The sequence below is a fragment of the Grampus griseus genome (assembly GCF_964374135.1).
Source record: "Grampus griseus genome assembly, chromosome: 20".
Lineage (NCBI taxonomy): Eukaryota > Metazoa > Chordata > Mammalia > Artiodactyla > Delphinidae > Grampus > Grampus griseus.
In genome coordinates, this window is record NC_139014.1 from 12,039,124 (window position 1) to 12,277,239 (window position 238,116).

At 55.1% G+C, this 238,116-nt stretch overlaps 11 protein-coding genes across 25 annotated transcripts; 4 read left to right on the forward strand and 7 right to left on the reverse strand.

Annotated features, from left to right (window-relative positions):
• Positions 1 to 204: 204 nt before the first annotated feature.
• Positions 205 to 31,225, forward strand: ASPSCR1 (ASPSCR1 tether for SLC2A4, UBX domain containing). 4 transcript variants are annotated; one of them, XM_082678099.1, is made up of 17 exons: positions 205 to 368; positions 1,281 to 1,336; positions 4,295 to 4,409; positions 5,694 to 5,794; positions 13,924 to 13,981; positions 14,927 to 15,000; positions 15,354 to 15,789; positions 25,053 to 25,192; positions 25,429 to 25,510; positions 25,876 to 25,942; positions 26,390 to 26,452; positions 27,012 to 27,064; positions 28,125 to 28,249; positions 30,434 to 30,485; positions 30,722 to 30,791; positions 30,867 to 31,042; positions 31,127 to 31,225. In XM_082678099.1, the coding sequence occupies exons 1-16, from the start codon at positions 267 to 269 to the stop codon at positions 30,998 to 31,000; spliced, it is 1,728 nt and encodes a 575-aa protein (XP_082534225.1). In that variant the 5' UTR covers positions 205 to 266; the 3' UTR covers positions 31,001 to 31,042; positions 31,127 to 31,225. The 4 variants fall into 4 exon arrangements, with proteins under 4 accessions (XP_082534225.1, XP_082534226.1, XP_082534228.1 ...); XM_082678101.1 differs by lacking the exon at positions 205 to 368 and adding an exon at positions 573 to 859; XM_082678100.1 differs by lacking the exon at positions 28,125 to 28,249 and having other exon boundaries at positions 208 to 368.
• Positions 31,226 to 32,392: 1,167 nt separating this feature from the next.
• On the reverse strand, positions 32,393 to 36,382 carry CENPX (centromere protein X). The gene is made up of 5 exons (XM_082678169.1): positions 36,316 to 36,382; positions 33,657 to 33,708; positions 33,388 to 33,441; positions 33,000 to 33,088; positions 32,393 to 32,905 (listed from the first exon to the last, which is right to left on the reverse strand). The coding sequence occupies exons 1-5, from the start codon at positions 36,343 to 36,345 to the stop codon at positions 32,891 to 32,893; spliced, it is 240 nt and encodes a 79-aa protein (XP_082534295.1). The 5' UTR covers positions 36,346 to 36,382; the 3' UTR covers positions 32,393 to 32,890.
• A 235-nt stretch (positions 36,383 to 36,617) lies between these two features.
• LRRC45 (leucine rich repeat containing 45) lies at positions 36,618 to 44,390 on the forward strand. Of its 2 annotated transcripts, XM_082678087.1 has the most exons (17): positions 36,618 to 37,260; positions 37,740 to 37,801; positions 38,190 to 38,260; positions 38,539 to 38,717; positions 38,994 to 39,122; positions 39,962 to 40,074; positions 40,445 to 40,503; positions 40,795 to 40,872; positions 41,173 to 41,308; positions 41,411 to 41,488; positions 41,586 to 41,697; positions 41,783 to 41,853; positions 42,271 to 42,363; positions 42,473 to 42,565; positions 43,109 to 43,282; positions 43,366 to 43,513; positions 43,784 to 44,390. In XM_082678087.1, exons 1-17 carry the CDS (start codon positions 37,041 to 37,043, stop codon positions 43,978 to 43,980), a joined length of 2,013 nt encoding a protein of 670 aa, XP_082534213.1. In that variant the 5' UTR covers positions 36,618 to 37,040; the 3' UTR covers positions 43,981 to 44,390. The 2 variants fall into 2 exon arrangements, with proteins under 2 accessions (XP_082534213.1, XP_082534212.1); XM_082678086.1 differs by having other exon boundaries at positions 41,213 to 41,308; positions 41,411 to 41,697.
• A 654-nt stretch (positions 44,391 to 45,044) lies between these two features.
• Positions 45,045 to 47,540, forward strand: RAC3 (Rac family small GTPase 3). Of its 2 annotated transcripts, none has more exons than XM_082678155.1 (6): positions 45,045 to 45,145; positions 45,721 to 45,792; positions 45,993 to 46,110; positions 46,295 to 46,357; positions 46,791 to 46,954; positions 47,102 to 47,540. In XM_082678155.1, exons 1-6 carry the CDS (start codon positions 45,111 to 45,113, stop codon positions 47,160 to 47,162), a joined length of 513 nt encoding a protein of 170 aa, XP_082534281.1. In that variant the 5' UTR covers positions 45,045 to 45,110; the 3' UTR covers positions 47,163 to 47,540. The 2 variants fall into 2 exon arrangements, with proteins under 2 accessions (XP_082534281.1, XP_082534280.1); XM_082678154.1 differs by having other exon boundaries at positions 46,791 to 46,950.
• Positions 47,541 to 49,007: 1,467 nt separating this feature from the next.
• DCXR (dicarbonyl and L-xylulose reductase) lies at positions 49,008 to 50,986 on the reverse strand. Of its 2 annotated transcripts, XM_082678147.1 has the most exons (8): positions 50,859 to 50,986; positions 50,678 to 50,775; positions 50,004 to 50,158; positions 49,864 to 49,906; positions 49,688 to 49,787; positions 49,530 to 49,594; positions 49,320 to 49,437; positions 49,008 to 49,200 (listed from the first exon to the last, which is right to left on the reverse strand). In XM_082678147.1, exons 1-8 carry the CDS (start codon positions 50,908 to 50,910, stop codon positions 49,097 to 49,099), a joined length of 735 nt encoding a protein of 244 aa, XP_082534273.1. In that variant the 5' UTR covers positions 50,911 to 50,986; the 3' UTR covers positions 49,008 to 49,096. The 2 variants fall into 2 exon arrangements, with proteins under 2 accessions (XP_082534273.1, XP_082534272.1); XM_082678146.1 differs by having other exon boundaries at positions 49,530 to 49,787.
• Positions 50,987 to 53,600: 2,614 nt separating this feature from the next.
• On the reverse strand, positions 53,601 to 55,786 carry LOC309837912 (carbonyl reductase [NADPH] 2-like; the record flags this gene model as incomplete). Its single annotated transcript, XM_082678792.1, is given in 10 exon segments — positions 53,601 to 53,704; positions 53,801 to 53,918; positions 54,143 to 54,207; positions 54,330 to 54,429; positions 54,518 to 54,539; positions 54,541 to 54,558; positions 54,655 to 54,809; positions 54,914 to 55,011; positions 55,475 to 55,547; positions 55,754 to 55,786. Coding segments are annotated over 10 exon segments (786 nt in total).
• Positions 55,787 to 79,008: 23,222 nt separating this feature from the next.
• On the reverse strand, positions 79,009 to 83,318 carry RFNG (RFNG O-fucosylpeptide 3-beta-N-acetylglucosaminyltransferase). Of its 2 annotated transcripts, none has more exons than XM_082678139.1 (8): positions 83,008 to 83,318; positions 82,305 to 82,353; positions 81,634 to 81,736; positions 81,348 to 81,501; positions 80,958 to 81,046; positions 80,703 to 80,868; positions 80,043 to 80,128; positions 79,009 to 79,846 (listed from the first exon to the last, which is right to left on the reverse strand). In XM_082678139.1, the coding sequence occupies exons 1-8, from the start codon at positions 83,287 to 83,289 to the stop codon at positions 79,822 to 79,824; spliced, it is 954 nt and encodes a 317-aa protein (XP_082534265.1). In that variant the 5' UTR covers positions 83,290 to 83,318; the 3' UTR covers positions 79,009 to 79,821. The 2 variants fall into 2 exon arrangements, with proteins under 2 accessions (XP_082534265.1, XP_082534264.1); XM_082678138.1 differs by having other exon boundaries at positions 79,009 to 79,969.
• On the forward strand, positions 82,442 to 88,577 carry GPS1 (G protein pathway suppressor 1). Of its 6 annotated transcripts, XM_082678094.1 has the most exons (15): positions 82,442 to 82,456; positions 83,641 to 83,841; positions 84,339 to 84,431; positions 84,936 to 85,117; positions 85,556 to 85,720; positions 85,844 to 85,979; positions 86,082 to 86,159; positions 86,342 to 86,399; positions 86,836 to 86,921; positions 87,139 to 87,233; positions 87,342 to 87,447; positions 87,528 to 87,608; positions 87,692 to 87,829; positions 87,900 to 88,034; positions 88,117 to 88,577. In XM_082678094.1, the coding sequence occupies exons 2-15, from the start codon at positions 83,689 to 83,691 to the stop codon at positions 88,189 to 88,191; spliced, it is 1,581 nt and encodes a 526-aa protein (XP_082534220.1). In that variant the 5' UTR covers positions 82,442 to 82,456; positions 83,641 to 83,688; the 3' UTR covers positions 88,192 to 88,577. The 6 variants fall into 6 exon arrangements, with proteins under 6 accessions (XP_082534220.1, XP_082534222.1, XP_082534219.1 ...); XM_082678096.1 differs by lacking the exons at positions 82,442 to 82,456; positions 83,641 to 83,841 and adding an exon at positions 82,553 to 82,645 and having other exon boundaries at positions 86,339 to 86,399; positions 88,117 to 88,573; XM_082678093.1 differs by lacking the exons at positions 82,442 to 82,456; positions 83,641 to 83,841 and adding an exon at positions 83,383 to 83,461 and having other exon boundaries at positions 86,339 to 86,399; positions 88,117 to 88,573.
• A 276-nt stretch (positions 88,578 to 88,853) lies between these two features.
• On the reverse strand, positions 88,854 to 95,959 carry DUS1L (dihydrouridine synthase 1 like). The gene is made up of 14 exons (XM_082678115.1): positions 95,727 to 95,959; positions 94,619 to 94,865; positions 94,041 to 94,149; positions 93,476 to 93,526; positions 92,949 to 93,061; positions 92,312 to 92,394; positions 92,003 to 92,106; positions 91,652 to 91,796; positions 90,936 to 91,032; positions 90,768 to 90,856; positions 90,173 to 90,318; positions 89,648 to 89,685; positions 89,316 to 89,391; positions 88,854 to 89,215 (listed from the first exon to the last, which is right to left on the reverse strand). The coding sequence occupies exons 2-14, from the start codon at positions 94,853 to 94,855 to the stop codon at positions 89,076 to 89,078; spliced, it is 1,428 nt and encodes a 475-aa protein (XP_082534241.1). The 5' UTR covers positions 94,856 to 94,865; positions 95,727 to 95,959; the 3' UTR covers positions 88,854 to 89,075.
• Positions 95,960 to 102,276: 6,317 nt separating this feature from the next.
• FASN (fatty acid synthase) lies at positions 102,277 to 120,899 on the reverse strand. Of its 2 annotated transcripts, XM_082678082.1 has the most exons (42): positions 120,781 to 120,899; positions 118,949 to 119,086; positions 118,005 to 118,157; positions 116,590 to 116,763; positions 116,174 to 116,374; positions 115,937 to 116,059; positions 115,737 to 115,852; positions 115,512 to 115,646; positions 114,397 to 114,859; positions 114,124 to 114,311; positions 113,846 to 114,035; positions 113,090 to 113,184; positions 112,823 to 112,957; positions 112,515 to 112,718; positions 112,281 to 112,396; positions 111,873 to 112,045; positions 111,608 to 111,799; positions 111,446 to 111,526; positions 111,145 to 111,330; positions 110,781 to 110,960; positions 110,501 to 110,704; positions 109,559 to 109,863; positions 108,887 to 109,279; positions 108,640 to 108,804; positions 108,425 to 108,543; positions 108,183 to 108,337; positions 107,825 to 108,028; positions 107,501 to 107,651; positions 107,236 to 107,414; positions 107,031 to 107,150; positions 106,712 to 106,834; positions 106,379 to 106,602; positions 106,099 to 106,300; positions 105,812 to 105,963; positions 105,608 to 105,699; positions 105,248 to 105,399; positions 104,909 to 105,154; positions 104,478 to 104,666; positions 103,968 to 104,198; positions 103,635 to 103,855; positions 103,449 to 103,547; positions 102,277 to 103,353 (listed from the first exon to the last, which is right to left on the reverse strand). In XM_082678082.1, the coding sequence occupies exons 2-42, from the start codon at positions 119,073 to 119,075 to the stop codon at positions 102,964 to 102,966; spliced, it is 7,548 nt and encodes a 2,515-aa protein (XP_082534208.1). In that variant the 5' UTR covers positions 119,076 to 119,086; positions 120,781 to 120,899; the 3' UTR covers positions 102,277 to 102,963. The 2 variants fall into 2 exon arrangements, with proteins under 2 accessions (XP_082534208.1, XP_082534209.1); XM_082678083.1 differs by lacking the exon at positions 120,781 to 120,899 and having other exon boundaries at positions 118,949 to 119,090.
• Positions 120,900 to 122,611: 1,712 nt separating this feature from the next.
• On the reverse strand, positions 122,612 to 229,642 carry CCDC57 (coiled-coil domain containing 57). Of its 2 annotated transcripts, XM_082678084.1 has the most exons (21): positions 229,611 to 229,642; positions 228,785 to 228,845; positions 227,644 to 227,768; positions 216,121 to 216,535; positions 214,830 to 214,938; positions 206,652 to 206,753; positions 205,065 to 205,222; positions 204,826 to 204,900; positions 203,304 to 203,504; positions 197,308 to 197,466; positions 195,150 to 195,312; positions 194,616 to 194,750; positions 188,511 to 188,733; positions 187,700 to 187,852; positions 182,754 to 182,857; positions 179,582 to 179,848; positions 174,153 to 174,339; positions 157,466 to 157,566; positions 153,041 to 153,160; positions 152,392 to 152,608; positions 122,612 to 124,248 (listed from the first exon to the last, which is right to left on the reverse strand). In XM_082678084.1, exons 4-21 carry the CDS (start codon positions 216,525 to 216,527, stop codon positions 124,046 to 124,048), a joined length of 3,084 nt encoding a protein of 1,027 aa, XP_082534210.1. In that variant the 5' UTR covers positions 216,528 to 216,535; positions 227,644 to 227,768; positions 228,785 to 228,845; positions 229,611 to 229,642; the 3' UTR covers positions 122,612 to 124,045. The 2 variants fall into 2 exon arrangements, with proteins under 2 accessions (XP_082534210.1, XP_082534211.1); XM_082678085.1 differs by lacking the exons at positions 227,644 to 227,768; positions 228,785 to 228,845; positions 229,611 to 229,642 and having other exon boundaries at positions 179,582 to 179,782; positions 182,754 to 182,854; positions 216,121 to 216,530.
• Between the last annotated feature and the right edge of the window lie 8,474 nt (positions 229,643 to 238,116).

Sequence of the window (238,116 nt, forward strand, 5' to 3'; positions counted from 1 at the left end):
GAGGCCTAGACGCACTCGCTGCCCGCACCGCCGGCCCAGAACCGGGCCACGTGGCCGCGCTGGAGTGACCGCGCCTATCTAACGTCGGGCGCGCGCTCGCGGGCCCCGCGAAAGCACCGGGGGCGTGGCCAGGCAGGGGCGGGCCCGGAGGCGCGCTGGCCCCGCCCCGCCCCAGGGCCCGCCCCCGATGCCGCGAGGCTGTGCGTCCGGCTGTTGCGGATGAAGTTTGACGCTGGGCGGGCGGCGGCAGGTCACGTGAGGAGAAGATGGCGGCCCCGGCGGGCAGCGGGGGCTCTGCGGTGTCGGTGCTGGCCCCGAACGGGCGGCGCCACACGGTGAAGGTGACGCCGAGCACAGTGCTACTGCAGGTGCGGCCGCGGGCGGGCGGCGGGCGGCAAGCAGGGACGCGACGGCCGCGACTCGGCGCCGGCCACTCCTGCGGTTCCTGCGAGGGCCGCGGGGCGGGGCCGGGCGGGGCCGGGCGGGACCCTCGGGGCGGGGCCTGCGACGTCCAATGAGCGGCCTCCTGGCGCGGTGGGCCCGCCCACTTCCGCGCCGGGCTCCGGGTCCGTGGGGGCGGGGGCGCCGCACTCAGGGGCTGTCAGGGGTCGCGGCCTCTGCCACCCCCACCCGAGCTCGCGGTCCTCCGAGCCCGCCTCCGAGGGCCCCCGAACCTTGTCCCCACCCCGGGGTCGCCCTTCGTCTCGGTGTGCTGTGGCCGGGTGTGCTGAGTCACTCGCAGCACTTCACCGGGCACCTGGCGGACGTCGATTGCATTACGTTGGAAATGCTTGTTGGACCCTGAAGTGTAGGGGACGGTGCACATACACGGTGGTGCAGGGGGCTGAGACGATGAATGGTAACTCAGTGTGTGCAGGGTAGGGACTGGGGCTCCCGCCCAGGGGGGCACCTAGGACCCACTCGAGCTGGGTCTCTGTGGAGTTTGAACTTTATTCTCTGTGTGTGGGGTGTCCCCGAGTGTAGGAAGATGTCTGTGGTGCCGGGTTTGTTGGGGACCCGGTTTGTTGGGTCCCACAGAGCTGGGTTGACAAAGCAGGCCCAGTGAGGAGGAGGAGAGTGAGCAGGATTTGCAGGTGAGATGTGTGGAGCTGTTGAGTGGACGGTCCATCACCTGGCTTGTATTAGGCTTAGTCCTACAGAGCCGACCGGCTCTCCAAGAGGTGGACTCTGTGCCCTTGGCTGCCTCAGTGTCACTTGCCTACCCCCGCCGGGGCCCACCAGGCCAGATACAGTGGCTCATGCCCTCATCTCACCCCTAGGTCCTGGAGGACACGTGCCATCGGCAGGACTTCAACCCCAACGAGTACGACCTGAAGTGAGTTTGCTTTGGCCGGGCCTCGGGCTCCAAATCCATCCACCCTTCCCGCAGGGCCCTGCTGAGGCTTAAACCCACAAGGTTTATTCTCTCACCCTCTGGAGGCTAGAAGCCCCTAATGATGGTGTTGGTGGGGCCGCACTCCCTCCAGAGGTCTAGGGGAGGCACCTGTCTTGCCTCTTTCAGCTTTTGGGGGCTCCAGGCGTCCCTGGGCTTGTGGCCGCCTCCCTCCAGTCTCTGCCTCCCTGCTTCCTGTGTGTGTGTGTCTCTCCTCTTTTGTCTCTTATAAGGCTACTTGTCTTTGAATTTAGGGGCTACCGTGTAATCCAGGATGACCTCATCTCAAGATCCTTAATTACATCTGCAAAGGCCTTGTTTCCAAATAAGGCACATTCATGAGTTCTGGGTGTTAGGATGTGGATATGTCTCTTTAGGGGCCACCATTCTACTCACTGCAGAGGGCTTTTGTGCATTTGGTTGTGTAAGTTCCTGGTGGAGCTCTGAGGGCAAGAGGAGGTGGTCATGGAGAAATGGGAAGAAACCTGCAAACTGTAGGTGGGTTCTGGTGGGCTCACAGACTCTGGAGTTGTGTGCATGGGTCTTTGTGTGCAGGCATTTTTCCAAAGAGAGGGCTTTTACCAGATTCTTGTGGGGTCTAAGGCAATGAAAGGCTCAAAACGCCTCACTGGTTGGTATGGATTTCTGTCCCGTATGGGGAGCTTCCAATCTTAGCAGCGGCGTGTCCTTCACTGTTTGGCTGTCCTCACATTCAGGGGTAGAGAGGAGCCCAAGGGGTGGGAGCCTGCTCTGCTAGACCTGGCCCGTGCTGCCTCTCACGTAGGGCTCTGCAGAGGAGGTGTGAGTGGAGATGCCCTCACGTCATCCCAGATCTCTGCCTCTTGCCACCGAGAATCCTAGGGCCAGTGCTGGGCTGTCCCCTGGCATCCTGTCACAGAGCTGTGTGCCCTTTCTTTGCTCTCCCTGAACCTGCCTGAGATCTCCACGTGGTGCCTGGTTGGACTGTTACAACAGGTATTGATTTTTCTCTTGTCTCCTTTGTATCCACCGACTGTGTAATTTGTTTAAAAACTGCTGCCACTGCCACCGAAGGCAGCGTTTTGCACACGCATGTGTGTGCACGTGTGTGAGACCCCTTCCTCTCATCTCCAGAGCTCTGAGCCCCGCTTCTCGGGTTTTTCTTAGGTCATCTGTCCTGTCTTGCACTTGACGTTGAGGTTGTTATAAGGCAATTTCCAGCCAGTGTTGAAGATGGGTATCAAAGGTGTTTCTTTCCCAAGTCTTCTAAACGCCCTATTCATGTTCAGAAAACCATTGTTTCCAAAGGCATCTTGGCATTCATGCCATCGGGTGACCACTTTGTGTGTATTCAAAGCTCACATTCTCTCACTAGTGCTGTAGTTTTTCCCCTAAACGTTCATTGAAAATAGAGCTCACAGTCTGATTTCTGAGAGACATAAATAAGTTCTCTTTTTCCCTCTTCTGGTGACTTATTCTGGCTGCTGTCTGTCTCTTGTAAAGTCAAGGCCACACGGCAGAACTATTTTCTACTGTGGGCAGGAGCTTTTCTGAGACCCAAGTGATCTATAGGGTTAACAGTGGTGATTCTCCTTCCTGTAGGGTTCCTGGGAGCAAAGGGGGTCAGGAGGAGAGGGCCCAGGGTCACTCAGGCTCCAGGGCCACCTGACCGCCACCCTCCCTGCCCACGGGTGAGGCAGTGTCCAGGCCTTCAAAGCCCATGCCCCTTCCTCTCTCTCCTCTTCTCAGGAGTGGGTATCTGCCTCCCTGTCAGTCCACCAAAGAGGTATGATCTGAGATGGATATCAGGAGCTGCAGATTGTGGTCCCAGCACTGCCTTTGGGTGGCCTGGGCTACCTACTGGCACTTCTCATCTGAGTTTCCTGTTTGTGAAGTAGGGTGACCACGACCCTGACTGTGCGTCTCGGGAGGGCAGGCTGTCAATAGAGAGCAGCAGGCGCCTCGGAGGTCCCTGGATTCTCCACCTGCCCTTCTCTCCTGGCTGTGGATATTTCCGCCCTGACTCACCAGTTCACTTTGCTCCCCTCAGTTCCTTCCAAGAACCATCCCTCCTTGGATCCAGGAGCTCTATGCATGAGGGTCAGAGGAGGCTGCAAGCCCATGTGGGCCTCTTCCTCATCTGTTGGAAGCTCTAAGCTGCCAGGTCCCTGTGCAGCAGCTAAAACATGCAGGACACAGGCAGAGAGACTGAAGGGCTGCTCCAGGGTTGGAGGACCTGGCTTTGTGAGCTAGGAATGGCGGTCTCAGCCCTTCATCTGTGAATCTCAGCCACCGTGAGGGCCTGGCTCTCCATGGAGACTTCAGGCCTGGTCATTCCATTTGTGGTTCTCTAGAACTTTTGCCTCTGTCACTGGTCTTTGGGGTTGTGGCCCTGCTTCCAAGGGTAGCAGGAAGCAGGAGTGACAGGAGCGGGTCATTTTGGCTGATGGCCAGCAGCACAGGGAGAGTGGCCACAGTGGCCAGACTGCTGCAGCTCCGAGCAGTGGCGACAAGGCATCGTTCTGTTAGAACTTTTCTGCGCAGAGCATGGTGCACACCCCTTAGTCATGCCCACGTGCGCTTTTATCTTCTGAGTTTGTACTTGGGCTGGTTGCTGCTTCACAGTCTGAAAGAGCAGGCCCTCGGTTTGCCCCAGGGGTGACCTGTCTGTGTTCTCTCTGTTCTTGCCTGAACTGTATCAATGCTCACTCTCTCTTTCCTTTGGAAGACCCACTGCTGGAGTCAGGGACCCACCCTGTCTCTGCAGGCTTGCCGGCCGTCACTCTGTTCCTGCAGCCTTGGCGCCATGGGCTGTGGAATTGCTAGCCAGACGTGGGCGTCACTCTGCTTGTGCCGTGGTCCTGGCAGGGCTGGGCTGTGTTCGGGTCGGCGGGCAGCCTGTGGCTTTGGTCTGTTTTGCAGGTTTCAGAGGAATGTGCTTGACCTCTCTCTCCAGTGGAGATTTGCCAATCTGCCCAATAACGCCAAGCTGGAGATGGTGCCCATCTCCCGGAGCCGCGAGGGGCCCGAGAACATGGTAGGTGGCTCTCAAGGAGGGACTGGCTTCACTGCTCCTCCCGGCTCTTCCATTCAGACCATTTGGGCCGCAGGATGTATCAGCAGGCCGAGCAGACGGGGTGTGGAGCGTGGGCTGTTTCAGAGGGCTGTGCAGGCGAGGCACTTATCCTTGTCCTTGGGTGAGGCTGCCTTCTCTAGGTTAGGCCAGAGCCACTTTTCTACTCCAAAAGCTGATGATTGGAAATGAGACTTTTCATTCTTTGTGCTGAATGTTTTTTGGGGGTGGGGGGTGGAGAGGCGGTTAATTGTGCTGTGTCTGTATCAGCGTGCTGGTAGCATCCACCATACGACCTGATGTTTCTGGTCAGAAAATCACCAAGAGTCTTAGAGCCCACAGGACTCTGTGCGGTGTCCAGTGGAACCTCACTTCTGGGACGAGGACACCCAGCTCAGGGGCGCAGGCTTCCTCTGACCAGTCTTGGGTAGACCACAGCCCGAGTCTCCTGACTGCAGTCCACTGCTTTCTACCAAATCAGTAACTTTTATGTCCTAGGGATTTAGTGAATGACACTAGGGTTACTGTGGATGGAGACAAGAATCATGGTGATAGCTGCTCTCTTGTGCACAAGTGGGTCCTTTACATACAAAACTGCAAATTCTCCCAACACTGCAGGGAAGTGGTTTTCATCCATGTCGAGAGGCAAGGAGGCTCAGGCCCTGGGGTGTTAGTTCTCTGTCCAGAGCCCACCAGGAGTCAGGCGCCTGGGGCTGAGCTTATTAATACACCTCTTTTTCCATTACAGTTGTGGTTCTCAGCCTTTCACATGGAAGCACCCTGACTTCCCTTGTGGGTTCCTTGGGTGTGCTGGAGACCCCCTCGCAGTTTCTTCCCACAAAACAGTTCCTCGTTTGTTTGTTATTGGGATTTAATGTAAATAAACGTGCCCTTGAGGAGTCCCTTGGCTAGAAGGGCAGGAGTAGCAATGACCTAGAGAGTCATGCGCTGGGCTGTGACAGGTGGGGCTGTGCAAGGTCCTTACCTTGGGTCTCTGCACTCGTGCTTTAGTGTGTCTGTTGTTCAACAGAGGGACCAGAGGAGAATTTACCCCCTTGTGGGTTATAGACTTGTGTCACTATTTAGGGAGATAATTGTTAAAATTATCCTGTAAGGCAGTGTGCTCCCTTACTAAAATTCAGCAAACACAATGCCCTCCGCCTGTGCCCTAAGGATCAGACTTGGTCTGGGGTCCAGCTGGGATAGCTGCTCCTCTTCCTGACTTGGTTCCTGTATCTCGCCCCTCAGGTGCGCATTGCTCTGCAGTTGGATGATGGCTCCAGGTTGCAAGACACTTTCTGCTCAGGCCAGACACTCTGGGAGCTTCTCTGCCGTTTTGCCCAGATCAGGTAAGTGTCAGTGAGCAGGTTTGGGGCTCTGCCTCCCTCTGCCCTGGGGATGCTGCCACGGTCACTGGGGCTAGTCCAGGGCCACAAGCCTGAGCTTTGCTTCGACTTCATACCAGCAGGTGCTGGTCACCAGTAGCTCATCTTTTTTACTTGGTGTCCTGGTATGATAGCCAGGCCGTGCCCTTCTGGAAGAGCTTGTGGGGAACCCAAGAGGTCCCCACCTGTGTGGTGAGCAGTCAGGGGAGAAGTGGGGTGCTGGGCTTCTCAGCTGACAAATGTTGCAGGTGTAAAACTTCCTTGTCGTGAGAATGGGCCGTATTTAAAGAAAACATCTTGATGACAGTTAATATGTGTCAGTTTCTATCTGGTGATTAATGGTTTAAACTTTATTTCTGAGTGTGTCAAAATGGTAGTCTTCTAAGTTTTGGTTTTTCATTGTGGGATGGAAGACTTTGTCCACTTTTAAAGGTCTCAACCAACAGAATGGAAGGGACCGTGAGAGGGTGTAGTGGTTGCTGTGTGGCCGTGGGCAAGTTGTTTGCCCTCTGTGGGCCTCGCAGGGGTGATGTGAGGATGAGATGAGTTAATGTGTCTCAAGTGCCGAGAACAGGACCTTGCCCACGGTTTGTCTGTGCAGAAGAAGGGGCTCTGGGTAGGGCCATCACGGTGACAGGGCCTCTAGGAAAGCCTGCTCTGATCTGATGTGGCACCCACTGCCCCTGCTGTCCCAGCATCCAGATTCCTGCTCCCCCACCTCAGCCGCTCCCATGGAACTCCTCTCCCCGTATCTGATGTGCTGGTGTCCCCCTGTTGCCAGTTCTTTCTATGACGAGGCCACGGTGGGCTGCTGTGCAAAGACCAGCTGGCCCCTTCCCCTCCTATGAGCCTGGTCCTGGGTAGCCGGGGATGCCGCCCCTGCAGCCAGCTTCTGCTTCCTACCCAGATGCTCTCCTGAGAGAACTCTGCCCCCACTCAGGTGGCTTCTGACAGTATTAGGGCTTCTAAAATGAGTACATAGGCTGCCACCTCACTCTACTGCTCTTGGCACCTGTTGTCTGACTGGTTCCTCTGTCAGCTGGGGGGGTCAGGCTGCTGTTACCCTTGTTTTCAGAAGAAGAAACAGAGACCCAGGGGAGGAGGGGGCTCCTCAAAGCCCAGGGCCTGGGTTGCCAGCACCTGCCTTCTCAGCTGCTGAAAAGATGGGGCCTCTGCCTCTGTTTCTACTTCCTTCTTTCATTTATTCAGCACAGGCTTGGCTGGGGCTCTAGTAGGAAGTTAGTCCTGGTCTCCCATAGCTAATAGGCAGGTATACAGAACTACCAGAAGAAACTATCAGAAGCTATCACAAAGAAGAAGGGAAGATGCCTTGGGAGGTGGTGGGGAAGGTCGTGGAGGAGCCAGCTGCACTAGGATCTGAGAAGGAGACATCTGGGCCAAAGGAGCAGCAAGTGCAAAGGCCCTGGGGCAGAAATAAGGAGAAGAGAAACACATGGAACACAGCTTGTGATTCTTCTCCCTCCCAAAAGGCAACTGAAACGTCATTAAAGGACTTTACAGAGATACAGCCTGGAGGATGGAGAGAGCAGGAGCTGAGGCAGTGACAGCACCTGGACGTGGGTGGGGAGGGTGACAAGGGGCCAGGGGTGGCAGGGGGGTGGCCAGGGCAGGCGCTGGATGACGTGGGGTCCTAGATCCCCTCGCACTCCATGCTGCTGGTGCCAGAGCTGGTTCCCTGGGTAGGGTGGGGCTCTCTGGACTGGGGATGCCCTTGCTGTCCCGAGAACCGGGGTAGGTGAGCGTGAGCCCCCCATGTGGCTTCCAAAATGGTGGAAGCTCCCAATGTTGGGGGCATGGGTGGCTCCCCAGATCACCACCTGGATACTGATAGCTGCACTGCAGCCAGAGCCCTGGGCGTAAACAGGAGCCCACAGCCAAAGGTGCCCAGACATTTGAGCAAGGCTGACGTGAGAGGCCAATGCAGACAGACAGGAAGAGATGGCAGCTGTCAGGACGGGTGACAGCATTTGTTCCTGTTCTCCGAGGATGGAGGGGCTGTTGGAACTGGAGCTGGATGCTATTAAAAAGAAACATTCAAAGATAAGGAAGGGCTTCCCTGGTGGCGCAGTGGTTGAGGTTCCGCCTGCCAATGCAGGGGACACGGGTTCGTGCCCCGGTCTCGGAGGATCCCACATGCCGTGGAGCGGCTGGGCCCGTGAGCCATGGCCTCTGAGCCTGCGCATCCGGAGCCTGTGCTCCGCAACGGGAGAGGCCACAACAGTGAGAGCCCCGCGTGCTGCAAAAAAAAAAAAAAAAAAAAAAAAGGAAGAGCCCTTGGAAGTGGATCGGAAAGCTGCAGTAGAAGGTGCAGGGGTCAGCCACAGCTATGGATCAAACGGCACAATCCCTGTCACACATGACAGGGTGCCGCGTGTCTGGGAGTGGCCGGTGGTCCGAGGATATGCCGTTCTACTCACGCACCTGAGGGTTAGCCGGTGTGACTGGCTGGTCTGCAGCCTGACTGAGCGCATTCTTTCCGAGGTGGCAAATGCCTGAGGGCACGTGGGGTCCGCCACTCGAGGCTTGGGAGCCGATGCTTGGACCTGGGGTGCAGGGTCCCTGCCATCCCTCCTCCTGGGAGGAGCCACAGAGCCAGGCGGCCAAGCACAGGATGGAGGCCAGAGGAAGGGGACTCGGGACAGGACAGGCCGCTGGCTCCTGATACTGCATCTCTAGAAATAAAACAGAAGCACAGGAGGAAGCTGGTGAAGATGGTGGGAAACCGTCCTGGAACCGAACGGCATGAGTTTCCAGAGTGACAGGCCGGCTATGCCTGTACCAGTGGGGCCTCATCTGGTGGCATCACTGTAACTCATCAGGAGCTGGAGATGATGGGATGGTTCCCCACGCTCAGAGAGGGACAGCAGTCCTGCACAAAGGCCTCAGGCTCCCTGTGGCACCACCAGGAAGGTGGCCAAGCAGTGCCTTCAGAATACTGTAGGAAATTCATTTGTTCTAGAATTCTCTATTTTGCTAGATTGTTGAAGGGTGAGGATGAAACAAAGCCATTTTTAGAAACAAAGGTCACCCATTTACCGCACACACCCTCTGAACAAGCTGCTACCTGCTCCACCAAAGGGCAGGCGGGCAGGTCCACCCAGAAGCAGGCAGACGAGGGGCGTGGGGGGCTGACGCCTGGGCCCCAGACACAGGCGTGGTGGGAGCCCATGTTGCCAGGCCCCCCGCTTAGGCTGTGACCACCAAAAGGAGGAGTAACCCAGAGGGAGGAGACGGGGCTCCATGGTACGGGGTCCATCCCCCCGGGAAGACTGGGTGGTTCCTCAGCTGTTGGCCTGGGGAGCCAGGGTCGCCCTGTCATGATGAAGCCTGATGCTCCCATCTGGCCCTCGAGTTGTTGGCTGGGCGGTCTGGGGGCTGCCTCTGTGGAGGGGCCGAGGTGCTGGGAACACTGGTTCACACGAGCCTCTCAGGACTGACTGACTCAGTAACCTGGGTTTAAGATACAAGAAACAGAATGTGGGGGCAGTGGGGACAGCGGCATAAGAAGCGAGGTGACATCAGGAGGATGTGGGCCCTGGGAGGGGTCGTCACGCAGGGACGGATTCTTGACTCTCGTGCGGCGTTGAGCACGGCACGGCACGCACCCTCTCTTTCTTGCTGTGCGCAGGGACGGATTCTTGACTCATGCAGCGTTGAGCACGGCACGGCACGCACCCTCTCTTTCTTGCTGTGCGCAGGGACGGATTCTTGACTCATGCAGCGTTGAGCACGGCACAGCACGCACCCTCTCTTTCTTGCTGTGCGCAGGGACGGATTCTTGACTCTCGTGCGGCGTTGAGCACGGCACGGCACGCACCCTCTCTTTCTTGCTGTGACTGTTCTGCGTTTTTTTGGAAATGCCCTCAGCATCGTTTCCATGGCTGTGCAGTCCTGTCCTGTGTGTGTGTGCGCGCGCGCCCAGCCCATCCTGTGGGCAGCTGGAGGTCTGTGCCCCACTCCGCCCTGAGAATTTACTCTGGAGGCAGAATTGCTGGCCCAGCAAATGGGGACTTGTCTCGGCTTCATCTCCGGAAGTGCAGGTCCGGGCCTTTCCTTGGAAGCTGGCACTCCCTAACCGTGAAGCAAGGTTCAGATGAGGGAGGGAGGGCAGCGTCTTCAGCCCCAACGTCATGGCCAGATGCCCAGTGAGCTGGCGAAACCATGCTGGGGCTGTGCAGGGGCTGCATCAGCTGCCCACCACTGCAAGGGCCTGCCAACATGGGGGGCAGCTGCCTGACAGGTCCGGTGAGGCAAGGGAGCTCTGGCTGGCTCACAGCAGCTCCCTTGCTGGCCGGGGGCAGGAAGCTCTGGGAATTCCAAGTGTCCAAGTCCCCACAGAGTGGGACAAGTAGGAAGCTGGTTTTTCTCACTTGATGCTTTTGGGAGCAGTAAGAGTCCCAGAGCAGCTGGTGCCGTGCATGGCCAGGAGCTGTGGGAGATGAGCACAGCACCCTGGATCCACTGTTGGTCAGGAGGCAGGTCCTATGCATGGGGATCAGGGTGGATGGTGGCCCGGCCCTGACCCTAGCATCTGGAGCAATGAACTGTCCACTGGACATGCCATGTGGGCCACATGTGCGGGACATGGAGGTAATTCAGAATTTTCTGGTAGCCACATCAAAGGAAAGTAAAAACAGGTGTAATTAATTTTAGGAATATAATTAACTTGACTCAATATATCCAAAATATTCTCTGAACGTGTAATCAACAGGAAAAAGGAGATATTTTACATTCTTTGTTGGTAGGAGGTCTTTGAAATCCGGTGTGTCTCACACTTGGAGCTGGCCTCCTTCTGGGCCAGCTGCCCTGCGCGTGCTCGGCACCCGTGTGGACGGGTAGCCGCCACGGATGGCACTGGCTCCATGTGGGCTGGCCCGTCCTCCTCTCTGCTTCTCGGGCATCTGCTTCAGGGAGGGCTCCAGGCATGCCATGCCAGGCTGGATTCTTCCCGGAAGCCCGTTGCCCCTCTACACCTGGCCTCATTTCACAGCCAAGCCCACTGGTCCATCTCAGCCGTGTTCATCCCATGCATAGTAAAAGCAGGGAGTCGAGTGTCCCTGGGAAAGGTAGGTGTCTGCCTGTTCTCTCAGGGTCGTAGGGCCCCCAGGGCACAGCGGGCTGCAGGGAGGGGCTGCCCCTGAGGTTGGGGGCCGGCCTGTGGTCACGCTGTGCCCAGACCCAGAGCCTTGTGGGCGGGCAGCCAGAGGCCTAGATTCAGGGCTCTCGAGCAGCACCTCCCCACCCCCCGTCTTGTTTGGGAAGGCCAGAGGCTGCCTTCCCCCTGCAACTCCCCACTCCGTCTGCTCTGGAGGAGGAGTCTCTGTGATTCGGCTGAGCCTCGGCCTCCTTGCTCCCTTGGGCCACAACCTCATCTCTTTGTGGGTTGGGCTGCTGGGTGGTGGTGGATGTGAGTCACCTGGCCCCTTGGGATGTGGCCTCACCCACCCTGGGCTTCCTTGTGGCAGCAGGGACCCCTCTGAGCCTGAAGTCACAGCTCTGTTAGTTTCAGTTGGTTTTTGTCAGTTTTGGTTGTTCTTTTTTTTTTTTTGCGGTACGCAGGCCTCTCACTGCTGTGGCCTCTCCCGTTGCAGAGCACAGGCTCCAGACGCGCAGGCTCAGCGGCCACGGCTCATGGGCCCAGCCGCTCCGCGGCATGTGGGATCTTCCTGGACCAGGGCACGAACCCGTGTCCCCTGCATCGGCAGGCGGACTCTCAACCACTGCGCCACCAGGGAAGCCCTTGGTTGTTCTTGTGTGGGAGTGCTGTGGTGTCAGGCTTGTGTCGGTGGCACCTGAGTTTGTACCAGCCCAACTTGGTCAGGCCCAAACAGGTGACAAAAACAGAAGGGGCTCCAGATGCCTGCCTTGCCCCCAGTTCACAGCATCACCTCCCCGCGAGCCCTGCCAGGAGCCATCTGGGTGGGCGGATGGCCCATGTCTATGGGGTGACACCCTTCATGGTGGTTGAAGAGCACAGCAGCAGCAGCGCCTTTGCCCTGCCTGGCTGACCCTGCTGGCCCCAGGCCTGGCCCCGAGAGCAGGTGTGCCGGCCTTAGATAGAGTGAGATCCTGCCACTCCTCCCCAGCATCATCCCTTGGGCCAAGTGGCGTCCAGTGGCTCTGCCTGGGCTGGGGGGTGGGAGCAGGTCCAGGGGCACAAGGGTCCCCGGGAGGCCCCCTCTAGGCTCCCTCTGAGACACGTGGAACTTTAGCAATGTCTGTTGCAGGGAGTAGTGGCTTCGGCTCTCCGTTGAGCTGGAACCTCCTGGTCCACTGTCCTCGGCCGGATGGGAGAGCGCTGTTAATTGGCCAGGAAAGTCTGGAAGTGATCTCGGCTGCCCCTCCCCTCGGCGTGTTTACAGGCCTCTCCTCAGATCCCACACGCAGGAATCCGATCCCTCTGGAGGAGCCGACATCAAAGCTGAGCTGCTGTTTGATGTCCAGGGGCCTCCGAGGGCAGCAGGCAGGCAGGCCTTCCCGGGTGCTGCTGTGCTCTCGTCCCTGTTTGTGATTTGTGGTCCCCACGCTGGCATTGGGTGCCCTGGACAAGGATTTCGAGGGAGGACGCCTGGCCAGAACCCCTGAGAGCAGAGGGGACTTTGCCTGTCTCGTGGTGGGCAGTCAGCTTGCTTTCTGAGCCCAGCCCTGAAAGCTGCTGTCTCTGTTGCCGTTGAAAGGAGCAGGACCCCTGTGTCTCCCCACCGCCTTCCTCCTCTCTAGCCCTGGGATCTTGTTTGCTGGAGTATCTTCCTTCACTCTTTCTCTGTTTTGGCTTCAGGATGAAGAGTGTGTAGGCCTGGTCAGGGTTGTCTCTCTGGCAATTTGGGGTCTTGTGTTTTCCTGAGGCCTGGCCACGCTGTGTGTGCGGGGTCACACCCGCCATGGCCGGCCCCCATGAGGCTCTGGTCGAGGGCTGGAAGCCTTCCCTGGGGAGCAGCTTCTTTGTGAGCACAGCCTTGGGGAGAGCCCGGGGTGCTCCATGGGGACCGGCAGCCTGTGGGAGGTGGCTGGGGACCTCTTCCAGGGGCCCCCACGGCAACCTCTGGATTAGCTTGAGTGTCTCAGCCCTGAGGAATACGCAAAGCATAAACTGAAAGCAAACAAGAGAGAAGGGAGAAAACATGCTGAACCTGAGCAGAGGACAGTGTCACGGGTCTCGGGGACGGGCCCAGGCAGTCGAGTGTCCGAGTGTCTGTGTACAGTCACCAGCTGAGCCTCTGTGTCTCCCATCCCAGCCACCTCCTTGTCTGAGCCCTGGGCTTGGCCGGGAGCACTGCACGGCCTGAGGGTGCTCCAGGTCTCCTACTCTGGCAGGCGCAACGCCTTGTGTCACCCTTCCCGGAGGAGAGGGTCAGGCCTGGGGCACTGCTGCTAGGTCTGGGACATGCGTTTATTTGGGGGCTAGTTCTACGGGTATGTGTCAGGAAATGCAGAAATAAACTTCCCTTGGTCGTCGCAGGCCTGTGTGGTACAGCTGTCGAGGTACAGGCCTGTGTGAGTGGTGTTGGCCATCCTGAGGGTGTGTGCGCGATGGTGCGCCTGCATGCCTGCCATCCTCCAGCCTGCCCAGCTGTGCTTCCTGGGGGCCCTTCCCTCCCATCTCAGGGTCTGGTTTATAGGGGAGGGGCGTTGGTGGCTGGGCCCGCTGCCCACCTCCCTGTTTGTCCTGGCATTGCCCCACTCTCTCCTCGGAGTTTGTGTGATAGATCCGTGCCAAGTGCTCCTGGTGCTTCTGGGGCAGCAACCTTCTCAGGGGACAGCTTCAGATAAAAGCCCAGATCATGCCCTCCCAGGACTTTCTCATCGCCGACCCTGGGCACAGTTGACAGCAACCCAAGGCACGTCCAGGAGGTGGCTGGTGCCGCCCGTCCCCGTGTTCTGTGTCCTCCCTTTGCTCTGAGCCGGGAGGCCGTGGGCAGGTGGGAGACACCCCCAGGCCATGGGCTGATGGCCAGCCGTGGGGTGGCCAGGGTGGGCGGGTCCCCCACAGTGGCTGGCCAGGGTGCTGTCCCCAGGGCAGCAGTGTCCCCAGGCAGTGGCTACCTGTGATGCTTTCTTCTCTCCCCTCTCAGGGAGTGTCTGGACCGGCCGTATGAGGCCAGCCCCGTTTGCGTGTACATGAGAGATGAGGTAGGTGAGCTGTGGGCCCACCCGCCGGGCCCGCGCCCTGTCGCCCCCTCCCAGCCGCCACATGGGCCCACCCCACTTTCCAATCTGGAAAATTCACTCCTTTAGACCTTTCAAAGCAGCGATGGGCAGACTGGGGCCCTGAAAGCATGATGTGTTTCATGGAAAAAAGGCAGGACGCCGGCTCCGCTGGAACCAACTGCGGGCCGCCCGGGCTGCTCCCAAACCTCCCTCAGAGCCCTGTTTGTTTTCTCAGCTTCTCTCAAAGCCCAAGAGTCACAAAAGTGGTTTCATTTTAATAAATATTTGCTTTGCTCAAAGTTTTGATCTTTTTCAAAACCGAGTGTGGCGTGGTGCAGGCTTGGCCTGGCACTGAGGCCCTGCCTGTCCCCGCCCGCCCGCCCGTGACGGGGGACCCTCTTGGCGCTTGTCCCCTGGCTCACAGGGGCTTTTTGTTTCAACCCTGGCCAAGCGCCCTTTCCTGGCCTGGGGTGCCCACTGTCCCCGAGGGGCCCCTGGTGTAGACAGGGCACACCCACCTATTTATCCCAGTTTGAGGTTCCTGACCCAGGGCTCAGTGGGGCAGGGGTTCCAGGGCTGTGAGCGGGAGGGACCTTGGGGGATGGGTCCTCCCCTGGAGGAGACAGACCACTGGGCCTCAGGCACCTGGGCCTGGATCAGCTCCAGCCCTCAGAGGGCTGGTTAGCTGGCCAGATGTGCCTAACCCCGGCCTGAGCCCTGCCCACCCAGACCTCGGATGGGGTGGGGTTGGGGAGACAGACATGGACCAGCGAACAAATGCTCGGATGTAGATTGGGGTGCAGGGGGCTGGACCCAGGCCTTTTGGGAGCTGTGGCTGGCTGCGGGACCCCATGGTGCTGGTGACACAGTGCCCAGGCTGGGGGAGTCAGCGAGGGGTCAGCAGGATGTCCTGTTCCTTCCTCACAGGTGACCGGTAGAGCCGCCTTGCAGAGCACGACGCTGCAGTCACTGGGCCTCACCGGGGGCAGCGCCATCATCAGGTGGGGGGTCTCTGAGTCTGGTTTAGTGAAGAAAACTGCGGTCTCAAGGGAAAGGAAACAGGAAACGTGGGGAAGCCCAGACCCTTGCCAGTCGCTTCTCCCACCTGCAGTCTGTGGGGGCTGGGCACCATGGGGTGCAGCATCAGGTGGGGGGGATCTGCCCTCAGCCGGGCTGGCGTGGCGGCCCCACGGACGCTTCTTCCCCCGTGAGCTGAGGCGGGTCGGGAAGGGCTGTGGGGTGCTTTCAGGGGTTGGATTTGGTTTGGTAGTCACCAGAAGATACGATGCTGGCACTGTGAGACGCGGGGCTCCGTGTATGGAGTTTCATTTGCTTTCCGGGCCTACCCACTCAGGTTTTCCATGAAGAGACATGATTCCACTGGCAGGCAGGAGCCTGGGGTCTCCTGGAGCAGAAGCCCAGGAAGCCCGACCCCTTCCTTGTCGGCCGACCAGGCAGCCAGCAGCCCTCCGTTTCCACTGAATTCAGCGGAGCTCAGCCAGGGCGATGTGAGCCATCAGGATGAGGCAGCGAGCCCGGGGGCTGGCCGCGTGAATGGCCTGGGCCCGAAGCCGGTGGACGCTCAGGCAAAGCAGATCTCGAAGGAGCCCACGCCAGCCCCCTTTGTTCCTTTCTCGGGTGGGGGACAGCGACTGGGGGGCCCCTCCGGGTCCGTGAGGCCTCTGATGTCATCTTCAGCCAAACTGCCAAAGTCCTTCTCCAGCCCTGCAGGCCCCTCCCAGCCAAAGAAGTCGAGGCCTGGCCAGGAGCCCCAGCCGGAGCCGGAGCTGGTAAGGGGCGAGCTGGGCGCTGGGGTCCTTTCTCTTAACTGCACCTGACCTCGTGGCTGCTCAGCCCAGGGTGCAGCAGGGTCGCTGGGTGCGGTTTCATCTTCCCAGGGAAGCGATTTTTTGGTTTTGCTTTGCCTGAAATCAGCTTTCTTGAGGCACCATTTTAGATGTACAGTTGATGGGTTTTGACAAACCTGTGTGTCCTGGCTGGCCATGTCACAGCCAAGAGAGCCATCCTTCCTAGAGCCTTGGACGCGGCGCCTCCACCTTCTCCTGGGCTGGTGGGTTTGACTGGCTTTTGACAGGAAGATGGTTTGGCCTTGATCGTCCCACGCCACATTGACTCCTGAGCCAGGCGTGCTGCAGCTCACATGCTACGTCCCACCACTGGCCAGTGGGCGTGTGGGGCACGCGCCAAACAGGCAGAAGAGGGTGAGTTTGCTCACTCTTCACAAGCTTGTGGGTGGGGCCTCGGACGTCTCTGGTGGGGACTTCTTGGAAGTTCCTGGCGGCCGTCTGAGCCACAGCTGGGAGGAGGGCGTGCAGCCCTCACGGAGCTGTGATGAAACGGCCCAGGTCCTGGGTTGCCTCTGTGACACTGTCTTCTAGTCTGATCAGCTCTATTGAGGTACGACTTAATAGACACCTACCATCAGGGCAGTGTTAGGCTTTTTGTCGTCTCGATGTTGAATCTGTCTTTGGGCACCTTTGAGCTGTGCCCTAGTCTCACATCCTCCCCCACAGTGATTCCCGCCCCCGTCCCCTGCTCTGACCACACACAGACATGAGGGGTGGAAGGGGCCTTGCATCTTGGATCACGCTGAGCAGGAGGACCCCCAGGTGGGCGGCACCTCTGCAGAAGTCAGGCGTGTGGCCAGTGTCTGCCTCCCCGCTGTCTGATGGAGGCCATCTCTGGTCGTCTGTGGGTCAGGCCAACCTGTCCCTGGGCAGTTGCAGCTGTGTTGGAGCTCCTAAGAGGGAGGACAGGCGTGGCCCCTGTCGGGTTGGTGCTCAAGCTTGGCACCAGGGCAGGACTTTCTCCCTGGAGCGCCTCTGGGACTTTCTCCAGTAGGGCTTTCATGAGTCGTACGGCAGAGCTTCCATAGGCTTCTTTTTTTTTTTTTTTGCGGTATGCAGGCCTCCTACTGTTGTGGCCTCTCCCGTTGCGGAGCACAGGCTCCGGACGTGCAGGCTCAGTGGCCGTGGCTCACGGGCCCAGCCGCTCCGCGGCATGTGGGATCTTCCCGGACCGGGGCGCGAACCCGTGTCCCCTGCATCCGCAGGCCGACTCTCAACCACTGCGCCACCAGGGAAGCCCCCATAGGCTTCTTTGTGTCCCTCTGTGTGACTGCTCCCTCAGCAGCGCTCACAGACTGTTTTCAGGAAAGGCGTGTTGTAGATTTCCCAACGTTTTGGGCTCCTGCGCTGTGCTGGGCCCCCTGCCTCTTGGGGTTGGCCCCCGGAGAGGCTCAGGCATTCATCCAGAGTCCAGCTTAGGTCTCTGGCTTGTGGCTGGAGAGGGTCTTTCCAAATAAAGAGACCTTACGGTGGGGCCAGCCTGGGTTTCCAGCCTGGGCTGCACGTTGTCACCTGTGGAGCCCATGAGGCTGCACAGGTGCATGTGGGCGTTATTCGAGACGCAGCTGCACCTTCTGAGTGAGGGCTCCAGGCTCTCCGCTCTCTTCTGCCCTTCCTTCCAGCCAGAGTGGCTCCATGTGCCAACGCTTAGGGTCCACTTGAGGTTTTAAGTGACGAGAAGGATGCCACTGCTGAAACGAATTCCTTTGTACAAATCACCTTTCCAGACGATGGAGAGCCATTGCAGGATTCCCTGCCTGGAGCAGGAGCTTGTGGAGTGAGAATGGAGAGGCTCCACCCGGGCATGGATGCTGCTGGCTTTTATACCCAGCAGCCTTGCTCACTTGCTTTACTGGTTCCAGCAGTTTCTCATTTTCAATTGGAGTCTGCAGATAATGTTAGCTTATCTTTTTCCTTGATGTCCTTACTTCTCTCATTTTTTTTTCTTGTCGTATTGCAGTGATTGAGTCTCTGTTGAATAGCAGCAAATTTAGTGGGCATCCTTGTCTTGACCTTGATCTCACACGGAGTAATCTTAGTTTATCTGTGAAAGATGCTGTGGGCTGTGAAAAATCTTTATCAAATCAAGAGTTTCTATTCCTAATTCTCTGAGAATTTTTCTTTATCAAAAGTAAGAGTGGTGCTTTTTTTTTTTTTTGCCGTACACTGGCCTCTCACTGTTGTGGCAGCGCAGGCTCAGCGGCCATGGCTCACGGGCGCAGCCGCCCCGCGGCATGTGGGATCTTCCCGGACCGGGGCACGAACCCGTGTCCCCTGCATCGGCAGGCGGACTCTCAACCACTGCGCCACCAGGGAAGCCCAAGAGTGGTGCTTTATGAGCTGCGTTTCCCGCATTGAGGTGATTCCACGCCTTCGCTCTCATTTAGTTCGTTTGCATGCTGAGGTTTGGGATGGATTTCCCCCACGAAGCTATCCTTGCATTCCAGGGGTCAGTCCAGTTTCAGTGATGTGTTTAGCTGCACTCTGAGCTGCTGTTAACTAATATTTTAGTGCTGGAGCCTGCATCCTGTCTCTTCTAGAGCACCCTCCTCACTCTTGCTTTCAGGTCACATACCTGAAGGGGAGGGTAGAGGGACAGGGGCACCTGTGCCTGTGCGGGGTGGGCCGTGCGGAGGCTCAGCGGTGGGACAGAGCCCAAGTTCCTGCAGAGGGGCAGGTGGTGGGGGCTTCCTCCTGCTTCCTGAACCATGCTTTGTGTGTCCTTGCTGAATGGATGGGGGAAGGGAGGGGAACTGAGCCAGTCTCAAGCCCCGTGAATGTCCGTCCTGGGGAGGTGGTGGTGGTGCCCTGGCTCTTCAGGGACCCCACTGGCTTCTACGCTGATGTCTGGGCTGCATTAGACACTAGTACGAAGCCCCCAGTCTCACAGGCTCGTCACCTGGGCCCAGAATCAGCTTTCGAAAGCAGAGCCTTGTGGTTGGGGTGAGCCAGGGCTGGGGGCCCAACTCCCTTCGGGCCTGCTCTTTCTGGGGACCCCTAGGTTTGGGGGCCAGAAAACTAGTACCGGGGCTGGCTGTCTCCTTCTCCCACCCTAAAGGCTGTGGCTCTCTGCATCTCTTGGGAGCCTGCTGACTCCCCAGGGCTGTGTGGGGAGTGGCCTGGTCTGGTGCCAGCCTGATAGGTGGTTGCTGTCAGGCGCAGGATCCCAGTGCATCCCCGAGCGCTGACCCCAGGGGCCCCAGGAAGGAGGAGTCCTGGGGAGGGTCCGCCTGGCCGCCAGCAGTGCGTGTCTTTGATCTGGGAGCCCCAGCAGCTGGTTGATTGTGGAGCATCCCCCGCCCGCCTGCCTTGCGCCTCCTGTCACACTGACAGCCGTGCACCCGGAGGCCCGGCTGGCCACATGCTGTCTGCTTTGTGTCCCCTCGAGTCCTGGGGGAGGGGAGAAGGGAACAAATCAGAACTTTTGGGGGAACTTCAAAGGTACACTTTAGTAATCAAAAAGAGTTTCCAAGTTTCCCATTAATGCTTTGCCTGTGTGTGGTTTTGGATTTGAATGAAGAGTCAGAAGAGACAGGATGAAATACAGGCAGGTCCTCGGCTGAGGCCCGGGATGGTTTACAGACCCGGGCGGCTCCTGCCTTTGATGTCAGAACATTAATTATTAGAAGGTAGTTTTACTGGCCGTCAGAACCAAGTGCGGAGAGAGACTGGGGCTGCCCGGCGGCCCCTGGCCTGTCCTTTGAAGTCCTTCCGCTGGCCCAGGAGGCTGCCCCGCAGCTCTTTGTGCTGCTGGGCTGTGCTCCCAGCCGGCGTCCCCCCACGCAGCTGGCACAGGGGTTCGTGATCAAAGGCCCCAACCCCCTGGGAAGGGCGGGCTGACGGCAGTCTCCCCTGCCTGCCCCTCACCCTCCAGGGGATGGTCTCATCTCCTGAAGACGTGGCCCCGGGGGCTTACTCCGCACCTTGCACCCATGTCTCAGGGCAGGCGTCAGCTTCGCCTCTGGCTGTCCCCGGTTTACGGGAAGGTTTAGAACACGCAGGGCTGGGGGGAGCCTGGCCAGGACCTGGGGCCTGGGGTGGACCGAGAGCAGTGCCCCTTGCTGCCCTGCCACCCTCCTCCTCTTGGCCCGGGGTGCCTGTCCATGACATGCCCCCAAGAGCACAGCCCGCTGTCCCCCCGTGTGTGGGCCCAGGGCGTGCTGTGAGCCTGTCCCTGCCCTGCCGCTGTTTGTGGACAGTCCCGGGGCTCTGGCCTTGGCCTTAACTTGGGATGCCCTTTGAGGTTTGCTGGCAGATGGGTCAGCAACTTTGAAGGCCCCAACTGAGTCTTGAGGCGGTTTTTAAAGCCTGGTGACAGGCAGGTGCCCTCCAGCTGTCCTTGTCATGCTGTGTCTCAACCATGACTGGACTCGGGGGAGAGACAGATGCCCAACCTGCGAAGCCATGGAGAACCGGTGGGCAGGGCGCCCCGGCTGCCAGAGTACCCCCTGGAACCCCAGAGCTGCCCGCAGGGCCAGGCAGCCTCGTTTGCAGGCCCCCATCCTGATCGGGCTCAAGGGGCTCCCTCTGCGGAGTTTCTCCTGGCCCTTTGGTCTGCTGTGTGCGTCCACCCCTGGGTTTGCTGGCCTGGAGCAGGCGTCTTCCCCTGTGCATGAGGAGAGCCACCCCATGCCTTACATTTGCTTATTTCAGTCCTTTGGGGGTTCATGCACTGCGTGCACAGACAGGTGGGGCCACGCCAGGGTGTGGAGCCACCGGGTTTCAAAGTGTGCCTGCGTCACTGTCGCAGCCCAGCGTTTCTCCTCTTCTTAAAGATGCTCTCATTTTTCCTGCTTGGAAGGCGTGCAGGCCCAGGTGTGGACGTTGGCCCAGGGCTGGGGCAGACGTGGCCTCCGCCTGTGCCGCTGGCAGGCCCAGCGGATGAGGGGCTGGAGTTCAGTGCAGCCTTGCCGGTCAGGCCTGGCCTCGTGCTGGCGCGTTGCTCCCTCCAGAGGGCGGCCGGCTCTGAGAGTGACGGAGGCTTGGCCCGCCTTCCTCCCGCGTAGTGTTTCATTTCAGCTCCAAGCCTCAAGGGGAAACGCTTCACATTCTCTGTTACCAAAAACCATTGTCAGAGGACAGTCTGGGTAAGAGGGAGGTGGGAGGGCGGGAGGAAAACAAGAGCCCTCACAGGGCAGCTGGAAAATCTGGGGTTGAGGTCACCTCCAAATAGTTTTTACATTTTTTCTCCCTGTGTCATCATGTCCTGGAAAATTACTGTCAAGAAAATGAAACCTCAGCAGGCAGTGAGGCTGCTTTTGACATGAGGAGACCCCTGTGTGCCCAAGTGGGTTCTCAGCCACTCGTGTGGTGGCCACTGGAGCATGTCCACTGGCTGTTGGGGGAAGCCGTGGGCCCACGTCTCAGCCCAGAGCCCCGTCCCCTGGTCCCCTCCAGGCCTGGCATCTCACTGCCTGTGGCATGGGGCTGAGGGTAGGCAGTGCCCTCACACCTTCCTCCCCTCGGGTCTCCCTTGAAGGGTCCATCCTGGTGTGACAGAGGCTCTTCCTGAAGGCACTGGTGGCCGTCCACAGCTGGTGGCGGGTCCCCAAGTCCCCATGGCTGAGTGGCCCAGGTGTCAGTCCAGTGTCTGCAGCCTCAGGCCGTCACCCAGGGCCTCCTCTGAACATCACCCGCAGAGGGTGCTCCTGTTCCCCCACCTCCGGAGGGTCCTTTCCCTCCCAAATGCCCTCTGTGCCCCTCGCCAGTATCCTCCAGTTTGCAGACAGCCTGACTCGTCTGCTCTCTCCGTCCACCTCCCTCCTTTCTGGTCTTCTGGGTGTTCTCTTGTCTTAATACCCTCGGTGGAGGCTGGGACAGGGGAGTCTTTGCTAGGGTCTTGTGCTTGCTTGCAGGAAATGAGAGACCCCTGCTGGGCGTTCCACCAGAAGAATCGGGTCTCCTGTGGCCCTGCCCTTGGAGGCTGCAGACACCTGCCGATCCTCCCCTCAGGATCATGCCCGTGCCTGTTTTCTCATCTGTCATGCGCTGTCATGTAGGCCCCCCCACCCCATGGGCTCAGACCCCAGGCTCTGGCTGCCTCCTCCTCATTCTGCCCATCTTCTAGCCGACAGTGAGATGCCCGCAGCGTCGGGGCCACCGGGGGAGGAACCGGCTCCTCTGGCTTTCCTGGGGTTAGGGGGTGGGGGCGGCGGGAGACGGGGCCGGGGCTGTGCTCTGGACACTGACAGCGTTCAGGAGCTGGACCTTGAGCTGATGATGGAAAACCTGTGACTTTGGCAGGATGACCCAAGCCTGGTGACATTGGGTTCTTAGTGGAGGCGCGTCCTCTGAGTGGCTCCCTGGTAGGATCTGGAGGAGCAGACCTGGAGATTCGGGCTGTCAGGTGGGCCAGCTGTCAGGTGCGCTGGGAAGGTTCTAGGCCTGCCACCCCACCAGCATCCTCGGGCACCAACTGGGAGGTTCATCTTGGAGGCCCATCCTGGACCCTGGGGCTGTGTCCCTCCCTCGGCCAGCACACAGGAACCCAGTCCCCATGGTGAGGGCGCTGAGGCCCTCTGACAGTGGCCACTGTATGCGTTTTTTTTTTTTTTTTTTTTCTTAATGGTGTCTCATCCTAGATCTCTATTCTCCATCCAAAAACATCTCCATAAATCCACCTAGGATGGGAGCTGTGCATGATAACTGCCCATGACTAAGGAGCGGCGGGTAAAGGAACAGCAAATGAGGGCTAGATTGCCGGCAGAGCATTGGAAGTGAGCAGGGCCAGGGCTTGGCCTCCGCTGGCGCCGTGTCTGCCCTGCTTCCTCCCACGTGGAGCGGTCAGACCCACTCCTCCTTTCCTGGTCTCTCTCCTCTTTGCGGTGGAAATATCTTCTGGGCAGGCCTCATGGAGGTGTTTGAAGCCCCCTGGCTTCTCCCTCGGTCATTTGGTAGGACAGGGTGGTCCGTCCTACCAGCCCAGCCATGGATATCCACTGTTCTCATGGGACAGGGACCGCCTGGGGTCTGGTCGTGGCGGCAGCTCTGGGACTTGGGTGATCTGGCCCCTGGGCTCTGATGGGCAGCAGAGGCTGCTCAGAACCCTGGCTTCTCTGCCCAGGAGCAGGGAGGTCCCCAAGACGCAGGGCGGTGCAGGAGAACGAGAGAGTGGGATCTCGAGGTGGCTCTCTCCCAGTGCTCTGGTTCCCGTGTGGGACCCCGGCTCCTGACTGCTCTTGGACAGACAAACGGGCTTCTGGAGCAGAGCTGAGGCATGGGAGGAGGGGTGTGAATTGAAGGTAGATCCAGCGGGGAGAGAGATTTTTGTCTGCTCACTTTCTGACTGAAAGTCAGTGGCCCCTGAGCAGCATGAAGCCAGCAGCTGGTGTCACCTGCGTCCCTGTTCTGGAAGTTGTGGGAGGGTTGTGGGAAGTGCTAGCAGTCTGCAGTCCTCCAGGTTACCCCTGGGCTGTGCACTGGAAGTACCCAGGAGGATAAGGAGGCCAGAGTGGCCCCGTGCACTCAGGGTCGGGCTTCCCCAGCTGTGCCCCCCCCGGGGATCAGGGGGCCTGTCTGATGGTCAGGCTCAGCTCCAGGCCGTGGATCACAAGTCACCCAATTGCTGGATTCTCGGGGTGACTCATGTGTCCAGAACTGGGTCCTCGGAGGGCGGGACTGGGACAGGGAGGTCCCAGAGCTTGCTCGTTGGCTTGCGGGCTTTGTGCTCGAGCGCCGGGGGCCTGGCACTCGTGGACACGGCGGTGCCCAGCTCAGGCACATCCACATCTGCCCTCGCCCTCCCCCGGGAGCCCAGGCGAGTGCTCGGCCCTTCTGGAATGCAGGCGCCGTGGCTATGGGGGGCAGCCTGGCATCTTGTTATAAAAAGCTCTGGTGTGGACTGCCTGTGGGCGGCAGGAGGGTTGTGGCTTTGAGGGGGCAGCCCCCAGGGGCCTCGATCAGCCACCTACAGACCCCACTGCCCGGGCCTCAGCCAGCCCTTCCTGGCCACCCTGCCACAGTGCCTTGAGATCAGTGGGGCTTCCTGGCGAGAACCCACCTCCGTTCATTACGAGGAGTGACACAGCTGTGCACTCAGGAATGGCAGAGACCTGCTGGCCTGGGCAGTCAAGGCCTCGGGTGTGGCTGGGGGAGCAGCCCTGGGACACCTGGCAGGTGCACTGGGCAGCCTCAGCCCTCGACCAGCCCCAGGTTGGTGAGTCTGACCTCTAGAGTGGGTGGGGCTGTGGTCGGGCCGGAGCGCAGGAAGGGATGATCAGAGAAGCCTGCTGAGCCCGGCTCTGAGTGTTGAAGGCAGGAGGTGGGATTTCGGTGCCAGGCTGGGGCGGGGAGGAGGGGGCAGGCGGGAGCAGAAGGCAGAGAAGTGACCTCACCCCAGACGGCTTGTGGATGTTCTGTGCGAGGGAGGGTAGGACCTGGCATAGGCCCTGCCGGCGCAGCTGGACACCTCTGTCGGGCCCGGCTCCATGGGCGGCCTCAGCGCCGCGAAGGTGTCTCCCCACATAGTCACTTGGGCTACACTCGCTACAATTACCCACCCGGAGGCACTGCGAGCAGAGCAGGCCCTGCCTTATAATTTCCCTCTCTGTTGCTGCCAATTAGGAGAGACGCTGTCCCTTCCTGTGTCCCCACGGTGGGCAGAGGGTGGGGCCAGCTGCTCCCCCAGAGAAGGGAGGAGGGGTCAGCCTGGCCATAGGGCCAGCACCTGGCAGGTTTTTGCCAAATCTCTAATTTGGGGGCTGTCGCTTCTCCTGCCCTTCCCGTGGAACCGCTGACATGGCCATGACCAGGGCATTGCTCCCCAAGTTTGTTCCCCACTGGGAGACCCTGATAACAGGTAGCTCCCTGGGGCTCGTGGGGAGCCCCCACGGAGACAGGAAGTGAACAGAGATGCTGCTGTTCACCCACTGCCCAAGTACCCCCCAGCAGTCAGGGTGCCAGCTGACCCGGCTAAGCCAAGACCCCAGGGCCATGTGCCCTGGTGGTGAGTGAGGGTCTCAGTGTCAGTGTTGCTAAGCAGGCAGGCATGGTGGGAAGGGCTCCAGTCCTGGACAGGCTCGGCTGTCCCATGCCCCATCACGGAGACCCGGCCCTGGCCATGGGCTAACAGGCGGGGCCGGCAGCACATGGCTCAGCCAGGGTCTGCACGGCCACCCCAGCCCCCTGGGGTCGGGAGCCTGGGCCCTTCCCGGGACCTGCATCAGCCGAGCCCTCTGCCTGCCTAGCCAGTGGACCGAGACCCCGTGGTGTGCCACCCGGACCTGGAGGTGCTGCTCCAGGCCTGGCCTGCAGAGCTGCCTGACGAGTTCTTCGAAGTGACCGTGGATGATGTCAGAAGACGTTTAGCCCAGCTCAAGAGTGAACGGTGGGTGTGCACCCGGCCCCTTCAGAGACACCCGTTCCCTTGGCAACACCTCAGAGGGTGAGGGGTCCCAGGCAGGGGGCTCCTAGTCCTGTCTGGCCCTGTGTTGCGGAGCAGCTCACGAAGTCCAGGGGGACGAGGGAGAAACCCAGAGTCCAGCTGGTGTGGGGCCTCTGCTCTGGTTGGGGAGACCTGGGACCTTCACCACTGCCACCCCCTACCCCACCCCCCCACCCCAGGAAGCGCCTGGAAGAAGCCCCCTTGGTGACCAAGGCCTTCAGAGAGGCTCAGATGAAGGAGAAGCTGCAGCGCTACCCTAAGGTACCTTTGGGTGGGAGGTGGTCTGCACATGGCTCTGCACTGGGGCCTCCTGCGGCTTCTGCAGCCCACAAGCCACTGGCCATGGTCTCCTGTACTTCAGCCCAGGCCTACACGGCCGTGGTTCGTTAATGAGCCAGGCAGCCCCATTCTAAGATGAAAAACATCAGTGTGTTTTCACAAGTGCACGTGGGTACTTGACTGGTCCTTGTGTCCAGCCCATGGGGCCGGGAGCGTTAGGGGGCAGCCAAGGTGAGGGGGTGCTGGCCCGACGTGGCCGGGGGACCTAGCCATCGTGGGCCCAGGGGTGTGGACGCCTGGATTGGACTCGAGCTGTCCTGTTGACAAGCTGGCTTGTCCTGGCCTAGGTGGTCTTGAGGGTCCTGTTTCCTGACCGCTACATCCTGCAGGGCTTCTTCCGCCCCAGCGAGACCGGTGAGCAGCCCCGTCTGGGCGTCCGGGAGGGTGGGGGCGCCCTGTGAGCTCTTCCAGGCTCCTTCCCTCTGGGCCATGGGGCAGGCAGCGGGTGCAGGGCTGGGGACCGGCTCACGTTGGAGGCTCGGCAGACCAGCTAGGCAGTACCCGTGGGACTGGGTGGCCCCGTGCACCCATCTGTTCTGAGCATGGGTGGGACAGAGGGGCACCCAGAGAAGGGTGGACCCAGGTCTCCCCCACACCCAGTAGCGGGGTCTTTGGCCTGGGGCTGCAGCTCACCTGGAAGGAAGGCAGCAGTGCCACCAGTTCTGAGTGGGGTTCTTGGTGACCTTGGGGAGCGGGTCTGCACACAGGTTGGACCTGGCTCCCGTCCCATTGCAGAGGGGGCCCGGCCCTGGAGTGGGTCTGAGTGTGGGATCCCTGCTCACCCCACCCTTCCTCCTGCAGTGGGGGATTTGCGGGACTTCGTGAGGAGCCACCTGGGCAACCCCAAGCTGCCGTTCTACCTGTGTAAGTGCTTTTCTGGGACCTCCTGCTCAGCAGCCCTGGCACCTCCCAGTTGGGGCTTGAAGCAGCTTTTCCCACAGAAACAGCATCATGGGGCAGGCAGGTCCTGTGCCGGTGTCTGAGCATGAGTCCGGGACTGGGGAAGTTGGAGAGGGAGGTTGACCCTGCTCAGCGCCCCTGTGCCCTTTGCTTCCCACCTGGCCAGGAGCTGTAGGGGCTGGGGGCACAGGGGCGAGCTGCTGGCTTCCTTTGGAGGGCGTCTGGGTAGTGAAGGGTCAGGCCGCAGGGCTGCACAGGGAACTGTGAAGGGCAGGTGTCCCCTTGCAGGTGAGTCTGCCCGAGGCCCTCTTCCCAGCTTCTTGCTGGGTTTTTGCAGCGGTAGAGTGATGGACAGGGGGATGTGAGCTGAGGAGTACTTCAGAAATTCCTTAGCTGAGGCCTATGGCCCAGGCCTCATGCTCACTCTCAGGCCTGTCCTGGGGCAGGGGGTGCATGGGCAAGGGATGGGGGGGTGATGGGGGGCGTGAGGCGTTTCCTGGCGCAGACAACCATCTTTCCGCAGTCATTGCTCCTCCAAAAACCATCCTGGACGACCACACGCTGACCCTCTTTCAGGTACTGCCTGCCTGGCTGGCTGGCTGGTGGGTGCTGCTAGGCTGGCCCGGGAGGGGCACCTACCCAGGAGGGAGCGTGAGGCCGCAGTCGGGAGTATGATAAGGCCTTTTAGAGGGTGGACTAGGAGGGAGCAGGGTGCTGCTGAAGTCAGTTTGGGGGCTTTCCAGCCTCCTCTGCCTCCTGCCCCGGTGGGGATGGGCCTGCCCGGCTGGCTGCCACCGTCCTGAGCCAGGACTGCCCCTGGGTCTGGATGAGAAGGGGCTGGCAGGTGGGGCTGCTTAGGGGAACCCCTTAAGGGCCAAGGGTCAGAGGCCTCGGCTGCAGGTGGCCAGCTGCCCAGACGGGAGGGGCTGCTGCCAGGCCTGCTGCCCTGCCCCTGCCTTTCCCCTGGGCCCTGTGGCCTCCTCTGGGAATGCCGTGGTGGGCTCTCCCTGCTAGCTGGAGGCCCCTAGAGCTCCCAGGGTGAGGAGCGTTGATCCGGTGCCCTGCTGGGCCGCAGTCCAGAGCAAGAAGGAATGTCCTGTCCCTTCACCCCAGGAGAGCAGCCTGAGGCCTCCCCAGCCCTCTAGCCTAATGGTTTCCTCTTAAAGTGTCTTCAGATATTTTAATTAGTAACAGAGGCTGGCCTTTGTTGAGTGGCCAGCAGGCCCTGCAGAGGTCTAGTTGGGGCAAGGGGGTCTGCTTGCTGCTCAGGACTGCCACCGTCATGGGGGGATGGGGCCAGAGCAGCAGAGAGGCTGGAAGCCCACCAAGGAAAGGAGTCAAGGTTGGGGGGAGCAGGGTGCTTCCCCCGCCCCCACTCCCCCTTCTCAGCCCCCTTCTGCAGCCCCCCGGGAGCCCCAGAGGCACTGGGCCTCCTTCCTCTATCCCCACCCGCCCTCCCTCCCTCCCCACTCTCCCTCGCTGGCCAGCCTGTTGATAAACATTGAATTTGGAAGATGCTTTGGGATGGAGAGGGGCCAGCGTCCAGGCACCCCCCTCCAATTAGGAACCCTGGGGTGCTGCCTGTCCCGCCCACGTGGCCTGATTCCTGGTGACACTCTGCCCCCGCTACCAGCAGCCGTCTCCTTTCATCCGTCAGCTCGCCCTGGAGCCGTGGGGCCTCTGCTCGGAGTGGCGTCCCTGCCCGCCCGCGATCAGAGAGCTGGCAGGGCTCAGGGAAGGAAGGCTTCCTCCCTCCTGCGGGTGAGCAGGCGCGGGCGCGGAAGCTGCTGGCTTTCATGTCCCTGGCAGGGCCGCGTTCTGGCTGCCGGCTGCCCTGGAGGCTGCCCGGAGGCTGGTCCTGCGCCCCAGAAAGTGACAGCTCACGGTGGGTGTGGGGGATGGCAGCCCAGTGCCCTTTTTGGCCACTGGATCAGGTCAGAGTGACTATTCGTTGGGAGAGGCCAAAAAAGGGTGAGGCCAAGGATGGGAGGATGCAGAGGACCCAGTCCGTGGACACAAAGGTCCCCAACCCCCCACGTCGTACCTGCTTCCTGGGACTGAGCCCCCTTAGTGCTGGTTCTGCCCCAAGCCTCAGGGAGCTCACTCGGCTCCTGTCTCAGCCACCCCCACCACTGCCTCGCCCAGAGCCCCTCCATCACCCTTAGTGGGCCTTGAAGACCACCACGATCCATGTAGACCTCGTCAGCCTGAGCAGAGGGGTACACCCTCCCTCCTGGCGGTCATGGTGGTCTTCTGTGCCGTCCACTCACCCCTTTTCCAATGGGATTCCCTGAGACACAGGCTGGCAGGTAGGGGGCTTCCAGCAGGTGCTGAGGAAAGGCAGGGAGGCCAGGTTCAAGAGGAGCTGCCTCGAGGGGCCCAAATGGGTCCTTCAAGACTTCAAGCTCTGCAGCTCCCAGACGGCCCAGCCGGGTGGGTGGCCCCAGTGCCTGGCGGGTTGGCCGGGTCAGGGTCTGGCTTCACTGTGCTACCCTAGAAAGGTTGAGGCACTGTCCTACCTGTGTTTCTCTCCCCACGCCCCCAGCTTCCAGTGCCTCCAGGGCCCTGGGGCTGCCCTCCACCCTGCAGCCCATCTCCCCGCACCAGGCTATCATTCCAGGCATCACAGTGGGGTTTCAGAGTGTTCACAGCCCTTCTCTGTCCCTCAGCTTCAACTGCAATCTCAGCGTTCCTAGGCCTGGCCTTTGAAGCTTCCTCTTATTAATACTCCCCGCCCAGACGCCAGGAGCTCAGAGCTGGGCAGAGAGGATGCGCTCAGCTGGCAGCAGTGGCCCTTCCTCCAGGGCTAAGGACACAGAGCCTTGGGCGGTGGCCTTCCTGCTGGCTCAGGCCAGCTTTGGGGCTTACAGCCATGGTCCTCGTCGGGTGCAGAGGCGGGAATAGAGGCAGGTTACGACACTGGAGGGCTTCGGGATCCTCTGCAACAGCCCTGACTCTGCACCACAGTCCAGCCCCCTACCTGGGAGGCCTCCGGGGGCGTTTCGGGGGCCACGTGATGTATCCTTGTCCCACACCTGCGCAGGTGGAGCCAGTCCTGAGCAGAAATCTTGCACCACCACCCCCATGGACAGGCCTCCGGGAGGGGTGTGGGGACCCCAGTGCAACACCCACCCTGCAGGACAGGCTTGATGCTGGCTGGCACTGGCTTTTCCTTATCAAGCGAGACCAGTGCCGAGTCAGGGAACCCACCTATGGGCTTTTGGGTCAAGGCAGTAGGCCTGGAGGCACCGATCAGCCTGGGACTCCCAAAGCAGCTTGGCTCCCAGAGGCCCCCCCCCCCGCCTTCCCCTTGTGCCGGGGCCACTGAGGGTCCCTCCCCTGGTGCTCCTGTCTCCAGTCTAGCTGCTTCCAGTGCACCTGGGCTCATATGTCAGTCCCTATGGAGTGCCCCCGACTCCTGCACTCTGTTCTTTGGGCAGCACAGGTGAGGGAGGGGAGTGGGGGGCATGGTGGGCTGTGCCCCATGCCCCCACCCATGCAGTTCTGTGTGAGTCTGCATCTCCTCTGACCTCTTGACCTCCTGCAGTCTCTGCTGAGGGCGGGGGCTTCCAAGCTTAGTTCCCACCTTCAGACTGTCAACTGTTTACCCCGGTTACTGGGCAGGAAGGGGAGGTAGGTAAAAATGCCAGAGCACACACACCACGAGAACTTCCTGTTCAGCTGGTGTTTGGGGCTGGCCCTAGGATTCGATGGTCTGATGCCTTGGCCTGGCTTGCACTGGGGTTGGTGCCAGAGGAGGAATAGGTGAAGCTGGGCAGTGGACTGCACGGTGGGAGGGGCCTGGTAGGGCCGTAGCCCTCAGCGGAGCCCTGGGCCTTATGGGTGCAGCACCCATGAGGCCAGCATGGAAGTGCAGTGCGGCCCTCTCTGCCGTCCTCCACGGTGCCCACTTGGTCCCTGAGCTCTCCTCTGTCCTCCCTGCAGGCAAACCTCTTCCCTGCTGCCCTTGTGCACTTTGGACCTGAGGAGCCAACAGGTGGGTGGGGCCCCCCTCTGCCCACCGCTGCTGACCAGCCCCGGGCCGCACATCCCAGCTCATCAGACGCCCCAGAGCAGGGGACTTCGGGTCTGGGAGGGAGACCTGTGGCCCCGATACCCCATACCCTTCTCCTGGGGGCTTCAGGCTGGGTCACGCCCCCTCCCAGAGCAGAGCAGCAGTAGGCAGGGGCACCCCATTCTCTGTGGCCTGAGGGTAGGCTGGGCCTCCTGCAGGCATCTACCTGGAGCCCACGCTGCTGGAACACACCATTTCCCCGTCTGCAGCTGACGTGCTGGTGGCCAGGTGAGTGTCCACAGAGGGTGGGGAGAGCCCGCTGCCACAGTGCCCACCATCTGGCACCTCGGCCTTTGTTCTCAGGTCCATGTCCAGGGCTGCTGGAACCCCACCCCCGCCACCAGCCCCTGACCCTGCGCCCGTTGAGTTGGAGCCAACTGCTGAAGAAGGGGCAGTGGGCCCCCCTGAGCCCAGCCCTGGGACGGCCCAGCCAGTGAGGAGGGGTCTGGGCAAGGTGCCCAAGTGGCTGAAGCTGCCAGGTACTATGGGGGGTGGCCGGGCAGGGAGGGGCTGCTGGGCGGGAGCCCAGGGCCCAGAGGTCATCCCATGTGTTTGCGCTGCAGCCAGCAAGAGGTGAGAGCCGCCAGCCCAGAGGTGCCACTCTGCCAGCCACAGGACCCCTGCCCACCCTGAGCGGGAATAAACATGCAAGCCTCTCTTGAGACCCTCCTGTCGTCCTTTCCAGGGCAGAGGCCCTCGGTCCTCTGACCCACGGCCCTCCTCCTGCTGCTGCCCCTGCGCCGCGTCCCCAGCCGCGGGCCTCCAGCCTGGCTGGACGGTGACGTGGGCCTGGGAGGCTGCTTGCTGGGGCTTGTTCTCCTTAACGAGGGCACAGGTGTCTGCCCTGAACCGCCTGCCCCTTGGTTTTTACTTCACTGATGTTGTTCATGACGACTCCTCTAGGCAGGACACGAGTTCAGGGAGAAGGACCTCCAGGCATCGCCTGCCTGGCTGCATCTCAGGCTGGGCCCCCAGCCCTTGGCAGGAGAGGGGCGGACGCAGCCCCCACCCTGCGGTGGGACCGGGCAGGGCTGGCCTGGGGTTTCCCGGTGCCCCGCCCGCCCCACCATCTGAGCGCACTTCAAAGTGGCTGTGGGGCACGGGCTCTGGCACTTGTCGCCAGCCTCTCCCCTCAGGTCTAATGACTTCCACATGCGCCCAGAGCTTTGAAGCCCTGAGACTCCCTGCAGGAGGGGGGAGAGGGGAGTGGGGGGCAGAGGCGGGGAACGGGTGCGAGAAGGGGCCAGCGGGGCTAAACTAGGGAGGGAGGGCTGGCCCCCCACCCATGCCATCCTTGGGCATGGGGGTGGGGCTCCTGGGTGCCCGTGGCAGCAGGGGCAGACGTCCCTCCCCAGTGGAATAGGTCCTCCAGCTCTGTGAGAGTCCTGACCCCATGGTCACTGGGCCCAGGGCCCTCTGGGTGTTTCTGTCCTGGGCTGATGAGTCCCAGCAGCTTTCAGAACTGGTGGGAGGTGGGTACTGTGTTGGGGGGGGGAGGGCAGCCAGGCCTCCCGACTGGGCTTCTAGCGGCTCCCAAGCAGCTCTGAGCTGCCTGGCCCTGTGGCCCTGGGACCGGTGGTCCTTCCCGCTGGCGTGGCTCCCCCTTCCCCACCAGCACCCCTGCCGGGCCGGTGGCACACCACACTCAGGCAGCCCTGTGGCAGAGGCACCGTCCCAGGCGAGCAGCCACACGTGCGAGGGCTCCGATTTCACAGCCTCTTGAGCCTGGCCCACAGCAGGGCACTCACACATGCTGTTTGTTATTCTGTCCTCTCCCAGCTTTGAAGCAACTTGACTTTGGGTGATTAATGGCAACAGGAGGCTGTGCCTGGGGAGGTGGCTCTGATTTACTGACGTTGCTTTGTGAGAACAAATACACAGCTCAGGCAAGCATCTTTTGAGGGAGCATCAGACGGCTAGAAGGTGGCACACAAGCTCTGATGTCGGTGGAGAACCACACCGCTCTGCTTGTTTGTGGAGGACACACAGGCTACCTGCTCAGGCAGGCGGGTCTCCCGCACCTGCTTCCCGGTGACCAAGTGCTTCTCCCACACCGGTGGGTGCTCGGCTGTCCTGAGGGCGGGGGGCGTGAGGGGATGGCACCAACCCAGGTGCAGGACCCTCATCCTGTCAGTGACCCCTCTATCTGCTGCATCCCGGCCATCAGCAGCAGGCAGAGGGGATGACAGGGGGAAGAGAGTGGTGCTTTGCTGGCACCCGGCCAATCCTGGGAGCTGGAGGAGAACCTTGGGGGATCAGCAGCTCCTGTCCTGTCTGAAGCCAGAGGCCGTGACGTGGAGCGGTGGCCACAGTGAGGGTGGAAACCCCTAGAAGTCCAGAAGCTGTGGGGGAGAGGAGCGCTCAGAGCCTCGTGGATGTAGCCACCCCCCCACCCCCGTCTCCTGGGCCAGGCCCTGTTCCTGGAGGTGCACCTACCAGCTGAGGCAGCACCTTCTCCAGCTGTTCCACGTCCACTTGGGCCAGGTCCTCTGCCTGGGCCTGCCGGACGCTGCGGATGGCCGCTTCTGCCGTGATGCAGGAGGGAAGTGAGGCAGAGAAGGCTTGGGGGGCCTTGAACCCTAAACCCCGTGGGCCTCAGCCCTGGCTGCTGGCCCACCCCCGTGCCAGCCGACAGCTCAGAAGGCTGAGGTTGGGGCCTCTGAAACACGGAGCTTTTCAGGGACAGGGAGCTTAGGTGCTTGGGGAAAAACTGGAAAAATGTGTCTTGGTTACCCCACTGAAAAATAAAATGCAAAGCGGTCGTGAATGATCCGGACGGGCCTGGGTGGGATACTAGAGAACACTGCTGGGTCCCTCTGCTCACCCACAACGAAGATCTTGAGCAGCTCGGCCATGAGCTGCAGCGCGTCCCCGCTGACTGCAAGGTGAAGGGAGAAGGTTACAGACACACACCCTCTCCCTGCTGCCCCACTCTGCCCTCACTGCTGCTGACCTCACGCTCTTGCCGGTGACCTCAGCCCTCCGTCTGGCCCAGTCCTCTCTGAGGCTCTGGCCCCTGCAGAGGTGCAGTGCAGGGTCCCGGGTGCCCAGCAGTCCCCGGCCACCGCCCCCCCCACCCTCCCCTTCACACACCTTTGGTCTTGTCGTCTTTAAAATGCAAGTGCAGCAGCTTGCTCACCAGCTCCTGAGGGACGGAGGGGGCGTCAGTGAGCCACCGCCCCCGCCCCTCTGCTGCACACCCCTTAGGCATTTAGTTCTGGATGGGACGGGGTTGTAATTTCTGGCTGGAAATGCTGTCTGTGGGGCTCTCGCAGGATGGGGAGATTAGGCAGTGGGGAGAAACCTCTCTGAGTGCCTCCAGGAGGACCAGAAATTAGATGCAAGTGGCAGACCGGTGGGAGCAGCCCAGGTGCCTGCCTGCCGCTCTCTGGGGCTCCAGTCCTCATGGTATCCAGAGCAGTCCTGTGCTCCTGCCCCCAGGGACGAGGTGCTCTCCCCACACTGGGCCCCTTTACAGGCCTGTCCACACCACCAATGCCGCCCGGCTTTGCCAGACCCTGCTCTGGGCACTGGGTCAGCTCCATCCCAGGTCCCTCCCTGGAGCCTACGACAGGACACGACACGTGGAAAGGGATCTTCCTGTAATGGGGAAGGGCACTGTGGGAACCGCAGAGCTGGGGAGGGGCCCGGCTCCTCGGTCAATGGGCAGTCAAGGTAGGGGGCAGGGCCCAGACTATCTGCAGGACTTCCTGACCAATGAGGATGGGACAAGGGCGGGCCCAGGCCAAGACTCCTCAAGGGAGAGGCTTGAGCCCCAAAGTATGGCACCACTAAGCGGATATAGATTCTGGGGATCAGCATCTCAGGAGCTCAGCTTGGAACATGTTGCATGAGGGACACACGTGAGGTGTCCAAGCAGAGCAGCCATTGGGTGGCTGGAACTCAGAGATGGTTGAAGCTGGCGATGAGGATCTGGGAGGTGGCAGCACGTGGGTGGACCAAGGGAGGTTGCTGAGGGCAGGGACCAGCCAGAAGAGGCTGCGAATGAGGAGCCAGCAGAGCGCCAGGGGAGGCGGGAGGACAGCAGCAGTGGGTGCCCAGGAGAAACTGGGTGTCGTGCAGGGAAGGTGAGCTGGGGACCCACCAGGCCTCTAGCCTTAGCCACGGAGATGGCACTGCCTCACCCAGTGCAGCTCAGCAAAGCTGGAGAGCAGAGTGGAGGGAGCGGACCCTGACGAAGCCCTGGCTCAGGAGGGTAAGAGCTCGTCACCAGTCACTTGGGGCAGCACCAAAGAAGCAGCCTCATCCTCCCAGCAGTGACCACGTGAGCTTGGCGCCACCTGCTGGCCCTCCTTGCTGTGTACCTGAAAGGTACCAGCAAAGGCACAGAAGGCTCTACTGATCCGCCAGCTCCCAGACCCTGGGGAAGAGCTAAATCAACCAGGCTGCTGCTGGGGGGCAGCTGCATGGGGTTGCCGTGATAACTAAAGCAGTCAGCACCAGCTGGGAGCGGAGGTTCCCTAAACTTGCAGAGGGTAGGATGGGACCTGGGATGTGGTCAGCCTTTGCCCCACTGTGTGGGGGCACCACGACCCCTCCCCCTCCCCGGGGACAGCCCTGCTCATGGGTAATGACCATAACCCCAGCTCTGGCCAGAGCCCTCTGAGGGTGAGGGCTCCAGAGCTGTGCAGGACTGCATGAAGGAGGCCCAGCCCAGTGCTCCCCTCTGCAGCTGTTACAGTGGAGGATTCCTACAACCCCCTGCCTCGGTGGTTTTCCCTTTGACACTATATACCCCTTGTAGGCCAGGGCAGAGTGACGATTCTGGGTGATAGAAAGAGAACACCCACTGGGGACTGGCTGGACAAGTACTCATGAGGGGCTGAGACTCTCCCTCCTGCCCACAAAGGCCTGATATCAAGGGCTCAATGTCACCTAACCTTAAGACAGAGCAACAATGTGAGACTCAGACCACTTACAGCCTGCGGGGTGTGGGAGGCAGCTGACCTCACCACCCACCCACCCAGAGCCCCATTTGCCAGGTGCAGAGCAAAGGGGCTGACTCTGGAGGCGGATGGCCTGGGTTTGACTCTAGTTCTGCCTCTTTCCCACTGGCAGGTGGGGGTAGTACCAGTACCCATCTCCTATGGTGTTGAGCATTACACGGGCTAATCCATTTCAAGTGCATGTAACAGTGCCTGACTGTGCTGGGTGTGCTGCTAAGAAAAGCACTTGTAGAGCCACGTACACACCAGGCAACGAAGCCAGCCTGGCTCAAGTGAGACGCAAAGCACAGGGCTGGTGTGATAGGAAACAGGCCAAAAGGAAGCTTTAGAATACGCAGGCGCCGAGACTACCCGCGAGCTGGGCCGCACTGTGCTCTACGCTAAATTCTTTAGGGTGAGTCCTGCGGATCCCGGAGCCGCGGGGCGGGAGCCCAGGCTCCTCTCTGAGTCTCCCTTCATTTGTGCTGGCACTTACCCCTGCCCGATTTCTGCAGACCCTCTCCCTCTTGCCGCAGACCAGGCTGCCTACCCAACCTTCCGCTACCCGGCCGCGGGATCCCATCCACGGAGGACGAAAGGTGTGCAGGACGAGGGTCATTGCCAGATTCTGGGAATGGGCTCACCCTATAAGGCACCCGACGGCAGCGCGGGGGCTGGCTCAGGATCCGCACGTGGGTCACTCAGGGGACCGGGCCGCAGCGTCCCCGCCGGACCCGCGCGTGCCCCCCGCCCCGGCGGCCTCGCCCCGCGCCCCCAGCCCGCCCCGCCAGCAGGCCCTCTCTCACTTTCCGGAAGCCGGCGCCGATTTCCTCCATGACCGCCACCAAGGTGCGCGCCCTCCGGAGCCCCGCCCCCGCGTCCCCAGCCAATGAACCTTGAGCGCGCCCTCCGGAGACCCTCCCTCGCGACTCCAACCAATCGACAAAGAGCGCGCCTTCTGGAGCCCCGCCCCCCGCCTCCAGCCAATGGACCCTCCGCGCGCGCCCGCTCCTTCGCCTTCACTAGCCCGCGGTGAGCGCCCCTCCTCCGCAAAGCCTCCTGGGAGTTGTAGTTTCCTCCAGGTCTTCCCGACGCTCCCTGCTCTTCCTGGATACTGAGGAGCGCGGCGGCCGTGACGAGCGAGCGGGGGGCCAGCGGCGCGAGGGCTGGGGCATCGGGCCCGGAGCCCAGGGGTACGGGCGACGTCCGGACGGACCGGCCCCGCCGCTGGAGGCCACGCCCCCGAGGACGTCCCACCTCCTCGGTCCCAGGCTTCAGCGGTCCGCTGAGAATCACCCGCCCCTGCCCTCCTGGGGCCTCGCGCCTGTTGGACCAACTCAGTTTGCGCCTCTTTTCCTGGCTGCTGAAGACTTAGAGTCTTTGTGCCCCCACTGAGCTGCCGGGGGCTCTCTGAAGGCCCCCAGGGGAGAGGCCCTGCCGTACTGCCCTTCCCCGGTTTCCCGGTCCCAGCTGGCTCCTGGTGAGGCCTGTCTAGGCGCTTTCCGGGAAGCCCTTCCTGCACCCCAGGGACATGGAGGAGTTCCGGCGCACCTACAGCCGGCTGTGCAAGGAGAGTGGGGCCGAGCCCCAGGAGACTGTTCTGCAGCAAATGCACCAGCTGCCGCAGAGCCGGCTGGATCTGGCCACACAGAGCCTGACAGTGGACACCTGCAGGGCTCTGGGCAAGCTGCTACAGAAGGAGGCACTGCTGACGGAGCTCGTCCTGAGTGACTGCATGCTGAGTGAGGAAGGTGGGCACCAAGGGCCGGCGGCCCAGGGCAGCCCTTCCAACTTCAGTGTTGGGGCCGGGCTCCCCTGGCTTCTTTTTGCTCCGCTGCTTATTAGCTGCACGTGCCACAGTCCTTGGTGCTTAGCATCTCTAGCAGAGAACTCAGTCCCACCCGATCTCTTCTTTGTGAGGTTACTCCCTTTTACTGTCATAAAGCAGCAGCAGCGTCCTCTCTGGAACCCGGGAGCAGAAGTCAGTTTCTCTTTGTAATGGGAAAGCCTTAGTGTCCCCTGACTTAGGAGAGTCCCGCTGTGCTGGTGAGCCACCCGACTCCACACCTGGCGGATGTTTCAAACCTGACACAGGAGTGGGGTGACTCCTTTTTGGCATGAACCTTGGCTGGTGGGGGCCACTGGGACAGCCGTCTCTCCCCTATGTGTGGGGAGCTGACCCAAGACGGAGACACCAGGGGTGGAGGGTGACTGCCCTGCTCTCTTACAGGGGCCGTGCTGCTGCTGCAGGGGCTGTGTGTCAACACCATCGTGCGGTTTCTGGATCTCAAGGTGGGTGGATCTGCACTCAGGGGCGTGCCACCTGAGAGCAGGAGTAGAGAAGATACAGGTGTCCTGGCGACCAGGGGTCTGCATGGTGGCCGGAGACTGTGTCTGTAAGCACTCTTAGCACACAGGCTCCGCACCATTTGCTCATGGTCTCACGCACGCGTGTCGGTGTTCTGAGGGCAGGAACGTGAGTTCCAGAATGTTCTCACAAGCAAACTGAAATAGCTTGCATTAGGAGGCCACTGCGGGCAGGGAAAGCAGAATTTGAAAGGAGCCACACCTTCCGTTCGCCATGGCCTCCCCCACCGCCTGACGCCTGACGCCTGGCGAGGGTATTCAGAGCCCAGCTCAGGATGCCGGGGAGTGACTTGCTGGCCTCTTCCTGTCCTAGGGCAATAACCTTCGCGCCTCAGGGGCCGAGGCACTGGCAAAACTCCTCCGACAGAACAAGTCCATTCAGAGGTAGGGTGGCGGTCCCAGCCCCCGCTCTCCCCCGAGCCCCCGCTCTCTCTCTGCGTGGTTCTGGGTTGGCTCCAGCGGACACGGTTCTGCAACATGAGAGTTCACGCCTTCATGCCGGTCTTCCGTGGTGGGGAGTAGGCGGGTATGAGTTACTCACGCGCCTCCAGCCTTTCTGCCAGAGACACCCAAGCCTGTGCCCCTCCTCAAGCCCGCTGGACCCCATGGGAGCAGGATGGGAGCCTTCGGGGCCACGCACCTCACGTCCACCCTTCCTGCAGCCTAACCCTGGAGTGGAACAGCCTGGGCACGTGGGAAGAAGCCTTCGCGGCCTTCTGCGGGGCCCTGGCAGCCAATGGCGCCCTGCGGCAGCTGGACCTCCGCAACAACCAGATCAGCCACAAGGGTGCCGAGGAGCTGGCTCTGGCCCTGAAGAGCAACACCAGCCTCCAGCAGCTTGGTGAGGCCGCCAGCACTGGCCTCTTCGTCCTCAGACCGGGCCAGGAGGTCTTGGTCTGGGGGGGAAGGGGGAGGGGTTGCATCTCATCGCTTCCTCAGCCCTCCCACTGCTTCCTTTGTCCTCTCCCAGAAGGGTGGGGGTGGGAGAGGAGGGGCACGCTGAGCTGGGCTCCTGATCTGTGGCCGATCGCGGGGGGAGTACCAGTATTCCAGGCTGGGCCAGCCCTCCCACCCCCGCCCCGTGCTTTCCATCTGGCAACACCAGATTTCCCTCCAGACCTGCGCTGGAATCACATCGGCCTCCTGGGGGGCCGCGCCCTGGTAAACTGTCTCCCCAGCAACAGAACCCTGTGGAAGCTGGAGCTGGCTGGGAACAGCATCCCCGGTGACATCCTCAGAGCCGTGGGTACGGGCACATGGAGCCGCTGGTGGCTTGCACTGTTTGGAGCAGGACATAGAGCTGATTCCCTGTGTCAGAGACTCAGCCACTGAGGGAGGGGTGGCTTGGGCCAGAACAAGTAAACACGGCATCACGATGGTAGCATGTTAAAAACAGAGGAAGTGAGAGCAGGCTCCAGGGAAGAAAAGGCAGCGGCGGGAGCCTGCAGAGTGCCGACTGCCTGGTGCTGCGCCTCACCCTCCTCGCACCACGGTCTCCGCCTGTCATGACCCTGACTCCTCAGCCCCAAGCCCACTGAGCACTCTGGCACTCCCCGTGGCTCGTTGTCCCACCGGCAGCGCCAGCCACCCAAGGGCCCGAGCCCGGGTTGCAATCTAGTGTGACGTCGCCACCTGCTGGGTCTGCCCAACGCACGTCCTCTCCCACTTGGTTCTTGGGCCTGCCTCTGAGTCACCCCAGTTGGCACTGTGGCCACTTCGGGCTGGCCTCTCTCCACATGCTGCCTGGACCTTTCCAGAGCATGGGAGCTGAGCACACCATTCACCTCTTAAACGTCACACGCTGGCCTTTGGCCTTTGGGGCGGAGCCCAAATGCCCACCTTTTCTGGCAGTTGAGCAGCCTCCCCACCTCTCCCCGTGTGCCTGTTCCCCCTCCCAGGCTCCTGGCTTCACTGTTGTCCCTACCCCTGCCCCCTCTGAGCCCCTCACTTGCTAGTGCACTGAGGGGTCTGATTTGTGGGGTGAGATACCACCTCGCGCAGTGTCTTCTGGGCATGGGGCTGGGCTGGCCGTTGGCCACTCCTGGGGCTCGGCCTCCCGGTAGACAACTTGGCTCTTTCCAACAGAGCAAGCCATGGATCACAACCAGGACCGGCAGACCGCCTTCCGGGAAAGCCAGGCCCGCGCCCACGTGCTCAGCAAGGAGGTGCGGCACCTCCGGGAAGAGAAGTCCAAACAGGTGAGGACAGTGCTGCCTCTGACTGCAGGGCCTCGCCCCGACCCCAGCCCCGCCCTGGCTGTATGGACAAAGGGCCCCCCTCAGCCCCCGTGCCATGGCCTTGTTCCTTCCTTCTGGGCCCTGGAGCCTCTCCAAGCAGCCAGTAGCCAGGCCTGGGAGGCAGCCTCTTGTTCTGATGCCCTCTGGCTGGGTGGGCGGGTAGGTGGGCTTCCCCTCTGGGCCTCCCTGCGTGGGAGCCACTCTCCCTTTGGATGAGGCTGAGCCCTTTCGTGTCCTGCCGCCTCAGTGGATGTCTGCCCTCCTGTCCGCTGACGGTGGGGAGTGGGCGGGCTCTGGGCCCTGACCGGGCTCTGGCTGGCTCTGTCCCCAGTTTCTGGACTTGATGGAGACGATCGACAGACAGAGAGAAGAGATGGTCAGGAGCAGCAAGTGAGTGTGGCCCCAGGGCCAGGGGGCAGGGAGGTGGTGCGCTGGGGGTACCCGGGCTTCGGGTCCTCACTCTGGCCTTGGAGTGACCTGACGTGAGCCTCGTCGCCTGCCCGTGAACAAGGTTGTGGGGTGTGTTTACTGAGGGAGTTGGCTGGAGGGTTAGAGGCTGCACCGCGACTTCCTCAGCCCACACCTGGAGGTGGCGTGAGTGTGAGGAGCAGCAGCTGCCGCAGGGAGGGGCCCAGAGGGCGCCAGGGTTTGGGTCTCTTGAACCCTCGTCTGTGCCCACAGGGCGTCGGCAGCACGCGTGGGGCAGCTTCAGGAAGCCCTGAACGAGAGGCATTCCATCATCAACGCTCTCAAGGCCAAGTAAGGAGGAGCAGAGGGTAGGACGCCAAGTAAGGAGGAGCAGAGGGTAGGACGGGGTTGTGCGGAGGCTTCAAAACACTTTAGAGACCTGCCCACAGGGCAGAGGAGGACTGTCCAGACGAGGACTCGAGTCCCCAGCGTACAAAGGAGGTGGAGGGACCGCTGGGATGGTAACCTGGGAACGCTTCTTGGAGGAGGTGGGCGCTAGCTGGGGTAATAGTCTGGCAAGAGTGAGAACAGCAAGGACTTAGCAGAGTCTAGAGGAGGGATGGGGTGGGGCTAGCCCTTCCCTCCTTGCAGGCTGCAGATGGCTGAGGCCGCCCTGGCTCTGTCAGAGCAGAAGGCCCAGGACTTGGGGGAGCTCCTGGCCACCACAGAGCAGGAACAGCGGAGCCTGGCACAGAGGCAGGCAAAGGAGCACAGGCTGGAGCAGCAGGTGGGCAGGGAGGGCTGGATGGGCAGGTGGTTGGGTGTGGGGTAGGCAGGCGGTGCGTGGTGGCAGGTGTCCAGTGGTGCCCTTTCCCCATCTGACCCCCAGGAAGCTGCAGAGCGGGAGTCTAAGCTCCTCAGAGACTTGTCTGCTGCCAATGAAAAGAACTTGCTTTTGCAAAACCAGGTATGGGGGCAGGGTGTGGGGGCAGGTCCCTGGAAGGCCTGGGGCAGGGCTTCAGGGAAGGGGCCAAAGCTTCCCTCCCTCAGTGCCGGTTTTCCAGGTGGACGAGTTGGAGCGGAAAGTGAAATCTCAGCAGGATCAGCTATTCCTGACCAGGCAGGAGCTGACCAACACGGCAGCTGAGCTGAAGATGCGGGCTGTCCAGGCTGAAGGTGGGCACACACAGGCCTGCCACTGGGTCCTGAGAACCAAGGCCCCCAGAGGAGTCCTACCCACGCTCTTCCCCTGTGCTTCCAGAACGCCTGGAACTGGAGAAGAAGAGGTCCCGGCAGAGCTTGGAGGACGCGGAACACCTGCGCTTCAAGGAGGTGCCTCATTAGTTGTGTCGTCTGGCCTTTGCTCTCTCCGCTTCATCGGGGCCTGCAGACACCTCGGTGTGGCATGGTGTCCCCAAGGCGCACTCCTGGCCAGGCTTCCCTCGACAACCTTGGGGTGCTGGTGGCATTTCTCCAACAGCCCTGGTAGATGTCAGACCCAGAACCTCCCCACCAGTTTCTAGAAGGGACCCTGACTGCTGGGGCCACAGCGCAGGCTGCCATGTGCTCTGTGCTCTGTGCAGCACTGGGACGTGCCGTCCATCCTCACTTCCTGTGAGGTCACTTGGGGCAGCCCTCACTGGGAAGTAACAGAGTCCCCAAGATTCACCTGCCCCCAGGGTGGGGGTCCCAGAGGGGAAGGCTGGGGAGCCAGCGTGCCAGCCCTGTCCCCACCCCACACCTGGGCAGGTGGAGCACATGACTCGCCACCTGGAGGAGAGCGAGAGGGCCATGCAGGAGAGGGTACAGAGGCTGGAGGCTGTGCGGCTGTCCCTGGAGGAGGTGAGCTGGGCGCCAGGCTCTGCTCTCCCCTAGGGAGGCTGGGTGTGGCCAGAAGGGGTCCCTGGGCAGGGGCAGAGGGCAGGCCCAGCGGTCACTGTCTGCGGTGTAGGAGCTGAGCCGGGCAAAGGCCGCGGCACTCAGTGAGCGCAGCCAAGCTGAGGAGGAGCTCATCAAGGCCAAGAACCAAGTCCGCCTGGAGGAGGTGAGCCCAGGGCCACGGTCCGCTGCTTGCAGCGCCCACTGGGGAGAGAGGTCTGAGGGGTTGGCATGAGCTGCCTGGGTTGCACAGCCCTTTGGGCTTAAGTGGGCCAGACCAAGGCTGTCTTCTGACTCTGTAGGGAGGGACAAGGGAACAGGAGGTCCAGGGGTGCAGAAAACTTAGACGAGGACACTCATCCCATCAGCACCATATCCAGCCCCCCCCACGCCCACGCAAAGAGCCAATGTCCTCCAGCCCCAAGGTGGGGAAGGGGTTTGGCCCAAATGTGCAGCCTGCGGCCACGTGGTGGAAGCGGGGCCAGAGGCCAGAGCGCAGGAGGCGTCAGCCTGGGACATGGGGGAGGCTCCTCATTCAAGTTGAGCCCATCAGAGCAACATATGCTATAACTTTAGTGACAAGGCAGTTTCCACATTGCAAACATACGCTCCTCTTTGTCTGAAGGTGGGGCTGGGGGGTTCACTCCTCTCGTGAGCTCAGGGCCACAGGCCAGAAAGCAGCTCACCAGCCCCTCTCCTGGGCCTGCAGCAGCAGCGCCTGGCTCACCTGGAGGAGAAGCTGCGGCTGCTGGCACAGGCTCGGGACGAGGCTCAAAGCGCCTGCCTGCAGCAGAAGCAGGTGGTAGCCGATGCCCAGGCGCGGGCCAGCCAGCTTGGCCGGCAGGTGGAGGGCCTGAGGCGGCGCCTGGAGGAGCTGCAGCAGGTAGCCGGGACATCGAGGGCTCCCAGGGGTGCCCCTGGTGCCCCCAGCTGCCACCTCACCCCCCCCACCTCCTTGCCTGGCAGGAGCTGAGCAACAAGGACCAAGAAAAGGCGGCTGAGGTGACAAGGGTGCGGCTGGAGCTGCAGGAGCAGAACGGCCGCCTGCAAGCCGAGCTGACAGCCCAGGAAGCGCTGAAGGAGAAGGCAGCGGCCCTGGAACGCCAGCTGAAAGGCGAGCTGAGCGCCACCCCTGCCCCCCTGTGGCTTCTCTGCAGGGCCTTCCTTACTGGGTCATCCCACAGGAGGAGGAGGAGGCTGGCCTGGAGAGCTGAGCTTGGCCTAGGTCTCAGCTCCAGGAGGTGCTGGTAGGGGAGGCTGGGTATGTGTGTGCCCAGGGGACCCCGAGCGAACCCCACCCTGCCGGCCCCCTGCGGACCTCTGGGTTGGCAGGAGCCCAGGCAGTCCGCAGAGCCCCTTTCTCACTGAGCTTCCTCCCTTGCAGTGATCGCAAGTGACCACCGGGAGGCACTGCTGGACAGGGAGAGCGAGAATGCCTCTCTCCGTGAAAAGCTTCGCCTGAAGCAGGCCGAGATTGCCCGGATCCGGGATGAGGAGGCCCAAAGGGCCAGCTTCCTGCAAAATGCTGTTCTGGCTTATGTGCAGGGGTCCCCCCTGAGGACCTTGAGCCCCCAAAAGTGAGGGGAGGCAGGGAAAGTCTGAAAGTGGCAGGAAGGTGGCATCTGTTGGACATCTTTGTCTCATGCCTGCCTCTCCCTTCTTTACAAGGGACAGGCCATGGGTAGGTCCGGGCTCTTTAGGCAGGGTCTACAGCCGGTGACTTGGAAAATCAGTGCTGGATGTGAGATGGATGTGAGAGCAGGACGGCTGCAGCTTACCACCAGAGTGCCCACCTGCGGGGGGTCCAGAACCTCGCTGGCCAAGGGGGCTGGAGAGGGCCCCAGCCCCATCCCCACTCCTTCATCCCAATCACAAGGAATGATGCGCCTGAGAACACAGACCCATGTTGGAAGGAGATCTGGGGGAGCAGGCCTGAGCTCTCCTGGCCCCACCCACCACAGTTCAGTCACCTTTCACAACCATGAGCTCCGCAGGCCCCAGCGCTCACTCCAGGGTGTTCTGAAATACAGACTTTTGCAATTTGTGATACCTTTTGGCCCCAGTGCCTTTATCCAGTATCAGTCTTTTCTCCAAGCTTGGGCCCTTCAGGAAAGGCCCTCCAGGTGTGGCTGGGTCACCCTTCTAACTGCTACCAGGTAGGGATTGGTCCAGCTACTGCAGCAGACAGGTGGGGATGGGGGCAGCTCGGCAGGGGGCTGCCTGCCTCGTGGATCTCTAGTGACTGCAAACACCTGAGTTTTCACCAGCTGTCTCGTGGTTAGAGGGTGGGTGGGCCTCAGCCCCTCCCTCGGTGGGCCCGGGGAATCCTCTCCCTAGAAGAAACCTTGTGTGCACCGACCACAACCTGTTCAGGTGGGTGGGAGCAGCCTGTCTGCGCTGCCCTCGCCCCTTGGCGTGGGTCACAGGGGCTCTGGGGAGGGCCTGCCCAAGCTCGACACGGATTGCGGGGTGCCCTGTGACCCCGCCCCCCACCAGATTTCTCTGGAAGGCGCGTCGGCCCGGGTTCGGGGCGGGTCCGCGCCCCCCGCCCTCCATGCCGGCCGCGTTCGGCTGTCTCCGCGCCCGGCGCTCGGCGGCGCTCGGCTGTCTCCGGCCGCTCGGCTCGGCGCTCGGCTCGGGTCCGCGGCCGCTGCGGCGCCGGGCATTTCTCCGCAGCTCGGCTCGCGGCCGCGCCCGCCCGGCCCGCGCCCATGCAGGCCATCAAGTGCGTGGTGGTCGGCGACGGGTGAGTGCGCGAGGCGGAGGCCGCTCGGCCTGGCGCGCCAGGCGCGCCGGGAGGGGTTGGCCCCGGGGACCCTCCTGGGCAGGGCGCGGGGCTCCGGGGCGCGGCCGGGACGGAGGGTGCGGCGTGCGGTCCGGGGATCCCGGCTTGGGGTCCAGGCGGGGCGGCCCCGACCGGCCCGTGGGCGTTGGGGGACCGGGCAGCGGCGGGAGGACGCGGTGGGGCGGGGTCCCGGCTGGTCGCGGGGCGCAGGCCTCCAGCCCAGGCCCACCTGATGCTGCCGGCAGCCAGCGGCCCCTCCTGGCCTCCCGGTGGGTGGGGCCAGGCCTCTCACCTGGGCTTAACCCTCAGCCGGTGCCACCTTCCCGGCACCTGCCTGGGGCTCTGAGGCAGCTCGCTCCAGCCCTCACCCATCACTCTGCCACCCCGGAGGCCCTCCTGCCCTGGTCCTCTATCGCTGCGGATCTGCTGGGCAGGCAACCCTGTTCCCACCCTGGGCACCGTGGGAGGGGCTGCCCTCGCTGGGCAGAGGGCTGAGGTGGGTCTGGGAGCAGCGTGGACTTGCCCTCTCTCCGCAGCGCCGTGGGGAAGACCTGCCTGCTGATCAGTTACACGACCAACGCCTTCCCTGGAGAGTACATCCCCACCGTGTGAGCAGGCGGGCGGGTCCAGAGCTGGCAAGGGGAGGGTATGGACGCCTGTGTGCGGGGCTCCCCTGGGCTTCGAGGTCGGGCCCAAGTAGCCCTGGTCTGGGTTCCGGGGTGAGGCGAGGTGCTGACAGAGCTCCAGGTCTGTGCAGGCCTGAGAACCCAGACACGGGGGGGAATCTCTCTCACTTTGTTTCCTGCAGTTTTGACAACTATTCTGCGAATGTGATGGTGGACGGGAAGCCTGTCAACCTGGGGCTGTGGGACACCGCTGGGCAGGAGGACTACGACCGGCTTCGGCCACTCTCCTACCCCCAAACTGTAGGGGACCACAGGGCTGCCTGCAGGGGCCGGGTGGCTCGGGTGGAGGCCCAGAAGGCCTGGTGTGCGTGCATGCGTGTGTGTGTGTGTGTTGGGGGGGGTGAGCAGAGGCCATTCGGAGCCTCTTTGACCATTCCTACATGGTACCCTCTCTTCTTCCCTTCTTCTCTCCCTTTCTCCCAAGGACGTCTTCCTGATCTGCTTCTCCCTGGTGAGCCCAGCCTCCTTTGAGAATGTTCGAGCCAAGGTAGGAAAGGGCCAGAAGCAGAGTTGTGTTTCTGGGAGGGGAGGAAGCTGCCCAGAGGACTTGCCCTTAGAGGGCAGGGGTCTCTTGCTTGAGGGCCTTACAGAGACATATTGTCCTTTGGAGATTGCCGGGTGTGAGGTCTCATGGCCCAGAGGGTGATGAGGGGCCAGGGGTGGGGTAGGGGTGGTGAGTGAGGCTCTCAGAGAAGGAAGGGCCCTGACTGAGAGGACCTGACGGGCCTGGAAGCGTCTTGGCTAGGTATTTTTGTTCTTGGTCATTCCCCTACCAGACCCAGTGGTCGCCCCGTGAAACAAGAAGGGCTAAGTGTGGGTCTAGGCACAAGGAAGGGGCCTTTGGGAGCCATGGCCTGCTCTGGGCCAGGCTGAGGGCAAAGCTCTCGAGGGGTAGGGATCAGAGCCTCTCATCCCCACAGTGGTACCCAGAGGTTCGGCACCACTGCCCCCACACGCCCATCCTCCTGGTGGGCACCAAGCTGGACCTTCGTGACGATAAGGACACCATCGAGCGGCTACGGGATAAGAAGCTAGCGCCCATCACTTACCCCCAGGGCCTGGCCATGGCCCGGGAGATCGGTGAGTGGGCACGGACAGGCCTGCCGGTGCAGGGAGGAGAGGTTCGCTCTGGGGGGCACAGTGCTGCCCCCCACTGCCCGCCTGTGCTGCCCCCCGCTGCCTGCCTGTGCTGCCTGCCACCCTCACTCTTCTCTTTCTTTGCTGCCCCCAGGCTCTGTCAAGTACCTGGAGTGCTCAGCCCTGACCCAGCGGGGCCTGAAGACTGTGTTTGATGAGGCCATCCGGGCTGTGCTCTGCCCGCCTCCTGTGAAGAAGCCGGGGAAGAAGTGCACGGTCTTCTAGAGCCCTCACTTCTGGAGGAGCAGCCTCCAGCCGCCCGCGCCTGTATCTGTTGTGTTGAGATGTCTGGTGTCCCCGAGTCTGCTGTGGGGAAGTTTTGTGGGTGGGGAGGGGGAAGAATCACGGGGACGAGGCTGCTGCTCCCGGGGTGGTGCTGGGGCCATGGGGTCCTGTCCACTCTGCCTCCTCTACCTGGGGGTACAGCTCCAGCCTTCCCTGGCCCCCAGGGAGTCCGGAAGGGAGCAGGGTCTCCCTCAGGCTGCAGGGGCAGGTCCAGGGCAGCCCCAGGATGGGCTTCCCTGATGGGGGAGTTTGTGGGGTGGGTTCTGTCCTTGTGCCCCAGGATGGGGCAGCCCCTTTTTATTTTATACAATAAACCTTCTTCATCATCTCCTGCTGTCTTGCTACCTGCCCTGCTCCTGTCTCCCCCTGCCTGCTCCTGCACCCTGAGGGTGCCAGGCCCCCAACTCCCACCATCCACGGGTACAGAGCGGGTGAGCTTCACACACACACACACACGCGCGCGCGCGCGCACCAGAGGAGAGGAGGAAAAGCTTGCTGAGCCCTCTCGGTCTCCAAAGGAGGGACCCAGATCAAAGTGGAGGCAAGTGCATTTGGTCCCTTCTGGATGAAGAAAGCCCTTCTCACGCTGACTTCAGGCCTCTGGGAGGGCACAGCCAGGCGAGCAAGGGGCAGGATGGTCTGCAAGTCAGGCCCCATGGGGCCCTGTGGAGCCCATGGCAAGGCCAGGGGACACTAGCTGAGTGTTCAGGAAGACAGACCGTCAAGAGGAAGGACGTCCAGGCAGAGGGACCCTGCAGCTGTGGAGGTAGAACAAACGTGGTGTGGAGAGGACAGGAGGGGTTGCAGGTGAGCCAACAGCCTGGCATCGCTGGGCAGACAAAGGCGGGAGGTGAGGGGCGGGCCTGGCCTGGAGCTAGGACTTCACCCCTGAGGCCGCAAGGCACTACTCTGGTGTGATGAGAAGCCACACTGCACCCCCGCAATGGTGTGTAGAGGGTGGACTGCTGAATTTCAGGAATTTTGCTAGCCAGTTTTTAAACAGCTATTGTTAATAATTATATAAACTTACATTAGTTGTATTAAAAAAAATGAAATTAACAAATACTCAAAACACATCACTTCCTAAATATTTTTGTACATATTACTATTATCTGTGCTATCGGGTGTAAGGCTTTTGTATCTGTGTGGTGGGGGACACGCATCTCTCCCCAGCTCCACCTCAAGGACAGTAAACAGGCGGGAGTATTTTACCATAGAAGTTGGCAAATCCTACAGCTGGAGCTTGTGCTCAGTACGTGGTGAATAACTCACAAAACTGAGGGAATGAAAATTGAAAACCGTCATCTGATTCAGCAAAGAAGTCGCTCAAGTCATCAACAAAGTAATGAAGTCCCAACACACAGCATCCTCAGTTCACGTTTGTCTTATGCATGGACTTCAGGAATGCCAACCAACACTCATGTTAAAAACACCACTGCTTCCATACCAGAGACCTCTGGACAGGGCCAAAGGCCATCCTCGGTCAAATTCACCACTCTCATTAGGAGCTGGCCTTCTGGAAGATTCTACCTCCCAGTCCTGCCAGGGACTTAGCCAGGCCTGAAAATCTCTCACAGGAGGGACAGGCTGCCACTGGCCCAGGATGTGAGTTGAATGGTTGCCTCTACCTGGGACTCATCCCCACACCCAGCCCTGAGCGCTACATCTTCCAGCCACTTGACTGCAGCCTAGGAATGAGTGTGCAGGCTGGGCAGAAGAATCATGTTTATTGGAGGGATGGGGAAGGGGGGTGGGGGTAAAAGTGGGCTCAGCATGGAACATGTGTGTGTGTGGGTGGAGGGGCTCAGGTAGCCAGGAAGCCTCCATCCACCGGCACAGTGGAGCCCGTGGTCATGCTGCTGCGGTCACTCAGCAGGAAGAGGATGGTGTCTACCACGTTCTCCACCTCTGTGGGCGGGGTGGGGTTCAGGATGTGGTTGAAATGAGCTGCCCTTCATCCTTCCCTCCCACCCCTCACCTGAGCAAGCCACTGATGCAACTCCCAGCTGGGCTCCCGCCTGACTCACCGGCAAACTTGCCAAGTGGGATGCGATCCAGCATGGTCTTGGCCTTCTGGGGGTCGCTCCAGTTGGCCTGGCCCATGGGTGTCATCACCACTGTGGGGTTGAGTGCATTCACACGGATCTGTACTGGAACAAGAAGGGGGTCAGCTGGGTGGGCTGAGGCTCTCTGGGCACGTGGGCTGGGTGATGGGAAGGCATCCCAGTGGGGCTCACCTGGTGTGGCCCAAGCTCCAGAGCCATTACCTTGGTCAGCATGTCCAAGGCACCCTTGGTGGAGCCTGTGAGGAGAGACAGCCTGTGTGGAGCCTGAGCTGGCTGCTCAGGCTGGGGGGTGGGGGGTGAGGGGCAGGGCACAGCCGGGGCTTGCTCACAGTAGACGCTGTGGTTAGTCAGTGCGCGCTGGGAGGCCTGGCTAGAGACATTCACGATGGACCCCGGGGCTCCCCGAGCTATTAAGCCTCGGGCCACGATCTGGAATTGCAGAGGAAGCATGAGGCAGAACTGGTGTCACCCCCCAGTTCCCACTCCGGCTCTGAAGGCAGCTCACCTGGGACACCTGGATGACAGCCCGAAGGTTCACGTCAAAAGACCTGGAAGTAGATGGATAGACCGTGGTCAGGGACTGGGACTGCTGCAGCAGGAGACAGCCCTTCCCCCCGGGAGTTCCTCCACCCCACCCTGGCTCACGTGTCACACGCCTCCTTGGTGACCTCCAGGAAGGGCTGCAGCAGCGCCACGGCAGCATTGTTCACCAGCAGGTCCACAGGGCCCACGCCGCCCAGCGCTCGCTCCGTGGCCTCCCAGTCACCCAGGTCCACACACACAGGCTCTACCCCTGGGCACTGTGTGTATTAGGTGGTAAGGGGGCACATCTACCAGAGGATCCATGCCCAAGGAAGGGTACATCTGGGCCTCTGGCATGCGAGGGAGAAGGGCTGGGTTTGCATGGCCTTTCAGTTAGACAGGGGGAGGGGTTAGGGGTTCCAGAGGAGCCAGTCACCTTCTTGGGGCTCAGAATCCCAGGCTGCTGCAGGTGGAGGGTAGTTAACTCGGCCTCTGGGCCACTGGGCAACTCGGGGCTTCGGGAACGGGAGCCTGGCCCCGCCTCCGGCCAGTCTATTTCCTCCCAGCGCCCGAACGCGTCTGGCCCCAGGCCTGCAAGGCAGCCATTTCTGCCTGCTCCTAAGCCCAGGGGGAGTCGTCGTTCTCCCAACCCGTCGGCCCCCAACAGAGGCCGTGCGCCCGGCGTGGGGGAGGGTGTGCAAGAGTCCTTGGCGATCCCTAGCGCCCGGCGGCCGCGTGTCCCGGCCCGCCCTCAGCCTCGCCCGCCGCCCGCTGGGCTGGGACAAGGCGACGCCTACCTCGCGGACCAGGCTGTCCAGGTCGGCTTGGGTCCGGCTCACAGCCACCACTTGTGCACCCGCCGCGTGCAGCGCCTGGACAGTGCTGCGCCCGATGCCTGCGAGGAGCGCGGCTCAGTGCGGGCGCCCCTCCCCGGCCACCCCCTCCCAGGCCCACCTTTGGCCGCCGCCCCGGGCCCACCTTTGCCCGCCCCAGTGACGAGCGCCCGGCGCCCCGCTAGGCTCAGCTCCATGAGGCTCGAACCGACCCTGTGCACTGCTGAGGCCCAACTGCGTGCCTGGGTCCAGCTGCGCGCGACTGTCCGGGAGGGCGCGGGGCGGGGCGGGACGCGGCGGGCCAATTGCAGGGCGGTGTCCTGGGGAGGGAGGGAATATTCAAATAGAGGCTTCCCCGCGGGGGCGATTGGCCGAAAGGAGTGGGCGAGGCCGGGGCGGGGCAGGCTGGGTCCCCGCTGGACTCTTGGGCGGGGTTTTTCAAACTACCCTGTTGTGACCCTTCGAACCAGAGTGAAATAGGTTTAGCGGGCCCCGCTAGCATTTCCCCTGCCAAGATGATTATTACAAAAAAACAGATGTGGTAATTAATACGTGAAATTAATACGTAATTATACGTAGCTGTACGTGAAAGAGATCTCAGTCAGGGCTTTTTTTTTTTTTTTTTTTTTTTGCGGTACGCGGGCCTCTCACTGTTGTGGCCTCTCCCGTTGCGGAGCACAGGCTCTGGACGTGCAGGCTCAGCGGCCATGGCTCACGGGCCCAACCACTCCGCGGCATGTGGGATCCTCCTGGACCGGGGCACGAACCTGTGTCCCCTGTATCGGCAGGCGGACTCTCAACCACTGCGCCACCAGGGAAGCCCAACATTTTTTTCTTTTGTTTCTGAGAAGAAAAGTTTGGCAAAAAGGATCACATGCTCCCCTCCCCCAGACCTGGGAGTAGCTCACGCAGGCTCACTTGTGCTTAGAGGGAAAGGGTTTGGACAACCCAATAAGCCTGAAGAAGAGGCCAAGGCCAGCAAAGGTGTGCTTTAGCCTCAAAGGGAGTTGAAACGCTGACTCACCTCACCAACCCACAGAAGGCCACAAGGACTTTAAAAACTTGGATAGGATGGGAAGGGATAGGCTTAGGGTCATGGGGTACCCAGTGGCCAGCAAGGGCAAGCATTGCTTCCTGCAGCTTTAGGGTCAGAGATATATGTGTGCTTACGTGTCCATGTGTGCCATTGGCTCCTCCTGTAAAAGCTACTTTGTTCTGTGGGTCATGGTGGGAAAGTCTAGAAACACTGCCCTTGAGGACCTTCTGTGGACAGGAGTAAGGAAGTGGTGATTGCAGGGCCTCTGGGTCACTGTGGCTTTGGGCCCAGAGAGGTGGACAGTCTGGAGGAGAGGGTGGCTGGGGACAGCAGGAGGCACAGGTTTGAGAAGCCCCTGGAGGATAGCCAAGTGAGTCCTCCCTACCAGATCTGGCACTGTGGTGCAGCCAACACCCTCTAGGCACTGGGCAAACTCTGCCTTCTGCTGCTAACCTTGGACCCTGCCGTCTGCCTGCCAGAAGCCAAGGGGAGGCGGGGAACAGCCCCCAGCCTGTCCTTCCTGAAAGGGACATCTGCTTAGGTCCCTTCACTGTCTTTACCTGGCCCCCAGAATGGTGTCCAAATCCTTTCACTTGCCCCATGATCCTCGGTGGACCAGCTGGACTGAGCCAAGCCTGCTTTGGCACAAACGTTGCTCTGGGAGGCCCTGAGGCTGGCTAGAAGTGCCCTCAGCACTCCCCATCCCTGCAACGTGCCCTTTGCTCTCTCAGCCCAGTGGTACCATTGCCTGGAGGGCCCCACCCCAGCCCCTCATACCTTGCCCCCTTGCCCAGAGTTGGACACCGCACCAGTCCAGCTGACTGACCACCTCAGGCCTCATCACACCCACACTCAGAAGGCATGTGTCATGTGGAACCTGACCCAGGTAAGCACAGCTGAATCCCAACAGGGCCTGCAAAACCCTCTAGCTGCCCCAGCTGCAGGGCTGTTTTGTCTGGAGTCAGGCCAGGGACAGTAGGTAGAGCAGCAGCTGTGGACCCTTCCCCAGCTGGGGCTGCCCTCTCATGGGTGGTCTTGTGGGGGAAGGTGTGCCCCAAGGCGGAGCTGGTTGCTCAGGGTTGGATAAGCTATAATGGTCCAGCACCCCGCCCCTCACGCCGGGCGCTGAGCGCTCAGTTCCATCTTCCCTAGGGATAGCCTATGGTCCAGAGCATCTCCCCGCAGCTCCTCAGACCCTCTACCCTCTCTGGCCGGCGGTAGTGGGGGCGGGGTGGGGGGCATGCTGGGCTGAAGGGCGGAGCCAGAGCCTCAGGGAAGGAAAGGTGGCTGCACGCTGCCCTCTGCCCTCCGCCCAGAGAAGGTTGGGTGTTGCGGTAAGGGCGTGGACACGAGGAATCTTCTTGCAAGGAATCTCGGCCCTTCAGCTCAAAGGCAGGGTCAGCGGTGGAATCCGGCAGGCTTCGGATCTGCCCTCTCTTTACTTCTTCGAAGGTTAACCGGTGCCCCCCAGTCCCTGATCCTCCCCTCCCCAGCCTCCCTGCATGCCCAGCCAGAGCCCTGGCACGGCTAGCTGCAGGAGAAAGGCCTCCATTTAATTAGGCAAATCCACTCCAGCACAGCTGAGGACACAGTGGGTGGGGACGACAGGGGCGGGGTCTCCTGGCACGTGAGTGTGGATGCGGGATGGGATGGTGGGGCGGAGCCGCGGCGTGGCGTGGAGGTGGGGCCAAGCCGCGGGGCGGGGGCAGTAGGCCGGGGCGTGGGCGTAGATGGGGCCAGGGGCGTGGTGGGCTGGTGGCCTTGGCGGTCTGGGGGCGGGGCGGTGGGGCGTGGAAGCGGGGCCGGGCGGAGCCGAGCACCATCCTTCTGGCCGCCCAGAGCACCGCGCTCTTAGGAGGCCAGGTACCCGGCATCCACAAAGATTCCCGAGCCGCTGGTGGAGACGCTGCGGTCGCTGAGCAGGAAGAGGATGCTGTTGACCACGTCTTCCGCCTCTGCGGCGGGTGGCGGGCGGGGTCAGCACGGCTCGGCCCGGCTGTCTGGGCCCGGCCGCCCCAGCCGCGCCCGCCACTCCACGAAGCCCAGCTGACCTGCAAACTGCCTCAGCGGGTGGCGCTCCTTTAGCTTCCGGGCGAACTGGGGGTCAGACGAGGCTTCCTGGCCCATGGCGGTAAGCACCACCGTGGGGTTTACCGAGTTCACCCGGATCTGGGGCCGAGGGGCCGGCGGTGCGGTCTCAGCCGGCGCACAAACCCCGCCCTCACAGACCCCACTGAGCTTGCTTACTCACCCCCTGGCGCCCCCTGCCCCCGTTTTCATCCCCAGCCGCCGCTTGCCCACCACCTGCCAGCCTCCACCTCACCCCCACCCTGCGCCTACCTCGTGCCTTCCCAGGCCGGGGCCCCTGGCACCCCCAGCTCCCCCATGCCTACCTTGTGCGGCCCCAGCTCCATGGCCATGGCTTTGGTCAGGATGGTCATTGCACCCTTGGTGGAGCCTGTGGGAAAAGGGCAGCACTGAGGACCCTTAAGGATTCAGCCCACTTTGCATGAGGCCCAGCCCGGGAGCCCAGCTGCTCCTGCATGGAATGGGGGCTCAAGTTTGGGCAGAGGGACTCACCGTAGGCAGCTAGGTTGGGAAGGGTGACATGGGCCGCCATGCTGGAGACATTCACGCTGGAGCCAGGGACTCCGTCGCTGATCATGCCCCGGGCCACAATCTGTAAGCCAAGAGAGGGGGCACCCTGACCCCACCGCACCCCCGCTTGGGCCATGTCTGCACTGGGCCACATCCTCCCACTGGCTCACCTGAGACACTCGGAACACAGTGCAGTTTCACACTGAAGGACCTGGAGGGAGAGGGGACAGTCAGACACACCATGGCCACACCCGGTCCACTTCCTCAGCAGCCCTCTCCCCAGTCCACCTCCTCTCCTACTCCTCAGCTGTCGAAGGCCTCCTTGGTGGTCTCCAGGAAGGGCTGCAGCAGCGCCATGGCGACATTGTTCACCAGCACGTCCACAGGGCCCACGTCGCACAGCGCCTGCTCCATGGCCTCCCAGTCACCCAGGTCCACGCACACAGGCTCTACCCCGGGGCCCTGTGGGAAGGCATTGGCCAGTGACCAAAGGGGGCATCCTGGCAGGCTGGTGAGGCATCCCGGAGGGTCACAGGCCTGGCCCATGGTGGGGCTGCACACCTCACCTCCTTGGAGAGGCTGACCAGGTCGGCATTGGTATGGCTCACAGCCACCACTCTGGCTCCTGAGGCGTGCAGGGCCTTCATGGTGTCCCACCCGTTCCCTGCAGGGGTGCACGGGGCAGCCAGATGGCGCAATATGTCTGGGCCAAGGCTGCGGGTGGGGGCAGCAGGTTTGCTGCTCAGGAAAGAGCAGTGAGACAGTGCTGGCCAGAGGTTGGTGGCCCGGGGGTCAGGGGTCCGGCCAGCCAGGATTCGGCCAAGGGAGGCCCAGAGGGCAGCCCCTTCCTGCTGGGCTGAGGGAAGAGGCCTTGGCTGGGTCCCCCCATCTGTCCAGACTGATTCTGAGGGCCTCCCTCACAGGAGGGCTCTTGCATTGACCAGCGAGAGGCTAGCATCCTGTCCCAATGGGGCCTGCTGGGTGGCAGGGAGCAGTCCAGGCCCAGATCAGCCGGCTCAGGCACAAAGGGACTTGCAGGCCGCAGCATGGGCCTGTGAGGCTCTGGGTCTGGCCACCTTGCTCTCTAACCTCGGCCCCTCACACACCCCCACCTGCCTCGCTCACACCCATCTTTCCCTGCCCCGTCACCAGGGCCCGAAGGCCACTGAAATTCAGCAGCGTGGTGCCAACTCCCAGCCTCTGTACAACAGGAGGCGAGGGCGTGGGGGGTTTATAGGCCTAGGCTGGGGCAGGCTGGGTGGCCAGGCAGGTTTGTGTGTGGTGGGGGGGGCGGGGCTGGCTGGAGGAGGGAAGACTGGGGGCACTAGGCGGGGCCAGGCATCAGTGCAGCTTCTGCTTCCTTGTTCGCAGAAACCTGTCTCCTTAGAAGGGGCCACCGTCCTCACCCACAACCCAAAGGTGCCAGCCAGAAGCGCCATCCTGGGTTTTGGAAAAGAAACTAAAAATAAACCCTGGGGTGGGGAACATGCCCCTTCCTGGCTGGCTGGGGGCAGATGGCCTGGAACTGGTCCCTGCAAGCACTGGGCCTGATGCCCCTGGGTGATGGCCAAGGCCACACAGAGGTCCCTCTGGGGAGTATTCTCCCAAACACCCACAGCTTAAAAACATCTCCCTACCTCCATCAACCCCCACCCGAATCAGAACCCAGCAGCACTTGCTTCACGCAGCCAAGGCCGTCACCACACTCCAGACACATTTTCAAATGCCAAAGATAGTTTTTATTTTGAAATAAAAGCTTCACAGTTGCAAGGATAGGAAGGATTCTTTCCCCCTGAACCATTTGAGAGTAATTTGCAAAACTAACACTCCATCACCCCTAAATAGCTTAGTGTCTGTTTCCTTGGAATAAAGACATTGTCCTATGCAACCACAAAAACACACAATACATACGACACAACCACAACATAACACACACCATCACAACATAGCACAACTGTCAGAGTCAGAAGAGGAACACCATGCGTCCCTACCACGTGATCCTTAGCTCCCATTCAACTTTCATAAGTTGTCCCAATGATGTTCTTTAAAAAAAAAGAAAAAGCTGTATCAAGGCTTAATTGATATATATGACTATGCGTATTTAATGGATACAGTTTGATGAGTTTGGACATGTGCAAACACCTGTGTGAAACCATAGTCAAGGTCATGAGCATATCCATCACCCCCAAGTTTCCTCATACCCACTGGTTTTGTGTTTGTGGTGAGGGCACCTCTCACACAGAGTCCCAATGCTCAGTACCAACTGTGAACTATAGGTCTCTACAACCTGCTTGTCTGGCATAGCTGAGACTTCCACTCCAGTTCTTTACGGCCAAAGGGTCCAGTCCAGAGTCACATGTTGCCTTTGGAGGTCCCGTCTCTCTGTCTTCCTCACTCTGGAACACTCCTTAGTCTCTCCTTGACCTTTATGACCTTGATACTTTTGAAGAATATAGATCAGTTGTTTGGTAGAAAGTCCCTCGATTTGGCTTTCCCAGTGTTTCCTTGTAATTAGCTGCAGGCTGTGCGTCTCTGTCTCGAGCACCATGGAAGTGACACTGCATCCTCACAGCATCCCATCAGCTGGCACCATTTTGATCGGTCCCATCACTGGTGGTGTTAACTTTGATCATGGGTTGGAAGCGGACATCACTAGGACACCACTTCAATCGCTGCATCACCCTTCCAGGTGCAAAAAGAACACGGCTGCAAATCCTGGGCGAAATGTCCCCTGTGTTCCACACCAACTCAGAACTGTGCGGGGAAAGGAGTCTGGGACCCTAGGTTCAGCCTTGCGCAATTTACGTTGACCAATACAAATCCACCCCAGTCTGTCTAGCTTCACTTCCAAGTAAAGCCAAGAGCAGAGTCGGCCTGACATAATTCAACCAACAACACACAACCAAATACATGCTACCCTCTCCCCAGAAGGTGACGTAAAGTCCCTTTATCCACCTCTGGGTGATGTTCAGCCCTCTTCCAACTGAGTCACACCCCCCTTATGTATCCTGTAACTTACATGCCGACGTAGAAAGATAACTACTATTAACACATATTATGATAGACGGTGAGTGAGAGAGAGAAGAGAAGAGAAAAAAAATCGGTTCATATGTACACAAATATATTTGTGTAAAAATGAGGGTGAAATTATTATAGTTCTCTTTTCTGCACATGGTCACATGGCCATAACTACTGCTTATCTTCTTACACTGCCCATATTCTTTCGTCCTCCACTGCCAGGTGGAGTCAGATCTCTGAGGGTACACATTTTGATTACTGCTTTGAATCTGCTACCATTGTGGCAAGTGTGACCAAATTGTCTTTGGGGATTAAGTGTGTGGAATCGGGACTTCCCTGGTGGTGCAGTGGTTAAGAATCCGCCTGCCAATGCAGGGGACATGGGTTCAATCCCTGGTCTGGGAAGATCCCACATACCATGGAGCAACTAAGCCTGTGCGCCACAACTACTGAGCCTGCGCTCTAGAGCCGTGAGCCACAACTGCTGAGCCCATGAGTCACAACTACTGAAGCCCGCACACCTAGAGCCCGTGCTCTGCAACAAGAGAAGACACCACAGTGAGAAGCCTGTGTACCGCAGCAAAGAGTAGCCCCAACTCGCCGCAACTAGAGAAAGCCCGCGTGCAGCAACGAAGACCCAATGCAGCCAAAATATAAATAAATAAAATAAAAAAAATTGTGTGGAATCGAAATGGAGCAGGACCCCTATGGTCCTTGCCCCCCATATCCTCAACCTGCCTTTTGTCTGTGGAAAAATAAGTTTAATCAGAGAATTGAGAAAATGCAGAAACAAAGGAAAACAGTCCAACAAGACTAAATAATAATAGTTTAGTCGTTAAGCAAAGTCAAGGGCCTTTAGCTCCCCCTCAAGGGCTATAGATAATATACTGAGCCATATCCTTTGAGCTGTCTTCTAGACACTAAAACCCCACCAGGTGGAAGAAGAAAACTACATGATGACCAGACTGTAGCCATGATGTAAGCTGCCACAATTCCAAAAGCTGGCCTCAAAGTAATGGGAACAGAACTTCCCTGGTGGCGCAGTGGATAAGAATCTGCTTGCCAATGCAGGGAACACAGGTTCGATCCCTGGTCAGGGAAGATCCCACATGCCGCGGAGCAACTAAGCCTGTGCGCCACAACTACGGAGCCTGCACTCTAGAGCCTGCGAGCCACAACTACTGAAGCCTGCACACCTAGAGCTCTTCAACAAGAGAAGCCACCGCAGTGAGAAGCCTGCGCACCACAACGAAGATTAGCCCCCGCTCGCCGCAACTAGAGAAAGCCCACACGCAGCAACAAAGACCCAATGCAGCCAAAATTATAAATAAATAAAAGAAATGGGAACAAACTGACCCTGGAACTGAAGGGGTTTTTTTTTTGTTTGTTTGTTTGTTTTGTGATACGCGGGCCTCTCACTGTTGTGGCCTCTCCCGTTGCGGAGCACAGGCTCCGAACGCGCAGGCTCAGCGGCCACGGCTCACGGGCCCAGCCGCTCTGCGGCATGTGGGATCTTCCTGGACCGGGGCACGAACCCATGTCCCCTGCATCGGCAGGGGGACTCTCAACCACTGCGCCACCGGGGAAGCCCACTGTCCCATGTTAGGGAAGTTTTCGACTACAACCCCTTCAAATATTTTCTCAGATCCTTTCTCTTTCTATTCTTCTGGGACCCCTATAATTCGAATGCTGGTGCATTTAGTGTTGTCCCAGGGGTCTCTGAGACGGTCCTCATTTCTTTTCATTCTTTTTTCTTTATTCTGCTCCTTGGCAGTTGTTTTTTTAAGTGGGGTATAGTTGCTTTACAATGTTGTGTTAGTTTCTGCTGTACAATGAAGTGAATCAGCTATATGTGTACATATATCTCCTCCCTCTGGCACCTCCCTCCTCCTGCCCATCCCACCCATCTAGGTCACCACAGAGCACCGAGTTGAGCTTCCTATGCTATACAGCAGGTTCCCTGTTCTCTGTTTTACACAGGGTAGTGCATATATGTCAATCCCAATCTCCCAATTCACCCCAGCCCCCTTCCCCCACCCACCGTGTCCACATGTCCATTCTCTATGTCTGCATCCCTATTCCTGCCCTGCAAATAGGTTCATGTGTACCATTTTTCTAGATTCCACATATATGTGTTAATATACGATATTTGTTTTTCTCTTTCTTACTTCACTCTGTATGACAGAGCTCTGGGTCCATCCATGTCTCTGCAAATGACCCAGTTATGTTCCTTTTTATGGCTGAGTAATATTCCATTGTATATATGTACAATGGAATATTATGTAATTTATTTGGCTGTGCCAGGTCTTAGTTGCGGCATGCGGGCTCTTAGTTGTGGCATGTGGGCTCTAGTTCCCTGATCAGGGGTCAAACCTGGGCCCCCTGCATTGGGAGCATGGAGTCTTAACTACTGGACTACCAGGGAAGTCCCTATACCACATCTTCTTTATCCATGCATCTGTCAGTGGTTGCTTCCATGCCCTGGCTATTGTAAATAGTGCTGCAATGAACATTGGGGTGCATGTGTCTTGTTTTTGTTAATAAATTTATTTATTTTTATGTATTTATTTTTGGCTGCGTTGGGTCTTTGTTGCTGCGTGCGGGCTTTCTCTAGTTGCAGCGAGCGGGGGCTACTCTTCATTGTGGTGCGCGGGCTTTTCATTGTGGTGGCTTCTCTTGTTGTGGAGCATGGGTTCTAGGGCATGGGGCTTCAGTAGTTTTGGTGCACAGACTCAGTAGTTGTGGCTCATGGGCTCTAGAGCGCAGGCTCAGTAGTTGTGGCACACGGGCTTAGTTGCTCCTTGGCATGTGGGATCCTCCCAGACCAGGGCTCGAACCCATGTCCCTTGCATTGGCAGGTGGATTCTTAACCACTGTGCCACCAGGGAGGCCCTATGGGTTTGTTTTTGTAGGTCTTTTTCTTCTCTTGTGTTTCCTGCCTTGAGAAGTTCCTTTAGCATTTGTTGTAAAGCTGGTTTTGTGGTGCTGAATTCTCTTAGCTTTTGCTTGTCTGTAATGCTTTTGATTTCTTCATCAAATCTGAATGGTCTCCTTGCTGGGTAGAGTAATCCTGGTTGTAGGTTTTTCCCTTTCATTACTTTAAACATATCCTGCCACTCTCTTCTGGCCTGAAGAGTTTCTGCTGAAAAATCAGCTGATAACTTTACGGGGATTCCCTTGCATGTTAGTTTTTGCTTTTCCCTTGCTGCTTTTAATATTTTTTCCTTAAATTTAATTTTTGTTAGTTTGATTAATATGTATCTCGGCGTGTTTCTCCTTGGGTTTATCCTGTATGGGACTCTCTGTGTTTCCTGGACTTGGGTGGCTATTTCCTGTCCCATGTTAGGGAAGTTTTCGACTACAACCCCTTCAAATATTTTCTCAGATCCTTTCTCTTTCTGTTCTTCTGGGACCCCTATAATTCGAATGCTGGTGCATTTAGTGTTGTCCCAGAGGTCTCTGAGACGGTCCTCATTTCTTTTCATTCTTTTTTCTTTATTCTGCTCCTTGGCAGTTGTTTCCACCATTCTATCTTCCAGCTCACTTATCTGTCCTTCTGCCTCAGTTACTCTGCTATTGATTGCTTCTAGTGTATTTTTCATTTCAGTTATTGTGTTGTTCATCACTGTTTGTTCTTTATTTCTTCTAGGTCCTCGTTAAACATTTCTTGTATTTTCTCGATCCGTACCTCCATTCTATTTCTGAGATTTTAGATCATCTTTACTATCATTACTCTGAATTCTCTTTCAGGTAGGTTGCCTATTTCCTCTTCATTTATTTGGTCTTATAGGTTTTTACCTTTATCCTTCGTCTGTAACATACTTTTTTGTCGTCTCATCCTTTTTGTGTGTGTGTGTAACAGGTGGGGCTGTGTTCCTGTCTTGCTGCTTGTTTGGCCTGAGGCGTCCAGCACTGGAGTTTGCAGGCAGTTGGGTGGAGCCAGGTCTTGGTGCTGAGATGAGGACTTCCGGGAGACCTCACACCAATTAATATTCCCTGGCACCTGAAGTTCTCTGTTAGGCTAGCAGCTTTGACTTTGTACTCCCACCATAGGAGCTTAGGCCCGACTTCTGGCCTGGGAATCAAGACCTGCACAAGCTGTACAGCATGGCAGAAAAAAAAAACAAAAAACACAAACAGGGAAGAGCAGAACAATAACAAATAATAAAAAATAAAATAAAATTAGAAAAATAAAAATTATATTAGAAAAAATAACAATAAAAATGAAACAACAAAACAGAACCACAACAGCAAAAAAATAAAAAATAAAATAAAGAAAAAGATTATAAAAGATTTAAAAAATAAAATAAAATAGGGACTTCCCTGGTGGTCCAGTGGCTAAGACTCCGCGCTCCCAATGCAGGGGGCCTGGGTTCGATCCCTGGTCAGGGAACTAGATCCTGTGTGCTGCAACTAAGAGTTCACGTGCCACAACTAAAGATCCCGCATGCCGCAACGAAGATCCTACACATGGCAACGAAGATCCCGTGTGCAGCAACTAAGACCCAACACAGCCAAATAAATAAATAAATAAATATTTTTTAAAAATACTTTATAAATAATAAAATAATTGTTTTTACATCTTTATTGGAATATAATTGCTTTACAATTGTGTGTTAGTTTCTGCTTTATAACAAAGTGAATCAGTTATACATATACAAATGTTCCCGTATCTCTTCCCTCTTGCTTCTCCCTCCCTCCCACCCTCCCTATCCCACCCCTCTAGGGGGTCACAAAGCACCAGCTGATCTCCCTGTGCTATGCGGCTGCTTCCCACTAGCTATCTACCTTACGTTTGGTAGTGTATATATGTCCATGCCTCTCTCTCACTTTGTCACAGCTCACCCTTCCCCCTCCCCATATCCTCAAGTCCATTCTCTAGTAGGTCTGTGTCTTTATTCCTGTCTTACCCCTAGGTTCTTCATGACATTTTTTTCCCTTAGATTCCATATATATGTGTTAGCATACGGTATTTGTCTTTCTCTTTCTGACTTACTTCACTCTGTATGACAGACTCTAGGTCCATCCACCTCACTACAAATAACGCAATTTCGTTTCTTTCTGTGGCTGAGGAGTATTCCCTGGTGCCTCCTCTATCAGTGTCCTTGCCCCCATGGTGAGCTACAGCCTATCCCTGCCTCCCCAGTAGGCCTCCAAGACCTCTAGGTAGGTCTCTGGACCCGCTGTGTCAGCCCTACCTCTGCGTGTTTTCCTCTCACCAGTGTCTATTCCTGAAGTTGGCCCGGAGCACACGTGCCTGTACAGGCCAGCTGGGGCTCAGGCCAGCTGGGGCTCAGGCCCCCACAGGTGTGCCTGCAGGGGCCGGTGCAGCCGGAGGAGGCCTTGGAGGGGGGGTGGCACTCAGCCTGCCTGGACCCACATGGCCAGAGGAGGCCCTGTCAGGGGCCTGACCTCAGGCTGCCAGGACCTGCGTGGCCAGAGGAGGCTTTGGCGGAGGCAGAACTCAGCACTGGGACCTATGCAGCCCGTGGAGGCCTTGTGGGGGGGCGGCACTCAGGCCCTCTGGGACCTGCGCAGCCGGAGGAGGCCCTGGCTGGGTCAGGGCTCAGGCCCGGGGACCCACGTGGCCGAAGGGGGGCCCAGGGGGTGGGGGTTCAGGCCTGGGACCCCAGCAGGCTCACCAGAGCCCGAGTGGGCAGGGGAGATGCTAGCTGCGTTCCCCTCTGATCCCCCAATCCCCCAAAGGTCCCTCTCTGTCCCCGCTGATCCCCTCGCCATGAGTGGGCCCCTCCAAGTGTGGGAATGTCTCCCCTCCCCCAGCTCCCCCTCAGGGGCGCTGGTCCTGTCCTGCCTCCACTTTTCTTTCCCCCCTCTTTCCCTCCCACGTTCTACCTTGTCAGCCAGGATTCCTCCTATCCACTTAGGTGTCTGAGGTTTCGCACCAATGCCTAGTACGTGCCCTTGGAACTGAAGATTAACTGTACTTAAAACAATCAAGATGACGCTGATCAGACCACTGATGACCAATTTCAAGATGACGGTCAGAGCTGACTGTGCTGTTTCTGCATGTAGCCCCCTCCCTTCACCTATAAAAACTCTTGCCAACTAATCGTCAGCGGCAGGGAGTTGGCCTTTGGACAGGAATCCGCCCTCCTCCCCAGGTTGCCAGCCTCTAAAATAAAGCAAACTTTCCTTTCCACCAAACTTGCCTCTTTATTGGCTTTAGAACACAAACCCCGCTTTCGGTAATAGAATTGAGGGAACCTCAGCCACAGCTGGAGTCTGGGCAGGCCTGTGGGGGAGCTCTCATGCCCGCCACGCATGCCCATGACCCAGACGGGAAAGACAGCTGCCTCTACTTACTGCCCCTCAGGAGGAGGAAATCTTTCTGCCCAGACAGCCCAGCCAATCAGAGACTGCCACAGCCCAACCAATGGGAAGCCTCCATACTGTGGACTCGCAGCTCCTCCAATGTACTCTGGTTACCACGGCCCCTCCTCACACTCCCTCCTTCCCCTATAAAAGCAAGTTTCCCTTCCTTGTTCTCTGGATTTGCCTCTGGTTCCCTGTAGCTTGCATTTCTGGAGTCACCATTCCTCTGGCTATTCCAGAACAAACCTGCTTTTGCTGGTGAAACAGGCTAGTCTATTTATTTTAAAATTTACTTTTATTATTTTTGGCTGTGTTGGGTTTTCGTTGTTGCACATGGGCTCTCTCTCTATTTGCCGTGAGCGGGGGCCACTGTTTGTTGCGGTGCATGGGCTTCTCATTGCGGTGGCCTCTCGTTGCAGAGCTCTAGGCACACAGGCTTCAGTAGTTGTGGCACGCGGGCTCAGTAGTTGTGACTTGCAGGCTCTAGAGCACAGGCTCAGTAGTTGTGGCACACAGGCTTAGTTGCTCCGCAGCATGTGGGATCTTCCCAGACCAGGGCTCGAACCCGTGTCCCCTTCATTGGCAGGAGGATTCCCAACCACTGCGCCACCAGGGAAGCCCTGGCTAGTCTATTTTTAAAGTTGACAAGTACTACCCCTTGGCCCTTGTCACCCTGGGATCCCATCACCCACAGCTCGATGGAAGCTTTGGCCACTGTAAGCTCTGACCTACAGAGAAGAGCCCCACAGGGCCCTGAGGACGCTGGGGCCCCACTCATGAATTTATTTCTCAGAAGTGTGGTGAAAAGTGCATCTTCCAGGCTCTCTGGGGTGGGCGAGCAGGTCTCACATGATAAGTCCACTCTAACATTTGATCTCTCAGCACCTTAGGACCCCCTGCTCTACCATCTGCTATGGACGTTCTGACATTTTCAGTTTGTTTAGAGTTGCCGTCGTGGGGTCCAGGTTTGCCAACCAACCAAGCACACCAGCAGAGCGCCCCAACTGCTTGCAGTCACCCACGGACCCAAGAGCCCTGCTAAGTGAGCCCACATCTACCTTCACCTTCATGCAACTTCCTGTTCCTTCGACACTGGTCCTACACCCTGAGGATACATTCTCCTCATTTCTGTGGATATAAATCGCTCAGCTGTCCAGTTCTTCCCGTGTGCCTCACAGACCTTCACGGGTCACACTTTCTACGTTACCGTCACCCTCTAGGCCCCCCTGAGACTTGCCTCTGGTTGAGGGTCTGGAGAGGGAGAGGCAGTGGGCTGTGTGCTCGAAAGGACCAGCAGTTCCCTGCAAGACAGCAACCTCAGGGTGGGCGGTTTCCGGTTCCTCGGGCAAAGGGCGACTGAGCGCCAGGGAAGGTGGCTGGAAGGGCTGCTTCCACCAGGAAAGGGAAACCAGCGACACTTAGTGGTTCCAAGCGTCCCCCCATGGGTCCCCATCTCACTGTTCCAGGTCCCATTCATTGCCAATTGATGCTGCAGCTTTAAAACAGGGTCCCTGCAGGGCCAGGAATTCAATTTGTGCTTTAATTCAGCATGAGATTTTGGGTGGGATTTTGGAAATCTTCCCCTGCAACTACTGAGGACCCGGGTTTCTTCCAGGGCCACCCCAGACACTTTCAGTCCCTTAAGCAGGCCTTGGGCTGGGAGTGTTCCTTCCCCCTATGTCTCCAGTACACTTAGCAGCAACCGGCCGGTCCTACTATCCTTGAGTTGAGGAGTGCCACAGATGACGGGAAACATCGTGCAGAATGCAACCCACCACTCCAGCAAGCAGGGGCTGGGCCAGGCCTGGGCCCCAGCCTTTCTCCAGCGAGTCTCCCTGAGCCCAGGAGCAGGGGGCGGTGTAGGGAGGGCTGGGGAAGGGAAAGGGCTGTGTGAGGAGAAGCAGATGCCAACAGACCCATGAGGGGACCATCAGGAGAGGGGCAGAAGGACATGAGACCTGAGGGTCTCACACACAGCACACTCTCAACACACACACCCCACACCACACACACCACACACACCACACACACCACACCACACACACACCACACACCACGCACACCACACACACCACACACCACACACACACCACACACACCACAGACACCACACACCACAGACACCACAGACACCACACACCACACACACCACACACACACCACACACACCACACACACTACACACCACACACCACACACACCACACCACACACCACACACCACACACACCACACACCACACCACACACCACACACACCACACCACACACCACACACACACCACACACACCACACACACCACACACACCACACACACACCACACACACCACACACACTACACACCACACACCACAGACACCACACACCACACACCACACACACCACACACACCACACACCACATGCACCACACACACCACACACACCACACACACCACACACAACACACCACACACACCACACACACCACACACACCACGCACACCACGCACACCACGCACACCACACACACCACACACACCACACACACCACACACCACACACCACACACCACACACCCCACACACCACACACCACACACACCACACACACCACACACACCACACACCACACACCACACACACCACACACACCACACACACCACACACCACACCACACACCACACACACCACACCACACACACCACACACACCACACACCACACACACCACATACCACACACCACACACACAACACACACCACACACACCACACACCACACACACCACACACACCACACCACACACACACCACACACACCACACCACACACACACCACACACACCACACACCACGCACACCACACACACACCACACACACCACACACACCACACACCACAGACACCACAGACACCACACACCACACACCACACACACCACACACACCACACACACACCACACACACCACACACACCACACACACCACACACCACACACCACAGACACCACACACCACACACCATACCACACACCACACACACCACACCACACACACCACACACCACACACACCACACACCACACACCACACACACCACACACCACACACACCACACACCACACACCACACACACCACACACCACACACACCACACACCACACACACCACACACACCACACACACCACAGACACCACACACACCACACACACCACAGACACCACACACCACACACCACACACACCACAGCACACACACCACACACCACATGCACCACACACACCACACACACCACAGCACACACACCACCCAGACGCCTGCCCCCACAGCTGCGTTGCTGGCTGCTTTTCTATTCCTCTCATTCTGGGTGCTTCATTCTCCAGAACCGTCCCTCCAGGGGCTGCCCTCTGCCCTGGGGCCAGAGGCCATGGCCCTGCAGCCAAGGGGCAGGGGTGGGGGTGCAAAATGCCCCCCCCCAACACAGTTGGTGGCCCATGTGCTCCTGACATCGCTCATCAGAGTCTCCAAAAGGAAAGTCCTTGGCTCCTCATTGAACCAATGTAAGTGGCCACCGTAAGCTTGCTTGTGCTCTGTGCCCGTGATGCTCTAGCTTGTGTGGCAAACCCCAGCCCTCTTGCATCAGGTGTATTTAAAGAATTGACTTTACCAGAGAGGTGTGGTCCTGGCCTCGTCTCCTGGGGTGGGATCTCCAGGACCCACGTCGTCCTGCCTGATGGGAGCATGTCGGTTGCCTGGAGCCTTGGCCACCTGCTGGTCCAGTGTGTGACTTGTGCCCAGGGCTTTGGGACACGCACATCAGTTCTGACTCTGGGAAGGGCTGGGTCTAAAGGATGGCCAGCCACAGGGGCAGAAGGTGATGAGGCCCCAATAGAAACTAAAGGTCTGGGAGAGCCTCCTTGGGTGGCAGTACTCCGTGTGTGTTGTCACACGTCAGGGCTCTGCCGGGAGAGGACAGCGGAAGCTCTGTGTTCGGACCTCCCAGATTCCACCCTCTATGTCTCTTCCTTTGGCAGATTCCCTGTATCCTTTTGCTGTAATAAAACTGTAATCACAGGTAGAGCACATCTGAGCAGGGGTCGGGGTGGGGCTGGGGCTGGCCGCGGTCCGGGACAAGCGGCCTCTGAGGGGAAGGGGCCCCCTCAAAGGGCCAGCCCTCGGGCACCTGCTGGGAAAGGCTGGGATCCAGGCTGAGCGCAAGAACGGCCACAGGGCTCTCAGGGAGGGCCGTGCGCCCAGCAGAGCAGGGATGGGGGTGCACGACAGGGGTGCCTGGGAAGCAGGCCAGGCCCCACCCTGCTGCCCAGGCTGGACAGGGCTTGATGCCACCTAGAAAATTCCACGTGGACTGTACCCTCTGGACCTGGAAATCAAGCCTGTCTCCCAAACAAGGGCGCCTGGGTGCAGCCAGGGTCAGGGGTGGGTGGGGCTCTCCCATGCCCCATCCGGACGGCGCCCCGTTTTGCTGTTCGGTCTGAGCCCGTAGCTCCTCTCTGAGCTGCAGTGTCTCTGCTGTGCCACCTGACCCCACCCAGAGCCACAGCCGTGGTCCCAGCTCTGCCCACTGCTCAGTCCGGAGCCCCTACTTGCTCCAAACCCTTCCTTGTCCTCCACTGCTTGCCTGGGGCCCACCTCCTGGCCCACTGGTTCTACTGCATGAAGAGCCTTTGATCTGCTTGTATCCCTGTGTTCCTCTCCCAAAGGCCAGGTCACCTTTGCTCACTGCCCAGCTCCTGCCCTGCTTAGACCTGCAAGTCTCCCTGCTGGCCCCCCTTCACCTTCTGGCTTCTGGGCCCAGCTGGGGTGTCAGCAACCTCAAGGGTCACCCCTTTGGACTCACGCACTACTGGTACGAATCTCACACTTCCATCTGCTCCGTCACTTGCAGTCACCTGAACCCTGGGAGGGCAGGGGCCGCTCTCTCCATTACTGTTTCCCTAGCAGTTGGGAGAGAGTGTGTTTCCAACGTGTGTCTACAGAGTGAATGAATGAATGAATGAATGACACATTCTAAAACAAGGGGGACAGCCAACGTGTAGCCACACAGAACTGTGTGGGCCGTGAGCTGTGCCTGCCCAGGGAGCTTGCGATCGAGAGGGCGGGAAGGAACGGGAACAGGGGCGTGAGTTCCGATAACAGCAGTCAAGTCTTCCACCCCTGAGCCCCTAGCCTGGCCCACGTCCAAGACGGGTGGAAATGGCTTTATTATTGTCAATAGGACTGTTATCAAGAGAGCACTGTTGGGCTTCCCTGGTGGCGCACTGGTTGAGAGTCCGCCTGCCGATGCAGGGGACACGGGTTCGTGCCCCGGTCTGGGAGGATCCCACATGCCGCGGAGTGGCTGGACCCGTGAGCCATGGCCGCTGAGCCTGCGCGTCCGGAACGGGAGACGCCACAACAGTGAGAGGCCCGCGTACCGCAAAAAAAAAAAAAAAAAGAGAGCACCGTTGACAGTGAGGCCTCTTAGACACAGGGCATGAACCCTTAAGAGGAGATTAAGAGGACCTGAACCCCATAGAGCACAGGGGGACTTCCCAAATGAAGCAAGAGGCAGGTGCAGCTGAGGGAAAGCGTAAGGGGGCCCTGGGAAGGAGAGAAAAACTGTACAGGTCACTGAGCGCAGGTCACCATTCCTGTCACCATTCATGTGTGCCTGCTTGGGCACATGCACATGTGAGCGCATGCACACACACAGGGAGACACATGGACACATATGGGTGTAGGCACACGTGAGCACGCACACGAGCACGCATTCGTCCGGCCGGCACAGTGAAGAGGACCCTGGACATCAGCAGGTTCATTCTTTTTTAATTTTTTTGGCACGTTCACTCTTGACGCTGGACTGACCCAGTAGCCAGGCTGAGCTGTGTCTTTATCACTGTGCTTAGGGTCCTCTTGCAGGACAGCCATGCTAAGGAGGGGACAGAACCCTGGCACTCCCTGGAGCTGGCCACACGGGCCGGATCTCGGGGGAGGGTGGCTAATGGCACGTTGGCCGTGGTGAGGGCCCCTAGGTCGGCTGCCGCTCCCTGGTCTCGGGGAGGCTCCTGGGGATCCTGCTGGGCCAGAGTCACACCAGGTGCTGAGAGCTGGGCCCAGTCCTGCGGCCTTTGAAGTCACCATAGGTGGGGGCTGGAGAAATACTCGCCCTCCTGGAGAGAAGCCAAGGGCCATCTCAAGGACATAGTTTGTTTTCTTCTGGGCAATGATGGGATTGAAAGGACCTGAGACCTTCTGGCTCCCACTTTCCTGGACACTGTGCTGGTCTTTCTGGCTCTCAGGACAGTCCTTGCGTGGCCAGCAGCTGGCAAGGACCAAGGTGCCAAGCTGACTGTGCAGGAAGCAGAGCACTCCAGGTCAGATCCCAGCCCCAGGCCTCTGTGCTCCGCGCAGGGAGTGGAATCCAGGGCTCAGGCCACCCCAGGAGCCCAGCTGGGGGCCCTTTGCCTCCAGGAGTGTCTGTGGGCTCATCGCCAGGCTTTTCCTGCCACAAGCAACCCCTGTGGGCGTTCAAGCCCACAGATGCCACAGAGAAAGCGCTTCCTGCAGGCCTCCTTTGAGGACCTCAGGCCAGCACTTGCGGTCACCTCCAACGAGGCGGACTGTCACCATCAGACCACGGCCTTTCTGGTCCTTCCCACGTCGGCTTGGTGGCTCTTTTCTTCCCCCGCAGGGGTGAGTCCCTCCTGTGCTGTCGGGGCTGAGCGTCTCAGAGGGGACAGGGACATGCAGGGAGGGGGCCCCACAGCGTAGGCACAGGGTGGAGGGGCCGTGCCTGGCACTGGCCAAGGAGGCAGGATCGGGGGGGATCCCTCACTGCTGAGTCTCAGTGTTTCTCAGGACGTCCCACCCCCCACCCCCTGCTGTCTCCTGAAAACCCCAGCCCTGCTCTGGGGCTCTACCCTCCGGGAAGCTCCTACCTCAGTACCAGGGTTTTGGAGAAGGTAAGAGGGAGGCTTGAGTGCCAGGGTTCTTGGGCCAGGAGGCCCACTCCCCAGAGGCTCCTGGGTTCCTGGGATCCACAGAAGCTTCTCTGGTGGGAAAGGGTCTGAGGTCCCTGCCCCAGTATAATGGGATTATAGCCTGAGCAATAGAGTGTGGACTGGGAGAGGCCCTGCTCTCCCAAGAGACGTGCCAAGAGACTAAGCCCTTCCTGGTAGGGAAGCGCTCCCGGGAGAGGAGAGCGCCAGAAGTAAGGTGATAGCCTGGGAAAAGCTGCCGGGCCATTCTGAGGAGCAGGCCTGAGTGGCCGAGGATGCAGAGCTAGGGAGGGGGCATCGAGCTCCCTGTGGGCAAGCTGCCTTCCCGTGGCCCCCACCCCACCGTGGGGCACAGAGGCCCCATACTCTTCTGGAGTCAGCAGTTCACGGAAGAGTTGACCCCCGCCTGGAGGCACAGGGCCCCAAGTACTGTGAATCTGGAGCTGAGGACCCTGCAATCCCGTCCAGGAGAACTTTCTGGGGTGAGGAGGGGTTTCTCATACTGCAGGTCAGATCACTCAGTCCTCAGCAGTTCTGCCTGCTCCCTACACAGCCCGGCCTCTCCCAGCCACTTGGAAAGGATGAGCCCTTCCTCCAGGTGATGGTGTCCCTGGGGAGTGGCCCAGCGCAGATGCATATCTGCCTTCCTAGGCCCCACCAGACCCTCCCACCAGCTAGTGCCTCCTCAGGACCTGCTGTAACTTGCCGCTCAGAGCAGAGGAACAAGACAGAAAGACTGAGGTGTACAACACACTGTCCTCTCCATAAACCAAAATTATGCACGCAGACATTTGCTTCCAGTGGTAATGTTGTAACTGGTACCCACACTAGCCCTCCTGCTGTCAATAACCATGAATCTTGACAACGGAGGCCCCGTTATTGTTTTCAGGAAACGGATAACAAGCAGCACAAGACTTCTGTCTCCGGAGGGTGGGACCCCTGAGATGAGACCCACAGATGGACCTCACCTCCTCCGAGGGGTGGAGGCTGGAGTCCAAGCAGATGCACGGTCCTGCCAAGCAGAGAAGGCCGATCGGGACTCGAGGAGTTGAAGGAGCTGAACTCTTCAGGGCACAGCAGCAGAGATGGCTGTGAGTCAATGGCTGAGGGCTGGGCTGTGTGTACACAGGGTGAGATGACCCAAGAGAGGTTCAGGGCACAACAGAGCTACCAGGAGTGAAGCAGTGCTGGAGGCCTGCAAGTGGTGGCCCCGCCAGAGTGGACGCAGCTCATTAATATCTAGTCCACTCCCTGGGCACCCAGCTGAGGCCTGCAGAGTCTGATCCTTACCAGTCAGGACCAGTAGAGGGAGACTTACTCCAGTCCTAATCCCCGAGACCTTGATAACGTGCACAGAGACAAGAGTCTGGAGGCCAAATCCCACTAAGTTAGAGGCCCTTGGGAAATGCCATAGGTTTTCCACAGATGACCTTAATGAAGCGCAGACGCAAGCCCAAACAGGTGCAGTGATTTCTCAGTAAATAAGCTGCCAGAACAAACAACACTTCGCGGAGAATAACGAAGTCCAGACTCTCTGTGGCATGTCATTCACAATGAAAATTGTCTAGACATGAAGAGAAACAGGAGAATGTTACTCAAAGTCAAGAAAAAAAAAGCAACCAATTAAAAAATTGTCTGGCTTTACCAAGCAAGACTTTGAAGTAGCTATTATAACTATATTCAAAGAATGAAAGGGGAAGCCACCTCAGGGGTAGGTGGAGACAGACCCCTAGCTCAGGTGGGAGGGAAGAAAGCTTTCGGCTCCAGTCAGAACCTGAGCTGCCAGCGGAGGCTCTGGTGCAGAGATGAGACACAGCATGTATAGCAGCCCTGTGCCCAGCACATATCAACGAAATTATTTGGAGGTGACAACTCTGGACGAGAGTTGGAACCCATCCCACATGGAGAACAGAGTCACCCTGATTCAACACCTTCCAGCCTGTCAAGCTTCCAAAGGCTCTCGTGCCCCGGCTGAGATTCAAAGTACAGGTGCTTCTCCCTCCTCCTCTTAAAAGACATAAGAATGATGGGACGTCCCTAGTGGCGCAGTGGTTAAGAATCCGCCTGCCAGTGCAGGGGACACGGGTTCGATCCCTGGTCCGGGAAGATCCCACATGCCGTGGAGCAACTAAGCCCGTGCACCACAACTACTGAGCCTGCGTGCCACAACTACTGAAGCCCGTGTGCCTAGAGCCTGTGCTCGGCAACAAAGAGAAGCCACAGCAATGAGAAGCCCGCGCACCGCAAGGAAGAGTAGCCCCTGCTCGCTGCAACTAGAGAGAGCCCGCGCAGCAATGAAGACCCAACACAGCCAAAAATAATAAATAAATTTATAAAAAAAGAATGATGACTTTCCCTTATAACTGTGTGCAGCACCCAGGAGCTGTAATAGGGAAGAGCCTTGTATTCTATGACAAGGTAATCACTAAAGGGATGTTGCCTATTAGTTTAAATTACACAGAATGGCCCATCTCTGGGAACCCTGCCTCCCAGGTAAAGAGCGTGAAGCTAAAATACCTTTGTTTAGCTGACATGAAATATCCCAACCAGGCCCACCTGTGAATGGCTGTAGGGAGGAAGAAATTAACACATCCCTTCCAGAGTCTGGCCAGAACCAGAACTTTCCCCCCTCCCCTTTTAGTATTAGAAGCCTGAATTCTACCTCGGGGAAGATGGTTCTTTGGGACACTAGTCCACTATCTTCTTGATCTGCTGGCTTTCTGAATAGTCGCTGTTCCTTTGCCCCAACACCTCGTCTCTCAAGTTATTGGCCTGCCGTGCAGTGAGCAGTCTGAGCTTGGACTCGGTAACAGAGCCGCCGTCTCAAGCTGAGGGGCCTTCCTTCCATATCGCCTCTACTTTTTATAGTCCTGTGTGGTCAGGACACTCAAGATGGCTGTCCTCTTGCTCTCTGTACATCCCCCGCAGGACCAGTGCCTGCTTCACTTACACCCTACTCACATGACTGACCTTTCTACGTACTTGCGCTAGGCCCCAGCTAGAGATCGTTCTTATCAAAGGGGTGGTGAGGGGCGTGCCCCTCTAATGGTTTCCCTGGTAACTAATGAGCCCACCTGATGTCAATTCCACCCCCCCCCCCCCACACCGGCCTGGGAGCGAAGGCTGCTGCCATGTCCTGCTTGCCGCCCCGCCGCACATGGTGGGGTGTTGTTCTAGGACGTTGTCTCGGACACTTAAGCTCCCCCACCCATTAAACCACTGATGTCTCTGCTGCTGACGCCGGGCTCTTTCTTTGATCTTGAAGCTGGGTAAGTACAGGCCTTGTAGGCCTGTGGGATGCAGCCCAACACCTCTTTTATTTCATTTTTCTTCCCCTAACTACTCCTTCCAAAAACGATTTGTACTTGTGGACTTTGCTTCACATTCCATATGAGTTAGGAGTGCTTCTAGCTGCAAACAAGGTGATTAACACTGGCTGAAATGTTTCTCTCGTAATAACAAATGCATGATGAGAACGTGGCACCAGCAACATCAGAGACCCAGGATCTTTCCCTCTGTCCACTTAGTGAGACGGAGCAGGACCCTGAGGGCCCTGCTGAGTACAAATCCTTTCCCTGTCCCCTGTTTCTTTTTGTAGGAAATAGGTTTCCTTCAGCCTCCTTGGCCTTCCCAGAGTTCTAAAGGGCAGATTCAAAGAGTTGCTAATCAGGGAAGGGAGGGGATGCAGAAACAAAGGAGGAGCAGTCACGAAACAATAGTGCAGCCTTGGGGCAGGGTCCTGGCTCCTCCTCAAGGAATAGAGGTAACAATATCTTTGAGCTCTTCTGCAGGAGCTAAGGCCCCCACCGAGTTAGAGGATTGTAACCTCAGGCTGAGCCAAGATCCTAGAACACCGCCCTGCTACCTCACCACCAAACAATCAGAAGTAAGTCACACCCTGCAGCCTTCACCCCAAATTTCACCTATTAAAATCTTCTCCCGGAAAACCATCGGGGAGTTCAGGTTTTTTTGAGCATGAACTACCCTTTCTTGTTCTCCTTGCTTGGCCCTGCAATCAACCTTTCTCTGCTCCAATCTCCGATGTTTCGGTACGTTTGGCCTCACTCATCGGGCACATGAATTTGCATTCAGTAACATCGATGCCACAGCGCTCTTTACCTGTTCCAGCTTCCCTGGCTGTTATGGTGGCCATGTGACTTCTTCAAGCCAGTGACATATGGGAAATTAACATCCCTACTGGACTCAGATGGTGTGTATCTAGTATGCATTCATCCCGCTTTCTCCTCCATTTCACCTGGACGATCCAAGGATGCTGGGCCCCAGGGATATAAGCAGCCTGAGTTCCTGACTCACCACCCATGCAGGTCACAGTGTGATGTGAACAAATACGCTTCCAGGGCTTAGTGGTTTCTGCAGCACAGCCTAGCGCATCCTGACATACATTCTCCAGGTTGGCTTCTTTTTTTTTTTTAAATATAAAAAATTAATTAGTAAACTAATTCTGGCATCATTTGTTGAAAAGACTTTTCCCCCTTGAATTGCTCTGGTGACACTGTTGGGAACTCTATGATAGTAGAAGCGTGTATCTGTGGCTGGGCTCTGCTGTGTGTCCCACGGATCCATCTGTTGGTCCCAGTGCCAGCATCACAGTCTCCATACTGTAGTTTTGTGAAATGAAAGTCATATTTTTATGGCAAGACAAGAGATATTCAAACAAAAAATCTTCTCTGCTCTTTGACCTCCCTTCTCCCCTCACTGTGCATTGTGTATCTGCATTAGGCATCAGGCAAACCTACCCCATCAGCAGGAATACCTGCTCAACTGTAAAGACCAACATTCTCCCATCATCAACAAGACAACTCCTTAAGGGATAGCATTTTTTTAATGTTTTCTAAAATTAATTTAATTTATTTTTGGCTGTGTTGGGTCTTTGTTGCCACACGTGGGCTTTCTCTAGTTGTGACGAGTGGGGGCTACTATTCGTTGCAATGTGCGGGCTTCTCATTGCAGTGGCTTCTCTTGTTGCAGAGCACGGACTCTAGGTGCGTGGGCTTCAGTAGTTGTGGTTTACGAGCTTTAGAGTGCAGGTTCAGTAGTTGTGGCTCACGGGCTTAGTTGCTCCGCGGCACATGGGATCTTCCCAAACCAGGGCTCAAACCCGTGTCCCCTGCACTGGCAGGCGGATTCTTAACCACTGTGCCACCAGGGAAGCCCAGGGATAGCATTTCTTCCTGATCTTGTATGGGGTCACGTGACCCACCAGGATGACACTTAGATCTGGATCATGTAAATTGTCTATAATACGTCATTTGATGTACAGCCTTCTGTCTTAAAACTTACATAACTGTGCCTTGACTTCTAATGGGTGGAACAGTTCTCAGAGCTTTCTGAGATGCTCTTCCTGGGTTATAATCCTCAAATTTGGTTCAAATAAAAATTTGCATTTCTTTCTTAGATCGACAGATTTTTAATTTTTTTTAATATTAAAAAAATTTTTGGCTGCCTTGGGCCTTCGTTGCTGCACACGGGCTTTCTCTAGTTGTGGTGAGCAGGGACTACTCTTTGCTGTGATGTGGGGGGGCTTCTCCTTGCACTGGCTTCTCTTGCTGCGGAGCAGGGGCTCTAGGAGCATGGGCTTCAGTAGTTGTGGCACGAAGGCTCAGTGGTTGTGGCTCTTGGGCTCTAGAGTGCAGGCTCAGTAGTTACGGCGCACGGGCTTGGTTGCTCCATGGCATGTGGGATCTCCCTGGACCAGGGCTCAAACCCGTGTCCCCTGCACTGGCAGGCGGGTTCTTAACCACTGCGCCACCAGGGAAGTCCCTACAGATTAATTTTCCGGCACTTCATAGTAGGTCTTGAAGTCAGGCTGTGTAAGTCCTTCAACTTTGTTCTTTTTCAAGGTTGCTTTTCGTTTGTTTGGTTTTGCGGTACGTGGGCCTCTCACTGTTGTGGCCTCTCCCGTTGCAGAGCAACAGGCTCGGGACACGCAGGCTCAGCGGCCATGGCTCACGGGCGTAGCCGTTCCACGTCATGTGGGATCTTCCCGGACCGGGGCACGTACCTGTGTCCCCTGCATTGGCAGGCGGACTCTCAACCACTGCGCCACCAGGGAAGCCCCAAGGTTGCTTTTTATATTCTATGTGTTTAGCATTTCCATATAAAGTTTAGATTCAGCTGGTCAGTTTTTTTGGTAATGTGTTTGCTGATTTTGGTACCAGAGTAATGCTGGCCTCATAAAACGAATTGGAAAATGTCCTCATCTATTTTCTGGAAGACTGTGTGTGTAAGATTGATGTTATTCCTTCCCTACATGTTTGATAGAATTCACCAATGAAACCGTCTGATCCTGGAGATTTCTTTATGGGAATGTTTTTGTTCAATTCAAATTATGTAATAAATATAGGGCTATTTCAATTTTTAATTTCATCTTGGCTACTTTTTAAATAACATCTTTATTGAGACATCACTCACACATCAAAAAGTGTACAGTTTTGAAGTGTATAATTCACTAGTTTTTTTTTTTTTTATTACATTCACAGAATTGTGTAACCATCACCATAATCTAATTCAGAGTGAAGTTAATTCCCACTGGGTTTCTTGCTTTACTCTGCACTGCCCCCTACTGTTTCCATGTTCTCGGAGTCTCTGGGGCCAAGCCTCACCTAGTTAAGCCTCAGCTGGGGATGGGCACGTCTGGCAACTCAATTTTTTTCACCGTTGTTTGCGTGTCTGAGAATGACCAGGAAAGTAGGTGTCGATTTTGGGGTTACAAATAAGTTTTATCATGTGGGTGAATTTGGAAACACAGAGTCTGAAAATAACGAGGATTGACTTTTCATCCCCTCAAAGTAAGCCCATACCCATCAGTGGTTATGCCCCATACACCCCAACTCTCCCCAGCCCTGGGGAGCTGGTCCATTTTGCAGGTCACCATTCCTCTGGGCTTGCTCAGTGCCTGGCATGCAATTACATGGGATGGACTGATGCTGAGTAAATAGTTGTCCAAAAAAATGTTAGATGGAGGTGCTTCCCTGGTGGTGCAGTGGTTGAGAGTCCGCCTGTCAATGCAGGGGACACGGGTTCGTGCCCCGGTCTGGGAGGATCCCACATGCCGCGGAGCGGCTGGGCCCGTGAGCCATGGCCACTGAGCCTGCACGTTCGGAACCTGTGCTCCTCAACGGGAGAGGCCACAACAGTGAGAGGCCCACGTACTGCAAAAAAAAAAAAAAAAAAAAAAGTTAGATGGAGGGCCAAGTACACACAATTTAATTTTGAACCTTAATTAACAAAATTTTAACTTTGATTATACATCTATTATGTCTACTATACGACATATTTTGTTATTTGTAAAATAACAAAAAGTGGGAAGAGAAAAAAACATTTTTATCAATTTTTGCACTTTTCAGGGACAATTACATAAACATTTTGGTGTGTTTCCTTCCAGGCTTTTTTCTCTCTGAACAATAAATGGACCGCCCACTTGGGCAGATCATGCAGCCTCAGGGTGCTAGCTAGTCCCACCTCCCCTTAGAGGGTGCTGGAGGGCTGGGGGTGACTATTTCTCTGCACCTGGTGAGGGAGGAGTCTGTGCCTCCGAGGTGGTCGAGCCTGGAGATCCAGACCTGACGCGGCTCCAGCTGGGGGAGGGGCAATTTGGTCCAACTGATGCTGTCCTGGGTCTGTGCTGTGTGGATGCCCCAATGGGCTGCGGTCTGGGAGGCTCAGTGTGTGTCTAGGTCTCGGGGGCTGTTACACATTCACATCTGGGAATGTGAGGGGAGGTGACTGCTGAGCATGGACAGTTCCCAGTGACCTGCCATAACCCCCTCTCCAAGGGACCTCGGTCTGACCACTCAGCCCATGCTGACTCCAACCTGCTTACTGGGTATTACTGGCCTGCCCTACACACACACACACCTGCCCACACGTACACAGCCACACACGTTCGTATCCACATGCATACGTTTACACAGCAACTCCCACATACACGCACGCACACATGTGCTCACCCATGCACATACACACGTACACGTCTGTGCATGCACGCACACACGCTACTTCCACAGTGTGCTGAAAAAGCAAGCATGACACTCAGGCGGTCTGCCTCCTGGGGCAAGTTCTGTCATGTTTCCATCATTCCCTGCAGGCCCCCCCGCCCCCCGTCACATACTCTTCAACTCACACTGAAGAGCCCAGTGGGCAGCTTAAGGCTTGGCTGCACTGGCAGTGCGGTAAGGAACGCAGATCTGCCTGGCGTGGAGCTGGTCTGGGGCAGAGCCTTCAGGGGGAGGAGCTGGATGCTGTGTGGCCCTAGCCGGAGCTGAGCTGCCAGGTGCCACTGGTTAATTAAGACAATGACAGAGTAACAATCAAGGCTTTATTCACTCGTTGCAATAGCAGAGCGAGAGACCAGAAGGCAAGCGCTGGCTCCCCTTGTTCTGTTTCCTCCTCCCATGGAAAGGCACCGTCAAGGTCAAGGTGGGTCAGCTGGTGGGATGGGGATGCCTCACTGCAGAGAGGGCCTCACACAAAAGGCTCCTGCTGTTTCATGGACTTGGGGCCCAGGGTGGAGGAAGGGAGGACCAGTACTGAGCAATGAGTCAGAGTGGAGAAAAGTTCAAGTTCCCTCAGTAAGAACCCCTTGGCCGATGGCCCCCAAGAAGGTGGCCGCTGAATGGAGATGCCCTGGCTAGCAGTAAGCTGTGCCCAAGAGCATAGCCAGCCAGAGGGCCTGCATCCTTGAGTGCGGCTCCCCTCGGGAACAGAGAGGCCCTGTCTGGGCTCCAAAGCCTGGTGTGGGGAGGGCGGCTTCTCAAGAGAACAGAGGGTGAAGCATCTGTAGTCACCTTTGCTAAGCTGCAGCATCTCACACACAACCCTGGCCTGGAGTCCCCTCTCCAACAGGTGAGGGGAGCAGGACGGAGCCCTGGGAGTCAGATGTCAGCCCCCTCCCAGGTCCCCGGACCCTAGGGTGAGACCCTTCCTGTGAGAGCTGGGGCTGGGCCCCTGGGCAGGCACACAGCGCTGTCCTCCTCTCCCACAGTGCCAGGTCACCCGGGCCTGCCCGGGGCTGTGGGGAGGCCTCCAAGCCAGCTGGAGTATTTGCTGGGCGCCTTATCTCCCTGGATGAGACCGTGACCGTGGCCGCCTGGAGCCCAGGAGGGAACAGCACTGTTCTTGCTCCCTCAGGCAGGCGTCGTCCACTTGCACCTGGGGCAGAGCCAGAGGCATATTTGGGTCGACGTCGAGGTTCACCGAGAGGCGACGTCACTCTGCTTCTGCTCAGGACACCAGTCCGTGTCCGGGTAAAGAAGGCAGTGGACGGACTTAAACCTGGGAGGGAAGTGGGAGTCAGGCTGCAAGACGGGTGGCCTGGCCCCAGCACTCCTCCCCACTGCCGGCTCACCGCGTGGGGTCCTGCTGCAGGCTGAAGCCTCCGGCCACGTTCACCACATTATGTGGGTTCTCAGGACCCCCGTAGCTCAAGGTGACCTGGGAGAGAGGAGGAGGGAGAGTCACTCTCCGGGCCAGTGCCTCCCACCCCATCCTTCACAGGAGATACCACTCGGCCTCCTGGTTTCCTAGCGCCCCCCACTCAGCGCTCTCAGGGCAGGCTCAGGAAGAGCACTGAAGACTGATGGGGGCTGAGAGGCGTGGCCAGCACAGAAGACACCTCAGGGAGGTGGCTGGTGCATGTGTAGGGGCGAGAGGTCCCCAACCCCCTGCCCAAAGCTGATTCCCCCTCCCTGGGCCAGGTCTGTGACTCCTGTCACACCTGAACCACTGCCCATGGCCCGGGTGCCCTGGGCCCACCCACCTGGGAAGGCGCAGCAGCTGTTCTTTACAAAAGAGCCCCTGTATGAGCCTGGGAGCCCCGTACAGTCAGGACCCTGGGCCACAGCAGCCAGGGTCCAGGGTCCACGGCAAAGTTGCCGCAGCGCTGGAACCTACCCCCGCCCTGAGCCCTTGTTCAGCCGGGAGCCCATCTGGGTGCTGGGGAGCCAGGTGGGGGCAGGGGCCCGAGGCAGGGACACCTGCGGAGGCAGCAGGGGCCCAGCGCGCCTACCTGCTGGAGCAGGGTGTCGGGCGGCAGCCTCTGCAGGCTCTCCAGGTGGGAGTGGAACAGCGAGCTGTGCAACAGGCGGGCGCCCAGCAGCCCCTCCACAATGTAGCCCACCGTGCAGTCGTCCGGCAGCCGCACCCGCTCGGCTGTGCTCATGAAACTGCCCAGGCTGGGGAGCGGAGCGGGGACAGGTCAGTGCCTCCCCAGCCCTGGGCAGCTCCATCTGCGGCAGCCAGCGCCTGCCTGGCCTTCACTCACCTGGCCCATGGGCTCATCTTGAGTGCAAGGCCTCTGCTCAAGCAGAACCCGGCCCCTCCGGTAGCAAACCAGAACTTGACCGTGGTTACCTGAAGGGAAGGGAGCCACCGATCAGGTCTCTTCACCCCAACTCTTCGTCTGGGCACTCCAAGGGTCGTCCCCAAGCTGCTCCTTAATGACTCCCTGGTCAATTGGCAGAAGCTTCCCAGGGCACAAGGACACCGGGGCTTCCACAGCCCAGTTGCCTGTGGTCCCAGCCCCTCCCGCAGCCCCACCTCACTTACCCCAGTTCCTGAAACACTGCATCTGGGTGGATCGGGCACCTGTCCCAGCCCTTCCCTGCTAGGGTCTCCATGTTCTCAGCGGCCCCTCCCCGGCCCCAGCACTCACGGTTCCACCTCCTTGGACCCTCTCGGTAGCCTCGATGGGGTGGTCCAGGCTGGGCCGCCCCAGGTAGACGTCTTGGCTGGGTGAGAAGGTGGACAGCAGCTGCAGCAGGCCTTCGGGGTTTACGTAGTTGTCATCGTCCACATGGCAGAACCACCTGGGAACGTGCAGTCTCTAGAGTGAGCCGGGCCCAGGGGGTGGGGGTGGGGGAGCCCCTGGCCCAGGTGGGCGCCCGGACTCTCACTCAGCCCTGGGGTCTCCAGGGGGCATGGGCGTGGCCACCACATACTTGCGTCCAGACTCAATGAACTTGTCATATTCCACTGACATCTTGCAGCACAGAGCCTGGCGTGTGTGCACGGCTGAGCAGTTGGTGTTGACGACATGGCTGCCTGCCCATTGGAGAGATGGAAGCATGAGGGCTGGGGTGAGGCCTGCTGCCAGCCCACCCCACTGAAGTCGGGCAAAATGCGGCTAGCTGGTCGGCACAGGGCCTGTCCTGTTCAAGGTCCGGAAGTCGGACCCAATCACAGCTCTGTCTTGACCTCCTTCAGCTGATCCTGTTGCTGCCCTCCGAGGTCTGGGCAGATGACGACCACTTGGAATCTCATGGGAGAAAACCCACCAGGAAATAGGACTGGGGTGGGACCACACTGCTCTGGGCAGGACTGGAAAGGATGGTTCCCTGCTGGCCCATCTTCAGGGGACATGACTCCAGCCAGAGGCACTGGGAAGTCAGCCAGTGGCTGAGGGAGGCAGAGCATGGCTGGTAGGGTGGGGCCCTGGACTCCAGGCTCTGTTTTCTACCAGCTGTGTAGCCTTGGGCAAGTGCCTTAACACCCCCACCCCCCACCCCGGGCCTTTGTACACAGCAGGGGTCCATGTGGCACTGAACCAAGGGATAGCTGAGAAGGAGGCCCTCAGACACGCCAGCAGGGCTGGGCTGGGGAGGGCACTCACCTTCCTGGAGCTGTAACTCAGGGTCATCCCCGTCGGTAAAGATGAACGTCTATAGAGAAATAACCTGTGAGGTTTCAAGAGGCACCTCCCAGGGACTCTGGGTCTGGCAGGGCCTTGGCCCTGTGAGCAAGGATGAAGCTGGAGAGGCAAGGGTGGGCTTGGAAGGGATGGGGTCCAGGAGAAGGGAGGGCGGTGTCCCAGTGACAGCCTGCTAGTACTCTCAGCATCCCCAGTGCTGCTGGGGCCAGGCTTGCTCTTGCTGGAGGAGTTTCTGTGGCCTCAGTCCAGTGTCAGCTGGGAAAACCCACCCAAGCCTGGAGCCCGAGAACGGACAGGAAAGGGTGGGCACTGAGGGTCCTGGGTCTCTGTATACTCAGGCCTGCGGCCTGACTGCCATGCTAGGGACACAGCGGTGGGTAAGGGGTCCTGGGGTGGTTATCCTGGGTGGGGTCCAGGGCGGGGTTGCCAGTTTGGGGATGAGGGCGCGGGGTCCCAAGGCAAGGATGCCGGGGTAGGAGTCCCGGGTGGAGGATCCCGGCGGTGGAGGTCCTGAGGGCGGATTCCGGGGGGCGGCTGTGCCGGGACTAGGGATGGGGGAGGTCCCGGGCCCGGGGTCCCAAGGTCAGGAATCCGGGGAGCTGGGATCTCGGGGCATGGGAGGGTGCCGGGGCCGGGGTCCGCGGGGTCTCGGGACGGGGCCCACCTGCCGTCGGGCCCGGGAGATCCAGGTGCGCAGCAGCAGACCCAGGCGCGGCCCGTGGTTCTTCCGGGTGGTCTTGACCGCGATGAAGACGTCGTCGGGCCGCAGGCGGGGGGCGGTGGCGGGACGGGCAGGGGGAGCGTGTGGGCCGGGGCCGGGGGCCGGGGCCCGGGTCGGGGCCGGCGCGGGCGCGCGGGGTAGCGGCAGTGGCAGCAGCAGCAGCGCGGCCAGGGCCGCGGCCAGCGCGAGGCAGGCCCGGCACAGCGCCCCCCGCGCGCGGCTCATGCGGCCGCGGGACCCGCGGTCACCGCCCGGCCAGGAGCGCCGCGGCCCCTTTAAGAGCCGCCCCGCCCATGCCACGACCCGGAAGCGGCGGCTGCGCTGCCCCGGAAGTGAACGGCGCGCCGCGGCGGGGTGGGCGAAGATGCCGCTGCCGGTTCAGGTGTTTAACTTGCAGGTAACGAGCCGCGGCCGGCGGCCCCCCCGCGCTCCCGCCGCTGGGCCTGAGCGGGGCCGGCCGTGCGCAACCCCCCGCGCGGCGTTCTCCCTGCGCCCGGGCTCCGGCCGCAGCGTCCCGCCCGTCGGCCCCGGCAGCCCGGCAGGCCCGGCGCGCTAACGCTCTCTCTCCTTCAGCAGCCAGCCAGCTCTGTGTCAGGGTCGGGGGGTGCAGAGAGTCAGGACAGAATGCGGGGTGGCCCGGCCCCCCGCGCGGCCGCGTCGTCAGTGGCAGATGTGCACTGCGCCCCTCCCAGCGGTAGGTCAGAGCTCTTCCTGCCGGGCACGGCCGGGGACTTCAGCCTGAGCGCCAGCCTGTCGGCCTGTACGCTGCTTTATGAGGTACCTTCCAGGATAGGGGCCGGGACCAGCCCGCACGCCCGCCGGGCCGCGCAGGGCGCCCGGGCGCCCCCCTCCCGCCTCCCGGTCCATCGGCGGTACTCGCCCGGCGCTGCGGCTCCGGCTGCTCAGCCGCGCCTGGGTCGAGGCCGCCCGTGTTTTCCCTATGGCTCGGAGGAGGCTGCGTCAGGACGGTGGCTGGGAGCACGTAGGGACCCTCTGGGGTCCCTGGGTAGTGGTCTTTCGGCTCTGGTTCCCGCCCCACAGATGGGCCATCACGATCGGGCAGAGCGTTCTGCTCTTGAGCCAACGGTCTTGCTAGGAGCCCCCTCCCTGATGTGGCGGCGCTGGACTTGGCGGGCAGTGGGGAGGGGCTCGGGGGACAGGATCCCACCCACCCGGGAGATGGAGGGCAGAGCTGAGCTGGGACACAGTGAGGGTCACTCGCCCTCCCTGGGCGTCCCCTGCTCGAGGTGCCAAGGTGCTGGCCCGTGTTGCAGGGAGCCGTGGAGCCTATGCAGATTGACGTGGACCCCCAGGAGGACCCGCAGAACGCGCCCGATGTCAACTACGTTGTGGAGAACCCCACCCTGGTACGGAGCCTGGCGGGCACTCCTGGAGCGTCGGGGACTGCATGGGGGTGTCAGTCCTGCTGGGAGGTCCAGGCCAGGCTCCCCACTTCCACCGCATCTTTTTGTGACTCAGAAACTTTTAGGGTTTCTAGTTGGGCACTTATAATGGGTTGCTAGTCGTTTCCAGACCCTGCACCTGCTTCTCCCCCACACGGAGGAGCCCTGTGTGCCAGGCCCCCCTGCAGGTCGAGTCTCACTGCGAGGGCAGGTCTTCCTTGGGACCCAGCCTGGGAAGCACTGTCTCCTCACTGCTCAGCTTGGTGACTGGCTGCCCACGTGGCTCTGGCCGTTCACCCCCCAGGGCAGAGATTGACTCCAGAGGGCCTTGCACTGGCCCATCCCGAGTGGCCTTTCGTCAGCCCCTGGACAGTGGTTTATTTGGTGCCCACATGCCACTACTCCTGACTCACTGGCTGGGGTTTGAGGTCTAGGGTCCCAGCTTGCACAATCCACCCCCGCCCCCAGGATCTGGAGCAGTACGCGGCCAGCTACAGTGGCCTGATGCGCATCGAACGACTGCAGTTCATTGCTGACCACTGCCCCCCGCTGCGGGTGGAGGCCCTGAAGATGGCCCTGTCCTTCGTGCAGAGGACCTTCAACGTGGACATGTACGAGGAGATCCACCGCAAGCTCCTGGAGGCTGCCAGGTGAGGCCAGGGCTCAATGAGGTGGGGCAGGGGTTGCGTGTGCTATATGGCCAGCCTGGGCAAGGGCCTTCCCTATGCTCCTGCAGTGCCTGGCCCCATGACACAGTGATCTGGCTTTCTTGTTGAAAAGCCAGGAGGGGCAGAAACGACCCAACGGGCTAGACTCTCACTCTCCTCGCTGAGAATTCAGGCTCCCTCCACATTTGCATGCATGTGCAGTTCCAACACTGAGCAGAGCCTGTGGAGACTGCAACGTGCTTTTTGCTTCTCAGCACGGCTGTGTGACTTATTTCTCGCTGGGCTCTCCCGCCAGGCTGCGGGCTCCTGCTGTCACAACTGCCCCTGTGCCAACTGGGCGCCCTCCCAGTGGGGATGAGGGCCAATGGGAGGCAGCTGCCCCCCTGCACACGGGCCCCTAATGGCCAGGTCCTCCCTCAGGGAGCTGCAGAATGCACCGGACGCCATCCCTGAGAGTGGTGTGGAGCCCCCACCCTTGGACACAGCCTGGGTGGAGGCCACGCGGAAGAAGGCCTTGCTGAAGCTGGAGAAGCTAGACACAGATCTGAAGAACTACAAGGGCAATTCTATCAAGGAGAGCATCAGGTGTGCCCAGGGGGCTGGGGGGCAGGCTCCATCAGAGGGAGCATCAGGTGCACCCTTGGGATGGGGGGGTTGGGCAGCCAGGCCCATGGACTGACCGGTGTCCACTTGCGGCCGGACCCACAGGCGTGGCCATGATGACCTGGGTGACCACTATCTGGACTGTGGCGACCTTAGCAACGCCCTCAAGTGTTACTCCCGGGCCCGGGACTACTGCACCAGCGCCAAGCACGTCATTAACATGTGCCTCAACGTCATCAAGGTGGGCCCTGGGGTGGGTGGCATGGGAGGGGGGCATAGGGCAGCAATGCCCGTGGACCAAGAGGGGGCGCCCCAGGCTGAGTGCATTCCACCTGCCCACCAGGTCAGCGTCTACTTGCAGAATTGGTCTCACGTGCTGAGCTATGTCAGCAAGGCCGAGTCCACCCCGGAAATTGCCGAGGTAATGATGGCTCTGTGCCCCTTGGAACTTGCCCTAGGATCCCTGACCACTCCTGGCCCTGGTGGGCCTTGTCCTCCTGGAGTCTGCCTCTGTTGCTCTTAGGCTGGGGCCGGGTGCCTGGGGGTTGATGAAGGTATGGAGGGCGGGGGGTTGCTCACATGTGCGACCTTCTCCTGCAGCAGCGTGGGGAGCGGGACACCCAGACTCAGGCCATCCTCACCAAGCTCAAGTGTGCAGCAGGTGAGGGCCCTGGGGCACAGGGGCAGGAGGGCAGCCCGGGTGACCTCATCCCAGCCAGGGAAACCCACAAGCCCCACACCTGTGCTGTACCTGACACCTACCCGGCTCAGGTCCCCCTTGGAGGCTAGGGAGTGGTGAGCAGTGGTTGGGAGTAGAGGCAGTGCCTTCTGACAGGGCTGCCATGGCTGGTTACCCCTGCTCCCACCCCTAGCCTGTCAGCTCAACAGCTCGGGTGCCCTTTGCAGTAGGAGTAGCAGCTGCTCAGCCTCCCTGGGCGCCTGGTTCACGGAGCGTGCTGCCGGTGCTCACTGGCGAGGTTACTTCTCACTTGCCAGCGTTTCTGCCCCAGGTGCGCGCCCGTTGATGGCCCCACAGGGCCCTGGCCGCTTCCTCTGGATGCCAGGCTTCATCCTTTTTCCCCCTGCCCCCGCTCCAGGCCTGGCTGAGTTGGCCGCACGCAAGTACAAGCAGGCTGCCAAGTGCTTCCTGCTGGCTTCCTTCGATCACTGCGACTTCCCCGAGGTGAGGGGCGTGAGGGTCTCTGGGGAGGAGAACTTCACTGGGGCTTGGGAAGCAGGGTGAGGGCTCGAGAGTTGGGCTCTCTGTTGGGCGGTCACCCCCATGGGGTTCTAGGCATTCTGAGTGGGTGGTGGGTGAGGTAGGGTGGACCCAGCCCAGACTTCTGTACTGACTGCCAGTGACTCCAGGACTCTGACCTATCTCCCTTCCTGCTCCTCAGCTGCTCTCCCCCAGCAACGTGGCCGTGTACGGTGGCCTGTGCGCCTTGGCCACCTTTGACCGGCAGGAGCTGCAGCGCAATGTCATCTCCAGCAGGTGGGTGGAAGGTGGGGTACTGGGCACTGCAGCCCTGCTCCTGCGCCCCCAGCCACCTTCAGGCGGGTGGGCAGGCAGGGCCGGCTCTGAGGAGTCTGGCATCTGCAGCTCCTTCAAGTTGTTCTTGGAGCTGGAACCACAGGTTCGGGACATTATCTTCAAATTCTATGAGTCCAAGTATGCCTCGTGCCTGAAGATGCTGGACGAGATGAAGGTGAGGGGCCTGGCCTGGCTTGGAGGTGGGCGGGTGCGGAAGGCCTCGGGCAGCTGTCCCTAACTGGCTCTCCTCGCCAGGACAACCTGCTCCTAGACATGTACCTGGCCCCCCACGTCAGGACCCTGTACACACAGATTCGCAACCGGGCCCTCATCCAGGTAAACGCAGGGGCAGAAGCTGAGGCCAAGGCAGGGTGCTATGGATGTGTCTCTGGGTAGCTCACGTTCCCTTTGCTCTGCAGTATTTCAGCCCCTACGTGTCAGCTGACATGCGCAAGATGGCCACGGCCTTCAACACCACAGTGGCGGCGCTGGAGGATGAGCTGACGCAGCTCATCCTGGAGGGGCTCATCAATGCCCGTATCGACTCCCACAGCAAGGTGGGCAGCCTCAGGGCTGTGGGGTGTGGGAGGGAGACCCTGGGCCCCACTGAGCCCTGCACCTCCACAGATCCTATATGCCCGGGACGTGGATCAGCGCAGCACCACCTTCGAGAAGTCCCTGCTGATGGGCAAGGAGTTCCAGCGCCGTGCCAAAGCCATGATCCTGAGGGCAGCCGTGCTACGCAACCAGATCCATGTCAAGGTGCGGGCAGGGGGGCCCTGGGGTTGGGGGGATGGGATGGGCACACGCGCCCCTCTGGGCTAAGTGGCTGTCTCCACTGCAGTCCCCTCCCCGGGAAGGGAGCCAAGGGGAGCTGACGCCAGCCAACAGCCAGTCCCGGATGAGCACCAACATGTGAGGGCACCCTCGGCCTCCAGGACGGTCGGCACACCTTCCGCCCTGCCCCACCCCCCACCCTCGGACTCCTGGGCCTCGCATCTGCTCCAGCAGCACTTCCAGAGGTGTTGCCTGTGGCCCACTTGTAGGGGCCTGGCTGCTGGCTGACGCTAGCCCTCAGCCCCCTGCCTGGGCTTCCATGTGCCCAGATTCTTGTGCCCCCCTTCCCCCTTGCTGCACCCTGTGCTGGGGGTGCTGGGGAGGAGATGGGCTTTCCTGGAAGGAGCGGCCTGCTGGACTCAAGCACATGGCGCCTGGGGCCCCACCCGGCAGCACTGTCTCCCAGCCTCTACGTTGTGTCATTTGGGGTTGTAGCATTGTTGAATCTTAGTCCATTAAAGGGCAGCCTGAGAACAGCCCCTTGCACCACTCCTTCCTGTCTCCGTGGGGCCCCCTGGCCCAGTCCCCACCTCCTTGGGCTCCCCTTTCTCACATTCCACTTGGCTTTGCAGGGCTGAGGCCAGTGCATGGCCCTCCTTTTAGCAGGTCCCATGGTTAGGAAGATGATGGCAGGCGGCGCCTTGCTCATTCCCCTGTTGTGAAGGCCCTGTTGACCCCGACGACACTCAGGTCTTAAAGAACCTGAGTGGGAACGTCGTGTCTTTGAAATGATTTATTGTTCATCTTGAACACACGTGGGCTGTGAGGACGGGGCAGGTCCAGCCTGGGAGCCTGCTCCCTGGTGCAGCATCTCTGGGCCCCCAGCGTGGGCTGAAGGGAAGACCAGCTTGTCCTTCCGTGTGAAGTAGCAGGAGGTTCCCTGAGTAAAGGAGTTTCCTTAAGTGGGACGTTTCAAGGCTTCAGCAGCGGGCCTGGGGGGGTGGCACATGGGGCTGCAGCTGCCCTTCAGGCCAGGGCACTGCCCATGACCTCCGGGAAGCCACCTGGTTCTCCAGGCCTGGCCTGCTGTGGTTCCTGCAGCCGCGGCTGGGCCCCCTTCCAGGCCAGAGACTTCTCCAGTTTGGTTTTAAAAAGCAGTCCATGACCTGGCAGAGGGACAAGAGAGGGAAATGGGGCTCAGGAGGCTGAGGGTCCACTGCCCACTACAGTGGGGGCGGGCGCCTGGTGGCAGCTGGCGCACCTCACCTGGACAGTCAGCCGTCTCTTTGAAAGCTCGCTTCTTGCAGCAGCCCCGGCACAGGTTAAACACACATCTGTTGCCCTGGACATAGGAAAGTGTGTGAGCCTGGGGCTAATGCTCCTCCCCTGGCCGGGCTGCAGCCTGAGTGAGTGGGCCCCGAGCACAGGTGGGGCTCTCCTGAAGATAGGCAGAGCCCCTTACACGACAGAAGCCACCCACCTTGGGCTGTGCCCAGGCTGCCCCCAAAACAGACAGGGAGAGGACCTCTTGCGCAGGTCCCCACCCCTCCCGGGGCTGAGCTCTACCCTGGGCGGTGTGGCTAGAAGGACAGACTCACCTTTGGGTTTCCACACTGATCACACTTTGCATATTTTGCTGGGAAAAGAGCAAAAGGAGGTGCTGGTTGAACTAGGTGAGCCCACCCACCACAGCCATCTCCTACATGTGGCCCCTGGCAGGTATCACTGCTCCCTGCGGCTGGCCAGGCCAGGTGGCTTGCAGAGGGCAGAGGACGTAGTACTCACGATTGCGCCGGGAAACCTCATCCCATCTGCCCGAGGTGCACGGGCTCCATGCCCACCACCTCCCACTTGAAGGTCCTTCTCGGGAAAGCCGCCCCAGGCCCCACTCCCTTCCTCTCCAGCTGCCTCAGGGCAGCAGCTCAGGGACCGCAGCAGGCAGGGAGGCTGACTGGCTGTGGCCTCGTGGGACCCGCCAGTCTCCTTGGGGGCACATGGAAGGGTCACAGGGCCCTCCCTGGTGGACTCCCCATGGCTTAGGAAGCAGCAGAGCCACCTGACCCTGGGGGACCCGGGGCAGGGGCTGGCCACCTCCCAGGGCTCCAGTGGTGGGAGCATCTTACGCTTCAGCGAGGGGTCGAAGGTCTTATGGGGGTTCCTCAGTTTCTTCTTCTGCTTGTTCTTGGACAAGACGTCTGTACTGCCCTCCTCCTCCTCCAGGGCCCGCTTGCTACGGGCACCCCCGCTCTCCCTGCTCCCGTCCCTGGGCCTGAAAGGGAGAATCAGCGGGCGGAGCTGAGGGACACTCATGAGAGGCAGCCCGCCAGCTGCAGTCCCCGGGTGAGGATGTGTGCAACTCCGCTGAGGCCCCAGCAGCCGGCACAGAGGCTGGGACACCAGTGTCTGAGCCACTGAGTCCTGGGCGGGGCTGTGGCTACAGATGACAGCCTAGCCTCACCTCAGAAAAGCCAGAGGAAGCTAGGGAGGGTCAACCTCTTGACCCCAGGGCAAACCCACTCAGGATCAGAGGAGCTTAGAGAAGCATCTTATGAAAAAAGCCATTTAAAACCTAAACATAGGCTGACAAGGAAGAGGCCCCTGGCCCCTGAGGGATGAAGCACCCCAGCCAAGGGGGGCAGCAGGCAGAACAGCCCCCTCCTCCATGTAACCCTCTCGCACCCCCCCACCCCCCTGCCAGCCCACATGCGGGAGGCTCACCCTGGCCGGAAGTAGGGCTGGCAGATCCAGTGGAAGAAAGGCAAGCCGCCTGAAGGCTTCTCTCCCTCCTTCTGCCTGGATATATCCTCCTGCAAAAGCCCAGAGGGCCCTCGGTTAGAGGCCCAAGGCCCAAGCCTCTTTCCCACTACACATTAGCCCAGCACCTACCTGACACCGCAGCTTCAGCTCCTGGCTCACTGCGGCAATGCCCTCCAGGGTCTTCACTTTGGCGAGCTCCTCTCGAAGCTGCTGATGCACCTGCAGCCTGATGCAGACGCCCCATCACAGAGCCAACCCAGCACCCAGCTCCCAACCACCAACCCTGAGCCCTGGGCACAGAGGAGCACGGTCTTTCCTCCCACCCAACCTCACCATGTCACCGCGGCCCTCCCAGACTCGGTGGCAGGTGGTTTTGTAAATGTCTGTGGAGAGCTCGTCTTAAAAACCCCAATGCAGGGCTTCCCTGGTGGCACAGTGGTTAAGAATCCTGCCAATGCAGGGGACAAGGGTTTGAGCCCTGGCGTGGGAATATGCCACATGCCGCGGAGCAACTAAGCCCATACGCCACAACTACTGAGCCTGCGCTCTAGAGCCCGCGAGCCACAACTACTGAACCTGCGTGCCACAACTACTGAAGCCCGCGCGCCTAGAGCCTGTGCTCCGCAACGAGAAGCCACCACAATGAGAAGCCTGCGCACCTCAACAAAGCATAGCCCCCGCTCGCCGCAACTAGAGAAAGCCCACATGCAGCAATGAAGACCCATGCAGCCAAAAATAAATAAATAAAATAAATTTTAAAAAAAATTTAAGAAAAAAACAAACAAACCCCAATGTTCCAGGCAGGCCTCAGACCAGACAGCGTTTGCCCTGGGGGGGCAACTCACGTGTGGTGCCACAGCTTAAAGAGGTGGGCCCGGACGTAGGACAGAGGGCAGGGGTGCTGCCGCACGATGTCCAGGTACTCCTCGGCCAGCTCCCACACGGCAGGACTGCGGCCCTCGAACAGGGCAGGGTTGTGCAGGTTTCCCTCTGCAGGAGGAAGGCAATGCAAGGCTCAGGGGCCCCCGTGCCTCGCCACTGCAAGGGCAAGGCTGGCCCATCAGGCAGATGGAGACTTCAGGGATGACAGCGTGAAGCCTAAGGCTCTGCAGCTGGGCCAATGGTGCCATGATGCAAACAGGCCCCTCCAGCATCTGCCAGTGGTGGCCCAGCTGTGGGCAAGGGCACAGCCTCACCTGCACTCATGACCCCTTGCACCCCCGTGTCCTGGATGCAGCGTTCCACGTCCCGCAGGCACTGGATGTTCCCATTGGCAAACACGGGGATGGCCACTGCCTTCCTGTTGGGGAACAGGATGGGCAGATGCTCAGAAGGATGCTGTTTCCCCCCACAACCCTGGGGGGAGGGCCAGGCCCCCAAACTCCATCTTCCCACTGTGCTGTTCACCCCCAGGCCCAGCACCCCTCCTGGTGCCCAAAGGGCTGAGGGCCTTGCCTTGGGGCTGGGCTGTCTCCCTGCCCTGGGTTCACCCCGTGTCCACTCACCGCACAGCCTTGATGTGCTCCCAGGACGCGGTGCCCGACAAGGGCCCCTTCTGCTCCTTGGTGCGCCCGTGGACAGTCAGCAACTAGGACACAGCAGCACCTGGCTCGGCCCCACTCTCAACTGCGGCCCCCAAACCAACTCCAGGGGACCCTCTGCCTTCGGCTTTTAGGGTATCAACTTCCCATGCAGAGCAGAGGAAAGGCCGCCCTGTGCCTCGCTCACTCAGTGCTGCACTTGAGGCCAGCTGACACCCTGGGGGTGCTGCCTGGGGCTTGCACGTCAGAGCCAGCCTACTACGCCACCCAGGATGTGGAGGTGAGAGGCCCAGACCCTTTCAAGGGCCAGTCCTCTCTGTAGTGGCAGCACCCCCGCTGCCCAAGGCCAAAGGTGTGAGGGAGGAACAGGCACCAGCCTGACCCCAGGGCTGGTGGGGGGTGGGTGGGAAGAAGGTGGTTGAGGCCCAGCACCTCCCCCTGCACAATACTGGCCTCCTGGGCCCAAGCATGGGGCTCCCCTCCCCTCATCAGGCCTCACCTAAAGGTCACTGATTCCTGCCCACCCCAGAGGGTAAACCCTCAAGGGGCACTCCTGGAGGCGGGGGAACAGTGCAGGGCCCCGGGAGCCCATAGCCCTCACCTGGCAGCCAGCCTTTTCCAGCATCTGGGCGTACCTTACGGTCTTGTCAATCTCTGGGAAGACACGGATCTTGCATGTGACAGGGACAGAAAGTTTTTCGTGGGCTAGCAGAACTAGGGAAAGGCAGAGTCAGCTCCTGAGAGAGCTGTGGTGCCACCTTCAGGCAGGGTGTGGGGACCCATGGCTGAGCCCCCAAAGGAGCAAAGGCCCTGCAGACGCCCCGCGCTGGCTCCCTCTCGATGGCAGCTGAGAGCTGCACCTCTGACCCTAGGGCATTGGAGAGGCCAGGACTGGGTGGGCGAGGATGCCGCCCTCCAGCACCTACTATCTGGTTCGACGGGGGGACAGCAGGAGCGGGACAGGCGACTTCACAGCCACCTTCTACAGTGGAAAGGCGCGGGGGTTGCCACAGCCAACAGGACTCTGCCAGCCACTGTCCTCTCCTGAACCCTGCCAGGCTGTTTCAGGCCTGCCACCCAACCACAACGTGGCCCCAAGTCCCCGCAGGTAGTGTGTGGCCAACTCACTCATTCTTTGGAGGAGGTCCCACTCCTCCTGCAGGAAGGCGCCATAGTGACCTGCGAAGAACAAGCATGCCCTCTGCAACCCCCTCTCGAGTGACATGGGCCTCGAGCTGCCTGGCCAGGTTCTATTAGCCCGGCGGCCTGAGCTCAAGGGTGCTGAATGGAATGCCCACCCCACACGGTCTCTGACCAGCCAGCAACTCCTCAGGCACAGTGAGGGAGAAAGGCTGAAATGCCAGGGCAGCAGCCACTGGTCCCTCAGGCAGCACGAGGGCGTGGTGGGAACTTTTCAGCAAAACACATTTATCCAGAGGGAGCCCAACAACTTCCCAGGACGTGGTGAGCCCCTGACAGCCAGCTGAACCCTGTCCCCCGCCCTCAGTGCCTGAGAAGGGCCACTCTCCAGAAAGAGGAGCAAAGAAAGGGCCGGTGGCTGCCTGAGCTGCTGCCATCAGAGGCAGGGCCAGGCCCCTGGCCAGCTCAGCCACACACTGGGCACCTCTGGGCTTGGAGTCCACCCCAGCCAAAAGCTTGTGCAATGACACAGAACCCCAGAACAGGAACTCACCTCGCTTGGCTATCATCTGCGGGCAGCCCAAATTCAGGTCGATGGCATCGCAGTAGTCCTGAGCCAGGAGAGCTGCCTGGACAAACACCTCCGGGTCATTGGCACAGAACTGAAAGAGACATGAAAGTTACCATGAGCCCAAGCCAGTCCCACACGGGTTCATAGGTGACCAGTGGGGGTGTTGCCCGAGGGGATGACCACAGGATGGCATCCTATCTTAGATGTTTACAATTTAACCAAGCTGGGATGCGTTCCCATGCCACCACGAGACCGAGTTACGAGTTCACACAATTCTCCCAGTTGTAGCAGAAAGCCAGTATCACTGACTTTGTGAAGAGCAGAGCCATTCTCTCTAACTGTTCTGATAAAGAGGGAGCACTAGGGGTGATGCTGGGGAGGGGGCTGCGAATCTTCCATCGCACCCAGGTCGTCCGTTCACCAAAAGCCTGAGGCAGCTCCCAGGAAGAGGTCAATCTCTGGGAGAACTGGCCCACCCCCCCCACTCCGATCTCATGAAGCCTTTTCCGGAAAGGCCCAGGGAGAGGTGCTCGGCCAGCATTCTGGGCTGGGCTGCCCACCTGCACAATGAGAGGCCGGTCCTCGGGGCACACGTCGCAGTACAGGTTCTCCTTGCGGTAGTTGGCATCTCGAATGAAGACCTGGGCGTGCAGCATGGGTGTGTAGCACAGCTGGGCCCCGTGGCGGCGGCTCAGCAGCCTCCAGGCCAGCTCGCTTTGGTCCACCATGGGGGCCACCACGTGGCGGGCCCCCCCCAGGGTACAGCTCCAGAACTCGAAGCCCTGCAGCTTTGGCATCGTCTCCACACTGAGGGGTAAGACCAGGGGCTCAGCCGCGGCCAACGGAGCGCAGGTGTAGGAGCCGACCCTCCTCGAGGCCGCTCCAGTGCTGCCCGATGGTCACAAATGTGGACACTAAGGATGTCAGCTGGTGCAGGCCAGGAACTGAAGCCCCAGTGCCGGTTGCCTTCCAGTGGAAACCTTGGTCAGGTCACTCAACCTCTCTGAGCTTTAACCCCTTACTTCTTAGCGGGATTAAGATGTCTGCCTGGCAGGACTGGCGTGAAGAGTAAATGGAACAGTACATCCTGTCAGTGCCTAGCCCAGAGGAGGCTACCCTAAAAGGCAGCTACGACCCAGAAGACTCGGGGACCCCCACCAAAGCAGGACCATCCAGTGGCGACACTCCTGGAAGCCTGCAAAATGCCTGCCCTCCCTGCCCACCAAGGGGCCCAGGGCAGTCACCTGGACACTCTGTGCTCTCCTCTGGGTGCCAGGTTTATAAAAGCACTAAGAGTACTTTCCCCTCTGTCTTATCTTACCTATGCCCGGCCAGCCTTATAGGAGCCATCGTTCCCTACAGGGGCTTAACAGGTGGTAGCCGAGAAACGATTACAATCCGAAACACCGGAGAACGGACTATGAGGGAGGCTTACTTTCAGAGAACACTCACCTCCTGTACCTAGTTTGGGAATTATTAAGCATGGTCATCAGCTTAACAACTAACTAAGTGCCCAGCTGTGGGTTTGAGAATTTCGTAAATTGTTAAGTTACATGTAAAAATCACCTAGGTCGCCAGTGTGTTGCCCAGCGGGGCATCCTCCACCCCCACCCGAAGGAAGAGCCCCGGGAACCCGAGAACCGCGGGTCAAATCCGCAGGGAACCTACTTGGGCGGACCCGGGCCACCTGAGCGCCCGAGCCAGGCTGAGGCTCCTCCCGACGCAGCTACGCCCTTCGGAGCCGGGGGCGAGGCGGGGCGGCCTGGAGCTCCGGGGGTGAGGCCGGGGTCCCGCGGGGTGCGGCTCCTGTGCTCGCACCGCGTCCTGAGGCCGCCACACCTGGGTTGCCGCCGGACCGCAGCCGAGCTCAGAGCTCCGCCCTGGGTCCGCCGGAAGGTGCTCCGCCAGGGAGGTCCGGGCAGCCCGCGGTGCGGCGAGAAATGCGTCCCCGGGAAACCGCGCCCGGCGGCGGAGGGGCGGTACGCGGGGTCGGGGGTCGCAGGGCGGAGGTTGGCTCCGCCCGGCGCGGTGGGGCGGGTTCGCGGGGGGCGGGCCGGGCAGGGAGCGCCGAGAGTCACCCCTCGCTCGCGGCGGGTATCGCCCGGCTTGAGCTCCCGCCTTTCCCCGCAGAGGAGCTCGGAGCTAAAGTCCTCGCCTCGGCCCCGCGCGCGGAACCTCATAGAAACCTTCGAAGGATCGAAATCGCCGTTTTATCGCGGAAGGCAAACACTGCGCGAACTTCCTGCCCCCCATAGTGCGACGCTCGGCTGCCCAGACCCACAGAATTCTTCGTTTTAAACCCAAGACGTGCGAGTCACCTGCTTAGAAAATATGATCACAAACTTACCTCCTGCTTGTTCCCCTAAACACTCTCTTCTCTTTCCTAAAGAAACCGATTGGTCTTCTCTTTCCCCTCCCTCCCTTTCTCCTATTACCTTAGGTACAGAAACCCCTACCTCTGATTACTGCGTGCACGTCTTCTGTACCCGCCAGAGGGTGTGAATACACTTTGCTTTCTTCCTGTTCACCTGTCTTTTGTCAATTAATTTTCAGGACCTCCAAGCACAGTCCCAAAAGGGAAGAGGGAAAATTTTTCCTCTGGCAGAACCAAGTTTCATTGTATCATTTCATCCTTAAGTATTTCAACATACCCAAAGGACAGGAGTTTTTAGAGAAACAACCACAATATCATTAACACACCTGAAAAATAACAATTTCCTAATATCAAATATCCATCCTTGTGTGTCCAATATGGCAGCCAGCTGTCATATCTTGAGTGCTCGAATGTGACTGGTCTGAATTAAGACGTGCTGTAACAGTAAAAAGACACACCAGTTTTCAAAGATTTAGTGGGAAACAAAAAAAGTAAAAGAATTCATAATTTAAAGAATATTGATGACATGTTGAAATAATATTTTTATATTAGGTTAAATACATTATTGAAAATAATTTTATCTTTTTATCTTTCTCAATGTGGCTACTAGAAAATTTATATTTATGTATGTGGGTGGGATTTCTGGAATAGCAGATTGAGGAGCTCACCAAATCTCATCCCCAAAAAGCAGTGATAAAACTGGGCAGAACTGTTAAAAGCAACCATTCCAGGACTCTGGAAGTTGACCAAAGGCATACAATATTTGAAAAGCACTTATTAAAAAAAAAGTACTGAACATCTGTAAGAAGAACAATGGGAGTCTGTGGAGTTTTAGTATTGAACTACTTTTATTTCCTCCCTCCCCATGGTAGTTCCACCAGAGCCAGGTAGGCCTTGAGGACCTCAAGTTCCTACAGACACTGGAGAGAGCTGGCTTGATTGGGGGAGGGGGAAAGCCCCAAAGAACAATTGCAATCACAGTAGCAAATAACTGGGTAGAGGCCTGTATCTCAGCTGCCTGAGGCCATGATAATGGTTGGAGCAAGCAATAGTCCAGCCAGAAATTTTTTTTTTTTTTTTTTTTTTGCGGTACGCGGGCCTCTCACTGTTGTGGCCTCTCCTGTTGCAGAGCACAGGTTCAGGACGCGCAGGCTCAGCGGCCATGGCTCACGGGCCCAGCCACTCTGCGGCATGTGGGATCTTCCTGGACCGGGGCACGAACCCGTGTCCCCTGCATCGGCAGGTGGACTCTCAACCACTGCGCCACCAGGGAAGCCCAATACTGTGTCTTGAATATCACAGCAGTCTTCCTTATTTTCCGTGGGAATGGGCTGTCGCTTAGTACGTCAATCACCTCTTATGGACATGTCAGTGATCTCTTGATATTTTGCAACTTCAAATAATGCTGCAATGAGGGACTTCCCTGGTGGCGCAGTGGTTGGGAGTCACCTGCCAATGCAGGGGACACGGGTTCGAGTCCTGTTCTGGGAGGATCCCATGTGCCACGGAGCAACTAAGCCCGTGCACCACAACTACTGAGCCTGCACTCTAGAGCCTGTGAGCCACAACTACTGAGCCCATGTGCCACAACTGCTGAAGCCCGCATGCCTGGAGCCTGTGCTCCGCAACGGGAGAAGCCACCGCAGTGAGAAGCCCATGCACCTCAATAAAGAGTAGCCCCCACTCGCCACAACTAGAGAAGGCCTGTGCGCGGGAACGAAGACCCAACACAGCCAAATAATAATAATAATAATAATAATAATGCTGCAATGAATCTGCTTGTGTATGTGTGGTTTGGTTTTTTACAAAAATTGCTGTAGATATACATTTAGGACAAATTACAAGACGTGGGAATGCATAGGTAATCTTTCTGCAGATTGCCAAATTCCTTCCAGAGGATTTGTGCTCTTTTGCATTGCCACCAGCAGCGCATGAGTCCGTCTCCCCACGGCCTCACCATCAGAGGATGTAGGCGGTGTTCTCAATTTGTGCCTGTCTGATGGGTAAGGTATGAGATAGCTCAGTGTGGTTGTCGTTTGTATTTCTCTTAGAATGAGAGAAGTGTCTTATTATGTTAGGTGTCTAAGTGACTTTTATTTGGTATATATATATATAAACTTTTTAACAGATTTATTGAGGTATAATTAACAGTTTAAAACTGCACATAAGGTGACAAGGAAGTAAGTTTTTACATGTATGTAAACAGTAAAACTACCACAATCAAAATAATGGAAATATTTATTATCCCCCATGCTTCCTCTACCCCTTTGTAAGTCCTCCCTCCCCTCCCCCCCCATCCCTAGCAAACACTGATCCATTTTCTTTTTTTTTTTTTTTTTGCTGTACATGGGCCTCTCACTGTTGTGGCCTCTCCCATTGCAGAGCACAGGCTCCGGACGCGCAGGCTCAGCGACCATGGCTCACAGGTCCAGCCGCTCCACGGCATGTGGGATCTTCCCAGACCGGGGCACGAACCCGTGTCCCCCGCATTGGCAGGCAGACTCCCAACCACTGCGCCACCAGGGAAGCCCTGATCCATTTTCTGTTGCAGATTAATTTTCCTTTCTAGAACTTTGTATAAATGGAGTCATATTACATAGACAGATGGTCCCCAACTTATGATGGTTCAACTTACGATTTTTTTTACTTTATGATGGTGTGAAAGCAATACACATTCAGTAGGAACCATATTTCAAATTTTGAACGTTGCTCTTTTCCAAGCTAGCAATATGCAGTCTGGTCCTCTCCCGTGATGCTGGGCAGCGGCAGCGAGCGCAGTCCCCAGTCAGCCCGTGATACGAGGGTGAACAAGCATCCTGGACCCAGACAACCATTCTGATTTTCACTGTCAGTATGGTATTTAATCCGTTACGTGAGACAGTCAACACTTTATTATAAAATAGAGCTTGTGTTAGATGATTTTGCCTCACTGCCCACTGATGTTGGTGTTCTGAGCACATTTGAGGTGGGCGAGGCTCAGCTGTGATGTTCGGTAGTTTAGGTGTAGCAAGTGCATTTTCAGTTCACGGTATTTTCAATTTATGATGGGTTTATTGGTCATAATCCCATCGTAAGTCAAGGAAAAGCTGTCCTCTTCTCTGGTCTGGTGTCTTGCACTCAGCATTATTATTTTGAGATTCATCCATGCTTCTGTGTGTATCAGTAGTTCATTCCGTTTTATTGTGGAGTGGTATTCCATTTCAGAAATGAACCACAATTTGTCTGCCTATTCACCTGTGAAGGATTGTTGTTTCTAGTTTTTGGCTATTCCAAATAAGGCTGCAGGAAGCATTCACGGGCAAGTCTTTGTGTGGACATATGCTCTGTTTCTCTCGGGTAAATGCCTAGGAGTGGAATGGCTGGGGCATATGGTAGGTGCGTGTTGAACCTTTCAAAGAAATCGCCAAACTGTTTTCCCGTGTGGTTCCACCATTTTGCATTCCCACCAGCAACGTAGAAAAGTTCGTTTCTCCACATCCTCACCAACACTTGGTATGCCTAATTTTAGCCATGCAAATACGTGTGTGATATCTCAATGCGCTTTTAAAAAAATATTTATTTATTTGGCTGCGCCATGTCTTACCTGCGGCTCGTGGGATCTTTTCTTTTTTCTGGTACGCGGGCCTCTCACTGTTGCGGCCTCTCCCGTTGCGGAGCACAGGCTCCGGACGCGCAGGCTCAGCGGCCATGGCTAACGGGCCCAGCCACCCCACCGCATGTGGGATCTTCTCGGACTGGGGCACGAACCCATGTCCCCTACATCGGCAGGCGGACTCTCAACCACTGCGCCACCAGGGAAGCCCTGCCTATATCTTCTTGACTTTGTGTTTTGTGTGGGATTTGTTCATTTCTAAGTTGTCCAATTGTTTGGCATTAAGTTGTTCATAATATTCCCTTACTAGCCTTTTAATATATGTAGAATCTTAGTGATGTCACCTCTGTCGTTCCTGATACTATTGGTAATTTGTGTTTTTTCTATTTTTTTTCCCAGCTCAATCTGTTTTAAGGTTTATGAATTACTGGTCTTCTCAAAGAAGATTTTAATTTCATTTTCTGCTTTTCTGTTTCCTATTTGACTTTCACTCTGATATGTATTATTTCCTCTATTCTGCTTAGTTTGGGTTTCATTTGCTCTTCTTTGTTTAGTTTAAGGCAGAATTTGAAGTCATTAATTTGAGACATTTCTTCTTTTTTGACATAGACCTTTATTGTTATGTATTTCCCCTACACTGCTTTAGCTGTACACTACAAATTTTGGCATGCCGTCTTCATTTTCAGTCAGTTCAAAATACTTTGATTTCTCTTCTGATTTCTTCTTCAACCCATGGGTTATTGGAAGTATGTTATTTGGTTTCTAAATATTTGAGGATATTCTAGAGATCTTTTTGCTATTGATACTAATTTTATTCAATTATGGTCAAAGAAAATACTTTATAGAAGCTGAGTTCTTTTCAACTTATTGAGGCTGGTTTTATGACACAGAATGTGAACCATCTTAGTAGATGTTCTATGTGAATCTGAAAAGAATGTACATTCTGCTACTGTTGGCTGGTCGGTCTATAAGTGTCAGTTGGTTGATTGTATTGCTCAAGTCTTACACATCCTTACTGATTTTCTACTTGTTCAGTTATTGAGAAGGGTTTTGGAAATCTCCAACTGTAATTGTAGATTGCCTGATTTTTTTTTTTTTTTGGGCTGCACCATGCAGCGTGCAGGATCTCAGTTCCCCGACCGGGGATTGAACCCACACCCCCTGCAGCGGAAGCATGGAGTCCTAATCACTGGACTGCCAGGGAATTCCGATTCTTCTTCCAGATCTTTCGCTTTGTGTAATTTGGAGCTCTGTTATAGGAGCACGAGTTCTCATGTCCTTTGGATTAGTTGACACTTTTATCATTATGAAATGATCCTTTATATCTAACCTATTCTTTGCTCTGAAACCTACTTTTTCCGATATTAACATACCTGCTCCAGAAACTTTTTCACACTATGTTCTGATACATGTTGTAGCATGTTATCAGAACTTCATTCCTTTTTAAGGCTGAATAATACCCATTATGTGGGCAGACCACATTTGTACACTCATTCATCTGTTCACAGACTCTTGGATTATTTCCACCTCTCGGCTGTTGTAGATGAGTTTCTTGTTATGAGCATTGGCGTACAAGGATCTGAGTCCGTTTCCAATTCTTCTGAGTTATACCTAGGAGTGGAATTACTGGCTCACATGGTAATTCTACGTTGAACTTTCTGAGGAACATATAAGGGCCCCCGGATGTTCTGGGTTCAACACATCCTTCTAGAAGTCTAGCAGTGGGCCTGCTCCCCCGGCCCCAGATTCAGTCCTGGCCCAGTGCAGGGCCCACCTCTCTCCCTGCTCCATCTCACCTCTGCTGTTGGCCCAGAAGCTTCCAGCCCAGTGCGTCCACCTCATCCCTTGGCTTGGCGAGGTTCAGATGCTCAGGGGCCTCCCTGCCCCACTACTTCCTTCCATGCAGCCTTCATTCCTTCTGCCTAAACCTGTGTGGTCAGTCTTCCGCTGGACTAGGCCAGTTAAGCACACACTCACCTAGGTGTTGCTGTGAAGGTATTTGGTCCGTGCGCTTCACGTCTACGATCAGGTGACTTCAAATAAAAGTTTACTCTCAGTAATGTGGGTGGGCATCCTCCACTCAGTTGAGGCCCAGGAGAGAAAACCTGAGGTTTCCCTGAGGGATAAGGAAATCTGGCAAGGGTACCCTAGGGGGTACCCCACGATTATGCCAGTGGATCATAAGACGGCATACCTGTCTCCTCCTGGTCAAGCTTCCCTGATAGAGGGGCCCCTGCCTCAAGGTGTCCAGCCTGCTTTCAGGAGCCAGGCGTTGCCCCCTCCCTCCAGCAGGGAGCAGAGGGTGGTCCCTTCCGGGCCACCAGGACTTGGCCAGGACAGCGCAGGCTCACAGGGCTGGTCAGGAAGAAAGGATGCCCAGAGGCCAGAGCGCACGTGCGGTTTAATCATGGGGAGGCTCCAGAGGAGACAACATTTCTACCAGGTTGGTGTAAAAATGAAACAGTATCCAGACATGGTTCTTTACACAGACAATTACAGTAAATTTCAAAATCCAAGCAGCAGTTTGAATGTTGTTTCTTGAAAAATGAACACAGACGAACAGGGTGGGTGCCCAGTGCCCGGGGCTGCTCCGCTCCACTGCCGGCATCATGGGGCCCCGGCCTGGCTACCGTGCGCCGGCCTCACAGGTGGACCAACCGGCGTCTCCCTGGCGACCCAATAAATAGGAGAATCCAAACGGAGAAACGACAAATGGACCCGCGTGGCAGAGCCCGCGCGATTCAGGAAGCTTGGCCTGGCTGGCGGCTCGGCCGACTCTTCACAGACCGGGCAGGTCTCCGAGTTGGCGGCGCGGGTCCCAGCCCCGCGCCCGGGGCAGCCGGGATGGGGGTGGGAGCGGGGAGGGCGCTGGTCCTACTGGTGGCTGCACGTGGGGTGCGGGGCCGGCGGGGTGGGCCCCGCATGCAGGAGCCTCCGGCCTAGCCCTCCCGCACGCTGACCCGGGGCTCGGCCAGGGAGCTGTGGATGATGCTGAGGATGGATTCCAGCCCGCTGCCCTCCAGCAGCGTGCGGTGGTCACCCTCGATGACGTGCACGGACACCTTGCCGTCGCACACCTGGGACAGGTTGTAGTCGGCGCCCAGGTCCTCGCCGTAGGTGCCGCCTGTCTTGGCGCGCAGCAGTGTCACGTTGCCATGGTAGGTGGCCTGCGGCGTGTACTTCTCGGCCGCCCGCAGCTTCTGGTAGAAGGAGCGCGCCGCGAAGCGGACGGCATGGCGGTCCAGGCCCGCATGGCTCTGTGCGATCAGCTCCACGGCGGCTGCCACGCGCTCCTCCAGGCCCTCGAGGGGCAGTAGCGCCTCCAGCACCTGGAGGACAGACAGGACGATGAGTGGCGCCAGGCACGTGAATGGGGGGCAGGGGTGTCGGGAGGCCTCTGGCCGCGCGGTATCTGCAGACTCACCCTGCCGTGCTCCGCGTCAGTGAACTGCTGTACGAAGAAGCACATGGCCTCGGCCTCGGCCTCGGCCTCGCAGCCAGGGGTCATCTTGGCGCGGTAGCTCTGCAAAGGGAGGAGGGGCTGCTGCAGTGGCGGCACAAGGGGCTGGGACTCCAGACCCGGCCCCAGGGGCGCCGTTGCCGTCCTCACCTGCGTGTAGGCCAACACGTAGGTGTGCGAGCCATCGAACAGGAAGAGGCTATTGTTCGTGGGGCCGGCGCTCTGCTGTGCCTGCAGCTGTGAGCACATCTCAAAGGCCACGCAGGCCCCATAGGAGTAGCCAGCGATGCGGTAGGGCCCCTCTGGCTGCACCTGCCTGATGCACTCGATGTAGTAGGCGGCCAGGCTCTGGATGCTGTCCAGGGGCGCAGCTGCAGGGACAGCGTGAGGCTTAGCCCTTGTCTGGACGTGCACGTCACCCCCAACCCACTGGGGGACGGAGGAGGCCCGCTGTGGGGACAGCTCCGCAGGACCCTGACATACCTCCCGTGCACTGCAGGCCGTAGGTGGGAATGCTGAGCTTGGCAGCCAGGCTGTGGAACACCGTGATGGAGCCCTCGATGGGGTGCACCAGGAATAGGGGCCGCTCGGAGCTCTGCACAGAGTTGAGTGGAGCCAAGGTCGGGCCCTCAGGGTTCACCAGCAGGGTGCTCAGGTTCAGCTGGGCCTGCTGCCGGGCAGGGCTGTCCTCTTTGGGTGTGGGGGCCACCAGCTCTGTGAAGAGGGGCAGATGCCAGGGAGGGCCGGGGCCACATGGGGTCCCCTGCTACAATCCCCCAGCATGCACACATATACACGCACACACCTGACTGGGGCTGCTGGTGGCTAGGGTAGGAGGTGGATGGGGGCACTGGGCTCCCACTGAGGGCTCTCAGGACGGGGCCAGATGGACGAGCCCTGACCTGGGTGGGGGCAGGTGGGTCCAGGCTGCTCACAGGCCAGCAGCACTGAGAGGACCTGTGCTGTTTCGGGGATACCCCCCTCCACACCTACCATCAGCTGTGCCAGCCTGCGAGGAAAGTTCCTGCAGCTTCCGGAGCGTGAGCTGCTGGATTTCCCGCATGGACAGCACCCGGTCATGCTCTCGCTCCAGCGTCTGGCGCACCTCCACGGCCATGAGTGAGTCTAGGCCCAGGTCTGCCAGTGAGCTGTCCAAGTTGACAGTGGCCAAGTCACGGATGCCTGGGGAGAGGCGCTCAGTTGGCAATGGGGGATGGGCCTTGGTGGGTACTGTGCCCTGATGGCTGGGTCTTCCCAAACCATCATCACTATGGTCATGGCACACAGCACCCACCCAGCTCTGCACAGACCACCTGTGTCTCTCCCTCCATGAGCAAGCCGGCATGCCCCCTTCTGCAGCCAGGGAGACCAGACTCAGGGGAGCTGAGTGTCTGCCAGTTGGGGGGTGCAGGGTGCTCCCTCACCCAGGATGTGAGCCACAGCCTTCACCAGGTCCTGCTGGCTGCTGCCGTCACCATGGGCTGCGGCCTTCTTCTCCGCCAGCACAAAGCTGCTCAGGACGGGGTGGGGCTGGTTCAGGAAGAGGTCCAGCACCTCCATGCAGGAGATGATGCGTTGGGGCAGCGTCCCGCCAATGACTATGTCGTTGGTACCCATGGTCTCCAGCACGACGCCCACATCGCCAATTGCACCCCACTGCACGGCGAGGCCTGCGGGTGAGGGAGGGTGGGGGGCTGGGGTGAGAAGGGGCACAAGTGAGGGTGGCACCGCAGGAGTGGAGGAGGAGGGGCGGGCGGACCCACCTGGGAGGCCGTCATGCCGGCGCTTCTCACATATGCGCTCCATGGCGGAGTTGGCGAACCCGTAGTTGGTCTGGCTGGCGTTGCCACGCCCGCAGCTCACCGAGGAGAAGACCACGAAGTAGTCCAGCTCGGGGCATGCCTCCCGGGTCACCCTGTGGGTTCTTGAGTCACCCCCAGCCGGCCTCCCCAGCCCACTGGCCGACATGCCCAGGATCCCTGGCTCGCCTGCCAAACCGCCTCCACTGTCCCGGACCCTTGGTTCAGACCCCGGCAGAGGCCTGTGGCCTGGTCTCTGGACAGCAGTGTGAGGGTCGTGCGGGGGAGGGCTGGGAGAAGGAGAGAGAGAAGGGAGGAGCCCACCTGTCCAAGTTCAGGGTGCCATTGTACTTGGGTTTGTTGACGTCCTGGAAGAACTCAGGGGTCTGGTTCTCCAGCATGGCGTCTCTCAGGACCTGGGGTGAGGGGATCTTAGCACCTGCCTTTGCCCCAGGGCTTCGGAGGGCTTGCTTGGGGCGGGGGGCTTCCCTGGGCAGCTGGCTGCAGCCCCTTTAGAGCCGTCCTCACCATGGCCAAGTTGAAGACGCCGCCTACAGGCCCAAGCTGGGTGGCCTCAGTGATGAGGCTCCGGGCACCATCCAGCGAGCTGGCGTTGCTGGTGGACACCAGGACCTGCACACCCTGGCGTCTCCACTCACGGACCTGCCTGGCCTGGTAGCCTGCGGGACACAGATGGTGGGGATGGGCAAATCAGGGCTCTGGCCCTAGGCCCAGGCGCCCGGAGGGCAGCAGGACGGGGAGCTGACTGAGGCCTCTCCCACCGCCCCACCCTCGTGCTCCCTGGGGCCGGTCACCTGTGCGGATCCCGGAGCGGGAGGTCAGCACCAGCTTCTGGGCCCCTCGCAGCATAAGCCACTGGGACAGCTCTAGGCCGAAGCCACCCAGGCCCCCTGTGATGATGTAGGTCTTGTGGGCTGGGCAGTAGGTCTTGGACAAGGCCGCCATCAGGGTGGGCTTGGTCCCTTGCAGCACCGCCTCCTGCTCTTCCTCGCGTACCTGCAGCCCAGGTAGCACCGCTGTTCACACACTGCCGGCAGGGGCCGGAGCTGGGGGTGCCTGGGGTGCCCTACTCACCTGGAGGACCACTTTGCCGATGTGTTTGCCCTGGGCCATGTAGCGGAAGGCGTCCTCCACCTGGGTCTTGGGGAACACGGTGCACTTGAGGGGCTGCACCACACCGTCCCGGATGCCCGCCTGCAGCAGCGCCGACACCTCCTGCCAGGTGGCGCTGTCGTCATCAAAGATTGCATCCAGCAGGATCCCGTGGAAAGTCACGTTCTTCAGGAAGATGGCCATGCCTGGACAGGTGGGCAGGTGGCGGCCTCACTACTCAGCTGACAGCCCACCCTGTGGACCCCTGCCCTGCCCAACAGCCCCCTGCCCACCCGGCCTGCTGCCCAGCCTCACCCAGGGGATGGTTGTTGGAAAGGTCAAATTTGCCGATTTCCAGGAATCGACCATGCTGGGCCAGGCACCGCACGCTGGCCTGCAGCTTTTCTTCCGCCAGGGAATTCAGGACGAGGTCAACACCTTGGGGTGGGGGGGCAAGAGGGGTCCTCACAGTCAAGACCACTGCCCAGCCAACGTGGCACAAGTCCAGAAGGCCAGACCCTGTCCCCGCCTGGGCCGGTGTCTCCTCCAGCTTGGCCGGAGAGGGGGGGATGGGAGGAAGAGGGGGCTGAGAATATGGGTGGATGGTGGTTGGCTAGTGATGGGAGCCACTCACCCTTCCCGGCCGTGTGCCAAAGCACGTGCTGCTCGAAGGACGTGTCCCGGGAGTTGGCAAAGCTGGCTTCGTTGAGCTGTGGGAACCTGGCCTGGAGGTATGCCCGCTTTTCAGCTGACCCTGGTGGGGAGAGACGCTGCTGGTAAGTCTGGGCTTCAGGCGTTGGAGGGGCAGTCCTGGGCTCTGGGAAGGGCTGTAGGCTTACCCACAGTGGTGAAGACGCGGCAGCCCAGGCTGAGAGCGATGGCGATGGCGGCCTGACCCACACCGCCCGAGCCCGAGTGGATGAGCACTGTCTCCCCAGGCTGCATGCGTCCGCGTACTACCAACGCGTAATAGGCTGTGGCATAGACGACGGGCACTGAAGCTGCCTCCTCCAGGGTCCTATGGGCACAGCGCAGGGGTCAGCTCTGGCCTGATCCCTGGCCACATCCATGTTGGGCCCCAGGTCACAGCCCTGACCGACTCACCAGTTGGAAGGCACGTCCCACAGGAAGTCTTGAGACACCAGAATGGAGGTGGCCAGGCCTTCGGCGGGCACCAGCCCCATCACACGCTTGCCTCTGGCATCTCGGCCGGAGAACTCCATGCCCAGCATGCAGTCTCGAGCGACCCATTTTCCTGGAGGCAGATGGTGGGTGAGCCCCTTACCTCCCCAGGAGGACCCCAGTGTGTGAGCTTGGGCTCGAGGAGCCTCCCAGGTTCCTGAGCATTGTGGGGTGAGGACCCTCCTCTTCCCAGGTCCTGGCCCCAAGGGTCTTTGTTCTGGTCCCCCCACCGTGTGCTGCCTGTACCTGGGATGGCGTCAGGGGACAGCTTGCCCGTGGCCAGCATGATGTCTCGGAAGTTGAGGGAGGCATAATAGATGGTGCAGAGCTGGACTCCAGGGCCAGTGGGCTGGGCGTGGCGCAGAGGAGAGCAGACCCAGCGGATGGAGGAGAGGTCCCCTCGGGTGAGGATGTTTATGAAGGCATGCTCTGTCTGCTCCTCTGGCCGGTCTGTGGGTGACAGAAAGTGGAGCTGCCACAGGGTCACACGCAGCCCTGGGCTGGGCAGGGCTTCCAGCCAGGGTCCCCCTGCCCTCTCCTTCTCAGCCCACCCAGCTGCGAGGTGAGGAGACTGGGGGGGCAGGGTGGCACATTGGGCGCTCACCCTTTTCCAGTGGGAAGTGGCGGAACGCCCCCCAGGCCCCGTCCCGGTAGACGTTCATCACCAGGTCCCCCTGTAGCACCTTCTGCAGCTCCAAGGAGTTTGGGTCCATCTCAGGGGTGGGGGACGTGCTACTGAGGTTGGACACCAGGACGCACCTATGGGCAGCCAGACAGGTGAGGGGAAGCTGCGGGGGGGGTTTGGAGGGGAGGAGCAAGGGGCATGCAGCTCAGTGGGCATCTCACCGAATCTGGTGCCCGCCGGGCTCTTTTCGGAGACAGTTCACCATGCCCACGACACCTGAGGTGGTGCAGCTGACGGCCATGAGCCACACGGGCCGGGACGAGGAGTCAGCCAGGATGTTCTGTAGAACGAGGGAGGGGTTGGCTTCTGGGGGCTCCCCAGGCCCCAGCGTTGGAGCTGCATTAGCCAGGCCTGGCCAGGGCTGGGAGGGACTGACCTTCAGTGAGTCGACCCATCTGAAGCTGGCGTCCTCCACGGACAGGAAGACTGGGCTATCCTGCGGGGCTGGCCGGCGGCACAGGAAGAGCACAGAGCCGTAGAAGGACCTCTTCAGGGCCACCAGGTGCAGGGATGCCCCGGTAAATAGGCTCTCCCACTCGTCCTGTGCGTTGGGGGGTCAGTGCTCGGCAGCCTCCTGGCCCCTCCCCATCCCGGCCCCTCCCCATCCCGGCCCCGCCCCGCACCTGGCTCAGGAGGTGCTGCCCCCCTTGATGTGACTCAGAGCAGGTGAGAAAGGCGACAGTCTCCCCCAGGGAGTAACCTCCGAGCAGCGTGTGCAGCAGCAGGAAGCCTCCCTCCTTCAGGGTAGCCGCCATGTTGCCAACGGCCGTGGCCGGGTCACCAAGGGTGGCCAGGGCACAGTTGCACACCAGGAGGTCAGCCCTGCTCAGGCTGCTGGGGGCCGGGTCCACAGGGTCCCACTGGCCTTGGGTCAGGTCGAGCTGCTGCAGCTTGGCTTGGGCCGCCTCCAGGGCCTGGGCGTGGCGGTCAGTGGCTATGTAGTCCAGCTGCATCAGGGGCTGGGTGTTAAGCAGCGCCGGGATGCGGGAATAGAGTCGGCCGTCACCGGCCAGCACCTGGGGTGGAAGAGCTCCTTGGATCAGCTGCCGCGGGGCAGGCGCACCCACCCCCTCAGCTGGGTGTCTCCCAGAAAGGCCCACCCACCAACTCCGCTGAGGCCACGGGCCAGCGCTGCCCTGTCCACAGCACCCGCAGAGCCCACCTCCAGCCCCTTCTCTGTGCCCCTTCCCCTTCAGTGTGCGGGCGGCCTCGCTTCAGAGGGGCCCCGGCCCTCCTGGTGTTCGGGGCTGCCTGCGTCTGGGTCCACAGTGCTTGCCTCTGCGCCCAGCACCCACCTCCACCACCTTCATTCTGAGGCTGGCCGTGTTCTCCAGGGCGGTGTCCACGCACGCCTTCAGTGCTGGGGAGTCGAGGAGGCCGCTGAGCAGGGGGTCGTCACACAGCAGGGGCCTCTCCTGGGCCAGGACCTGGCCCAGTTCCTGCTGTAGGTTCCCATTGAGTTGCAGTTGGCAGGCAGCGGCCAGCAGCCGAGGCAGGCCCTGCTGCGGGGCCTCCCGGGGAGCCTGGGCACTGTCCAGCCCGGGCACCACCATCTTCAACCCCTGCTGGGCTACCTTCGTCTGCAGTGCCTGTGCCAGCCCTGGGGAGGAGAGAGATGGGTGCTAGGGAAGAGCCTCAGCTGGGCTGGGGTTCCTGAAGGTCCCCCAGCAACTGGTGTCTGCCTGGAGCAGGGACTCAGAGGTAAGCAGGACCCACCGCCCGGCTCTGCCCACTGACAGCAAATAGAAGGACGGAGTGGGCAGTCCAGTCCTCCAGGGCTAGAAACTGGCATCAACCATCTGGACCACTGGGCGGGTGAAGGGCTGCTCTGCCTCCCACCCAGGTGTGAGCCCTACAGAGGGTGGATTCTCCAGAGGGTGGGTTCAGTGCCTTGATGGCCCTGCTGCCCCTCCCCAGCTCTCCCCACCCATCAGGTTGGGTGTGAGCCCTGTGTAGGGAGCTGTCTCATGGCATTACGCCTATATGCCTGGCTAGGGGCATAGACAGAAGAGGACAAATCTGTCACCTGTGTGTGCTAGGCCTCCTCTGAAGACATCAGCTCTGGGTGGGGGGAGCCAGGCCTGGGGGCACTCACGAGGGGAAGGCAGATTTGGGCTCCACATGAAGGAGGGGCTGTGACGGGGCGATGAGGGGAGGTGATGAGCTCCCCTTTGCCAGACTGGGCACAGGAACTGGGAGCTGGACCCCGGGATGAAGGGGGTGGGCGCAGGCCTCACCCCTGCACAGCTGCAGCTCCTCCTGCAGGGCCAGGCTCCCAGCCAGGCACCCGCTCTCCACATGCGGCGTGAAGCAGAACTTCTCCAGGACGGGTGCCAGCTGCTCCTGCTGCCGCCGAGGGGCCACCGAGGCGTGGAGCCGCGAGATGTGGACGCTGCCGGCCACGATGCTGTTCAGATACCTGTTCACCACCACGTCGGCCACTGCGGGGACATGCTGGGTAAGTGCGGGCAGCACCTGGCGCAGGGACACAAGTGTGTGGGGCCAGGGCGGGGCTACCTTGTGTCTCGCCTTGCAGCGCGTACAGCTTCTGCCGGTGGGTGGTGGGGTCGATGTGGATGGCGGTGATGCGTGTGGGCAGGCACAGGTTGCGGTGGCCCGGGACCAGGAGGGACATCTGCAGCATGGTGTCCAGGAAGGTCACCCAGTTGTCTTTCCACAGCAGCCGGCCTGTGTTACCTGGGGTGGAGGGACCGTCAGTCGGCCAGGTTGGGTCTCTCCCCCAGTGGGCCCTCTCCTCCATGCGGCCCCCTCACACCCACAACTGCCCTCCCTTCACCCAGCTTGGGCATCTAACGCTGGGCAGCAGGAGTTAGCCCCAAAGCATGTTCCTGAGTATAAAGTGGGGCCCCCTTGCACCCACCTTCGAGGTTGGCCTCGAGGATGCCCTGGAAGTGGGGGCCGTAGTTGTAGCCCCGCAGCCGCAGCTCCTTGTACACGTCGCTCTGGCTCAGGTGGAACGCAGCACTGGGGTCTACAGGTGTGGGGCCCGTGCCATACTGGTTGTCAAAGAGCCTGGGATCGGGGTCCTTCCACTGGTGTATCTGCCCTGTGGGCGGGGGTGGCAGAGGGCCTGAGGGCAAGGCCGGGCTGAGCTGGCAGCCAGGGTCCACCCAGAGACCCCCACCAGGGACTCTGCAGCCTGGGCGGGTGCCCCCGCTCACCGCTCACGATCAGGTTGCCGTTCTCAGACACCTCGAAGGTGCACGAAGCCTCCAGAAGCCGCACTTCCAGGGGCACGGTCCCTGCAGGCAGCAGGGTCAGAGGTCAGCAGCAGAGGTCAGCAGGCGGCACTCCCGCCCCGCATCCCGAGCCGCCGGCCTCACCTGTCTTGGGCAGGATGGTGGCCTGGTGTAGTGTCACGTCCTCGAACACCACAGGCACCTGCTCCATGTTTTGGTCCAGGGCTCGTGCCAGCGTCTTCCAGACCAGGAATAGGTAGCCAGTGGCGGGGAAAATTACGCGGCCGTCGATGCAGTGATCCAACAGGTAGTGGTCAGGGGTCTCAGGGCTGGCATCTGTGGGGCATGGGCCTTAGTGCCAGCGAGCGGGAGGAAGGAGCCGCCCCCCGCCTGCCCACACCTCACTCACCGATCTTATAGACAGTGGCAGAGGAGCAGCTCGAGCCGCTGGGGAAGTCCTCCATGGCGGGCACATCCCAAGTCTGGCTGTGGTCCCACCTGATGTGCGGGGAAATGAGGGGGGTCCCCCGGGGGGCCGGGAACTCCACGGGTGGGAACAGACCGTTGGGGTTGATGTCAATGCTGGAGGGTGCAGAGGGGAGATGTGAGCAGCACATTGGACCCCAGGACCACCCTGGGTGGGTACTGCCAACCATTCTCCCCTAAGACCCCAGGGATGACCGAGACGGGGTGGGGTGGGGGCTGCAGTGAGGGTGTGACAGTGGCCCAGCACCCACAGCCCCGCTTCCTGGGGACGATCTCAAGGCCAGCCTATGGCTGAGGGGCTCCCAGGGTCAAGCAGGGCGAGGGGACGCACCCCATCAGGTGGAGCCTGCCCACGTTGCCGAGGAAGAACTCCAGGTTGTCCCTGTGGTCCTTCTTCATCAGCGGGATGACGGTGCAGCTGGACTTGAGGCCTCTCTTCAGGATGGCCTGAGAGGCAGAGACAGGCTGGGCCTCCCTGACTAGCTCCCACCCAACCCCACAAGGCCACACGGAGCCCGACCGCCATCCCTCCCGGACCTGACCATCCTGCCCCCCCAGCACGCACCTGCAGCAGGGCGTGGGGGGCGATCTCCAGCACCACGGCGTGCTCGGGCACGTGCCTCAGTGCCTCCTGGAACAGCACAGGGCTCACCAGGTTGTTAACGTTGTACTCAGCTGAGAACGTGCGGGCCAGGTGGCCCTGCCACTGGGCCTCGGGGATGGAGGTGCTGAGCCAGTACGCGGAGCGGGGCCGTGGCTCCCGGATCACCTGCACACACGGTCAGGCTGGGTCGGCGTGAGGGAGCTTGGGGCCGCCTGCCCGCCCGCCCTCCGGGAGGCCCCCGCCAGGCAGCCCATGGGGCAGCAACCCACCTTCTTGAGTGCCTGCAGCAGCGCAGGGGCGATGGAGTCCATGAAGTAGGAGTGGAACGCTATGCCACCTGTCCGCACCTCCTTGGCAAACACACCCTCCTGCTTCAGCTGCTGCACGAACTCGGACATTGCGGCCTGGGGTGGGGGCGGGGAGGGCGCAGGGGCGCTGGACGAGCAGTCCTAGGCCTGTGCCCCGCTCCCCATGCAGAGCTCACCCTGAGGGATGGGAGGGGACTTGGGGATGAGGCCTCGCCTCCCAGGGCCCACCTGAGGTCCGGAGATGGTCACAGAGTCCTTGGAGTTGTGGCAGGCAGGCACGATACCAGGGGGGCAGCGCCGCTTACACTCTTCCCAGGACAAGCCTGGGGGCAGAGACAGCCTCAGAAGGTGGCCACAGGGAGCCGGCACCCTCACTCAGCCCCTCCCCAGGGGGAGGAAGACGTTGCCGGGGTGGCTCTAACGACAGAGGCGGTGATGACAGCTGCACAGCGGCACCTTTACGAGGCACTTTCACCCCTGCCGTGTCTGATTTCAGGCAGAGGTGTCGTTAATGCTACCCCAGAGGCGGGAGCCAGTTTCGGCTCAGTATTGAGGCCAAAGGCTCCTACGTCTGACCAACCAGAGGACCTCGGCCTCACTCTCCTGCCAGTCCCTCAGGTTTTCTCGGGTGTCCTTCCGTCCCCAGCCCTGCCTGCCCGAAGTGCGAACAGGCCCACTCCTTCCCCTGCAGCCCCCAGTTAGCTCAGGCTCATGGGAAAACCATGCTGGCCTCTCCTGATGCCCATGGGCAAGTGTGCTGAGCACCAAGGCCAGCAGGCTCAGGGGGGCCATACAGGGCACACTGGAGCAGGCTGTCAGGGTCGCTCTCACCCTGAAGTGAGGAGGACGGCGGCCGGCGAGTCACCCCAGAACCCTGCCTCTGCCCAGCACCAATGTCGAAAGTGCCAGCGTAGACGTCCCCTCCCACGGAGACCCTCAGGCCCATGGGTGGAGTGGGATGGCAGAGCGCAGGGCAACACCTACCCACAGCTGCCATGGCCCCAGGCGGGATGTTGGCCTCCTTGATGCACTGGGCCCTCCAGTAGGCAGCGAGGACAGCCTCCTCCTGAGAGAGGCAGCCGTCGGCGTAGCCGCAGGCCACCTCACCCAGGGAGTGCCCGATGATGCCGTCAGGCCGCAGGCCCATGGAGGTCAGCAGGTCTATGAGGGCAATCTGGGGGAACAGGGTGCGTCACGCCAGTCCCGGGGACGCCAGGCTGACCGCCCTGCCGGCCTGCTCACCCCAGACCCCGGGGGTGCACCTGGATGGCAGTGAGGCTCACGAAGGACTGGACGGTGTCATCAAAGGTGGCCTCATCTGTGCTCAGCAACAGGTCCGACACCTGCAGTCCCAAAGGCTTCACGGCCTCGTCTGAGCGCAGGATGGAATCGCGGAAGCTGCCCAGGCGCATGAGGCTCAGCCCCATGCCGCGCCACTGTGCGCCCATCCCTGTCCCAGTGAGAGGCGTCAGGGCAGGGCTGCGCGGCCCTGCCCCCACTGCCCTCGGGGACACCCTGGGGAGCCGGGGGCTCACCGGAGCAGATGAACCAGAGTGGGCGCTTGCCAGCCGGCACCTGGTGCACCTCCTGGTTGCCGCCCTGGCCGCCCAGCACAGCGTAGCCACGGAAGGGCATGGTGGCCGTGGGGGTGGCCGCGATGTCGTTGAGCATGCTCACGAAAGCCAGGTCATGGCTGTGCCGGAGGCCCTGCTCCAGCAGGCCCTGCACCGCCTCAAGGGTGCGCCCGCTGGCCCGCAGCAGACGGGGCAGGGCAGAGTGTGGGGCAGGTGGCGGGGGCGGCTGGGCGTTGGGCCGGAGGATGACATGCACGTTGGAGCCGCCGAAGCCGAAGGAGTTGATGCCCACATTGCCCCCGAGAACGGGCAAAGGCCGGTCCACTACCTGCAGCCGCCCGTCTTGCAGCGCTGGGATCTCGGGGTTCGGGCTGTGGAAGTGCAGGTTGGGGGCCCAGACCCCGTGTTCCAGGGACAGCAGCACCTATGGGTGCCTAATGGTCAGTGGGGTGGCCAGCCCCGGGATCCCTGCCCTGCTGGTCAGGGTGGGCTTCAGGTACTTCCCTTCCTGAGGACACTCTGAGGCCACCTGCCCACTGCAACAGACTTCCTTCCCCCCAACCTTGCCCAGTCCCAGTGCAGTGGTCTGGTGACCGAGCCGCAGGCCCCTTCCCCTCTCGGCCTTGGGCCTCATCTAGGGTCCCTGCCACCTCCGGACTAATGGCCATGGGGCTAGACACAAAGGTCCCTCAGCCAGACTCCACCCCAGGTCCCAATCTAAGAGCTGCAGACGGGTGGCTACAGTGGCCCAGGAAGCCCAGAGCACCAGGGAGCCTGAGCAGTGCTGACCTGGATGCTCTGGGCTACCAACTGGTCAGCAGGCCACGGGGAAGGGCAGCCCTGGACAGGTGGGGCCGCCTCGCTGCTTCCACCCTCTGGCTTGGTCTCTTGTGGAGCAGTACCGGGCAAGATGTCTGGCCCAGTGAACTAGGGCAGGGAATGGCTACATGCTGGCACCCTGCTGTCTGGGTCTCAGTGGCCCACACCCCACAGCACAGCCTGTGGGGATCCTCCCCCGACTGGGCAGCAGGAAGCTGAGGAGGCAGGGGCAGGATGGCCCCAGACCGCCTGCCTACCTTGATCAGTGCTGCGAGCCCCGAGGCGGGCTCCGCGTGCCCCATGTTTGACTTGGTGGACCCGATCAGCAGGGGGTCCTGGCGGGTGGCACACAGGGCCCGCATGATGCTATTCAGCTCCTGGGGGTCGCCCACCTGTGGGGGACTCAGGGCGGTCAGGACTCCACCCTGGCACCTCTCCGGCATGGGGTGTGGGGTGTGCACACGGCCAGGCAGGGCTCTCACCTTGGTGCCAGTGCCATGGGCTTCGATATACTCCAGGGACTCGGGGGTCAGCCCGGCCGACTCGTACAGGGAGCGGATGAGCTGCTCCTGCACCTCTCCAGAGGGGAAGGTGACGCCTGTGGGCGGGGCCAGGCCTCAGCACACCACCAATCACCTAACCGCCTGCAGCCCCACCCTCACCCTGCCCGGGATGCTCCCACCTTGCTCTTTGAAGCCATCAGTGTTGGTGCCAGCATTGAGGATGGTGGCATACACCCGTCGGGCCAGGGACTTCTTGGTCAGCAAGACGGCCACCACAGCCTCTGCACGGCAGTAGCCGTCCCCTGGGGGCAGAGGGCACCTCAGGCCTAGGAGCTCAGGGCAGAGCTCAGGGGCTGGTGTAGGGTGAAACGGGGGCGGGGGGTGCTATCCTGTGCTCCCACACCCTCCGCCCTCACCTGCTGCATCGAAGGACTTGCAGGAGCCCTCAGGGCTGAGCATGCCCAACTTCATGAACTGCACCGAGGTGTTGGGCTTCAGCAGGATGTTGATGCCACCCACAACGGCCGCGGGGCACTCCCCACTGCGGATGGCCTGGTAGGCGCTCTGCAGGGCCAGCAGGCTGGAGGAGCAGGCTGTGTCCAGGGCAACGCTGGGCCCTGCAGGCAAGGGCACAATGCAGCTGTGGGACTCCCCCAACCTTGGGGCCCTGGCAGCTTTAGCAGGTGCCCTCCATGTCGAGCCTATGATACCAGGACCTCACCCCTGCAGGCCCTCCTCGGAGGGGGGAGGTCAGAGTCTGGAAGGGTCTCAGCTGCCGTCCGGCCCCACCCTGCCCCAGTCCGAGGCCCAGAGGAGCTGTGTGTGCACCCACCTTTGAAGTCGAAGAAGAAGGAGAGGCGGTTGGCCATCATGGCGCGCTGGCAGCCCACCATACTGTAGCCCATGAGGGTCTCAGGGTCTCGACTCAGAGCCTCTGAGGCCTCAGAGCTGCTCACACCCACCCAGACACCGGTGTTCGTCCCACGAAGGGAAGCTGGGTTGATGCCTGTAGGAGACAGAGGTCAGCCCTAGCTGCTGTGACATGCCCAGCCCACCACCCAGCTCTCGCCTCTCAGCCTCCCTGGCTTGGGTGAGAGGAGGCTCCATCTCAGCCTGGCTCTGGAAGGGACGAGGTGGGCCAGGGAAGAGAGAGCAGAGCCACAGTGGGGCGGCCAGCCCAGGTAGGGCTGAGAACAGATAACCAGGTCACAAGGAACCAGGGCCCAGGCACGGGCGGGGTGCCAGGTGGGGCTCCAGGCTCTGGGTCAGGCAGCGGCCAGAGACAGCCAGAGGTGGGGACAGAGGGCAGCATTGTCCCTAGGCTACTCCCCTGGCCCCTGGTGTTGCTGGCAGGGTCTGGTGAGCCCTGAGGGCGGCCTGCCCTGGGCGGGCCAAGATAAGAAGACAGAGAGAGACAAAAGCCGAGTGTCCAGGCTTGGGAAGGAGGGAGGGACACTTGCTGGCCCCTGGGGAGCCGCATCCAAGGTCTCCGGGTGGGGCCTGGGCAGTGGAAAGGTCTCCACTTTCCCCTACCAGGGTCCTCTCACCTCCCCTCCACTCCACCCCAGGCAGCATGTGTCCATAACCCCATCACGCTCAGTGTCAACCCCAGAGACTACTTAGCATCTGCTGCAAGACAAGAAACTGCAAGGCCAGGATACCTACCCTGTCAACCACAGGTGGCAGCAGGCAGGCCCCAAGTTCCCCCTCAGAGCTGAGCTCTCACTGCTCACCTACTGAGGGGCCTCATCCACATGTCAGCCTCCCCTCTCCCACCTGGCAGGACTTCTACGTCCCTGGTGTCCCTGGGACAAGTCTGTGCCCTGGGACAAGGGGCAGCTGGCCTCGAGGCACTTGTCCAAGGCCAGACTTAACCCGGCAGAGAAGAGTGTGGAGGGTAACAGTCGTGGGGCCAGGTCTCGCCTCCTACTCTGCCTGGCACCCTCCCTTGCCCCCAAGATCAGCCATGCAATGGGGAGTGAGGAAACTGGGGCATCAGGACGTGCCTGGGGCACCTCTGGTGTGCAGCTGTGAAATGTGACCTGCCCAAGGCCCATGCCTCCCCAGCCCACTGGCCCCGGCCCAGGACTCCGCTCCCTCAACAGCTCCTATGTTTTGGATGTTTTGTCATGAACACATGTTGCTCTTAGAAGCAAAATGGAGGAACGCTTTCAAGAGGAGCGGCAGGAACCTCAGGGATGGGCCCCCAGAAGTCCCAGGTTGGCTGTCAGCCTCCTGATGACCCACCTCCGTCCACAATGGCCTCATAGGTGACCTCCAGAAGCAAGCGCAGCTGGGGATCCATTGTGTTTGCCTGCTTGGGGTGGACCCCGAAGAACGAGGCGTCAAACCGGGACAGGTCCTTCAGCTTGCCTAACCGCCGGGGCAGGCCATACAGTCCTGTGGAACACACGCAGATGGAGGGGCCAGCCACGGAACCTCACGGCCCCGAGTGACTGACAGTGGCGCCCCTGTGGCAACAGGGAGCCAAGGCTCCCCGGGATGGGTGGGCCCACTTCTGAGAGGGGGCCCTAGGGGGAGGCTCACGGGTGGTGTCCCAGAGCACAGCACGGTGGGGGGAGGGCCCCCTCCTCCCACCCACCACTGTCCTGTCCTGGCTGGAGACCCCCTGCCTGGCCTGACACTGGCCCCAGAGGCTGAGGCCAGGCCAGGCTCCGCCACACTGACTCACATCCCGTAGATCAGGAAGAGCCGCTCTGCTGAAGAACCTACTGGGCGTGAGGGAGTCCAACCAGTTTCCTGGGAGAGCCTCGTGTCTTATCTGACAGTTTGGGACATGTGGGCCAGCAGTGGCTGGCCAGGCTCTGCAGGGACCAGGTGGTGGGCAGTGGGGCCAAAGGTGCTCACCCACCTGGCCTAGCTCTGGATCTGCCCCCTCGCAGCTTACCCAGCTCATCTGTGAAGTGGGCAAAGACCACGCCCAGGGCCAGCCCTCAGTCTCCTGCGGACTGGAGTTCAGTCCCTAGCCCACTGGCCAGAGGCCCCAGTTTCTCCTTCGCCCTGAGCCTTCTCCTGGCGCCATCTCGCAGGAAGAGCCTGCAGCATGGCCTCACCTTGGGTGACCGTTGGCTCTGCAGGTGGGACGGGAGCTCAGGCCAGAGCAGGCCTGTCCTGGTAGCTTGGAGACTGTGTACCCAGCGGCAGTGAGAGGAGAACCCAGGCCCACTTACCTGCCTTCCACCGCCTGTCATCATCCGTCACCATGTCCACACCGCCGATGAGATTGGCCCAGAACTCCTCCAAGTTCTCCGACTCAGGCAGCTTCCCGGACATGCCAGCGATCACCACCTCCTCCATGGCTGCTCTCTCTGCAGGGAGGGTGGTGTGGGGGCCCGGACACTGGTCAACCTCAGCACCCACACTGCCAGTCTGCAGCTTCACTGGCATTGGCCCTGGCCTGGGGTGACCCCAAAACGGCCCTGCTGCAGTGGTCCCAGGAGGGGGCCTCACAGTGGGAGGCAGGCAGGGCCAACCCAGAGAAGGGCCCAAACCCTTCCTAGGAAAGGGCTGCCTGGCCATCAGCCTATCAAGAGCTGGCCAAGGGAATTTAGCAGGCGAAGGAGAAAGGGCAAACGTGCGGGTGAGAAAGCGCACCCTTGCTGACCGGCCGGCTCTGCACTCAGCACCCCACGCTGTCCTCCATGCTGGGCCCAACGGCTCAGGCACTGAGAGTGCCAAGGCCTGGGGGGCTCTGGGGCAAAATTGGTCCCTGCCCCACAGTGGACAGACCCAGCCTGTATGGCTGCTCCAGCGAGCTCCAACCTGGAGAACTACTCCTAGTCAGGTGCCGGTCAAGTGCTACCCAGACCCACACACCTGCACAGGTTGAGGCCTCAGAGTCCTGCTTGCCAACCTCCACGCAGCCTGCCTGGCCACCCAGACCCAGGTTCCCAAGACGCCAACGAGGGAGCCTAGGCTACCCTGAGGCTGTGGGCCCAGGATGGGGGCTCCTGTACAGCCCTTGAGGAAGGGGGCAAGGCCAGGGTTGATCCTGCACACTTCCACCAAGGCTCCAGGGCCTCATGGCGCTAATGACCGCTGGACTCGCCAATCAGCGGCCCTCCAGCGTCTCTCTGAGCAAAGGAAAGCACAAGCAAGTGGAGAGAGCGTCTTCCTTGGGTGCCCTCATCACCCTGCTGTCCCGGCAGAGAGGGAGCCCCCTCCCCCAGCGCTAAATAAAGAGCCCTTTGCCGGCCCAGAGGCACCAGCTCCCGGGGCGGCTGCTTCTCCAGAAAGCGCCCGCTCTGTTCTCCCCCTACTTGCTATTCACGCGGAGTCCGGCGGGACTAGGCAAGGGGGTGGAGACCCCTGCAGAGCGCACTGTCTCGCATGCGCCGCCGCGAGGCTGTACGGGGCAGGAGCCGCTCTCCCCCCAGAACTTCGGGGGCTCCAAACGGAGCCCACGTGGTGGGGAAGCCGTCCTCATCCGGCCCCGCGCCTCCTCCACCCACCACCCTCCCTTCTTCTTAGGCCCTCCGGTCGGCTGAGACTCTGCTATCCCGCACCCGGAGGTGGGGGGACGCTGCGGATGGAGGGGCTTGGCGGCCCGGCCTGAAACGAGGCCCTTGTGGGCTGCCGGAGCTGGGCGCACACGGGGCGGCTGGGGGCTCCTACAGGCCCTCGAGGGTCCGCAGCCGCCCGGCCCAGCCCAAGACCAAAATGGCTGTTCGCGGCGCTCCTGGGCGTCCGCCCCTCGCCATCCGCCCACCTGCCCCGCCGGGCCTGGGGCATGCCGCGAGGGCCTTTCGCCGCCCGGCCTCGGGCGCCCCGTGGGGCTCGAACATCCATACCGGGGGCTCGGACCCCGAGACCAGGGCAGGCTGTGCGGGGCTACCCCTCGGCACTGGCGCGCCGGACGACGCGCGCCCAAGGCCGGAAGATGCGGGCCGGCGGCGCCCCCTCGAGCCTGACCGCACCACCCCCGCCCCGGCCCCTGCCCGGCCCCAGGACTCCGGCCCCCGGCAACCAACTCCCGACCCCGGCCCGGCCTGGCCGCTCGTACCTGGTCTGGGCGCGGGCGCGGGCGCGGGCGGTGGCGTGGGCGGCGGAGGGAGAGCGAGGATGGAGCGCGCGGTGGAGGGGAGGCCGGGCCGCTTCCGTCTCTCTGGCTCCCTCTAGGCCCGCGCCGGCGCTATTTAACCGCTGCCGTCCCCGCGCGGACACGCCACATGGGCTGACAGCTTGGCTGCGCCGCCCAGGCCAATGAGCGTCAGGGCTGCGCCCCGGGACCAGGCGCGCCGCCGCCAGTGGGGTGATGCCGCGCGCCGCCGCCGGACGCCGGGACTCTGCGCGGGGGCGCGCCAGGGGGGCGCCGGGCTGGGGGCCCCGGGACTCGGGGGGCGCTGGGGCGGGGCGCAGCGTCACCCCCGCCCCACGACTTCCCTTCCGCGCCCCACGCCTCCCGGGGCCGCCCCCACCCACGGGGCCTCGGGGGCCACGTGTGCACGGCGCGCAGTGGAAACGGGACGGGGCTTGCTTGGGTCACTCTGGGGGTTATACTGGGGCCACACTGGGGGCCGGACGAACCCCCGGGCGTAAGGACTGAAGGGCCGGCGTCCGGGACGAGCGAAGCCGGCCCGGGGCGTGGCTCGCTCTGCAGCCGCAGCCAATCGGGGGCCGGGGGCGTGCGCGCTGGACCAATGGCGGCGCGCGAGTGGGCGTTGCTAGGCGATAGGGTGATGGGCCGGCGCTGCGCGGACCGCAGCGGGCGAGCGCGGTCGTTGACCCGGCCGAGGGCGCCCCGCGCGGGGTTACTGCCGGTCACCGCAACGCAGCGCGGCTGGTCCTCCCTGCCTCGCCTCCCAAATTCGCAAGGCGGGCGCGGGGACCGGGGGGACGCTCCCGAGGCCGGGCAGGGGCTCCCCGCAGCCGGCCGCGGGGACGGGGCGCGCCCATCTGGCAAGCGGGCTCTGTACGGACACCTCTTGGTGTGATTTGAACAAAGGAGTCTCCCTGGGCAGAGGCACTCGCGCGCGCACGTGGCCTTTCTCACCCGCGGGCGCGCACACGCACCGGCGGAACTCTGCGTCTCCGCTCACCGGCGCGCCCTCCTTTGTAATTCCCCTGCTCTAATGTTTACCGAATTTACAAAAAACCCTTAACTTCCAGACCAAAAAGAAACAGACATTCCGTCTTGGGGTCAAGTGAGAGTCCAGGAAGACAACCCTCCCGGCCTGGTGGCCACGCCCTGCACCGCCCTGGCTATCTTCTGGGGCCACAGACAGACCCTTGTGAGGCCAGAGGAGCCTTGGCAGTTCCCTGGGGCTGGTGCCCCGCAGCCTCATTGTCTTGAAATCAAACGCTGCTGCGCTCCTCGCCTGGCTCCTTGGCAACCCCTCTTGCCTTGCCCTCCGAAGCTCAGGGGCTGTCAGTGGAGTGTGGCACTGTCCGCGGATGTTCAGGGACAACACAGAACGGACAGGCACGTCAAACCAGACAACATGGCTTCACGTGGCCACACGCCACCCCCCCCCCCACACACACACAGTGCTCCCTAGGCCCCCAGGTAGTCCCAGGGCAGCTCCATACTCCCTGCTCTATTCTTCCCCTTGGCTTCATCATTGGGGGCTTCTGGTTCGCACACTGTGGAATAAAGGGCAGGACAGGAAAAGGGGAGAGAGGGCCCCGAGATCCCACAGCTGATTTGCTGTCCCGAACAACCTTTCTGTGGGATTTTCTTTTCCTTCCTACTTAAGACCTTTTCAGACACCTGGTAACCTGGACCAGGAGTGGCTGGACCGTGCTGCACAAACACCCTCAAATCTTGGTGTCTTTTTTTTTTAAAGACCACGTCTTATTATTTATTTTAAAATATTTGTTTATTTAGGCTGCGCCGGGTCTCAGTTGTGGCCCTTGGGATCTTTGTTGTGGCGTGCGGGATTGGCATGCAGGATCTAGTCCCCCCCCCAGGGATCGAACCCAGGCCCCCAGCATTGGGAGCATGGAGTCTTACCCACTAGACCACCAGGGAAGTCCCCAACTCTTGGTGTCTTAAGCTATCCTAGGCTCACTTCCTGCTGGTCAGTAGGGCTCTGCTTACTGCAGCCTGCCAGGAGCCCAGGTGATGGGACGATTACAGGCTGGGTGGCTGGGATTGAGTCCCTGGTTTGTACCACAGAGGTCTGGAGACTCATGGGCTTTGAAGTGCTTCTAGGGAAAGCGACAGGGCATCTCTCCTCACTTTTTCATCTAAAGGAAGTCATATGGCAACACCTCACTTAAAGGGCCACATGCCAGACACAGCAGAGCATAGAGACCCCCGCCACCTGGCAGCAAAGCTGTTCCCAGCGTGCTCCTTCCTGGCACATCAGAAGTGACCTGCCATTGCCTCCGCAGCTCCCCAAGCACTGCGCCCAGGATGAGCAGTGCATCTGTGGTTAGGACATCAATATGCCTGTGTAAATTTTGATCTTCCTTCATTCCACAGAGATCAAAGTGTGAAAACCTGATAAACAAGATGACATTCATGAAAGGTACATTTTCAAAGGGACCCGTGGGGGCTCTGCCCCCAGGTAGGCCAGGCCGGGCACCCAAGCATCGCTGGAGATCCTCGTGTGGAGGGGCTGCCCACCTCTGCACCCAGCCAGGGTGCAGACCGGCAGGCCACACGCCTCGAAGGGCTGTCCTCTGCTCCTTCTTGGCGGGGGGACAGCTGTGAGTGAGGCAATGCTCTCCTCTTCCACAGAAATGTGCCCCCTCGGGAGGGCCGCCAACTGGCCACAAGCACACTGGCTGCCTGTCTTGTTCCAGGCCCCGTGAGTCCGGACCAGGCCCCAGGAGTAGCAATGTGTAATGATGCCAAAAGCACTCATGGTCGAACCTTCGAATCACAAGAAACCTGGCCACGAGAGCCACACATGCAAAGCCCAGGAACTTTTTTACTGTCCTTCCCAAGTTAAAAGAACAATTTGGGGCTCTGCAATCGGTCCACGAGGCGCCTTAGCAGCACTGGGGAGGCTGCTCTTCAGTTCACTGTGCCCACCCATGTGCACGTGCACACACACACACACACACACACACACACACACCCCTGATATGGAGATAAAGCCACCAAGGAGGAGGAGGGGGAAGAGACCAAGATGGATTGGAAGGGAGGAGGAGGGGGAAAAGGGGAAGGGGGAAGGGGAAGGAGGAGGAAGGAGGGGGATGAGAAGAAGGGGGAGGGGTGGGGAGAGAGGGATGGGGAGGGGGGAGGGAGGAAGGGATGAGAAGAAGGGGGAGGGGCGGGGGAGGGAGGAGGAGGGGTGGGGAGGGGCGGTTCGAGGAGGTCAGTCCTTGGAGTTGTGGTTACGAATCTTGGGGGGCCGCTGGCAGCCTTTAGGTTTTGCAGGATGAGCCCTGGGGTGTCTGGCAGGCTTGCCCCTTGCTTGGGCTTCCATCTTCATCCCTTCGACGGCAAAGGCCGCCCAAGGCGCCAGGGAGCTCCCATCGGGGTGTTGGAGGCTGTAGGCTGCTGGAGGTGCTGGGTGCTCTAGCAGTGAAGAGAAGAGAAAGGAGGGTGCGTCATCATGGGGCAGGAAGGGGCAGGATGCGGTGTGTACAGAGAGCTGGGTTCACTGAGTGCGAGTGGCCGAGCTGCTCGCCAGCAGGAACCAGAGACCCCATGCCTGCCCTGGTTCCTTGCAGGAGCCCATGCCGGGGCAACAGCTGTTCCTGGGGTTTCTGGCCCTGGTGTCCCCGCAAAGAAGGTCTGTGTGGGCACGTGCTCTCCAGATGCTCTGCAGGGCCTGGGCCTGCTCCTCCACTGGGCACTCAGGACATTTGGCCCTGAAAACGACATCCCCTGTCGTGCATATTTCGCAATAGGTCCCACGGAGGTACCAGGGTTAATGGTTGACTCACGACACTTCCCAGGCATTTCCCAGGCTGTCAACCACCCCCTGCCCTCTGGCCATGCTTGCCGGGCATCTCCAACCGCGCAGCAGCCCCAACACGCGTGGCCAGGCACAGACCAAGGACCGGGAGCTGCACCACGTGTCACAGGTATGGGCCAATGCTCCAGGGCAGCACTTCCAAAATATTGACAACGACTGTCTTTGCACTAGGGCACCATAGGTGATTTTTTAAAAAGTTCTTTGAGCTCTTCTCTATTTTCCTAGTTTTTAGAACTAAGAATGTATTTCTTTTTTTTTTTTTTGCGGTACGCGGGCCTCTCACTGTTGTGGCCTCTCCCATTGAGGACCACAGGCTCCGGACGCGCAGGCTTAGTGGCCGTGGCTCACGGGCCCAGCCGCTCCGTGGCATGTGGGATCTTCCCAGACTGGGGCACGAACCCATGTCCCCTGCATCGGCAGGCGGACTCTCAACCACTGCGCCACCAGGGAAGCCCTGTATTTCTTTTTTAGAAGTACCAAGAAGACGTACAAGAATGTACTGTACAACATGGGGAACAGAGACAATATTTTGTAATAACTGTAAATGGAGTGTAACCCTTTAAAAACTGTATAAAAAATAAAAATAAATAAAAAGCAATTGTGAGATGCAAGCTCAGGGGCGGCTCTCCTTCCTGGGCTGGCCCAGCAGGCAGGACCGGGGTCTGGAGCTCCAGGAGGGTCTGCACAAAAAGACAATGCTGGGACTTCCCTGGCAGTCCAGTGGTTAAGACTCCATGCTTCCACTGCAGGGGGCACAGGTGCTATCCCTGTTGGGAACTAAGATCCCACATACCACATGGTGAGGCCAAAAAATAAGTAAAATAAAAGACAATGCTGCCCCAGGGTGTAAAGACAGGTGGGGCCTGGCCAACTGGCACTGGCATCTCACACGTGTGACACACACTGCAGTGACGCACACCGTCTACCCAGTGTCACCGAGCCCACCCCCCTGGGTCTGGTGGTGGGACGCTGTGGGGAGAGGTCTGGAAGGCCTGCCCAGCGCATGGCCGCGTGCTGTACAGGTGGACGACAGGAACCAACCTGGGCAAGACTTGAGGCCGAGGACAGGCCAGCTGCACAGCCTCTGGAGGAAAAGAACAGTGCTGGTGTGGAGCTGGGAGATGGGAAAGGCCTGGGCTTTGAAAGCACACACACAGGGCTGCGTGTTGGGCTTCTTCCAGTGACTCCAGCACCATGAGCTCGGGGTCTGCCAGGGGCACCCAGGCCCTGGCCCCCTCTCTCATCTTGTGCTCTTTCTGCTCCTCTGGCCTCTGGAGATATCTGGAACCATTCCTCCTTTCCCGGAGCCTCCAGGGGTCACACCCAGTGGCCTCCCCAGAGCCCTCAGCCCCAAAGCTGGGCCAGGTTCTGCTCTCCTCCTGCCCAGTGCCTCCATGCGCCGGGTCCTGGAGTGGGGTGAGGAAGTGCGTCCCTGGACGTCCCCAGGCTCCCTTCTGCTTCCACTGGCCATGGCTGCCTCTCCTTCTCTGGGAAAGCGCCCGTGTCTGTGGTTCTTAAACCCCAGACGAACTCCTCCTCTCTACACAGAGACACTCCCACCCCAGATGCCTTTACAAGTACTTATACAGGGATCTCTGGTCAGCTCCATGCTGCTCACTTGGTTTCCTTCTGGAATGCAGCGGCCACTGGGGAGGGGCAGGGTCAGGACCCTGACCGCTGTGATGCTGGGGGTCCTTCCCTATAACTCGAGGGAGCAGCCCTTCAGGGGTTCTGTGGGCATGACCTGAGTCTATCCCAGAGTCTCCACCTGGAGGCTCCTGGAGAAAGTGAGGTGGAGGGAGAAGGGCCAGCCCAGGCCCCAAGACCTTTGCTTGGGAGGCCAAGCTCCCTGTGCCCAGCTGTCAGGAGCTGTCTGCCAGTTCAGCCGGATGCCAGGCAGGTGGTTCCACTGTGTGCTGGGAGCACAGGCCAGGCAGACCCACCTGTCTGCCTGTGGGCAGGGCCTCTGAGCCGAGGCTGGGAGGATGGCACAGGCGGCCTTGCAGGCTCTGGTTTTTGTCCCTCTCCTTGCAGTGTCACCCTGAGGGGGTGACTGGCTCCTCCAGGACAGGCTCCCGGGGCAGGGCAGTCCTGGCTCAGGCACGAAGCTGGACACCTCAGGCCTGCTCTCCTCAGGACACTCCCTGTGCCCGAGCCATGGTCTCCGCTTGGTTACTCTGCGCCCTCACTCGGACCAGGAGCTGGTGTGTGGAAGCGAGGCTCCCACCGTGCTCTCTGCCTGCTCTCCCTTGCCTGACCTGCTCTGCTGTCTTTCTGCACTGGTTCTGATCAGGCTTCAGGGAAATCTGGGGGCACAGCACTTGCCTCTCATGGGCTGCTGGTCCAGCTCCAGCTCTCAGGAAGGTTCAGTGAGATGCCGAAGACCTCCCAGTATGAACCCGGGAGCAGGACGGGGGGCCCTGCAGGGGCTGACAGTGCCAAGGGGGGTGTGGGCCTGCACTTACGGTGGGTGGCCTTCCCCACAACCTTCCTGGCGCCTGTAATGACCTTGAGCCTGGAAGTTCTTGTGGACCAGCGCCCCGGGGGAAGTGGGCTAGTCTCCTGTCTCAGGGCCTCCTAGGGCTGGCTCTTTGAGCACAGCTCTCTGGAGGCTCGGAGCTGCTGGTCAGCTCCCTTCTGAGTTGGCTTCTAGGCTGCCTGCTTTCAGGGTGACCCTGAGCACGCCTGCCAGGCCTGGAAGGGCAGTTGGAAGGGCTGGGGACTCAGCTGCACTCCTGAGAAAGGGGGTATGGCGCCATGTCTGCCGCGGCTCTCCAGAGCCTTCACTGGAGCTGGGTGGCTGCTCTCGACGCAGGTACCAGTTGTGGCCACAGGGGACGAGGCCTCCTCAGGCTCACTTCAGCCTCAGCTGCCCGAGCCAGTCCTTCCCTCTCCTCTCTGGGTGACCACCTCTGTGTGCCGGCGGCCCCTCGTTTCTGTCGAGACCTCTCTCTTGCTTCCCTGGGAGCCCCTTAAGCCCCAAAGTTCAACATTTCTCAAATTGGGGGAGTCACACCCCCAGGTCTCCTCACCCTCACCCTGGGCCTCCTTGTGGATCAGTGGTTAAAAGTTAGATTCTGTTACACTCCCCACCCCCAAATCCTTCCAAGGCTTCCCACCACTGTTGGGATAGCGCCCCAAGCCTTCCGTGTATGATGGGTGTGGATGGTGCCCTGCCGGGAGCTGCTGCTGGCCCCTGGTGCAGAGGCTCTGGGAGGACACTGCCAGGCCTGACTCTACTCAGCAGGGTGGAGGAGGGGCAGGCAGGAAACGCCAGCTCCTTCAGGGTCCTGTAGCCACCCCCAGCCTTGGGCTGGGGACGCTGTCCCGACCAACCTGGTTAACAGAGCAGCATCACCACTCCTCCCCCTCCCTTCCTGAAGTTAAGGCCTGACACTAACCCCTAACTGCTCCTGCTTACCATCATTTTGGGGGTACCTCCTCCCTGGTTCTGGGCTCATCCAGGACTGTCTGCTAGCATCCCTCAGTGTGGCCCAGTGTGGTTTCCATCTTGGGCTTTGGGAAGGGCTGCCGGGCCGCAGGGTGCCAGGACTTGGGCAGGGGACTTAGCAGAAATACTCTGTGGCAGAGGACGTGAGGAGAGCTGGCACCGCCTCCATGGTGACTCTACCCCTTTTCGGGGCCTGTCTGAGCCCCAGCTCCCCAGAGGAGAGGGGCTGGCAGAGGCCAGGTCAGGTGGGCAGGCGCCAGGCACATGAGTGCAGGCGTGGGCAAGGAGGAAATGGCACCAGGACAGAGGTCAGGGCAGTGGGGGCTGCGGTCAGGTGGCAGAAAGCAGAGGCTGGGTCACCAAGCCTGGCTGGGTCCCTCCTTTGGAGGGAAGAGGGCTGGCGGGGCTGCCTGGCGGGGTGGGGGGGAGCCGAGTGCCCAGGCTGCACCCAGAGAGCCTGTGTCCTCTGTAAGGCATGTGTGAGGACAGCAGGGAGGGCACATGGGGCGGGGTAGATTCTGATCTGCCTTCTTTCCAGAGATCAAAGCCTGAAAACCTGATAAACAAGATGACATTCATGAAAGGTACACTTTCAAAGGGACCTGTGGGGGCTCTGCCCCCAGGTAGGCCAGGCCGGGCACCCAAGCACCACTGGAGATCCTCATGTGGAGGGGCTGCCCACCTCTGCACCCAGCCAGGGTGCAGACCGGCAGGCCACACGCCTCGAAGGGCTGCCCTCTGCTCCTTCTTGGAGGGGGGACAGCTGTGAGTGAGGCAACACTCTCCTCTTCCACAGAAACTTGCCCCCTCGGGAGGGCCACCAATTAGCCACAAGCACACTGGCTGCCTGTCTTGTTCCAGGCCCCGTGAGTCCGGACCAGGCCCCAGGCGATGAGCCTGAGGACCCTGTGGGCTGCTTTGGGTCCCCACCCCCGCAAACACCACACCCCACCCCCTTCAGGAGGAGAGGCCAGTGACAGTCGTGCCCTGCAGGGCAGGCGGCCAGCGGGAGTGAGCTCTGCGCAGACCTACTGCGTGTCCGGTAGCTCCCCACAGCTTCTCTGCTGCTCCCTGTCTGATTTCAGCCCAAGTGGGAGGCCTGAGGCTGGCAAGGAGGCCAGGAGGCCTCTCCAGGGGCCTGGGCTGCCGGAACGACTGACCGTGTGAGCAGAAGTGTGACATTTGCCGAGTGCCGCCACGGTGCCAGGCCTGGCTCCAGGTGAAGCTTCCTGGGCACACACCTGCCTCACACCCGGCCCCTACACGGGGACTGCGGGACCCCCGTCCTGACACAGAGGTGGTGCAGCTGGGCCGAGAGCAAAAGTCCAGGACTGTCAACCTGCAGCCGCTGGGCTGGAAGCAAGAATGCAGCTCTTGCCCCTCTGTCAGGCCTCCCTTGGGCACTGCCAGGAGGAGGGTGCCCGTGCAGCTCTGAACGCCTGACCCACGTCCCACCCCATGAATTGGGAGCCCCTTCTGTAGATGGCTGGGCTTTTCTGCCCATCTGCAGAGTTCCCTCAGTCCCCACGTGGACCAGGGAGGCTCAGCCCTGGTCGTAGAGTGAACCCCGAAACCCACACGTTTGTAGCAGGGTCTGTGGAGAGCTAAACAACAGAATTTTACGCTATGAGATTTCCTGCTCACTTGTGTGTGACATCTGTAGTTCAGGATTGTAACTGGCTCTCTATTTTACACTAAAATATAAACGGAGTAGCATGTGTAATGATGCCAAAATCACTCAGGGCTGAACCTTCGAATCACAAGAAACCTGGCCACGAGAGCCACACGTGCAAAGCCCAGGAAATCTTTTACTGTCTTTCCCAAGTTAAAAAACAAATCGCTCATTTCCCAGGATTAGTTACATTGTTATTATGCTTACTTGAGGACTGAACAGCATTCTTACAGGATGTTGATGGAGGACAGAATCTGTCAGACACAAACTTTAAATCCCTACAGGGATGCAGGCACGAGGGGTTCTCAGACAAGTGGGATACAAATTCTGGTTCAATATAAGGATCCACACTGAGAATACTCTTGGGAGGAGTGTTTACAGAAGGAGAAAAACAAATCCCGAAGAAGCTGCCAGAGACGTTAGAAACAGAGAAATCAAACCCATGCAGACCCACAACGACCCGAAATGAGAATTCCAGACACTGTGGCTGTGATGGGGTGGGGCAGCCGGTCATGGGGAGGAGAGGAGTGTGTAAAGAACGTGCCTATGGCGGGGGAACAGGAAAGTGGTAATAAGTGTGAGAAATCAGTAGGGCTGCGTGAACATGGGTGTGAGTGAGTGAAATTATCCTAGGGTAAAAGTAGAATCTGTAACTTACAGTGCAGCAGCAGAAAACTTGATTTCTCCAATGAAAGGCAGGAATGTAGAAAAAAGAAACAAAGTAAATAAATGGGAAGTAAATAATAGGTAGAATTAAGCCCAATGATAAGAACTAAATAAACATAAATGAGTTAAACTCAGCAACGAAGAAAAAAATTCTCAAATTGGATTAAAAAAAACAAACAGGACTTCCCTGGTGGCACAGTGCTTAAGAATCCTCCTGCCAATGCAGGGGACACAGGCTTGATCCCTGCTCCGGGAAGATCCCACATGCCGCGGAGCAGCCAAACCCGTGCGCCACAACTACTGAGCCTGCCTTCTAAAGCCTGCGAGCCATAACTACTGAGCCCACGTGCCACAACTACTGAAGCCTGTGCGCCTAGAGACCGTGCTCCGCAACAAGAGAAGCCACCGCAATGAGAAGCCCGCGCACCACAAGGAAGAGTAGCCCCTGCTCACCGCAACTAGAGAAAGCCCTCGTGCAGCAACAAAGACCCAACGCAGCCAAAAATAAATAAATAAATAAATTTATATTAAAAAAAAACCCAACAAGATCCAACAAGATGTTGTATAAAAGACCCATTTAAAACAAAAGACAGGGAATTCCCTGGCAGTCCAGTGTCCAGTGGTTAGGACTCTGTGCTTCCACTGCTGGGGGCCTGGGTTTGATTGATCCCTGGTTGAGGAACTAAGATGTCCCAAGCCGTGTGGTGAGGCCAAAAGAAAACAAACATAAAAATTGAAAACAAAACAAAACAAAAAATAGAATTAGGCACAAAGTGTCATAAGGGGCAAAGAAGAACTCTGTGTTCTGGTGAAGGGACAACTTCAAAACATATCAAATGACATCTGACAGAGCTGCAGAGCAAAATAGATAATCCAAAACGGTAGGTGAAGGTTTTAATCACCCCTGTTGATCACAAACCCACACAGAGATGGCAAAGACTTAGTCAATGGAATTAATTACCATGAGTTATTAGACACAGAGACGTCTAAACTAATAGGCAGATAACACACTTTTTTTTTTTTTTTTAGCCAAACACAGTCCACACACAGAATCAGACCACATATCAGGTCACAGAACAAGTCTCAATTCATTCCAAATAAAATACAATAAAATTAGAAATCAACATCTAAATTCCCCCAAATTTCTTCTGCCTTGAAACTGACTAATGTATTACTGAATGATCCTTGAGTTATACAGGAAATCAAATAGTGAATTAAAAAAATATTTAGAATTGAATCTCAGAATTTGTAGGACAGAGCTGAAACAGCTTTAAATACACTTATCTGGAAATACTAACAGTTAAAACTACCAGGAGATGAGCTAGCCTCCAATGGGAGAAGTGGGAGAGTAAGGAACAGAACAAACTTGGGAACAGGAAAAAGCATGTCACAGCGTTAAAGGCAAGTTTCAGTGACATAGAATCTCCAAGAAAACAAACAGCACAGAGTATCAACAGAACCCAAACTGCTATCTGCAGAGATTAATAAGATTAACCTCTGCCAAGACTGATCCAAAAAAGGGAGAGAAAATGAACATGGCAGGGGAATAACTGGGTAAAAATGAATGTTATAAAGACCTATTCACGAGTAAGTTAATAAAATCTAGATGAAATGGAAAGTTACAAAACCATTTGAAATGTCCAACAATTATTAAGGAAATTGAAATGATGATCAAAAACTTCCCTCCCCAAAGACTGGTGGTTCAGATGGCTTTACAGGAGGTTCTACTGAATTTTCAAAGAAACCAAAATTTCAAGGAATAGTCAATTTCTATCTTATTCCAATTATTCAGAAAAGTAGAAAAAGAGCGAAAGCTACCCAGCTCATTTTATAAGTAATCTACATTCCCAAACCAGATAAGGACCACCCAAGAAAAAATTACAGGCCCGTTTAACTCATAAATGTAGCTATAAAAACTGTATATAAACATTAGCAAATCAAATAAGTATTAAAAATATATCATTATCAAGTATAGTTTATCCCAGTAATGCAAAGCTGTTTCAATATCAGAAAATCTAACACCATATTTCATCACAATAAGCAAAAAAAAATATGATTATCATAATCAATGCAGAAAAACAGCTGATGAGGTTTAACACTTACTTATGATGAAAACTCTTAGTAAATCAAGAATGTAGGGGCTTCCCTGGTGGCTCAGTGGTTAAGAATCCGCCTGCCAATGCAAGGGACATGGGTTCTAAGCCCTGGTCCGGGAAGATCCCACATACGGCGGAGCAACTAATCCCGTGCACCGCAACTACTGAGCCTGCACTCTAGAGCCCGCGAGCCACAACTACTGAGCCTGCGCGCCACAACTACTGAGCCTGCGCTCTAGAGCCTGCAAGCCACAGCTACTGAAGCCCACATGCATAGAGCCCATGCTCCACAACAAGAGAAGCCACCACAATGAGAAGCCCTCACACTGAAAGGAAGAGTAGCCCCCGCTCGCCGCAACTAGAGAAAGCCCACGTGCAGCAACAAAGACCCAACTCAGCCAAAAATAAATAAATAAATAAATTTATTTTAAAAAAAAAGAATGTAAGGGAAGGGATTTCCTTGGTGGCGTAGTGGTTAGGACTCTGCACTCCCAATGCAGGGGGCCAATCCCTGGTCCAGGAACTAGACTCCACATGCATGCTGCAACTAAGAGTTCACATGCCACAACTAAGGAGCCGGTGAGCTGCAACTAAGGAGCCTGCCTGCCTGCTGCAACTAAGACCCAATGCAACCAAAAAAAAAAAGGAAAAAATTTTAACTTGATAGATGTTATATTTTAAAAACACACAGCAATCACTTTATTTAGTGGAAAACTAGCCTCAACCTCCTCAACTCAGAGAATGCGACAAGATGTCCATGATGACACTCCTGTTAATATGATTCCAGGGCCCCAACCAGCTCTGTAAGGAAAGCAAACTAAATAGGACTATAAGTACTGAAGGGAAGAAACACTCACTATTTGAAGACAGCAAGATCATCCACTTAGGGAAAAAAGCACCAAAGACAAACTATTAGTGTTAATGTGGAAGTTCAGCAAGGGGGGTAGACAGATCAGCCTGCTTACTACAGAGCACTTCTCTACAGAACTGTAACCATCTGGCAAATAGGATAAAGTACTGGAAATAGCAAGAAGACTCTAAACCAACCTGCCACCTGTTTTGTAAATGAAGTCTCACTGGGATGCAGCCGGACGCCTTGTCATCATTGTCTGTGGCCAGAGGGTGGCCACTATTTCCACTGCTGCTTCTGCCTGCAGCACCTGGGGGCCTTCCCTCAGCGAAGGAGGATCTAGGCCACCCTCTCTTTACAAAGTGAGTGTGAAATCTGCAGTGTTCTCCAGAGAGCAAATGACCGCGTATGAATCAAGAAACCAGAAGTGGGTTTGTTCTATACGCTGATTCTAATGCTTTTTAAAGTTGAGGTACTATTTCTTTAAACAAAGTCTTGAGTGCAGGCCTGCAGGGAAGGGCAGCTCTGGCTGGGATGAGGGTAGGAAGCCAGAGGCTCCTTCATCCCTCCCACCCCCCAGGGCTCTTGAGGCCCTTCCGAGAGGCCCTGGGGCCCGCTAAGAGGGCACTGTTGACGGTAATGACCTCCCCTAGGAGTCCTGAGTGCCATAGTGGAGGATAATTAAGAGAGCCTGAGTAAATTGATAGGAATTACAAGAATTCTGCAAGGACCTGCAGCGGCCATCAAATGTGAGGCAAGTTGACACTGGTGTCTTTCTCACTTTGGCCCTTCTTGGGTTTGCCTGTGACAGACGCAGATCTCCTAGACTAGAAACTGAGACTGGAAGGGACCATGGGGCAGGAGAGAGACAGAACGTAGAGAGGAGAACATAGAGAGCAGAAGCTCCCAGCTGCTGTCTGGGTGATGCTAAACACAGGAGATCCTTTGATGTTTTTTTTAAAAAAATAACTTCTATTGAGCTATAATTTACAAACAATAAAATGTATCCATTTTAAGTGTGCATTTCAATGGGTTGTAGAAAATGTATATATCCATGTATGTGGAACATTTCCATCACTCCAAACATCCCTACCCCCGGCCCTAAGCAACCACCAATCTGCTTTCTGTCATTACTGACTATATGACTCGTTTCTAGAATTTCACATAAAAAGCGTACACTAGGTACTGTTTTTTGTTTTTTTTTCGGTACTCTGGCCTCTCACTGTTGTGGCCCCTTCGCTGCAGAGCACAGGCTCCGGACGCGCAAGCTTAGCGGTCATGGCTCACAGGGCCAGCCGCTCTGCGGCACGTGGGATCCTCCTGGACCAGGACACGAACCCGTGTCCCCCGCATCGTCAGGCGGACTCTCAACCACTGCGCCACCAGGGAAGCCCCACTAGGTGCTGTTTGATGTCTGGTTCTTCCAGAGATCAAAGAAATGTTTCTGAGTTCCTGTTGTCATATGTATTGGTAGTTCTTTTGCTTGTGGAGTAGTAGTCCACCATACGGCTACATAGTAATTTGCTTTTCCATTTATGTGTTGATGGACATCTGTGTTGTTCCCAGTCTGACATTCACGTTAAGGCCTTCCGGTGCGTGCATGTTTCTATCTCTCTCCCACGGTTACCATGGAATTGAATGGCTGGGTTGTGTAGTAAGAAAGTTTTAAGAAGCTGCCAAGCTAGTTTCCAAAGCAGCTGACCATCCTGTGTTCCCTCAGGCAGTGTGAGTTCCAGCCCCTCCACATCCTCGCTACCACTGATATTGTCATGTTTTTGTATGTTTTCGGTTACCTGAGTGAAGGAACGTGTAGCGGCACCTCGCTGTGGTTTAAATTTGCATATCCCTGATGACTAACAATGAGTAGCTTTCATGGGCTTGCTGGCCGTTTGTATCTCTTCTATTGTAAAGTGTCTTTTCTAGTATTCTGGCTATTTTAAAAATTGGGCTATTCATTTACTACTGAGTTGTAAAGTTCTTTGAATGTTCTGGACACGAGTCCTTGATATGTGTTCAAATATTTTTTCCCAGCCTGTGGCTTATCTTTTCATCTTCTTGACAGTGTCATTGGAGATGTAGAACTTTAACATTTTGATGAAGTCCAATCTAGCAAATTTTTTTTCATTCATGGTTGGAACTTTTTTTTAATCCTAAGAAATTTTTGCCTATCCCAAAGTCACAAAGATTTCCTCCTATGCTTTCTTCTAGAAGTTTTATAGTTTTAACTTTAAATTTAGGCTTATGATAGATTTTGATTTAATTTTTGTATTTGGTAAAAGAGTTGAGATTTGTTTTTTTCCCCACATGGATATCTAGTTGTTCCAGCACGATTAATTGCATAAACAATCCATTCCTCTTAAGTTACAATAATTGAAAAATCAATCACCGTGTGTGTGTGTGTGCGTGTGTGTGCGTGTGTGTGTGTGTGTCTATTTTTTGTCCTTATGCCAACAACATACTGTCATGTTTACTAGAGCTTTACAGTAAGTCTTACAATCAGGTAGTTTAAGTGACTTCAACTGTTCTTTTTCAGGATTGCCTTGGATGTTCTGTATCTTTTGCATTTCCATGTAAATTTTAATTTTCAATTTCAATTTTAAAAGCCTGCTGGGATTTTAATTCAGATTGTGTTAAATCTATAGATAAATTTTGCAAGGAATGACATCTTAACATTGAGTCTTCTGATCCATGAATATGCTATATCTCCATTATTTGGGTCTTAATTTTCTCTGCAATGATTTTTTTTTCAGTGTACAGGTATTTGGTTTAGTATGTCCCTAAGTATTTCATGGTTTTGGATGCTATTGTTAATGGTATTTTTATTGCAATTTCCAGTTTTTCATTGCTAGATATATAATGGATTTGGTATATTGATCTCATATCCTGGGCCTTTGCTAAAGTCACTCTTTAGGTCTAGTAGCGTTTTTTTTTGGTAGGTTATTTACAATTGTTATGTACTAGATAATGCAGTGTGTGGAGGAAACAGTTTTACTTCTTCTTTTGCATTCTGTATGTCCAGCCTCCCTGCTTTTGTACATGACTAGGACTACCAGCACAGTGTGGAATGCAAGTGTGAAAGTGGGATCAGCCTTTCACCACCAAGTGAAGTACTAGCTGCAGGTTTTTCATAGATTCCCTTTATCAGGGTGAACAAGTTCCCTTCTATTCCTAATTTGCTGAGGGTTTAAAAAATCATGAGTGGATGTTCAATTTTGTTAAATACTTTTTCTGTATTTATTGAGACATATCATATGGTTTTCCTTTTTTAATCTGTTAATATAGCATATTGATGTTTTAATGTTATACCGACCTGTCATTGCTGAGGTAACACCCACTGGGTCAGGATGTGCTATGCTTTTCACGTATCATTGGATTTGATACTCTAGTAAGGATTTTTTGGTCTATATTCATTAAGGATATTGGCCCAGAGTTTTCTCTTCCTGTAATGTCTTTGTCTGGTCTTGGTGTCAGGGTAGTGCTGGTGTCATAAAATGAATTGAATATCTTCTTTCATCCTTTGTTTTTTGAAAATGAGTTTGGGTGGAATTAATATTATTTCTTTCTTAAATGTTTTATAGACTTCACCAGTGAAGCCACCTGGCCTGGAGTTTTCTTTGTGGGAAGGTTTTAAGTTAAACATTCAAGTGCTTAAATAAATACGGGCATATTCACGTTTCTATTTCTTCTTGAATCAGTTTTTGGTAACTTGGGTCTTTCAGAGAACTTGCCAATTTTATCTAACTTAATTTGTGAAACTATTGGCATGTAGTCGTTCTTATTATTCCATTATTATCTTCTTTTTTTCTTTTGGCCATGCCACACGGCGTGTGGGATCTTAGTTCCCCAACCAGGGATTGAACCCATGCCCCCCTGCAGTGGAAGTGCCAAGTCCTAACCACTTGACCACCAGGGAAGTCCCTTATTTTTCTAGCTTCTTAAGGTGAAGGTGTAGAGATCACTGATTTCAGACCAATGTGCTTTTCTAATGTAAGAATTTAAAGGTATAAATTTCTAAGCACTCCTTTTTGATTTCTTTGTTGATCAATGGATTATTCAGAAGTGTTCTATGTTCAAAATTTTTGGATCTTTTTCTAGATATCTTTCTGTTATTGATTTCCAGTGGAATTCCTCTGTGGTCAGGAAACATATTCTGTATGATTCTAATCCTCTTAAATTTACTGAGACCGGTTTTTATGGACCAATATATGGTCTAGTTTGTTGACTGTTCCATGTGTACCTGAAAAGATTGTATATTCTGCTGTTATTGTCCAGAGAGGTCTAAACATGTCAGTTAGGTCATGGTGGTTAATAGTGAGGTACAAGTCTTTTCTATCCCCAATGATTTTCTGTCTACTTGCCCTATCAATTACTGATAGAGAAGCACTGAACTCTCCACTTGTAATTATGGATGTGTCTATATCTCTTTTCATTCCTGTGAGTTTTCACTTCATGTGTTTTAAAGCTGTCTTATGAGGGGCATACACACTTAGGATTGTTATATCTTCCTGATTAATTGACTTCTTTTTTTTTTTAATGTTTAATGTTATGTATCAACTTAGCTGGGCCACAGTGTCCAGATCTGTGGTCAAACGTTAATCTGGATGTTTCTGTGAAGATTTTTTTAAAAAATTTTATTTATTTATTTTTGGTCGTGTTGGGTCTTCGTTGCTGCACGTGGGCTTTCTCTAGTTGCGGTGAGCGGGGGCTACTCTTTGTTGCGGTGTGCAGGCTTCTCATTGCAGTGGCTTCTCTCATTGTGGAGCACGGGCTCTAGGCGCGCAGGCTTCAGTAGTTGCGGCATGTGGGCTCAGTAGTTGTGGCTCACAGGCTCTAGAGCACAGGCTCAGTAGTGGTAGCACACGAGCTTAGTTGCTCCGCGGCATGTGGGATCTTCCCGGACCAGGGATCGAACCTGTGTCCCCTGCATTGGCAGGCGGATTCTCAACCACTGTGCCACTGGGGAAGCCCCAAGATTTTTTTTTTTAATTTAATTTATTTATTTTGGTTGCTCTGGGTCTTAGTTGCAGCAGGCGGGCTCCTTAGCCGTGACTCATGGGCTCCTTAGTTGCAGCTTGTGGGCTCCTTAGTTGCAGCTCGTGGGCTCCTTACTTGTGGCATGCGAACTCCTGGTTGCGGTATGCATGTGGGATCTAGTTCCCTGACTGGGGATAGAACCTGCGTCCCCTGCATTGGAAGGCAGATTCTTAACCACTGCACCACCAGGGAAGTCCCTTCCTGCCTATTTTTGAATTTATGTTTTTTATCCCATTTTATCAATATCTCCACTACTGCTCTATTAGCTATACTTCTTTGTGGGTTTCGTTTGTTTGTTTTTGAATGGTTGCACTATGGTTTATGCATTTTTAACTTATTACATTCTACGCTGAAGTAATATTATACAACTTCACGTATGAGAGCCCTACAGGAGTGTACTTCCTTTTCCCTTTCCCACCATTTATGCCATTTTGTCATACATTTTACTTGTACATGTATCACAAACCCCATCGTACACTGCTATCATGTGTGCTTTAAACAGCCAGTGATCTTTCAAAGAAAAACACAAGGCTATCTCTGTCGTTTACCCACAAACCCACCCTGCTGTCTCTATATTTCTGATGACCCCAGTTTTCATCTGCTGTCATTTCCTTTGCCTGAAGAACATCCTTTACTAGTTCTTGTAGCATAGGTCGGTTGGTGATTAATTCTATCTGATTTGTTTGTCTGTGAACGTTTTTATTTTGCCTGCATTTTTGAAGGATACTTCTGCTAGGTATAGAATTCTATTTCGGCAGCTCCTTTTTCTTTTGGCTTAGAGACAATGATCCCTTGTCTTCTGGCACGTACAGTTTCTGAAGAGAAGCCTGTCATAATTTTTATCTTCATTCATCTCCATATAATGTGTCTTTTATTTTTCTTTGACTGCTTTTAAGATTTTACTTTATCACTGATTTTCAGAAACTTGATTATGATATTCCCTGGGTTGCATTTGTGCCCATGTGTCTATCCTGATGCTTGGGGTAGACAAATTTCTCGGATCTGTGAGTTAAAGAGTTTTCATCAAATTTAGAAAAAAAAGTCATTATTTCTTCAAACACTTTTTCTGCCCATCTTTCTCTCCTCTCTTTTAAGACTAATGGATGCTATCTTCCAGGTTGCTGGGGCTGTTTTCCATCCCCCATGTTTTCTTTCTGTGTGTCATTTTGGGTCGATTCTATTGCTATGTCTTCAAGTTCCCTGTTTTTTCTTCTGCCATCTCTATTCTACTGTTAATCCCATCCAATGTATTTTCTTTATCAAATATTGTATTTTTCATCTCGAAGTTTTGTTTGGTTCTTTTTTATATTTTCAGTTCTTCTCATTATGTACGTATTTTCCTTTAAATACCTGAAAATAGTCGTAACAGTCCTTTTAACGTCTTTGCTTGTTTCCTCATTTCTGTCATTTCTGGACCTCTTTCTATTGAATGGTTTTCCTCTTGGCTTTGGATCACATTTTCCTGTTTCTTCAAAAATCTTATAATTTTTAACTGGCTGTTGGACATTTTAAGTATTGTGTTGAAATTTTGACTTTTTTTTTAGAGTGTTGGGCTTTGTTTTGTAGGCAGTTAGGTTCCTCATTTGGTCATTTCAAAGATTGTTTTTAAGCTTTTCTAAAGTAAGTCTAGATGGGCCTGCACTTCAGAGACAGTGAGCTCTACGACCAAGGTGTAACTTCTCTGGGTATCCACTGAATGAAGGCTGGAGCTTGAATATCTACCCACCCCATGAGAGCTCTGGAAATGGTTGCGCTTATAAGCTGTCTTTCCTTTGCCTGGGTTTGTGCAGTCTTATTCTGTACATCTATGGGCTAGTACACAGTAAGGACTCAAGACAATCCCTATTCAGACTTCTGGAGCTCTCTTCTGCATATCCCTCCCCCTGCTTCTCTGGACTCTTCCCTGCAACTTCCAGCCCCTCTGCCTCCCCAAACTGCAATTCCTGTTTCCTCCACCCAGGAAGGCACTGAACCCTGCCTGGTGTTCCCCTCCCTGTGCCTGCAGCAGAAATCCAGGGGAACCAGAAAGGTGCCTCATTTGTTTCCCTTCTTTCAAGAAGCACACTCCTGTGCTATTTATTTTCCGGTGTCTGAAAACAGTTGTTCCATATATTTTGTTTATGGAGGGATGTTAATGTCTAGTCCTTAGCCTGGCCAGAAGCAGGAGGGACTGCTGGTCATGCTGTGGCCCCAGAATGAACATCACTAAAGTATAAGCTGATTTGGCTCTATCTTGAAGTATTTACTGTGTTTTAAAAGTTATTTCAACACAAGTGTTTTCCTAAGTGGCAGGAAAAGTTGTTTCATCATAACAACTTCAAGAAAATAGCTAACAAAGATCTATTTGACTATCTGTTTCTCAAAAAGTTTAGAGGATACTCTGTACTTCCCAAAATGTCTCAGGTTATAATAATCAGTAAAGGCAGGAAGCTGGAGTTGCTCACCTAATTCAAGATACTGCACTGCTCCCTCCTTTGACCAGAACACTGGTTCTTAGATTTCTTCGGCTGCAGTTACAGAGGATGCTGACAGGGGGTGCACGCTGGTGAACCTGGCTCTCATTCAGTCCCATCTTCAGAGTAGTAATGGGCAGAGCCAAAAGGACAAACGTGATGCTGGCAAAACAGGGCAGGACCCCTTCGTCCCCCCGGATCCTGGAACAGTTCTGGTCACGTTGCTCAGTGAGCCTCTGGCTGTGCTCCCTTGGGCAGTTCCCATTACCATCCACCCCAAGAGGCCGCTGCGACAGTGGCTGCTGAGAGTGTGGGCTGAGCCTTTCTGATGGCTCGTGTTCCACCCTCACACGTGTCTGGTGTGGAGGACGGCCCCTCCCCAGGCTCATGCTGGCCTCCCTCCCCATGGGTCAGGCTTGCCAGTCTCCGAGCTGGGTCTGCCATCTCACTGCGACGCACCAGGAGCCTGGCGCCCACCTTCTAGGACAGAGTCTCAGACCCAAGGAGAATTCTTTGGTTTGCACACAGGTCTGAGGACCACAGATGGGGAGAAGAGAATGTAATATTCCAGGTGTGTTTACCCTGGAATCACAGACTGTTCTCTGAGGTGAGATTTCACCTTTTCTTATCACAAGTCCAACCACAGGCGGCTGCTCCTTCCATCTTTCACTCAATGCAGCGCCGGGGCATCTGAATCTGCTCTCCTGTGCTTAGCCCCTAGGTTTACTGAGAAACACAAAGCATGTGTGGGGAGGCCAGATGGTGATACTCCTGGTCTTGAGGGCGTGCAGACTAGGTGGCTCTAAGGTCCTGTGTTGAGAGTGTGTATCTACGTCCTCAGAGCACAGCTGGGCCGGCAGAGCCGTGGCTGAATCACAATCTGCCTTCAGAGATTGGCCCCAAATGCTGTTTCTGAGTCCAAGCGTCCTTCAGGGAAGGTCCGGAACAGTCTCCACTCAAAAACACACAAGACCAGGCTGAGCTGGTGTCCTGGGGGCCCACTTAGCCCTATTCATAGGCTGGTGACACCCTGCAGAATGGCCCACTAACCACGAAGACGAGACTGGGGGACTTGGCACGTTTGCTCTGCAGTCAATCATGTGTGACTCTCAGAATAGGAGAATCTCAGTTTACCTGGCAGTCATTTTATTCCCGGTCTGAGAAGGTGCTTTGCTAGAGCAAGTCCCCTGGAGCTGGAGGCCACACAGACCATGTACCACTAGGCATGGCTGGATCTGGCTCCCAGGGGTCTGTAGCTCACAGACGGAGCTGCAATTTGGCCCTACTTTGATTTTTAATTAGTTGCCAATATTCAAAAACTGACACATTCTATATAAAAAACAAGATTTCTATCATCTTAAAAAACTGCTGGAGCCACACTGCCACACTGCCATGGAGGGGCAGCCACGGAGTGGAGTCACCAACTGCCCCCGCCGGACAGGCCAGATGGCCGGGCCACCAACCCCCTCCAGCGAGCACCGCCCTGCAGCCCGCACGGCTCTGCCACCGTCACTTAGCCACCTGCTGCCTGGTGCCCGGGGCTCTGGTGTCTCGGACCCTTCTCAGCCAGGTCCTGGTCCACGAACTGGGGGCTATGTGACCTTGGGCAAGTAGCCTAGCATCTCTGGGCCTGGGTTTCTTCATCTGAATGTCGAGCCCTGGCCTCCAGGAGCTGCTGGGAGAGGAATCCATTGTGGCGGGCAGAGTGCGATCCGGGCTAATGGCGATACCGGGCACTATGTGAGCAAGCACTGGGCTGAGAACAGGCGGTGGTTGTTTGTTGGCTTCCTGGATCCTCAGAACAGCCTGGCAACTATGACTTAGGTGTCATCTCTACAGTGAGATCTGCACAGAAATGTTCTCACTATACAGGGCTTAAAAATAACTTTGGATTAGCAACCAGTTAACAGGCTCATGCATGCTCCATCTTAAAATCTTATGCAACCCTCGTTAAAGGAAAAAGTTTTAATTTCAGGAGGAACTAATATGATTTTCAGAAGAATAAAAATTTAAAGAAAAAAACCTCAACACTAACATTGTACCCTTTAAAAACTTTATCCCCTTTCACTCCCTCATCCTCAGTGGGTGGGGAGCACCCAGGGGAAGAGTCTCCACCCAGGAGAAAGCAGGGTGCACAGCCAGACTGCTCAGGACCTTCTCAGACCCCACAGCAGAAACCTAGGGACCTTGCTCCATGCCAGCCCCAGCACCAGCCAGGCCACAGGGGTGCTGGGCCGTGCTCAGAACACTGAAATGTGGGGAGGTGTGTCCGGCCCCCAGGGCAGGGCCGGGCAGGTGCCTCTCTTTCTGAAGGAGTGCTGCATTCCTCAGGAGCTTCTGCCCATTATCTGTGTGACCCCAGGGACAACCTTGGCCCCTCCTGACCTTCTGCCCTGAGGATGAGGTCAGGCCTCTTTCCTCTGGGACTCCAGGGGGTGGAATGAGGGTTGGGACTTGGGAACTCCGGCCTTGGGCGGTGAGGCGTCCTGTTTTGAAAACGGGACCCAGTGGTTGGATGGCATTGGTTTACTGTGGGAGTGGCATTGGCACTAAGGCATTAGCACAGGTGGGCACTCAACAAATACTAGCTTCTAGCTGGACTCCTCTCTTTTAAAAAACCCATTCAGGCTGCATTTATTTGTAAAAGTCATGTCCAGCCCCTCCCCACCTCCCACGCCCAGCCCTCTTCCCAGAGCAGGGGCCACAGCCCCTTCTAGAGCACTTTTCTACCCTCTGTGTCCTGACTTCAAGACCACAGCGAACATGTATTTTCTTCTGTTGCTACCTTTCATAGTCACCTTAAAAAAGGGTACAAACCTGAACGACATACAAACCACACATAAAATGGCCAATCTGACCCATCATTTAAAAACTGCAAATTAAAACCCATATTTTCACCTATCAGACTGGCAAAAAAAAGAAAATGCTTGAGAAAAATCCACCAGTATTGGAGTGAGGAAGGACGCTTTACACCCTGTGGCCATGAACATGAATTGCACCAACTCTTTGAGGGCGATTTGGTAACACCTCCCAGAGCTCAGACCACTCACACCTTTGACCCAGCGATTTCACTCCTAGACACTCACCTGACCACACACTCCCACAAGCAACCACCCACACCAGCAGACTCGCTGAAGTACTGCAAACTACAAGCGACCCGAGTGTCCGTGTATGTGAGACAGGCGAAAGGAAGCACTTACGCAGAGGACCACTGAACTACTGAAAAGATCTGTGAGCTCTGTGTCAACCAAAATGGAGAAACACCGCAGACAGCACTTTACACAGCAGGAAGAGGATACGCACACACATTTAAATACATGCTTCCGTAGCCATGGAGTGCAGAGTGTGTCCGGAGAAGAGCAGGGGACAGGTGGCCAGGTGGGCAGGGAAGCGGAAACGGAGAAGACTGACTTTCACTGAAAACCCTCTGCGCTGTTTTAGTTTATTTCTTAGCCACAAGGATGTGTCACTCATGCTGGACGAGGTCTGGAGGCCCCCTGCTCTGGTGGATGCGCCGTGTCATGCCAACCTGGGCCGCCTGCACATGCAGCACGGACACTAGGGAGGATGATGACTCCCAACCACCCCTGGGGCAGATTCACCAATAAATGCCCTCCAAGAAGGCCAAGCGGCTGGGCCGCCCCCTCTAGGCCCAGGATCAGCTCTCCAAGGGCTGCTTTGCTGACAGGTCAAACATCCATATTTTCTGGTACTGCCCTGGCTGAGTGTTTCCGCCCCTGTACCTCTGGTCAACCTGGATGAGTTATTTATATATGACTGATCTTTGTCATGTTGCTTCAAAATATCTTTCTAGTTGGGTTATTTTTGAGGTTAAGAAAGAATACCTTAGAAATCTGTGATTTTTAAGTCACATCTAAGGTTATAACCTTCTAGTCATTTGTAAATAGTTCCAATTCTGCATATTTTTAGGTTTGATTTTAAGGCACTTAACTGCGCCTGGGCTGCGTTTTAGTGTGTAGTCTGGGTGCAGGCTGTGAGGATGGAAGCATGCTGTGTCCCCACCTTGCTGTGTCTGGGCTCTGATTTGCAGGCTGTGCTGGGGAAGGGTTTCTGCTCTGTGCCTGCCACCCAGCCATGAGGCTGGGTCTTGCTACTCCCCCTTCCCCATGCATTTTATTGCTCTAGAACTTGAAAATCCACTTATTTTAGCTTCAAGAGAAACTCTGTCCATATTTATTTATTTATTTATTTATTTTTTGCGGTATGCGGGCCTCTCACTGTTGTGGCCGCTCCCATTGCAGAGCACAGGCTCCGGACACGCAGGCTCAGCGGCCATGGCTCACAGGCCCAGCCGCTCCGCAGCATGTGGGATCTTCCCGGATCGGGGCACAAACCTGTGTCCCCTGCATCGGCAGACAGACTCTCAACCACTGCACCACCAGGGAAGCCCTCTGTCCATATTTTGTTACACTAACTGGTTACTTCAATTTGGAGAAAACAGCTGTCTTTATAATATTTAATACTCCATCCAGGAAGAGTCTGTCTTTCAAATCTTAAACTTTTTAGACAATGCTTGGTTGTTTCTCTAATCACATGCACTTCCTGAGCCTCTAGATCCTTGAGCTGTGGACCCAAGGCCTTGCTGGGCTCCCATTCTTCCCAGTTATCTTCCTGCACATCCTGATTGAGCACCTATTGTGTACCTGTCTGTGCTGGCCAGGGGTCAAGGATCAAGGAAGATGCCCCCACCCCTACATTCTTCCAGCAGACAGAACAGAATCAAGATAAATGAGAAAAATAGCACGTGGTCTGGAGGCTAGTGCTAAGGGGGAAGAAAGCCAGGTAGGGAGTGAACTTTAGCAAGGGAGGGATTCAAGGAACAGGCAGGTGCTGGGGAGAGGAAGGTAGAGGGTGCTCACACGTGCACAGGGGTCAGCGGTCCGCAGGTATGGGGTGGGGGTGTGTCCACAGTCCACAGGTGCAGGAGGGAGCTGGGCTGAATGTGTCTGGGGAGGAGGGGAGATGGGGTCGGAGTCCTTGAGCCACTGCTGCCAGGAAGTGGGGGGAGGAGGGGAAGGGAGGGGAGGGGAGGGGAGAAGAGGGACCGACCGGGTACTGTCCAGATGCAGCAAGAATTAGGGTGAGAGGAGGCTGGGAATGGAGAGGCCACACCCTGCGAACCACAGATCCAGGAGGATGGAGGAGGGGGCTATAGTGGCCCTGGGATCTGGGGTGCAGCGGGGCCGAGGATGTCAGGCTGCGGCCCTGCCTTGAGACCAGGTTGCAGCAGGACTCTGTAAGGCCGGCAAAGCGGCAGCTCTGTGTGCATGTGGGAGGAAGGGAGAGGACGTCAGGGAGGGGCGGGGCAAAGGTAGGAGGGGCGGGGCATGAGTAGGAGGGGCAGGGACAGGCGTGGGGGGGCGGGTCAGGGCAGAGGTGGGAGGGGCGGCCCTGGCCCCACCTCAAAACCATGAGGAGTGTGGCCTTTCAGCAGGAAAACCTCCCTCCATCCTGAGAAATACCACGTAGTCATTCATGTTATTAATGCAGATGCCACAAATTGTTAAACTCTCTCGTTATCACTTTTAACTCAGTTCATGACTGCTAGGTCTCACAGTTTGCTACTCCAAATGCGCCAAAAATGTAAAAAAAATGCAGAGGACAAGACATCCCACCTTCCAGAATGGAGCTTCCAAACTGCTTGACTGTGGACTGAAGCCCACGCAATCCTTTATCATAAATACTAACAGGCTTACGTCTTAACCAGAGCTGTGGTTATCATTTAAGTCACCAATAAAGTTTTAAAAAGTACTCTTACACAAAGTAGAAATACCAGACAGGTAGTTCAGTTATGCGTGCTCAAATATTCAAGATACAAGGAGAGCATAAAGAAGCTTTGTGGGAACTTAAAACTAAACTGCATTAATTTCAACCTTTCTTCCCAACCAAATCTTTCACGGGGCGAACCAAAAGCCGCAGCAATGTATCATTCCTACTTTTTACTGCAAAGTGCTGCTGAGAAGTAGCAGCTTCAACCCCTCTGTATGGGTGTCTCAGCACCTTCCCCTGCACAGACTCTGCTGCAGGCCCACCCACAGCACAGCCCTTCCCCAGCTTTCTTGCCAAGGAACCCCAACACCATTTAGTTCCAGGCAGCAGGTTCACAGAGTCTAAGACAATCTCCCAGTGACTGGTCAAGGGACACCATGTGACCCCGACAGCCAGCGAGATGGAAAAGGGAATTTGGAAGCTCTGGGGAAACATTTCCCTTTCCAATGAAAAGAAACCAAAGCAGGAGGAGAGAAGTATGCCTTCCATCTCTGGGCCTTCTGACGTGATGCTTGGAGCTGCTGCAGCCATCTTGGAACCTTTAGGAGGAAAGAGTCCCAGAGGAGCTAGCCGTAAGCTCATTTACCTCGGCCTTGACATGCAAGTTCTTGGTCAGCGTGTCCTGCTGCTGTGCATGCACACTGTGTGTCGGGAAGGCTACCATGATGCTGGCCACCTTGGCTCTCTCCTCCTCGTTCAGTGACCGTGTGTGATTTTCTATGGGTGCCACGATGAGATAAAGGTTGGGAAGCTCCCGTATGTTACTTTCATCAGGCTGTGCTGTGACTTGTAGCCAAAAGCATTTAAACTAATACAAACCATCCCCACCTCCACCCCAAGCCAATTCCACTGCCGGGGGCCGTGTTTGCAGCCACCAGCGGGCTGTTCTCGCCCTGATCCAGGCCCTGCTATCCACGGGGGCCTGCATGGCTGATGGCACCATCCACCACTACTTGTCCCTGCTTCCTCATATACCAGACGACCATTTCACACTTCTCTTTCTACCTCTCCCTCCACCTCCTCCTCTCAAGAGTCCATGGCTTTGCCTCATACTTGAAAGGAGGAAATAAAGGGAACCGACCGGCACCTGTTTTCCCACCACCAGACCTGCTGTTGGGACAGTTCTCCTCAGGCCAATGAAGGCTTCTGCTCCTGACTCTCCTGCCTGGGTGTTTCCACGGCCAACAGCCTCAGAAGAAGACAGCACGACTCCCTCGGGGGCAAAGGGCAGATATGCCTGCAGCCCACTATGAAAGATTTGGGTTCTGCCTGTTTGGGGTCGCTCAGCTGAGACTCTTGCCCTGGCCCGTGGGACAGGGACTGAGGAGACCCTTGGCTGCCTGCTGTGCTGCGAGCGACGAGTTCTCCGCATCTCCTGCCGGTGCCTGTGAGGCTGTGGCAGCTTGCTTGTCAGCTGTGGCCAGTAAGCTCCCAGTTCTGGCTACCCATCACCTCCCTGCCTCTGACCTGTGCTATCAAACCCCAGTCCCTTGAGCCCCCCCACCCCTTTCTCTCCTGGGTTTGCCCTCCTCCCCAGCCACAAGCATCACATCTCGCCCATCTTCCCAACCTGCATATAGACAGGCTGCACTTCCACAACTTCCTCCAATATCGCTCTTTTTTAAAAAGTATTTTAAATGTAAATTTATTTATTTATTTGTTTGTTTATTTATTTTTGGCTGCATTGTGTCTTCGTTGCTGCACATGGGCTTTCTCTAGTTGTGGTGAGCAGGGGCTACTCTTCGTTGCAGTGCGTGGGCTTCTCATTGCGGTGGCTTCTCTTTTTGCAGAGCATGGGCTCTAGGCGCGTGGGCTTCAGTAGTTGGGCACACGGGCTCAGTAGTTGTGGCTCTCAGGCTCTAGAGCGCAGGCTCAGTAGCTGTGGTGCATGGGCTTAGTTGCTCCACAGCATGTGGGATCTTCCCAGACCAGGGCTCGAACCTGTGTCCCCTATGTTGGCAGGTGGATTCTTGACCACTGCATCACCAGGGAAGTCCCCAGTCCCTATTTTAACTGCTGCTTTTCAGAGCAAGACATCTTTTTTTTTTTTTTTTTTGCGGTACACAGGCCTCTCACTGTTGTGGCCTCTCCCGTTGCAGAGCACAGGCTCTGGACGCGCAGGCTCAGTGGCCATGGCTCACGGGCCCAGCCGCTCTGCGGCATGTGGGATCTTCCCAGACCGGGGCACGAACCCGTGTCCTCTGCATTGGCAGGCGGACTCTCAACCACTGCGCCACCAGGGAAGTCCCAAGAAATCTTGACTAAGCTGTCCACCCGTTCTCCTCCAGCCCCTTTAACTGGGAAGGCTGGATGACAAGTCCACCACTCCACTGAGACAGCCAGAAGGCCATAGTGACGCAGAGCACTTTTCTGCCCTGACCTTCCCTGACCTCTTTGCAGCATTCCACCCAGTTGACCACTCCCTCCCTCTAAAATCTTTTCATTATAAAAGATACCAAACTACATCAAGCACATATAACATACGTGTATCGTTTAAAGAATTGTTAAAAAATAAAACAAAGAATAAAACAGAAACCTGTATACTCAGCTTGAGAAACAGCATCACTACTGCCTGTGTTTGTCAATAAAGTTTTATTGGTGCACAGCCACACCGATCACTTACACATTGTCTGCGGCTGCTTTTGAGCTGCAGGCAGAGATGAGTAGTTGCAAGAGAGACCATTGGGCCACAAAGCCGAAAATACTCACTATTCGGCCCGACACCTACTCTGGAATTTTTTTTTAGTGAGGGACGGGTGGGGCACAGTTGCTCAGTTTTTTTGCTAAAGCAAAGCAGAGCTGGAGGAAAGTGCATTTATCAGGAAATAAGATGGACGTGTGGCCTGAAGAAAGCATCATTGAGTCAGCATTTCTCCCCTACTCTTCCTGTAAATCATCCCCCAAAAGAGAAAATTTTCATGAAAACTAGAGATAAAATTCCAGATGGGAAAAATGGTGGTTCTGCCAAAGGCGGTAGAAATGAGCAGGGGTGTGTGGAAGGACAGGCACGGTGGGAGGCCTCAGGAGGAGCCAGGAGGTGGGAGCACAACCCCCTGGATGCAGCGTGCCTGGGTGGGAGGGGAGAGAAGCTGGGCTTTGTGAAAACGGGCAGAGATAAGTCAAGGCCGGACTTAGTTAAAAACCACCAACAAAACTGCTAGACTGGACAATGGCCCTGGCCTCATTTCCCTTATAAGTTTCCTACAAATACCTGGTCAAGGAAAAATCACCTCTTTTAAAGATGAGGGGGAACAAAGGAACAAAAGTGCTACGAGAAAAAAGAAGGAAGGAAACCAGCAAAACGACAATGAACATTCACCAAAAACTTCCGATAGAGCCGATGAAAAATACAGCAAAACGTTCCTGAATTTAAAATGTACTGAAGCAGTAGCTTCTCAGATTAATGAGCTCAAGCGGGAGCTGTGAGGAGAACAGACCAGTCTGCATCTGAGGAGACTACTCGAGGCATCACAGGGGCGATGCTGCCGCCAGAGGGGACAGAATGTGGACCACTGGGAGGATGTGGCTCCTTCCAGGGGCAGAACCCAGGTTTAACAAATCCTGAGAAAAGCCACAACAGAGTTTTGGGGCTGGGCCTAAAGACTGTATGGGAAAAAAATAAATAAACAAATGAGAATTACCAGGAAAACTCTGAGAAAGAAGCATAACTGGAGATCCTAAGTCAGTAGACATTACAAGGGACCAGGAAGCAGTAACAATTCAAACAGCACTGCACGTGGACAGACCAAGACCAATAAATCAAGGCAGAGGTCCCCAACTCCCGGGCCACTGACTGGTACTGATCCGTGACCTGTTGGAAACCAGGCGGCACAGCAGGAGGTGAGCGGCGGGCGAGCCAGCAAAGCTTCATCTGCCGCTCCCCCTCGCTCACATTACCGCCTGAGCCATCTGCACCCCTGTCTGTGGAAAGGCTGGGGACTGCCGAACCAAGGGACAGAACAAGAGCTCCAGACCCAGACTCAAGTACACACAGAACATCTAACATGATAGTAAAAGCGGGATTTCAAACAAGTGGGGAAATGTGAGTTATTCAATAACGGGTATGGGGAGTGGACTTCCCTGGTGGTCCAGCGGTTGAGAATACGTCACAGGATGCAGGGGACGCTGGTTCCATCCCTGGTTGGGGAACTAAGATCCCACATGTTGCGGGGCAACTAAGCCCAGGCGCTGCAACTACTGAGTCCACGTGCTCTGGAGCCCGTGTGCCACAACTAGACAGAAGCCCACGCACCTCAACAAAGAGCCCGTGTGCCGCAACAAAAGATTCTGCATGCCACAACTAAGACCTGACGCAGTCAATAAATAAATAAATATTAAAAAAAAACTGGTGTGGGGACATTTGGATTGCCACCTGGGGTTAAAAAAAGTTTGGTTCCTATTTCATAACCTACACAGTGATAAATTCCAAATGGATCCTGGATTTAATTATGAAAAAAGGAAACCATAACTGTATTAGAAGACATCATGGCAGAATAATCTTCAATCTTGGAGTGGAAAAAACCCAAGTATGGCACAAAACCCAGAAAGGATTAAAAACAAGAACATTAATTAAATTACATAAAAATAAAAAAATACGTGCATGACAAAAACTACCATAGGCAAAGTCAAAAAACAAATGAAAAACTGTGGGAAAATATTTGCAATTCATATCTCAGAAAAGGTCTGATTTCCATTATATATAATAAGCTCATACAAATCAATAAGAAAAAGATTATAAACCCAGTATACAAATGGGCAGAGAACTGAAGAAAAGGAAAGGGAAATGACTCAAACATGTGAAAAGATGCACAACCTCCTAACAGGAGAAATATGAATTAAAATGACACCTAACAGACTGGCAAAGATTATAGTTCGATGACACTGCTGGAGAGGGTCTGGGGAAAGATGCCCTCTCAGCCTTTGCTGGGTGGGTGTGAACTGGTACCACCTGATGGAGCCCAAGTAACATCTTCTCAAACTGGACATGCACATACCTTTGGACAGAACGATACACCCTCCGGGAATTTACATTTACGCTTTTATGCATGCGCTACAGCAATGTACAAGGTAATTCACTGTAACGTTATTGGTGACGGCAAAAGACTGGAAATAATCTAAAATGCCCATTGGCACATTGGGCACAGCAGGAAGCATTCATGCATTGAGGCTGAGAGCCGAGAATGAGGGTGCTTGCTGTGAGCTGATCCGGAAGGGGATCCAAGTTCATTCCCCCAACCCCGGTCTTCAAACAGTCTCCCCTCTGCCCACCCTGCTTACTACATCTTGGTCTCACGCAGTTCCCCCAAAGGTGGCCCTTCAAATGAACTTTCCTGAGAACCTCACAGTGAGCGAGTTTCCCGGGGGCAGAGGACACGCACTTCGTGGGCTGCCCTGGCCTTGTGAGGCTGAGCAGAACACAGAACACCCGCCTGCCCGAGTCACAGACTGACCATAGTGCCCCCACCCTCGCGACCTGTGGGCTCTACTCTGGGTAGACATGGTGACATGGTCAGCTGGACGCGGGGCTGGGAGACACCCTCTGTCCCTGGGGGACGGTCAGGCACCAAATCAGAGGACAGGACTGCAGAATTTACAGATTCCCTAACCACAGCAGGAAGAACGCCGTGCTCACTCTGTGTGTCAGCCTGCGAGTGGCCACCACAGCTGTCCTCATGGCCAGCACCCAGACCAATGGGGCAACGGCCTGGGGATGTACGTCTTCACCTACCTGGAGGCGAGTCGTCCTGGGAGGTGAGGCCAGAAGGGCTGGATCCCAGGTCCAGTAACTTCCATGTGTCCTGGAGGGAACTGCTGGCAAGTGATGAGGACCTTTGGGTGTGGTGGCCATTTTCCTCCTGGAATTCTTGAGCCAGGCGTGGCTTTGGGGACTGGTTTTCTTTCTGAGGAGCTGATCTGCAAGTCACTGTGGAGATTCTGTGTTGCCTCTGTGAAAGAGAGAAAAGAGAATTATCCTTGAAAGCCACGCTCTCTCCCTGCCCTCCTGGGGTGATAAGACAGTGGACGTGGCCCGAGGAGGGGCTCTGGACATTTAAACATGAAACATGGGGGATTCCCTGGCGAACCAGTGGTTAGGACTCTGTGCTTTCACTGCCGAGGGCCCGGGTTCAATCGGGTTCAATCCCTGGTCGGGGAACTAAGATTCCACAAGCTGCGCGGTGCAGCTAAAAAAAAAAAACATGAAACACAATCCCGAGGGAGGCGAGGGAGGTGGGATTGGGGACCAGGGCCAATGCCCTGAGGTGAAGCCCTGTCACTCTGGGCAACGGCCACCCTCTCTGACACCAAGCACTCCAGTTCCAGGTGCTTCCTGGGTCGGGATGTGGCATGAAGACGTGGCCCTGGTGGATCCTGCGTACCAGCCATGGCCCCGCTGTGCAGCCTGGCTCAGCATCCCTTCTGCAGACTGTCTGTGCCAAGCGGGCTTGGCTCTCTCCTGAGCGTTCAGGGAAACATTCTTTCTTGGCATTCTTAGAGTCCTGTCGTGGAAATTTAAATAAAAGAAATTCAGTGTTCGTGGGTCATTGATGGGGTACCTTACTGAGTTTTCCCTCAAGATTAGGGAGAAACGCTCTCCCCAAATTTCTGATATGAGGGACTTACTCGGCTCTGTGACAAGCCAAAGTGGGGAACCTGCTTGGGTTCACCGGCCAGGACGAATTTAACAGGCCTCATCATGGCAATCGAAGTACCTCCCCGCCCTCGAGGGCAACCAAGACCGGAAAGTCACACAACCTTCCTGTGGTGCCCAGGGAGGGCACCCTGGGCCCCGCCAGGCACACAAGGGGCCCTGAAGCTCTTGTTTGTGACACATCTTCAGTGCACAGCTGGCCCCCTGCAGCCTAAACACTCACATCTTCCCTCTGAGGGGAAGCCTGTGGAAAAGCAGTCAGGAGGGGGCACCGAGGAGAACCGAAGCCCGGGACTGTGCAGAGCCCTGCACGGAGGGCCACCTGCTGCTGCCGCTTCTCCTGCTCAAGTTTAATTAAGTTCTGGATTTTCAGCCAAGTAATGCACTCATACATTTTCGTTTTAACTTTCAGTTAAACTTTCAGATCCCACAAGCCACAAACAAACAAACAAACTTATCTAAACTGATGGAGAGTCTGTATTAGGTCAAATTATATGAAATTGCTGGTATCTGACCACTTTTGACCCATAAAATGGCAATTTTGTATGGTTCAACATAATACTAAAGCCTACAGCAAACATACTACCTGAAGATAAAAAATGGGAAAAGCATTCTCTGTAAACCAGGACAAACGTGTGGGTGTCAGCCACCCAGTTTTCCTCCACGCTGTGTGGGGTCCTGCCCAGGACAGTGGGGTGAGAAAAGATGAATGGTGTGAGGCCAGAAAAGGAAGCAGCCCGGTCCTTACCCCAGATGCTACGTCCATCAACACACAAAAGCAAAGAGAAATACTGACACATGTGTTGGCATCAATCAGTTCAGAAGAGTTAATAGCTACAAAATCATTTTACAAAAGTCAACTCTGTTCCAAATGACCAGCAACAGTAGGAAAGTGTAAGTTTAAAGGGATGTTGAAGAGGAACAGACTGGTACAGCTATTAGACAATTATTCATCAATAAAAAGATGAGCTCTCAAGCCAGGAAGAGACATGGAGGAACCTTACACGCATGTTGCTAAGGGAAGGACGCCCATCTGAGAAGGCTACTTGTTGTTTGATTCCAACTCTGTGACATCCTGGAAAAGGCAAAACCATGAACACAGGAACAAGATCAGTGGTTGCCAGGGGTTACGGGTGATGAATAGTGGAGCACAGAGGAGTTTTAGGGCCATGAAACTACTCTGTGTGATGCTATAATAATGAGCATGTGCCATTATACACTAGTCCAAACCCGTAGAAAGTGTGCCAAGAGTGACCCCTGATGTAAACTGTGGACTGTGCTGATGACGTGTCAGGGCAGGCTCATTGATTCTAACAAATTAACCGCTTTGTTGGGGGTTGCTGATGACACGGGAGGCTGTGCGCGTGTCGGGGCAGGAGGTACACGGGAACTCTCTATACTTTCTGCTCAGTTTTGCTGTGAATCTGAAACTGCTCTGAAAAACGAAGCCTATTTATTAAAAAATTTTTGATAGCAACAAAAACAGGTGACTATATTTTGTTGACCTCTGAAATACCTATATGTGACACACTATAAAGGATCTTCATGCATTGTCTGAAGGTATAGGCCAGTATAACAACTTGACAGTGTCATTCAACAGTATCTAAGGAAGATAAAATGTACACAGCCTAGAACACAGCAATTCTGATCCTAGGTCCATGCCCGAGAAACTTCTGCACATGAGGACATCTGTAACAATGTTCACACCAAAGAAATGGTAACTGACCTAAATGCCCATCAATAGAAGAATGGATAAGTAAATGCTCGTGTATTCACAAAATAGAAAATACACCAACTTGTGTCTAGACCTGGGGTCGGCAAAGCACAACTTGTAGACCAAATCCTGCCCACCACATTTTTTGGTACAGCCTATGAGCTAAAAATAGTTTTTACATTTTTAAATAGTTGAAAAAAATCAAAAAAGAAGAAAAATATTTCATGACATGAAAATTATGAAATTAAAGTTACAAGGTCCATAAACTTTTACTGGAGCACATCCATGCCCGCCTGTTTACATATCTCCTGTGCTGGCATTCAGGACAAACGCAGAGTTGAGAAGTTGCAACAGAGACTCTGGCCCTTACAGGCCGGAATATTCACTATTTGGTCCTTTACAGAAAAGGTTTACCAATTCCTGAACTAAAGCTACATGTACCAACATATACACAGTTGACCCTTGAACAACATGTGTTTGAACTGGGCAGGTCCCCTCATATGCAGAATTTTTTCAATAAATATGCAGTACAGGACTACATGATCCATAGCTGGCTGAATCCACGGATGCAGAACCACCGATACACAGGGACGACTGTAAAGTTAAACGTGGATTTTCGACCACTGGAGGGGGGTCCGTGCCCCTAACCCCCATGATGTTCAAGGGCCAACGGTGTACATCAGAAACACAGTGCTGAATGAGAGCATGTGTACAGAACGATGTACACACAGCTCGGTGTGATTTACACAGATTCTTTAAATATCTGCTGAGAGAGAGAAACACCAGGCTCGGGAAAGTCTGAAGGGACCATGGATATTGGGGGCAGAACACTCAAAGGGGTTTTAACTTACAACATTTTGCTTATTAAGTTGGATGGTGTACACACAGGTTTCATTATATTAGTCTTTTTATCTTAGAAGTCTAAAAATACTTAAAATAAAAATAAATACATAAATAACAATATCCACCCAACAGAGAATAAATGGAAAGAACAACCAAGAAAATTCTGTAAAGGAACAGAAACAAGGGCAAGCTGTTATATGTATTTGTAACTTATTAAAACATTACAAAGCTACGGGATTCAGAGCCGGAGAGCACCTGCTCAGGAGCAGATAATTCACTGGAACTGTACAGAAAGTAAATGCAGAACCCGAACCTAACAATGCTGCAGCATCAGGCCCATCACCTACCAAGCACTGGCCTAACTTCTCAAAAATGCCAATGTTGTGAAAGACAAAGAAGGGCTGAGAAGTCGTCCAGGCTGAAGGAGACATGTGCACATACACGCGTGGGCTGCATGCCACACAGGTCCTGGACGGCCTGCTTGGTGGAGGAGGATGGCTGAAAAGAGGTGACTGGCAAAATCTGAACACAGAATATGTATTAAATTCTAGGACTGCATTAATGTTATGTTTCCTGATTTTGATAATTTATATTTTACTGCAGCTATATGTCAGGGAGTGTCCTTGTATTCTGACATCCAGGGGCTCTTTGTCTGCAACTTAGATCTACCTATTTCTCTAAAATGTGGAGGAAGCAGAGGGAGGGAAGAGAAAGAATGATAAAGCAAATGTAGCAAAAAGTTAACAATTGGTTAATCTAAGTGAAGGGTATATGTGCTATTCTTGCAACTTTGTGTAAATTTGAAGTTATTTCAAAATAAAAAATTAAACACAAACATAAGCAAGAGTATAGATTTTCAGTACATGATAAAAATGTCAATTCAAAATCAGTGAGAAAAAGGAGGATAATTACTTACAGGGTACTATGACAATTAGTAAAATAGAACAACTAGAGAAACAGGTGAATATTTACCTAAACTCAAAATATAGAAAGAAACCTCTAAGCCAGAAAACAGTGAAATAAACCTTTAAAGTAGACTGACAGGGTTCATTAGATGAAAAAAAAGTTATCTGTGGATTTTTTAAAAAAAGAAAAATTAAAAGGCAAATGACAAGTTTGAGAAACATGTGTAACAGAGAAGGAACAATTTCCTTAACACATAAAGAACCCCTACAAACTAACAAGAAAAATACAAACACACAAGTAGAAAAATTAGCTAAAAACTTGCATAAATAACCCACAAAAGAAGAAATATAAATGGCTGATAAATAGATTAAAAAATTTAAAATTGCTCCAAATATAAGACATTTTTAAAAGATGCATTTTTTAAACTATTATGTTGGTAAAGATTTAGAAAATAATACCTAGGTAGGTAAAGCTATATAATAAAACATATATATATATATTATACTTTGTAATTTTGAAAAATAGCAGGAAACACACTGATATGTTACTGGCAACTATGTTGAAATGCTACAAGTTGGAAACTTTTTAAATTGTGTTTACTGTATTTTGAAGTTTCTGTTATGAAATGAAGTATTTAAGCAATCAGTAAAAAGTTATTAGAAATAAGTTTCTTACGTAAAGGAGTGTTACCTGAGTTGTGAGACGGGGTTGCAACGGTCCCAAGCGTGCATCAGGTGCCTCACCTGAACCCTGGGCCTCAGGGGTAGGGAGGGGGTGATGAGGCAGCTTCCCTATAAACGAGATGAGGGAAATGGTTTGTCCTCTGTGTGCACGTCACTTGGGTTTCTCTCGTGGTGAATTCAAATACTTAAGAAGAACAGTAAGTACCTCTTCAAAACCAAAGTCACTTCTCTTTCAAGAGAACTTGGGGGGTGGACACCTGTGACTTATACAACACACACCAGCATTTCAGCAGACTTCAGAACACACAGAAGCCTTCCACAGCAGCACATACCCCTTATGCAGCTTCTCAAAGTGGCAGTCATGAGCCATCCATTAAGAGACCCAAAGACATACCCTCTCCGCAGCAGAGAAAAATAAGAAGCAAAAGTTTAAGTATATACACTTGAGGATTATTCTTGTAATCAATGCTTCAGCAGTCTTCTTTGAAAATAGGCGTAAACATCTTAGATTAACTTTATCTAAAACTTTTTTTTGCCGGGGGTGGGGGGTGGGGGTGGGGGTGGGGGGTGGGGTGGGGTGGGGTGGGGGGTGGGGGACTAACTTTGTTCTGCATGACACAGAAACAACCAACTGTAACTTCTCAGTTGCACTATTCTTGTTATGAACTCTCATCAGATCTTTCACTTTTGAAAATTATTAGTAAGTTAACCATGGCCATGTTAAGTCTTTGACATCTCCATGGACAAAAAAAATGTTGTCTGCCATTTCAATAAACAAAGAATGTTGCCTGCCACCAAGCTATCAGCCTCTGCAGCCACCCCAACTGTGCACCCTGAGGGGATTTGGGATGGAGAAAAACAGGACACTGTCCCTACATAGTTAAGATGCATATCAAAGGAATGATTTCAATGGGCCCAAGGTCTTGCATCTTCCCATAGGTAGAAAGGCACTAAAATCCTCGAGATGCCTGCTTTTTGTGATTAGCAGTAATCTTTTGATGTCTCACTACATATATATTGTTTCAGCAAAAACTCCTACATGTTCTTTCTCCTCCCTGACCTCTTTGGAACAGTCTCTCAGATCCATCTGACAGGCTACCTTCCCAGACTACAGTCCTCAGTAACGTTCTTGAATAAAACATAATTCTCAACTTTTAGGTTGTGCATTTTTTCTTCAGTGAACATCTACAAAGAGTTTGTTTACTTTAATGGGAAAAAAATGAAAGAAAGAAAGAAGAAAAAGGAGAGAAAGCTTTACAGTCAGGTCAGCACAGTGGGAAAAGACTGTGCTTAAAGGAATTGCTTAGACCACCGTGAGGCCATCCCAGTGGACTGACTCAGGATTTCCAGAACCCTAGTCAAGAAGCAGATGGACCATTGAGACCTCAGAACCAAGACTGAGAGGAACAAGGATTAACCACCTAGGACTGAAGGAACCAATGAGGGACGAGGCAGCTGTTGTTGGGAACACTATAGATGTGATTTTAATGTTCTCCTTTCTAGATATGCAAGGAACTCTTTCTTTTTCCCCTTAAGCTGTCTGTAGTCCACAGACATTTAGTGGTCTCTGGTTTTGTAAACTGAAATGAAACATTTCTAAGTGGTATCTTGTTCTCCCTGCCCGAGTCCTCCAGAACTCAGAAACTCCTGTTGACTATTCTTACTTGCCTGACAATATAGTAATTTGCATAGGCTCAAAGAGAATCTGTCCTTGTTTTTACCAGAATTTGACTGGAAATATGGATTATGCAGCCAAGGCCCTGCCTGGGCAGCCAGAGTTGAGAATGATACTCATTTAATTATCAGGACCCATTGCCTGTAAGGATCTGTGGTTGACTTCATGGAGCAATGCTCACAAAGCCCTCCCTCCCAGGATAACTGGCAGGTGGCAGGCTCACAGAGGGTTAAGGAAGGTCATCTCCTGGCAGGTCCAGGAACCTCAGAATATTTTGGAAACCTCAAGAAAAAAGGAATTTTCTCAAAATCACCAAGCAGGTGAAACATGGAGAGTTCTTGGCTTCCTGGACTCAGGACAACAAACAAGCTTTCAACAGTCCAATCTGAAATCGTGATGGAAAGTTCCAGCAAAGCAAACTCAAGAAGTCTAACACCGTGAATTAACACTCCTGCTGCGCCTATGGAAACGATCAGGCCAAATGATACCAGACTTGTTTTGTGATCAAGAATAGTCTTTGAGATTATTTTTCTTTTTCTTTTTTCTTTTGGCCACGCTGTGCGACTTGTGGGATCTTAGTTCCCCAACCAGGAATTGAACATAAGCCCTCAGCAGTGAAAGCGCAGAGTCCTAACCATTGGACCGCCAGGGAATTCCCCGAGATTATTTTTTTATCAAAAGCTGAGAAACTGTAGGGAGGGACTTCTCTGGTGGCACAGTGGTTAAGAATCCGCCTGCCAAAACAGGGGACACGGGTTCGAGCCCTGGGCCGGGAAGATCCCACATGCCGCGGAGCACCTAAGCCTGAACGCCACAACTCCTGAGCCTGCGCTCCAGAGCCCACAAGCCACAACTACTGAGCCCGCATGCCACAACTACTGAAGCCTGTGCACCTAGAGCCCGTGCTCTGTATCAAGAGAAGCCACCGCAGTGAGAAGCCTGTGCACTGCAACGAAGAGTAGCCCCTGCTCGCCGCAACTAGAGAAAGACCACACGCAGCAACGAAGACCCAAGGCAGCCAAAAGTAAATAAATTAATTTTTTAAAAAAGAAACTGCAGGGAAAAAACTGTGTTCCAATGGAAACTGCATAGCCTACTGCGCACCCTGAGGAGCTGTCAGGTTCTTGCCTCTCATTGTGCCTGAGCTACTTTACAACTCTGGAAGTTGACAGACACGCAAACTACACCTCGTCCCTTGGAGTTTTCATGGGCTCCCCCTCCCCCCTTTAGAGAAACCAGTTCTGCCCCATTTGCAATTCAATTCCTTTACTCCAAATAAATTTGTGCCCTTTTGATTTTTCCTTGGAATTGCTTATAACATGTGACTGATTTCCTCACTGTTTAGTAAACAGAAGAGAATTCTAAACACGGGATCTTTTTTTTTTTTTTTTTCGGGATCATTTTCATATCTGTTTGAGAGCCATATTTTACTTCTTTCTGAAAATTACTTTTTAAAACCTGGTTAAAGAAATATTATTAAATGTTATTAAACATCAGAAAGGACGCTGAATAATATGAACCATGATGAGCTATTAACTGTCATGAACACTTCTGCTCTAAGTAACATGGCATGAAAATTGATACAACACAATGGTGAGGAGGAGAAATGGACAGAAATACAAGAGCAGTGCAAGATTTTAACACAAAGATCGTGGTTCTTGGCTTTTCAAGTTGACGAGTATAAAGAAGTTTAGACAGAATGTTAATAATTGTATTTAAGCTGAGGCATCCCAGCACTGGAGCCTACAGGCTGTTGGGTGGGGCTGGGTCTTCGTGCCAGGGTGGTGGTCTCCAGGAGAGCTCACGCCAGTGGGTGTTCCCTGGTACCTCCGCCACCAGTGTCCTTGTCCCCACAGTGAGCTGCAGCTGCCTCCCACCTCCTCGGAGACCCCCCAAGACCAGCAGGATAGTCTTCGGTATTTTGCTCATTTGTTCATCCATGTGAACATAAAATCCAGTTTGCCCAGCTCCTTGAAAAAAATATGCTGGGATTTTGATCAGTTTGAGAATTGACGTCATCAAAAAAGTAAACTCTCTGTATCAGTGGACATACTATATCTCTGTTTATCTAGGTCTTCTTTAGCATCTTTAATAAAACTAATTTTTTTCCAATAAGAAAAAAATATATTTAATAAGGCTGCTTAATAGAACAGAATCAAAAGTAGACTTCAACTCATGCTTAAAAATAACTGAAGGAATTCTTTTTTAAATAAATTTATTTATTTATTTTTGGCTGAGTTGGGTCCTCGTTGCTGCACGCGGGCTTTCCCCAGTTGCGGCAAGTGGGGGCTACTCTTTGTTGTGGTCCGCAGGCTTCTCATTGCGGTGGCTTCTCTTGTTGCAGAGCACGGCTCTAGGTGAACAGGCTTCAGTAGTTGTGGCTCGTGGGCTTAGTTGCTCCGCGGCATGTGGGATCTTCCTGGACCAGGGCTCGAACCCACGTCCCCTGCATTGGCAGTTGGATCCTTATAAACACTGCACCACCAGGGAAGCCCACTAAAGGAATTTTGAAACTCTCTCTTGTGAAAATTAACCAAGGGAATCTCACTAAGATGGAGTGGGAGGCCAGAAGGGGAGCCCTTATGCACGTCCCGCTCACATCAATACAGATCCTAACAGAAGAGACTACCTTGCATCTCCATACGGAAGTGACACTGCTTTACTGCTGCCTGTGGGAGGAAGACATTCTCCTTGCCTGGCAGCAGCCCAACCAATGAGAGATCATTACAGCTCAGCCAATGAAAAACCACTACACTTTGAACCCCCATTTTCCTCCAATGGACTGTTTATAACGGCTCCCCACAATGTCCCCTTCTCCTCTATAAAAGAGTTTCCTCTCTTTTGCTTTACCCGACTTGCATGTGGTTCACCATAGTTGTATGTTCTGAACTGCAATTCTTTGCTGCTCCTTAATAAACTCGTTTTGCTGATAAAAATAACTGTTTTAGGTTAACATTACATGGAGGTCCAACCGAGATCCAGAGCAGATCCCTGACAACCCCAAGGCTGGTGAGCAAACAGGTGTGGTACCAACAGAGCCCACTGAGCTCACTGTTTTTCTAGTCACCCCTGGAGTTCGAGGGTAAGCTTTTCTCCTGGATCTGAGCTCCACTCTTTTTGCATTTGGAAGCTCTCTAGGCTTTATCTGGGATCTGTTCAAAGGCTTCATCCTTTTTTGTTAAGGCCTTGTTTTGTCCGTGAGTACTCACTTGGCACTTCAGCCGGACTTGAAATCAGGCTGTCCCTATTGGAACTGTGCTGGCATTTGGTCCAATTCCTTTTGGAACTGGGCTGTTCCTATTTGGAACTGTGCCATTCAGCCTCTGGCCTGATTCCGTTGGGATCAGGCTGTCCCTACTGGAACTGTGATGCTATTTGGCCTGCAGGCTGTTTAAGAATTACCTCTTTGCTTTAGAGAAAAAAAAAAAAAACTCTCGAAAATGGGATCCCAGTTATCTAAATGTCTTGAGGGCACCCCACATTCAAGGACCCTGTCTGATTTTATGTTTAAAAACCACAGCCCCTCCTCCTGCACATTTCTATGGGGAAATTTCAGGCTCCCCAAACTTACCTTTCTTAAAACTATATTAGCCATAGCTCTGAAATCATCAAAATTAAACCGGGTGCCTCTTTTGGTTGCTATTTTGAGGCTTCCAAACATTATCAGGAATTTAAAATTGCTTCCCTGCAAATACAATAATTACATTGACTGAGGCAAACAATTAAAGAAAGACAAAATGGCTCTGAAGTCTCACGCTCAGCTCCCCCAACTCCTTTGTCCCTGGTGTCATCTTGTTCATCCTCCCACCCCTGCTTCTTTGTCTCAGGCTCTGCCACCCTCTGAACCTATCAGAACCTGCCCTTTAAAGTGAAATATTCTGAGGGTCCAAAGAGACCCCAGATTACTTATGTTCCCTTGAGGAAGGGTGAATTGCCAGACGCAGTTAAAGACTTTCCTAAAGTAACTGAGGGCCCCCCGTAGGTTTGCTGGAGAATTTAGCATAGTTATTCAAACCTACCAGTCTGGTTTCTCAGATTTATATCAGTTAGTTTACATGCTTTTTGAGGGGCAAGCCAAACACTGGATGAAATTAGCCCGATGGAAACACCCTGGAGGGGATTTAGAAAAACAAACCCCTAGCTTCTGGCAAGAGGTCAGAACGTGCTGAAAACCTCCACCAGCAATTACAGTCGTCTTTCCTAAGCCTGTTGATGGGAATAAAATTTAGGTTTTCACACAAAAATCTGATGAACCTGTTCATAACTATTATAATTGACTTCACATTGTTTTTAAAGAAAATTCTGGTCTTCCTTCAGATGTTCAAACCACTCAGATACCCCTTATCTCCATACTTATGAATGGGCTGAACCAGGATCTTTCTCTTTTAAAAGAACAAGGGTGGAATGGGAAATTACGTCCACTCTAGACTTAGTTAACTTGGCAAATTAGTTCACTCGAATCCTAGATGAATCACCTAAAAGACAGACCACTAGGGCTCCCCTGGTGGCGCAGTGGTTGAGAGTCCGCCTGCCGATGCAGGGGACACGGGTTCATGCCCCGGTCCGGGAAGTTCCCACATGCCGCGGAGCGGCTGGACCCATGAGCCATGGCCGCTAAGCCTGCGCGGCCGGAGCCTGTGCTCCGCAACGGGAGAGGCCACAACAGTGAGAGGCCCACGTACTGCAAAAAAAAAAAAAAAAGAAAGAAAGACCACTAAATTCTTAATCTTCAACTTCCGAAAATGAAGGCCCCTTAACGAAACCCAAAACCTTCTAGTTTCTGCTATTACTGTAAAGAGCGAGGACACTGGAAAGACTGTTACAAGTTTAAGTGTTTCGGGCATCTTCAGCCCTCTAACCAGCCTTTCCAATATCCTCTTAACTCCCAATGAGGGGCTCCAAGGAAGGACAGAGGCTCTCCCAATCCTCTCCTTGAATCAGCTTGGAGAAGCCACTCTCCAGATTGGGAACGAATCTCTCTCTGTCCTTACAGACACCAGACCACACTCTCAGTGCTCAGCCCCACTGCTAGAAAGGAGCCCCTGCCTCAAAATACTAAACTGGTCCAAATACTGGGGGATCTCTAATGCACCTCAACAGGGTCCTGTTTCTGAACCTATTCCCTTTTGCTTAGACCCTTTAAGAGATACACACCCTCTTCTCCTTAGCTCCTCCGTCCCTATTCATTTAATAGGCTGAGACTTCTTGGAAAAGTATCATGCCTGAACTTCTTTCTCCCAAAAGGGGGAAACAGTTCTAAAATTTGACAGTCGCCATCAAAATAGCCACCAGGTGAATTAAATGATCCTTTGACATCTTTTATTTGCTCTGTCTCCAACGGTTCTGGAACTGATTCCGGAAACACTAATCATTTGTCCCTATTGAATCAGCTACCACTCTCCTTATGGGCAAACTCTCCAATTGGTATTGGCAAAATCCACAGTGTACCTCCCATCGAGATTCAAATAGATCCCTCAAAACCTCTCCTCAAGTAAAAAAGCCCTTCAAGGTATAAAGTCCATAATAGAAGACTTTGAGGCTTATGGCCTCATTATCCCCTACAGTAGTTCGTGTGGTACTCCTATCTCACCCGTGAGAAAACCCGTTTCCTCTCGTTTTACTGGACTTCCACGTGGTTCACCGTAGCTGCAGTCCTAAATGGCAATTCTTTGCTGTTCCCATTTTGCTGGAAAAATAACTGGCCATTTTTGTGTTTTAGGTGAACAATCCTAACCTAACTTGAGTGAAATAGAAAACCTGAGCCCATAGGGGCAGAACATCTGGCAACTAATCACCCTGATAATATGATCCCTCAAAACCCCTGGGACATGGCCAAAGCCATACTCAGATGGGAAATTCACACCTTAAAAAATGCAGTTACTGGGCTTGCTTGATGGTACAGTGGTTGAGAATCCGCCTGCCAATGCAGGGGACACGGGTTCGAGCCCTGGTCCGAGAAGATCCCACATGCCGCGGAGCAACTAAGCCGTGAGCCACAACTACTGAGCCTGCGCTCTAGAGCCCATGAGCCACAACCACTGAGCCTGCGTGCCACAACTACTGAAGCCCACACACCTAGAGCCCGTGCTCCGCAACAAGAGAAGCCACTGCAATGAGAAGCCTGCACACCACAACGAAGAGTAGCCCCTGCTCGTCGCAACTAGAGAAAGACCGCACACAGCAATGAAGACCCAATGCGGCTAAAAATAAATAAATTTATATATATAAAAAATGCAATTACTAAACAAAAAAGAATGAAGTAAATGTTTAAGAAATCAGGGAAAGAACAATAAAATTATCCCAAGGAAAAGAATGAATAAAGATGAAATGGAAACTTCTGGTAAAGACACAGGAATCTACCCATTGGCTCCAAGCAGTCACCTTTGAGGAAACCCCCTGGAAGGTAGCAGAGAAATTTTAAAACACACACACACACACACACACACAATGTAAATAAACACATCTAACATGCTCCAGAAGAGATTAGAAAGAAATAGGAAGAAGTGGTATTTAAAGAAACAATGGGTGAATGGATAAAGAAGATGTGGCAGATATATACAATGGAATATTACTCAGCCATAAAAAGAAACAAAATTGAGTTATTTGTAGTGAGGTGGATGGACCTAGAGACTGTCATACAGAGTGAAGTAAGTCAGAAAGAGCAAAAAAAATACCGTATGCTAACACATATATATGGAATCTAAAAAATAAAATGGTTCTGAAGAACCTAGGGGCAGGACAGGAATAAAGATGCAGACGTAGAGAATGGACTTGAGGACATGGGGAGGGGGAAGGGTAAGCTGTGACAAAGCGAGAGAGAGCATGGACATATAGACACTACCAAACGTAAGGTAGATAGCTAGTGGGAAGCAGCCGCATAGCACAGGGAGATCAGCTCGGTGCTTTGTGACCACCTAGAGGGGTGGGATAGGGAGGGTGGGAGGGAGACACAAGAGGGAGGAGATATGGGCATGTATGTAAATGTATAGCTGATTCACTTTGTTATACAGCAGAAACTAATACACCACAGTAAAGCAATTATACTCCAATAAAGATGTTAAAAAAAAAAAAAAAGAAAGAAACAATGGGGACTTCCCTGGTGGCTCAGTGGTTAAGAATCCACCTGCCAATGCAGGGGACACGGGTTCGAGCCCTGGTCTGGGATGATCCCACATGCCGCGGAACAACTAAGCCGTGTGCCACAACTACTGAGCCTGCACTCTAGAGCCCACCAGCCACAACTACTGAGCCCCCGTGCCACAACTACTGAGCCCCCGTGCCACAACTACTGAAGCCCGTGGGCCTAGAGCCCGTGCTCTGCAACAGAGAAGCCACTGCGATGAGAAGCCCGCGCACCACAACGAAGAGTAGCCGCCACTCACCACAACTAGAGAAAGCCCGCACGCAGCAACGAAGACCCAACGCAGCCAAAAATAAATAAATTTATTAAAAAAAAAAATGGCTGAGAATTTTAAAGAATTGGAAAAAAAAACCCACAAAACCAACCAACCACAAGTCTTAAGATTTAAAAAACATACTGATTCCAGAGCAGGTTAAATTAAAGCAGAGCAACTCTCATGTAGACACAGGATGGTAAAACAGGAGCACAAACGGATTAGATGAAAAAAATCTGAGAGCAGCCAGAGAGGAAAGGGAGGCCACCCACCAGGAAGGGGCTTGTACTAATGCTGGCTTCTCAGAAGACAGCAGGGTATTGTTTTTATTTTTTTTTTGCTACGTTGGGTCTTCGTTGCTGCGTGCGGGCTTTCTCTCATTGTGGCAAGCGGGTCTACTCTTGGTTGCAGTGCGCGGGCTTCTTACTGCAGTGTCTCCTCTTGCATTGGAGCACGGGCTCTAGGCGCACGGGCTCAGTAGTTGTGGTGCACAGACTTCGTTGCTCCGCGGCATGTGGGATCTTCCCGGACCAGGGCTCAAACCCGTGTCCCCTGCATTGGCAGGTGGATTCTTTTTTCTTATTTATTTTATTTATTAATTTTTGGCTGCACTGGGTCTTCGTTGCTACGTGCAGCCTTTCTCTAGTTGCAGCGAGTGGGGCTACTCTTCATTGCAGTGCGTGGGCTTCTCCTTGCGGTGGCTTCTCTTGTTGCCGAGCACAGGCTCTAGGCGCGTGGGCTTCAGTAGTTGTGGCTCGTGGGCTCTAGAGCACAGGCTCAGTAGTTGTGGTACACGGGCTTAGTTGCTCTGCAGCATGTGGGATCTTCCCAGACCAGGGCTCGAACCCGTGTCCCCCGCATTGGCAGGTGGATTCTTAACCACTGCGCCACCAGGGAAGTTGCTATTGTCTTTGAAAAAGTTGTAAGAAAATGCTAATCAGAGGTCTCTTTCCAGCTACACCATCGTTCTAGAAAGTGGTCAAAATAAAATCATTTTATGAAGACAAAGAGTTTATTGCCCACAGGCTCTTCTTGAAGGAAAGACTAGATCCCTGAATGTCAGTTCCTTTCCCTCCCAGGCCCTCAGAAGAGATGTGTGAAATTGTGCATGACCCAGGGCTCCCGAGGGTCCTAGAGAAGCAGAGTGTGGCAGGTTGCTGACAGCGAGGGGCAAACATGCCAAGAGTTCATAAAATGTGACTGAAATCACTGCTTCTAAATTAATATCATTTACAGTAGGATTGGAGATCCTTATGTATGATCATAATTAATTAAATGTAAAGAGGTATTTTACTATTTATGTAAGTGTGCCCAATAAACAGCATTGGGTCAGCCAGCTAACCACTTAGGAAAAGATAAAGATAAATCCCTAATTTGTTCTTTCCTTTTACTAAATCATTTCTAGATGAATCAAAAATTCAGCAAGAAGAAAGTTGGGGGAAGGGACAAAAGAAATTCAGCAGGAAAACTACATGATAATGAGATACAAATGGCCAAAACACACACACACACAGAAATGTAAAGAAATACAAATTAAAACAATGAACTATTTTTACCTAACTAAATTGGCAAAAAACATTTTCTAATGAATTTTTAGTTTCTGTGAAGCTGTGGTCAAGTAGGCATTTTACTGTTGTAAAAATGCCTGAGATGCGCTTTGGTGGGGGGTAGGGGTGGACTGGGGGCACGACCATGCCCTCCTGCGAGGCTGGCTACAGCATGACTGCCGAGCCGCAGGACAGACATGTGATTCCAGCGTGGAGTCTCCTCCCAGCGGGGCCAGCGAGGGAATGAGTGCAGACCGAGGCGGGGGCCATGTGGAGTTCCAACATGAGGGTGCGTGTGACAGTGTGAACACACACCCCGACAGACAGACAGATAGGCGCCAAAATGCGGATGAGTTCTAGTCAGTAATTTGTGCTTTCCAGTATAAGTTAACAATTTCTCAGCATTCATTTGTATTTTTATAGTGAGCAAACAGCCTTTCATAATCAGAATAAAAAGAGAGCTTTTAAGAATTGCTGGCTATGGGACTTCCCTGGTGGTGCAGTGGTTAAGAATCTGCCTGCCAATGCAGGGGACATGGGTTCGAGCTCTGGTCCGGGAAGATCCCACATGCCGCGGAGCAACCACACCCATGCACCACAACTACTGAGCTTGCACTCTAGAGCCCACAAGCCACAGCTACTGAGCCTGCGAGCCGCAACTACTGAAGCCCGCGCGCCTAGAGCCCATGCTCCGCAACAAGAGAAGCCACCACAATGAGAAGCCCACGCACCACAAAGAAGAATAGCCCCTGCTCACTGAAACTAGAGAAAGCCCGCGTGCAGCAACAAAGACCCAACACAGCCAAAAAAATAAAATAATAATAATAATAAATAAATAAATAAAAAGAAATGCTGGCTATCAAAGGCTATATACCGTGTGATTCCAACTGTATGACATTCTGGAAAAGGCTAAACTATGGAGACAGTGAAAAGATGAGTGGTTGTCAGAAGTCAGGAGGAAGGGAGGATGACCAGTGGAGCACAGAGGCTCCAAACCCACAGAACACACACCACCAAGGTGAACCTGATGTAAACTACGGACTCTGGGTGACGCTGTGTCAAAGTAGTTTCACTGATTACGACAAATGTACCATCTAGAGTGGATGTGGATTATGAGGGAGGAGTGCGTGTGCGGGGTCAGGGAGTGTACAGGAAATCTGTGTCTTCTGCTCAGTTTTGCTGTGAACCTAAAACTACCCCCCAAATAAAGTCTTTCAAAACTGTTAGATGTTAAGATTCTTAGAAACAACACTTTAAGGAATCCTAGCTGTATACTATAGATTAGGAAAACATCATGTGCAGTTCCAATTTCTGGCAAAAGCTGAACTGGCAGCAGGAGGAAGAACAGAGTAGGAGAGAGGTGGGCCAAGCTGAAGTCCACTCAGTTTGGCTGCATGACCGGCCCTTTTCTGGCCCTCCACCGTGCAGGCCTGCTCAGGCTGTGCTGGCCTCCATCATGGTCCTGGCCTCACCCACAGCAGATGGTGTAATGGCCTCTCAGAAGTGAGGGGTGAGCACTCAGAGCTGGGCTGACAGGAGTGCAAACGGGGACGGGGCACCTGGGGACAGGTGACTCCCCAGCACTGCCACCCACCCACTTGCCTGGAGAAGAGGTGGGGGAGTGAAGGGCTGAATCAAGGGCCGCCTGGGCAGCTCTGGGCCACACGCCCAACCACGCGAGCCTGCCTGTCTGTAAATGCGGATCCGAAGGCCCGGACCTGAGCGGGAGGGACGTGGCTGGCGCAGGAGCCTGACCCCAGGCCGCGGAGGATGCAGGGTGAAGCCAGGGCCAGTGAAGGGGCTGCTCTGCTAGCTCCCTGCGGGGATGAGGTCCCTTCCCAGAGGCACACAGGCGACGACAAGCCTTGGGGCAGGGGCAGGTGTACCCTGGGGTCGACCCTGCCTGGTGGCGCTGAAACCAGAGGGAGCCAGAGTGGGTGTGGCTCTGCCTTGGCTGTACGGCCTCACATTTTCAATATTGTCAAGTGATGATAAGATACTTCTGTCACAGCTGGTCATTCTGTACCACTTAATGATCGCAGTCACATGACTGATGACCCTGGTAAATCATCTCTGTAAAAAAATGCAGACAGACCAGTCTTGTTCACAGCCTTTGCTATCCCCCAAATGTGGGAGAGTAGAAACCTACCATCGCACGGTGTTGGGGGAGGGTGGCCTTCCCAAAAGGGAACCAACGGAGTATGCTGGACATACTCAGAGAAGTTCACAGAGCAAACCCCAAACCCTTCACCCATCTCTTCTCACTCCGCTATCCTCCTCAAAGCGCTGGATGTGCTTCCTTCCAGTCCGCCCTGTATGTGCACGCGTGCACACACACGCTTTGTATGTTCACCTGGGGCTCCAAGCACACTGTTCGGCGGGCTGCTCCTCTCACAGGCTGACGCGTCTGGGCTGGCACACACAGTGTGTGGTCAGTGGGCCGAGCTGGTCCTTACAGTGTCCAGGCCCGCGAGGAAAGGACACAAAGTGAGAAAACGCGTTAGGACGTCAGGGGCTTTGAAGTAATTTGGAAGGGCCACATTTTTATTGTACTTGACAAAAGAATCATCCACAGTGGACTGGAGCTGAATGCGGAAAGCGGGCTGTCTGTCCCTCTTGTTTGAGAAGCCTGTGCGGAGATGGCGCCTGCTGGGGATGCGGGCGCCCCTTCGTTCTCTTGAGGGCTGAGCAGCATCCAAGTTCCGACTCCGATGTCCCACGGATGAACACCTGTACCTTCCCAATAACGTTCTTACTGTAATAAAAACGCTGTCAAAAATATCCTTGTATGGGCTTCCCTGGTGGCGCAGTGGTTGAGAGTCCGCCTGCCGGTGCAGGGGACACAGGTTCGTGCCCCGGTCCAGGAAGATCCCACATGCCGCGGAGCGGCTGGGCCCGTGAGCCATGGCCGCTGAGCCTGCGCATCTGGAGCCTGTGCTCCGCAACGGGAGAGGCCACAACAGTGAGAGGCCCACGCACCACAAAAAAAAAAAAAAAAAAATATATATATATATATATATATATATATATATATATATATCTCCTTGTATGTACATCTTTTTCAGATCTGTGAGAAAATCTTTTAAAAGAATCTCTAGGGGAAGAGTAGCTTATTCAAAGGGTACGAACATTAAAAAATTTGAGAGATGCAGCCAAATTGCCCTCCAAAAAGGCTTCACCAGGGAAGGTTCCCGCGGAGGCAGGGTGTCCCTCACACTCTCCTGGACAATGAGGGTGGGACTTTTTAGTCTGGGCGTAAACTTGATGCTGACTTACTTGCCCGCCTCAGACTCCTGCAGAGGCGCGTGGCGTCCATACCCTTGTCAGTTCTGTGGATTTTCTCCTGTACGTGCCATCCAGCATTTTGCCTGTGATCTACAGATGCCCATTTTGGGTACTCATTCGTTTTACCTGTCAGGTATGTTGCAAACATTTCCCGAGTCTGTTATTTGTCTTTTATCTTTGCTTACAATGTCTTTTCCTTAGAGATATACTAAGATGTAATGAGGGACTTCCCTGGTGGCACAGTGGTTAAGAATCCGCCTGCCAATGCAGGGGACACGGTTTAAGCCCTGGCCCAGGAACATCCCACATGCCACGGAGCAACTAAGCCTGAGTGCCACAACTACTGAGCCTGCACTCTAGAGACCGTGAGCCACAACTACTGAGCCCGCGTGCCACAACTACTGAAGCCCGCACGCCTAGAGTCTGTGCTCCGCAACAAGAGAAGCCACTGCAATGAGAAGCCCGCGCATCGCGACGAAGAGTAGCCCCCGCTCGCTGCAACTAGAGAAAGTCTGTGCACAGCAATGAAGACCAAACGCAGCCAAAAAAATAAAAAATTTAAAAAAAAGATGTAATGACATCAAATCCGTTGATTTTTGACTTTTCCATGTCTGTGTGGTTTTAAACTTTTTAAGGGGAGCCTTCCTCATGCTTGGGATTGTTGCAAAGATGCACTGAGTCAATATGTGCATAGCCAATGGGCGAAGGGCAGTTGGAGCTGAATGCCACATCTCTGCACATATGGAAGTCTTAGAAAATGAAGGAGGTAACAAGCACAGATGCAGAAGAAAGTAGAGAGTTATGGGCCACTATGTGCCACTCTACGGTAGTACTTTAAAGGCTAGGAACTCTGGATAGATTTCCAGCAAAATGTAAACGTCCAAAATTGATCCAGGAAGAGGCAGAAAATCCATACAGACAAATCACCAGAGAAGAAAATGAAAGGTGGTTAAAAGTCTACCACTAATGAAAACACCAGGCATGGAAAGTTCTATTGCTGAGGTCGCTCCAACTTTCAGAGAAGGCTGCAAACTTGGTCACTAGGGATTTGCGGCTTTCTCTGACACTGGGAGGCACAGGGAGCAGGCCTGGGGAGAGGAGTTCAGTCAGATTGGGGCCTGGCAATGGAGGGTCTGCACCGATCAGGGGCTCCTCTACTGGATGGATGGGCGATGGATGGATGGATGGATGGGTGGGTGGGTGGATGGGTGGGTAGGTAGGTGGATGACTCAAATATTTGGCCATGAGGCCAGCTGATTACAGGAAGCCACAATGAGGAGGAAAGAAAAGTTCACTGGGATAAAAGGTCAGAGGGAGAGAGAGGCATGGCTGTGATCAAAAAGGTCTGGGGCCTCAAGGGCTGGGAGAGGGAACCCTGGCAGTGGCAGGGCTTGGCACGGAGGCCAAGGTTAAGGGGCAGGAAGGTTCAGATGTGGGAGGGAATGGGGTAGAATTAAGAAATGGAGCCCTTGGGGCTTCCCTGGTGGCGCAGTGGTTGAGATGCAGGGGACACGGGTTCATGACGCAGTCTGGGAAGATCCCACATGCCGCGGAGCGGTTGGTCTCGTGAGCCTGCTGGGCTGGGCTCGTGAGCCTCCTGGGCTGGGCTCGTGAGCCTCCTGGGCTGGGCTCAGCCTGACACTGAGCCTGCGCATCCGGAGCCTGTGCTCCGCAACGGGAGAGGCCACAACGGGAGAGGCCGCGTACCGCAAAAAAAAAAAAAAAAAAAAAAAGAAAGCTACTATTATCGTACACACAGCTCAGTGCTACGAAGAGACCGGGGATGGATGTTCCGCCCAACCTCCTTCCCCTTCAGTGGGAAGTGCTTTCTGGGCACTGCAGTGCTTGGGGGTGAGGAGGGCCCTTGAAGGAAGCCAAGACTCTAGTTAGGCAAGAGGAAGCATTCTGCAGACACCCCATGGCTCCGAGCTCCTTAGAGGCACACTGGGGTGCTCTGCTTCCAGTAGGAAACACAAGCCTGGGGCCTTGCTCCTCAAGGAGGTGAGCTGTCATGGAGAGAGCGGATGGCTTAGTTTCAAGTCGACAACAGGGTAGAATCCCAAAGCTCCCAGACTCTGGGATCATCACAGTGACTCAAAGCTCTTGCTGGAAAAGGACAGACAAGCAGAAGCCACAGAAGTTGAGGGGTAAGCTGTGAGAAAGCGGCCTGTACCCCAGCTGCACGAAAACCGAGGGGCTTAAGGCAGAGGCAGCGCGAGCGCCACCGAGCCAGGCTGGGTGACCCGGGGGTGCTTGTGAGAACCGGATGGTGCCAAGGCGCCAGGAGAGGCCCAATGTGTGGTGGCTCTGGTGGGTTCCATGGGCCCCTTTCTCAGGAACCAGCACCCAAGACCCCCACGGGCAGCCTGGGTGTCTGCAGCCCACAGCCCCGGCCTCTCGGCTGCACCGCATACACTGTCGCCTTTATCTCGAGGAAGCCGAGGCCCGAGCCGGCCTGGGAACCCGGCAGCCTTTGCCGTCACCACAAAGCCGCATAGAAACACCAGCTGCTTTGCTAACCTGCGGTATTTTTCTCACAGATGCTGCCAGAGGAGTGGGTTCACGGAACTCCCACTGCAGAGATGAAGCCAAGCTCTGTGCCTGACTCCTGACCTGGCCGCTCCACAGGGCGGCTCTGTTCTCCCTTCTGAACTCCCCCCCACCCCCCGCCAGCCTGGCCGGCCCTCCTCCCTCTGGCCCTCTTCCGGTCCCCCCACCGCGGCTCTTCTGTTGCCAGCATCCCCAACCACACGGCGCAGGCGATGATGGGCCGGGGTGGGGGGGGTGACCCACCAGTGAGGTGGCCCAGCTCTGCACGCAGCCGGTTCCCCAGCTCCAGGAGCTGCTCCTTCTCCAGGTGCAGCCGCAGGATTTTCCTGGCTGCCTCCTTGAGCTTCCTCTGGAGTCGGGGCACAGACAGGGCCTGAGGGGGCTGTGCCTCCTGGTCCTCGGTCCCTGCGGGTCCTCCACGTGCCGGGCCCTGTGAACAAATCCACACAGCAGAGGCCATCAGATGAGTCCTGGAGGGGAACGGGAAGTGGGAGTGAGGGTGCAGATGGTGGGTGCCACCGCCCGAACGACTGTCCCAGAACCCACATCGCTGGGTGACGTCCCTCCAACATGATGCATCCATGCCCACCTTCTTTCTCAGGGGGGTGGGGTTGGGCTGGGGGTGTGCTCTGAATGAAGGCCCTCGAGGCTCCCAGGCCAAGGCCTGCCTGCACTTGGTGACTCTGTGCCCTGCCCCAATGCCTTTGTCTTTCCAGTGACAGTGAGGAGCCAGCTGGCACCCAGGCCTGGGCTCCCTCCAAAGGTGCCCCCGGGACCCAGGAGGGCTACACGTGTGATCCGACCCCCTTCGAGGGCCCCATGGTCACAGGCTGGGTGCCTGCTGGCCGCCTGGTGTGGAAGGGGGCTGGCAGAGACCCAAAAGGTGGCCTGGAACGGGAACCCAGCCTCCATTACTCTCTTCCCCTTGCCCTGGATGTCTGCACTGCTGGGCCCCTCTGCCCTGGGCCCTTCTCCAACGCCTCCCTTGCCTTCATTCACTCAGTACCTTGCCTTCCCTGCCTCCTCTCTGGCTCCATCGTCCATACTCCCGTCTCAGTCATTTCTCTACCTGCCATTCAGACTCCCCTCCACCACCTGCAGGCCAGCCCAGGTTTCCCACCATCCTGACCCGGAGGAAGGTGCCAGAGAGAAAGCAAAGGAGGCCAAGGGAGGGAGCAGTGGCCGCCTGGGGCCTCCGCTTCTGGGCCTGGAGGCTGCCTTGGGCCAACACCCGAGGTCTGAACCCCGTTGTTCGGGCAGCACCACGCGGCCCTACATCCTACCACTGTCCCAGTCTGGCCTCACACACAGATGTGTGCTCCCACCCAGAGGGGTATTTGGAATGGGGTGGGTGTGGGGAAAGGAGAAAGGGAAAAGGAGAATGTGTGTGGCGGCCTCTGTTCCAGGCAGGGGCCCAGGAGGAGCCAGTGGCGTCCAAGGCCCCAAAGGAGGCAGGTGGCCTACTTAGGCATGGCTGCTCCTCACACCTATGAAAAACCGCATTGTGCCGTCCCAGCCACTCGAGCTGGCGCCAGAACAAGGAATCTGCTCTATGTCCCTGGAAGAGACCAGCACGCCCTGTCCTGGCCCTGTTTCTTGGTGTGCCTTTCCAGGGCTGGCAAGCACCTGTGCCCTCCTGTGGCCTGGGAGCTATGGTGTTTGCACACCAGTGCCTCCAGCACATGCCTGACGTATTGGCATGAAGCGGGGCGTGGAGGTGATGCGGTAAAGCGACCATCAGAGAAAGGCCTCCGCCCCGCAGCCCCGGCTCGGGGTCTCTCGAGTGTACAGGACCAGGGCCGGTGGGGGGCTGTGTCTTGGAGACCTGTAGCATGGATTCACACACGGGGCTGCACAGGCCCCAGGCGGCTAACCCGACCCGCTGGGAAAGGTACACAACCTCCAGGGATGTAGCCCTGGGATTGGGGGACTGGCCAGGCCACTCTTTCTCCAGGCTTTGTCCTCTACAAGGATATGCTGTGGGATTCTCTTGTGTTATTTTAAGTAAGGAAAGAACAATCCTGAAAACAGAGACTGTGCAAAATTCAGAACACTTAGAGATTTAAAAATCTCTTCAAAAGCAGGACGCCACCCTGCAAAGATGGCCCTGGCCTGAGCTGAGGAACATGCTGCCTGAGGCGTGCCCTCAGGCGTGGCTGGGCCAGGGGATGGGGAGTCCTGATCTTGAGTGGCCCATGTTCTTGTCACACAGTGACTGCACGCGATGAGCGGGTGCTGCAGCTGGGCCCCACCTCTCTTAAGCTTAGTTCCTGGTAAGATGAAGCTTATTTTGATGACTCTAAAGTCTCACCCCACAATGACACAATGCTAATAATGACCTGAGATGCCCAGGAGCTTCTGCACTGCTGCGTTCAGGGCCCAAGGTCCCACCCCGTGATGGCCCCATCCACCTGCCCTCGCCTGCTCTGGTGCAGGTCCCAGCATCCTGGCCAGAACGGAAACATCCACGCAGCAGAGGGAAAGCTTGAGGCATCCTAATGACAACTCTGTTCCCAAGGGAAGGGAGTGCCTGGGCTCCTTGAAGAAGCCCTGCGGGGAGGCTGAGGCCCAGGGAGAGGCAGCGCGGCTCCCTTGGGGCAGGTTCCCAAGCTTCCAGGCAGAGCCAGAGGGATCGCCAGCCAACACTGCCCCCCAGCGGTCCGAGGTGCCCGGTGGGGAGGCCTGGGGAAACCCAGCATCCGTCTGTTTGGGGCCTGGGCAGGGCAGCCTGCAGGAGGGAGGGGCCTGGGTGAGCCGAGAACCATGGAAGTGTGACAATGCAGCCACCTGCCCCACAGGGTCTCCTGTGACTGCGGGGAGCTCCAGGGTCTGCAGGTCCCTTCTGGGCTGGGGTGCTGGCTTTTGTGTGGCAGGGTCCCACCCCCACAGAGCAGCTGCAGGGATGGCCCGAGGCCCACGCCCCTGTCTCACTGCTGGTGGTTCCTCCCCTCTCCACACACATCTCTCTCTGAACCATCTGAGGGTGAGTTGGAGACATCGCACCCCTTTATGCCCCAATACTTCAGCTTGTACTTTCTGAAAACAGGACATTCTCTTAATAACCAGTTATTAGAACCAGAAATGTCACAGGGACGTGGCATTATGACCTAGCACAGTCCACAGGCACCTCCATCAGCTGTCCAGAGGACGTCCTTTATGGCCTGTTTCTCCTGCCTGGGGTCCAGGACCCTGCATGGCTTCTGCATCCTGGGTCCCCTAAGTCCCCAGCAGAATGTTCTCAACAGGACAAGCTGTGGGTTTAGTGCCCCTCGGTCTGGGTCTGTCCTTGGAGTCAGGAGGTCTTGTGCTTGGAGTCAGGAGCGAGGCTGTGTCCCTCTCCTGTCTGGAGGCTCGTGATGTCCGTCTGTCCCAGTGTTGGCAATGGGAGCTGATCTCTCGGAAGTGGCGTCCACTGGCTGCAGCACCAGAAAGTTACTGTTTTCCCTTTCCAATAAGAAGAACTTCTGGGGAGATTCCACACAAACAGCTTGTCCAGAATTTCAGCATCTGATGACACCCCCCGGCTGTGTCATTCCCTTCATGTCCTTGGTTGATGTTCTAAGTAAGGAAGGGTTTTCCTCTCTCCTTTCTTTCCTTGTCGGTTTATTTGCAGCAGAGTGAATGCGACTCCCTGTTTTAGTAGGTAGCTGATGACCCTAACTTCATGACTGACTAGCCTAGATCTGGTCAGTGGGAGCCCTTTATGCTGGCTCCTGCATCCCTGTCATGTCTCCGTGGTGGAATTGGCCACTTAGCCTGGTTCCTCTCAGCAGAGCAGGAAGTTCGGGAATGCGATCTAGGCACTGGGTGCGCTCACCCACCCTGGGGAGCCACTGCCCCTTGGCTCCTGGTGGACAGAGCCGGGGTATGTGCACACCTCTCTCTTTAAAGTAACCCACGAGTTTACTGTGGTGACTCCAACCCCAACCTGAGCCCCAGAGGCATCCTAGCCCTACCGACCACCTTCTTCCCCAGCCTCAGAAGCCTGGTGCCCACATCCTCTTCCCTGGGCACCCAACACACAGCTGGGCAATTACGAGCAGAGCCTGGGTGGGCCTGGCCTGGGCAAAGGGTTTCCTGTGCCTCCAATTTCTCACCCTGGGAGTGATCTCACCAAGGTCACAGGATGCCTAGACCTGGAAGGAGGTGGGACCCTGATAGCCATGCAGAAACTAAGGCCCAGAGAGCTCACTCAACACCCACCTTGGGAGAGCGGCCTTGGGCCTCAAGTCGCTTCAGGTCCCAGGCTGTCTGCCAAGGGATTAAATACTTCGATTTTAACTTCCACTCATTTGCATGGTTTCTTCCCCCTTCACTCTAAACAAGGGGATCAGAGTTATACGAGGGCTGCTAACAGGAGAGCTGCAAGGGTCCCTGGGCTGCAGTGAGCCCCTGGCAGCACCTGGAACAGTCATGGCCATGGCGGGAGAGCAGACACATCACCAATGGCATTTGCTGCCCAGCTGGGCCTGGAGCCTCTGAACTTAACTCCTGGATTACAGGACTGTGGGGAGGTCTGGGGCTCTTGGGGACAGCATCCACTTACCGATGGCACAGAGGGTTCAGTATCCCACTTCTAGTGCCCCCTCGGGGCTCAGGCTCCCTCAGCTTCCCCCTCACCAGCCCATCTCCCTCTGCAGGCACTCCTCATATGTTCGCCCCTGCCAACGCACAGCTGGCCCCCCTCATGTTCCTTAAGCCAGATAGTGTCCTGGGTTGCATCTTCTCCATTCCAGGTCCTTCACAGTCCCCGACAGTAGGTCCTGGAGCCTGGTCTCTCTTGTGTCCTTAAGTATCACTCTCAAAACTTGGCCCATGTGATGAGAACCACTGGGGGGCATATGATCGATGCTACTTCTGCCTGAGGACTCTTGATGCCTTCCAGACATCATTTTACTGTCCTTAAAACCTTCTGCTTATGAATAGGTCACCATGTGCAACCACAGGTAACACAGGTAATCACAGGTCACCGCAGGTAATGCAGGTAATCACAGGTAACTGCAGGTCACCATCTGTGACTGCAAATAACTGTAGGTAACTGACAGGTCTCGGGAGGCATGTCACACGACGCCCTGTGAAGAAAGCCCATTCTTTGCAGCATCTCCATCACGGTGTTCAGGAAGCAGGAAGGTGGCCTGTCTGGCAGACATGTGGGGACAACGTGCTGCTGCAGAGCTCTTGCCCTGGCCTGGGACCTTGGCTTAAACCCAGCCATGGAACTGGAGGGCAACTGGGTGCCAAGGGCCTGACCAGGACCAGGACGCCAGGTGGCCTGGTGGCCCGTGCTCCGGACAGCATCTCAAACACTCTGAGAAGCTCATGAGAACCACAGGCTCCATCCCTGAGGGTCCTCTGGAAGGAGAACCCACCATGTTGCATCCATTTCAGGGCTTCCCAGGCCCTTGAATCACACAGTCAAGGACTCCTTTGTTAGAGGACACCAAACAGTCCTCTTCACGTGTGCAGCCTCCCTACATGCTTTTAAAGGGATCTCAGCGACCTGGAGGATGAGAGGCTTAGCAGCCCTTGACAGCGTCTGTGGAGAACAGCCCCGGCAGAGTCAGCCTAGTCAAGGAAGAAGAGGGAGGCCGGGGCGGGCGGGCCCCTCAATGGCCAAGACTGCACCCCAGACCAGTCCCACACAGGACGCAGAGCACCCACAGGGCACCCACCTCTCCCCCGACAGCCTCGGTGTCTGAGGCGTGCGGTTGCTGCCTGCCTGAAGCACCCCCGCCTTCCTTCTGGGCTGACCTGAGATGCTTCTCAATCTCAGCCACCTGCTTCCGCAGCTGCAAAACCTCCAGGTGCACCTGGTCCAGCTCGTGGGGAAGCTCTCGCTGGATGGTGTCCATGTCCAGGGGTTCCCGCAGCACCTGGGAGGCCGTTTCAGAGACAATGTTAGGAAGGCGGCCAGCTCTGGGAAGGGGTCTGGAACAGATCTGCAGGGAGGACAGGGAAGCAAGAGAAGGGCAGCAGTAGATGGTAGAACGTCCAGAAAGATCAGAAGGACACATGCCGGTCAGCCTCCCCTCTCTGGCCGAATTCCATCACCCACAAGCCTGCAGTCCCACCGCCAAGCTGCTGCTCTTCCGGTCCCACCTAACCAGGCTCCCAGGCGGCTCCACTTGTCGCCCCCAGAGTGGGGATGCGGGCACCTGCAGCAGAGCCTACACTGGACCCAACGTTGGTTGGGGAGAGTCCCTGCACGGTGTCTGGACAGTGGGCCTTAAAACCTTCTTTCTGGGCCCTAGTCCCAGGTGGAGACAAAGGGCACGTAACTGCAGGCAGGGGTGGGGAGGCCCAAGCCTATCAAAAGGCAGAGGTGGATGAAGGCGTAGGAAGAGGCAGGAAGGGAAGTCCTGGCTGCACGAACAACCTGGGGCAGCTGCGGGGCGGCTAGGAGGTGCCCGAGTAGAGCCCTGGCCAGAACTCCAGGGCCGCCCCGTCCTTCAGCTACCTCTCTCGACAACGTCTGCTCTCCCAACATAAGGAGGGGAAAAGGACAGGTAGAAAGACAGACACACCTCTCTACACCCTCAAATTGCCAATTTTACTCTCAGGAAGATAAAATATCTTCCTATTCGAGGGCCTCCTACAAAGAATTCATAATGAATATTTTATTCTATTTATTCACATACACTAAAAAAATGACCATTGGATAAACATACACTGTTAACTAAAAAACACTTCAAGGTAGACTTTTTTCCTCAGGATGATCAAACCATCTATCATTATCAAGACAGGATTAAAAGCTCTTATTTACATGTTTATTCCTGTTTCTGGCATGTGGGGGGATGTAACATCCCGATGGTGGGGCAGAACTGGGAAAGGGCAAGCATCTGAAGACCCCCTCCTCTCATATGTGACATAGGTCTGTAATCCCAGAGACAGAAAAGTGGTCCAGTTCATCTCCACTGCAACAGCAAAAATGAACTTTCAGCCAAGACAAGGCATCTGATTTCTGGGCATTGCCTGCTCCCCACAAAAGACAGAAATCGCCAAGCAATGTCTGTCACCAGCCAGGTGTTCTGTTCCATGGAAGATGCAGAGTCTGCAGGATGGTGTAACCTATGTACTTATGGACTTGAAAGGGCACATGAAAACGGCCTCATGGGAAAGAAACGTCACAAGGTGACAGAGTGGCGTAACACCACCAGCACCAGCAGTAAGGACTGTGTTTCCAGGGACATTGTCAAGACCATGAAAAGACAAGCTAGAGAATGGGAGAAAAAGTTTGCAAATCATATATCTGGGGGACTTCCCTGACGGTCCAGTGGTTAAGACTCTGTGCTTCCAATGCAGGGGAAGTGGGTTCGATCCCTGGTCGGGGAACCAAGATCCCACATGCTGCGGTGTGGCAAAAAAAAAAAAAAAAGTCATATATCTGACAAAAGACTTGTATCCAGAACATACAAAGAACTCTGAAAACTCAACAACACAATAAACAACCCGATTAAAAATGGGCAGAGGATATTCATGGACATTTCTCCAAAGAAGATATACAAATGGCCGATAAGCACATGAAAACATGCTCAACATCATTTTTCATCAGGAAAATGCAAATCAAAACCACAGGTCAGGTCCACCTCACACCCACTAGAATGGCTAGAGTCAAAAAGACAGCAAAAGCAGCCGGTGCTGGTGAGGATGTGAGACACGGGGACCCTTGTGCACCTGCTGGGGGTGGAAAGTGTGCAGCTTCTGTGGAAACATTAGTGGCTCTCCAAAAAGTGAAATATAGAATTACCCTGTGACCCAGCAATTCTACTCCTTCATGCATACCCCGAAGAACTGAAACAGGGACTTGGACAGACCGCATTCACGGCAGAATGTGTCCACCACATTCACGGCAGCCAAACAGTGGAAGCAACCCAAGTGTCCAGCAGATGAATGGGTACACTAAATACTGGGATACTCTCCAGTTACTAAGAGGAAAGAAGTTCCGACACCTGCTACAACATGGATGAACGTTGAGGACATTATGCTGAGTGAAATGAGCAAGTCACAGAAGGACAAGTGCTGCGTGATTCCCCTGATATGAGGCTCCCCGAGGACTCAGGCCCATAGAGGCAGAAAGAGTAGAGTTTACCAGGGGCTGGGGGTGGGGAACAGGGAGTTAGTGTTTAATGGGGACAGAGTTTCTGTTCAAATGATGAAAGAGTTCTGGGAACAGACCCTGGTGATGGTTACACGATACTGTGAATATACTTAACGTCACTGAATTGTACACACAAAAATGGTAAACTTTATGTTATGTATATTTTACCAGAATTTAATAAAAAGCACTAAAAAAAAAAGAGATATCATGAATTAATAGCAATAAAGCACAGTTTGTGACACCAGCACCATCATGCCAGGGCGGAACTGCACTGGAGTTTGCCCAGCTGCCCTGCCTCCCCAGGAAGCAGTGGGTCGGCCGAGTACCTGGTGACAACCCGTCCCCAAGGAAGGCAGGGCCAAGGGACAGAAAGGGTCGCCACTGGCCAAGGCATCTAGAGTCACAGTGATGACGAGCACACGTTCCTGCCACAGCTTGGTGCCTGGGTTTAACACGGGTCCCGGGACTCGCCCAGCACGTCCTGGGAGGGCAGAGACGGGGCCCTGCACATCGACGGCCAGCACTGCCCCTCATGCCCTGGACTCTCCTCTCTCATCTACCAGGTCCTCACTGCGTGCCTTCTAGGGACACACGAGAGGTGAACCAGCTGCTCCTCACAACAACCCCTTCCTTGCACGGAACCTGAGGCACAGAGAGGCCACAGCAGGTTCCTGGGGTTCAGTGCCACCCCAGGAGTGCCTTCAGTCGGAAGACCTACACAGTCTAGCATCAGAGAGCAGCCATACCTTCTGTCTGAGTTGTGCCACCAGGGAGCTCAGGAGATGTGCCCTGTCTCCAAGCCTCTGGAGCGCCAGTCCCGTGGATGGACCATCGACCGGCACAGCTCCTCCTGCAGAGAGAGAGATTTTTGTCAGACTCACATCTCCTAAAGCCCTGGGAACTTCCAACTGCCTGTCCTCCCTTTGAGGAGATGGACATCTGAGGCATCCAGGGCAGAGGTGTGTTCTTCTCTGCCTTCCCCTAAGGATGCCTACTGTCACTGCTGGTCTGCTGTGACGTTAAGATGTTCTAAAGCTGAGTGGATGCAGCTGGGTGCCCCCAAAGACTGAGATGAGCTGCACATGAAGAACAATCCTTATGCCAAGAAAGCAGGAGTCTTCGTGGAGAAAAAAATCCAACCTTTCCAGCTAGTGTCTGGTAGAGGCCAACCTGCATAGCCTCCTGGTCGTTTGGCTGGGAATTAAGAAAATGTCCACGAACCCACAGGTCAAAGAAGAAATCACAGTGGACATTAGAAATTATTTTGAACTGATTATCATAAAAACACTGCTTATCAAACTTAAGGAATGCATCTAATGCTGTCCTTTCAAAAGTATTTATAGCCATACAAGCTTATTTTAGAAAAGAAGGATGAAAGATAAATGAACTGAACATCCATTTGAAAAATGAGGAAAAAAAAGCAAATAAAGTACAAGGAAGGACAGAACAAAGTCAGTATTAGATGCTGAGGAAACAGAAAACAACGTGCAATAGAGGGTGAATAAGACCAGAGGAGGTTCTTTGAAAAAGTTAAGTCCCTGGTGAGATTAAGCAGGAAAAATGGACAGAGACAATACAGCAGATGGAAAGGCTGTTACTTTAGATCCTGGGGGCTGTGAAAACGTGTGGAGAATACACTCCCCAAAGCAACTTTATACCAAATTTTTGAATATTTAAATGAAATAGTCAATTTTCTAGCAAATTATAACATCAAAAAATGACACAGAAAAAGGAAAATCTAGATAGTCCTTTAACTGTGAAAAAAACCTGAACTAAAAATTTAAAACTTTCCCACAAGGAAAACTCTATGCCCAGGTGGTTTCCAAGTTGAAGTCTATCAATTGGTTAAGGAAAAATGAACATGAGTCTAACATAAACATTTTCAGAAAACAGAGAGATAGTGAACATATTCCAACTTATTTATGAGGCCAGAATAATCCTGATTCCAAAACCTGACGTGAACATCAAGAGGAAGGAAAATTATAGGCCAATCTTACCCATAACATAAATGTGATAATTCTCAATAAAATATTAGCAGAAGAATATATCACATGTTGAGTTTATTCCAGAAATGCAGGGTTGGTTTAACACTCAAAGACCAATTTAAGCTTCTCATTCTGAACAAAATGAATGTGTGTGTGCATTCCACCCCACTCCTCTCCCTGATTACAGCTGACAGCCCTGGACACCACACACCAAGCCAGATGAGGAGATTCTGAACAGGGAGGAAAAGCAGGCAGAGAGGCTGGGGACCTTGGGAATCAAAGGACGACCCACAGTGAGTTCCTGGAGTTTTTTCCTTCCTGTATTTCCCAACTTTGGTGCTGGAGCAGCCACGACTCAGAGACACCACTGAGCGAAGACCAGGAACCAAGGCCCAGGAAAAGGGAGACCCGCACGGCTGCTGGTAAAACAGAAGCAGAATTAAAACAGACTCAAAGACAATCAGGATTTCATGCCACGACACTCAAATGTCAATGACAGAATCCAAAATTACTCATTATATCAACAACAAGGAAAATCTCACCTTGAATGGAAGAAGACAACAACAAGATGACAGGTTAAGGTGACTCCAACAGGCAATCTGATACACTCTCAAAACAAATGAATATTGGAAGTTTCAGCAAAGGGATGAAAAATACAAAGCAAAACAAAATGGAAATTTCAGAACTGAAACCATAATAAAAATCTCACTGTATGGGCTTGATAGGAGAATGGAGACAACAGAAGAAAGAACTGGTGAACTTGAAGATATAATAGAAATTCTCCAATCTGAACAATAGAGAAAACAGATTGGAAACAGACAGACAGACAGAGCCTCAGTGACCTGTGGGAGAATAACAAAAGATCTAACACTCTTGCCATTGGAGTCCCGAAAGGGAAAAACAGTGTGGAGCTGAAAAAAATACTTGAAGAAATAATGGTTGAAAACTTCTCAAATTTGGCAAAAGACACATCTTCAGATTCAATGGCAAAAGGATAAGCCAAGGAAATCTGTGCACAGACCATCATAATCAGATTTCTGAAACTAAAGACAAACTCTGAAAGCAGGCAGAGAGAAATGATTCACAGGCAATGGACTGCTCATCAGAAATGATCATCTGATTTCTCACCAGAAGAAAATGCTATATTTTAAGTGCTGAAAGCAAAGAACTGTCAACTCATAATTTTATACCAGTGAATATACTCTTCAGGGATGAAGGTGAGATAAAGACATCTCAGATGAAGAAAAACCAAGAGTTTGTCACCAGCAGTCTTGCTGTAAAGGAAGTGTTGAAGGAAGTGCTTCAGACAGAAGGAACCTGGAATCAAGAGTCATGGAGAGGGGAAGGATCCGGGGAAAGAATGGACCATACCTTTCCTCCTGAGTTTTTAAAATTATGTTTGACAGTTGAAAGCAAAAACGAGGATCCTGTCTGATGTGGTTCTCGATGTACAGAGGGGTGGTATTTGCGACAATAAAGGGGGTGATGGGGCCTGACTGGTGGTAAGATCCCCACATTCCACTTGAAATTGCAGTGTTGACACGAGTTGACTGTGATAAGTAAGGATATTGAAATCCCTAGAGCAAACACTAGAAAAAGTACCCAAGGAGATACACTGAAAAGCTAGACTAAAGTGGAACACTAAAAAATGTTCAAGTGACCCAGTGGAGGCAGGAAAGAGGAAACCGACGGATAGAAAACAAATGTGAAATGGCAGGCTTGGCTCCTGACACGGCAACAATTACAGCAAGTGCAAACACTCTAAACCCATCCGCTAAAGTATCACAAGATGGATTTCAAAACTGCCTAGCTACATGCTGCCTACAAGGAATTCATTTCAAATGCAATGATGGAGGTGGGTTAAAAGAAAATGGACGATAAAGATATACATGCAAACGCCAATCAGAAGAAAGCAGCACTGGGACTTCCCTGGTGGTCCAGTGGTTAAGACTCTGTGCTTCCAATGCAGGGGGCTAAGGTTCTGTCCTTGGTCAGGGAACTAAGATCCAACATGCTGTGCAGCTTGGCCAAAGAAGAAGAAGAAGAAAACTGGACTGGCTGAATTAGCATCAGACAGTAGACTTGAGAGGAAAGAAAATTACCAGGATGAAGAGGAACACCACATAATGATACACAGGTGAAATCACCAAGAAAACATAAATGTATATGCATCGAACAACAAGGCTTCAAAATACATTAAGCAAAAACTGATAGAATCATGACAAAAAAATACAGATTTGTATTACAATAGGAATAGGAAGAAACCTTAATCTGACAAAAAAAAAGTAAATATTAAACTTTAAAGTGTTGAAAGTTCTTCTCTGGGATCAGGAAGAAAGCCAGCTATGATCAACATCATACTAGAGATTCCACTCAGGGGAAGTAATACAAGAGAAAAAAGTAAAAGCTATCAGCACTGGAAAAGACAAAAATAAAACGTCCACTATTTGGGACAAGATGACTAGGTAGGCAGAGTGTCCTGCCTGCCCCTTCCTTTCCTTCCTGAACAATGGACCCATAAATGATCAGATGGGCGGTGGCAGGAGGTTACCCTCTGTGAGCGATCTGCCTGGGGGCTGGTGGCCCAGCAGGCGAGGGTGTCAGGGTGGAGGGCAGCCTGGTTTGGCTGTCAGAGCCCGGGAGGGCCTGGGTAAAAGGGTGGGGCCTCCATGTGGGGAAAGGCCTCCGTGCTAGGGAGGCTGCTCACACCCAGGAACTGGATAGAAGAAATAATGTACTGAGGAGGTCGGGAGCCAGGCTTCTCGTTGTCAGAAAAGGAAGTTAAGAGTAATGAAAGCGGAGACTAGAACAAGCCTGTGATCCTGGACCAACCATAGAGGAACAGACTGACGGATAAGTTTGTCTTAAATTAAGACCTTCTGATGCCTCAGGAGATGGAGCCAAAAAAATATTGCTAAGATTTATGGCAGGGTGTTCCGCCTATGTTTTCTTCTAGGACTTTTATGATTTCTGGTCTCACATTTAGGTCTCTAATCCATTTTGAGTTTATTGCTGTATACGGTGTTAGGGAGTGTTCTCATTTCACTCTTTTACACGTAGCTGTCCAGTTTTCCCAGCACCACTTATTGCAGAGGCTGTCCTTTCTCCATTGTATATTCTTGCCTCCTTGGTCATAGAATGAAATTTTGCCATTTGCAACAACATGGATGGACCAGGAGGGCATTATGCTAAGTGAAAGAAGTCAGACAGAAAAAGACAAATACCGTATAACACTTATAAGTAGAATCTAAAAAATACAACAAACTAGTGAATATAACTAAAAAAGAAACAGACTCACAGATACAGAGAACAAACTAGTAGTTACCAGTGGGGAGAGGGAAGGGGGAAGGGGCAAGATAGGGGCGGGGGATTAAGAAGTACAAACTATTATGTATAAAATAAATAAGATTCACGGATATATTGTACAGGAGATGGCCAGCTGTGCTGTGTCAGCAGGAACCAGAGCAACGGCTCTCGCGACTGCTACTGGGAGAGGATATGGTGTGAATAGTCTGGAGACAGCCAGACAAGAGTACACACGTGTAATTCCACTTGTATGAAAACTCAGCCACAGGGTGAGGAGTCAGGACAGCGGCTGGCTCAGGAGGACAAGGGGCTCCTGGGATGGCACATTTGTAACAGCTCCTCGGGCTGTGTTACTAGACAGTCACTGGACGGAGCACACGACACGACACAAGGATTCTCACCGGTGGTGTCTGTGGAGGCCAGGACACTGGGTTGAACGCCAGCACAGGACGAGGTCGTCTTCGAAGCATCTAACACATCTTCTAGTTGTTCCTCCAATGTTTTTAATTTATGCTTTAGAGTTCGCATTTCTGCTTCAAGGGCCAGAACATAATCTTCCAAAAAAACCCAGTAAACACACAGGCACATGTGTTTATACTCTCACCCTTTATCTACCACCCTTGTCCTCCCCTGCCCGACCCTCATGACTGTCCCATGCTGTCTGATACGCTCCCCTCCAGAGATCAGCTCGCCATGCTCTCCGAGGGGGCCCCATGGTCAGGAGCGAACACTCACTCTCCTTCAGTCCTGCAACCCTTGACGCACCGACACAACCATATCATCCTGAGTGCAGCCGTCTCAGGCGCTGCCCCTCCACTCACCACCCCTCGAGACCCTGCTCCAAATAGCGTGGGGCTGGGCGACCTTTGGGGCCTGGATGCTCCCCTGAGGAAGGGCCTGCTCCCCTAGCCCCACCTGCCCACTCCAGGAGAGCACGCCAACCCAGTCCCTGGTCCAAGTCTCGCTCTGGTTTTTAAGTGCGTCAAGTGTGTATCCTTCACTTTTTCCCTCCACTTACCAATAAAAAGTTTTTATTGTATATAAAATATTTGACTTAAGACCCTTCCCTTGGAGGAAAAGCAGCTGTCATACTTTGAAGTAATCTATCAAAGGGGATGTTCACTTGTAAGACTCCAAGTGAAGCCTATCGTGGACCCGGTAGAGATGGCATCTCATCCTCCCTCTCCCTCTCTCCCTCTCCCCTTCGCTCACCAGGTACAGTTGAATCAGCGGCTGCCTTTGGGTCAGGCTGGTTTGTTTGTGAGGTCTCCCCTCCTAACTGGGCAGAAGGAAGAATCTGATCACTTAGAGTTTCCATTTCTTTCCTCATCTGTGCAATAACGTTTCGCAAGCTTGTGTTCTGCTCTTGTAGCTGCTGGATCACAGTAGATGGAAAACTTTTACTTATTTCTTCTTCTTGATGCCTTACAAGCATCTGTCAAATACGGGAAAAAAAAAAAAAAAGAAAAAGAAAGAAAAGAAATTGGTTACAGCCAAGAACCGATGATTCCCTTGTGCACTGAGGCCGGCTGCATCTGCGTCCACCTGCCCCCTGTTCCTGCTCCCCGTCACCTGTCCTAGAGATGGGTAATGTTGACAGAAGTATGAAAAAACTTTTTCTTCTGTGTTTCATAAAGACAAGACCACGGTTTTTCAAAGATAACTTTTATTGAGAAATTTGGGGACCCTTCCTTTTTAGTCAGAAGCCCATCATTCACCCATTAGAGTGGCAGTTATAAAAAAGACGATAACAAGTGTTGCTGAGGATGTGAAGAAAATGGAATCCTTGTGCACTGTAAAAGGTAAAGGTACGCAGTGGCTTGTAAATGTAAAATGGTGCAGCTGCTGTGGAAAACAGTCTGGCTGTTCCTCAACAAAGTAAACACAGAGCTATTATACGACCCAGCAATTCCACTCCTAGGTATAGACCTAAGAGAACTGAAAACATACATACACACAGAAACCTGTACACAGGTTTGGAGCAGCATTATTCATAGTAGCCAAAATGGAAATACTCAAATGTCTACCCACAGATAATGGATAAACAAAGGGTAACACTGTGAAATATTACTCAGCCAGAAAAAGGAACAATGTTCTGACACATGCTACAACATGGAAGGACCATGAAGACATCATGCTAAGTGGCAGTCAAGGACTTTAAAGCAGTTCCCATAAATATACTCCAGGATTTAAAGAAAAACATGAACATAAAGAGAGAAATGGAAGATATCAAAAAAGAACCAAATAGCATCTACAGAGATGGAAAATATACAGTCTGAAGGAAAAATTCACTGGCTAGGATGGGATTAAGAGCAGATCAGACACTACAGGAGAAAAGATGAGGGAACATAAACACATAGCAGCAGAAAGTATTCAAACTCAAGCACAGAGTGAAAGAGACCAAAAAGAACAAATAACAACAGAGCTCTAGTGACCACGGAATAATGTGAAGCAGAAACACACTAACCCAGATCATTGAGGGGGACAGAAAAGGATTCAGAACTTGTTGGCAAAAAAATTTCCAATTTGATGAAAACGTAAGTCCACAGATCCAAGAAGTTCAAGAAAACTGAAGCAAGATAAACACACAAAAAGTTACACCAAACAGCACATCATGGTCAAATTACTAAAAAACAATGATAAAGAAAACCTCTTAAAAGCGACCAGAGGAAAAAAAGACACATTATGTTCCTGCAGAAGAACAAATACAAGAAACTGACAACTTCTCATGAGAACCAATGAAATCTAGAAGACAATGGAACCATGTGCAGAAAGAAAATAAAAACCTGTCACCCAGAGTGAAAATCTCCTTTGAAAATGATGGCAAGAGAGACTTCTGCCTTTGACCATGAGGGATTTGCTGCTACGGGACTTGCCCTCTGGCTGTAAACAACTAGAAAACCACACAAATTCTATGAAACCACTGTCTTCAGACACTGCCTGTACAGTGGGTGCCAGAGGAGGGGACAGAGGAAGGGAGCCCGTGGTTTGCCTAGTTCTCTGCATCTGGGCCCAGCACAACCCAGCCCTCTGTGGATGTTTGCTTGCAGAAAGCACCAGGCTCCTCTCCTCCATGGCTGCCCCATCAGCACACTAACCTCCAAATGGGCAGGAAGGAAAGTCCTCCCCTAGGAAGCAGCACATGCTCACTCCCCACTCAAGGCCCAGGTCCCATCCTGAGACTTTCTGACTTTCCGACTGGTTGCTGGATCCTGCTTACCAGCAAAGCAAACCAGCCGGGCTTGCAAGGACCTTTGACCAGTCCTGCTGAGAGAGACCAAGACTATGTGAACACAACGCGAGCTTCTAACAAGTTCAGAGACGCACAAACATGCCCATGCAGCATTACAAGAATCTGTGCAAATGATCCCAACGGCCATTAGTGAGAGAATGATGAAGTAAACCGTGGCATGGTCATACAATAAAGTACACAACCATTTAAGTTGCATTTTTGAAGAATTTTATTTTTTATTTATTCTCTTTTTAGCTGCGTTGGGTCTTTGCTGCTGCACGCGGGCTCTCTCTAGTTGTGGCGAGTGGCGGCTACTCTTCGTCGTGGTGCGTGGGCTTCTCATTGCAGTGGCTTCTCTTGTTGCAGAGCATGGGCTCTAGGTTCATGGGCTTCAGTAGCTGCAGCACGTGGGCTCAGTAGTTGCAGCACACAGGCCCTAGAGCATGCGGGCTTCAGTAGTTGTGGTGCGTGGGCTCTAAGTGCGCAGGCTTCAGTAGTTGTGGCGCATGGGCTCAGCAGTTGTGGCTCACAACTCTAGAACGCACGTTCAGTAGTTGTGGCGCACAGGCTGAGCTGCTGCGTGGCATGTGGGATCTTCCCGGACCAGGGCTCAAACCCGTGTCCCCTGCATTGGCAGGCAGATTCTTAACCACTGCGCCACCAGGGAAGTCCTGCATTTTTAAAGAATTTTAATGATGTGAGAAATATTTATGGAAACTTTAAAAAAGAATTAACGTTATATAGCATGACCTGAGCTATATGAACACAGTATGGGCACAGGAACATACATGAGATATGGAGATAGAGGTGGCTGGAAGGAAATACACTAAAACATCTGAGTGTCAGACAGACACGATATGTTCTCTTCTCTGTTCCAAGCGATGCTGGCTCACATCTGCAGAGCTCACATCCATCCGCAGTGGGCCAAGCATTCCCAGGGGTACCCCTCACACAGATGAGGAAACAGAGACGCGAGCTCTCAGGGGCCACCTGACCACACACAGCCACACGCTGATGACAGACAAGCACACGGCCTCCATGGGTCTGACCCGGCCACGACGCTCAGCCCTGGCATTGAGCAAGCACGTGACACACGCTGTCACCAACTTCCCACTAATGCACCACGGGGGACCCAAGAGGTCCGGCCAAGGAGGAGTTGAGCTGGGGTGAACCTTGGGCCCACCTGACTCCAGAGAACACTGTGCTGAACTAAAATTGTAAAATTTCTGCAGTGGCCACATATTTTTACTTTCAGAATGAAGCTATTTCTTCTGTTACTCACAGTTCCCAACTTTTCAAGCCACCACTGGCTCTGCTATGCACCTGCTCTGTCTCCTTCCAGCCACTGCTCTGGCCCCACTGCTCCTGCTGCAAACACCCGACCTCCCTCTCTGTGCCCACTGGGCCATTTCCCACCCTCTCCGTGGCAGGGCCTCAGGCTGCTCCCACTAAGGCAGACAGCAGTGTGGTCGGGGCCGTGAGTGTGCAGCTGGCTGGTGCTACTCACATTCTCCCTCTGCCACCTGTGGGGCAGGGACCACTCCTCTCAGGTCCTCAGCTTCCTTGTCCTGAACAACAGGATCCACCTCAAAGCCGCAGTGCAGCCCAGTTGCAAGGCGAATCCTCTGCCCCTGCGGCCGTGGCTGCGTCTCTGCCCTGGTAATGCCTGCCCGACGGTGGTGCCTTGGTCTCCGTGGGGTGATCACCACGGCTCTGCTGAGGCTCCGTGCTCGGAACTAGTACCAAGCGAGGGAGAAGATGTGGCCAAAGCCTAGAGCCTGTCCATCTGAACAGTGGAATCTGTGATGGGCTCATCGCTCCCCAGGAAGCACAGTGTCTCGCTCCCTGGCGGCCTCTATTTCTGACTTCGGTGTATGACAGATTCCCTCACTGCTCCTACCTTAGTGTTTGCCAAGGGCTCACCCCTGCAGAACTCAGCACCAACTGCTGCCCGCCCACACCTGCCGCTTTACCAGGTGGTCACATCCTTAACCTGTTCCCAGCATTAAGGCCCCCTACAGGAGCACAGGTGTTTTGCTATTAGCTGCAGGATTCAAAAAACTTCATTCCATTGGGTCAGCCAGGAACTTGTGCAGCATTCTGCCCCACCCTGGGTCCTGGCTTGGAAGCCACATCTCTGTCAAGACCGCCACGCCAGCTCACATTCGCAGGTGCCTCCACTGCATCTCCCCACTCTGCATGGATGGGCGGGGCACTTGTTTCTGACCCCTAGACCATTTCTAAAGCCCCTGTTTACTTAACAAGGCAACCAGCCATGAGAGGCCTCCCTGACCAGCCGAGCTGGTGCTTGGAGACACATGTCTTCTTTTAATTGCCAGCCTGGGGGGAAAATACGACAACGAAAAATTGGGGTGGGGGCTCATTGATAAAAAAAAAAAAAAAGAGGCATTTGCTTTCTCTATGTGTCCTAGGGAAGGCACCCATGCAGAGACCACCTGCTGTGAGCCCCCAGGACCACAGGTGACTCTGGAGGCTGGGGTCAGCCCCACCTGGGAACACCGGTGCTCCCAAACCTGACGACTGGCTGACAGGTGAATCTCCCCAGGGGCTTGTTAACAGACTCGTCTTTCGGAGCTCAACCCCTAAGGCATCGGGCCTAGTAGGTCCTGCTGGGACTCAGAGGGGTGTGTTTCGGAAGCTCCTGAGGTTTCTGAGGGTGGCCAGATTGGGGGCTGCGCAGTCACCTGTGCAGAGAGGACAGTCACTGCCCACATGGCATGGCTGGCAGGAGCCCACCTCCACCAGGTGAACGCTAGGTCAACCTAGCACCAACTGCGGGCAAGTGCCAGCCACAGAGGTCGCAGTGAGGCCCCAGGGCCCCCTTCCACCCGCAGTGAGCACGAGTCCTCCCAGCAAGGACACATGAGCTACGACCTGCACTCCCGCACATAGGCACAAGCAGGGCTGGGTGGACACCTGGAGACGCAGCTTGTGCCACATCCATCCTCCCTCTGCAGGTGGACAGCTGGACAGGTGGGAAGAGGCCAGCACCCCTGCAGACATCCTAAGGATTTCAGTGGCTCCATTATCCTGGACGACCGGGTAAGTGACTTTCCACAAATGGACAGAGGTCAGACTACTGAAACAATGGGCCATTGAACCAGGAAGGTCATGTCTGAGACAGGCTCGGGCTGCGCTCTGCTGGTGCAGCTCTGGAAGGCACTTCTCCTTGCGGGTTGCCCAGATTTCCTAGCAGCCCGGTGACAGGGCTTCCCTCTGGAGGCCTGGATGGACGGGGGACAAGGCAAGAGGCAAGGCAAGACATGGGCTGTGTTCACTGTAATGCCAAACTCTAGGCCTGCGCCAAGGGTCCCCCTCAGTGGAAGCAAATGCCCCCTCTGCAACTCTGAGTCAAATCCTGCCACTTCTGGCTTCAGGTTTTACTGGCGCTAGTCCTCGGCCTGCAGACACAAGGCTCTGCTCTCTGCCTCTGTCGTCACATGGCCTTCCTCCTGTGTCTGTCTTCATGTGTGTTCTTTTCTAAGAACACCAGTCCTATTGGGTTGGGCCCACCCTGCTCCCATGTGATGTCATCTTAACTAATTCCATCCATAAAGACTCTATTTCCAAGGAAGGTCCCATCCCGAGGCACTGAGACCGGAACATGTCTTTTGGGGCCACCATTCAACCCGCAGGCATCCCACAGTATCAGGCTCTGGCCAGTGCAAAGCAGTAAGGAAGTCTGTGCTTTATGAGAGGAACGGCCGTCGTCGCATGTTGCATGGCTTACTCACCACGTATGAAGAAGTGTGTTTTGGGATAAAGCTCTAACCTCTTGGTTCTTCGTGTTACTGTCTGCCACGGTGCAATATCTGAATTTGGGGTTTTTTGATATTTCAGATGCTGAAGATACAAAGATTGAGTGTAGACTCCCATTAACTGGTTGAGGCTCAGCCTCACCCTTGTTTGTGCAAACAGTCATTTTAAAAGAAATAGGGCTGAAAAGACCTGCCTCCAGCGCTGGTTCTATCTGGCATATTTTCCCTCTGGCTGGGGGAGTGGGTGTCTCCAAGGGGCTTGGGAGGAAGAGCCGTGCGGAGGCTCAGCAGGAGGTGGCCCCTCACCTGCGCCTCCTCCTCAGGGTGGAGTCTGCGTGTCCGCAGCGCCTGCACAGCCTGGTCTCTCTCTCGGGTCACGGCCTTCAGCACCACCTCCTGGCCACACAGCACCCGCTCTGTCTCCTGCAACTTGGCAGCAACCTGGGGAAAACACAGACTCAGTTCATCCTGGGAGGATTACAAGGAAGCAGTGCCACCTTCAGGGTCCAGACCAGCTCCCCATCCTGCGGGGAAGCAGACAGCAGACACTCGGGTGAGAAACCCCAGCAAATACGTGGCCATCAGAGCCGGCAGAGCACAGCAATCGCTGATCCAGCTCCAGAGGCAGCTGCACTGGCCATTAGAGAAAGGCTATGGGCAGAGACTCATCTTATCACTTTAAGTCCTGTTGTTATAAATCAAACTGCTCAGTGAGGCTGAGTGTTTTCAAATGCAAAGAATAACTCAGTGAGGGCCCAAGCCGGGCTCCATGCACCTCAGTGGACGTTCCCAGCCCTTCCTCCTGCAGAAAGAAGTCAGACAGCCCTGGGGAGCAGAGACCTGGTCTCTGGCCGCGGTTAGGCCCTGAATCAAGTCCTCAGCCCGCCGGTACTGCTCCCGCTCGACACCCTCGCAGCGGCGCTGCCAGTCCAGCTCCAACTGCACCTTGTCACGCTCCAGGCTCTGCTCCCTCTCTACTGCCAGAGACAGCTGCTGTTTGTACCTGCGGGGGTGAAAACCACCAACTTGAACGTTTTCCTGAGGTCCCTTTGGGCTGTGACGTAGCTGAGGTGGGAGGCGCTCCTCCTGGGCCCCCAGGCCAGCCGTGTTCACGGGCTTGGCTGACACCTTCACACAGGCCCAGGTTCAGAGAGGAGCAGGCGGCCGGGTCTCCCAATACTGAGAAACCCAGCACTGTGGGAGAGGAGGTCAAACTCAGTAAGAGGAGACAGGAAGAAAGGCAGCAAACTCAGACAAACAAGAAAATGGTTGCACTAGAGAAACGCGAGAGGGTTCACAGCAGAGCAGACAGAGCTCGATAGTCAACAGTGCGCTGAAAGGTCAAACAGAACTCAGAAGACCAGCGTCCATCTACCAGGGGGCTGGGAGAAATCAGAATGGAAGGAGGAAATAACCACGGAAATAGGAGGAAATCCACCATGGCTGGAGAGGGATATGCGCCTTCTGCCTGAAAGCTTCCGAGTGCTGGACAGGAGGGGCTTCAGACGCCATGGGGAAGGTACAGACCGCCGGCTGGGATGGAAGAAAAGTGCGTGGGGGAGTGAACCGGACCCGCACGAGGCTTCTCGTCAGCCACACAGAGCAATGCAGGGTGAAGATCGCTGGAAGGCCTCTTCCCCGGTGAGCAGGGCTGTGACCAGGGCGGGATGGTAACACCTTCTACAGGGGACACCAAGTAAGGCTCCATCCTGCCCACTGCAGGGAGATTCTCCTGCTGGCCGTGCTGAGAGGACCACGTGGCCAGGACAACCCCGGCTGACAGCCGGCAAGGAAACAGACATCAGACCCACAGCTGCTGGAAGTGACCTCTGCCGACAACCTAGATGAGCTGGTAAGGGGAGCCCGAGCCTCAGAAGAGAGGGCAGCCCGGCCGACACCTTGATTCCAGCCGAGTGAGACCCACTTACTTGGGGGACCTGGCTGCCACAGAAACAGACCCTCAACAGAGGTGATGTAATCAGCAGAAAAATACTTTAGAACAGCTACTGTAAATATGTTCAGAGATTAAAGGCAACCACACACACAATGAGGAGAGAAATGAAAAGTGAAATGTCTGAAATAAAAAACCCACCAGGCTTCCTGGCAGCTGAGACCTTGTGGGGAAAGCCTTAGAGGCTATCAAAAGAACATCAAATTAAAGCAAAGGAAACAGGAGAAAGACAATAGTAAGGATAAGAGCAGGTATCAGTGAAACTGAAAACAGAAAAACAATTGAGAAAAATCAATGAAACCAAATGCCGGCTCTTTGGAAAGATGTGTAAAATGGATAAATCTCTAGCTAGACTGATGGAGGAAAAAAGAGACAATACAAGTCACCAGTATCAAGAAGGAGAGAGGACACTGCTGCAGATTTGACACATATTAGAGGGACAATAAAGAAATACTATAAACAATTTTATGCCAATAAAGTCAACAATTAGATGAAATGGACAAACTCATGGAAAGATACAAATTACCAAAAGCGACACACACACACAAAATAGAAAACCTGAATATTCAAATAAATATCCAAAGAAACCAGACACAAAAGACTATAAACAGTAGGATTCCACGCAGATGAAATTCCAGATCAAGAGAAACCCACAGTGACAGAAAGCATCCTGGCAGGTGCCGAAGTGGGAGGGGACTTCGGGCTTCGGGTTTTACATCCTGACTGTAGTAGTGGTTATACTGCTTACTTATGTACATATTTGTCGAGATTCATCAATTGTACAGTTAAAATTGGGACATTTATTATATTTCAATGATTTCTCAAGAAAGAGAATATTATCTTTAGCCAAGTGCTCATTCCAACTGATAGGAAAAGACACTAACAGTCAGACAAAAGACCTCAGAGGTGATTCCTGACACAGGACCAAATGGCACACACACTTTTACAGCCCTGGTGCAGACCGAGAACCGCGCTCTGTGGGAAAGGCCTCCTCTGACCACCCACCCCGCCGCCCCATCTTCATCCCCTTCCCCCACCACATGGTACCTTCCAATGTCCTGCTGGCATCTGGCCAGCTGTGCCTTCAGCTTCACCTCTTCTTCCTGCAGCGCCTGAACCTGGAGGTCTTTGGAGATCATCTCCTTGGAAAGTTGAGCAATCTGGGCATCCCAGCCAGATTTTAGAGCTGATGCATCTTCCCGAAGTCTAAACAAAGAAGGGAAGCAACGTGAATGTGGGCGTGATTCTCACTAGAGCTCTCTTTTACAACAAATACACACACACACATGCACACAGCCCTCAAAGGAAATGCTACAGATCAGGGTCTCTTTCACACTCATCGGGGCAGAGGCTTCCTTGCCTAGATTAAGAAATGGTCCAACCCAAGAAGAAATACACACCCATCCCTCCCACCAACCCAAGCATCGACTAACACCTGCAGAATGCCAAGCCCACGCCAGGTGCGCGGGGAAATGTGTGCCAGGGCGTGTCTCTCAGAGCCAATGGTTGTTTTTTTTTTTGTTTTTTTTTTGCGGTACGCGGGCCTCTCACTGTCGTGGCCTCTTCTGTTGCGGAGCACAGGCTCCGGACGCGCAGGCCCAGCGGCCATGGCTCACGGGCCCAGCCGCTCCGCGGCATGTGGGATCCTCCCGGACCGGGGTACGAACCCACATTCCCTGCATCGGCAGGTGGACTCTCAACCACTGTGCCACCAGGGAAGCCCGAGCCAACGGTTTTGAACCAGTGAATTCTGACTCACCTGGGCACCCCTTGCCATGCCCAGCAGAGCCCTTCCACATAGAGACATTCAACACATATCTCCAAATTGAACAGCAAGATAAGGTTCTACAGAAACCCTTTACATTCCTTGGAAGAATCACCAAAAATATGATAAATCTCCCAAGAAGAGAAACTTTAGAAAGAACACCTAACAATATTGACTAGAGTAGCCATGATATTAACCACACAAAGCTCGCAGGGTGGTCACCTTATTTGCAGCCCTGGCCTGTTTCCCTCCTAATCTGCACTCAGCATGCTGTGGGGTAAATGCTGTGATCACTCACTGGCCACTGCCCAGAGCCACAGGCCCACAGGTGGGCCACGGAGTGCAGTGCAGAGGTGGACGAGCTGTGGGAAGGCAAATGGCTGTCAGCCGATAAGGCCTTGGATCAAAGTCCCGAGTGCAGCTGCCCTGAGTCTCAGACAAAGCTCCATCCGAACATGGGCAGAGATGGGAAGGAGAAGGGAGCAGGTTCCCTCGTGGGAAGCTTCTTTAAACATTTCAGCTTAAACAGGCCTAAACGCCAAGGCCGGTGTGCTGGGGTTTTTTTTTTTTAATAATTAAAAAATATATATTTATTTTTATTTTATTTATTTATTTGGTTGCGCCAGGTCTTAGTTGCGGCTCGTGGGCTCCTTAGTTGTGGCACGTGAACTCTTAGTTGGGGCACGCATGTGGGATCTAGTTCCCTGACCAGGGATTGAACCTGGGCCCCCTGCATTGGCAGGTGGATTCTTAAATCACTGCGCCACCAGGGAAGCCCATATAATTTAAATGAATTACTTCTAGCACAGTATGTCCAGAGTCATACTGACTCTTAACTAAGCTCATCCTAATATCACAAGGGGCCACAAAAAAAAGTTGGAAACTGCAGAACTTGTCCAGCTAAGACACAGTGCTGGTGTCAGAATGGGGGCTGGAGCTGCTCCCCTCCGGGTCTGCCCAGCACCCTCTCTCTGGGGCAGCACCTGCTCTGGTCCCATGTAGTTGTCGGGGTGAGAAAGTAGCAGGTGGGGGCCCAGGAACCTGTGACAAAGCTGGCCCCCAACCCAGGCACCGACCTGGAGCCAAGTCCACACCGGGAAGTGTGTGCGGGTGGGCTGGTTGCCCACAGCATCCGGGCTTCACCCTGGCTGTGCCCCACCAGACACTTAGCCCTGGAGCCTCGAGTGCCCCATGTCTGACGTGACAGAGGGAAATGAAAGGCTCTCCTCCGATCTGTGTGTCGCTGGAAGACGAAAGAACACGAGATGCCTGGCCTGCCCTGGAATTCCAAAGCACTCCTTCCCCTCTACCTACTCAATTGCAACTCTGCTCCGAGGCCGAAGGACATCGGCTAGGAGGTGCTTTGTAACTGGACCTTATCTGATTTTCCGGGTGGGAAAGAGGAGCAGCTGGCGGCCCTGGGAAGTCAACTGCCCAGGCCTCACACATCAAGCAGGACATCCAATTTGAGCTTCCCATTACAGTCCCTGATCTGATTCTTCGTAATTCCATGTGTGTTGGGCTTCCCCAACTATAAGAGAAGGTGCTGGAGCTCGAGAACCATATTTTTAATTCTAACGAATTCCCATGAGATGATCTGCACACAGCAGGCTTTGCATGTGTCCATGAATGGGACCCTGGTTCCTGCTCCACTTTGCCAAGACCAAGCCAGCACAAGCAGGCCTGTGTTCTGGAGAGCAGAGAGCTCGCCCTCACTGAGTCCTGGCCTCCGACCAGCATTCGGACCAGCGCTGCCCAGCACTGGGCCATGGGCCACATGGGGCTCCCAGGCATGTGGCCAATTTGAATTGAGATGTGCCTTCAAAACTTAGCACCAAAAAATGCAAAATATCTCAATAATATTTTTTTCAGGCAAGTTTAGTCATCCTTCTTCAATAACTTTATATTGATTACTTATTAACGATATGTAACAAGATGGCATTTTGGTTAAAGTAAGTCCCCTACATATGAACCTTCAAGTTGCGAAGTTTCAAAGATGTGAACGTGGAGCTTACTAATGAAGACCTGATGGAATTGGAGACCCAGAGAAAGGACGAAGAGAAACACGAAGATGAAGAAGTAACTGAAGAACTGAAGAGATTCACGACGCAGGAAATGGCAAGGGATTTTCTTTATTTGAGGAGGCACTGATAGTATTTGAGGCACAGGACCCAAACGTAGAACGGTATACGAAGGTTGCAGCAGCCGTTCAGAATGCAATCCAGTGCTACCATGTCATCTATGACGAGAAAAGAAGAGCTACGACCCAGACATCACTGGATCGTTTCTTTAAGAGGGTAGATAGAATTGAACCCAGCAAGGAACCAGAACCTGTGCCATTAAGGTCACGTGTAGATGAAATTGCAGCTTGCCCTCCATCTCCAATTGCTGACGATCCTTCAGCTCTACCGCCTCCCACCTCATCTCCCTCCTCCAGTCAGTAACTGTTCTTGCCTATTCACTTGATGCCAGCCCCTGTATGCCAGCTGTTGTACTGTACTACTGTACTTTTCAAGGTACCATACTATAAGATTAAAAATGTTTTATTTTTTGTGTTTGTGTGTTTTTTACGTATTATTTGTGTGAAAAGTATTATAAACCTATTACAACCTATTACTATATAGCCTATTGTGTTAGTTGGGTACCTAGGCTAACTTTGTTGGACTCATGAACAAATCGGACTTAGGAACGTGTACTCGGAACGGAACTCATCCATATGTAGGGGACTTACTGTATACTGAGTTAGATATAATGTTATTGGAGTTAATTTTTTTTTTCTTTCTTAAAATATTCATTTATTTATTTGGCTGTGCTGGGTCTTAGCTGTAGCATGCGGGATCTTTTTAGTTACGGCACGCAGGATCTTTAGCTGCATCATGTGAACTCTTAGTTGCAGTATGTGGGACCTAGTTCCCTGACCAGGAATTGAACCCGATCGTTGGGAGCATGGAATCTCAACCACTGGACCACCAGGGAAGTCCCCTGGAGTTAATTTCACCTATTTTTTTTTGCATCTTACCTCTGGGTACTAGGAGGTTAAAGTGCACCATATTCCATGTGATAGGTTATACACCTGCACGGACACACATGGTTCTCACAACACTGTCTCAGGTCATCATTTCTCTACTCTGCCATCCACAAACCAATGGTCTCAGGAAAACTATCACAAATAGGCCCAAAGAGACAGCAAGCTCACAGTATGGGCCGTTTTGTTGCTGATTTATAAAGAGTATGTCTGGGAATGAAAAGACACTGATACAGACACTAAGACTTCTCCTGGGAACCCAATGATGCTGCTTGTCATGGCCACTTGACTGGTCCCACGGAAGAACAGGAAGGAACGCAAGGGTGGACATGCCAAGAGGTGAGAGCAGAGGAAGGAGGCCTGCCTGCAGGAAGTTCTGTGCACCCGGATATTGGGATCTGAGTCGCCATCCGTGAGAAGGGCCCAGGGAGAGCCTGTCCAAGCGGAGGAGAGGCTGGGGAAACACATGCCCGTCAGACTGAGCTGCCTCACCCCTCCAGCTACCGCTGCCTGCGTTTAACAGATCAAACAATACAACGTGTGACTCTAAGGAAGCTATCCTGAATAAATTTTAACTTCCTGGTATTTTATAGTTTAAGAGCCATTTTCCCCGTAAGTAGAAATATAACTTGGCAGAGAATTCTCTGTAAAAAAAAAAAAAGACAAATATTTTCCAAACAAAGGAGAAAAGCCAGTTGCTAAACAGTAGGCTCTATAAATGACTTATTTATCTTCATTGCCTTCTGTAAACACAGCTTCTCTAAAGATCACTCCCTTACCGGCCGCCAAAAGGCTGAGTTCAATTATGACTTCAGTTACAGTGGCCCTTTGCAGACACCAGGCACAGTGGGACAGAGTGGCTTACATGTCATGGCCTGTTAAGATGCCGAAAAAGAAAACTGGGTTTAAAAAGAAACTAGTTGGGAATTCCCTGCAGTCCAGTGGTTAGGACTCTGTGCTTTCACTGCCGAGGGCCCGGGTTCAATCTCTGGTTGGGGAACTGATCCTGCAAGCTGCATAGTGTGGCCAAAAAAATAAAAAATAATTGTAAAGAATGGTTTTTGATTTAAAAAAACAAAAAGAAACTAGTTTATGGAGAAACTAGAACCTTTGTGAAAAATGGTGCATCCACTGTGGAAAACAGTTCGGCAGGTCCTCAGAAAGTTAAACATAGAGTTACCGTATGACCTACAACTCCACTTCTGCGTACATACCAAAAGAACTGAGAAGAGACTTGAGCAGATATTTTTTCACCCATGGTCATAGTAGCACTAGTCACAGCAGCCAAAAGGTGGAAACAACCAAAATGGCCATCAGCAGATGAACTGATAAACAAAATGTAGTTCTATACAAACAATGCAACGTTATTCAGCCTTATAAAGGAAGGAAATTCTGACACCCGCTACAACGTGGATGAACCTTGAAGCCATCACACTGAGTGGAACAAGCCAGTCACAGAAGGACAGACACTGTAGGATTGCACTCATGTGAGGTCCTTAGGGTAGTCAAATTCACAGAGACAGAAGGTAGGATGGTTGGTGTCAGGGGCTGGGAGAGGGGGATGGGGAGTTACTGTTTAATGGGCAGTTTTAGTTTTACAGAGAAAAGAGTTCTGGAGACGAATGGGGTGATGGTTGCACTACTGTGAATGTACTTAATGCCACTGAACTTAAAAATGGCTAAGATGGTAAATTGTATGCTATGTGTATTTACCACAAATAAATAAATGCACACATTCATACATACATCCACACATACTAACCACATACTTTCAAATAAAGGAAAATGAAAAAAGAGAATGGTTAAAAACAGTGACGGAGGGGCTTCCCTGGTGGCGCAGTGGTTAAGAATCCGCCTGTCAATGCAGGGGACAGGGGTTCAAGCCCTGGTCTGCGAAGATCCCACACGCCGCAGAGCAACTAAGCCTGTGTGCCACAACTACTGAGCGTCTGCTCGAGCCCACAAGCCACCACTACTGAAGCCCACGCGCCCTAGAGCCCGTGCTCTACAACGAGAAGCCACCGCAATGAGAAGCCTGTGCACCGCAATGAAGAGTAGCCCCCGCTCGCCGCCAACTAGAGAAAGCCCACACGCAGCAACGAAGACCCAACACAGCCATAAATAAATAAATAAAATTAAAACAACAACAACAACAGTGACGGGAGCTGCAGGAGTGACTCCCAACAGCCTGTGCCCACTTCCCTTCATCTGAAACAGGTTAACTAGGCAGCCAGGCCCTCAGCCGCAGCTCACTTGTCAATGGCGGCGTCCTTCTCCTTGGTGGTGTCCGCCTGCCTCCACTCAGCCCTGCGGAGCTGCACCTCGAGGTTCTCGCAGTTCACCTGCAGCTCCAGGGCCCTGGCCTCTACCGCCTGCAGCTGCTCCGCATGGGCGCTCTTCGCTGCCATCAGCACCGTGTCCCTCTCCCTGGCCAGACGGTCCAGCTCCTCATGCCTGAAACACAGTGAGGTCCCCAGTGGCTCACATAGGCCCTGCTCAGGACCCCCGAGCCTAGAACCTTCCTCATTCTGCAGGAGTGCTGCATGAGTGTCCTCCTGAAGGGCACTTCTGCCCGCTTCTCTCTGCTCCTCACTCCTCACACAAAAACACTGACTGAGAGATTCTCAGACGCCGGGCCCCAGCCCTCCCAAGCTCACAGTCCATGGGAGAAAGACCCCAGAACATGTGCTTCAGTGAAGGGCCACCAGCAGAAGCCGTACGGACTCGGGAAGCAGAAGGCAGGTGTAAACTGCCCTGGCCTCGCAGCTACCCCATTTGCTGGGCTGCTTTCAACCCGGAATCTGAGGCTTCCCAGAACTGGGGGCCGCGGGATGCAGGCTGCATGTCTGTCCTTCGCTAGAGATGCCAAACCTACTGGAACTCTGTCAACAGAACATTCGTCTCGAAAATACACTGTTGGGTGTCGCTGACAGCTGACATGATGTCCATGATGTTTTATGCTTTTATTCTATTTGGTTTCGATGAAGAGTAAAAAGCCCTAAAAAATGTAATTCCACATGATTTCTTTCAGATTCCATCAGCATTGTTCAATGAGATGGTTAAGCCTTATTTAATCAAGTCGCATGCCGTACTTTTCATTCCAATTACAATCAATCTTCATCTTACTCACCTTGCAAACTGTTGAGTATTTTCCACCTTCTAGTAGCAAAAAACTATACTCATGCCAGTTGCTGTACCCATTAGTTTCTGGCAGGATATACCTTTCTTTTTCACCAAATCACAACAAAAGTTTGATCATGACAGCTAGTGAAGGGAGGGAGTTATTTCTGCACTGCATTATTCTGTGACCATTGGTTAGTTACTTTCAAAAGGCAAACACCAAGACTCCAGGGCATGGACACCCCAGCCCACACCAAGGAACCAAGGAACACAGGTTTCTTGTCACCTTGGCTCCGTAAATAATGCCACCTGGGCTGCACACGACTCTGCGGGGTCACGCAGTGTGTGAGGACACGGAGCATCTGTGTGCATCCTGCTCCCAAGACTTGTTTCAACGGGTCAAGTATATCGGCTCTAAGTGTCAATCTGGACGGCTTTCAGCAATTCATTTTACAAGGCGTGTTCTGTAATTCTCAGTGTTTTGATGATATTCCTCCAAACACACACAAATATACTAATTTGAACTGAAAAGTGAGGGGAGACCCTGGAAGAGCAGGCCTGACCCAGCTAACAGTCCCACAGAAGGGCTGGGTCTGCCCCCAAGGGGATCAGGGAACGTTTTCCCTACGCTGACACTGGAGCCAGAAACACTCACTTCCTCCTAAACGTCTCCTCTTCTTTTTTCTTGGTGAGCTGCACAGAGTGAAGTTTACCCTCTAAGTCTTTTATCCTGAAAGAATCAAATATTAGTGGAAAAAGCAGGTAAGGGGCTACAGCAAAGCCGGCCTGGAAAAAGCCAGAACAGGCAGATGCCTCCAGGCTGGAGTCCAGACCATGCAAAACATTGGGCGCATTGGCCACCTCCGCCCACAGGGAGATGGCGAGACTCCGCACCGGGCGTCCTTCACGGCAGCCAGGTCCCTGAGTTCCCAGTCTCTGTGCTGCAGCCTATCCTCCAGCTCTGCATTCACCGCCTCGGCGCTCTGCAGGGACTCCGCAGCCTTCACCCCGGCCTCTCTCAGGGCCACGAGCTCTTTGTTCAGCAGTTTAATCTTTGAAAGAGAAGAATTCAAAATAAGGATATAAGTGGAACAAACTGAGGTGCTAGAGGTAAGCCTTACCATTTTATCAGAACTGGGAGAGAAGGAAAACTGGAATTTGAGAAGCAATAGAACAGTGAGTCTCCTCACGTGCTCCCACAACCTTGAGAGCACGGGCCCCGTGTGAGTCCCCGTCGTACCCCAGCACCCGACTCGGGCATGATTTGATACTGGAATCACACAGCCAGATGGAGGCTGTACGAACGTGGCTCCCTGCTGAGTGACCCCACTCAAACCCCAGCCACACATTCAATTTTTAAATAGCTTCTCTGGGCCTCAGCTTCCTCGACTATAATGCAGAGGTGATGGTACTGCTGCCCCCAAATCAGTTCTGTGTATAACCTGTGATGCCCTCAAGGGGCAGGTGTTCAGGGGACCAGAACCGACTCGTGGCAGCTGGAGATGGGAGTGGGGCATGCCCTGGCTCACCCACCCCTGTCCCCTGCTCCTCTGACAGGAGTGCCCACTGCACTGTGAGGCACAGGTTGGCCCTGCACATCCCGCCTGCTCTCTCTCCCCTGGTGCTCAGAAGTCCTCAAAGTGGCCTCGGGGCGGGGGTGGTGGCGGTGTCACTGTGAGGCAGCCCCAGCCTCAAGGTCCTACTGGCCCTGGGTGCATTCCTCCAGGGGAAAGTCAGGGAGACTCCGCAGAGGGGTCAGGCAGGGCCTGGTGCTGCCCCCTGGACTGCAGCCCTGTGGGGAGGCTGGCAGCCTAGAGGAGGGACCTTGCTGACCACTAGTGCAGGGTGTCGATCTTACTACTAACACCTGGCTAGACGCTGCCCAGATGTGACCAGCTGGGGCAGCAGGGCCGGGCCAGGCATCAACCCTGCTTCCTTGTCCCCGGCACAACTCCCCCTCCCCTCCAGGCTGCTCCCTGTCTCGGTGCTAAAGGCCAGGCATGCGTGCTCCTCATGTGTGCCCTGGCCATGTTGGGGCCAGTGCTTTAGAGAAGTCCTGTTCACGGAGGGGAGCCGGCACCACGGCTGGGAGCACCAACTGCAGACAGGCCTCCTCCTGAAAACAGGGGGATGAGTGGCACCTCCTCACAGGCCCATTCCGAGGTGTCACGGGAGTACACAGGCCAAGGACAGAGTTTGCGGGGTGGTGGTTTCTCCAGAGGGAGACACTTCCTCAAGGTCAGGTAACTAGACCTGGACTGGTGGCACAAGCGTTCCTCTGGCTGGGCAGAGTGGCCATCACTCCTGACCGGGGCCCTGGCAGGCACAGTGGCAAGCATGTCACCTGCATGTCACCCCCAACTCTGTGTGGCAGAGATCGAGGCCCACGTACAAAGCGGGAGGCCTTCATGTGAACCCTAACTCGCAAGGGGCTTCTCACTTCTGCTGAGGAAATGATCACAGTCCGAGGGCGCCCTCTACCTTGAGCTCGTGTGCTAGGACCACATTGCTCATGCTGTCAGCCTGCAGGCGGAACGCGTGCTCCCGCTTTTGCATTTCAGATTCAAACTCCTGGAGCAGCTCCTGGAACAAAAAGAGCTGGTGGTGAAAAGAGCACGGTGGGGCCAGCAAAGACCCACTGGCACGCTGAGGGCAGGAGGGACGCAGAGGACCTAGCGGAGGACGAGGTCAAGAGTGGGACTGGGACCTGTAACGCTGCATGAAGGACATCGGAGGGCTCTTCCCACCGTGGACGTAGGTTTGTCCCTCTCCCCTGTGGTCCTGTGGGGTTTTGCTCTGCACAGACAGAGCTGCTAGTGGACCCACAAGGAGAGACACCAGGCCCATGAGCTCAGAAGCACCCCTCCCAGCAGTTCTGTTGTTGGTTCCGTCTATGTCTCTCTCTAAACAACACGCCACTCTTCCCTCCGCGCTACCTGCCGGCTTCCTGAGCAGCCCCACCCCACACCCCCGACACGGGGCTCACGGCTCCACTCCCCTGGCTGTGTAAGCCTCACCCACGGGCTGAACCCAAAAGTCCATAAACTATTACAACAATAAAGTGATTCACGGCTCACCCAACAGCGAACGATTATGACGGTTCCCATCTCATTTCTCCCAGAGTTTTCAATTCTCTGTCTCTCTCGCCGCCCCTTCTCTGGTTCTCTCCTGTTTCCTGAGTGGTGTCTGCTTCCCAGGACACACCCCATAATGTGACCCTTTCTTCTCCTGGGGTATGGTCCCTCCAGGGCCCTCAGTCTCCATGCCCATCTGGTCTCTCCCTGGGCTGCCTCACAGCCAGCATCCAGGCCCGAGACTCACAGCTCCCCTAGGCGGTCCTCGGTATTCCTGGATGCCCTCATCCTCTCTCCTGGTTTACTCCTGCTGGAAAGGACCTCCTTCCCCAGCTCAAGAGCTCCCATCAGGGTGAGAGTCCCACGATCCCCTGCCCCACTCGGCCTTCTCCCAGGGGGCTGGAGTGGGAGCTGCCCTCAGTTTCCCTGCCCCACCTCTCTCAGACTCACGGGCTTCCAGGTGAGGCTGCCAGCTCAGTCCTGTGACTGGGGCCACCCAGTCCTGGGGACCCGCCCAGCTCAGGCCCCCATTCTCCTGGCAGCCTCCTCCACTCCATCTCTTGGTTCTCAATGTTCTGAACTCAAAAGGGAAACAGAGGCAGCTAAAGGCTGACCCCTCGGCCCCGACACACAGCCACGCTGCACAGGGCTCGCTCAGTAGTTACACTCCAGTAACTTCCTGAGAGGCTGTTACCCAGCCAGAGGCATCCACACCCTCACACCCCAGGGCCCCGGGCTTACATCTCTTCCCCCAGCAGTGCTGAAGACCTTGTCATGTGTCTTCTGTCCCAAGCTAAGGTTGAGGAGTTTGGGCCAGGCTCTGACTCTACAGGTTTTCTGGACGTTTGCAGCACCTCCTCTTTGTTCCTCTGAAACCCCTTTTGCTCATGGCTCTGGGGGCCTTTCAGTCTGAAGTCCCCACCCTGAGAAGTGGCTATGATGTTTACTTGATAATCTGACACCTTCCTGTTCTCTGCGTATGTTTCTGGAATTTGTATTGTTAGATGAATCCTGGATTTATCCTCCATGTCTCTTAAATTCTCTCTTGGATTTTCTGTGTCTTTTTTCCATTTTCTGAATTAATTTCTTTATATATACTTTTATTTTTTTAATTTTAAATATTTATTTATTTATTTGGCTGCACTGGGTCTTAGTTGAGGCACGCGGGATCCCCGTTCCTGCATACAGGCTCTTAGTCATGGCATGGGGGATCTAGTTCCCTGACCAGGGATTGAACCCGGGCCCCCTCATTGGAAGTGTGGAGTCTTAATGATGGCCAGGGAAGGCTCTATACATACTTTTAATTGTCAAAATTCTTTCTTGTTATGATTGGCCCTTCCTCCTGGCATCCTGAGTTACGGATGCAAAATACACCCCTGGGGACACTGATCTCAGGAAGCCCCCACAATGTGCTCTTAGACACTGAAAATGAAGATATAATGTGATGAGTGGCTGGCTCTGTCCCCACCCCATTCCCAAGAGGCTCAAGTTCTCACCTTGGGGGAACGACACAGGAAGAGCCTCATGGGAAGGAAGGAAATAGCCAGCCCCTGCCCTGGGAGCAGGAAGGTGGCTACTCTCCCAGCCCATCCTCCAGGACTGGGCTGACAGGAGTTGCAGGATCACTGGCACTGCCTGCGGAGCCCAGGAAGCCACAGCACCAGAGCTGCCCACGCAGACAGCTAGACCAACACGGACAACCAATTGCCATGCCCGGGCAAGCCTAGCACGGGCAGGGCCACACCGTGCTGCCTCACACCTGAGCTGATCACACGGCGGCGGGTTTTAGGATCTCTGTCTCGGGAATCATCTCTGTCCTACCCAGGGTCATTTTCCCTGTTCCTCTGGGCCTCTTCTTATGTTGCTGGCATTTCTCTGTCTTGTAATCCTGCCTCAGTTATATGCTCCTACTCAGGAATGAGGCAATAAAAAGTTCACTGGGATGTTGAAATTAAAAAACACCTGCTATTCATAAGAGACTGTTACAAAAAGGGAAAGGAAAGGCACAGAATGGGAGAAAATTTTTCTTTTTGGCCACACCCCGTGGCATGCAGGATCCTAGTTCCCCAACCAGAGATCAAACCCATGCCCCCTGCAGTGGAAGCGCGGAGTCTTAACCACTGGATTGCCAGGGAAGTCCTGGAAGAAAACATTTGAAATATATATACCTAAGAACTTGTTTCTGGAATATATATGCAGAACTCTTAAATATCAGTAATGTAAAGACAAATAACCCAATTTTTTTAAGTACAAGAAAGCTGAACAGACACTTCACAAAGGATATATGAATGGCCAGTAAGCATGTGAAAAGATGCTTAATCTTTGATCATCAGGGATAAGCACATTAAAACCACAGTAAGACACTACTACACAACCACTAGACTGGCTAAAGAGAAAAAGACTGACAACACTAAGTGCTAGCAAGGACGAGGAGCGACTAGAACTCTAATCTGCTGCTGGTGGAATGTGACGCTACAACCATCTTGGAGGACAGCTCGGCAGTTTCTTAAAAAGTTACTCACAGCCGTAGGACACATCGCAGAAATTGCACTCCTGGTCATGTAGCCTGTGTCCATTCAAAGACGGCCAAGGATGCTCACAGCAGCCTCATTCGAAATGGCCCCAAACTGGAAATGACCCAAGTGTCCAAAATGTGCGTTGACAGAGAACGGAAAGAGACTAGCACCTCCACACAACACAGCACTGGCACCGAGAAGGAACAAGCTGCCAACTACATGACAACTAGGAGCCTCAGACACGTCATGGTGAGAGAGAAGCCAGACAAAAAAGGGCACAGTGCGCGGCTCCATTCTCACAGGACTCTCCGAAAGACAGATCTCGCCGCAAGCGGCAGGAAGCAGGCCAGTGGGGCCGGTGCCAAGGGTGCTGCTCCCTGACTGCAAAGAAGCACGTGGAACTCTGGGTGGCAGGAAAGTTCTGTCTTGGTTGTTACTCAAGTACCTGTGTTAAACCTTGTTGAACTGCACGCTTAACATGGGTGCATGGACTGTAGGAAATTACAGCTCAATTAAGTTGAATCTTCACAGAGCTGACTGAGGGCGCTGCTTCCCTAATGTCAGGTCTGCGCTGCAGACACCAGGGCCCACACAGCCGCCTTCCTTCTCCCCATGGGTAGTTCAATTTCTGTAAAGAAAACTGTGCTGAGCTTCTGCCTGGGGAAGGAGCTCCTGGCTGCTGGGCACTCCATCTGCACATGAGGGGGGTGGTTCGCGGCCCCAGATACAGACATCCACCTGCACGTGCATGGCCCCTGGTGTCCCAAGGCCTAACCTCTCTGAGTCTGTAGGCCCACTGGCTGCATTTCCCACAGGCCCGCTCCCCAGCTGCTGCCCCCGCCCTCCCCGGGAAGGCGCAGGCTCACTCATCCGTGTGCTGAGGCCCTTCTCCTGCTCCCGTCACTGCTGTGGGTTCTCACTGTCCTTAGTCCTTTATCGTCTTGTTTACAGTGGTGACAGGAGAGCAGACGCTCGTGGCTGATGTGCCCTATGGACGGGAGGTCTGGATACAGATGCAGAAATCACACACTGAGGGACAGAGTCAAACTGAAATGCACATCCTGGAAAGCACAGCGCATGGAGAGCCCAGCACACTAGCAGGATTCCAGGTTTCTGACCAAGTAATGAGGCCCCTGCTTTTGAAGAGGCTTGGACAGACTCAGCCTCCTGAAGGAAAGAGTCGGGGAAGGCTGAACCCAGCCTGAGCACGCCGGCAAGAATGGGCTCGTCTGCCTCCGCCCTGCAATAAACTCCACAGCAGCCTCCCTCCCCTCCTCGGAAGGTTGGGGGCCTCAGAAACACCATGCAGAAGTACAACTGAAAACATACTTTTTTTATCCCTTGAGAAGCAAGACGAAGTATAAGGGGTCACACGAGTAACCCTTGTTGGGATCAGAATATGAAAATCATTGAGATTCACTCCTAACGCTACAAAATACTGAAGCACTTGGTTTCTGCTCAAAGTTCTGCAGTCTGTGGCTGCCAGGGGGCAGGAAGCCCTCGCACAGGCAGAGCCTGGCCCAGACCAGCGGGCAAGCATTTAGTGTCCTTGGTGAGGAAACAAGAAAGCCACCACCCCTGCACGCGCTGCTGCGTCCAAGTCCACTCCCCATCCCCACTTCACCCCAGAGACACGCGGCTCAGGCCCGCCTCCCGACCACCGTCTTCTCTTGCTCCTGGGGGCCCCTCTCCTGCTAGTCCCCCACCCATGCCCCTGCCCTGTGCCAATGTCCCCAGCTCAGCCTGGATGGCTCCTCTGCCTACAGTCACCCTTTGGGGGTGCCCCAGGTTCCTAGCTCTGTACTCTGTGGCCAACCTGCTCCATCCTGACCTCCCAGTTTGTCCACCTGGGAGTGCAGAAACCACTTCCTATGCAGCCCGACCAAGCGCCCTCCCCATCCTCCCTGTGTGGTTCCCCCATCTCCAAACAGGGCAAGTCATCCCGCCAGGCACTCGGCCCCAAACCAGATGTGTCCTCAGCGCCTGCCTCTCACCCCATCTCATCTATCAGCGTGTGCACTGGCTCTGCCGTCTAGGTGTATCCAGAACCTGCCAGTGGCTCAAGCCCCGCCCCCTCACCTGGGGCTGCGACAGCCTCCTCCTGTCTCCCTGCCTCCCCAGTCCCACAGGCTGTCCTCAACCCAACAACAGAGGATCTTTTAAAAACTCAACTTGGCTCACAAGCCCCCAAGAGTTTCTCACCTCACTTGGAGCAAAGGCCATCCTCACGAGGGCCTGGGAGGCCTACACCGCTGCTATCTCAGCCCCCTTGAACTTGAACTCTGACGCCAACTGAAGGCGGGCTCACAAGTCCTCGTCTCAGGGTGCCCTTCCTGACCTGCCTATTAAAGATCAGCCCCATCCACCCTGCCTCCCTGTGTTATGCAGGTGACATCCCTAGGATGCTACAGCCAGAGCCTGTAATGTTCGGGTGTCCACTGTGCCCCCACAAGGGCCAGCTCACTCTCAGGGCAGGTGGGGCCCCCGCTCAGCCCTAACCCCAGGGCCCGGGATGGTGTCTGGCAAAGTCTATTTGTTAAATGAATAAATCAATAAATCACTGTTTCTCCTCCAGTGGCTTCTAATCCTGTGACTGCTAACCAACAGTGAAACACCTTAAGTCCACAGTCTACAGCTTACAAACTCAGCTCCCATCATCTTATACTTCTTTCTTGACAATAAAAATCACTATTACCATTGCATCAATTCTACCTTTGACAAGTCAATAATGAACACAAAGATCTTCAGAAAAAGGAGACGGGAAACCAGCCCAAAGGAAGCCCACAAAGCTGATGAGCACATAAGGCCCTTTCTTCAGTCACAGAGAGTCGGGCGTGGGCAGCACAGCCCTGAGGCTGGCGTGAGCCCCAGCTGTCCCTGAACCACACTAGGCAGCAAAGGCTGCCCAAGTTCCTGGCAGCAGCTCTGGATGGAGCCCAGAGCTGGAGAGTCCAGACGTCAAGTTTCCTTCCTTCCAGAGACAGGTCTGGTATAAAAACTCCCATCCGGAGGTGCCCTCCTTGTGGACAAGGGGGCTCAAAGCCTGAACAAGCCTGAGTCGGAGCAAGGGCTCTGAGTGTGGACAGGCTGGGAAGCCACCCACAGACCCAGCCCAGCGACCACAACTCCCACCAGGGCACTGCTGCCTCCAAGTGCCACTGACTGTCCTGCTAACTGGGACACTCCCACCACTGCCCAGAGCCCTTCCGAAACTCCTTCTTTGGAAGGGACTCCAATGCCACTTGAGGAAACCTCATGACTTAGATGAGTCATACCTGGTCTTGATCACTCAGCTCATGCCCCAGTGACCTTGGACTGTTTCCAAAAGTCAAACCCGCCCATAATGGAAAAGTTCTTTGGTCCCTGAGGATTCCAAAAGAAAGTCCTCTGCAGGAAATTTCAAATGTTCTAAGCGATGATGGCATCATGGACAGTAAAATTCAAGCTTCCAAGAGGGGAAGGAAAGGGCAGGGCTCCCTCCTCCACCAGCCATGGTTGGTAGATGCGGCCGTGCCTGAAAGCTCGGTCACAAGGACAGTTGTGTCCATGGGCGCCTTCCATCCTGATGGGTACAGCACATCAGGATGCCGTCCTATCTCAGGACACTGACGCTATGCTGTGGGACAGAGGGCCCAGCAGTCAGGCCTCAGTCTGCCAGCTGACAGGTCTGTCCTCCTTGAGAACCGCTGACCCCAGTGCCCGAAAAGGAACCAGCACAGGCAGGCACACCATTCACATCTGCCCAGTGGCACATCCACTGGAGAGACTAGGGGCCTAGTTCAGAGCTCAATGGCTCAGTCAGCCAATCACTCCAAGTCACTCAATCACTCCAAGAAGGGCAGAAGTGAGGACACAGACAGGTTGACTTCTAGATCCAGCTCCTCTCCAATATCACAGACACAGTCTAAAAATAAGGCGTGGGCTTCCTTGGTGGTTCAGTGGTTAAGAATCCGCCTGCCAATGCAGGGGACACGGGTTTGAGACCTGGTCTGGGAAGATCCCACATGCCGTGGAGCAACTAAGCCCGTGCGCCACAACTATTGAGCCTGCGCTCTAGAGTCCACGAGCCACAACTACTGAGCCTGCACGCCTAGAGCCCGTGCTCTGCAACAAGAGAAGCCACCGCAATGAGAAGCCCGCACACCACAATGAAGAGTAGCCCCTGCTTGACGCAACTAGAGAAAGCCCGTGCACAGCAACAAAGACCCAGTGCAGCCAAAAATAAATAAATAAAATAAATAAATTTATAAAAATGAGGCGTGAGTTGTTATCCTGTGGCAGGATGACAGTACCTAAGAGTTCTTGCACTGGAATTGTCTTGGACTCAAATTACGGCTCCGCCACTTACTGAGGGGGATCTTGGGCAGGTTACTTAATGTTTCCCCTATCTGGAAAATGTAGAACAAAATTGTGTCTCTGTTGTGTTGAGCGGATAAATTCACACACACGCACAAGGAGCTCCATGAGGCAGTTTCTATAAACACCAGTCACTGCTACGATGACACAAGCTTGGCACATCCTGGAAGGAGACCAAGGGTACCCACGTCCTTGCATACACGCAGCCCTGCCAGACATGGACTTCGGCCATAAGTGTGAAGGATATCCTTCACCCAGACCCCAACATAGCTGAGTCTCTGAGTGTAGGCTGAGTTTCAATGACACCAAGGAGAAATTTTGGTGACAGGTTTAAGTGTCACCTGTCAGCTGATACATCTATATTTAAACTTATTTACTGCTTTGTTGAAAGAAGTACAGTTATCACAACTTGAGCTCCCAGCTCTTTTCCACAGTAAATAACTCAAACTTTAACTTTATAATACTTTTTTCTAAAATAAATAAAGGAGGAAATGTTTATTCTATTTCCAAGGAAAGAGAACCCTGGGGGAGTTACTACAGAGGAAGATTTAGACACCCCATCACACTTCCCCACAGATCACCATAAAGTAGAAATCTGTGATCCCAGGATACCATACGGCTAACAAAATGGTCTTCTCCAACTGGTACAATTTTGGTTTCAGAGAGGGCGGGCAGGGTGGGCACCTGAGGAGGAACTGGACCCCACGCCCTACCTGCCGCTGCAGGGCAAGTTCGCTGTCCAGCTCCTCCAGCCTCCTTTCCAGCTTCCACTTCAGGTTCCCATACTGCTCCCGCTGCTGGTCCAGCTCACTGTTCCTGTCACTGTGTGAAAAGTGCAGTGTTAAGAAAAGTAACACTGAAGAGTCTCCAAACTACACAGGGTCACCTTTGCAAACATGAGGTGACAGGTCATGCTTCACTTTTGCGGGGGTGGCTTTGGCAGGACCCAGGGGACCTACATGCTGCACCTGGACAGGTGACTGCCTGCAGAAGAGTACGTGATGTGGGATCCAGGCTCTCACAACACAATTCCCAAAGTGCCTAAGATACAATCAAAAGTCACCGGTCATACCAAGAACCAGGAAAATCTCTACCTGAATGAGAAAACACAATCCACAGATGTTAACACCAAGATGACGCAGATGCTGAAATGATCTAACAAGGACTTTAAAGCAGCCGTCATAAAGATGCTTCAACAAGCAATTGTGCACAGTTTTAGGACAAATAGAAATCAGAAACTCTCAGCAAAGAAAAAGTAACAAAGAATCAAATGGAAATTTGAGAACTGAGAAGTACAATAACCAAAACAAAGGACACCCTGGTTGGGCTCAAAGGCCGAATGAACATGTTAGAGCAAAGAACCAGTGAAAAACAAAAGTTACCTGACCTGTTAATAGAAATAGACTGAAAAACATGAGCAGAGCCTCAGAGACCTGTGGATAACAAAAGATGTAACACTCACATCGTCATCACTGCAGTCCCAGAATGGAAGGAAAAAGAGGGTGGGGCCAAAAACGTACTTGAAGAAATAACGGTTGAAAATGTCCCCAATTTGGTGAAAAAGAATGGGCAGAAGACCTGAGGAGACACTTCACAAAACAGCGTACAGCACTTCAAGGCTGCAGCAGAGCGCGCAGCTGAGGCCTGACCTCCCTTCTCACCGTGAGCGGAGCCCACAAGCCTGACGGCAGCTTCAGGGTCTCAGTCGACTTGCCTCAAGTCAGCTCACTTAGTTTTGGATTTAATATATATTCCACACCATTAAAATAATCATAAGCTCAAATATGTTTTATTATAATTATACAGATTTGTAAATCATGGGGAAAAATTCCAAATAGTTGAACAAATCTCCACTAATTTCAGCCGCACTGGGACCCAGAAAAAGACATCCAGGTGTGGCCCTGCCTGCCTTCCCTTGACAAACACTGGACAGGTGGGCGCCGGGCAGCGCTGTGGGGCGGGAGGCGTGTGGAGGGTCGGGGAGTGGGGTCTGCTGGCCCTCACCTGTGGACCCGCTCCAGCTCTAGGCGGTGTTCCTGCAACCTCTGCTGGGACTGCTGCTGCAGATCCTCCACCCGCCGGGCCTCGCCGGCCAGCGCCTGCCTCAGCTTGGCCACCTCGATCTTGAGCTCGCTCACCTCGGCCTGCCTGGCCTCCTCCAGCCCACGGGCCCGGGCAAATGCAGCGTCGTAGCGCTCCAGCTCCCGGTCCCGCTCCTCCAGCACCTGCAGGTTGTAGACAAAGTCCTCCCGCAGGCGTCGCAGCTTCCCCTGTGCCTCCTCCAGCTGGCGCTGAGCGTCCTGCAGGGCTGCCTCCCGCAACTGGGAGTGCTGGGCCTGCAGTGCTCGCCACTCCTCCTCCTTGCGAGCCAGCAGGGCATTCAGGGCCTGCTCTGTGGGCGGGGGCAGCATGTCGGCAGCTGCAGCAAAGAGGAGGCAGGCAACGGGTTCACCGTTAGGGACCCTGTCTTCCACAACACACACCTCAGATCCCCAACTAAATGATCGCTGTCACCAAAGCAGGAGGATGCTCTGGCCAGTTACTGGCTTTCTGGTCACACTCTGAGTTCTGGAGAGCCAAAGGCAGCTCCCCTAGGCTCCAGCAGGGCAGGGGCATACTAGGCCCAGACCCCAAAGGCTCCTTCTACCCTATCCTCACCCTACAGCAGAGGGAACAGACAGTAAGTGCAGGATCACCGAGGTAAGAGAGGAAGGAAAGACAGGGAGTGTTGTTTGCTCACCTACAAAAGCTAGGTTCTTTAAAATAGTTTCATAAAGTGCTCTCCCCATTTTGCAAATAAAAAAATGAGGCCGCTCAGTAGCTGAGCTGTGACTGGCCCCAGGTGGCCCCTGAGCCAATGCCCCTTCCCACCCCCGTGCTCTACTCCTGGAGCTGGAATGCAGGCTCCCGGAGATTCACCACCCAGAAGCAGGCTCCTCTGTTCTTGTGTTTCCAGTCCATCGTGCACTGATACTTTTGTAAAACACAATAAAGTGCTAGAAAAAAAATGAAAATTACAAAAACGAAGATATATAATACACAACTCCGATTTTTTAATTATTAGATTCAACAGCATAAAACTACTTTGTCAAGTTGCCAACAAGTGTCTGAAGACCTCTTGCTTCCCGTCTCCACAGAGGATGGCCCACAAGGGGCAGGGCCGGTGAGGGTTGCTCCCCACCAGGGCACCTCCACCACTGTCCTGGTCCCATCACCTGGCAGAGATGGGGTGGATTCTGATACGCAGAACCGCTGGTGGGGGTGGGGGGGGAATCTCCTGGGCTTGACTTATGCAATGGGTCCGAGGCCATGGGTCAGGCCCTGCCAGCTACACAACAGGCCCAGAAGGCATAAAGGCTGGCACACGTACCACTGGCATCTTCTGGGGTAGAGGGTGGCATGTGAATGATGCCCGGCTCTGAGAGTGCTTTTCCAGGAAGGCCAGGTGGGGTCTGAGGCAGGCATCCAGCAGTGACTTTTGTGTATCATTGCCCCTAAAGAGTCTGAAATGTCTGATTCATTTTAAGTGGGTTTTTTTTTAAATGAAAAAGACAAACTGTCCCAGGCCATCTCAACCCACAGGGTCAATACACATTCATGGAAACCCTCTTGGGCAGAAGAACAAGATTTCAGGGGCCTGTGAAGACACCCTGCAGGTTGTGGAGGTTCCATGCAGCCCCTCCCAAGGGGCACCAGCAGCATGAATACTGGTCCCCCTTGGTCAATGTAAAGCAAATATCCACAAACTAACACAGAAACAGGAACAGGAGAACCTGAGGGTCTTTTTTAAAATTTATTTTTAACATTACATTTACAGCAAACACTCTCTAAACCAGAAAGAGGACTACTTTTTTTAGAGACATGAAGTTCATTTCACTCCTGAAATTACTGATAACAAAAACCAACAACAGGGGGACTTCGCTGGTGGTCCAGTGGTTAAGAAACTGCCTAGCAATGCGGCGGACACCAGTTCAATCTCTGGTCAGGGAACTAAGATCCCACATGCCGTGGGGCAACTAAGCCCACGTGCCACAACCAGAGAGCCTGCGTGAGGCAACTACAGAGCCTGCGCGCTCTGGAGCCCATGCACCACAACAAAGGGCCCGTGTTCCGCAACGAAAGATCCTGCGCACCGCAACAAAGACCCAATGCAGCAAATAAATAAATATTAAAAGAAAAACAAACCAACAAAGTTCTACAACGAAACCTTACTTTCTAAAATCCAGTGGAGGTAAGAAATGAACAAAATTTTCATTTTACACAACGTTTTGATGGCATCAGGTTTACTGTGATTGAACTCTTCGTAGGACCTCAATTCAAACACCTGCAGAGTTGCTGCCACCAGCACTGCTCTCCTCAGACAGCCCAAGTCTTGCTTAGCTTATGAGCTGTGGACTCTTTGCCCTGTGAAAGGTGATCACTAATAACAGAACTCATAAAACTCTAGAGAAAAGCAACAAAAAAACAAAAAATAAACACACACACACACCCTACCAAAAAATTATCTGTGTAATCAAAATTATTACTATTAACATCTTGGAAACAAAATGAAAAAAAAAGTAAAGTGGTCTGGGTTAGTATTTAGAGACTCCCAAAATATTCTGTCAGGTCTAAAGAAACAATAAGGTGCGTTTTCTGGAAGAAGATGCGTGTTACGTGCTTGTCTACCCCCGTGGACAGTGGGAACGTGAAACAAACTTTTTAGACATTTGTTTCTCACAGCTCAGCAGAACAGTGCTCAGAACACAGAAAGTAAAATAAGAAACACACGATGAGGGAATTCCCTGGTGGTGCAGTGGTTAAAGATCTGCCTGCCAGTGCAGGGGACACGGGTTCGATCTCTGGTCCGGGAAGATCTCACGTGCCGCGGAGCAACTAAGCCCGTGAGCTTAGTGTGCCACAACTACTGAGCTCACAACTACTGAAGCCCGCGCGCCTAAAGCCTGTGCTCCACAAGAGAAGCCACTGCAATGAGAAGCCCGTGCATGGCAACGAAGAGTAGCCCCCACTCGCCGCAACTACAGAAAGCCTGCGTGCAGCAACGAAGACCCAATGCAACCAAAAATAAATAAATAAATAAATAAAATTGATTTAAAAAAAAGAAACACACGATGAACGTTAGGAATGGGCAATGAAGGCCAGGTAATTACTAAATATTGAGCAATGCATCTGACTAAGGGCTTGCTGGAAGGCAAAGCACAAAGGAAAACAGGATCCATCATAGGATTTGCATCTTTCATGAGGAAAAAGTAAGGCAGTTTCCCAGGTGAAGCTGTCGGCATTTAGATCTAAACGAATTCCTTACGATAAGGGAAACAATTGTGCAGGACAGGGCCTGGCAAGCTTTCTCCCTTTCCTGGCCAGTCGGTAAACATTGAGGGCTTGGTGGGTCACAGGGTCTCTACTGATGCCCCTCAACTCTGTGTGAAAGCAGCCACAGAGGACAGAAAAAGTATAGGCTGAGTCTCTCCCACAGGCCTGCTGTGCTGACCTCCAGACACTTGTGCAGGGGACGCTTTTATTAGCACCTGTGTGACAGATACTATCATTTCTTAAGGCTGGTCCTCGCAGCCCCTAATCCTCAGGCGTCCGCGATGATCTCAATCTGGACAGAAACATCCATCCACAACTCCCCGGTGTCCACTGGGGGTGCAGGCCAGCCTCACGGAGGGGAGGAGGCACATGCCCTTCCAGCCCAGCCTGTCTCGGGGTGACTGCACCAGAGATGCAGAGCAAAGGGAGAGGGCACAGGCATGAGAGGCTGAGGGAGAAGGAGGAGAACGCAGGGCCTTGTGGGGTTGTGATACAGCAACAAACACTGGTCTTCATCCACGGTTTCTGGCACAAGGCTCCTAAAACCCTACTTCCTGAGTGACAGAAGCTACAGGGGCATCTTTAGTTAGTTTTTGTTCCTAGTTCCTGAAATAACTCCAGGTGAAAGGATGTCTCCCATTATTCATAACAAACCTCTTTCAACCACACCTGAGTCTATGTTAATGAGGTGATTTTGGAAAGCCCCTAGATAACCAATGGTTGGGGGCTGGTTGCCAGGGGAACCGGAGGGTTGGAACTTGCACCTCCACCTCCCAACTTTCAGGGAAAGGAGAGGAGCTGGAGGCTGAATCAATCACCAGTGGCTAATGGTTTAAACAATCAGGTTTAAAAATCCTGCCAGGTGGGCCTCCAACCCACAATCTGGACAGGATTGGCAAACAATCTAGGCATGTTGCAGCAAAAATAGAAATGAAGTTTTCCCTCTCCTGAGAACAAGAAAAATAAAGGGAACAGTGACCAGGCTAGACAAGAAACATAACCTGGCCTGAAAGAGTTAATCACTCCTAGTTTTAACTGTTACTAATCTGTAGTGTCTGTAACTAGATCTGTACTTCACAAAGCTAACCTATCACTCTTTAACACTAAGTGAATGACATCCTGCGCTCCCTTGTAGCATCTGCATTTCAGAAAGAAGGTCGCAGGCCGATAACCAAGAGACAAACGGACCCAACAACCCAATTACCAGGCTGCCTGAGGCCAGCTGTGACTGTTTTGAAATAATGCAGGAAAAAGAATGCAAGACCTTCACTACTTTTGATCCTTATCATATAGGCCTGACTGCAAGCCCCACATGTAAATCTTCTGATTCCCCGAGGAGCAGGGGCACAGTTCTTGAGGTGCCAGCATGCCGTGTCTCTCCTTTGCCTGGCAGAGAAATAAAAGCCTCTCTATTTCTTTTCCTCCAAATCTCTGTCTCCGTATTTCTATTCGGCATTGGTGCACAGGGAGCCAAGGTGTTTGGCAACAGGCACAGGTGCATTTCTTTAAGAAGGTTACTCACCCAAAAGACATCTTCCAAACACAAAAACTCAAAACCCAGAACCTGCTTCCCTGGTGGCGCAGTGGTTAAGAACCCGCCTGCCAATGCAGGGGATACAGGTTCAAGCCCTGGTCCAGGAAGAGCCCACATGACGCGGAGCAGCAAAGCCCGTGCGCCACAACTACTGAGCCTGCGCTCTGGAGTGCGCCAGCCACAACTACTGACCCCGCATGCCACAACTACTGAAGCCCGCGCACATAGAGCCCGTGCGCCACAATAAGAGAAGCCACCGCAATGAGAAGCCCATGCACTGCAACGAAGAGTAGCCCCCGCTTGCTGCAACTAGAGAAAGCCCGCGCACAGCAACAAAGACCCAATGCAACCAAAAATAAATAATAAATAAATTAAAAAAAAACAAAACAGGGGCTTCCCTGGTGGCGCAGTGGTTGAGAGTCCGCCTGCCGATGCAGGGTACACGGGTTTGTGCCCCGGTCCGGGAAGATCGCACATGCCGCGGAGCGGCTAGGCCCGTGAGCCATGGCCGCTGAGCCTGCACGTCCGGAGCCTGTGCTCCACAACGGGAGAGGCCACAACAGTGAGAGGCCCGTGTACCGCAAAACAAACAAACAAAACAAACCCAAAACCTGTCTCTTTGCTGCAAAATGAAACTAAGCACCGAAGGTCAGCAACACCTCCCTGGGGAAATCCAGGGGACGGTCCCTGGAACTAACAGACCAAGCAGATGCTCAGACTCCTCTACAGGCTTTCAGTACTGGCAAGGGGCCAACGAGGCACAGGCAAAACGTCCCTCTGGACTTACCTCGTGGCTGGCAACCAGGTTCACTTTGCCCCCCACACAACAAGCCTCGCTTAGACACCAAGGTTGCAGCAAAGAGGGTGTTTATTTGCAAGTTAATCAAATCTCAAATCCACCTCCCCAGAGGCAAGGGGCTCGGGGTATTTATGGGATCAGGAATAAAGAAGCAGGGCAGTCAGAGGCAAGCTCATGAGGAAAGGTGATTGAAAAAAGGTTTGGTAATCGGTCTGCACAGGTGTAACTAGGCTACAGGCCTCTGCACGTTTTGAGGGTGGAGTTTTCGACCCCCCAGTGTTAAAAGGTCACCAAGCGGACACTCCTACATGCCCAGTTGGAGGGTTGGTGGTCCTATCCAGTCTTAACTGGCTCAGCTTGAACTAGACACAGCTGACTCCAAGTTCCTGGAAAACAACTCAGGCAAACATCTTATTGTTTAGGCTACATGCTGCTCGGAGGACATGCAAGTCTTAAAACTACCTTGATTAGTGAAGGCAGGTGAATGGGTTTGACTAATTATTATGCACTGTTTCAAAAGCATCCGTAAAAATCCCTGAACTAGCAGGTTTGAACTTCTGGGCTGGTGAAGGCGTGGAAGTGTGGAGGGCAGTGTGCCAGGAGAGCGAGCATGGGAGCTCCCGGCCCCTCCCACCCACCTTACCCTGTGTCTTCCATCTGGCAGCTCTGAGTTGTATCCGCTTATAATAAACTGGTGATCTAGTAAGTAAAGCGCTTCCCAGAGTTCTGTGAGCTGCTCTAGCACGTTACTGAACCTGAGGAGAGGGGTCATGGGAACCCTGATTTACAGCAGTCGGGCAGAGCATAGGTGACAACCTGGACTTGCATCCAGAAGGGGGGTATCTCGTGGGATCGGCACTAACCCCAGACAGTTAGTGTGGGAACTGAGTTAAACGTAGGACACCCACTCGGTGTCCACCGAGAATCTGAGAAGGCTTGATGGAGGAAGCGCCCCCTGACATGTGGCATCGGACAGGAAGCAAGCGTCCTGAGTGTGAGGGCAGGGAGGGAGGACGAACTCGGAAGCAGGGTCCTAATCAGAAGGGACGGCCGAACTCCACAAATGTCCTGATAGAGCTGTCCTAACCAGGGACAGTGTGGTGGCCTCCCCGCAGGGCTCTGGGGCAGAGCAGAGCTCTGCCGGGGCAGACCTTGGGCACAGCCCCGGTCTCCACCACCTCTCCTGCTAGGCAGTCGCACCCTGCCTCGCCCAGCACCCACAGGCCCAGTGCGGCCTTGTCAGCCTCTCCTTAGCTGCATCCATCCAGGGCCTGCTTGCCATCTCGAGTTAACAGGGTGCTGACAGAAACCCTGAGCCTGCCACCCTCAATTCTGCACGCCCCCGCCCCCGTTGCCCTCAGCTCGCCCATGGCACCCCTCTCCACCCAGCTGCCCAAGCTGAACACCACGAACTAGCCTGGATTTCCTGCTGTCTCTCATCCCCCCACCACACCTCAGCCACCATCATCCCTCACCTGGAGTCTCGCTGACTCCAGACCCTGAACTGGCCCCTCTGCTCCATACTTGCCCTTTCAGAGCCACCAAAGGAATCTTAAAAAAAAAGCCTAACTGCCCCCCGCCCAGCAGTGCTTCCGGTTCCTCGGTCCACTTACAACACCTGGATCGCTACATTCAGGGCTGGGATGTGCCGAATGGTTCCCCCTCCCACCCCGTCAGTCAATCTCAATCCAGCTGCCCCTCTGCCTGGAATGCTCCACCCAACCCACAAGCAGGCTCCTTCCTGTCACTGAGACCAACTCAAGGATCACTCCAGGAAATCCCCCCTCAACTTCGACCCAAACTGGTGCAATGCCGTAGACCCATCCAAGTTCTCTGCGTGGCACTTACCAGGAGCGGGTGGATTATTGCTTATGTTATCATTCTTCCCTACACATTCCACATGGTATCCCATACTTGGAACTCCAGCACACAGGAGGCGCTCAAAAGTATGTACTAAATAACTAAATGGTAAAAACTATCACACGACGGGCTTCCCTGGTGGCGCAGTGGTTGAGAGTCCACTTGCCGATGCAGGGGACGCGGGTTCGTGCCCCGGTCCAGGAAGATCCCACATGCCGCGGAGCGGCTGGGCCCGTGAGCCATGGCCGCTGAGCCTGCGCGTCTGGAGCCTGTGCTCCGCAACGGGAGAGGCCAAAACAGTGAGAGGCCCGCGTACCGCAAAAAAAAAAAAAAAAAAGTAAAAAAACTATCACATGACAACACATAAACATGGGGCTCTGGGGCTACAGCAGAGGAACCCGGGAGGCAGGTATCTTTGTTCCCCCAGGGCCCTTCCAAACCACTCCTCCTCCTCCTCCAAAGGCTCGGCTTCCTTAAAGTACCCACAACCCTGTGTACCAGGTGGTCTCAGAGCCCAGGTGGCTCTACCACAGAGGATGACCCTGCATCCGCTGAGGTGCCTGGCCCACCTCTGCTACCCTGTCCATGGTTTCCCCCACTCCAAAATACCCAAGCACCCCACACTCTGATCGCCAGCCCTCTCCCTTCAGATTCAGTCACTCTAGATCAACAATAACTTGATCTTTAAGTGTGTTATTGGCTGTATCAATGAACTACAGGGAAACTAAGGACATTCACTTTAAAAAGTTTTGAATTCAGTAAAAACTGGAGTTATTGGCTTCCAGTTCAGTCAGTTGCCAAGTATTTCCCCCAGGTAGACAGCCGAGGGGATTCCCCAGGTATGTCCTGAGGTCACCACACTCTGTTCTGTGCGCCAATCCCTGGCACCTTGAAGGAGATAACAAATGTTTGTTACTACTCCAGTTAGGATGTGTATCATTGTAGCCAGAAAAAAAATGATACTATGTAAAATTCTCATAAACATAGCAAACTTTCTTAAATTCATTCATTTAACAAGTATTTATTTAGCTCTTACTACATGTCAGGTGCTGTTTCACCTGCTGGAGACACGGGCCAGGTCCCCACACCAACGGGTTGTCATCCCTACTGGGACAAGACAGAGATGCACGGAAACAAAGGGGCAGAGGAGGTAACTTCCCACATCACTAGCGTGGCCGGAGACGCAGGGCTGCCCGGGTCAGAGGTCAGGGAGGCCCTGCCCAGAGGGAAAGGCAGGAAGGGGCTCTGCTCAGCCTTCAGGAGGCTTACACATCCTGTTCAGCCCGTGGCCCCTGCCCTGGCTGCAAGCCTCCCAGGACCACTGGGAAACCAGGGTTCCAGCAGGTCAGCCTGGCCACCAAGCTCAAGAAAAGCCCGGAGTGGAATAACAAGGTGACTCGATGACCTCCACAGTTGGGCGTTCACCCACACTAACTGACGTCTAATGGCTGGCCCCCCAAACCCCAACATATGCACAAAGCCAGCTGACTACAGTGGGGCTGCATGAGTGTGAGCTGGTGCGTGGCCTAGTGAGCTCTGGGCTCTGGCATAGTCTTGTCAACAGAAATCGGCGTACACACAGACCACCCATATGCCTGTGCACACTCACAGGCAAAGAATCAGGATTTAAGCAAATACACAACTTTAAATGATGCCGATGCTACTATGATCTTTGATGAAATGCCTGAGTCATCACTGCGGCTCTTTACAGAGAGAGCACACGGAGGTCTGTGACGTCAACGGGCCTCCCTCCTCTGAGGACCGTCCGTAGGCTCGCCTCTTAAATGCATTGGTCACACAGCCACCCATGGAAATTGCTCTCCTAGTACAGAAATCTGACCACGTGATACTGTGCCCATGGCACGTGGCCTTTTCAAAAGAAAGTTCAACCTGTTTGGCACAGTATATGAAGACCCCTAGGATGGGGCCTGGCCCATCTTGCCCACCACAGCTCCCTCTGGACCTCCAGCCGGTCCCCAGAGAGAAACCAGCTTCTACTGTGTATGCTCCGCTGGACCTCGACATGCCCAGTGCTATGCTCCTTTCCCTCCCACCCCATCACAGACAGCCTGCCCTGCATCCGTCACAAATCCTAAAAGCCCCAAGGCTGAGAATAATCGGCTTTTATTAAAGGTCACAGATTCAAAATCTGGACCCAATCTGTCTGTCAGCCAGCAGGCATCCCCAGTACACACCCAGTTTACAGGAGGGACCACACAAAACCTCTGGGGCAACTGGAGAAATCTCCGGGAAGGGCGGGGGGAGCGCACTGTCAACTCGTCTTGGCCCACGGTGTTCACAATCTTCTAAGAGAAGCAGTGGGGTCAGCAGGGGATGGACCAGGACTGTGCTAGGTCATCTCATCACTCTGATGTTCTCATCTGTAAAATGCTGAGCTTTCTAAACTTTTTTTTTTTTTTTTTTTAATCTAAGGGGGATATTTACCTGTTAGTTCTGAAAGGCACTTGGAAATTCTGGGTCTTAGGAAGATGGAAGTTACTCCTCATGAAAGTCATGGTTTCCCAAACATGGAAAATTTGCAGGCTGCAAACAGACACAAGCAGCAGAGGCCCTATCTGAAGACCACCTCAGTCATGAGTGAGTTCGAATGCACCCCTGGTGTCAAGATGCCACCACAGACTATACAGTGGGGTGTGGAAGAGCTCGGGCACTCACTTACTCTCTCACCCAAAACCCAGCAGTGGTCTGCAGCAGTTGACCCTGACCATGCAGGCCCAGCCTTGTCAGATCAAACGGAGCATTGAGAAAGAGGCTCAGAAACTGGCTCGTCCAGGCATTGGGAGACTCTGAGGTGTCTCTTCACAGATTACGACAGGGCCAGGGCTGCAAGGAGGATCTATAGCCAAGCATCTCCTAACAGCCAACATCATACTTACAAGAGTTCGGGGCAAAGGATGAGGCCTAAGAAACCATATATGAAAAGGAGCTCCATGGAGAAGAAGGAGCTTTCCAAGCCAAGTGGGCTCTGCAGAGGGGCTCGCCCCGCCCTGGCGGGGCCCCAACTCTCCAGCAAGCTGGCAGCAGCGACTATAAGCTGGGTATACAGGAAGGAGCCTGGGAGGATGATTTCATCCTTGCCAATCTCACCCCTTGCCAAGATGACCAAATCAGAGAGGAACCCACAGGCTACCCAATTGCAGATGTGACAGTAGAACTAATCACACTTTTGTTTGTCTGACCAAAAACTTGGAGCAATTGTTTTAGAATAAACACTTGACAAGTACTTTACTGAAAAAACATTGCATGACTTCAGTAAAACATAAGCAGTTGCAAACTCTAAAATGTACAAAAAAGGACCATTTGTAAAGGCTAAAAGTCAGTCCCTAGACGCTCACAAACAAGCCATTTAGGCACAATGGCTGGGCAAAGAGACACCTAAAGCAGAGGTTTCTTTTTATCTCCTTCCTCTGAAGGACTGTGGCTCCAGATACATTTGGCTTTCCACTCAACCACCATTCCTAATGCAGAAAACCCAAATCTATTTTGGTAAGGCATGTTGTCTTACTGGTGCTCTGTAAATATATTCAAAAAGCTGAATTTATAAAACATTTTTGTGGGACTTGAAAGAAATTCCAGAGGTGGCTCATCTCTGCACTCAGGACAGGGGACTCAGTGCTGGCACCCTCTGGAATCCCAGCATGAACCAAACTCGGTATAGACAATTTTTAAGAGGATCGAGGGGATGAAAATTCGGGGCCTATGACCCAAGCCTTTTCTCCTGTCCTTCACTGACTGCCAAACAGTACCCATGACCATTTGTAAAACCTGAGAGAGATGAGCAGCAGATAGATCTTAATTCAATCACCGGAACTTGCTTGGGGTGAGGGATACTGCTACAGTGAGGGGAACAGAGTGCTTTTTATTTGAATTTACAGCTGCCAGATTCCCTTGCCTCTCCCCCCCAAAAAGCGAATAAATGATAAAATAAAAGTTTGAATAGTCTTGTAGTTAAGAGCTGATACTGTGCTCACTTTTAGAACCACATAAATGTTTCACATACCAAAACTTAAATCAATAAGGAATCGGGAATTCCCTGGCGGTCCAGTGGTTAGGACTCCGTGCTTTCACTGCCAAGGACCTGGGTTCAATCCCTGGTTGGGGAACTAAGATCCCACAAGCCGCGCACTGCAGCACAAAAAAAAAAAAAAAAAATCAATAAGTACTCAAAGTGAAATATAATCAGAAACAAATGAACCTCACTTTATTACAAATTAATAACATAAACACACTAAGACAACTTTGTAAAACAGCATTTTAACTATATATTCTAAGGAAAAAAACAAAAACAACCACATGCAAATATTATACTTTAGTAGGTTTGTTTTTCACACAAATGTGGATTGGTAATACTGAAATTACGTTATATGCGGTCTAGGATTGAGCAAAAAGGTAAATGTACTGAGGACAATAGGAGCCAGAGTTAGAGGAAAAGGAATGTAGAATGAACCCTGTGGTGATGGATTGGAATTGGAAGTATCAATATAAACTCAATTTTTAGTATGTACAGATATATGGATATAGAAATAGATACGGATGTATATAGTGTACACAAATACATGTTTCCCAGCTCGCCCTTTGAGAAAGCCAAAAAGCAATGACACTCCAGTAGCAATGAGCATACCTCCCCCAGATCTTGGTTTCTAAAAAAAACATCTAAACTAAAAGGAACCAACGCTCCTTAGAGAAATGACTGACTCCAGGCTAGGTTAAGGAAAGCACAAAATGAGTCCAGAATATCTTGTGGTGTCAGAAAATAAGTAAGTGCTCAAAATGTTGAGGACAGGCTAAAAGGACAGAGGCCAACTTGAATGGGCTAAATCTGGACAACAGTGCAACAAAATAAATGATAGTAATGGATTATAACCTATGAAATAAAAATAAAATGCCTATACCAAGAAATAACTGAACAAATTAAAATATGGAAAAGTTCTTCCTTACAGTACAATTCCAACTTATAAAAGCAGAAATAATGGAAATGGAAAAATTACCATGTGGCAAATGCAACACTTATAATTGTTTCAGAAAATGCTCACTTCTGGACGCTAAAATTACTCGTTGGCAGTATGGTTATAAACAAGATATTTACTATTTAGAAAGGGAAAAAGGGTAACTTGATGAGGGAAACACCTTGTAGACATCACCTAAAACACACGGCCGAAGTTAGCATCAGCAGTAATGGGACAAATCAGCATCAGATGACTCCTGATGAGATGCAGAGAAAAACACAATTTCACTGGTAAGGTTCTTCTTAATAAAAATGCATAACTTAAAAGTAATCATAAAGGAACATCAGATAAACCCAAACTGAGGGGCATTCTGCAAAATAACTGACTCATAAAAGTCAAGGAAAGACAGAGGAAGTGCTCCAGATTAACGAATAAGAAGACAAAACACGGATGGTGCTGGATTGGATCTTGTAAAAGACTAAAGTCATTCGTGGGATAATTGCTGAGTGAATAAATCCTATACATTAGATCATGGTTTTGTATTGGTGTTAGTTTCCTTAGTTTGCTAAAATGAACTATGGTAACATAAGAGGTTAACATTGGGGGGAATCTCGGCAAAAGGTAAAGAGGCAATCTCTGTACTCCTTTTGCAACTCTTTTGTAAGTCTCAAATAATTAAAAAAAAAAAAAAATCACTCTGGACCAGGCTGCCTGGGTTTGAACCCGTCCTCACTGGCTGTTGTCCGGGGTAAACTCTCTCATCTCTGCAGCACCCACCTCTTCAGGTTCCTGGAGGGGTCGAATAAAACACTAGAGCACTCGAAACAAAGCGTGCCGGCAGAGAACGCCCCCGGCCCTCCCACCCAGCGCACTGCGTCTGGCAGGACTTGAACGTCTCGGGTTTTTCCAAGGAAAGCAAAGACGCCCGTGAAAAGCGAGCCGAGAGGCCGAAGCCTCCCACTTTGCGGGCCCCTGAGGCCCCTCGGCGGCCCCCCGCGCCGCCCCCGCGTCCGCGCCTCACCCAGAACGCCTGCTACGAACAGCCTCCGGTTCCGGCGCGTTGCCATGGTAACCCGAGTCCGTCTGCCGCTATCCGGCCGCGCTTGGTGCACTGCTCGGATGCCGCCGGCTGGAAACGTGAGCCCCGAAGCCAGGTTCCGGGTTCCACCCCCCCACCCCACCCCCACCCCCCCCCGGCCCGAGCGCAGGTGCAGCCGAGGGAGGAAGGCTTAGGACTATCAGTGGGTGGCGGGTGGACGGGAGGCGGCCAAGGCTTCCCGGCGCGACAGCCGCCCCTCGTCCAGCTAGGCTCCACGATCCCGCCCGTCTCGCAGCCCCGAAGCTGTTGGCGGCTCCGACGGGTCGGGATGTGGGACTGCACGGAGCGGGGCGGTACTGTACCTGGGAGGGGAGGGGCCCGGGCTGTAGAGAGGGAGTGATGGGCACAGAGGCGGGGTGACATAGTCTTTGGTCCAGCCTCTCCTCTCCATCTGTGTTTTCTCCACCCTGATGGCTTTCTGGCTGCCCAGGGCCAGTCGCCAAGCTGTTCCTGCCAGTGCTGGACAAAAGTCCCGACCCTCTGTTTTAGGAGGCAGCTCTTGGAGGGAGGTCCAGGGGTTATTAAATATCAGGCAGATCAGGGGCTTCCCTGGTGGCGCAGTGGTTGAGAGTCCGCCTGCCGATGCAGGGGACACGGGTTTGTGCCCCGGTCCGGGAAGATCCTACATGCCGTGGAGCGGCTGGGCCCGTGAGCCATGGCCGCTGAGCCTGCACCAACGGAGCCTGTGCTCTGCAGCGGGAGAGGCCGCAGCGGTGAGAGGCCCGCATACCGCAAAAAAAAAAAAAAAAAAAAAAAAAAAAAAAATCAGGCAGATCAATAATTCAAGCCTCATGGAAAATGAAAGATGTGATCCTATCAGTGCGCAGAAACCACGTGAAAATAGTCCTGCCTGCCTGGAGGAGCCACAGCGGGTCCCCATGACCTTTAACCTACATCCCATAGGCCCTGGGCAGCCTCACAGCCTCCAGACCAGGGTAACCTGCTTGACAGTCCAGCTTCAAATCCCAATTCCGCTCCTCTTGTTACAGCTTTCTGGGACTCTGTTTGCTTCTCCATAAACTAGGGATAACACCCTCCATTCCTCATAGATTTGAACAACATGTGAACTACATGGGTGCTAGTTCAGCCCCAGGGAAGGGCCTCTGGGGTGTATCTATGTAAACCCAAAGGGCCAAGAGGATACACCCCTTTGAATAAAGACAAATCCTAACAATAAATATGATCTCTGCACCTCACCATCTATGCCCCAAAACCTGACCCACCCCACCATAACCATATCCCTGCAATTACCCCAACAGTCACCCTAACCCAAGCCCTGACCCTGACCCCAACACTAAACCTAACCCCAACCCTCACCCTGACCCTAACCCCTAACTCTGTGACAACCCCAACACTAATCCTAACCCCTAATCCTGACCCACCCTACCGTAACCCTATCCCTGCAATAACCCCAGCCCTGACCCTGACCCTAGCACTAACCCTAAGGGTGGCCCAGGAGCAGCATGGCCTTGATTCCTGTGGCGGGGCCAGCTTCTACCACTTCAATCGCCCAACATCCCAGAACTTCTGATTCCCTCACCTGAGCCCCAGTTAAGGCTTCTGGGGTGCTGGGCCCAGAGAGGTATGGTACTCACCTGCCCCTGTACATCACACAGCCCACAAAATGATGGAGGCCGGCAGTGGGCCCTGCTGAGAGCTCGGGCCCTCACCACCCCGAGAGGGGCCTTGTCACTCCTGGCAGACCCCACAGGCCCTCTAAGGTCTGAAAATTTGTCCACTTGGGCTCTGGAGCTCGGCCCCTTATCTGTGCCCCACGTCTGGGAGCCCAGTAGATGCCCATGGAAGGGAGGAGGGACATGTTGACTACTCTCTACCCAGCTCTCTGCCTGGTCTCCCCACAGGTCAGGCCAGACCCCACGTTCTCCCAGTCTGTCTCCCCCAACCTGCCCACCATCCTGTCCAGACCCCCTCCTCCACCCAGAATGCCCTCTGCGCACACTGCAAGGCAGGTGACCCTTCGGCCAGCCTGCTGCATCCCCGCTGTTGCCAATGCTGACTGACTGTGTGTCTGTCCTGGGGCCACTATAACAGTGACCACAAACTGGGGGCTTGAGGCAGCAGTTCTGGAGGCCAGAAGCCGAAATCAAGGTGGCTGCAGGTCTTTGCTCCCTCCAAAAGCCCTGGATAGAATCCTGACCCACCTTTCCCAGCTTCAGGTGACTACTGGTGCTAGTCCTTGGTGCCTCTCAGCCCATCGATGCATCACCCCACTCTCTGCCTCCGTTGTCACGTGGCCTTCCTCCTGTGAGTGTCTTCACATGTGTTCTTTTCTAAGGACACCAGTCCTATTGGGTTAGACCCACCCTTCTCCCATGTGACCTCATCTTAACTAATTACATCTATAAAGACCCTATTTCCAAGGAAGGTCGCATCCTAAGGTACTGGGACCACCAGAACACGTCTTTTTGGGGCCACCATTCAACCTGCTACAGACTGCTTTCCCTGGGCTAATATCAGCCCAGGGCCAGCTCCCCACAGGCCACCCTGTGGTCACCCCTCACAGATGTGGTAACAGAACAGTGGAGGTTAAGGGACCCTGCCCAGCCCCTTCGTGACTAGCATAGCCAGGATCAAACTGCCCCCTCACCCCAAGCATACAGTTGGAGCTTGTGAGGGTACAATGCTTGTGGGATAATAACAACATTGCAGGGACACTAAAGGGCCAGCAAAGGACTAGTGCTGGACCTTCCTGAGAAGCCAGTGGGCTCTGAGGGGGGCCCTGCTTCCCGGCCTGTCGTGTGGGGTGGCCCCTATATCACATGAAGCCCTCAAAGCCACACTTTGGGTGATTCTAGAACTTTCTCCACTTTACAGATGGGGAAACTGAGGCCAGGGGGCTCAGGAGTGGGCCAAGTCTGCTGGCCTGGGCGTGGTCAGCCATCCTGCTCCCACTGGCGCCCCCAGCACCTAAGCTTAGAGCAAATGTCAACACTGGGTGGCAAGCTGGCTCGCTGTGGGGTGGTATAAACCAGGATGGCCACGCATCAAAGGGCTGGGCTTGGGCTGTGGCTCCCAGATCCCAGAATACCGCCTGACCTTGGTGATCCTCAAGTGACCCCTGTGTGGGCAGCCTGGCCTGGCAGCTGGATGCCCTCCCAGGACAGTGCCCCCCAGGGGAGTACCAGGGGCTGCCCGACGAGGCCCCCATTCTGACTGCCCACGACTCCAGGTCCTTCCTCCAATTTTTGGCCGTGGGGCTCATAGTGCTGGGAGCTGACCTCACAGTGGGAGCCTTGCTGCCGGCCTCTCATGGGGTCCCAAAAGCACAGGGATCTGGGTGGGGCCAGCTTAGGCACCAGCCTGCATGGCCTTGAGCAAGTCACTTCCCCCTCGGATTAGGAAGGTGCCTGTGTTAGGCTGCAGTGACCTATCCACTTGCTCACAGGCCCCAGGGCAGGAAAGGCCAGGCTGCCACCTGCTGCCTGGGCCTCTGTGTGCCCCTCTGGACCACCAGAAGCAGGTGGGCAAATTCCCTGGTAGGGTCCTGAGGAAACAGGGACCAGCTGGGAGGCTTCAGTGGGAGAGATGTCCTTCACCGTCCCCCCCCCGCTACCAGTATGTGCCAGGCCATGGACAGCCAGCGGGATTGTCCCTGCCCCTGCCGAACAAGGGGTGCCCTGTGAACCGGGCAGCAGGCTGGGGCAGGGGAGGGCGTCCTCGTGGCGCCACAACCAGGAAGGGACTCTGGTTGGAATTACGGTGCTCCTGGAAGGGACAAGAGAACCAGGAGGCCCAACATAGCCATTTCCTAGAGGTTGAGGCCTGGAGGCAGAGGCAGGGCTATGGACATGGGTGGGACAGAGTGCGGTGTTCCCTGTGAGGCCATGGCCAAAAGGACAAGCTGCCCCACAAGTGGGCACCAAGAGAGGGTGCACCTCGCCAGGTCAACCAACCCCCACAGCCGTCTTGCCCGGGGGGCTGATGTCCACCTCACTTTGCTGCCCACTGTGGCCTCTGAGGGGATTCGGGGAGGCTGAGGGATTCCAGTAACCGAATCCCCAGAGACCGTGAGGTCCACCCTCTGGAGTGAAAGTGAGGAAACGAAGGTGAAGGGAGACGGGGGCTCGAGTGGCCAAGCAGAGCAGGGACAGGACCCACCCTCACGCCTCCCTGCAAACCACCCGTGAGCTGGCGCTTGAGGGGCAAGGGACTGGCTTCGTTCCACCCTCTCCTGAGTGACCCCAGACATTCCGCCGAGCTGTGCTGAGTCACCGGGAAGAGGAGGACTGCGGTCGGCACAGGAAGGTTGGGCAAGGCCTCGCCCTCCCGGTGGCTACGGGGATGCTTAGAGCTTGGCACGCAGCCCAGCCCACTCTCTCGGCCCCCTCCGTGGCTCCCGGGCCTGGTTCCTTGCCAGGGCCTGGCTGCATCCTCCAGCTGGCCATTCTGGCCTGGGGAAGGCCAAGGGCAGGGTCGGGCTGAGACTTCCATCCTCCACCTCAGGAGAACTTTCCCGGGCCTCCGCGTGCCAGGCTGGGTCATGACCTCTGTCCCCTGGGGCTGAGATGCTCCAAGTTGAGATTAGGGGGATTAGTGGGAAGCTGTAAATCCGGGTATCACTTGGGAGGGGGCAGCCCAGGTGAGCCGAGTTTGCCCTAGAGAGCAAAAGCAAGTAATGAGGTGGGCCCACACCCAGCTCTCCCCCCAGAAGGTACGCAGATCCCCGGTAAGGTCGGGAGAGGCAGCCAAAGCAAGGTCAGGTGCAGAGTGCGTGGCTAGGGCTAAGTTACCTGGGGCACCAGGCAGCCCACCTGAGCAGGTGAGACCTGAATGGTAGCCAAGGAAGAGAGACAGAGGCCCGGGCCAGGGGTGCTTTGGGAGTCTGCCTCTGGCCGCGTGTGAGGAATGGGCTGCAGGGGTGGAGAGGAGGCTGGACGGTGTGTGAAGCTGCCCTTTCCCGAATGTCCTCACTCACCTGCATTCCTGGAGTTCCTACTCTGTTCCAGGCACCAGGGTGGGCAAAGGCTCTCCCAGGCTTGGGGGTCCATGGCCTAGGGCATGAGGAATTGCAGGCCTTGCCCAGGCCTGGATGTGGGAGTGAGGGAAAGAGAGGACCCCGGAGGAAGGCCCCCGGTGCAGGGGGTGGCAGCAGGGAGTTCCAACTGGCGCAGGGAATTGAGGGTCCTCAAGGAGTCTGGGCTGCAGGGGTGCCTTGGGGTCACCAACACAAGGATTGTCTTGAGGGCCCTGAGAGGGGAGAGGCTACCCCCCAACTCCAGATGGACAGAGAGAGAAGAGGGGGCCTGGAGGCTTGTGGTCTGAGAAACGGCCACTGCGCTTGGGGGCTGGGGACCTGGACAGGGAGTGTGGGACAGTGAGCGTTTGCCAGATGCCCCCTGGGAAAGGTACCCAACTGAGCGGAAGTCTGTGCGGTGTTGGGCTCAGCCAGCCTCCTCAGCTGCCCTGACCTGTGAAGGGGCACCTCGCCTCACCTGGAGAGCAGGCGAGGTTGCAGGTATAGCCCGGCCGCCCTCAGGCTGTGCACAGGCCGCGGGAGCAGCCACTGCCAGCAGAGGCTGTGTGATCGCCAGCTCTGTTCCAGGCCCCCGTCTGAGGAGGCTGTGCCAGGCCCGACAGCAGGGAGCCTCCCACCGCCGGCCCCCAGTGGTCTTCTGGCCACCAGTCCTTCCCTGGCTGGCCACTCCACTGCTCTCAGCGGCACCTCACTCAGGCCACAGGTGGGGGCAAACAGCGACAGGCAAGGCAGAGGGGGGCACAGGGAGGTAGCGTCCCACAGCAGCAGCCCCCAAGCCTGTGGGACCCAGAGGGAGAACAGGGCTGCAGGCAGCAGACAGAGGAGCCGTATGTTGGGTGCCTGGACTGTGTGGCCTCCAGGACGAGGGGAGGGAGGAATGGGTAGTAGGGACCACAGGGAGCAAGGCTGGAAGGGCTGCCTGTGGGGCCTGGGGGCACAGGTGTGGGAGGACCCAGGGAGAGGAGTGGGTGTGGACACAAAGAGCAAAGAGGGAGTTGGGGGGCTCTAGCCAGTGGAAAGCACGAAGTGACAATTCCAACCCTGACCCAATCCCACCCCCAGGACCTAGATTGGCTCCAAGGAGGGGGAGAGGGAGACCTGACCCTCCTCCTACCCCCAGCCCACAGCTCAGGATGGGGCAGAGATGGCAGATCCCCAAGTGGCCACCTGTGGGACCAAGGGCAGGTGGAATGAAGCAAATGGGAGGAAAAGTTGGGGGGACTGGATCCAAAGGGCCTGGGGCAGCAGGTCGGGGCAGGGAAAGTCCAAACCTTAGGGGCCATGCCCTATCCAGCCTCCAGGCTGAAAGGTTGAGCTGAGAGGGGAGGGCTGTGTCCCCACCTGCCTAGCCTGATCCCAGGGAGAGATGGGTCTCTCTGAAGGCCTGACCCGACCTGGCCTGGCTTCCCCAGGCCAGGTCAGCCCCGCAGAGCCAGTGGCCTTTGCTGCAGCCAAGGCTCCAGACACCTCACGCCCTTTATGTCAGGGTGGGCTGCTCCTCCCCCAGCACCCAGGTGAGCCTGCCTCCTACTCCATGCCCATCACTAAGGCCTCTGGCTTGAGGCTGGTGATCTGCCCACTGACGTGCGAGTGCTGGAGGGGACAAGGGTCTAGGGCAGGGCTTTGCTGCCCCAGGAGTAGGAAGGAGAGACCAGGGCAGCATCTAGACCCAAAAGGTGGCCCATGCCGAGCAATGCCTACTTCAATTTAAACACAGGAGCAGGCTTATATTTTACCTAGTTTTGTAATTATGAAAGTAATAGATCAGCAAGTGGTGCTGGGACAACTGGATCTTCACGTGCAGAAGAATGAAGTCTGATCCCCGCCTCACACCATACACAAAAATCCACTCAAAACTCAGCAGCCGGGCTTCCCTGGTGGCGCAGTGGTTGAGAGTCTGCCTGCCGATGCAGGGGACGCAGGTTCGTGCCCCGGTCCGGGAAGATCCCACATGCCGTGGAGCGGCTGGGCCCGTGAGCCATGGCTGCTGAGCCTGCGCGTCCAGAGCCTGTGCTCCGCAACGGGAGAGGCCACAATAGTGAGAGGCCCGCGTACTGCAAAAAAAAACAAAAACAAAAAAACAGCCTACACGTAAGAGCTAAAACCATAAAATTCTTGGAAGAAAACATAGGGGTACATCTTCATGGCAATGGATTATGAGATATGACACCAAAAGCACAGCAACCAAAGAAACAAATATAAAACTTTTCTGTATCAAAGGACAATGTAAGAGAGTGGAAAGACAACCTGGGAAATAGGAGAAGCATATATCTGATTAGCCTCCAGAACACATAAAGAACTCTTAAAACTCAACCAAGGGACTTTCCTGGTGGTCCAGTGGCTAAGACTCCAAGCTCCCACTGCAGGGGGCCAGGGTTCAATCCCTGGTCAGGGAACTAGATCCCACATGCCACAACTAGGAGCCCGCATGCCGCAACTAAGAGCCCGCATGCTGCAGCTAAGACCCCACACAGCTAAAAACAAACAAACAAACAAAAAAACTCAACCAAAAAAATAGAATCCACTTGAAAAAACGGTACAGGACTTGAACAGATATTTCTCTAAAGAAGATATACAAATGGCTAATAAACTCAAGAAAAGATGCTCATTGTCATTAGTCATAAGGGAAATACAAATCAAAATGACAGTATGATACCACTTAGATATCACTTCACACCTATGAGGATGACTTTGATTTTTAAAAAACAGAAACTAACAAGTGTTGGCAAGGATGTGGATAAACAGGAACTCTTATACATTGCTGGTGGGAATGTAAAATGGTGCAGGTGGAAAACAGAAAACAGTGTGGCAGTTCCTTAAATAGTTAAACATAGAATTATCATGATCCAGCAATTCCACTCCTTGGTATATGACCTAGAGAAATGAAAACTATGTCCACAGAGAGACCTTATAGGAATGTTCATAGCGGCATTACTCACAATCTCTAAGAGGTAAAAATGACCCAAATGTCCATTGACAGATCAATGGACAACCAAATGTGGGATATTATTCAGTCATAAAAGGGAATGAAATTATAAAGACAACAACATAGATGGACCTTGAAAACACTGCGCTGTGTGAAAGCAGCCAGACACAAAGGCCACATACCATGTGATGCTTTTTATGTGATGTACCCGGAACAGGCAAATTCACAGAGACACAATGCAGGTTAGCAGTTCCCAGAGGATGGGGGAGGAAGAAATGGGGAATGATGACTTACTGAGTACAGGGTGGTATTTTTATGGGGTTTTAATGGGGTGATGAAAAAGTTTTGAAACTAGAGAGAGCTGGTGTTTGTACAATATTATGAATAAACTAAATGCCACTGAGTTGCACATTTTGCATATCCGTTGCATGTTATGTGACTATCACCTCAATTGAAAAAAAGAAAAAAGTCAACTAATAGATATTCCCTGCAGGAAAACTGAGAAA

Coding starts and splice junctions, on each gene's coding strand:
- ASPSCR1 (XM_082678099.1), top strand. CDS start 267: ATGGCGGCCCCGGCGGGCAGCGGGGGCTCTGCGGTGTCGGTGCTGGCC. Junction 1,337..4,294: donor CCCAACGAGTACGACCTGAA/GTGAGTTTGCTT, acceptor TCTGTTTTGCAG/GTTTCAGAGGAATGTGCTTG. Junction 27,065..28,124: donor ACACGCTGACCCTCTTTCAG/GTACTGCCTGCC, acceptor CGCTACCAGCAG/CCGTCTCCTTTCATCCGTCA.
- CENPX (XM_082678169.1), bottom strand. CDS start 36,345: ATGGAGGAAATCGGCGCCGGCTTCCGGAAA. Junction 33,709..36,315: donor TCGGCGCCGGCTTCCGGAAA/GTGAGAGAGGGC, acceptor TCCGTCCCTCAG/GAGCTGGTGAGCAAGCTGCT. Junction 33,442..33,656: donor TAAAGACGACAAGACCAAAG/GTGTGTGAAGGG, acceptor TTCACCTTGCAG/TCAGCGGGGACGCGCTGCAG.
- LRRC45 (XM_082678086.1), top strand. CDS start 37,041: ATGGAGGAGTTCCGGCGCACCTACAGCCGGCTGTGCAAGGAGAGTGGG. Junction 40,873..41,212: donor ATCAACGCTCTCAAGGCCAA/GTAAGGAGGAGC, acceptor CTGTCAGAGCAG/AAGGCCCAGGACTTGGGGGA. Junction 42,364..42,472: donor TGCGGCTGTCCCTGGAGGAG/GTGAGCTGGGCG, acceptor TCTGCGGTGTAG/GAGCTGAGCCGGGCAAAGGC.
- RAC3 (XM_082678154.1), top strand. CDS start 45,111: ATGCAGGCCATCAAGTGCGTGGTGGTCGGCGACGG. Junction 46,111..46,294: donor CACTCTCCTACCCCCAAACT/GTAGGGGACCAC, acceptor CTTTCTCCCAAG/GACGTCTTCCTGATCTGCTT. Junction 46,951..47,101: donor GGCCATGGCCCGGGAGATCG/GTGAGTGGGCAC, acceptor TGCTGCCCCCAG/GCTCTGTCAAGTACCTGGAG.
- DCXR (XM_082678146.1), bottom strand. CDS start 50,910: ATGGAGCTGAGCCTAGCGGGGCGCCGGGCGCTCGTCACTGGGGCGGGC. Junction 50,776..50,858: donor CGTCACTGGGGCGGGCAAAG/GTGGGCCCGGGG, acceptor CGCTCCTCGCAG/GCATCGGGCGCAGCACTGTC. Junction 50,159..50,677: donor TGGACAGCCTGGTCCGCGAG/GTAGGCGTCGCC, acceptor TAATACACACAG/TGCCCAGGGGTAGAGCCTGT.
- RFNG (XM_082678138.1), bottom strand. CDS start 83,289: ATGAGCCGCGCGCGGGGGGCGCTGTGCCGGGCCTGCCTCGCGCTGGCC. Junction 81,737..82,304: donor TGAGTTACAGCTCCAGGAAG/GTGAGTGCCCTC, acceptor TCCAATGGGCAG/GCAGCCATGTCGTCAACACC. Junction 80,869..80,957: donor AAGATGAGCCCATGGGCCAG/GTGAGTGAAGGC, acceptor TCCGCTCCCCAG/CCTGGGCAGTTTCATGAGCA.
- GPS1 (XM_082678098.1), top strand. CDS start 83,689: ATGCGGGGTGGCCCGGCCCCCCGCGCGGCCGCGTCGTCAGTGGCAGAT. Junction 85,721..85,843: donor TCTATCAAGGAGAGCATCAG/GTGTGCCCAGGG, acceptor CCGGACCCACAG/GCGTGGCCATGATGACCTGG. Junction 88,035..88,116: donor GCAACCAGATCCATGTCAAG/GTGCGGGCAGGG, acceptor TCTCCACTGCAG/TCCCCTCCCCGGGAAGGGAG.
- DUS1L (XM_082678115.1), bottom strand. CDS start 94,855: ATGCCAAAGCTGCAGGGCTTCGAGTTCTGGAGCTGTACCCTGGGGGGG. Junction 91,797..92,002: donor GCAAGGGGTCATGAGTGCAG/GTGAGGCTGTGC, acceptor TTCCTCCTGCAG/AGGGAAACCTGCACAACCCT. Junction 89,216..89,315: donor AGAGACGGCTGACTGTCCAG/GTGAGGTGCGCC, acceptor TCCCTCTGCCAG/GTCATGGACTGCTTTTTAAA.
- FASN (XM_082678082.1), bottom strand. CDS start 119,075: ATGGAGGAGGTGGTGATCGCTGGCATGTCCGGGAAGCTGCCTGAGTCG. Junction 108,338..108,424: donor CCCGGCGGGCACCAGATTCG/GTGAGATGCCCA, acceptor GGCTGCCCATAG/GTGCGTCCTGGTGTCCAACC. Junction 106,301..106,378: donor TCGGCAAAGTGGTCCTCCAG/GTGAGTAGGGCA, acceptor CCTGGGCTGCAG/GTACGCGAGGAAGAGCAGGA.
- CCDC57 (XM_082678084.1), bottom strand. CDS start 216,527: ATGCTGCCCCCGCCCACAGAGCAGGCCCTGAATGCCCTGCTGGCTCGC. Junction 206,754..214,829: donor AACTTGCCCTGCAGCGGCAG/GTAGGGCGTGGG, acceptor TTTTTGTTCCAG/GAGCTGCTCCAGGAGTTTGA. Junction 205,223..206,651: donor TCCTAGCACACGAGCTCAAG/GTAGAGGGCGCC, acceptor TCTCTTTCAAAG/ATTAAACTGCTGAACAAAGA.